The 247,795-nt window shown below is 50.7% G+C and overlaps 6 protein-coding genes across 10 annotated transcripts in view; 3 read left to right on the top strand and 3 right to left on the bottom strand.

The window, feature by feature from the left end:
- The first annotated feature begins 28,405 nt into the window (after positions 1-28,405).
- Fkbp5 (FKBP prolyl isomerase 5) lies at positions 28,406-117,297 on the top strand. 3 transcript variants are annotated; one of them, XM_028888360.2, is made up of 11 exons: positions 28,406-28,495; positions 69,377-69,502; positions 73,201-73,345; positions 83,975-84,117; positions 84,902-85,016; positions 97,628-97,784; positions 102,298-102,388; positions 105,895-105,978; positions 109,968-110,153; positions 114,711-114,950; positions 115,760-117,297. In XM_028888360.2, exons 2-11 carry the CDS (start codon positions 69,398-69,400, stop codon positions 115,862-115,864), a joined length of 1,371 nt encoding a protein of 456 aa, XP_028744193.1. In that variant the 5' UTR covers positions 28,406-28,495; positions 69,377-69,397; the 3' UTR covers positions 115,865-117,297. The 3 variants fall into 3 exon arrangements, with proteins under 3 accessions (XP_028744193.1, XP_028744194.1, XP_037056007.1); XM_028888361.2 differs by lacking the exon at positions 28,406-28,495 and adding an exon at positions 28,594-28,635; XM_037200112.1 differs by lacking the exon at positions 28,406-28,495 and adding an exon at positions 55,677-55,700.
- Positions 117,298-151,366: 34,069 nt separating this feature from the next.
- On the top strand, positions 151,367-164,655 carry Tulp1 (TUB like protein 1). Its single transcript, XM_037199552.1, has 15 exons — positions 151,367-151,413; positions 151,530-151,581; positions 151,919-152,000; positions 152,093-152,242; positions 152,575-152,709; positions 153,499-153,594; positions 153,704-153,823; positions 154,081-154,202; positions 157,333-157,338; positions 157,424-157,594; positions 157,705-157,817; positions 159,316-159,430; positions 159,511-159,609; positions 161,493-161,664; positions 164,075-164,655. Exons 1-15 carry the CDS (start codon positions 151,367-151,369, stop codon positions 164,206-164,208), a joined length of 1,614 nt encoding a protein of 537 aa, XP_037055447.1. The 3' UTR covers positions 164,209-164,655.
- Tead3 (TEA domain transcription factor 3) lies at positions 164,482-184,769 on the top strand. Its single transcript, XM_028888418.1, has 16 exons — positions 164,482-164,545; positions 164,639-165,039; positions 165,244-165,454; positions 174,911-175,162; positions 176,322-176,386; positions 179,757-179,819; positions 180,001-180,063; positions 180,737-180,748; positions 181,479-181,616; positions 181,703-181,752; positions 182,132-182,193; positions 182,510-182,652; positions 182,748-182,921; positions 183,111-183,251; positions 183,330-183,482; positions 183,597-184,769. The coding sequence occupies exons 1-16, from the start codon at positions 164,482-164,484 to the stop codon at positions 183,708-183,710; spliced, it is 2,106 nt and encodes a 701-aa protein (XP_028744251.1). The 3' UTR covers positions 183,711-184,769.
- An 815-nt stretch (positions 184,770-185,584) lies between these two features.
- On the bottom strand, positions 185,585-187,719 carry Rpl10a (ribosomal protein L10a). Of its 2 annotated transcripts, XM_028888381.2 has the most exons (6): positions 187,610-187,719; positions 187,371-187,445; positions 187,195-187,275; positions 186,709-186,857; positions 185,927-186,099; positions 185,585-185,785 (listed from the first exon to the last, which is right to left on the bottom strand). In XM_028888381.2, the coding sequence occupies exons 1-6, from the start codon at positions 187,612-187,614 to the stop codon at positions 185,615-185,617; spliced, it is 654 nt and encodes a 217-aa protein (XP_028744214.1). In that variant the 5' UTR covers positions 187,615-187,719; the 3' UTR covers positions 185,585-185,614. The 2 variants fall into 2 exon arrangements, with proteins under 2 accessions (XP_028744214.1, XP_037055372.1); XM_037199477.1 differs by lacking the exon at positions 187,610-187,719 and having other exon boundaries at positions 186,966-187,275.
- A 2,453-nt stretch (positions 187,720-190,172) lies between these two features.
- On the bottom strand, positions 190,173-200,610 carry Fance (FA complementation group E). Its single transcript, XM_028888416.2, has 10 exons — positions 200,249-200,610; positions 198,240-198,849; positions 197,493-197,537; positions 197,169-197,252; positions 196,818-196,961; positions 196,402-196,525; positions 196,153-196,231; positions 195,059-195,125; positions 192,129-192,254; positions 190,173-190,612 (listed from the first exon to the last, which is right to left on the bottom strand). Exons 2-10 carry the CDS (start codon positions 198,801-198,803, stop codon positions 190,511-190,513), a joined length of 1,335 nt encoding a protein of 444 aa, XP_028744249.2. The 5' UTR covers positions 198,804-198,849; positions 200,249-200,610; the 3' UTR covers positions 190,173-190,510.
- An 11,931-nt stretch (positions 200,611-212,541) lies between these two features.
- The window catches only part of Ppard (peroxisome proliferator activated receptor delta), a 72,853-nt gene continuing 37,599 nt past the window's right edge, over positions 212,542-247,795 (bottom strand). The window contains exons 1-7 of one of the 2 annotated variants that reach the window (XM_037200174.1): positions 243,117-243,284; positions 227,011-227,217; positions 218,112-218,266; positions 217,210-217,348; positions 215,766-215,968; positions 215,206-215,656; positions 212,542-214,531 (exon numbers count right to left, since the gene is read on the bottom strand). In XM_037200174.1, the coding sequence (XP_037056069.1) occupies positions 214,284-214,531; positions 215,206-215,656; positions 215,766-215,968; positions 217,210-217,348; positions 218,112-218,266; positions 227,011-227,137 (1,323 nt within the window). In that variant the 5' untranslated portion in view covers positions 227,138-227,217; positions 243,117-243,284 and the 3' untranslated portion in view covers positions 212,542-214,283. Of the gene's footprint in view, positions 214,532-215,205; positions 215,657-215,765; positions 215,969-217,209; positions 217,349-218,111; positions 218,267-227,010; positions 227,218-243,116; positions 243,285-247,795 lie in introns of those variants that run through there. The other variant, XM_028888373.2, reaches the window with a different exon arrangement.

The following is a 247,795-nucleotide window of genomic DNA, read 5'->3' as shown; positions in this document are numbered from 1 at the left end:
TGGGGCGGGGGGTGGGGTGGGGGAGGTTAGGAGAGATCATTCACAGCTCACAGCTGAGGGGGACATGGAGGTCAAATGCAGACCAGTCCTGTCCCAAGGAGCTGAGAAGCCAAGACAGAGGGGACCTGAGAGAGAACAACCTTCCCTTCCCACCTCAGCCCTCCCCCTTCCCTCCCCTCCTCCTTCCCTCTTCTTCCCTCTTCCTTTTCCCCCTCCTCATCTCCCCTCTTCCTCCTTCCCTCTCCCTCTCCTCTTCCCCTCCCCATCTTTCCTCCTTCCCTCCTGCTCCCTCTTCCATCTCCTCTCTTCTTTTTCCTCCCTCTCTCCCATCTCTCCTTCCCTCCTCCCCGCCGCATCTCCTTTTCCCTTTCCTCTCCTCTCTCCTCCATTCCTTCCTTATCATCCTCCTCTCCACTTCCTTACCCCCCATCTCTCCCCTGTCCTCTCCTCCTCTCCTCCCCTCCCCTCTCCTCTTTCCCCCTCCCCTCCCCATTCCCCCTTCCCTCCGCCTCTGTCTGCTCTGTTGGGATCCCACACTGACACATCTTGTACTTCCCGTTTCCAGGGAAATTCCTTGCCCACTCGACCACACCCGCCCTCGAGGACCTGCCCATCTCTTTGGGCAGAGCAGAAGCCAGACAGGGACCTGGATTGTGAGGCGACACCCCCCTGCTGGGTGTGTGCCAGGAGCCTCCCCTACACCGGGGGCCTGGTTTGGGTTACAGGGACGGGTGCTTCCGAGAAGTGGGGCCCCGTGGAGTACGTGACTCTGGCCCCTCTAGCTGCAGTTAGTGGGACAGAGACCCCTCCCCACTGGTCCCCCGACTTCGGCTTCCTGCCCTGGCTGCTGGGAGGCCCTGCCACCACGGCACACTGGCACACAGACACGCGGGCCCCTCCCAGGCACCCGGAAAGGACCAGCTGCATCTGGGGGCGCTGGCCCTGCCAGGGTCACAGAGCCTCAGCAGACCTTCCACCCCTGCCCGCGCCCCCAACTGCTGAGGTTTCAGGCTAAACACCACTCTGCTGGGGGCGGGAGGGCTGGGGTTATTTTTAGCAAGGATTCGAGAAAGGCCCTTTTCTCCTTGACTTTCACTGGGCGCCACCGTCAACCCCCAGCCCAAGACTCGAGCCTGAGAAGGCCGGCTGGGAAACCCCCTCCCAGGAAGAGGAAACCGGTGCCTTCTGCTCTGCAGCTAGTTCTCCCGGTCAGGAGTGGCAGGCAGCCATGGGGGTGCGCTGGGGGAAATTCCGCCTCATTCCTGGTCTCTGGGATCATAAATTTGGGGAGCAAAGAGGATGCTGTATCTCGATTCAGGGTGCCCAGCTTTGGGAGCTGGAGCCCCAAGGGGCCACTTAGTTATTGTCGGGGACTTCTGGGAGTTTCCACAGAGGTTAACTTTATGGGGTTTTTTTTTTGTTGTTGTTTTGGTTTTTTTGATATAGGGTCTCACTAGCCCTGGCTGGCCTGGAACCGACTGTGTAGACCAGACTAGCCTTGAAATTACAGTGATTTGCCTGCCTCTGACTCTTGAGTGCTAAGATCAAAGGTGTGTGCCTCCACGCCCAGCCTTTAACAGAATTTTTTTGAAATTACATTTTGCTGGGGCTGGTGGGGTGTCTCAGTGTGTAAAGGTTCTTGCTACCTAGCTTGACAGCCTGAGTTCAGCCTCTCCGACCCACATGATGGGATGAGAGAACTGATTCCAGAAGGTTCTCTGCAGGTCTACACACTTATGCAGATTCGGAGACACACGCAGACACTCAGGCATAGACACACACAGACACATGCAGACACAGACACACAGACACAGACATACAGACAGACACGTGTAAATAAATAAATACAGGGTAGCTGAGGCTGTGGAGATGCTTAGCAGGTTTGCATGCTCACTGTGAAAGCAAGAGGTCCTGGGTTCAAATCCCCAGACCTCAGGTGAAGCTGGGATCTGTGACCCCAAATTAGGGGTGAACCACTATCCAGCCAGCCTACCCTGCCCTAGATCATCAGATTCAGAGCGAGAATCTGTCTCAAAAAATAATGTGTAGAGTTGTTAGATGAAAGCATGTGGCATCATCCACACACTCAAACGGGTATACACGCACATATGTGCATATACCACACACACACAGTAAAAGTAGGGGGGCTGAAACGATGCCTCAGGAGTTCAGAGTTTGTGTTACTTTTCCCTAGGACCTGAGTTTGGTTCCCAGTACACGCCTCTAAGTCCAGCTGTCCTTTGTGGGTACCACAGACATGACAGATACTTGCACACATGCACACAAATAAAAAGTCATTTTTTGTTATTATGTTTTCTTACTATTTATTTATTTATTTTGTTTTTCAAGACAAGGTTGCCTCTATGTAGCCTTGGCTGTTTTGGAACTCGCTCTGGAGACCAAGCTGGCCTTGAACTCAAGAGATCTGCCTGCCTCTGCCTCCTGAGTATTAAAGGCATGTGCCACTGCCACTCAGCGATTTTTTCCTTTTTAAAAATAAATCCTTAAAAAATAAATTTAGCTGCTATGATTGGAGAGAGGAGTGGACAATAAGGTTAGTAGTGGTGGTGGTGCCCGCCTCTACCTATCCCAGAGCTAGGCTTCTAGACATGCACCACCATGCCCGTTTAATAAGGTTCTGGGGGTCGAACCCAGGGCTTCATGCATGCTAGGCAAGCACTCTGTTGGTAAGCCACACCTCCAACCTGTGGGTAAGGAAGCTGTTAAGGTAGAAGAGCCTCCATTGAGGAGTTCCTTGAACTTGGACACAGGAAGTGGGGATCAGTGTTGAGACCAGAACAAGAGGCTGTGGATGAAGAGGGGGCGTGGAGGAGGAGGGTCAGCATTGCCCCTCTGCTACAGTCGTCCCTCGTGGGACGCCAGCCCCTCCCACTCCTCTGGCCCCTCCCACTCCTCTAGCGCCCCCTCCTCTGGCCCCTCCCACTCCTCCAGCCCCTCACCAAGCATAGCGGTTTTTTAGCAAGGCCAAGCCCTTGAGAAACAGCACTTTCAAGGCCATCCACCCAGGGACAGGCAGAAGTGAGGGCTTTGTGGTTAGCTCATTTCTTTCTGTCCTCCTTTTCAAGGTCGTTCAGATGCTGGGCCTCCCCCATCCCGCGGCCCGGAGAGGAAAGAGCGGAGCTTCCAGGAGAGGTACGGGATGGCTGTGAGTGCTCCCGGCTCCCTCTCTAGAACACCCCTGGGAAGCTGCCGCTGGGCTGTAACTCCGGCCAACTGCTGGGGACCAGAGGGTGACTGAGATGCAGCCTTCTGGCTGTGACATCAGAGTTGGCGTTGCCAGGAGTGAGAGGTGGTTTAGGAACAGACAGCGAGCTGCTGCCAAAGGGAGGCAGGGTCGGGAGACTCCCGTGAACACCCAGCATGCCCAGCAGCGCTCCTCCCCGCTTTGTCCCGTAAGCCCTCACTTCCGGTTCCCAAGCACTTCCTCTCTCCAGGCGGTGGTCTCCTGTGAACGCGAAGGAAGCAGTCTTTGGAGGACTTCCACGGGTCCTGTCAGATTTCCTTTTCCCTGCCTTAGCTCCTTCGCTTGAGTCTTTTCTGCTGCCTGGAGTGCTGGGATTTCACGCCTTCCCATCGGAAGGGCGGAACAGCCAGCTCTGAGCATCAGGACTGCAGCTCTCTGGGCAAAGCTAACTGCTTTGGGAAGGGCCCTTTGGTTGATATATTGTGCACCCCAATAAACTTATCTGGGGGGGTCAGAGAACAGAATAGCCACTATATTAAACATAGGTTTAGGCAGTGGTAGCACACGCCTTTAATCCTAGCATTCAGGAGGCAGAGATCCGACTGGATCTCTGTGAGTTCAAAGCCACACTGGAAACAGCCAGGTATGGTGACACATGCCTTTAATCCCAGGAAGTGATGGCAGGAAGCAGAAAGGTATATAAGGTGTAAGGGCCAGGAACTAGAGTCTTTTTTAAGCTTTTAGGCTTTTAGCAGCAGTTCAGCTGAGATCCATTTGGATGAGGATTCAGAGGCTTTCAGTCTGAGGAAACAGGATCAGCTGAGGAATTGACAAGGTGAGGTTGGATGTGGCTTGTTCTGTTTTTCTGATCTTTCAGCGTTCACCCCAATACCTGGCTCCGGGTTTGTTTTTATTAATAAGAACTTTTAGAGATTCATGCTACAGGGCCCCAGGAAGAAGACAGCAGAGTGGTCCTGTCCTTAGTCTCTCTCTCTCTCTCTCTCTCTCTCTCTCTCTCTCTCTCTCTCTCTCTCTCTCTCTCACACACACACACACACACACACACACACACACACACACACACCAGGAAGACAGCATCCCTCAGCAAACACATGAGCTGGGTGTGGAGATGCACACCTGTAATGCCAGCCTGTGGGAAGCAGACATCCGGCTTTCTGGTTCAACCTCGGAAATAGTGAGAGATTGAGGCCAGCTTCAGCTACTTAAAACTCTGTCCTTCCCGAACCAAAGCAAGTGCTGGAGACATGGCTGAGTGGGTGAGGGGCCTGTCACCGAAAGCATGAGGACCCAAGTTCAGATCCCTGGAACCCACTTCAAAAGCCAGGCATTGTGGTGGTATGTGTCTGTAATACCACCACTTGGGAAACAGCAGAGTCCGGTGGATTTCTGGAGGTCATTGCCTGGGCAGCCTATTGGAATAAGTGTGCTTCAAGTGTAGTGAGGGGACCCTGCACTATAAGGGTGGGCAGCGATTGAGGAGGTCATTGATGCCCATCTCTGGCCTACACACACACACACACACACACACACACACACACACACACCATGAAAACAATAAAATACATGCCTGCTAGGCCAGGCTTGGTGATACCTACCTTTAATCCTAGCACTCAGGAGGTGGAAGCTGGCAGATCTGTGTGAGTTTGAAGCCGCCTTGGTCTATACATTGAGTTCTAGGAGAGCCAGGGCTACATCATAAGACCCCGTCTCAAAAAGTAGCAACGACCACCAAATATGGCTTCTGCTCCCACAACCTCACCTAAGCCCATGTGGCTTGCCTGTCCATCAACGCACCAACCAGTTTACAAAAATGTTTTCCATGGTTCCCCTGTGTATCAATTGGTGGGCATCACCCTCATACTCATGTTCGTGACACAGATGCCTCCAGGCACACACAGACACAAGCAGGATACACACACATATACAATCCAGTACAAGCATGAACATGCACGCGAGCGCGTGAGCGCGCATGCACACACGCACATATATATGAACACATGGGTACACAGACACAGTTTCATGTACATATGATTCCTTCTCCACCCTGGCTCACACTTGCTTGATGAAGGGAACTCCGGGGAACCTGCCCGCACAGAGGCCTGCTTGCCCCCGGCTGTCTCTGGGTTCCCAGAGATCTGACATCTTTTCTCCTGTTTTCCCTCCCGGTGCCTGGTGTGAATTAGAGGAAGCATCAGGATAGGGCTTCCCCCCGGGGCACCCTGCTTGAGTGGCTGTCAGGAATGGGGCTACAGAGAGGGGAAGGGCAGGTGAGCAGCTGGGTAATGACCCTGTCCCTTCTGTATACTGAAGTCTGCAAGGGCACTGTGGTTCGTGGGCTCAGTACGGTGACTCCGGTGTCTCTTTTACTCATGGCCACATTTCTTTTTAAATGTATTTATTTTATGTGTTGCCTGAATGTATGCATGTGTACTATGTGCAGGCCGGGTGCCGGAGGAGGTGAGAAGAGGGTGTTGAATCCCCTGGAACTTGATTTATGAGGGGTTGTGAACCACCATGTATGTGCCGGGAACTGAACCTCGGTCCTCCGGAAGAATAGCCAGTATGCCTAATTGCACAGCCGTCTGTCCAGCCCCCTCTGTCACATTTCTTAACTGTCCCACCCTACTTTGTGAGTCTGTGTGTGGGTTCGTTGTTTTGAGACAGGGTTTCACGTAGCTCAGCCTGGCCTCAGATTAACTATGTAGCCAAGGATGACCTCGGCTCCTGATCCTCCTGCCTCCACCTCCTGAGAGCTGGAGTTATAGGTGTGTAGCTCATGTGTTTGTTGAAAGACAATTTCTCCCACTGTGTTTGAGGCCGAGGTCTGTACAAGTGAGGCTGGGCCTTGAGCGCTGACCTTTTTAAAAAACGGAATGAATTAACTTAGTTTTGTGTGGGTGTGGGCAGGCAGGTACCAAGGTATGCTCTCGGAGATGATAGGGGCTGTGGCACTGGGTGGGGCCGGGGGTGTGGCTGGGCTCTGGCACTGGGTGTGGCTTGGGGGTGTGGCTGGGGTGGGACACTGGGTGGGGCCGGGGGTGCGGCTGGGTGGGGCATTTCTGCCTTTGCTTTTCTGACTGGTTTATGCTGGAGAAGATGAGTGAGAGACAACCTGAGTTCAATCTTTGGTTCAACAAACATGGACGCTTGCTTGGCCAACGCCATTCTGAGTGACTGTCACTCGCTCTCTCCAAGCCTGTGGGTCACTGGTTTGTCACAAATCGGGTGGGATGGCCTGGCGCCCTGGCTGTGTTCCTTGAACAGATCAAAATCTTTCGTTGCATTTATTTGTGTGTGTGTGTGTGTGTGTGTGTGTGTGTGTGTGTGTGTGTGTGTATGTGTATGGGGTGGGGGTGCCCGTGTGCCACCGCATGCCACTGTGTGCAGGTGTGGGTCAGAGGACAATTTGTGGGGTCTCATGGAGACCTCCCTGGAGGTCTCGGAGACTGAAATCAGGTCCCCACACTGGCAGCAACCTCCCTTCCCTGCGGAGCCGTCTTCCGGCCCTGAGTCCAAGGATCTTCTCCTGCTGGTGCCTCCACTTCTGGGCTGCGATTAGACCAGGCCTGGACTCTTGCTGTAGGAGCCTCAGGCTTGAGGGGAAGGTTTAGAGAGCCCACACAGGCCATCTGCCTCACGTGGAAGCTTCTCCCAGGCTCCTCCGGGGCATCATGGCAGCAACCCGAGGCCATTGAGGTAGAAGAGTCTGATGAAACTACTGAAGGGCTGGACAGGTAGGAGGTTCGGATTTGACTCAGCCATGTTCAGCTGCGGACACTGTCTCCAGAGTGTGTGCCTGGCGTGTGGGGCTGGCAGGACTTGATGGGGGCAGATAGAAGAGTCAGTGAGACCTAGGGATGTCTCAAAAGAGTCTGTGTCTAGGGTCTGTGTCTAGGGAACCCAAAGTCAGTGTCAGGCATGCTGTCACACTTGTACAGGACTCCAGTTGAGGCAGGAAAGCTGAGTGTCCCAGGCCAGACTGTACCACACGGTGAGGGTGAGCTCCTGCCTTAAAACAGAGGCACAAAACCAAAGTCGTAGGTGGGGCCGGACAGGTGGCTCAGTGGGTAAAGCACTTGCTTCGAAACTGTGAGGAGAGTGGGAGTGAACAGCCTTGTGAAGGCTAGGTGTGTGGAGCCCAGTTGTAAACCTAGTACTGGAGGCCCGAGACAGGGATGCCCAGAGCAAACTCACCGGCTGGCTATCTGACTAACAGCTCTGGGTTCCACAGGAGACCTCGCCTCAACATCCAAGGGCTCCAGCAACTGAGAAAGACAAGACCTTGCCATCAGCCTCTGGCCTCCACAGGCACCTGAACATACACCTGCACACCACATACACCTGCACACCACACATACCTGCACATCACACACACATGCACACCACACACACACATGCACACCACACACACATGCACACCACACACACATGCACACTACACATACCTGCACACCACACACACATGCACACCACACACACACATGCACACCACACACACACATGCACACCACACATACCTGCACACCACACACACATGCACACCACACACACACATGCACACCACACCACATGCACACCACACACACATGCACACCACACACACATGCACACTACACAGACCTACACACCACACATACCTGCACACCACACACACCTGCACACCACACATACACCTACACACCACACATACACCTGCACACCACACACACACCTGCACACCACACACACATGCACACCACACACACATGCACACCACACACACATGGAAAAAAAGAAAAGCCAAGGGCTGGTGTCATAGATCAGGGGTAAATGCTTGCACTTGGCTAGCATTCCCAAAGCCTTCTGTCCCATCCCCAGCTCCACAAAAACAGATAAAGAAGTAGAGATCACTCTCATCCGATGCCCCCCAGCTACCACTGCATCCACGTGAGTGGTCCAGGAGGAAGGTCTATTTAGTCAACCCCGCGCTCAATGTGGGAGCATCTGCCGCCTGCAGTAGCTTTTAGCAATCATCCCCAGTTGACAGATAATGAATGGATGAGTAAATTTATTCAAATTTAATGGAATGAGAAAGTATGGTTCATTTTTATTTACGTAAGATTTCTGTCCTGACAAAACTATTTTTTACTGAACATAGCATTTTTAAAAGAAAATCAAGCTTGAGCCGGGTATAGTGGCGCACAACTTTAATCTCAGCACTCAGGAGGCCGAGTCAGGCGGATCTCTGTGAGTTCTAGGCCAGCCTGGTCTACAGAGTGAGATCTAGGACGGCCAGGACTACACAGAGAAACCCTGTCTCAAAACAAACAAACAAGTGTAAGAGTAAAACCCCACGTATCTTCTTGTATTTTATTTATTTATTTTTTGAGACAGAGTCTTGCATAGCCCAGGCTGACATTGAACTTGGCATATAGCCCTGCTCTCCTTGGTCCCTCATCTCCACCTGCCAAGAGCTGGGATGACAGGCAGGTGTCACCACACCTGGCTCTTCCTGGTTTTCGAATGGAATTCAAATGAATCTGGAGCCGATGCTTTCCATGTTCCCCAAGCAGGGGCTTGGGAGTGGGGGGCGTGCCTGCCACCTCAGCACTTGGGAGGCAAAGCAGGAGAAACACTATGCATGTGAGGCCAGTCAGGGTCACATAGGGCAAGATCCTATCTCAAAAACAAGTCCCAAGAAGGAAGAAAAGGAGAGTGAGAGAGGAGGTCCCTTCTGACCTCCTAATGGCATCCTCCCCATGATAAGTGGCAGCTACTACTGACTTGTGTCTGTGGCTCACCCCCAAGGAGACAGCCCACGCAGGAGGGGCCTGGTACAAGATGAGCGCCGACCCTTGCCTTTGGCACATCCTATCTCATGGCTGGGCCAGGGTCGGTCATGTCCTCCAGGGTTGTCTGTGAGGGCTGTCGACATGGTGAGAACTCTTGAAAGATGTGGGTGATTGAAGGGGAGCAAGAAGGGCAGGGGAGCCCGGCAAATGTTTGGACCCACCAACATTTGGTAGTAGGAAATGCAGTGCATGCAGGAAGGCAGCGGAGGAGGGGGAGGATGTGAGAGGCCAGTAAGCCAGGGAGGCTGGGAGGGCAGGAGGCTGGGAGGGCAGGGGGCTGGGAGGGCAGGGGGCTGGGAGGGCAGGGGGCTGGGAGGGCGGGTGCTGGGAGGGCAGGGGGCTGGGAGGGCAAGGGGGCAGGGAGGGCAGGGGCTGGGAGGGCGGGGGAGACTGGGATGCAGGGGGCTGGGATGCAGGGGAGACTGGGATGCAGGGGAGACTGGGATGCAGGTGGGCTGGAAGGGCAGGGGGGCTGGGAGGGCAGGGGGCTGGGAGGGCAGGGGAGACTGGGATGCAGGGGGCTGGGATGCAGGGGAGACTGGGATGCAGGGGACTGGGATGCAGGGGGAGACTGGGATGCAGGTGGGCTGGAAGGGCAGGGGGGCTGGGAGGGCAGGGGGCTGAGGTGGAAGTCTAGGACATGAGAAGCAGAAGGGGCTGAACTCATCTTCTTTTCTACCTTGGGGGATATACAGATGGGATGTTTTGTTTGTTGGAGTTTTGTTTTATTTGTTTTTTTAAAAGATTTGTTAATTTTATAGCATGGATGTTTTGTCTGCATAGATGTGCACCACATGCATGCAATGCCTTTGGAGCCAGAAGAGGGCATCAGATTCCTTGAAACTGTACTTAGAGATGGTTGAGAGTCGACACGTGGGTGCTGGGAACTAAACCCAGGTCCTCTGCAAGAGCAGTCAGTGCTCTTAATGGCCGAACCATCTCCGGCCCGGGCTGTATAGGTCCTAAATATGTGGTTTCCTATTCACATTTGTTCTCAGCCACCCTGTATCTGAATTTAAATGTGGAACAAGCTTGATAGGAACCCGCCAGGGCTGGAGAGCATACTGACCCTCCTGAACATCGCCACACCTCTGAGAGGCTGATGGCTTACAGCTTAGGCAATGGCTCTGTCACTCACTGGTTAGGCAGGTCATTTAACTGCCACGTGCCTCCGCTTCCCAATCTGTCGAAAGGCGATAGCATCTACCTTTGAGATGGTTGTTGAAGATGACATTCTTTTTTCTTTTTTTTTTAGACAGGGTCTCACTATGTAGGTTTGGCTGATCTGGAACTCACCCAGATCCACCTGCCTCTGTCTCCTGAGTGTTGGGATTTAAAGCATAAGCCAGCACCGCCTGGCCTGTTTCTTTTTCTAGCTTAGGACATGCCTGTTGGTGGCCTCCGGGACAGTGTAAGGACAGTCTCTAGCTAGACAGTGGGAAGTGTCTGAAAGCTCTGCTCTGGGGCGGGCTGCACACTGCAGCGAAGAGACAGAGCCAGGGCTCAGAGGCCTGTGGCACCAGCTTCTGGAGAAGCTAAGACAGAAAGATGGCTTGAGCTCAGGAGTGTGGGCAGCACAGTCTAGACGTGCAGCCCGGCAGTAAAGTCTCACCCAGCTCTGGGCTCGATTCTCAGCGCTGCAAAGAAACAAAACAGAGCCCAGGGCTTTTCCAGGGCGCGGTTCCGCCAGCTGCCTCTGAGGGAACTTCCCACGAGAGCGTGGATGTTCTCTTCCACCAACCCCACCCGGACTCCATCCCCATCTTGCCCTTTAATCAGAGTTTATTTTCAGATTGTTGCTTATTTATATGTGCATGTATGTTTACGTGTGTGTGTGTGTGTGTGTGTGTGTGTGTGTGTGTGTGTGTGTGTGTGTGTGGTCAGAGGACGACATTCAGGAGTCAGCTCTTTCCTTCCACCATGTGGGTCATCAGGGTTGGTGACACACACCTTCACCTGCCGAGGCATCTCACTGGTCCCTCGTCTTCCCTTTGCATTGGTTCTTTGTCTCTTTACTGTGACCCGGTGCCCGACAAGAAGGAACCTAAGGGAGGAGGGTTTGTTTTGGCTCACAGTTCGGAGGGACCCAGTCATCACAGTGCGTAAGTCCTTTCCAGCAGGGCTATGAGGCTCCTGCTTCATTGCGTCTAGAGCCAGAAAGCAGAGAGTGGCAGGAAGTTGAACAGTGCTAGACAGTGGTGGTGCACGCCTTTAATCCCAGCACTCAGGGGCAGAGGCAGGTGGATCTCTCTGAGTTCGAGGCCAGCCTGGTCTACATAGTGAGTTCCAGGACAGCCAGAGCTACACAGAGAAATCCTGTCTAGGAAAACAAAACAGAACAATCAATCAACAAATCTGCTCTCAGTGGCCCACTTCCTCCATTGAGGCTCCAACTCTTAAAGGTCCCATGACTTTCCAAATTAGCTCCACCATTTGGGAACCAAGTGTTCAAATCGGGAGCCTACGGGGGAACATTCCAAGTTCAAATCACAGCACCCTTCTCTCCCACTTACAGGACCTTTCTCCCAACATGGAAGTCATGCCTAGTAGTTGGAGAGATGGTTCAGTGGACGGCCCTTGTAGAGGACCAGAGTTTGATTCTAAAACCCATGTCCAGTGGTTCAGAACCACCTGTCATTCCAGCTCTAGGGGACCTTATGCCCTCTTCTGACCTCTTCAGACACTACACCCACATGCACACACACATAATGAAAAATAAAATAAATCTTAATTTAAAAAACAAAGGCCATGCTCAGATCCCTGAAAAAATGAAGAAAATGGGGGCCAAGATGGCGGCCGCAGTGCCGAACTTAGACGTCCATGGTGACGGGCCAAATGCCATCTGGGGACAAGGTTAAAGGGAAAAACAAGAGAGCCGGGAAAATGTTAACTTGTAAGCAAATACAGAGGGGGGCTGGAGAGAGGACTGAGAGCACCGGCTGCTCTTGCAGAGGACTTGAGTTCCATTACTAGCCCTGACATGGCTGCTCACAACCATCTGCAGATCCAGTTCCAAGGGACCTGACCCTCTCTCTGGCCTCTGCAGGTACTGCACACACACAGTACACAGACGACATACATGTAGACAAAACACCAATACACATAAAATGACGACACAGAGAGCAGCAGGAAGGCAATGGACCAGACTAAGAATTAAGCACATACTACATATTTTAGGTTAAGTTCAAATAGATGTAATTATATACAATGCCATTCATTCATCATCTATGTGTACAGTTTGTTTGGTTTTGAGAAAGGGTCTCTCTACATAGCTCTAGCTGTCCTGGAACTCACCATGTAGACCAGGCTGGCTTCAAACTCACAGAAATCCACCTGTTCCTGCCTCCTGAGTGCTAGGACTAAAGGTGTGTGCAAGCATGCCCGATTTATGGTTTGATGGGATGATTTTTTGGTGTTTTTAGTGGTGGGATTCAATCCTGGGGCCTCACACATCCTAAACAAGTTCTCACTGAGCTACAGCCACAGACTAATGTGATGAAGAGTTTTTTTTGTTATTGTGTTTTTTACATTTATTTGTTTTATCGGTGTGAGTATTTTGTCTGTGTGTATGTATGTGTACCATGTGTCTTGTGCCAATGGAGTTTAGAAGAAGGCCCTTGGATGCTGTGGTGGTTTGAAAGAAAATGGTCTCCAAAAGGAGTGGCACTATTAGGAGGTGTGGCCTTGTTGGAGTGGGTGTGGCCTTGTTGGAGGAAGTATGTCACTGTGGGGGCGGGCTTTGAGGTCTCGTGTGCTCAAGCTTCACTCAGTGTGACACTCAGTCCACTTCCTGTTGTCTTCTGATCAAGATGTAGCCAGCACCATGTCTGCCTGCACACCACAGTGTCCCACTGTGATGATAATAGACAGAATCTCTGAAACTGTAAGTCATCACAACGAAATGTTTTCCTTGTAAGGGTTGCCGTGGTCACGGAGTCTCTTTGCAGCAACTGAAACCCTGACGAAGTGAGATCCCCTAGACCTGGAATTACACTAGACCTGGAATTACAGACGGTTGTGAGTCACCTGTTGTTGCTGAGAACTGAATGTGGGTTCTTTGCAAAAGCAGCAAATGCTTTTAACTGCTAAGTTATCTCTCCAGCCCCAGTCTGATGAGTTTTGACAAATGTGTTTGCCTGTTTGACCTCTACCATCCTACAGATCACCCTTCATTCCAAACTTTGTGTCTCTTTTTGTTTTTCCAACCAGTTGGTACCTGGTTGGACCAATCTCCTTTCTGTGACCACATGTGCCACGGCTCCACATGTGCCACGGCTCCACATGTGCCACGGCTCCACATGTGCCACAGCTTGCATGTGGAGCTCAGAAGACAACTTTGTAGAGTCAGGTGTCTCCTTTATGTGGATTCTGGAGACAGAACCCATAGTACCAGACTTACACATGGTTGAGTAGCAAGAGCCTTTAGCTCTAGGTTTATATTTCTAAAATTTTAGATAAATGGAACACTTAGTATGTTCTTGTTCCCTCTCTCTGAACATCTCTTTCTCTATGAGTGGTGTGTGTGTGTGTGTGTGTGTGTGTGTGTGTGTGTGTGTATGGCTGCATTTACCTATGCAGGCATGTGTGGAAGCCAAGGTTGAAACTGAGATGTCTTTTTCATTTACTTCTCCATCTTACATTTTAAATATTTATTTTTATGTTATGTGTATGAGTGTTTTTCCTGCTTGTCTGTCTATGCACCACTTTTGTGCCTGGAGGCCAGATCAGGGCATCAATTCCCTGAAACTGGAGTTACAGGTGATTGTAAGCTGCCATGTGGGTGCTGGGAATTGAACTCAGGTCCTCTGGAATACCTACTCATAATTGCTCAGCCAATGTCCCTAGCATTCCACCTCACTCTTTGTGACCAGGTCTCTAACTAAGCATGTCAGCTGATTGGTTGGCAGTAAGCCCCATGGATACTCACATCTCTACCTTCAGCTCTGGGGTTCAGGTGTAGAGATGAGAGCAATAGCCACGACTAGCCTTAGCTTACCACCAGCAGTAGCTTCCACAGCGAGAGCTTCTTCCTGCCTGACCTGTGCTTTTATTATTGCCTTTCTCTTCTGCCTTCTCATTGGCTCTAAGCCCAGCCACATCACTTCCTCGTCACTGCCTGTCTATACAGACCTCCAGGTCTCTATGGTTGGTACTGGGATTAAAGGCTAGTGTCACCATGCTTGGCTGTGTCCTTGACCACACAGAGACTCTGCCTGCCATGTGATCGGATTAAGGGCATGTGCTGCCACCACTGACTTCTGTTTATGGCTATTTGACCTCTGATCTCCAGGCAACTTTATTAACATACAAATAAAATATCACATTTCAGCACAAATAAAATATCACCACACCTGAGTGTGCATGTGGATGTAAGCACATGTTGTCTGGAATGTGTGTGTAGTTCTGTTTGTCTTGTGTATGGTATGTATTGTATGTGTGCATGTGTGTGTATGTGTGTGTACACTTCATTTCTAAAGAAACCACCAGAGTATGTTCCAGAGTGCCTGTGTGTTCCCAGCAGCAAAGCAGGAGCGTTCCAGCGCTGTCACAAGTCGTCCAGCCTCTCTCTGGTGCCATCAGCCTTTTAGTTTTCACGCTGGTGAGGGAGGGGTTGCTAGTTTCCCACAAATGCTGTGGGTTGAGTGTGTACCCTGCAGCCTCATGCACTGCATGGGTGTGCCAGTGTTGAGGCACTTGGACCTTTAAGAGGTGGGTTTAGGGGGAGCTAATTAGCAGTGCCTCAGCGGACCATGAGGGCTGACAGGAGGGGGTCAGCTCCCTCAAGCTTGGGCCGCCATAAAGCCTGACCGTCACTGTCATCGAGTGACGAGGGAACCCGCGCCCTCGCTGCCTCTCCACCGCGTATGGTGCAGACCCGGGCAGGGTGGCTCACCAGGCCCATGGTGCCCTGTTCTTCAACCTTCAAAACTGTCCTAGTCTTTCCTTTTTTCTATACAAAGTGCTGCAGTCAGGGCTGGGAGATGGTGTGGTCAGTAAAGTGCTGGACACACAGGCATGAGGACTGGGGTTCGATTCTCAGCACTCAGGCTCGGTGGTGGGCATGAGTAACTGCAGTGCTGGAGAGGTAAGCCAGCCAGCCTACCCCGACATAGAGAGGCAGGCCTCAGTAAGAGACCCCGCCTCCAAAAAGCCTATGCCTCCAGGCACACCCACTTACACACCAAGTGCTAGCTTTGCGTATTTTATTGCAGCAACACAGAATGAACTAAATGGGTGTTCGGCAACCTCTCGATGAAGTCTACACTGCCACTCCCTGCCACCATTCTGTCCATTCTCTGTTCCTCCTCACTCACCACTTGGTTCCTAGAATCCAGTTTTGTTTTGCTTTTGTTTGCTGAGACCAGGTCTTGTTACGTAGCCCAGGCTGACCTGGAATTATACTTCTTATCACGCTTCTTGGTCAGCCCTGTGGGAACACCAGTTTCATGAACAAAATCATCCTGTTTTGTTTTGTTTGTTTGTTTGAACACAGACAAGTGCCCAATAGTGCCCAGTATCTACTGCCGTGCAAGCACTGGTGTGCAAGCAGTGTGTTGATCTTCAGGGTCCTGCCATTAATGGGCACACATGGCGTCAAAGTAGAAATATTCAAGACAGGACCTATTTTTTTTTTTGGGTGTTGCTCTCTCATGTTGCTAAAAGAACACAGAACGAGAAAGAAGGAGAAAGCCAGGTGGTGCTGGCACACGCCTGTAATCCCAGCACGGGGGAGGCAGAGGCAGGTGGATCTCTGTGAGTTCGAGGCCAGCCTGGTCTACAGAGTGAATTCGAGGATAGTTAAGACTGCACAGAGAAACCTTGATTTAAAAAAAAAATTCACACAATAGGATGGTGTACACACCTGCAGTTCCAGCTCTCAGGAGGTTGAGGGGAAAGGATTAGGGGACCTGAGTTCCAGGCCAGCCTGGGCTACATAGTAATACCCTCTGTCTAAATGTACCCACACATTGTTTCAGCTTAATTTCTTTTCTTTCTTTTTGAAACACTGTTTCTATATGTAGCCCTGGGGGTCTTGAAACTCACTGTGTAGACCAGGCTGGTCTCAAAATCAAAAGATCTGCCTGCCTCTGGCCCCAAATGCTGGGATAAAAGGTGTGTGCCACCACACATAGTTTTAGTTTGCTTTCTGTTGCTGTGATAAAACACCAGGACCAAAAGAAGTTTGAGTAGCGAAGGGAGTGTGTATCTTACCTGTCCCAATCACAGTCCTCATGAAGAGAACTCAGGCCAGGAATGCAAGGCAGGAACCCTGGGGGCAGAAGCCGAAGCAGAGGCTGGAGGAACTCTGCTTGCTGGCTTGCTCCTCATGGCTTGCTCTGTCTCCTGTCTTATATCATCCAAGACCACCTGCCCTGGGTGGCTCCGTCCACAGTGGGCTGGACTCTCCCACATCAATCATTAATGAAGAAAATGCCCCACAGGTGTGGAAACAAGTTTGGGTGCAAGTGACAGAAAAAATATAATAGCATCAATGCAAAATTAGGCTTTCCTATCTTTCTCCAGTAAAGTCCAGAGGTAAATATTCACACAGGTTCTGTCTCGATTTGTCAGGCTGTCTTCAACAGGGACTTGGACCTCATGATCCAGCATGGGATCTGGGCTCCTGCCATCACATCTGCATTTATCTAGGAGCAAGATGATGAGAGAGAGAGAGAGAGAGAGAGAGAGAGAGAGAGAGAGAGAGAGAGAGAGAGAGAGAAAGTAATATGAGCTTCTCTTTTTAAGGACAATTTCTTTAACTTCTTTTCTTCTCTCATTAGCCAGAAGATGGGCTCACACCTAGCTGCAAGGGAGGCTGGGAAATGTATCCCTCATCCTAGGGAGCCGCGTACCTACTCCGACATCAGAGGGGAAAAGGAAAATGAGTAATTGAGGATGGAGAGAATGTTTGCTCTATTACACAGGAATTCACCTCATTAAAAAGAAACAGAAGGGCCTGGAGCCATAGCTCTGTGGTGTAAAGATTCGCTTCCAGAGGACCCAGGTTCCTCAAGGCTGTCTCTAAATCCAGTTCCAGGGCATTCAAGCATCCTTCTGGTCTCCACATGCATATGGTGCACAAGCATGTGTGTGGCAAACCACCCATACACATGAAAATAAATAAGCACATTTTTTTAAAGGAAAGAAAAAGAAGGTGGCAGAGGAGAACTATGGCTGCCTCCTCTTCCTCTGGATGTGATGGTGCAAGCGTGTGCAAGCCTGTGACCCCAGCGCTTGAGAGGTGGGAGGCAAGAGAAGAGGGTCAGGAGGGCAAGGTGAGTGTTCAGGGCCAGCCTGAGACTCTCCCCCCCACACACACCACAGAATTCCGTAGAGGAAGGTACCATCTTTTTGTTTGTTGGTTTAGTTTGCTTTTTTGAGACAAGGTTTCTCTGTGTAGATCTGTATGGCAGTCCTGGAACTCACTCTGTAGACCAGGCTGGCCTCGAACTCACAGAGATCCTCCTGCCTCTGCCTCCCAAGTGCTGGGATTAAAGGCGTGTGCCACCACCGCCTGGCAGAAGGTGCCCTCTTTTACTTACTTGTCATTTGTATTCATTACAGGTAATGCTGCAATAAGCTATATGTTTTCAAACCACCTCCTTGGCATCAAGGGACTTTTTTGGCTGGGTGAATTCCCAGAAGGAGAAGTGCTGGGCCGGAGACTGTGTAATTATTGCCAAATTGTTCTTTGAAGAAGTTTCATCAATTTCTGCTTATCAATAATATCTTTCTCATACCCTGACCACATGCTGTGGTGGAAAACATTGGCAGCCTTAGATAGAAAAGGATATCTCTTTCTGATAAATGCAGGATGTATGGTTTATGTTTCTGCTTTTATGAGTCAGTTTAAATGTCTTTTCAAGTATATTAATGATTTATTAATGTTTTTGATGATTGATGATTTTTGGGTGTGTTCAGGGTGTGTATATATGCTTGTGTGTGTGTGTGTGTGTGTGTGTGTGTGTGTGTGTGTGTGTGTGTGTGTGTGTTTTAGTTGGGAATTCTTCCCCCTCAGACACTCCCCTCCTTGTTTTTTTGAGACAGGGTCTCTCACTGGCCTGGAATTCAGTAAGTGGTCTAGGTTGACTGGGCCAGTAAGACCCAGAGATCCGTCAGTCTCAGCCTGCTCAGCACTGAGATTACAATCGCATGCCACCATGCCTGGCTCTTTTAAATGTGAGCTCTGGGGACCGAATTCCAGTCCTCACGCTTTTGTGGCAAGCACTTTGCCAACTGAACCATCTCTCTAGCCCTAGACTGAATTTTTTTTGGGTGGGGATGTATAAGAAATAAAGTAGAGTGAGGACCTGAGTTTAGATCCAGCATTCACACTGGATAGCTCATTACTGCCTGCGACCCCAGTTCCAGGGGTTCCAATCCCTCTGGCTTTTATGGGTACCTGCACTGGTGTACGCATGTCCACACACATATACATATGATTAAAAATAAAAATAATCCAGGTGGTGGGGCTCGAGCCTTTAATCCCAGCACTTAGGAGGCAAAGGCAGTTCGATCTCTATGATTGAGGCCAGCCTGGTCTACAGAGTGAGTTCCAGGACAGCCAGGGATACAGAGAGAAATCCTGACTTTAACCCTTCCCCCCAAATAAAATAAATCAATTCTTTGGGTTGTAAAGATGGCTCAGAGGTTAAAAGTGTGTACTGCTGCCCCGGGTACCCGTGTTCCTGAATGGAGCCTCTTGCTGTTTGCATCTGAAAAAAAAAAAAAAAAAAAAAAAAAAAAAAAGTGTGTACTGCTTTTGCAGAGGATCTGAGTTCAGTTCCCAGAAGTAAAATAAAGATCTGGCTTTCTACACCCTACTCCCCTCAAAAGCCGATTTAATTAGCTTTCACATTACCTACTGAATACACACCTGTTTTTGACATTGTTCTGAAATGTGTATCGACAGGTTAGGGTTATGTCTATATTTTATATTACTCAATAAAACTGTAGTTATTATTATTATTTTTGAGACAATGTCTCACTGTGTATCCCTGTCTGGCCTGGAACTCTCTGTGTAGACCAGGCTGGCCTCAAACTCACAGAGATCCACCTACCCGTTTCCCGAGTGATAGGATTAAAGGTGTGTGACACCACATTTGGCAAAATCTAGATATATATTTGTAATAATTTATTTTTGTTTTCTGCGTATGGTGCCTTGCCTGCATGGACATTTGTGCACGGAGTGTCTGAGGATGACAGAGGGGGTTGGAGCCCTTGGAATTGTAGTTACTGAAGCTGCCCTGTGGGTGCTGGGAACCAAACCTGGGTCCGCTGGAAGAACAGCCTGTGCTCTTAACCACTGAGCCATCTCTCCAGCACCAAAATATAGATTTTTAAAAACATGTCCATTCAAGCCTGTGTTAGCGATGGCGGCTCTGCGGTGTGCCTTAACTTCCGGTGGTTCCCTGTGGTTCTTTTCCTGAGCTTTTCCTCCACTCCAATGCACTCACGTTTCCAGGATGAATGGCAGCTGTGAACTCATCATATTGCTATTGGGATTGCAACAGTCTACGAAAACAAAGACTCGTGAATGGTGTGCACTATGTTGTACGACTCTTCCTGTAGAGACATGAACAACCGTCTCTTCATCCCAGACAGGGCACTGACACCAGATCAAAAAATGATTCCACCGGCTTGCCGCCTGCTGCCTGCAGCCTGCAGATTGGGAGGTGAAGCTCTGCCTACTGCTCCAGCGCCATGCCTGCCTGCTTCCTGCCACGGTCAGGAGTGAGTCTCTGAAACCGTAAGCAAGCCTCCGATTAAATACTTTCTTTCTTCCTTTGTTCCCCCCCCCTTTTTTTTTTCTATTTTCTTTTGGTCTTTCGAGAGAGAGTTTCTCTGTGCAGCTCTGGCTGTCCTGGAACTCAATTTGTAGACCAGGCTGGACCGAACTCACAGAGATCCACCTGCCTCTGCCTTCCAAGTGCTGAGATTAAAGGCCTGTGCCACCACCGCCTGGCTTAAATACTTTTTTTTTTTTTTTAAAAAAAAAAAAAAAAAACAAAAAAAACAAAGAAACCAAAAAATCCCACAAAACAAAAACCCCAATTCCACCAAAGTGTGGCTTGGTAATGCCACGAGTGTCCTGGGGTTACTCACAGTAGTCTTCTCTTGGCAATCACTGCTTAAGACCTTTGTCCCCTTGGGGAACGGAACATGAATCTCTTGACTTTCTGTGCATCCTGATCTTGCTAAGGTTTGTGAGTTTCCCGAGCTACCAACATCACCAAATAGTTTGGAACTGGCATGTAAAACATACCTGTATTTTGGGGCTGGAGAGCTGTCTCCATGGTTATGAGCACTTGTTGCTCTTACAGAGGACCCAGGTTCAGGTCCTAATGAGATAGTAAGGGATTACTGGACCAACAATGAAAATGTGAATTCTGCAGAGATTCAGTTAGACTAAATACAGCCTCCCCAGCTAAATCCTTATGTGTCTTTCATGGGAACAATGAATACTTTTTTGTGCGAATGTCCCAGTTAAATTTGAATTTCAGAAAAACAACAAATTATCTTTTTTAGCATAAATATACTTATGCAATATTTGGGACACATCTATGCTAAGAAATTACATGTTGCTTATCTGAAATTCAAATTTCACTGCGTGTCTCTAAGCTAGCAACTTTTCCAGAGCCCAGCACTTGGGGTGGCTTTGGTGCCAGGGCTCATGAGGGAGAGAGCTGTAGCAGAGGCGGAGCGGAGGTTCTTAATCTTCTTTAAAAGTTGACCGAGGTTAGAGACCCTGGCAGACCACTTGTTTGACTATGAATTGGACCCACCGGACCCATGGGTGAATAACTTAGGGCACGGTTTTGGATGGTTATGGAACTTTGGGGGTGTGGGGCTTGAGGTGCCATAGCCCTACCTGAGTTCCCGTGTTTTCTCTGGACCTGGATGTGGACATCTATCTGCTGCTTGCTCGTGCACCACCTTCCCAAGCACAGTAAACTCGCCTCTTTAACTATGAGTCAGAACACCACCCCCTCAGGCTGCTTCTTGTCGGGTAGAGGGTCACAGACAAGAAACACAGCCGGTTACCATGCCGCCCCAGCGGTGGAGGTGAGGTGACTTCCATTCCCCTGAACAACTTGCTTCTTCAGTGTAGATGTCTGCCGAGGATGATGAATGTCACGTGAGTAGACTCTTTTTGCTCTGGGCCTGGTTTAGATGTGGAGACTTTGGGCCTCAGGCTCAACCTGGTACTGGAATTTTTTTTTGGGGGGGGGGGTTTCGAGACAAGGTTTCTCTGTGTAGTTTTGGTTCCTGTCCTGGATCTCGCTCTGTAGACCAGGCTGGCCTCGAACTCACATAGATCCGCCTGGCTCTGCCTCCCCAGTGCTGGAAGTAAAGGCGTGTGCCACCACCGCCTGGCTTGGAGGCTCAATTCTTAAAGAGTTAAATGGTCTTTAGGCATTTTTACATATGTGTGAACCATCCCACGATCACCTTAGTAACACTCAAAGGACATTTTACTTATTTTGTGTGTGTGCGTGTGCGTGTGCGCGCGCGCGTGTGTGTGTGTGTGTGTGTGTGTGTGTGTGTGTGTGTGTGTGTGTGTGTGTTACTGGGGATTGGACCCAGGTCTTGGTGCACTCAAGGAAGGAGCTCTACCACCGTTCCATCGCCCTAGCCCCTCTTCAACGATTTAGGTCAGCAATTTCTCTCGATGTAAATGTTCACAGTGTAAGTTTTAGACTTCTCTTGTTGCGTGCATTCCGAAGCATGCTATTCTGGGATTTGGCTAGTTGGTAGAAGATTATCACGGACAAGGCCTTGAGTTCAGTGCACCACGAAAACAACATGTTATTTATTTATGTATTTTAATGCATCATAAATGAGAGTTTTCAAAAATTTTGAATTTCATTTTGGATTATTCCGTGCAGGCATACAGAAATACAACTGTTGGTTGTTACTGAGTTTGTATCCTAATGCCTTGCTGAGCTTGTTAGCTCTGATATTTGTTTGGTTTTTGGTGCACAGAATATCATTTATCTCCCTCCCTCCCTCCCTCCCTCCCTCCTTCCTCCCTCCTTTCCTCCTGTTCGTTCCTTGGAAACAGGGTCTCTAGCTCTGACTGGCTTTAACCGTACTGAACAGCCAAGGATGACCTCACACCTCTAATCCTCAACTCTACTCCTCAAGTGCCGGGATTACATATGAGTGCTACCACATCCTATTTGGTCAGTGCTGTGGATGAGACTTGGGGATCTGTGCACAGTAGATGGGCATTCTCCAAATGACCCACACCATCACAGCCTATGGAGTGGATGAAGTCCCAAGTGACTGTGTATTAATGACATGAGCATATCCACAGAGAGGACCCCAGTGCCTCAGACCCATGGGAACGGCAGCCTTCCCATGGTTAAAAGTCCAGATGTTGACAGTTGTGCAGAAAGTGTCAACCACAGGCTTCTCCTCCCATTGCCTGCTCCCCAAGACTGCTCCTCTACGGAGAGCCCTACTGAGATTAGCTGGCACACATCCTGTTGAGCTGTCTACAGTGAGTGAGCCCACCTCAATGAGCTGTCTAGAGTGAGTAAGCCCACCTCAATGAGGTGTCTACAGTAAGTGAGCCCACCTCCTCAATGAACTGTGTACAGTGAGTGAGCCCACCTCCTCAATGAGCTGTGTACAGTGAGTGAGCCCACCTCCTCAATGAGCTGTGTACAGTGAGCCCACCTCCTCAATGAGCTGTGTACAGTGAGTGAGCCCACCTCCTCAATGAGCTGTGTACAGTGAGTGAGCCTACCTCCTCAATGAGCTGTGTACAGTGAGTGAGCCCACCTCCTCAATGAGCTGTGTACAGTGAGTGAGCCCACCTCCTCAATGCACTGTGTACAGTGAGTGAGCCCACCTCCTCAATGCACTGTGTACAGTGAGTGAGCCTACCTCCTCAATGAGCTGTGTACAGTGAGTGAGCCCACCTCCTCAATGAGCTGTGTACAGTGAGTGAGCCCACCTCCTCAATGAGCTGTGTACAGTGAGTGAGCCTACCTCCTCAATGAGCTGTATACAGTGAGTGAGCCCACCTCCTCAATGAGCTGTGTACAGTGAGTGAGCCTACCTCCTCAATGAGCTGTGTACAGTGAGTGAGCCCACCTCCTCAATGAGCTGTGTACAGTGAGTGAGCCCACCTCCTCAATGAGCTGTGTACAGTGAGTGAGCCCACCTCCTCAATGAGCTGTGTACAGTGAGTGAGCCCACCTCCTCAATGAGCTGTGTACAGTGAGCCCACCTCCTCAATGAACTGTGTACAGTGAGTGAGCCCACCTCCTCAATGAGCTGTGTACAGTGAGTGAGCCTACCTCCTCAATGAGCTGTGTACAGTGAGTGAGCCCACCTCCTCAATGAGCTGTGTACAGTGAGTGAGCCCACCTCCTCAATGAGCTGTATGTAATAAGCATGAGTTTCTGGGCTGCTGTTGTGTCTCCCCCGAGCATATGGCCCACCCGATCCCCATTTTTCTGTATGTGTGCCTCACCCCAGGCAGGTCAGTCCCAAAGCTTGTAGGTCGGGGCACCAGCCCAAGTTTACTTTTTCTTTTACTTTAAAAAAAAAAAACTGTTTTATGTGCATTGGTGTGAAGGTGTCGAATCCCCTGGAACTGGAGTTACAGGCAGTTGTGAGCTGCCATGTGGGTGCTAGGAACCGAACCCTGGTCTGCTGGAAGAGCAGCCAGTGTTCTTAATCACCGAGCCATCTCTCCAGCCCTTACTTTTTAATCTATATCCCTCTTTATGTGTTTCTTGCTTAACTGTCCTGACTAGAACACTTAGTCCAATATTAAACACACATGGCCAGCCAGACATGATGATGTGCCCCTAGGAGATGGAGGCAAGAGGATCAGGAATTTAAGGTCCTCTTCAGCTACATGGCAAGTTTGAGGCCAGCCTAGATTGCATGAACACCTGTCTCAAAAAACAAAAACAAAATAAACCAAAAGTTAAAAGTGGCCAGAGTGGACATCCTTATCCTGTGCTTGTCCACTGGGCAAGCACCCAGTCTTTCGTTATTGTGATGTTAGGTATGGGTTTCCACAGATGCCTTTGGGTGTAGGGTGGGGCCTGATTTTATAAATAAAGTTTTATTCAAACACAGCCATGCGACTCATTTACATATAGCAATGGCTGTGAGAGCAACTGAGTCAGTGTGACAAAGAATATGGTTTTTAAGCTTAAAATGCTTCTCCTTGGCCCTTTAAGAAGAAGTCCATCAGAGTGTTTTTTTCAATTTTGGGCTAATTTGCTAGGAAACAATATATATAATGAAAATGACTCTTCTCGAGGCCCCCAAGGCTGTATCGCTTAGTGAAAGGGAACTCACAGGGGCTGGAGAGGTGGGCTCAGTAGGAAGGGTGCTGTCCAGCCTGACGAGCAGAGTTCGATTCCTGGGGTCCACAGGGTAGGAGGAGAGAACTCCTTAAAGCTGTCTCTGACTGCTGTGTGTGCATGCCATGACACACGTGCATGCATACACTAATGAGCTGCAACAACAACAAGAAGATCCTGGGACTGCAGAGATGTCTGAGCAGTTGATAATATGAACTGCTCATCCAATGGCTCTGACTTGGTGTCTGCCCTGCACCTGTAACTCCAGCCCCAGAGGATTCAGTGGTCTCTTCTGGGCCCTACGGGCACTTGTCCTCATGTGGCCCCTCCCTCACAGACATTTAAATAAAAAAAAATTAAAAATCTTTTTTTTTTTTTTTTTTGAGGCAGGGTTTCTTTGTGTAACAGTCCTGGCTGTCCTAGACCTCACTCTGTAGACCAGGCTGTCCTCAAACTCAGAGAGATCTGCCTGCCTCTACCTCCTGAGTGCTGGGATGGATGGCGAAAAATTAAAAATCTTTAAAAAAACAAACTAAATATTGGGGCTGGAGTTATGGCTCAGGGGTTACAGAGGATCTGGGTTTGGTTCCCAGCACCCGTGTGGTGGTCCACTATCACACATAATTCTAGTTCTAGAGAAACCCACATCCCCTTCTGACTTTTTGTGGGCACTAAGCATGCATGTGGTACACAGGCATACATGCAAGCAAGTGTGTATACACACACACACACACACACACACACACACACACGTCTAAAAACTCTTTTAAAAAAAGAAAATTATGAGTTCTGGTCTAGCCCATCCTAAATAGCAAGACCCTGATCACTATAACCTTGTTCCCACCCCAAAAAAATCCCACAAAACTGGAAAGAGAATACATGAGCCGGCAGAGAAAGGACTTAGAGCAAAGCATGGGAGAAGAAAAGATGGGACCCAGCAGAAAGGGATGGCGTGAGCTTGTGTTTGTGTTTTGATTGGAGTCCCAGAAGCAGGGAGAGACTACGTCTACACATACTATGACTGAGACCTGTTTAGTTTGGACGACAAACCATTCAAAAGGGTAGCCACACAATGGCGGAGACCCGCCTCCCGGTGTGTTCTCACTCCCCGAGCAGTACCTCCTCCAGGTGTACAGCTGCCTCAGAAAAAGATCCTCATGTTGAGCCGGGGCTCTGTGGTGGGGAGAGCCAGGGCTTTGGGGGAGTTGAGTTGGACACAGCCCCTGCCCACTTCCTAGCCAGGCCACCTGCAGAAGGCTCCAGTCTGCAGTATGTCCCTGTCCCCTCTCTCAGATTACATCTATTTCTTTGTGTGAATGACGTGGGGGAGGTGATGTGTGTGTGTGTGCGCGCGCGCGCGCGTCACATGGTGAGTTTGTAGAGGTCAGAGGCCAACTTGCAAGAGTTCTTTCTTGCCGGGCGGTGGTGGCACACGCCTTTAATCCCAGCACTCAGGAGGCAGAGCCAGGCGGATCTCTGTGAGTTCGAGGCCAGCCTGGTCTACAGAGCGAGTTCCAGAACAGGCCCCAAAGCTACACAGAGAAACCCTGTCTCAAAAAACAAAAAAAAGAGTTCTTTCTCTTTCTCTTCTTCCATTATGTGAAACCCAGGGATCAAATTCAGGTCACCAGGCTTGGCCACAGGACCCTTTACCTGATGAGACATCTCACTGGCCCTAATCTGCAGCTCTCTCAATGAATAAGCAAGAGAAAAAAAAATGGATGCCACGTTACAGTTTTGAGCATAGAGTTACCCATGCTTCGGGGAACAAACCCTGTGGACACCAAGTACTTTTAAGACCCAGATGTGGTTTGAATTCTGTCACAGCACAAAAGGACTATAGCATTTGCTGTGTAATTGGCAGAAATCGGTACAAAAAGAACACACAGGGCCCCTTGTTGAAAAATTACCATGTCAAGATGACCACAGACAGCAGTACTTTAAACGGAGCACCGGGGACCTTCTTAGTGTGTGCCACTAAAAAAGGTGACACACCCATGAAGCCAGCCTTGCAAAGATCTGCTTCAAGCGTCAGGGCAGGGCTTCTCCTGCCACATCCAGGGCATCAAGGCTTAGGGAAGATGCCGAGGAGGGTAAATTTGGTGGTCAGAGTGGTTTTTCTGGGGGAGTGGGTGGAGCTAGCCAGGCTGCCATCGGAACTGTAGAACTGACTGTTCCCTACAGACTCTGGCCTAGAAGTAGAAAAAATGCCTGCAGCTGTATCTACAGCGCCTGTTGTTGTTTGCTGTGGTATGTTACAACACAGCCTGGCAGCCTCCCGGGCTTTTCTTCCTCCTGGAAGAGTCTCCTCTCAGAACATGTGACAAGTCCACACAACCCTGCAGATTGGCCCACACTGCCCCTAGCTGTTCACTCAGTTCCTAAGCAGTTCCAGGTCTGCATGCTTTGTTAGCTCAGAGCTATCCCTGCCTACCTTCTGGCAGAGTCCTGTTCCTTATCCACAGCCTCTGGTTTGGCTCAGTCTCCGAAGGGCGGGTTCAATGTGGTCTCTCCAATGAAGCCTCTCCCCTGCCTCTCACAGGGGAATACTGACTCTCTTCCCTGGGGAGAGTCCTTCACTCTTCTATGTAGACATGTGCCGCCACCATCCCTGGAACATTACTCAAATGTGGATGTTCCTGTTTGCTAGCTGGAGCCTCTGCAGGCTGGCACAAGGCCGTCTCACCTCCATAAGCCCTCCTCCACGCAGGGCACACCTCTTGCTCTCAATAAGCATAGCAGATGCAACACCAAGTGGCATTAGTGAGCTGGAGAGTCGCTATCCACATCTGTGCTGTTGAATTCATGGAAACAGCCTGTGGCCCTCCCTAGAGGCAGGTGAAGGGGAAGTTCCCAATCTACTCCTGCCCAAGAGGAGGTTCCTAACTCAGTTTTGTCTTTTCTGCATAGGTCTTTGAAGATAGTATGGTGACCATACTATCACCCAGCATGGTGACATATAGAAAAAGGTGTTCAAAAATTCTAAAGCATGACAATACAAAAGGAACAAAAATAAATAACTAGGATAAAAGCAGACTCAGAGCCAGAAAACACGGAATTTCATGTGGCCACGAGACAGTTCCATAGGTAATTAGGACTTTTAGTTGAGAGACAGACAGAGAGAGCTAGAGCTAGACATAGAGAGAGAGAGAGACAGAGACTCATTGGCTGCTCTCCCAGTGGATCTGGGTGCCATCCGCAGCACCCACATGGCAGTTTACAACTCCAGTCCCAGGAGATCCGACGCCCTCTTCTGGCCTCCGTTGAGCACTGCACTCACACAGTGCACAGGCATACATGCAGGCGAGACACTCACCTCCTTTTTGAAAAACAAACAAACAAAAAAAACCCAAAAAAACCCGAACAGGTCCAGCGGAAGTCCCCCGGTGCAGCTCCCGATTGTCTATGGGAGTCACCCAGGGTTGGGTACGAGGTTGGGGGAGGGGTGTCGCCTTGAAGCTGAATTAGCTCAGCAGCCCATCCATCCTTTGGGCTCCTTTCGGTCCTCTTCACCTGGGCTGGTGTGCGGGAGAGGCCGAGGCCCCAAGGGACAGCATGGTCACGCCCGCTGGGTGTCCCGAGAGAGGGGCTACGTTGCTTCATTGGCTCTTCCCAGTCTCTAAGGGGCATCTCCGAGCTCATGAGGTTGTTTTCTGGGGTCAGCACGGCCTGACCCCTCTAGCTTCGTGAAGGGCGGGCTGGGTGGGCAGAGAGGCAGGGCAGAGGCTTAGCAGTATTTTGCCTGGAGGCAAAGGGCGACGCCAAGAGGTGTCCGTCCGCTTCCTCCATCCCTCCTCTCCGGCCCCCACAAAGGGCAAGGGCCAGACACGTGGGCTGCGGTGGAGAGGCGGGGATGCAAACGAAGGGGGCGGGGCCTCATTTGCATAGACCTGCGCGGCCACCAATCGGGACAGCCGGAGCCACAGCCCGCGCGCCTTTTGGGGGCGGATTGGCAGCCCCGCGGCCCTATGGGAGGCAGGTCCTGCGTCCGGTGGGGGCGGGACGACGCCGGGCGCTGCCCGGCGCACTAGCCGGCTCGCGGGCGCTGCCAGTCTCCGGCGGCGGCGGTGTCCGGCGCGCGGCTGAGCGACAGGGCGACTGAGGTGCGGACGGGCGGGCCTGCTTGGCGGGCGGGGAGGGTGAGCGGCGCGCGCCGCGGAGACGCGCGGAGCTCGAGACGCGGCGGCGGCGGCGGCGGCGGCGGCGGCTTCGGCGGTGGCGGCTTCGGCAGCGGCGGCGACAGGTACGGGCGCCATGGCCGCGGGGATGGGGCGCGTGCGCGCGCGCGCGGTGGACCCGGGAGTCGGCCCTGTGCGCTGGCGGTCCCGCCTCCGCCGCCTCTCACGCGGCTTCCCCGGGGCGGCGTGGACGGGATGTTGCGGGAGACCCCGGGGCCCCCGCGTGGGAGGCGGAGCGGCCGACGTTTCCCCTTCTCCTCGGCGATGGCTCGCTCAGCGCGGCGCCGGCTGGCTCGCCCCGCGCGCGGCTTTTGTTTCCCGCGCAGCCCACAGGTCCGAGGAGCCCCGTGCCGCCCCGCCACGCCGCCCGCCGGGCGCGGAGAGGGAACTTGGCCTTCCCGGAGCCCCGCGAGCCCGCGGATAACGGAGCGCCCCGCCGCGTCCGCAGGGCCCGCGCGATGGGCGTGCCGCCCGGGGCGCCGCCCTCACCTGCCGGTCCCCGACCCGCCGGCTCCGGGCGGGCAGGTGACCGGCGGGGCTCGGGGGCAGACGGAGGAGGGAAAAGCCAATTAAAAGTTGCTTTAGGGGCTTCCGGGGTGGCAGAGCCGGTACGGGCGCTTGTCGCCAAGTCGGACGACCTGAGTTCGATCCCTGGAACCGACGTGGTGGAGTTGTCCTCTGACCTCCAGTAATCCTCCTCCTCCTCCTCGCTGTGGATGAGTCAGGTGGAGTGCTTGCGCCTCGTTTTTTAAATAATGGGTTTCTGCGGCGGTGGCGAAAGCTTTGGGAGGTCTGAGCCGTAAGCGGAGCGTGCAGGGCTCGGGACAGCGTGTACCGCGCTTGGCCGCCGCTCAGTCAACTCTGCTGCCGCAGTTGAGAGCTGGTGGTTTGGGGATTTTTTTCTTTTTTTTCCCCAGGAGAGTGTTTTCCAGCGGACTAAGGCTGAGCGTTGAATGGGCACTTTCTTCGTCTTCTCTAGGGGTAGGAGGGAGTGTTTATTTTCATTGTCTTTGCATTCTTTTAGTGTAGAGAAGAAGGGAAGAGTTAAGGTGTATTTATTTGGGTTAAGAGTTTTGTCCCTTCCTCCACGCCTCTTGCTGTTAGTGTTTGTTATCCATCATTGCTACTGTTATTATTGTTATAATTATAGAAGTGTAGTAGCTCCTACTCTTGGTGTCTGAATAGATTCAAGAAATGACTTGAAAAATCCCTTATTCTGGTTGTACGTTCTTACTCTGTCACACTTCCCTTAACCGTTTTCTGTTTGCCTCTCACCAGCTGTCCGGTTTGGGCCGAACAGTCCTAACAGCTTTCACTTTGGGAATTCTGCAGAAGTGGCATATTTTAACCATTTTTAGATGCAGAGGTTAATAACGTCCATTATTTGTTAGAAACACGTGGTTTAATTTTCTCCCTTTCTCGTTTCTAATGTGTCTTGTGTGGGAACTGCATTGGGTGTAATCTATACTTCAGAGATGTTGAACTTCAGAGCACAGTTAATTTTTATTTAATTACACTAATTGAATGGTCATTTTATTCAGCTAGCTAATTTAAGTTAGCTATTAGTTGGAACCACTTGAGATTATTTTAAATTAATGTAGGAATTTTCTTTTTAAATTGTTTTAAAACAGCAAATTTATACATTAATGAGGTTTTTGTCATTCCAACAGTTCTTAAAGTATGTTTCTCAGTATTTACTTTTCAGTTATGTGACATTTGAGTGGATTTATTTTTATTCTTTTTTTGTTTTTTAAATTTTTATTTTCTGGAGCTGAGGACTGAACCCAGGGCCTTATGCTTGCTAGGCAAGCACTCTACCACTGAGCTAAATCCCCAACCTCTGTTTTTATTCTTTAATATTTTATTTATTTATTGTCTGTGTTTGTGAGTCCGTGCTGGCATAGGCGTGGCTGTCAGAGGACACCTTTGGAGATGCTTTTCTCCTTCCATCGTGCTGGGTCCTGGACTTCAAATTCAGGTGGTCCAGCTTAGTGGCAGGGGCCTTTACCTGCTGAGCAATCTCACCAGCCCGGATTTCTTTATAAGACATAATTTAAAACTCTTCCACATGAAAAACCTACAATTTGGGATTAGGCAAGTCGGTTGATTTTGAAATTCTTCTTTGTTCTTGGGTTGGAAAAGAATGTATATTCTGTGTTGATAGTTCCTCAAGGCAAAGAGCCACCACGTACCCTGTGGGGTGGAGAGGCTCAGTCTGTCTAAAGTTCCTGATAATCCCTGAAGGCAGATTGAGTGGCTCATCCCGTGTAGAGTGGGCTTACTTTAAAAGGGGACTTCCATTGTTTTAGATGATATCATTCTACTTTAGTGTTCCACCACATAAAGTGGGAGAATTTCTTTTGTCTTACAATGCTGCTCAAATGTACCAAATACCATAAGTCACGTCACTTAAAACATTTTTTTGTTTTCACAGTTGATTTGTGCTTATGGGTGTGGTGTGTGTGTGTGTGTGTGTGTGTGTGTGTGTGTGTATACCGTTTGCATGTATGGTGCTGGCATCATCTAGAGTCCAGAAGAGGAGGCTGAAGGTCAAGAGCTGAAGTGTGGTGCTGGGAATGAAGGCCTGGCCCTGGAAGAGCGGCCAGAGGCCTTCCCAGTTATTCCATCTAGTTACACTAAAGCAGGTGTGGTGTGCACTTGAACTAGAAAAAACCTTTTAATTGAAAGCCCACTTTAAAGGTCAGTTTTCGGGAATTTTAATTACTGATTCTTGTTTATTTTGTTTGTGGTAGACCAGGTCATAGAATTATCAACGACATTTCACTTTCAAAATTAAGCACGAGTTGATTCTCACATCTACACACACACACACACACACACACACACACACACACACACACACACACACACACTTGGGGCTGTTTATTAGTCAGTTACCTTTGAGTCTGGATGTTGCTGGTAAATTTATTTTCTTCCTCTTCTCTCCCCTCCTTTCTTTCCCTCCCTCCCTCCCTCTTTTTTTCTGTCCCAGGATTGAACCCAGGGCCTTGTGCATACTAGGCAATTGCTGTACCCTTAAGTACATAACTGACATTAAGAACATGCTCTACAGGCCTTTAATATTTTCATGACTTCCAAAAAAGATTCAGTTGTGCATATCTTGACACTCTGAATTCTGTGGTTAATACACACTAAACAAATATCTCCATTTTTGTAATTCTCAAGCTTTTGAGCTTTCCAACTTAACCAATCAGTAATTCAATTTTTTCCATATATGTATATGTATATATATATGTGTGTGTGTGTGTGTGTGTGTGTGTGTATACATATATATATAAAAATTTTTTTTTGTTTTTGTTTTTGTTTTTCGAAACAGGGTTTCTCTGTATAGCTTTGTGCCTTTCCTGGATCTCACTCTGTAGACCAGGCTGGCCTCGAACTCACAGAGATCCTCCTGCTTCTGCCTCCTGAGTGCTGGGATTAAAGGTGTGCGCCACCACCGCCTGGCCTTATATTTATAAGTTCCCTGCATGTACATTTTAATGCTTTTTAATTTTCTTTTTCTTTGCTATTCTGGGGATTCAGCCCAGGTCCTATGGATGCTAGCTAGACAAGCGATCTACCCCTGAGCTACAATGCCAGCCTTTTAGTGCATTTTAAAGTTCTGACGTACGTGCCACCTCAAATGTTTCAAACATTAAATCTCACGCATTGAAGATTAGGTGAATGATGATATGTATGTCCTGTATCTATTGATTTAAAACAGGGACTAATGTGTGAGTTTATTTGCAAATAGTATAAAATTGTATAAAAGCCAGTTCTATAAGGGAAAGAGGCTAAAATAGTTTATTAAAGAACAAGCCTATTGACAGGTTACTAGCAGTTGTATCTAACAGATTATTAAGGGTATTATATATAATATGTAGAGCACTAAAATTCCACTATTCAAAATAGTTTGCACTTCTTCTTAGCTTAAGAGAATTGACTGGTGCTGTGGGGGCGCACGCCTTTTTACTTTCAGCACCCCAGAAGCAGAGGCAGCCACGTCTGCATATGGAGTCCCAGGCCATATGTAATAGGAAACAATACCACCAACGATAATTGCCTTACATCGTATGCTTTTATTAGTATTTACTACTAGTCTTTCAGGAAACATTTGATTAATTAGACCACCAGAGGGAGTGTAGGGTCTACACATTTGATATGCCTGTTTTTTTACCCTTAGTCTGGAAGCAAAACATTTAAAAAGTAAGAAAAAGTTTCATTTTAGTTCTCTGGAACAACCAGGCCAACTATAGTGAAAGTCGGAGATTATAGCTATTTGGAATTGTTATGCTTTCTGTGAGGAAGCTCAGAGCTTCATCAAGACTTTTTTTTTTCTTTTAGAAGAAGGTACATTATTACAGAAATGAAAATGATACATTTTCAGAGTGAAATAATGGGTTTTTAAGTAAACAGTCATACAGCTGTGAAAGGGACCATCCACAGGCGCAGAATATTTCTTCATATTTACAATGTGATACCTTTGAGGTGTATAGTTTTGAAATTGCTCAGTGCTTGCAAAGAGGAGTGCAAGATGAAGAAAGGCCAAGCCTGGAAGGGGTTGCATCTTCCTTTTCTGGTTGCAGCTGTCCTTTGGTGGCCAGCGGTAAGTTTCTAGAACCATCTGTAGCATTCTGTTTCTATCTTGGCTACTGTTACATGTATCAGGATGTGTTCATCTGAGTGTCAAAGCAGGGTTGCTAATTTCAAATTGATCTTTTAAAAAGTCAGATTGTTTTAAAGGAGAAAAAAGATTAATGATTTTTACTCCAGCATCCTTCAAGCTTGACGGTAGTGGTATCTTTTTTTCTTTTTCTTTTTCTTTTTCTTTTTCTTTCTTTTTTTTTTTGACTACCTAAATGTTACTATGAATGTGATGGCAACTAAATTATCTAGAGAAGCCAACAAAACACTTAACTTTTCACCCTTGAAATAGGAACTAATGTTGGAAGAACATTGAAGATTTGGAGGGTCGGTTCTACTGATAAAGTGAGGTCTTTATTTAAAAAAAAAAAACTAGACTTGTATGTGTTTCTTAATGTTTGTGTCTCTGGAAATGAAGTCCTCTCTTGATTGTCAGCTGAAAATTACACAGTAGAATTGAGTCAAAATGGCTATCATGGACTTAATGTGGTGAAGCTACTTTTGGACTGGAGAAAACATCTTAAGAGATTGAGTCCTTATCAGCATATATTCTGAATAAGCATGATATTCTTCACCTATGTTAAATATTAACTGGGAAATTGTTTCCATGTGTAACTTTTGACAGAGCAAAAAAAAAAAATCTTGAACAGATTTAGGGTTTTGTCTTTGATGTAAAAATTACTGTGTAGTCGATGGTAAGATCCCATGTTCTGTTTCTGGGAGAGGCCTGTGAAGACATATTTGTCTCACTGCGGTGCAGCACCAGTTTAAGTGGGAGAAAACTCTCTTCTTGTGCTCCTAGATAGGAGGACAGTCAAGAAAAGCTGAGATGGTCACCTTCCCATCGTAGGTTTATTTTATTGGGAACTTAGTAAGCTCTTCAAAAACACGATTCGTGGGACTGGTTAAGAATACTCATTGTGCCGGGCGGTGGTGGCGCACGCCTTTAATCCCAACACTCGGGAGGCAGAGCCAGGCGGATCTCTGTGAGTTCGAGGCCAGCCTGGGCTACCAAGTGAGTTCCAGGAAAAGGCGCAAAGCTACACAGAGAAACCCTGTCTCGAAAAACCAAAAAAAAAAAAAAAAAAAAGAATACTCATTGCTCTTGTAGAGGACCAGGTGTAACTCCGGTTCCAGAGGATCTGACGCCCTCTTCTGACCTCTGTGGGTGCGTGGTGTGCATAGATACATGCAGGCAAAACACTCACATGTATAAAATAAATCTTTACAAAATCGTTTTGGGTTCACATATAATCTATACAAATATACATCTGATATATATATATATATATATATATATATATATATATCAGATTTTCAGTTGTCTGTATTATATATAACTACATAAGTGTGTGTATATGAACATGCACACATAAAAATATGTACACACATAATTGCTCTATGTGTTTTTGTTTGTTTAGCACTCCATTCTGGTTTATTTAAAGGTGAACCTCTCTCCCTTTTTCCCATTTCAGTGAAACAGGCTGCATTGAAATGAACAAAGTATATACTCAGGAAGAGGCTGGTACAGGATGTTCACAGCAGCCTTTGCAGTAGAAATGAACTGCTGGTTCCCACCGCGGAGGAGAGGGAACTCAGAAATACTGGTCAGGACAAGCTAGACACAGCATTTTACTTTATTAAAAGCAAGGGACAGGCAAAACCAAGACATGGTGGTAGGACTGAGGACTGTTTTAGGTAGGACAGTGCTTCACAGAAAGGGGACCTTTCCGGAATGATGAAAGTCAAGTGATTTTCTTTTTCTTTCTTTTCTTTACTTTTTTTTTAATACTTGCATTCTTTCTTTCTTTTCCCAATAATTCATTTATGTGCATTGGTGTTTTGCCTGCATGTATGCCTGTGTGAGGGTGCCAGATCCCCTGCAACTGGAGCCACAGACAGTTGTGAGCTGCCATGTGGGTGCTGGGAATTGAACCCAGGTCTGCTTCAAGAGCAGCCAGTGCTCTTAACTGCTGAGCCATCCCTCCAGCCCCACGTGATTTACTTTTTAAGTAATGTTGATTTTCTTATGTTTGGGGTGTGTGTGTGTGTGTGTGTGTGTGTGTGTGTGTGTGCGTGCATGTGCGTGCAGGTTTACTTGCCCATGTGTGTTTATGTGGAAGCCAGAGGTCGACATTCTCTTTCACTATTGCTCATCCACCTTTATTTTATTTTTTTTTTTCCTGAGACCAGATTTCTCTGTAGTTTTGGTGGCTGTTCTTGAACTCACTCTGTAGACAAGGTTTGCTGCTTGGCTCCACCTTAATTTTTGAAACATGGTATCTCACTGAGCCTGGAGGTTTTAGCTTGACTGGCCTGCCTGTGTGCGCTCTTCAGCACTGAAGTTCCAGGCCTGCACCACCACGCCATTTTTACATGGGTGCTGGGATTAGAACTTAGGTTCTCAGGCTTACACAGCAAACACGTTACCCACAGAGTGACCTCCCAGTCTCTTTTTTTTAACTTCCAGAAAAGTGCAAGATTAGTACAAAGAATTTTATGTTTATCTTTATCCAAATCTACCAGTTATTTCCATGTGTTCAGACTTAGTAAACTGTGCGTTGTATGGTATGTTCATTGCATTTTTAGCCAAGGAGAAAAGCTTTAAAGTGTGTTGAAAGTGAGAAGTGGTCTTACCAGAGGAAAGTGGGATAGCCCAACCATAAATTCGCTGACCGATGAATAACAGGAAAGAGAACAGATGACCGTCCCTTGTGTGTGCTGCTTTTCACTGAAGTTTCACGTGTTTTGTTGGAAGAAGCAGGGTCCAGAGGAGGGTCCAGAGCATAACTGCAGAGGACACCCTGCTTCCTTACGTTGTCCTGTGCATGCCGCCGCCGGGACTGACACCTAGCAGTGCTTTCCTGGAACTGAAGGTGGTGTTCATTCCTGGGAAAGCGTTGCACACCCACAGTATGCCAGTTTCTGCACAGACATGTACAGTTCCAGTGTTCTGGACCCTAGACAAAGGGAGAGGAGGCCAGAAAGCCTGGCTGTCATCTTTGGGTGGTGCTCGTTATCAGGGGGAGAAGAGCTTGGGGTTTGCAAACCGTGTCTGTCTGGGTGAGTCTCCCATAGCCTCATCGTGACTGAGTGAAGAACTATACATTCAATAGTGATGGGTTTAAACATCATTTCCCTTCTTGCTCTTTTGTATAATTTTCAGTATATGTTCATTGCCACTTAAGATTAACTATATATAGTTTATAGGTATTAGTTTTTTTTAAAAAAAAAAAAACAACAACTTTTTTTTAAACCTCTGTATCAAAGTTTTTAGTTATTTCCTAGATTGGGAAATATTTAAAGTATCTAGAGATCCGTGCCTGTCCTGGATCTCACTCTGTAGCCCAGGCTGGCCTCGAACTCACAGAGATGCACCTGCCTCTGCCTCCCAAGTGCTGGAATCAAAGGCGTGCGCCACCACTGCCCCTCTCTTACTGCCTTTCTTTAAAACAAAACAAAAAGAAAAAAAAGAAAAAGAAAAAGAAGAAAGGAAGAAACAAAAGCTGAAGTTGCTGAAGAGATAGCTCAGTGGTTAAGAACATTTGTTGCTCCTGCAGAGGCTCCATTTGACTCCCAGCATCCACACAGCAGCTCACAATCACCTGTAACTGGAAATCCAATGCCATCTTCTGGCTTCCACAGGCCCCAGGTGCTCACAGATATTTATGCAGGCACACATGCATATAAACAGATCTTTGCTGGGTGTGTGTCACACTCTTAATCCTGGTGCTAAAAAGGCAGCAGTAGGCAGATCTCTCTGAGTTTGAAGTCTACATAGCAAGTTCTTGGCCAGCCAGGGCTACGTCATGAGACCCAGTCTCAAAAACAAAAAAACAAACCTTGAAACTTTAAAACTAATGTTAACAGTGAAGCTGATGGCTGTCTGTTGTGAACTATTATTATGCCTCTTTAATTTGTCAGTTTGTTTTTGGCTTTTTTCTTTCCCTTATTCTTTCTTTTATTTTTTTAAATTTTTTTCTTTTTTCCTTTTATTTTATTTTACAATACCATTCAGTTCTACATATCAGCCACGAGTTCCCCTGTTCTCCCCCCTCCCACCCCCTCCCCTTACCCCCACCCCTCCCCTCAATCCCACCTCCTCCAGGGCAAAGCCTCCCCCGAGGACTGCGATCAATCTGGTAGACTCAGTCCAGGCAGGTCCAGTCCCCTCCTCCCAGACTGAGCCAAGCGTCCCTGCATAAGCTCCAGGTTTCAAACAGCCAATTCATGCAATGAGCACAGGACTCGGTCCCACTGCCTAGTTGCCTCCCAAACAGATCAAGCCAATCAACTGTCTCACCTATTCAGAGGGCCTGATCCAGCTGGGGGCCCCTCAGCCTTTGGTTCATAGTTCATGTGTTTCCATTCATTTGGCTATTTTTTTTCAATAATTGAGTAAATCCGAAATTTATTATAAGCCACAGTCATCCTAGGGACCTCCATGCTATATATAGAGCCTCCATGGTTCTATGGGTTGTGGTCTGATTGTTCTTTATTTTATATCTAGAATCCACTTATGAGTGAGTACATACCGTGACTGTCTTTCTGGGTTTGGGTTACCTCACTCAGGATAATTTTTTCTAGTTCCATCCATTTGCCTACAAATTTCATGCTTTCATTGTTTTTCTCTGCTGAGTAGTACTCCATTGTGTATATGTACCACATTTCTTTCATCCATTCTTCCGTTGATGGGCATCTAGATTGTTTCCAAGTTCTGGCTATTACAAATAGTGCTGCTATGAACATAGCTGAGCATGTATCTTTTTTTTTTTTGGTTTTTTGAGACAGGGTTTCTCTGTGTAGCTTTGCGCCTTTCCTGGAGCTCACTTGGTAGCCCAGGCTGGCCTCGAACTCACAGATATCCGCCTGGCTCTGCCTCCCAAGTGCTGGGATTAAAGGCGTGCGCCACCAACACTCGGCCAAGCATGTATCTTTATGGTATGAATCAGCATTCCTTGGGTATATGCCCAAGAGTGGGATGGCTGGGTCTTGAGGTAGTTCGATTCCTAATTTTCTGAGAAACCGCCATACTGATTTTCACAGTGGTTGTACAATTTTACATTCCCACCAACAGTGGAGGAGTGTTCCCTTTGTTCCACATCCTCTCCAACATTGGCTCTCATTGGTGTTTTTGATTGTAGTCATTCTGACAGGTGTAAGGGGGTATCTCAGAGTCGTTTTGATTTGCATTTCTCTGATGATTAAGGATGTTGAGCATTTCTTTAAATGTCTTTCAGCCATTTGTGATTCTTGTTTTGTGAATTCTCTGTTTAGCCTTTTAGCCCATTTTTTAATTGGACTGTTCAGTATTCTGATGTCTAGTTTCTTGAGTTCTTTATATACTGTGGAGATCAATCCTCTGTCAGATGTGGGGTTGGTGAAGATCTTTTCCCATTTTGTTGGCTGTCTTATTGACTGTGCCTTTTGCCCTGCAAAAGCTTCTCAATTTCGAGAGGTCCCATTTATTAATTGTGCTCAGGGTCTGTGCTGTTGGTGTTTTATTTAGGAAATGGTCTCCGGTGCCAATGCGTTCAAGAGTGCTTCCTACTTTCTTTTCTGTTAAGTTCAGTGTAACTGGATTTATGTTCAGGTCTTTGATCCACTTGGACTTGAGTTTTGTGCATGGTGACAGATATGGATCTATTTGTAATCTTTTACATATTGAGATCCAGTTATGCCAGCACCATCCCGTATTCTTTGTCTCAAAAGTTTGGTATTTTTTGATGTTGTTGTTTTTTTGTTTATTTGTTTGGTTGGTTTTGTTTTTCGAGACAGGGTTTGTCTGTGTAACAGTCCTGGCTGTCCTGGAACTCATTCTGTAGACGAGGCTGGCCTTGAACTCATAGAGATCCACCTGCCTCTGCCTCTGCTTCCCCAGTACTGGCATTAAAGTTGTGCGCCACTACTGCCTGGCTGTGTTTGGGTTTTTAATGACTGGTTTCCTCCCTACCCTCCAGACAACCTAGATTCTAAGTTACAGAGCCACAAGGTGGAAAGGACTAGGCAGAAGGGGAAAGGGAGGAAGGGAGGAAGACATTCTCTATCCAGCTGCGTTGTTTACAGACACGGAAACTGAGATGTGGAGGAGATAGTCAAGATCCACAGCCGATTACTGAGCAAGGGCTGCTGTTGTTTTCAATGCTGTGGTCCTCAACCATCTGGGTGGAATTAGACCAGCCCTAATTGTACTGCTGATTCTCAAAACCAAGATAGAAAGTGATTTTCTATCAGGAGCACTATGATAGTAATTCACCCCTGTTACAAGAAGGTCATGATTGGGTTCTCCGCAGAGCACTACTGTTCTTCCATTTAAAATCACACATGTATTTAGTGTGTTGGTGAGCTCATTTGTGGAGGTCAGAGGGCAACTTTTGAGAATTGGTACAAAATCAGCTTTGAGGAAAAAGCTCCTTTTTAATTTTTAAAGTTGTCAGTTGTGAGTGCTTTAAGCATTTTTTTTTTTTTTTTTTGAAACCTTTTGGTTTTGTCATGATAGAGCAGACTCTTACAGTTACAGTTAGCAGGTACTACCTTGAAGAGTTGGGTACCGTGTGTTAGACGTGACCACCTCTGAGCCTCTGTCAGCTGCCTGCAGTCTCGTACGTTTTAACATGAACCAGGCGGAATGGCAAGAACCTTAGTTGAGCCTTGCTTTCTTCTCTGCTAAGGTCCAGGGTTTTGTGTCTAGCTACACCAGATGCTCAATAAATAACCCCCTTCCCTTTCCCAGAGCACGATGCCAGATTCCAGGCACCGATTCACTGTCATGGCAGTTCCTTTTTCCCTTGAAATGTATTGTTTTAACCTCTGTGAGACATTCTCCCTGCGTTTTGAAAATGTGCATAGCAAACAATACTTCTTAGTCACTATAAGCATAATTTTACCATGAAATCATTTTGCAACTGGTAATTGTTTTATGTTCTATATTCTTTCCCACGATTAAAGAAAGAGAAAATGGCCTGGGTTACAGATACCCCAGACCTCTGTAGACTTTTACATTCCTTCCAAAAGAATAGATTTCAGTTTTACTGAAATACTGATTTTTCTTTATCATTTTAAAGTCCTCTGAGATCAAATTGTATAACCTAATGTCTGTACACAATCTTTCCCATGTCCTCAGTGGTGTGTATCAGGTCATTTCTTTATTTACCATACTTTGTTTTTGCTTCCCTTCATTTTTCTAAAGAGATTAGAGGACTTTTTTCTCTTCTTCTGATCTATGACTTGTATTAGATTCCCTTTTATGACACCTTTTTTAAAATCCCATCACAAGAGAAGAAAAAAGCTTCCAAATTCAATTGAAATTTTTTTCTAATTCATTACTATTGGGGAGGGGCAGAGACTCTGAACCGGCACACAGAGCCTGTGGAGCTGGGTTGGTGCTCTTTCCACTCGTGGGTCCTCAAGATTGAACTCGGTTTTCCGGCTTGTGTGTTTTACTGCTCAGTCATCTTACCAGGGCAGATTTGGTTTTTTTTTGTTTTTTGTTTTTTGAAGGTATATGTGCATTGTGTGTGTGTGTGTGTGTGTGTGTGTGTGTGTGTGTGTGTGTGTAGGTTTCTCTTACTCGCTTCATGTGAAATGGGGAATTCTCTCTCTCTCTCTCTCTCTCTCTCTCTCTCTCTGTGTGTGTGTGTGTGTGTGTGTGTGTGTGTGTAGAGATTGAATGTGGCCTTTGAGCCACATCCCATTTTCCCAGCCCTAATGTGTTTTCTTTTTTTCTTTTTCAAGACAGGGTTTCTCTGTGTAGTTTTGGTGCCTGTCCTGGAACTTACTCTGTAGACCAGGGTGGACTCGAACTCACAAAGATTCCTGGCTCTGCCTCCCGAGTGCTGGGATTAAAGGCTCATGTGTTTTCTTATGCTGAAGTATTTTGCTTGAAAAGAAGTCTGCTAAGATATGTGTATATATATATATATATATATATATATATATATATATATATATGGTTACTATCTTTCCTTCTAAATCTATATAGTAACAATTTTTGTTAGCTAGCTTCATTCTTAGAGTTTTTTAAAAATAATTTGATTTATTTGGGTATTAATCCTGAGTTTCTTTTTTTCTTTTTGAGAGGATGTTTAGAGACAGGATTTCTCTTTGTAGTCCTGATTATCTTTGAACTCACTCTGAAGAGCAGGCTGGCCTTGAACTCACAGAGATCCACCTGCCTCTGCCTTCCTAGTGCTGGGATTAAAGGCATGCGATTAAAAGCACACCTGGCCATTCTTTTCCTTTTTGATTTGGAGACTTGGTCCTAGGGCTTGTACATGCTAGGCAAGTGCTTTACCACTGAGCCAGGATCTGAGGCTCCTATCCTTTCTTGTTCTGTTCCTGAGGCAGTCTCTATGTGGTCCTGGCTGTCCTGGAACTCACTAAATAGACCAGACTGAACTCAAACTCAGAGATCTGCCTCTGCTTCCCGAGTTCTGGGATCAAAGTCACATGCCACCACACCAGGCTTCCTATGCCTTTTTACAGACTACTATGTGTTATGTTCTTTGTACCATTTTTTTCTTTAAAGATTGATTGATTTATTATGTATAGTGTTCTGCCTATATGTCTGCCAGCAGGCCAGAAGAGGGCACCAGATCTCATTACAGATGATTGTGAGCTGCCATGTGGGTGCTGGGAATTGAACTCAGGACCTCTGGAAGAGCAGCCAGTGCTCTTAACCTCTGAGCTGTCTCTCTAGCCCCCCTTTGTACCACTTTTAATATGGCTGTATTCTAGAACTTCTTTAATTCATGATATTTTTGCCAAATGTCTTAGAGTTGTTTCATTTCTTTTAATTTTTTTTTTCACTTTTAATTCCATTTAAAGCACCACTGTACACCAGACACCTTCGTGCACGTGTATGCTTACAGTTTCTGAACAAGTGTGAATGGTATTTTCTGATATCACAAACCATTTTTTTTAGAGATTATTTTTTCTTTCTTTTTTCTTTTTTCTTTCTTCTTATGTTGGTGTTTTTTGCCTGCATGTGTGTCTTTGTGAGGGTGTCAAGTCCTGGAACTGGAGTTACAGACAGTTGTGAGCTGCCATGTGGTTGCTGGGAATTGAACCTCAAGAAGAGCAGCCAGTGCTCTTAACTGCTGAGCCATCTCTCCAACTCCATCTCAAACTGTCCTAATATTTTCAAACATAGTATCTGTCTTGATCTAAGACTGCTCATGATAGTCTAGAGAATTTGAGGTGAATTTTTTTAACAATTATTTTGCATTGCTGGACTAATTCTATTTGTAAAGACTTAATAGTTTTGTAATTCTAATTTAGAGCCTAAATTTAGTAACTTAGGTTTTGATTCTTATGTCCTTTAATTCTTTTATTCTAAAAAGTGTCATTGGCTTTTCTAAAAGCCAATCATATTTATATGGAATAATAACTTTTAAAGAGGAAAGTAAAGATTTATTTTAGAACCTATATTCTAGATAAAATAGGTTAATAGATACACAATGATTTGAAGATAAGAACTTTTAGGTCATAAATTTTCTCTTAATTTGTAGTTTATTGAAAGGGAGTTGGTAGTTTAAAACAAAAGAGGTAAAGATCATTAAAAACAAAGGAAAATGAACATAAATCACTTGAGAAATAATGAGCAGGATGAGAGAATGGGAAGGAAGAAAAATTTACATCAGCAATCTAAGGCGAGATAGTGTCTGTATTTGAACAGTAAATTTAGCTCCAAGCTTCCTGGCAAGCAAGTGAAAAAGGAAACAGGATGGGTTTCATGGTTATTGTCTGATAAAGCAGCTTATCAGTTTTTCAGCAAAGAAAAACTTAGAAAAGTCTTGAGTATAAAGAAGCTGAATCCATACGCAGGCAATGTGCTTTCTATCTCATTTGTAAATTATTAACTATAGCTGTCTTCACTGCTATAGTTGGTTATATTTGTCAGATTAAATTCAGGTCCACTGTTGTCAAAAGTGGAAATACTGTGGCTGGGGTGTGTTTATGTATTGCCTCTGGAGCTGAAGCCATTGACGAACAGGAAACTGAAAGCTAAAAGTTCAGGAAATGTATTGTATGGAGAAAAAATATATATAGTAGTATGTAACTGCTGCAGTCTGTGACCCTTTCCAGACTGAAATTTGTACTGATTCAGTATTTAGAAACGGCTATTGGGGATTCTGACAGCAGTACCCCGGATGCTTAACCACGATCGATAATAGATGCAGCCTGTGGCTTGTGCAATACAAGAGGAAACATGCAGCCGCTGACATGTGCTCCACGCAGTCTTTCAGGAAGCAGCACAGCCGGCATCTCATCTCAGTGAGGAGCTGGTCAAGGATGTTCTGTTTAAGTCTAGTTTTCCTTTGGTTCTAATGAAATGGAGACCCCTGTCTGACAAGGTGTCCCATTTCACTCATAGCAGGTTCTGATGGTCAAGTTATATTTTCTTATGTTTAATTGTATTTTTCTCTAATTTATTAATGTAATAGTTTTCTTACTGTTAAGAAAATTATTATCAATATTATCTTAAAAGTTAGCTGTTTCTGTGACATTATAGGAGATGCACAAAGAATTTAGGATTGGTTTTTTTTTTTTTTTGAGACAAGGAGGGTCTCTACATAGCCCTGGCTGTCCTGAAACACTACATAGACCAGGGTGGCCACAGTCTCACAGAGGTTTGCCTGCCTCTGCCTCCTGTGTCCTGGGATTAAAGGTATGCACCACTATGACCAGGAGTCTTTATTATTGAAGTTATAAAAAAACATTTGCTTAGAGCTGATACAGTTTTTGTGTATAGTGGGTAGAGTTTTCTTGTTATTTCTGGATGTAGCCCCCCCCCTTTTTTTTTAATTCTTTTTGAGATGGGGGTTTCTCAGTGTATCCCTGACTGTCTTGGAACTCGTTATGTAGACCAGGCTGGCCTCGAACTCAGAGATCTGCCTGCCTCTGTCTCCTGAGTGCTGGGATTAAAGGTGTTCACCACCGCCTGGTTTTAAGGGGGAGTTTCTAATATTGCATTTTTGCTTGTTTATTGTTATGTGGACACGCACATGCATACTTCTCTTGCTTTAAGGCGAAATATGGCTAAGTAGCCCAGGCCAGCCTGGGACTCTTGGTTCTCCTACCTCTGCCTCTAGACTGCTGGACTTCCAGGTATATGCTACCACACCTGTCTCACTGTTGTTATTTTAACAGAAATGTAAACTGTGAATCAGTCACACAAAATACTTATAGGTTACATTAAGTGAATTTTGTCTTCCCAAGTTTTTTTTACAGATCAGGTGAAGCTGATCTTTTGTAAGGATTGAGTTTGGTTTGGCTTTGTTAAGGTTATTTGTATGTTTATCCCTGAAGTACTCCAGTGACCCCGAGGGCTGAAGGTCCTGAATAGATTGGTCCAGGAGGTGAAAAGCAGTGCTCTTCCAAGGGAAGGTTCTAGAATGTTCTTTCTAGTAGAGAGGGGCGTGAGCTCTGGACTGACAGGGAGCTGGTGTAGTGGGAAGGTGTTGGACTTAAGCGTAGCTGGCTTCCCATTGCAGTGGAAGCTTCTCTTCAAGAACGACAGTCGAAGGCAGGCATGACAGCGCAGACTTTTCATCCAGAGACAGCATCACGTGGCCCATTTGCAGGGACTAGGTGCTTCCTGTTCACCATCCTGCTGGACACATAGTAAGTGCCCTCAGCTAGTTGTTAGTGAATGGTGATTTTCTGATTGAGCACTTGCAGTAACTCACATTTCCTGCACTGTGGGTCAGTGGGTCATCAAGACCTGTTATGTTCATCTAAAGTGTTTTTGTATACTCAAGCTTTATTAACGGGAATTAAAATTTAACAGACTGATTTTTTAAATTGATTTTTAATTTTATATGCATTGGTGTTTTGCCTGCATGTACATCTGTGTGAGAGTGTTGGATCCCCTGGAACTGGAATTACAGTTGTGAGCTGCCATATGGGTGCTGAGAATTGAACCTGGGTCCTCTGGAAGAGGAACCAGTGTTCTTAGAAACCCCTGGGCCATCTCTCCAGCCTTTAAAATTTTTTAAATTTATTTATAATAGATTGATTTTTAAGATATGAATGCTTACTCAAAAAAAAAAAAAACAAAGTGAAAAATTATTTTTTTCCTCACTGAATCCTGTGATTCGGAATGGTTTGATGTATTTCTTAGAGGCTTTCACTGCACTTACAAATGCATATGGTTTTATTGTTTTTGAGACAGGGTTTTCCTATGTAGCCTTGGCTGGTCGGGAGCTTATAATGTAGACTAGCTGGCCAGTCACAGAGACCTGCCATCCTCTGCCTCCCAAGTGGTGTGCCCCACTGAACCCCACTATATTATATATATATATATATATATGTATATATATATATATTTATGCAAATATATATTATTATTCTGTGGTAGTGGAGGTCAAACCAGAGGCCTTCTGTATGTTCAGTCAATACCTTATCACTGAGCTATGGTCTTGACCCTTAGAAAAGTTAGGTTCTGTTCCATAAATTGCTTTTCTCTTTTATGTCGTTCTTAAATATCTTTACACATGCATTCCAGTATAACTGTTGACTTATTTTTAACAGCTGCATAGTAATCTCGTTGTTGAGATTTATAGTAATAGTCCTTTGACAATTATTTCCCTGGGGCTGAGGAGATGCCTCAGTAAAATGCTTGCTATGCAGGCATGGGAATCTAGTTTGGGTCCCGACATCCTTGTGAAAACTCATGTTCATGGTGTGTGTCTGTAATTCCAGCCCTGGGAAAAATAGAGAAAGACAGATCCCTGGAGCTTGATGGCCAACTAGCTAAGCAGAATTCATACTCTATCCATGTTTAGTGAGAGAGGTCTCAAAAGTAACTGAGAAAGGCACCAGCATTCATCTCTGGCCTCCACATATATGGACATATGCACAAAGAAATGTCTTTCTTTCTTCTATTAGAAGTGTTAGGTTTAGGAGCCTTCCACCAGGTACTTGTTTCTAAGAATATCTGCAGTCAGTTTCCTGGACATGATGTTGCTGGGCTAAAGGATATTAAACTTTTTGTAGATCTTGGCAAATTTGCCCTTAAAAACATAGTGCCAACTTGCATTCTCACTAGGAATGTAAAGTATTATCTTCTGCATAAAAGTGACTGTCTATCTGAGTCACTTTTCCACTCCTCAGTTTCACTGTATGGAAATAATAGCAGCATCCGGGGTTATTGAGGGCTCTTCCGTGGCCCCTGCACTCTGCTAAGGTAAAGCAGCAGTGTACAGACGGTGTGTGTGTGTCCTGTGGGGCGTGAAGAGACAGATGCTGGGGCCGATTGCAGTAGCTCCTTGCTCTTCCAGAGTAACAGCAGAGCAAGCCTCAAGAGAGGATAGGAAAGCAGGAGAGTGCACTGTGACGTTCCTAGTAGGGGGCCAGCAGGTGCAGAGCCCTGGGGAGGGGACAGGGGAGTAGGATCTTCGCCAGGGCAGCTCAAGCCGAGTGCGTGAGGTGGGAATGAAACATTATCTCAGAGATGGCCTGTGACCAGCGTGGAGGCTTTGAGCGTGGACGGGATTTGGAGTCTGTGCTGTTGGTGATGGGAAGCCATTGGAGGGCTGCCAGAGCAAGCTGTTTAAGCCAGTCTGATTGTCACTTTCCTTAAAAATGCTTCAGTTCCGTTTCCTTTGGAATAAAGTTCAGATGCCGTATTCTGTACACAAGGTCCTCAGTCAAGCCGCTGCTATTTATTTAGCGTCGTCTGTGTCTTTCCCACATGTACCCTTCACTTTAGCCAAATTGGATCCCAAGCACAAGTTCCTGGATGGGTCATGGTGATTCATGTCTCTGCTTCTTCCTGTGCTCTGCTGGCCCTGCAGGAAGCCCTCCCTCGGCCTACTGTGGTCCCTGGCTGGGTGTTAGAGGGTCTTCACGGCTCTTGTTCTCTGGCCGGTCCCTCTGCAGTCACTTTCTGCTCCAGCCACAGTCTTGACCTGTGCTGGCTTCCCTCCCGTCCCACTGGACTCTCCACAGCCTTGCTGTTGAGCATCCTTCAGTGCCCGTCTCCAGCACTGCCGCCCTGATTTCTTCCCCTCCTTCCTACTTCATTGTGGGGACCTTAAGCTGGGGTCTCTGCCTCACAGAAAACCCTCGAATGGCTTGCTTTAATTCCCTCTGTAGCTCTTTGTGCAGACGTTCTGCACCCTTCCTGCTCGGTTCCTATGCATGTTGTGTAGGGCCAAAGAGTAATTAGACAGCTGCTGGTTTTCAAGCTGCAAACACGAGCAAACAATTAAACGTCTGTTAAATCAGCGACACAGATTGACTGGAATGTTGATGACACAGTAACCTCCATTCTTTCGTAAACCTGACACCAAAAATTAGTGCATCCATCTATTTGTTTTTATTTTATGTCTGGGTCAGTGTATGCTCTGTGAGGGCAAACCCTCATGGAATCCAGAAAAGGTCATTGAGTCCCCTGGAGTTGGAGTTACAGGTGGTTATGAGCCCAAGTGGGGGCTGGGAATCAATCCTCAATGAGCAGTAAGCCCTTTTAACTGCTGAGCCGTCTCTTGAGCCTTTAGTATACCTGTTCTTGAGATGCAACTTGGTGAAATATATTTTAAACACAAATACTCTGTTATTGTTTTGTTTTTCCAGGTAGGTGTGGGAGACCCGCTCCCACTTTTACCCCGGGGTACTCTTGAGGAGGGAGACATGAGAAATATTTAGATGGAAGGATAGAGGGGAGAGAGACAGCTAGAACACAGGATAGCCTCGGGAGGGCCTAGATCCTTATCCACCAGCCCCTTCTGTCTCTTCTAAAGGGCTGTTTATAGGCATGCCAAGAGGTAGAGTGAAGACCTCCCCCAGCTCAGCCAGATGTAGACCCTTCCAATCACCTAGTACCCATGCAATCATCTAGTACTCAAGCAATCCTCTAATGCTACCCTGCTGGGTAAAGCAAGCTGAGATTTCACTAGTGGCCTCCACAGGTAGGGTCTTTCAAAAGCTAACCTGGTGTCAAACTCAGTATGTGGCTGAGGATAACCTTAAACTGACCCTTCTAAACTTAAACTGGGCCTCTTGAGCTACCTGTGTGAGCTACCATTCCAGGCTCATGTTTGTGGTTTGGGGAAGCCTTAGGAAAGTAATGTAAATGAGAAGGACAGTTACAACAGCTCCTACTGCTGAGGCTGGAAGTTCACTGTGCCACACTGGAGCTCTCTGTGCAGTAGGTCCATTCTAGGAGTCCTAGTGCGTATGAACTCTTTGTTTTTTTCTTCAGGTTTTGAGGACGGCTCTGACCTATGCTCCAAATTCCAGTAATGTTAAACCTTATGTTTTAAAGTTGGGAAGCTCAAACTCAAAGTAGTTACATGACTTGCTCAAATTCAGATAGCTGTTTTGTTGTCAGACAGATTCAGATTCTTTTTTTTTGTGTGTGTGTGTGGGGGGGTTTCTTTTTGTTATTGTTGTTGTTTTTGTTTTTTGAGACAGGGTTTCTCTGTGTTTCCCTGGAATTCGTTCTGTAGCCCAGGCTGGCCACAAACTCAGACACCGCCTGCCTCTGCCTCCTGAGTGCTGGGATCAGTGACTTGCGCCACCACTGCCCTGCTGTCACAGATTCTTTTTTTTTTTTTGTTTTTTCGAGACAGTGTTTCTCTGCGTAGCTTTGCGCCTTTCCTGGCGCTCACTTGGTAGCCCAGGCTGGCCTCGAACTCACAGAGATCCGCCTGGCTCTGCCTCCCGAGTGCTGGGATTAAAGGCGTGCACCACCGCCGCCCGGCCACAGATTCTTAAGCAAGACTTTTGATTCCTTTGACACACAGTGGGCAGTGAAGCGCAGAAGTGTCACGGCACTGTGGCATGGTGCAGGCGGAAGCAGTACGTGCCGTGTATTCAGTGGACTGTTCTACGATGGCTTTATTGACTAAACCTCGGGTATTGTGGTGTTCACCCTTTAGAGTGCACAGCTCAGGGTTTTCCAGTGTGTTCAGACCACTACTCTACTCCAGAGCATCCAAAACCCCAGATGAACTCCACACCTCAGCAGTCACTCCCCATCCACTGCCCGTCTCTCCAGCCCCTGGCAACCACTCCTCTCCTTCCATCTCTGGATTTACCTGTTCTGGTCTTTAGTGAATGGCTTCATACAGTGAATGGACTTTTATTTACTGTTTATCTTATGTGTATGGGTGCTTGCATGTGTATCTGTGCACCATGTGTGATGAGATAGTTTGATTGCTAACGCCACTATCAACCACAGAAGTAATACGACTATAACACAGTTGGAAATAGACTGCCACTACCTGCACACGCCCACCAGAAGTAATCTGAGCAGATATCCCAGGGAAGAAGATACACAGTGGGCCGATGGTGCCCCCTCCAACAGCTAAGGAGCACTCAACAAAACCCTAATAGCAGACCGGAGGTGCCCTCTTTTGAATTGTTGAGACTCCCAAAACATACAGCCTATTGTTACTGCCCTTGGGTGCCCCCCAGAGGTGTAAGGGAAGTCCCCTATTGCTGGGGACGCCATGCACCTCAGACACAGAGCCCAGAGACCCCTGAGCTAGAACTGAGGACTAGCTCTCATGGTACCAGAAGGCACCATGCAGCTTCCAAAGGAGGGAGGCAACCAACAGTCCTATCCCCTACGATGCCTGTGAACCACATCAGTGATCAGCGTGGCACAGTAACCTCAAGAGTGCGTAGTGCTGGGCAGACTCTGTCATTAACCGGCAGCTCTCCAGCTGGACCCAAGATCCACTCAAGAGAAATGCTGGGAACAGAAACCTGGCCAAGTGCTCAGGGCTAGCGACAGCATGGTTGTTGATGGAGAGCCTACCTTCCTACTGTACAAAGTGAGCGTGATCCTAACAGCAGCCTGAACACCCGCCCTTACACCACAGGGCAGTGCATTGCCCATCGGAAACTTCTCTTCGCAACAACCAGGATGCAGAACTGTGGAACCCAGTTCCAATGGGATTTAAAAACTCAACATACTGAAATATTTCATAGGTTTTATGTATATTGGGTGGACATTTGAAGTTTGCTGTAGAACAGAATCTAAACTTAAAAGATCTGTTAAATTCTGTTACCATCAACACCAACCAAAGTCACTTTTCTTTCTTTTTTTCTTTTTTCTTTTTGTTTTTTTTTTTTTGTTGTTATTGTTGTTTGTCAAGACAGGGTTTCTCTGTTTAGCCCTGGCTGTCCTGGAACTGACTCTGTAGACCAGGCTGGCCTCGAACTCACAGAGATCCACCTGTCTCTGCCTCCCTAGTGCTGCCCAACCAAAGTCACTTTTATAACATCAAGACTTGACATGTTTTAGTTTCCCCTGTACACTTTTCAGATGATTCCTGAACAGAAGAACAGTTGCCAGGAGGGTGCATACACCATAATCCCTGCACTCAGGAGACTAGCTACATAAGAAGATCCTGACTCTTAACATAAAAAAAAAAAAAGAAAGCAGTGTTTAACTCAATTTTAAAATTATGATAATTATTAATGGTCCTTTGGAATATAAAAATCAGTTTTTGTTCTTTCCATAACCATTTCTTATAGATTAAAGATCAAAATAAGAACTGGTGTGAGTGGGTGGTAGGGCTACAAACCTTTAATCCCAGCACTCATGAGGCAGCAGCAAACTCTGAGTTTGAGGCCAGCCTAAACTACAGAGTGAGTTCCAAGACAGCCAGGGCTACACAGAAAAACCCTGTTTCAAAACAAACAAAAATAACAGCATGACGGTGTACTGTGTAATACTAGCATCTGAGAAGCAGAGGCAGAAAGATCACTTAGTTTGATGCCAGCCAGGACTACATAGTGAGACTTTATCTCAAAGAGCCAAAAAAATGGGGGAAAAAGAAAGGAAAAAACAAAACATGATGCTTCAGGTATCCAGATTGCCACAGAGTCATAGTTTTGTTTAGCATTTTAAAATGCAATACCTGATTATTGGAAGATTTAATTTATTACCAGTTAAAGTGGTAGACTTTTATAGTATCATGGGAAAAGTACACTTTTCAAACTTGAGACTTTTGCGATTTGTTCCAGCAGTGCTTATTTTTTATTGTAATGGGCTTTCTTAGACCTCCAGCCCCCAAATCATGACACAGAGACTTAGTTATGAATGCTTGCCCTAGCTTATGCTCCTTTCTAGCTAACTCTTATATTAACCTGTTTCTCTTCATCTACGTTTTACCTCAGGGCTTTTTACCTTTCTGTCATTTTGTGCATCTTGCTTTCCTGTTTCCTCCGTGGCTGGCTGGCTGGCTTGCTCGCTCCAGGCATCTCCCTTTCATTCTCTCTTGAACCTAGATTTCTCCTCCTACTTATTCTCTCTGCCCACCAGCCCTGCCTGTCCCTCTCCTGCCTAGCTACTGGCCCTTCAGCTGTTTATTAGACCAATCAGGTGCCTTAGGCAGGCAAAGTGAAACAGCAACATCTTTATATAGTTAAACAAATGCAGCATACATGAATGTAACACATCTCTGCCTAGTTAAACAAATGCAGCATAAAGAAATGTAACACATCTTTTTACTTAGTTAAATAGATTACTTTGCAACACAAATTTAACACATCTTTACTTAAACAAATAATTCTATTCCACAACACTTTCTACCTGTTGAAATACCACTCTTCCATCATATCTTTTTCTGACTTAAAATGGAATTTGTAGACTTGTGTTTTTTATTCTGACCAAAATATAGTTGAGAGATTGTATTTACAATCAGAAAGCAAACAAAACTCCCCACACAAACACACAAGACAACAATATCAAAGACCAGTGAGCCAGGGGAGAGCGATCCCCTGGGGAAACAAGGCAGCAGGTCGAGCTGCAGTTACACTAGACTCCCAGAGAGGTTTCGTCTGCTGGAGTCCAGAGAGGACAGATAGATGGCTTTGGAAGAGGAGAGAGCCCTATCAGTGGAGCTCCAGAAATGTGTGCATGCCATTTGCTTTTCAGACAGCACTGCTCAGTCAGAAAGAGCCACCCGAAAGCAACCCTGTTTCTTTTCAGAGTCAGACATGGTGGCAGATGTTTGTATTCTCTGCACTCAGGAGGCAGAGTGAGTTCAGGATGGTGAGTTCAAGGCCAGCCTTGGCTACACAGCAGCAAAACTGTGTGAAACAAAAATGTTTTAGTTACTACCAACCAAACTAGGAAGGCCTTGTAGGTCATAGACCATCAGGGAGAGTGCTCAGAAGCAGGTTGCCTTAGTGGTGGATGAATACAGCCCTCAACAGAAGACTCCTTCAGCCTCCAGCAAAGCTCCAGAACAGGCTTGGAAAGGGTCAGATTGTTTCCAGGTACTTAACCGGGATAAAGTTCCACGTTAGAGGAGCGCAAAAATACCCGGCCCTCACGGGGCAGGTTCAGTTAGCCTCTGGTGAAGAATCACCACGCTCGCAAAGAAGGAGGACTCTGATGATGAGGTTAGTAGACACTGAAGTAGTTGTTGTAGCCCAAAGAAGACTTAGCAGTTCGGACTATCCAGAATATACTCAGAGATGGTTTAAAAAAAAAAAAAAAAGAAAACCAAGAAACTATGAGGACATGATATGTATATAATTGTAGTTTTTAAAAGAAAAACGATCCAGTCCTGAGGGGGGGACTGGACCTGCCTGGACTGAGTCTATCAGGTCAATCCCGGTCCTCGGGGGAGACCTTGATCTGGAGGAGGTGGGAATGGGGGGTGGGCTGGGGGGACGGGGGAAGAGCATGGGAATCTGTGGCTATTATGTGGAACTGAATGGTGTTGTAAAATAAAAAAATAAATTTAAAAAAAAGAAAAAGGATCACATTAACTTATTTTTTTTTAAGAAAAAAATAGCCAGGAATTTCAAATTTTGGCAAGAAAAACAAGGAAAATGTAAAAAAGATGTGATTAATAGGAGGAGATACATAGAAGGTAGACTCACATAAAAACTGCATCAGTGGTCACATTAAGTATAAAAGGCCTAAAAATCTCCAGTTAAGAGACAGAGTGCTGTAAGTTGCATAATAACTCATTGTGTGCTGCCTAGAAGAAACTCACTGTGTGAATAAAAACATACAAATAGAAAAGATAGACTCATTGCTGATACTATGTAACGGAAGCCGGGATGATTGTACTGACTTTTCACCAATTAGATTTTAGAGCCAACAAGATTACCAAGAATAGGGACTAGAAAAAATGGACTCAGTAGTTAAGAGTGCTTTCCTGTTCTTCCAGGGTACCTGAGTCCAGTCTCCAGCAGCCACATTGGGTGGCTCACCACCACCCCTGCAACCCTGGAGCTGGAGCTTGCTTCTGCCAACATTCATATGCACATATGCCTACACACAAATGTTAAAAACAAAAAGATTACCAAGAATAAAGACCTTCTTATGTTAAAGGGGTCACCAGGCGGCGGCGGTGGGTCACGCCTGTAATCCCAGCACTCGGGAGGCAGTTTGAGGCCAGCCTGGTCTACAGAGTGAGATCCAGGACAGGTACCAAACTACATGGAGAGACCCTGTCTCAAAAAACCAAAAAAAAAAAAAAAAAAAAAAAAAGTTAAAGGAGTCATCATTCCTAAATATTTAATAGTTTGAAATATTTATGTACCTATAAACAGAACTTCAAAATACATGAATCAGAATCTGATACACCTTGAAGAAAGAGGTCTCTAATTATCCTATCAACTGATAGACCAGTGAACGACTCCCCCAGGGGAGCATCAGAAGTGAATGCCAACTACCTGAATTGACATTTGTGATAATAGTCTATCCATTATAAACCAAATACACTTTATTTTCAGTTTCACATAAGATACTAAGAGAGTTCACATTTTAGTTCATAAGACAGTGTTCAAAGATTTGCATGACTTGATATTCGAGTATGTATTCTGACCAAAAGGAATTAAATTAAAAATTAATGCTGGGTCTGTGCATAGTGACACATGCCTTTAATCCCAGCACTCACAAGGCAGAGGCAAGTAGATCTCTGTGAGTTTGAAGCCAGCCTGGTCTACATAGTGAATTTCAGGACAGCCAGAGATGCATAGTGAGATCCTATCTTTAAAAAAAAAAAATATCAATGCTGGGGGTTGGAGAGACAGGACCAGGGTTCAATTCCCAGCACTCACATGATGGCTCATAATATCTGTAACTCCAGGAGCTCTTCCAGCCTCTGAGAGCACTAGGCACACACATGATACACAGACAGACATGTGGGCAATATGCCCGTACATGTAAAATAAATGGAAAAAATATGCTGGCTGCAGTGGTGCACCCTTTGAAACCCAGCACCTGGGAGACAGAGGCAGGTGCATCTCTGTGAGTTTGAGGCCAGCCTGGTCTACAGAGTCAGCTCTAGGCCAGCCAAAGCTACATAAACTCTGTCTCAAAAAAAAAAAAAAATTTTTAAAAATGAAAAATATCCAGAAAAATTATAAACATTTAGGAATGAACACATTTCTCAGAACTCAAAGGTTATAAAAAATTTTTTGAATTTTAATAAGTCATCAAAATTTGTGATTTATAGTTATGGAAATACTCAAAGGACAAATTCAAAAGTATAAAGTCACAAAGAAGTATCTAGCTTACTTTTAAAGAAACTAAAGGGCTGGGCGGTAGTGGTACACGCCTTTAGTCCCAGCACTCGGGAGGCAGAGCCAGGTGGATCTCTGTGAGTTCGAGGCCAGTCTGGTCTACAAAGCGAGTTCCAGGAAAGGGACCAAAACTACACAGAGAAACCCTGTCTCGAAGGAAAAAAAGAAAAAGAAACTAAAGAAAGATAAAAGCTAAAGTAAACAGAAGAAACAGATCAAAGATAAAAGCTTTAATCAGGAAAATAGAAAATAGGAAGAGAGTAGGGAAAGCCACTGGAGTAAAAAGTTGTCTCTGGGAAACCACAAATATGGTCTATGAACTTCTAGCCTGGTTGACCAGGACGAGAGAGGACACACATTACCAGTCGAGAGTGAAAGTAACAAAAGTATAGAACATGCAATTTTAGAAAGAAGATTAAAAACAGGATGAGTTGCTTTATGATAATAAGTAGACAGTGATTCAAGACAGCAAAGCTTATTTCAGAAGTAATGAATAGCCTGGGAAGTGCTTCATCTGTTGAAAACAAAGAAAAGGCTGAATTCCTTCAAGGAAAAGTAAGCCTACATGGCTTTCCCTGAGGAATCTACCAGATGTTTGAAGAACCATAACATTAGTTTTGCACAGACTCCTGGATAACGTTGACATACGGAGACTATTTCCTAACTCATTCTGTGATGCCAGTGTTATTAACGCCAAACTTGAACACAATAGTTTGGGTGGGAAAAGAAGCAGAAACAATAACCCTTAAGAACATAGTCCATGCCGGGTGGTGGTGGTGGTGGCGGCGGCGGCGGCGGCGGCGGCGGCGGCGGCGGCGGCGGCGGCGGCGGCGGCGGCGGCGGCGGCGGCGGCGGCGGCGGCGGCGGCGGCGGCGGCGGCGGCGGCGGGCGGCGGCGGCGGCGCACGCCTTTAATCCAAGCACTCGGGAGGCAGAGGGCGGATCTCTGTGAGTTCGAGGCCAGCCTGGGCTACCAAGTGAGTCCCAGGAAAGGCGCAAAGCTACACAGAAAAACCCTGTCTCGAGAAAAAAAAAAAAAAAAAAAAAAAAATAGTCCACATGGTGGCTCTCAACAGTCTCAGGGGATCTGAAGCCCTCTTCTGACCTTGACAGGCACCAGGCATGCACATAATGCACAGACATACATGTAGGCGAAATATGTACATAAAATAATAATAAGTCTTTAGAATTTGTTTAATAGAAAAAAAGACTGCCAGGGGCTAGACAGGTGGCTTAGTGGTTAAGAACACTGACTGCTCTTCCAAAGGACCTGGGTTCAATTCCCAGCACCCACATGGCAGTTCATAACTATCCAGGGGATTCAACACCTTTACACAGACATACACACAGACAAAACACAAATGCACATAAAATAAATATAAAATTTAAATGAAAAAGACCTGTATTTTCACAAACAAAAGCTTTGGAGCAAATTGATCTTTGTATTTAAGAAAACAATCCTTGCCGGGCGATAGTGATGCACGCCTTTAATCCCAGCACTTGGGAGGCAGAGCCAGACGGATCTCTGAACTACAAGCCAGCCTGGTCTACAGAGCGAGATCCAGGACAGGCACCAAAATTACTACATGGGGAAACCCTGTCTTGAAAAAACCAAAAAAAGAAAAGAAAAGAATCCTTGTTTTGTACTATACATCTTGGTATGTGGAGGTTTAGATAGGTTTATATAACCCCTTTTTATTTTTAAATTTTGTTGTCATCATTTCACAATAGATTAACCCTGTAGCTTGACCCTGTAGATTGTAAGGGATTCCAGGATCCTAATTAAAATCTCATAATTGCAAAATTCCTTAAAGTGCTTGCTAGTCAACAGGACCACTATCAGATTTTAGTTGTGATGGGAGTCTTAGAAAGGAGCTGTGTAACAGATGATTAATGGCAGTCGAAGTGGTCTCACCTGGTGAGTAGAAGCAACTATATTAGAAAAAGTATCAACTGTTCACCAACATATGTCCAGATTCTGAGATATGAATAATACCTGTTTGCCAAATGGCGATAGATTTTTAACCCTCAAGGATTAATTCTGCCAGCAGAGGGCAGCAGAGTGGAGCCAGCTGTGGGAGGCAAGAAGGCAAGATGGCACAGTAGCGAGTGTTAGTTCAGACTTCGGGAGTCCGACCCCATTGCTTTATTTTAGGCTCATTTAAGCACAGCACAGTCTGGTGGAAACTGTTCTTGTGCACAACAAAGCATGCCTAAGTCTCTGAGGAACAAAATGATCTAAATATAGGTTAGGCGTAACTACATTGACTCTGTAAAGTACATGTGACACCTTTCATAAAGTTAGGTTCTACAGCCCGACTAAGAAAACGAGTTTATGAGGAAGTGCCCAGTGCTGGAAAGTCCTCAGCCATACAGATAGCACAATGTCACCAGGCTAGAAAGCACTTCTGCTCCAGCCTTCTGGGTGGAAAATGGCTTTTGTATTCCTTCCCTTGAAGGATTAACACTATGTATTTAACAGTCTGGGTTCCCAGTGCATGTCTGTGAGCATAGAGACTTCCATACCCTCTAAAAAAGTCAACCCAGCTGATTATAGACTTAAATGTAAAGCACAAATTTATGAAATTTCTGGAAGAAAATCTTTGTAGTTTTGGATGTACCAAGTTTTTCAGAAGTAAAATCAGTAAAAGGAAAAACAATGGGACTAGTTATGGTGGTACTCCTGTAATCCCATTGTTAAGAGATGAGGCAGGAGAATCATTTGAGTTCGAGGACAGACAGCTACACAGCAAGCAGATCAGAGACCCCCTGGAGACCTGAGGCGGGGGGAGGTCTTAGAAAAGGACACAAGGAAAATTTTGTGGCTGACTGATTTATTCATTATGTGGATTGTGGTGGTGGCTGTATGGGGATGGGGAGAATGCACACATACTCACACGGCACGCTAGAGTCTGAGCAGTTTGTTGTGTTTCTCACTCACACAGTCTGCTAAGGACCATGCTTATACATCCTCCAGCCCTTATAGTGTGCTGCTTGAAGTACTTCCCTTCAGTGTTAGTGAGGAGGAAGAATGTGTGCTGTGTGTATATTGTTTTCTTACAATTTTAATGTGTTGTGGAATTGAAAGGCCAGGTAGCTGGGTGGTGGTGGTGTATGCATTTAGTTCCAGCACTTGGGAGGCAGAGGCAAGCAGATCTCTAAGTTTGAGGCCAGCCAGATCTACACAGAGAAACCCTGTCTTAAAAAAAAAAACAAAAAGAAAAGGCAAAGAAAGAAGACAAAGACAGACAGGCAGACTAGGTAAGTGCCCTGGTGTGTGTTCTCTGACATGCTGAATGTATTTTCAGAATATCTAGGAAATATTAGATTTTCCTTGGCTATCAGAACTTGAGTATCCAAATGGATGGTAGGGAGGAAGGAAGGGCAGAACAGTAGGAGAGCCCTAAATGTGGGAGGAAGGAATACTGACTGTATTCATGGGAGAAACTCGTGGTGTTGGTCAGCTGACTGGGTAACTATAATAAGCAAATGAATGGCTCCTGAAGGGCTTTGGATGCTGCTGTACAGAGCACAGGGCACATTGTAGGTGTTTGTAAAGCTAAGGACTGGATAATTCCTATTCCAGCTGGTCCCTACTTTGTCACGTGAGTTCTTTTTTTGGGGGGGGGCGGGGAGGAGTTTTGAGACATGGTTTCTCTGTATCCTGGCTGTCCTGGACTAGCTCTGTAGACTAGATTTGCCTTGAACTCATAGAGATCTACCGGCCTCTGCCTCTCAAGTGCTGGGACTGAAGGAGCGCATCATTAAACCCTGCTTACATGAGTTCTTTAAAAAGAAGAGGAGCTTTCTGGTTAGAAGGCAGGAGATATAACTACAAAGGAATGATGCAAGAGAACTACATTTGGCTCAGTTGGTAACGTGCTTGCTACGTAAGCACCAGGACCTGGATGCAGACCCCAGCACCCACATTAAAAACCACTTGTGGTGGTGTGAGCCTGGGAAGGCAGAAACAGGAGAGTCTCTGGGCTTGTTCAGACAGTCCAGCCAAATTTGCAGGGGATAGGTTCAGTGAGACCCTGTTACAAAAAAATAAGGTGGAGAGCAACTCAGGAAGGCACCTGAAGTCCACTTCCGGCCTCCGTGAGAATACACAAATGAATAACACTGAAAGATTAATTTAGGAACCAACAAAGAAATGCCTCATTTGAAGATGGAGGAGGGGACCACCGGCAAAGACTCTGTAGGTAGCACCTAGAATCTGGGGAAGGCCAAGGAGCGGTCGTCCCCTGTGTCCGTCCCCCCCCCCCCAGGCCCATAGGCAGGGTTCACCCTCTTGCTTTGCTTTTTCTGCTTGTCTCAGCTCCAGAACTGCGGGGTTTATAAACCATGTGGTTTCACCTGTGAGCCTCTAGTCATGTGTTCTAGCAGCTCCAGAAAACTAGGGCTGTGTCTAAGGGAAGCTCAGAGCTAATTAATTGATTGATTCATTTGTTTGTTTGTTTGTTTATTGCCCAGAGGGCTAGAATGGGAAGTTGAGTTCTATAATACTAAAATAACTTTTTATTCCTTGGGAATTTTTCCCTTTCTGCCTATCAAATCTGACTTCCCACAAAACACAGATTTATTCATTAAAGGTAATTTCTAAATATAAAATCTTAGAGCTGGAGTGTTGTTTTAGCCTAACCCCCTACAATTTATAGCTAGGAAAATTGAGTGAGGGCAAAGGCTTTGTAGCCAGTGCCTGTAGATGAGGGTGTGTGCCTTTTGGCCTTTAAGCCACCTACCTTCAGAATGGGGACTCTAGGTGGCCAAAGCTTTTGTTCTTACGTGAGGAAGGCTTGTTCAAAGGCCCAAAATGCTATTCTTTTTCTTTAAAAATTGATTTATTCCATGTGCTCACAAGCCTTCAAATCTCCAGAAATTAGAAAGGTATACAAACTACAAACCAGATGTTACATATTAAATTTTGCTGTAATTTATCTTTAAGGTACAGGAAATTTATTTTTAGAGATAACTCAAAATGCATTCATTCATGTGCTTTTTTAGTACTCTTAAGGAAATCATTCTTTAGCGTTTTTTCAACTCTTGTTATGAAGTGCTGTTCTTGTACAGTTTTTATTTTGGACTTAAAATGACTTTTAAGAAACACAAGGAAGCCATGTTTTTAACATCTGCTTGATTTACATTGAAATGTTTGAATGAGACACTGGTTTATTACAAGAGAATGCAATATTTTATTTATGTGTTATGGATGTTTTGACTGCATATATGCCTGTGCACCGTGTGTGTGTGTGTGTGTGTGTGTGTGTGTGTGTGTGTGTGTGTATGTGCATTATACCTGCAGAGGCTAGATAACATGGAGCTAGAATTACCACTGTTTATGAGGGGCTGTGTGGGTGCTGGGAATCAAACCCAGGTCCTCCGTAAGAGCAGTCAGTGCTCTTAGCTGCTGACCATGCCTCCAGCTGTGGGATAGGATAGTGTATAAGACTTGGTTCTAGGTTTCATTTCTCTGTGAACCATCTTTCCTCTGATTGCCAGGCGTGTGTATCACGGAGATGCTGATGTGGTCCTGGTCCTCTGCTTGCTGTGGCGTGTACACAGATGCTTCCAGTTCACTTCACACCTACATGTTTAGTTTATCTTAGTTACCACTCCTGGGGAGAACAAATCTTATTTCTCATTTTAAAGTTACAATTGGGTGCAGCATAATTTTTTTCCAGATTTAATTTAGAGAAGCAATTTAGTTAGCTTGCCATGGCGTTTTAGCACTGATTCTTTATTCTGCCTGGTATTTTACCCTCTTTGTTTTGACTGCTTTTGAAATCACAGTTCTTTTCACCATTCATTGAGTGCTGCTTATATGTCCTTTATTTAGACTAAGCAGTGGAGGTATAAAAACAAAGGGACATGTTTCACACTCTGGGGGTATTTATTGGCTTCTGTTGGGATGTTCTTGGAAACCAGCAGCAGCAGACTTGGAACTAAACTATTAGGCGTTAATGAGTCACCTCAGGTTAATCTACCACTCTGGTACCAAGTAGAAATTTGATTTTTTTTTTTCTTTTTTTTAAGATTAAAAACATGGAGCCAGGCATGGTAGCATATGCTTTTAATCTCAGCACTTGTGAGGCAGAGGCAGGCAAATCTCTGAACTTGAGGTTAGCCTGGTTAATTTAGCAAGTTTCAAGCCACCCAGGATCCTATCTCCAAAACAAAACCAAAGAACACAGACCAAAGTTAAAGAGATCCAGAATGTACGTTTCATGGAGACACATGTTCTGTTGTAGTGTTTCCCCTAAAACACTGCCTGGCACAGCATAGGTTTGGATTCCCCTCTGGGGTTCAAACTCAGGACCTCAAAATCTCAAAACACAAAACAAAGAAAGATACTAAAATAAGTAAGTCAATAAGTGGAGGGTTTTTTTTTTTTGTTTTTCAATTTTATGTTTATGGATGTTTTCCCTGCATGTGTGTATTGTGTTTCAAGTGCATGCCCAATGCCCAAGAAGGCTAGGAGAGGATGAAGGATTCCCCCAGACCCAGAGTTGCAGATGGTTGTGAGCTCCCATGTGGGTGCTTGGAATTGGATCCACAAGTCCTCTGAAAGAGCAGCCAGCACTCTTAACCACCCAGTCATCTCTCCAGCCCCTGAGTTGAGGCTTTATTACTAGGAAGAAGTGAGGAATATTGAGCATTATCATCAGTTGCTACAGCATTTAATAGCCATGCCTATCAGATAGACCTTGGGCTGGTGTTTCATGACTTCATATAGAGCCCTGTGGAGTTTGTTAGCAGAACATCAAGTCAAGAAAGTGCAGGAGAAAGCCTGGACTGCCTGCCTCAGCAGGTGGATGCGCACTGAGGGCTTAGAAGATTGTTAGGGTGGGAGCACAGGGTGGGAGCACAGGGCGGGAGAGCAGTCTCCTCAGTGCTTTGGGAATAGGTCCTTCAACCTGTCACGGTGATGCTCAGCTTCTTCAGCAGAGGGTTTCAGTTGTGCTGCCCAACGTACAAGTAATCAGCAGTGAGGCTTGTGCCGCAAGAGCTTGAGAACCAGGCTAGGGGGTAGCTGGGGTAGAGTGCTGCTAGCACGCACAGGCCCTGAGTTCAGTGTCCAGCAGTGGTGGTGACGACATTTTCATCTTAATTACCATTAAACTCCCTAGCGTGTAACTGTCCCCAGGGCTCTCCCCCAGATGTGCTGAGAGCGCCCCTGCTCAGCGTGTCCCCGCTAGAGTTCCTGTCCTGGCTTTAGAGAGCACTTGCTGTGACCCCTGGGACCCACATGGAGGGAGGAGAGGAGAGCCTCCTGGCAGCTGTCTGCTGTGACACGACACGCCCCCACACCCCACTCACACACCAAGTGTAGTTTTAAAACGTTGGTTAACGCGAAAAGAAAGAATGAGAAGTCCTGATGGCTGGACTCCCTTAAGTTGGAAAAGACTGTGAAAGCAATGTAAAAGAAGTGAAAGTCTCTGGGTTTGGTGGCACCTGCCCTTAATTCCAACATTTAGGAGGCAGAGACACGCAAATCTCCCGAATTTGAGGCTGTTCTAGGATAGCCAGGGCTGCATAGAGACTCTGTCTTAAAAAAAAAAAAACCTTCAGTAGGTGTAAAATCGTCGGTCAGCCTGCTCCTCCCGTTCTTCTGTTGTTGTGTTTCGTTGAGAGCGGGTCTTGTGCAGCCTGCGACCGCCGTACGCTCCAGGTCCTCCTGCTCCTGCCAGCCTTGTTCTCTAGTGGATGTCACCTGTTTGAGCAGTGTGGCGGGGCTTTGCTTGCTGAGGATCTTTGCAGACTTCTCGGAATACATATATGCAAGTACATACACATTGCTTCCTAAAAGCAGGACCATGCTACAAATTGTTCTGTGTGTGCCATTGTCTTTTCTCTTAAGATGTGTTGGTGCCTGGTGTGATGGTGCACCCCTTTAAGGTGGGCAGATATCTGTAAATTCGAGGCCAGCCTGGTCTACATAGGGAGTTCCAGGGCAGCCAGGGCTGTATACAGAGACCCTTTCTTAAAAAAAAAAAAGGCAGCTAGGCCATGGTAGTGCACACCTTTAATCCCAGCACTCCGGAGGTAGAGGCAGGCGGATCTCCATGAGTCCCAGCCCAGCCTGCCTACCTTGAAATAGTAACAACAAAAACCAAAAGCATGTGTTGGCACATCCCCCTTTTTTGTTTCTTTGTTTTTCTTGTCAGTATTACAAGGTGGTTTTCCTAAATGGGTAAGGCTTCATCTGTTCCATACAGGTAATGCCTGCAGCTGTGGTAACCCTGAGGAGAAACGATGATGAAGACAGACAGACATTTGACGTTTAGGTGGTGTGCCTGTGTAGCTGTAATCCAGTGACTCTATCGATAGCTGCAGCTAGAGTGACCCGTTCTGATACAAGCAGTTTGTGGTGCCTGCAGTCTTAGCATAACTCTCAGTGCCTAGGAGACCAAGTCTCACTGGGCACCATAGTGACGCACTTTACCTACAGCCAACAATGGTGTTCTTTTTGAATGAACTTTCACTTAAGAAAGATTTCTTTCCTAGTTCCATGATCTGAGTGTTTAATGCTTCCAGGCTTAGCTAGATAACCGTCAGCTGCACGTAGATGTAGCTCATCCTTTCACAAACTGTAACATTTTATGGTTCGCATTTCCAAATACTCAGACATTTTCATGACCACCTACCTAAGGAAGTACTTTGATTTGGGGCTGGAGAGATTGCTCAGTAGCAGCCCTGACTGCTCTTCTGAAGGATCCAGGTTCAGTTCCCAGCACCCACAACTGTAACTCAGGGAATCTGACACCTTCTGGCCTTTGTAAGCACCAGGCATGCATGTGGTGTGCAGACATATAATCAGGCAAAGGACACATGCATATAAAATAAAATAAATTAATATTTAAAATAAGAGTACATTTTTAAAAGAAATATTTTTATTTAGCAACACTTTCAGTTTAGCTCTAACGTATGCAGCCTGGGAATATTGAACTGATGGGGAACCTCTAGCACATCCTTCTCTTGAATCATTATTCTTCATTCCCTTGTGGCTCTTTCCCCTATGAATTTAAACCTTTACTTTCCTCTGCCCAAAGCATTCATTTCTCTGAAGTCCTGCTGCAAATACCAAACCTTCCACCTGTCATCTTGGCGTCCTTACTTGTCTCTCTTCTGCTTAACTTCAAACTCAGAAGACCCTGCCTGTCCCTCTTGCCTCTTTAACATTGCCAGTGCCTCTGAAGACACTAGGGAGCACACAAACTCAGCACTTTGTGTTTGCCTTTTTAAAACAACCTGTAGCCAAATACTTTTTCCTGAGAAATGTCCTATCTTATTCTAAGTAGTATATGCAGAAAGATGTAAAGTTACAGCCACAAAATTACAAAGTGCTGAGGAAAGTGAACAGTCAACTAATAAAAATCATGTAAAAATGAACATTACTTTTAGGAAAGTCTCTGAGGGGTTGGGGATTTAGCTCAGTGGTAGAGCGCTTGCCTAGCAAGCGCAAGGCCCTGGGTTCAGTCCTTAGCTCCGGAAAGAAAAAGAAAAAAAAAGCAAGTCTGTGAAACAGAGTAAACAAAATACTGGCCATAGCTGCTGACGAAATGGGGCTCTAAAAATTCCAAAAGAAAATCCGACATAGAGCAGAAAGGACAGCGATGGGAAGTGAGAAGCGGTGGCTCCCAGCCACATCTGGCTACATGCCGAGACCACTTCCCGTGCTGTGAGGACGGGAGACCTGTAGGGACTGTCAAAAGGAGGTCCAGCAGGGCACCTCTCTGCTCAGCTTCGAAACACTGTCATGTGGTCGGGGGCTTTAAACAAGGAAGTCACTTCTTACCTCCTGTTTTTTGGTCTTTTTTTTTTTTTTTTTTTTTTAAGATTTATTTATTATGTATACAGTGTTCTGCCTGCATGTGTGCCTGCAGGCCAGAAGAGGGCACCAGATCTCATTACAGGTGGTTGTGAGCCACCATGTGGTTGCTGGGAATTGAACTCAGGACCTCTGGAAGAGCAGTCAGTGCTCTTAACCTCTGAGCCATCTTTCCAGCCCCACTGTTTTTGGTCTTTCTACCAACTTTTCTGTCACACTTGGGATGGTCTGGTGTAGCCACTGTGGCATGAGAACAGCATCAGTCCTGTCCATGGGCATGGGGAAAGCTTGAAATAGTTTCTCATTTGGGAGGTCTAGCCATTTGGTTAGTTTACTGCGGTTTTCAGCCCCTGTTGATGAAATGCTAATTGTCTTCTCATTGTTAGGTCCTGTCTCAGGTGCTTGCTGACCAGCACTTTGGAGAGTGTCCTTATCTGGCATGTCCATAACAGAAAGAACTGTGTGTTCCCTTTCTGGTGCACTGGGAAGCAGTTTCCCCCTCTAGCTAGTGCAGTACAATAAGCTGCTTTATCATGAATTAATAATAGTGTTAGGTAAGAGTGACTTTAAATCCAGACTGAAACTAGGATGAGGAAAGAACAGAAGGCTCCATTAGGAAAGTACTGACACTTCTTCAGTTTGCCTTATAAAGGGTTTTAAGAATTGTCCTGTCTTTTTTATGGAACACAAAGAGTAAAAAGATTATTTATTTGATTTGTTTGCTTACAAAAACCTATGCTTCTGTTGGACTAAATGGAATGCAGGGAGAAATATTTGGGAAATTTAGTTTATTTCTTTATTCTTTAAGATTTATCTGACTTGAAACCTACCAAAGGGTTTGTTTTCTTGTCCTGAGGATTCCTGGTCCTTCTCTTCACATGGACTCAGCAATGCTGTTAGGAGCCGTTCTCTTAGATTTACAGAGCTTGCATTCCCGTAAATGCTGAATAAGTTCTTTTGTCAAGATGGCAGTTACAGAGCCAACAAATGGGCTTGTGGGGATTGGATACTTATTTGAATAGCAAGCCAAGTTCTTCTTTTCTTTTTAACTTAATTATTTCTCTTTTGAGAATTTCATATATGAATACTGTATTTACATCATTTTTCCTTTAATTCCTCCCATGGCCCCTTCTCAAATCCATACCCTTATTCTTTAATTATTATTGTTACATGTGTGTGTGTGTAAATTTATAAATACAACCTGCCAAGGTCGTATGGTTTTGCTTATATGTGGTTAGGGCTGACCTCTTTTTTTTTTTTTTTTTTTTTTTGTTTGTTTGTTTGTTTTTCGAGACAGGGTTTCTCTGTGTAGCTTTGCTCCTTTCCTGGAACTCACTTGGTAGCCCAGGCTGGCCTCGAACTCACAGAGATCCGCCTGGCTCTGCCTCCCGAGTGCTGGGATTAAAGGCATGCACCACCACCGCCAGCTGCTGACCTCTTTTTGAGAAGGTCTCCTATTACTCAAACCCTGGATCCTCCTGCCTCCACCCCCAAGTGCTGGGATTGCAGCTAGTGTATGCTGCCACCACCAGCGTGCACCTAGGTGGAGAAAACATTTTTTCTCTCTTTTTTAATTAATTAATTAATTAGTTTTATGTGTGTAGGTGTTACCTGCATGTATGTCTGTGTCTTGTCTGTATACAGAGCCTGTAGAGACCAGAAGAGATGTCCTGGAACTGAGTTACAGATGATTGTGAGCCATTATGTGGGTGCTAGGAATCGAACCTCAGTCTTCTGTGTGCTATCAACCACAGAGCCATTCCTCCAACCTTCCAGTTAAATATTTTTAAAAATTTCTTTTAGTTTTTATATGCATTGGTACTTGACCTGCATGTCTTTGAAGGAGTCAGATCCAGTGGGTCTTTTGTTACAGACAGTTGTGAGCTGCCATCTGGGTGCTGGGAATTGAACCTAGATCCTTTGGAAGAGCAGCCAGTGTTCTTAATCACTAAGCCATCTCTCCAGCACCCCCCTAGTTAATTTTTTTTCTAAAAGAATAACACACAAATAATATATACCTCTCACTACATCACTGTGAGGCTGTTTGTCTGATTGTTTCTGCCACAGAGTTTGGTTATGACTCATGTCCCCTATTAAAAGGATATTACTCAGATGGGGTTTCTTAAACTGTTCCCATTTGTGACCCCTTTTTACTCAAGAAATTCTTATGCAATCCCAAATATATAAAATAGGTGTACATGTTAAACATTTATTGATAATAAGTCATTAATAGTTTATTTTAAAATAATCTTTGATGTACATATATTTTTACTACTTATTAAAGATGAAAGCAAATATGCATCCCAACAGATGGATGTGCTTGTTTGGTACAATCCAACTCAAAGATAGACTAATTTGATATTACATGCTGAGAAATGGCAGTAGGAAAATATTAAGTCCCCGTTGTATGTCCCCAAAGCAGAAAACTTTGTATGTGCAGCAAAACCCTGCTTGTGGTAGTGTGCAGTAGCCTCCGGTCTGAGCCGAGGGGTTGCAGGCGGTCCTGTTTGGGTGCTTGGTATGAAGGCATACACAGTCAAGTGGACACGTGTGCCCAGAACCAAGGCCTCAGCAGAGTTCCATAACATGACATGGCCAGCACCGCCGGGACACTGAGTTCCTTACGAGTCGATAGTTGAACAGATTTGGGGCCATTGTGCATTCAGAAACCATCACTGCTGGTTAGTTTCTCTCTACAGGACTCAGTTTTGGGTTATGATAACCCGGTTAAAGCTTTGTTGGGAAGGTCCTTTCTTCTTTCCTGGTAGGCAGTCTGGGGTGGTTCTGGGGACCATTTTCTCAAGAACTTTTCACCTAGAGTTTTTAATTTCTCTGGTGCTTTGGTCCTGTGTTCTGTTGATAGAGGTCCGTGTATCTGTGAGAACCTAAGAAACAGACTTCCCATGGATACTGTCCATGACCTGCTCCCTCCAGATACTTAAAAGGCCATCTTTTTCTGCTGTTTGGGTGCTTCATACAAGTTCCCAAGTGTCAGAAAACATGTCACAAGCATCGGGTTTCTAGAAGCTTGTCTGGTTTTCCTTATTATCTAGTCCAGCATCATGTAGACTGGGTACTTAACTTTCGTTCTTTGTTTGAGAACAGTTTGTTCTGGCCTTTCACTACCCCGAGACAAACATTTGGACTTTTCATTCTGGTATAAACTGTGCTAGAAAATCAAGAATGGGGGCTTGGCCCTTGGATTTTGGTGTTGTCTTTGAAGATCTTTCAGCACAGCAAGTTTCTCACACTGAAGACATCTTAGCTCTTTTGGAAATGAGCTGAAACACTACATTTCGGTTGTCTAGTCATTAGTTCTAGCAGTAGAATGGTTTTTCACAGTAGAGAAGTGGCTTTGTTTGGTTTTGACTGTAAACGGAGTACCCAGGAGTCTGTTCTTACCTAATGTGGAATAGCTTTAGACGCGGTCAGTTCTCGGCTGGGTTTTGTAGTATCTTTAACCTCAGTACCCAGGAGGCTGAGGCAAGAGAATGTCTGTTTGAGGCCAGTCTGGGCTACATAAGAACCTGTTTCAGGAAATGGCTATTTCTTCATTTTCCCTGCTCAGTCACAGAACAGTATAAAGTTAATCATAGCAGTAGACAAGTGTGTTTGGTTAGCCTATTAATTACTGATAACATTTTTTGGCCTTGCATGAAGAAGTGTCAGGTGACATTAGCAATAAGAGCTACTCATGAAGCCGGGTGTGGTGGCACACACCTTTAACCTCAGCAGAGGCAGGAGGATCTCGGTGAGTTCAGAGGCCAGCCTGGGCTGTTAACGCAGAGAAACCCTATCTTGTTCTCTAGTACCTGCTAAAGACTGAACATGAACATACCCCGTGTTCTCAAAGACCCTTGAAATCTACCAGGAATGCCTCCTAAATATCAACATTCAACTAAGAGCCAAGGAAGGAGGAAAAAATGGGCAGAGTGACTCGTATGCACTTAGTGGAGCGGGCACGTGGGGGGAGAAGGCTATCACAGCGTGGGTGTGGGAAAGGACTTGATTAGTTTGACCTGTGTGGTGTGTGCAGAGAAGTAGCAGAGGCTAGATCTGAAAGACAGGGCAGCATCCTACTGTGAGAGAGACATTGAGTGCTGTGGAAGAGTGGACTTTGTTCTCTCCTTTTTTGTGTGTGGGGACTGATTTTGTTTTGGTTTTCTTTTTCTTTTTTCTTGAGAAGGTATCTCCTGCCCCAGGCTAACTTGGAACTCATTATGTAATCCAGATTGGCCTTGACTTTGCAACTCTCCTGCCTCTACCCTTGAGTTCTGGGATCATAGGCATGAGCCACCACACCCAGCCCCTCAAACCTCCTTCTGTGGTTGTTTGAAGTGAGCAGTGGAAAGTGTCGTCTTCCAGAAGGTCCAGAGGTGACGACAGGTGCTTGTGTTTTTGAGCCGTGGGTCTCTGCTGTTTCTTAGCTGTCTCCTCTCTGATGCCTGACTGATAACTTCCTGTCTTTAGCAGAGCACCTGAGAAGCTCTTAGTTCTCTCAAAAGACTATGGCTGCTGTAGGAGAAGGATGCTGTAGCGTTGTGAGAGGGCAGCTTCTCCCTGTGCAGCTGTGTTAGGGAATATAATTACCAGCAGACCCGACTGGTACTACCCTCTAATCTAGGGCCAGGGCTAGACGGGAAATTGAAGAACTGGGTGATGTTTTATTTACCTGTCTGATGACATCAATACATGCACGAAGTGAATACTTTTGTTATTACTTCTGATGTTTTAACTCTATTAGTCTTATGTAAGCTCGGGGTTTTTCAGGTGCATTCAGAAATGATATTTTCACGGAAGAAAATACCTTTCTGTTGGCAGGTTTTCTACTCATAAAAGACAATGACTACTGATGAAGGCAGCAGTGACAATGGAGAAAACCCGGCCATCGCCGTGGCTGAACAGGGAGAAGACATCACTGCCAGAAAAGATAGAGGAGTGCTAAAGGTAAGGCCACAGAGCTGTATAACGTCGGGAGATCTGCTGGGTGGGAGGGAGATGGAGAGTTTATCTAGCCTTTTTTGTGGAGGGGAAGGGTGGCTGGTGTTTTTAAACCAATGCTAAGTAGCAGACACTACATACAGCTCACTTCTCATCTGTCTTCATAATGGGGCTGTTCATCTCAGATCGTACGTGCAGCTGAGCCTGGGCTGGGTAAAGTGACTTGCCCTGGTCACTCACATCTTAGGCCCTGGAGGACAGCACAAGTTACGCTGGATTCCAACAGACTGCATCCTTACCTCAGCATGTACGTGTGAATTGCTGTCTTAATGTACTGTGTGAGTGTACTGAAGCTACACAGTGACTGTGCTAAGGACTTGCTAGAGGGAAAGCAGAGGACTTAGTTTTTATATACAAGTACTGTTTCTGTGTGTCATGATGTAGGAGGTTTTTATATACAAGTACTGTCTCTGTGTGTCATGATGTAGGAGCACAGCCATCATGTGTTTGGGTCATCTTTCCCATTTACTTAAAGCACAATAAATACCTTTTCATTTTGTGTGTGTGTGTGTGTGTGTGTGTTGCATGCATGTGTGCACACATATGCATGTGGACTTGCCCTCTGTCAGCATATCTTCCTCAATCACTTCTCTACCTTATTTTCCTCCAAGACAGGGTCTTTCACCAACCTGGAGGCTACTGTTTTGGTAAGGCTGTGTAGCTAGCCAGCGCCTGGGATCCACTCGTCCCTGTCCCCCAGCACTGGGGCCGCAGACACACTCTGTCACGACCAGGTTTTTCCATAGGTCCTGGGGATCTGAACCTGGGTTCTCCTGCTCGCTCAGCATGCACTTTACCCCATGAGCCGTCTCCTCAAACTCCTCACATGCTTTCCCTGGCAGCTCAGCAACAGTGTTACGGAGACAGCACCCTTTTAACAATGGTGGCACTGGGGTGGTGCTTAGGGCCTCCTCCATTCTAGACAACAGCATCACCAGCTCTGTATTTCTGAGACAAAGTCTCACTAAGTTGCCCAGGCTGGCCTTGAACCTGCCATCCTCCTGCCTTAGTCTCCTAAGTAGTTGGGATTGTAGGACTGTGCCACCAGGGTATGCCAAATTCTCCCACTTTCTAGGTGAATTGACGGAAACTAAGAGGTTAAATGACTTGAACACATTAACTAGTTACTTGTCCCACACTGTTGTCACACATGTTTTATGTAGTTAATTTTTCTCTGATGAGCTTATTTTGCATATTCTCAGTGTTCCTGCCAGGTAGAAATTCAGCAGCTCTTGTGTCGGCCCTGCTGGGTTGGTTCTGTCTCTCCTTGCTCATGTGGAAGCCTCTCCTCTGTGCTGGTCTCCTGAACGTCTCTGGATTCCTGTTGTCTCACTCTGTGCTCTCAGTCCATGGTGTCTTCTTCCTGGGCTTCTCAGCCTTGGAACTCTAATTGCTCATCCAGAGCTCCAGGAAACTTCTCAAGACCCTGGAGAGTTTTCAGGCTGTCTGCAGCATCTCCCACCTTCTCTTCAGTGTGCCAGATTCAGAGACCTGGCCTCCAAGGTCCCTCAGACCCTGTGTATTCTGTAACAGAGTCCTGGGTGGTTCATAAAAGAGGTGTTTGTTTTGGCTCACAGGTCTAGAGCCTGAGAAGTCCAAGAACGTGGCACGCCTGCATCTCCTCGCTTCTAGCAAGGGCTCAGTGCACTGTAGAAAGCAGAAGGGCAGTCAGGCAGTCTGGGAGGCAAACACAAGGAGTGGGCAAGATTTTTACAACTTTTATGATGAACCCAGTCCCTCTACCAGGAGCTCACACAAGCAAGGCATTGATTCCACCTAACTGCCTACTTCCTCTTGAAGGCGTCGTGTCCCAACACTGGCCCAGTAGCAGTCAGATTTCAGCATTAGCTTTAGATAGGACAGATCATATTCATGCTTTATCCAGACCACAGCATCCCTCTACTGGGAGTGCACATTGCTGCCTAGCCTGCTCAGAGCCCTCTAAATAAACAGACAATAAACTATAGTCTCCTTTGTTCTAGGGAGTAAATCTAAAAACAATGAGTTTTAAGCCAGTTATAAATGTTTGTGGTTTGAAGTTCTTTAGGTTGTAACATCTGTTACTGTCTAGATCCTCCAAGTTACCACAGGGCTTTTGGTGAAGATGCAGTGGGTCTGGCAGCTGTGACCTGGAGCATTTGTTAACCTCCCTGGGTTGTTTTCTGTCTGTAAAATTTATAATAATACTAATCAAGAAAAGTAAAAGTTTGGGTTTGCTTTTTTTTTTCAAATTAATTAAGACTAGATTTTTGTCTTTAAGGCAACTTAAGACTTACGCACAAGTTTCATCTTGCTGGCGAGACAGACACACACACACAGGAGCACACATGCATATCCCACCCCCGCTCCAGATCCAGAGTGATGCTGTAGCATCTGTTTCCATTGCAGACGGCCATCTGACTCCCACAGTCCCATCCCATGGGCCTGGGTGTTCTTAGTCGTCCTAAAGTGCAGATCCCCACCCATGACTGCCACCGGCCTAGTGTCATGTGCAAGTTAGGGACCAGAGCCTCTCGGATTTCATACAGGTTTTTTTAAAGTGCTTTTGAATTTTTTCTTTTAAGGCCTGGAAGAGGCTGTGTGATAGTGGTGCACACATTTAATTCCAGCACTCAGGGAGGCAGAGACACGCAAGTTCTGTGAGTTTGAGGACATCCAGGTCTACACAGAAAAACCCTGTCTCAAAAAAAAAAGAGAGAGAGAGAGAAAGTTGGGGAATCTAAGTTCATGGTGTTTGTGTGAGGTGGGGCTGCAGAGACACATCTCCAATAATTTAAAATCAAGTAATTATATATGTGAAAATCAAACTTCCCAAAGAGGATGTTATCAGATGTTAACTGCTATCTTACGTGCCACTGAAAATGGCCCCTTTGGCATAGATGATTGACAGGCTAAATTGTACCACCACACTCCTGGATTGAATTTTCTCTTCCAAGAATTGGCCAACTGCATTAGCAGTTTGCTTTGCTAAGAATAAAAAAATATTCTGAATATTATGATGGCTAAATATTTTCATTTTGGAGTTGTTTCCCACCCCCTTTTTCTTCACTAGAAAACAAGTTACTTGGTATCATCCAAGTCTAGATTTTACAGATTATTCAAATAATGGAAGTGTAACCTGTTACATCAGGGTGAATAGCCAAGTTAGAGTCACAGCCTATCTTTAGCAAAGGAGGGAAGTAAATAAGCCATATCTTTGAAGCTTTGCTGTGGCTATCCAAGTGGCTGTTTAAGAAGTCCTGCAACCTTTTTGGCCCAGTTCAGTTTGTGGACTTTCATCCTGGTCATCAGCCTGTGTTTGGGGAGATTTTAGCATCAGAGTGTTCGGCGTTAAACCACCAACTGAGGTTGATTCTGCTTTGTTTTGTCTCAGATAGGGTTTCACGCACATCTGTGTAGACCAGGCTGTCTCCTGCGGTGATCCTTCTACCTCTGCTTCTGCCTAATTATTTTGAGAGAATGTTGCAGTGAGTAGTAATACTAAATGCAGGAAAAGACAGTTTCTGAGAGGACAAGGAAGGAAGCCTTGAGGAACCAGGGTGAATTTGCAAATCTGTCTGTGTGATGAGTAGCCTGTGTGGCCTTTTAATTCTTTTGTAAGAAAAAGCTCCTACATTTTTTCCCCTTGTATTTGTCTCTTCTAGATTGTCAAAAGAGTGGGAACTAGTGAGGAAGCCCCAATGATTGGTGACAAAGTTTATGTCCACTACAAAGGAAAATTGTCCAATGGAAAGAAGTTTGATTCCACTTATGATAGAAACGAGCCGTTTGTTTTTAACCTTGGCAAAGGTAAGAGGGAATTTTTGCTATGTTGCTTCGATTTGTTTCTATTTGTATTCTATAGAAACAGTGGAACCTATCCCTGGCAAGGGTGGCTCACAGATCCCTAGGATCTCTGAGATCCTTTGGGATCCATGCCATCAGTTCATTTCCTAACAGTGCGAAGAGGATGCCTTTATAACTAACTGACATTTGCATTGACAGACTAACACCTGCAGAGACACAAACTGCTGGTACCTTAGTGTGAGTCAGGGCAGGGACAGCCGTCTCTGCCAGCAGTCTGTTATCACTGCCTCTCCCTTACCCTATACACAAAGGGGGTGTCTGGGTTTACCCCAAGACTTGGTAAGTCAGCACAGAATCACACTGACTCACCCTAGTCTTGAGATTCACATAGTGTTGCTGCTGTGTAGAAGACCAGTCGTGAACAGAGCCCTTCTGTGTACCCTCATCTTCAGGGAGCCTGCTGCTTTTGTAGTTGGGACCTGAATTAGCTTAGTGGTTTTCATGAAACACCATTTTTTCTTGAAAGAGCAAACTAGGACTATTCAGACTTCGCAGGTATCTCCTGAAGTTGAATGAAGTAAACCTGCCACTTTAAGGAGCACAACTAACAATGTCTGTGCCGTTGCATTTCCAGGTAAAAGGGTCTAAACATTTCTGTCTGCTGTGCACCTACAGCTTCCTGAGACATGAGACTTTTCTGTGAGAGCAGTGGGTGTTCATGAGTGTGATTTCTCTGCTGGATATTGAGATTTGTCACTATGAGAATATCTTCCTAACTCAGTCACATACAGAAGGCCAAGTGTGGTAAGCAGGCCATTCAAAGTACAAGCTGAACCAGAGGTTTTGGCACAACACAGCATGAAGAGACCTTTGGTGAGCTTTGAGAGTCCACATTGCAGCTGACCTTTTGAGCCTCTCGTCCACTTTTAACACAGTCACCTGGGAATCTGTAACACTGCTTTCCTGCCATTTCTTAGCTCTCTGGGTTTGCACTTCTCCCACCTCTTCAGTCAGGAGTAAACAAATGAATTCATCTTGGCTTACATTAAGTGAAACACATCCCACTTTTATATCGTTAGCAATGACAGCTCAGGATTGGGGTGTAGTTCAGTTGTTAGAGTACTCCTCTGGCATCCACAGAGCCTGAGTTTGATCCTTTGGTATAGTGGTACAGGCCTGTAATCCCAGCACTTGGGCGATTGGAGGCAGGAGAGTCAGAAACACAGTGTGATGTTCATTTGACCATAGAACAAAGAAACACCAGCCAGACATAGTGGCACTCATCCCAGCAGCTGGGAGGTGTCCTGGTTAGGGTTTCTGTTGTGGTGATGAACACCATGACCAAAAGCAAGTTGGGGAGGAAAAGGTTTGGCTTACATTTCCACATCTAGTCCACCACTGAAGGAAGTTAGAACAGGAACTCAGCAGGACAGGCACCTGGAGGCAGGAGCTGATGCAGAGCCATGGAGGGGTGCTACTGACTGATTTGCTCCCCATGGCACGTTCAGCCTACTTTCTTAGAGAACCCAGGACCACCAGCCCAGGAATAGCATCACCCACAATGGGTCGGCTCTCTCTCATCAATCACTATTTAAGGAAAAAAAAAAAGAAGAAGTCCCATGCTAATTTTGGGATTCTAGTTTGACTTTAGTGTTTTATTTTGAGACATAGTCTTCTGTATATAGCCCTGGCTGTCCTGGAACTCACTATGTAGAACAGGCTGGCCTTGAACTCACAGAGATCACCTGCCTTTGCTGGGATTAAAGGAGTGTGCCCCCACACCCAGCTGGACATTAGTATTTTAAATAGAACTATTATGAACCTGACTATAAATACTTTATTGAAAAAATGCACGTACAACAGAGTGCTGCATTTCTACACTGCGTGTGTGCCCATTGCCTTTTCTGTAGTCCTTTAGACTCTTTCATCATCTTCACTGAAAACAACTGTGTGCATTAACTATAGACTGCTATGTAATGTTGAGATAAAAGAAATGCACACCATTGTGTAGATCTGCCTAACATAGTGCACACTTGGGTGTTTATTATTGTTATTACATCGGAAGATTATTGGCTGGCTTTAAAGTTTTTACTGCAGTTACAATAAAAACTATTGTAATGGCCTATGTTGTAATTCTCCTTACTGCACAGGCACGTAAACCTTCTAAGCAATGCTTAGCCAGCCTCTTTGTCCCGTGAAGTTGGGAAAGAGAAACTGACTCAGTCTGTGCACTGGTTGTTACCACTGTGGAGTGTGTTACAGTGTAAGGGGGGAGATGGCTTCCCTCGTGGGTTTATCGTTCCTTTTCTTTGGGGTGGTGGCGTCCAAATTCATTCTCTCAGAAGCATTCTTTCTTGATTATAAAATACTAAGTAAAACAAAGCAAATACTTTCTTAAAGTTTCTTGTCTATCTGTGTCACATTTTGGGGGTTAGAAAAATTGAATGTCCAGTTTTCCAAACATTGTTATTGCTTAAAAGTCTTCTTCTTTTTAAATAGTGTCTCTTTTCTCCCTTGTTAAAAAAATCACTAAGTATACAACTTTTAAATATACCCTTGCATTTAAATATGAGTATATTTAGAATCCGATAGCATGAAAGTGTTTTTACGTATGAGGAGACAGAAGTACAAAGAGGTTATGTGTGGTGGTTGATCACTTCTGCACAATGACTCGGCCATGACTCAAACCCGGGTAGTGTTTCTGAAGTTTCCTCAGACCTTAGGTGTGAAACAGCCCAGTTCATGTTTAAGAAGAGCCCTTAGCATGTGCCATGTGCCTGCTCCACACCAGCTGCTTTTTCCTGGGAATGATGTGTTGTAGTTTGTAGGGTTTGTAAGAAGCAAACTGCATGCTCTTGCTTGATGATACTGTGAAGTTCGTGTGTACTTTAAAAGAAGTATTATGTTTTATCTCATGATGCTGATCCTGAAAGACATTTTATACCAGTGAAATACACTTACTAGGAAGGACGGAGTGTGTGGCCAATGTCAAGAGCTGTCTGTGGTTTAGCCGTGTGCTCCTTCAGTTCTGCTGGTGTGCTCACTCCTGTGTAAGTGTCTCACGGGTTTCCTCCCACAGGAGCGCCCTGGTTGTGTAAGGAAAGCTTATGAGCTAACGCAGCTCTCTTTCCCCAGAGATACTAGACCACTCTTACCATGCATCGTATGTAATTAGTAACTCAAGGTGGAATAAAGACCAAAGCCTACACGCAAAAACTGATACTGCCAGAAGAAAACACAAGAAAAGTTTCATGCCATTAGATTTGGCAGTAATTTTGGGAAAATAACACCAAAAGCATAAACACAAAAGTTTAAAAACATTTTCTCTTCATAATGGGATACAGTAGCTGATGAAAGGATCTACAGAATGGAAAGAAGCTCCTCTAGAGCACATCTAAGAAGGATCTGGTCTCCACAGTGAACGGTGAACATGTTCAGTATGACAAGTAGTCTTAAAAATGGAGGAAGCAAGCCGGGCGGTGGTGGCGCACGCCTTTAATCCCAGCACTCAGGAGGCAGAGGCAGGCGGATCTCTGTGAGTTCGAGGCCAGCCTGGGCTACCAAGTGAGTTCCAGGAGAGGCGCAAAGCTACACAGAGAAACCCTGTCTCGGAAAAAAAAAAAAAAAAAAAATGGAGGAAGCTGGGGCAAGGTCACACATGCCTGCCATCCAGCCACTCTGGAGGCTGAGAAAGGAGGATTGCTCAAGCCTAGGAGTTTGAAGTTAGTCCAGTTTCAGGAAAGCCACGGGACAGTGACCAGTTAAAAGGGAAAGGTGCTCAGCATCGTTTGTCACTAGGAGTGCAAGCCAAGCGCAGGATGGTGAAATACCTTACACACCAAAATGGCTGCTGTTTCAGAGAGGGAGAGAAAGAAGTATTGACGAGGATATGGAGACATAGGAACCTTTCTGCCCTCTTGAAAGGTAGGCTGATGCCACCTTTATAAAAAGACATACTCCAGCACTCAGGAAGCAAAGGTAGTAGGTCTCCAAGTTCAAGGACAGCCAGGGTTACATCGAAAGCCTGTCTCAAAAAACAAACAAACGGGCTGGAGAGATGGCTCAGTGGTTAAGAGCACTGGCTGCTCTTCCAGAGGTCCTGGGTTCAATTCCCAGCAACCACATGGCGGCTCACAACTGTCTGTAACTCCAGTTCCAGGGTATCTGACACCTTCACACAGACAGTAGACACAACAACAGTGCACATAAAATAAAAGTAAATAAATCATTAAAAAACAAATTAAGCAATAGACTCACCTGTCTTGGTTCAGCAGTCCACTTCTAGATAGGTATTCAAAAGAATTCTGTGAAGGGCCTCATATTTACACACGTTTATAGCACATGAGTCGCCTTGATCAAAAGGTGTGAGCATCTGAAGTGTCCATCAGCAGGTGATGGACAGACATTGTGCTGTAGCCTGACAGTGGGTTATGACTCGGTCTTAAAGGAGAAGGAAAGTCTGGCACATAGTACTGTAGCAGGAATCTTAAAAGTTCTTATTAATAAAATCAAACCTGAGGCCAGTTATTGGGGTGAATACTGGAGGATCAGAGAACCAGAACAAGTCACAGCTACCTCACCTCGCCGGATCCTCAGCTGGTCTTGTTTCCTCAGATTGGAGGCCTCTGAGTCCTCATCCAGAATGGGTCTCAGCTGAACTGTGCTGCTGAAAGCTTAACCAGGCAAATGCCTAACCAGCCAAATGCCTAACCAGCCAAATGCTTCTAGTTTCTGGTCCTCACACCTTATATACCTTTCTGCTTTCTACCACCACTCCCTGGGATCAAAGGTGTGCGTCACCATGTCTGGCTGTTTCCAATGTGGCCTTGAACTCACAGAGATCCAGAGGGATTTCTACCTCTGGAGTGCTAGGATTAAAGGTGTGAGTGCCACCATTTTCTAGCCTTTGTATCTAGTGGCTGTTCTGTCTCTGACCCCAGATAAGTTTATTAGGGTGCACAATATTTTGGGGAACACTATACCACCACATACTACACCAGTGATCAACTCCAAAAGACATTATGCTAAATGAATAGTCCAATCACAAATATGAATGTTTAGTATCTCCACTTGTATTAAGTGTTTATAGAGTGGCACATCCCAAAAAACAGAAAGAGCGGTTGCTGGTGGCTGAGCGGAGGAGGCAGTGGGGTGTGTAATCAGGTACAGAGTCTCAGATGGCAGAATAAGAACATTCTGGAGCTGAGCTGCACAGCATTGCAGGTGTGGTCACGCCGTTTACCACAGTTCAACATGTCAACAAGAGGAGCTATGCAGTGTGGATCACTAAAGCAGTCAGCTATTAATAAAGCAGTCTGTATTATAAAGGAAAGTGTTGGATGATTAAACTATAATGCGTTTTTTAAAGTATCATGTGGGAATTTATTTTGTTTTCTTGAAACATGGTTTTCTCTGTAGAGCCATGGCTGTCCTAGAACTAACATACTCTGTAGACCAGGCTGGCCTCAAACTCAGAGATCCGACTGCCTCTACCTCCCGAGTGCTGGGACAAGGCACCACTTGGTTTGTGTGGGTGTTACATACATACACACACACACACACACACATATATACAATTTAACTTTATTTTATGTGCATTGGTGTGAGGGTGTCAGATTCCATAGAATTGGAGTTGCAGACAGCTGTGAGCTGCCATGTGGTTGCTGGGAATTGAACCCAGGACCTCTGGAAGAGCAGCCAGTGCTCTTAACCTCTGAGCCATTTCTCTAGCTCTCATGTGGGGTTTTTAACCAGAAAAAAAATACAGCACTGCAGAAGAAAGTGCATTGCTCTTATCCTGGGCTTTGGTGTACATTTTACTTATTTACTTGTGTGTATTTTGCAAATGTGTGTTATGTTCATGTTTGTGTGCATGTGTGTAGAGATCAGACATCAGCCTTGGTAGTGGTCTATATCACTTTTGAAATAGGTCATTTGGACCTAGGGCTCACCCATTCAGCTGCACTGGACCTCTTGTGAGACTGGGGATCCTCCTGTCTCAGTACCCAGTGCTGGGGTTAATAGCAATGTCACTAGGGCTGGCTTTCACATGGAGCTGGGGCTGTAACTCAGAGCCTCATACTTGATGCCTGAGCTATTTCTCAGCCCCTGCCTTTAAACTCAAGTTGACTTTGTTTGTGTAGGTATGAGAGGTAGAAATGTATATTATTTGATATTTTGTTGCAAATGGAATAGAACTCCTAGAATTGATACATTGTGTTTGAGGTAGTAAAATTGAGGTCCAGATCAAATATAAGAATATATTTTCTAGACTAGGAAGAATCTTTGAAATGTTCGTCTGTCTGTCCCCAAAGGAATGTGGTCTGCGGCAGTATTTAACTAGCTGCAGACTTGCTTTTGCTATAGTTGTTTGCAGATACCTGAATGGTAGAACTGGACCCCACTGAGCAGACAGAACTGGTCCACACTCTGTGCCCACGAGTAACCTGGACATTGGTCCTCTCCAGCTACAGACTACCAGGGGCACCGTGCAGTTGAACATTGGGTTCAATCCTTTGCAGAGAGAATGTACATAGTGAGCACCATGGAGTATCTGAGGATGTATATCAGAAAGGGTGTTGATAGCTTTGGGTCTAGTGTGTGATTTGGGGGAGTTCTGAACAAGCAGGGATTTGCTCTGAATTTGACAGCTAGGATGTGGGGTGGTCCTGTGTGAAAATGAAGATTTCTGCCTGGAGCAGAATAAGACTAGAATGACCCACGCTAAGATGCAATGGCCGCCCCTGTCAGCCAGGAGAGGGCTGCTTGGTATTTTGTAGGGTGCACAGTGACCTTATTTTTATCCAAGCTTAGATGAAATTTTTAAGTGTTCTTGTTTGGTCTGGGTTTATGGTGGTGATATAATGACCTCGTCTGATGTTGGTGTTTTATAAGTTTATTTACATCCACTGGGAGAACGACATGGCCTTGATGTGAGCCCCGGGCCAACCTCTGACAACACGGAGGCCTAACTGCATGTGTCTCAGTACTGGCAGGTGCCAAGGACTACATTTTTAATCTCTCTTGTTAAGACTCATCTTTAACCTAACTACCTATGTGTACTTTTTCCAAGTATATTGTTTCATTAGATACATAAAATCAATGTGTAAAAGGGAAAGAAACTTGTAGGATACTCTAGAAAGATTTGTTATGAGAAATGCTAAAAAAATCTTTGAATTAGTGGTGGGTAAAACAGTTAAAGTGAGTAGCCTTCAGAACACTTCACCAGAAGAGCCTACAGACTGATCGCCTGTATTGTTCAGCTCTTGTTCCACAGTAAGGGAACTTTACTGTAACCTAGAATGGCAATACTCACAGACAAAGCCTTGGCCACTGACACATTATGAATTAATAGGTTGTTCATGCTTTATAAAATGAGGTATGTATATGTTGTTTGGATGATTTTTAAGAGTTCATTAACATACAAAAACATTCATATCAATTACAGGCTTCCACTGTACAATGAAAGCCGTGTAGAGTTGTTCACTGGAATTCGATGGTAGTAGAAGATAACAGCAACATAGAGGGAAGAAAAATGGAATACTGTAGTTACCGAAGGTCATGCGTCCAGACATTATCGAGAAAAGTGCTTTTCTAATGGGAACTATGTTGAGAAGGCCACAGAGCCAAAAACAAGCCATCCCAGTTTTAGGACTAGGCATGTCATGAAAGAGATATCTTGGTAGAGGGAACCATTAGGGGCTTAGGGAGAAACCTGGTGCTAGGGAAATCCCCAGGAACCCCCAAGGATGACACCAGCTAAGACTCCTAGCAATAATGGAGAGAGTATCTGAACTTACCTTCCCCTGTAATCAGATTAGTGACTACCCTAATTGTCATCATAGAACCTACATCTAGTACTGATGGAAGCAGATGCAGTGATCCACAACCAAGCTCTGGGTTGAGCTCCTAGACTACAGTTGAAGAGAGGGAGGAGGGATCACAGGAGCAAGTTGGGTCAAGATCATGGTGGGGAAAACCACAGAGACAGCTGATCCAAGCTGGTGGGAGTTCATGGACTTCTGGCCTGTCTCCTGGGGAACATGCATGGGACCCCAAACTAGGCCCTCTGAACATGGATGACAGTTATGTGGCTAGATCTCTTTGGGGAGACCCTGGCAGTGGGACCAGGACTTACCCCAGATGCATGAAATGGCTTTTTGGAACACATTCCCTAGGGTGAGATACCTTGCTCAGCCTTGACCAGTGTGGGGGTGGGGGTGGGGGTAGTCCTGCCTCAGCTTACTATGCCAGATTTTCTTGACTCCCTGAGGGAGGCCTTACCCTCTCTTGAGGAGTGGATGCAGGGTGGGATTGGGGAAGGGGTGCAGGAGAAGGGGAGGGAGGGGAACTGTGATTGGTATGTAAATGGGAAAAAACAATAAAAGAATGGGCATGTAAAAATTTAATTCACAAACAAGCAAAAATTATATATTTTATATATATATATATATATATATATATATATATATAAAATTTAAAGGAAATTGACAATTCCCTTGGTTGCAAGGATTTCAGGGGTTTTAAAATTGTGTTCTCTGTGTTTCAATGTTTTCCTGGTATTGATTTTCAGAAGGCAGATCAGGGGAGGTGGTGTGGTGGTACACACCTGTAATTCCAGCACTGGAGAGGAGGGCCAGGACAATGAGGAGTTGAGAGTTATCCTCGGTACTAAGGAGTTGGAGGTCAGCCTTGGATCCATGAGAATCTGTCTCAATAATGACAACAGTAACAATTCAAGTATCTTTCTGTAGCAACATGGACTGCATTGCAGATTTCCTAGACGGGAGAAGGGAAGAGTGTAGTTTATATTGGTAGTCCCTAGAAGGCCCCTTGCTGTTTATTCATTGACCAGATGTCTTGAGCAGGTGCATAATAGTACACCCACCAGTACCAGGTGTTTTAGATCGACAGTCCTGTTGATTCAGGACAGTAGTTAGTTTGCTTCCTGGGATCAGGAGTGGTGGCTCAGGGTGTAAGCTGTCTGTCTGGATTATTAGGGTTATGGTTCTTGTTTTCTTGCTGTTCTGAAGGTGTCAGCAGTTGGACTTAACTGCAGTGTTTGAAGAGTGTCCGTGACAGGAAAGCAACTTTAGTGCAAGGCTTTCAGTCTCTCCCAGTGATTCCAGGCCGTTCTCAGAACTGAGTATGTGGATAGATAGATTGATACAGCCATATTTTTGTAAAGGCACTTGGGTAATATTTGTTATTAAGATTGAACGCCACCTAGGAATTTACACTCTAGATATACTTGCATACAATAGCTAGTCATACATCCTCATTACAAGATTGTTGGAAATGCACTTCTCAATAGGTGATTGTAGTACTATATAGCCATTAAGAATGAGGTAGGAGCTGGGTGGTGGCGCACGCCTTTAATCACAGCACTCAGGAGGCAGAGGCAGGCAGATCTCTGAGTTCGAGGACAGCCTGGTCTACAGAGAGAGTTCCAGGACAGCCAAGGCTACACAGAGAAACCCTGTCTCAAAAAAAAAAAAAAAAAGTAAGTAAATGAGGAGCGATGGTGAGATGGCATGTGCTTCAGAGGCTGTGATCGGAGTTGGATCCCCAGGACCACATGGCGAAGGAAGAGCACCATTTCCCACCAGTTTTTGCTTTCATATGCACACACACACACACACACACACAATAAGTAAAGTAGCACATTTGAAAAGAAGAATGAGGCTGGGCGGTGGTGGCACACGCTTTTGATCCCAGCACTCGGGAGGCAGAGGCAGGCGGATCTCTGTGAGTTCAAGACAGCCTGGTCTACAGAGCGAGATCCAGGACAGGCAACAAAACTACACAGAGAGACCCTGTCTTGAAAAACCAAAAAAGAAAAGAAAAGAAATCACCTCAAATGTGTTTTGTTGTTGCTTAAATTCTGTTATTTCCCAAACAGTTGAAGACTGTGTACAATGAAACATTGTTTGTTTGTTTGTTTATTATGTGCATTGATGTTCTGCCAGAATGTACATCTGTGAGGATGCCAGAAGCCCTAGAACTGGAGTTACAGACATTTGTAAGCAGCCATGTGGGTGCTGGGAATTGAACCTGCATCTTCTGCAAGAGCAGCCAGTGCTCTTAACTGCTGAACCATCTCTCCAGCCCCACAATGAGACATAGTTAATGCTGCACGGGTTAAGAGCTATGAGTATTACCCCAAGCATGGTGCACTTGCCTGTCATCCCAGCATCCTAGAGGCAGAAGCAATCCAGCAGGAGAATTAAGAGGTCTAGGCTAGCCTGTGCTACATTATGAGACTGACTCAAAAAAACAAACAAACAGCAACAAAAACCCCAGCAAGCTAGATATGGTGGTGCATGCCTTTAATCCCAACACTCAGAGGCAGAGGCAGGCATATCTCTGTGAGTTCAAGGCCAACCTAGTCTACAGACAGGTTCTAGGACAGCCAGGGCTACCCAGAGAACCCTGTCTCTAAAAACCAAAATAAAAACAAAGCACCAGAACGAAAGCTTGTAAATACTCACAGTGCACAGGTAGCCTGCTGCAGTCCTGCAGCAAAGCTGAGTTTCTGGGACTGCCAAGAAAGGAAACACCCAGATCGTATAGTTCTTACGATTTGACAGATTTGACTTTTGTTTGACAACGTGTTTTCTTGCTTTCTCTTAGGCCAGGTTATCAAGGCCTGGGACATTGGGGTGGCTACCATGAAGAAAGGAGAGATCTGCCAGATACTGTGTAAACCAGAATATGCTTATGGCTCTGCTGGCAGCCTCCCGAAAATTCCCTCGAACGCATCTCTCTTTTTTGAGGCAAGTATGTGTGTTGTTGACTTGCCGCACGTGCTGGGCTGTAGCAGCGGGACAGTGGCTGTTTGCCACTGAGAACCCGCTCCAGCTTACTTATTTTGGAGCTTGGCTTCTTGAATTGTTTCCCACACACCCAGGGGATGTGCCTATGCTTTCTTAGAAATGTGTCTCTGGCACAAAATGGGCATATCCAAACAAACAGAAGACACAGATTTAGAAATACAAGTTCTGCTCAGGAGGGAAGTAAGACCTACTCAAAGCTGACAGGCCGGAAATGGTGGTGCTGAGCAGTAAAATGGGAAGTTGCGAAGGTTTACAGCTCTCTTCTAACCTCCATCAGGAGCAATAAGTGGTAGTGTATTGTTTAGCCTGGGTTGAATTAATTACACATAATTGGCAAAACTTGATTTTTATATAACAAGGTGAAAGTACATCTTTAGTCAGTTGAAGGCCAGATTCTTAAGTTTTAGATTTGAGATGGAAACCTCCTAAATCGGGGGTGGAAACTGGTAGCCTTGGAGCCAGACCAAATTGTTGTGCGCCGGCACCTTGTAGCTCTGGCTTTTTGCCCACAAGGCAGTTGTCCTAGTATTTCCTGTCTGTCTTTGCACGGCAGCCTCCTCACAGGCTGCAATCCTAGACGTGGTCATTACACAGGACTGTTTCCAAGCGTTGCCGGGTGCGGTGTTCTCTTTCGCTGCTCTCCTCTATCTTAGCCAGAGAGAGAAAGGTGTAATTAAGAGTCTCATAAAATAACTCTTAAACTGGCTCTGGCCTTCCATTCTAGATTGAACTCCTTGATTTCAAAGGCGAGGACTTATTTGAAGACTCGGGCATCATCCGTAGAATCAAGCGGAAAGGAGAAGGCTACTCCAACCCGAATGAAGGGGCGACGGTGGAGGGTAAGTCCTGCTGCTGGGGGCCAGTCCTTCCGTGGTGTGAGCAAAGTGCGGAGGCAGCTGTCAGATCTGCTTGTCAAAATAAACGCGTTGTGGGCTGCAGACATGGCTCCGCAGTGGTGGGAGCTTGCTGCTCTCTCAGAGGACCTGCGTTGGTTCCCAGACCTACATCCAGTGACCCAACACCGACTACTAGCTCCAGTTCCAGAGAATCCAGCACCCTCTTCTGGTCTCCATGGTGGGTGGGTGTGCATACACACAATATTAAAAATTAAAAATAAAATAATAAATGCATTGAATATATCTTTCAAGAACAGTTTCAGATTCAACATTCATCTAAACACTTCTTTTGCTAAATACTAATTTAATGTGTGTTCCAGGCATCTGGCAACATCTAGAAACTCAAAAATACATGTACAGTAGTCCTGTCTAACAAAGAATTCTCAGTCCCTATATCCCCGAGAGGCATTTCTTTCTGTCTTTCTCACGATAACCGTAGGAGGTGAGATTTATTATCCCCAGGTGAGGAACATTAGTTCAGTGATGTCATATAATGGCCCGAGATCGCAGAGCTGCCGAGCGGAGCTGTGGCGTTGGACAGCTGTGTCCGTTCTGCTTGGGGTGGCCTGGTATCAAGTACTATTTTGCCAGTTGCCAAGCCAACCTGGAGGTATTTTCATGTCTTATCTGAAGACTGGGAAACAGAGTCCTTCCCTGAGCACACTGCGGACCGATTGATTGCCACCTTACTTACCTACCGCAGTATTTGCCCACCTGTCTGAGGACCAGGATTTGGCTTCATCAGTTTTTGGTTTTTTGTTTTTTGTTTTTTTTCAGCATCTGCTGTGTGTCTGACACACACTGGGCAGTTCATAAAAGCCTTCTGCACTGTAAGTGTTTGAAGGTGTGCTTACTGAGTGATGTCTTCAAAGGGGAGTTGTGAGAAAGACATGCTTCCAGAAGAAACCGAGTCACTAAACAGGGATGTTTATAAAAGGCCCACTCAGAAGAAAGTTCACCTAAAACAACTAGAATATTCGAGTGTTTTTTGTTTTTTGTTTTTTGTTGTTTTTTTTTTAGCATGTACATACTATTTAAAACCATATTTCACTACACAAGTCTTAACAGTTCAGGTTTATTATTTTCTTTTTGGTTTTTGGTTTTTGGAAACAGGGTTTCTCCATGTAGCCCTGGCTGTCCTGGAACTCACTTTGTAGACCAGGTTGGCCTCAAACTCAAGAGAGCTGCCTACCTCTGCCTCCCTGGTGCTGGGATTAAAGGCGTGTGCCACCACGCCCAGCTTCATAATATATTTTTAACTGGGGGTTTTTGACAACCAAATTAAAAGGAACCACTTTCTCCAATTATAACATTAAAAACCTGAGCCACTTGTAGAGGTGGCCTTGAAGCAGGTGAGACTAAACCTTGATTTGGGTAATTATTCAGTGGAAATCATATTTTTAACTTTGTTTGGAAAAAAATTTGGACTTAAGAGAAGAATTGCAAACTGTTCTGGACTGTTTTTCTCCTGGTATTAAGATCTTATGCATCCATAGGGTATTTGTCAAAACCAGGAAGTTTATGTGGTAGACTGCCTCCCAGTTTAGGTTTGCAGTAAGGAGACTGAGGTTTGGGAGTACTGTGTGGGTGATGCTGTGCCCTGTTTAGTCCATCGTCATCATCATCATCATCAAGAGGCGCATGGTGTGGTGGTGATTCCTGGGCTAGGGTAGCGTCTCCCATGCTTCTCTTCTGTCTCGTTAATCTTTGTAAACGTTGTCTTCTGTTACATCCTCCCTCTGCACCTCACACCCAGTAGTGAGTTTTGCATACAACAGTTGTTACTATGTATTTGATTTATGATAATTTTGTTTCCATTTCACATTTATTAGTTGGAATTCTACTGTAAGGAAGATCTGTCTCTTCTCCCGGTGTTTATTTGGCTGTTTTCTTTTGTTCTCTGGTGAGATGGTTTACTTGGTGTCCAAATTGTCTCAGATTCAGCTATTAGAAATACCTTCCAGTAAGCTTTTCTCATCACATTGCTGCATTTGTTGATTTTGCTCTTTGTGAAGAAGACTGTTAACTTTTTGTTTTGTCTTCCTCACCTTGTGATACTATGACATGTTCTAGGTTCACTTGAAGGTTCCCCTGTCCAGTCCTGGAATAAACCATCTTTCCAAGGAGCACTGTTTCCTTTCCTTGGAAATCAGTATTTAGACGCTGAGTCAGGTGCTCAGGTGTGTTTGGGGGAGGGGGGACTTCATGCAGGCAGAGCTAGGAATGCACTTCAAAAATATAAACATCTGTGTGGATTTCTGTATCAGTTGCATATGTATTAAAATTGTGAGTACAAGGGTCGGCAGTTAAGAGCACTGGCTGCTTTTCCAGAGGACCCCGGTTTGATTCCCAGCATGCACATGGAGGCTCACAACTATCTGTAACTCCAGTCCCAGGGGATCTCAAGCCCTGTTCTGGCCTCTGAAGGCAACAGGCACACACTTGGTACACAGACATACATGCAGGCAAAATACCCATATACATAACAGATTCTTAAAGACCATGAGTACATGCAGTTATACAGTTCCATTCAGCACCTCAAGTTTGTTCTTCCTTTGCTCGTCTAGAACTTTTTATTCTAGTAGATTTACAGTATATATTTACATGCAGTCCTAGAACATACATCAAATTACTTTAAACTGTCACACATTATGATAATGCCAAAGAGTTTCTGGGTACAGTGCAGCTGTCAGGCATAGGGTACACACGGGCTTTGGAGGTCATGCATACAGTAGGGTAGTCGGACATAGGGTACACACGGGCTTTGGAGGTCATCGATTGAACTTGTGAGTCTTGGGATTGCTGCTATTGTATGTCTCAGACACCTTTAACAACCTTGAGCATCTAGTTTTCTCATGTGTAAAATGGGACTGTTTTTTTTTTTTCCTGTTTGAGTTGCTGTGACAGTTACTGCAAAGGGGTGGGGTACATCCTGTGTTCTTTTCTTACCCTCTCTACTGTATTTACAAAACTGGTTTTGCTTCCTTTAACTGGATTTATGGAAAGGAACCCTTGACTCTTTTCATTTCCTACACCTAACCCTTGGTTAATTTGTCTCCGGTACAGTCTTAATTTTAATTTTATATCTTCTTAATAATGATAGGTTTTGTTTTTGAGGAGTGGATGGACTGAGTGGAGGGCTATTAAAGAGTAATCTTTTGTGCTGCTTTTTAGGTTTGTGCAATTTATTTTTTTCTCAAAATCTGCTTTTTACTTTTACCAAAATTCCCATTTTTTTTTCTTTTTTGGAGACGGTTTCTTTGTGTAGCTTTGTGGAAAATTCTCATTGTTATGAATCAGTTATAGGTTCTGTTCTCTTGTGCCTTTTCTTGCCAAGTAAAATTACTGTCTTGTCATTTTTATCCAGGGTTGTCCTTTTTCCATCATAAAGAAAAGTGGCTGCGTTCTGAGTGCTCTGTGTGTGGTGATTGTGATGACGGACACTTGAGTCATCGCACTTGAGCTTGATGGCCAGCGTGGCTGACTTGTAAGCATGCGGCCTTAGAAGATCCAGTTGTGCTGTAGGGGAGCCCTGAGGAGCTCCCGTCTCTCTACAAACTCCTCCTCTTTGGGAGTTGTGGTTGTGGGTGTTGGTGACGGAGTGACTGGAAGTCTGGCTGTGGGGTGCTCTTTGCCCTGAACTTTCAGCTACATTTGAATGCAGATGCCGACAGTGGACAGGGCTTTCAAGGGTGCAGTCCACTGTAATCTCCTTCCCCTCTCACCTCCTAACCCAGTAAATGATAGGTAGAGAGTGAGGGAGTCACTTTAAAAAGAGAAGCTCCTGGTGGTACATACCTTGAAACCCAGGTGGGAGGATCTTGTGGGTTCGAGGCCAGCCTGGTCCACTAGTGAGTTCCTGGATAGCCAGAGCTACATAGTGAGAACCTGTCTCAAAAAAAATTTTTAAAAAAAGAAAGAAAAAGAGAACAGATCAGAAATTCAAGTTTATGTGAAATATAGAAAGTGCCAGGTGATGGTGCACACTTTTAATCCCAGGACTCGGGAGGCAGAAACATGCAAATCTCTTATGAGTTCGAGACCAGCTTGATCTACAGAGTGAGTTCCAGGACAGCCAGGGCTACACAGTGAAACCCTGTCTTGAATAACCAAAAAAAATAAACAAAACAGCAAAAAAAAAAAAATGAAATATATAAAGTAGATGGATTTAGACTGATGGAAACTGGATTCTGTAAATCCAACCCAAAGCAGGTGTTGAGAAGACCTCTGCAGAGGTCCATACCGTTCTTCTCAACAAATTCGGGCAGAACTCCAAGCTCCCAATCAGCTGGTGCAAGGGAGCCAGAACAGGCTATGGGGCAATCGTCAGGATTGCTATAAACCAGTATGGGCCAGCTGCACCAGTGAGCCTCTGCTGTAGTAACTCAGCCTCGGCTCAGCCCATTGAATAACAATCTCAAGGAGACTGGCAGAGGCAAAACTTTTTTAACTCCCAGGTGACTCTAGTTTGCAGCCAAGGACTGAAAACTAACTGCCTGAGGATTTGTCGCTGTGGCTTGTGCTCAGAAACTAGGCCTGACTCCAGACTGCAGCAAGGGAGAAGCCTCAGGAGATTCCAGGTGTTAGACCTGCATACAGAACAGGAATAGAGGGTGTCCTGGAACTTCTGAAACAGATGTGTTGGACGTGGCAACTCTCCACAACAGGAGACAATGCTGGAGGGCTCAGTCTCTTCCCATACATAAGCAGTAAGGCAGGGCATCCCCAGCTTTGTGTATATAGCTGCCTAATAAATACTCAGGTCTTCACCTGTGTCCCTCGCGCTCCCCCTTTTGGGAAAAGGCCACCATGCTGCCTGCTTAGAATAATAGCAGCAGGCAGGTGGCTGCAGTCATCTGCTCCTCTGAACCTCCCTGGCTTGTATGTGTAGACAGCAGGGATTGGTCAGCAGGGTGAAAGATGGAAGGGAACTAGCAGAAGACACAGGGGGACTGAGACACAGACCACACTGTCTGTAGTTTAAGAGCTAATTCCAGACTCAAAACAGACAAAAACCCACCCAGACTTCTGAAATGGAAAGGAGGATAAGAAAGTCTGAAATTGATGTTCATTAAAATGGAAAGTCCAGAAGAATGAGATGGACAGTTTCTCCACATCTAAATTGTGATCTGAGGAATGGACAAGAGCATCTCAGGAGATGCGGGGGAAGAAAAAAAGGAAGATGTGGATGATGGAGGAGAGGCTAGAGAGTACCCCAGTCAGCCACAGAACAGGAAATCTGCCAGGGCAGAAGAGTTTTAAGACTTAAAGGGGACAGGTAATAGTGACAGGCAGGAAGAAGTAGCTTTTCATGTAGCTATATCCTGATGAAATTACTGAGTTCTTTAAAACTGTAATAGAATATGCTAGAAAGATATCACACACAACTTATAAATGACTAGGGAAACACCAATCCAGCAAAAAAACACTAGCTGTTATCTAGCGGACTGGAGCCCAATGCCTGGTACCCATGTTGAGTGATTCCTAACCATCTGTAACTCTAGCTGTAGGGAATCTGATACCCTCCTCTGCCTCCAAGGGTATCTGTGTGTGTGTGTGCATGCACACGTGAGCTCACACACATACATTTTTATTTAAGCTGATAGGGGTGGTAGAACAGAGGGACACAGACCCTTGGAGCTCATTGGCCATCGGGGTAGCCAAATCAATAAATTTCAGGTTCTGTGAGAGACCCTGTTTTAAAAAATAAGGTGGAGCCTAGTGTGGTGTGGCATATGTCTTTAATGTCAGTATTTAAGAGGCAGGTGGATCTTTGTGAGTTTGAGGCCAGCCTGATCTACATAGTGAGTTCCAGGGATATCCAGGGCTACACAGTGAGACTCTGCTCAGAAACAAAAAATATGGAGAGCCACTGAGGAAAACACGCAACACCAACCTATGGGGCCTTCACATGACATGAATGAATGCAGGGAGGCAGGCAGGCAGGCAGGCACCAGGGCTCAATGTCAAAATGTCATGACCAAGCTATTTGTTCCTTGTAAATGAAGCAACAAAAACATGCCAGAAATTGAAAATAGAGGAAAGGTTTCATGTATGTTTGTGCTGAAGTCTGAGAACTGTGAACGTTCTGGTTCTGCTGTTCACACGCCTTCTCAGTATTTAGTAATGTCCAACAAATGACTACAGAAAGAGATCACAGGTGCTTGAGGCCAGGTCATTATGTTTTCACAAAATAGCTCAGTGTATTCTTGGTGAAAAATATGGTGTGTCTTCTTTCTTATGTTTTAGATTTATCTAGAAAGTATCCCCAGATTTTTGAGTGAAATCATAATAGAAAATAGTCTGCTTTTTATTTAAATAGAAAAAGAACAAACCACCCATGCATCATTCATTTTAGGGTAGTCATACAAAACAAAAGCTCTAGGTCAGTGATGGATTTGATAGCCTCCTGGAGCTTATTAAAATCAGAGTCCTGACTAATAGATTCAGAAAGGAAAATTCCTATAAATTAGTGAAAATTGCCGCCATTTCCTTAAAAGCCCTGTTTTCAGATTAGTCATTAAGTAAATACTTATTTTCGGGTCCTGAACTGTGTGCTAAGTGTTGTGGTGTACAGAAGCAGGGCACAGCTCTGGCCTGCTGGGAATCTTCCTTGTACTTGACAACTATGGAGTCATCGGAGGGTTCTTTTTTGGTGGCTCTTTCTTTCTTTCTTTCTTTCTTTCTTTCTTTCTTTCTTTCTTTCTTTCTTTCTTTCTTTCTTTCTTTCTTTCTTTCTTTCTTTCTTTCTTTCTTTCTTCCTTCCTTCCTTCCTTCCTTCCTTCCTTCCTTCCTTCCTTCCTTCCTTCCTTCCTTTCTTCCTTCCTTCCTTCCTTCCTTTCTTTTTCTTCCTTCCTTCCTTCCTTCCTCTCTCTCTCTCTCTCTCTCCTCTCTCTCTCTCCCCTCTCTCTCTCTCTCTCTCTCTCTCTCTCTCTCTCTCTCTCTCTCTCTCTCTCTCTCTCTCTCTTTCTCTCTCTCTGACAGGGTTTCACTGTGTATCCCTGACTGTCCTGGAACTTGCTCTGTAGACCAGGCTGACCTTGACCTCAGAGATCCACCTGCCTCTGCTTCCCAAGTGCTGGGATTAAAGGTATGCACCACCACTGCCTGGCCATTAGGTGCATTCTTACATGGGGTCCTAAAACATGTAATGCTGGGTGATTTACTATTGATGTGGACAAACAGCTTTGTCTATCATTCCCTGAGTTCATTTCCATGTCCACACTTAATACAGTGTTTGCTTATGGTAGACACTTTATGTGTGAATGAATGTCAGTTCTGTTCAGATGCTTTAATTTAGTACCTAATTGTTTTGTTTTCTTTTACATTTTAAAAAAAAAATTTTGTTTTTATGCATGTGTGTTTTGTCTTCATGTATGTCTGTGTACCACATGCATGTCTGGTGCCTGAAGAGGTCAGGAGTGGGTACCACTGGAACTGGAGTTATGGATAATTGTGAGCCACCATGTGAGTGATAGGAACTGAACCCAGGTCCTCTCCAAGCTCATCTAATAGCCGAGCCATCTCTCCAGCCCCTTGGCTTTCTTTCTTTTTTTTTTTTTTGGTTTTTGGTTTTTGGTTTTTGGAGACAAGGTTTCTCTGTGTAGCTTTGCGCCTTTCCTGGAGCCCCTTGGCTTTCTTTGGAGACAAGGTCTTCTGTCCTAAGGCTGGTCCTCTCTGTCTCTTGAGTTGAGTAGTGATCAGACTTCCCCAAATTGCACTTGCTGCTCTGTCACTCTACATTTTTAGTTCTTTATTGGGCAGTGTTGAGAATTATACCCAGTGTTTTGAGAACACTGAGTAGACACTTTACTACTGAATTGTATCAACAGACTCCTGAGTACTTAATTGTTTTTTAATTTAATTTCCTTCTGTTAGTGGTGGTGGTTTACTTGAGACCAGGTCTCACTAGGTGCTCTGATTGCCCTCCGACTCTCTATGTGGCCCCTGTCTACTCAGTCGGGCAGTGAGCCTCTTGTTTCTGCTTCCCAGATGCCACTGCGCTTGGCTTTTGATTTATCCTACAGTTAAAGTTAACTGGTATCACCCTCCGTAGATGAAGACACTGAACGGCCTGTAGCCAGAGTTGTTAGTTGGCGGAACGGGACTGATTAGTATCCAAGCCTGCTCCAGTTCTACACTGTTGTGAAGGGGCCCCGTGGTGAGATTGTAGATCTCTCCCATCCCAGTAGTCAAGTTCCATGCCTGCTGGGGGGGAGCGTCTGTCTCAAAGTGCTGTCCTCCCCTGGAAGAGAGCAGAAAGGGAGGCAATCTGGGGAAACCTGACCACCACTCCTGATAGGAACCATGTCCTTGTGATCAGTGTGCCTTGCTGCTTTTAGAAACCTGTCTCTGGCTGGGCGGTGGTGGGGCACGCCTTTAATCCCAGCACTCGGGAGGCAGAGGCAGGCAGATCTCTGTGAGTTCGAGGCTAGCCTGGGCTACCAAGTGAGTTCCAGGAAAAGGCGCAAAGCTACACAGAGAAACCCTGTCTCGAAAAAACCAAAAAAAAAAAAAAAGAAAGAAAGAAACCTGTCTCTGGTTGCTTTCTTGGGGTTTAACATCCATTCTCTTGGAATCCCTGCTCTGTCAGGAAATGGACCCAGAGAAGCCCTTTCCACATAAATTAGGCAGTAGAGCCTTGCCGAATGTGAGCGACCTGTCATAACCTGGTTTTCTTTAGCCAGATGACCAGTCTTTTCTAGTAGTAATGCCATTACAGCATTCCCATTCAGATCCCCATGACCCAGTCATTGTTTTGGGAAGGAGTGCAAAGCTATCAGACACCAGCTACTATAATTAGAAAAGGGAAAGCAGACGCTCACCGAGCTAACGGCTTAGGCTGTGGCGTTTACAGCACTTTTTTTTAAAGTTAAACAGCCTTCTCCTCGGTTTTACTTCCTGAAATACAAGCTGTATGGTTTGGGGGTTCTTGCATTCCAGTTTTTGTTACTGCTGTGCGCCCCCCCCCCATTTTAATCAGAGAACAAATTGCTGTCAGCACATTGAGTTCATGTGCCAGCCACATTCAGAACAGGGTGTTCTGTGCTCTTCAAAACAAAATTGCTCTAGGGCAGTAAGAGAACAATAAGTCAGAGCTCCAGTTGAAATGATGTTTTGCAGTGACCGGGCTCACTTGATGTGGTTACACTCTGGATTGCGCAGCTAAACTTGGGTAATTTTGTTTGGTTTGACTCTGTGGGGTTTGTTGAAGCACCCCCTTCCAGGTTACATAGACTTTCAGTCAAGAGAAAATATTGTCTCTTTTTAACTTGCTTACCAAAAAAGCCCTAAGTAGAAGCATCCTGTATGTACTTCTGTTCACTTGGAACACGTCATAGATCATTTACTTCCTGTAAATCATGCTGGATGAGATTAGCAACAGACCTCCCGAGCCCTAGAGGCTGAGCTCCCGAGTGAGTCATGATGGCTTTTATTAAATATTTATTAAGTGTGTATTTGTACTATAGAATACAAAGTCAAAAGCACCCACAGGTCTTCCAGAGACAGAGCAGAAGAAATGGGCTTCACAGGAACTGGGTGCCTCTGCATAGATCACCTCCAAGCGAGTCTTACTGTGTAGCAGCAGCCTTCCCAGAGCCCTAGTGGTGAGTTCTTGTCAGCGACCTTGTAGGACTTGTCCTAGCAGTGTTCAGAACCAGCTAGTCCAGCCAGTGAAAACCTTTCTCCTTATAGATGGAAACTCATGGGCTGTGTTCACCCTGCTCTGATCCTACATTATCTCTGACATTCCAAACTTGATCATGTTACAAGGTGATGTGCATAGATATGTGAGGAGGTGTCTATGGGAATGTCACTTAAGATGTTGAATTACATTTGTGTTTATTATTATGTGTGTGGGTGTGCCTGTATAGATGAGAGAGGACAGCTTGTGGGAACTGATTCTCTTCTTCCACCACCCGAGGCCCAGGGAATGAGCTCGGTTCGTCGGGCGGAGAGAGACACCTCTATCTGCTGAGCTACCTTGTGCTCACTGCTGCTCCTCCAGCGGCAGGGTGGTTCCCAGCACCTGTGCTGGACTCCAGTTTCAGGGGGTCTGATGCCCTCCTCTGGCCTCTGTGGATACCTGTACACATAGAGCTCATACTCAAACACACACATGCGTAAATTAACCACCTTTTCTTTCCTTTTTAGATTTTGTGTGTGTGTGTGTGTGTGTGTGTGTGTGTGTGTGTGTGTGTGTGTGTGTGTGTGTTTGCCTGAATGTATGCTTATGTACCACATGTATGCAGTGCCCACAGAGGCCAAAAGATGGCTTTGCATCCCCAGGAACCAGAGTTACCGACAGTTATGAGGTACTAGGAATTGAATCCCAGGTCCTTGGCAAGAGCAGCAAGTGCTCTTAGGCACTGAGCGTCTCTGCAGCCTCAGCTGGCTTTCCTAACTGTGCCTTTGTTACAGTGTGACTTCGGCTTACTCTTTGCTTGCTTTCTACATTCTCCTTTCCTGCACACAGGAAGAGAACTTCTGAAATTATTCAGTAATTTCAAATACATTTTATGGTGCAAATCAATCTAGGAAACGGACAGATAATTGGGGATCCTTTGCAGGAGTCTCTGGATTTCCTGTTTTGAAAACACATTCAGACTTGATCGACCAAAAGCCACAACAAATGTGCTGGTAGTTTCCTCCCCGCTAAAGACACTGACTTCAGGAGGAAAGTAATCTGCAATCAACTAACAATAAACTTCAGAATTCCCTCCCCCCAAAATCTGTCAAGTTGTGAGCAACTAGGATGAAAAATCTCAATACTAGAGACGCTGTTACCTAGTGCATGGGCGAGAGCCCCTGTGCTCAGCCACTCTCTCATGAAAAGGACCATCCATTAGTCTAAGTTCGGTTGATTGATTGTAGTTCTGGGGGTTGAGCCTCACACTTTGTACATGCTAGGTAGGTACTCTGCCACCAAGTTCTATCCCTACCCCCCTTTATTATGTATTGTGACCTAGGCCACAGATGTATGATTCTCCTGCCTCAGCCTTTTGAGTGGGTAGGCTTACAGGCCTGAGTCCAGGCTCAGATAAGATGCCTAACCGTCTAAGAACTCAGTTCCTTTAGAAACATCACCTTTTACTCCAGAAAAAACACTGTAAGCCTCAAATGTGCTCCCAAACCTCTGATGTTCATATATTTTAAAACAAAGTTAAATCTATTTTTAAAATAGAAGAGGCTGCTGGCAGTACTCACTACTGCCCAGCTGGATACTTCTTATACTATACTCAACCTGTTTTTTTTTCCCCCATGTTATGCATGCACTGGGATGGGGGTGGGGGTCTGCAAGTAAGCTATTATTTATCTAGAACATTCCAGCAGTGGTTATAATATAGAAAGCCTCATACATATTAACAAGTGTGGGATATAAAACAAGAGGCTTTATGCCACGTCCTAAGATCCAGGCTAGCTGTAGCCCTTGTTTTGAAGGAACTGACTCAGGGTTTTGGTTGACAGAATTGTGAGCAGCCGGGATGGTGTCCGTCCTTTATGTCATGACTCTGGTGACTGAGGCCCTGCTGTCTCTGCCTCACTGCTGTTTACCCTCCAGAGCTTCACTCAATCCTCAGGCCTAGGCTACAGGTGACTGATCAAGATTAACCACCGGAATTGGCTTTAAAGCTAGTTTCCAGGTTGAAACAGAATCATGGGCTTTCAGCAGCCTGTTGAGGTCAGATAGTGAAAGTGGAGTGGGTTGGAATAGAAGATGATAGTTGTCATAGGACGTGGAATCAATGTTTAAGAGAGGGTGCTTTCTCGAGACTCCATAAAGCAAGTTACCCAGTTAAGCATCCTCGGGAAATTACTAGATTATCAAAGAGAAATCATGTGACTATTGCACTGTCTCACAAGCCGTTCATTTTTCTTACTGAGTAAAAGACCTAATTGAAAAGGCGTATGTAACATTAGCGTTAAAACTAATTGGGGCTAGGATATAAGTCAGTGGTGGGTTGCTTGCCTTATATGCACAATCCCTGGATTCAGTCCCCACCACCGTACAAAATAATTAGAGCAAGATGTGTTGCGTGCCTATAATAATATAATAATGCAGCACTTGGAATGCAGGCACAGGAAAATAAGAGTTTCAGGCCCGCCTGAGCTACAGAAAAAGAGACTGCCTCAAAAAGAAAAGTGATCATTTAACATGAATGTATTATTGGAGAAATAACATTCAGTCCTGGGCATTATTATTTGTTGATTTATTTTTGCCCAAGCATCTGAAGCTAACATACTGTTATAAATAGTTAAGCCATTGTATTTAATCAAGACTAGATGTGTGGCATTCTCATAATTGTGTGTTTAAATAAGCCAGTATGTCTTGACCCTATGTCACAGGTAAGAAAATTAATAAGTATTCATTTAGCCTAAACCAGAAAAAATGCTCTTGGTCTTGAACTTTCAGACGAGGTGGGCAAAGCTTCTAGAAGACACTTCATGTGTCTGTGGACAAGAGGGGAAGTGGTGTTGCCACACTGTTGGCCATTCATTTGCCAGGCCATGCTGGGGAGCGGCTTGTGACTGTCCTGTCTCCTTGCCCTCAGTCCACCTGGAAGGCTGCTGTGGTGGAAGGCTGTTTGATTGCAGAGATGTGGTGTTCGTTGTTGGTGAAGGAGAAGACCACGACATTCCAATTGGAATTGACAAAGCCCTGGAGAAAATGCAGAGGGAAGAGCAGTGTGTTTTGTATCTTGGACCACGGTAAGAAGCACCCATCTCAGTCCCCAGGGGAGCTCTCTGAAGACCAAGGGCCTGCTTGCTCTCTCTCTCACTCAGTGTCAGCACAGTGACGTCATGTCATTGTGTCAGGGGATAGTTGGGAAGGTTGAGGCCTCACACCACCGTAGAAGTCTGTGAGCAGTCGGCTCCGCTTCAGTATGTCTAAGAGCAAGACTAACAATCAAGCCTTGTTTTTGGCTTGTTCCTCCACCATGGTGCCACATCAGCAAAGACAGGCTCGTCCTCCTTCTCCCTGCATTAATGCAGCAGGAGGTGTTGAGTTGAAGCAGTGCATGAATTACTACTGCTTGAACCCGTGCCACATTCTTACACGGAGTCCCTGAAGGGAAAAAAAACAGCTTGTTCTTCCTGGATCTAAAGACAGCGGAGATGACTCATTTTTGCCTAAATTTTTCCCGTCATAAGGATAGCCATTAGCACTTCCAAGCTTAGAACTATCCGGCACTGACAATCTCTTGTGAAAACATGTTTTGTATTATTTTTAGACCTAAAATTATACCATAAATTCAACTCTTCTATCTTGAGAAATGGACCCCTGAGAATCCAGGGATGCCGCCTGCATGCCAGTGCATCTGCTTGTCAGAGTGGCCTCGCAGGCTGCACATGTTACCACTGGCAGAATTTTGAGTTCTGGGACTCTTCGGCCTGCCCACACCTCTACAGTGGTCCGCTGACTTAATGCTAATGCTTCTCTAGAACTCTGCTTCTCACTTGTTTTAGCCATGCCGACACTTCCTTGAAAGTGCTTCCAGAACGCTCTATCCTGATTCTAAAGCTATTCCGAGGTTCTTTCACCTGCTGTCTTTTCTCTCAGCCCTGGTCTTCCACTGCTGGAGTCCCACTTGAGTGTGTTTGTGTTTGCACTGTGCTCCAGTTCACTTACAGTGAGCTGTTTCCTTTGGACCAAGAGCTTTCCCCCCTTACAGGGCAGGTTCTGCATAACCTACAGTCTCTAATTATTATCATTATTATTATTATTATTATTATTATTATTATTATTCGATATCTTCTTACTTTGTAGCTCTGGCTGCCCTGAAACTCACTAAGTAGACCAGGCTAGCCTCAAACTCTGCCTGCCTCTAGCTCCCAAGTGCTGAGATTACAGTTTTCCAAACACTTTTAATCTAACATTCCAAAATTACAGTAGCTCTACACTCAGGTGGCACATGTTTCGGGTATGTTCTCACAGTTGAGTTCTTAAGGATAAGTTCTGTAAAATGTGAGCATTCAGTAACACGCGGCCCAGATCTTGAAGTCTTAACCCAGCTGGTAAACTAGCAAGTCGAATCAAACTTCTCTCTGTATTAGTGTAGCTAGTTCTTGCAGGGTTACGAGTCAGTTGGTGGTGGTTGAATCCCGTTCTCTGCAGCCTACCAGTGGTGCACCTGGGCAAGTTCCCTAACCACCTAACTAACTCGCAAGGCTGCAGAGGCCGAAAGCACTTGGCAAACCCCTGCCAGGTAAGCCTTCCCTCCTTAGCTCTTCCTGCTCTTGCCATGGCTGTCATTCCTTTGCCTTGACCACAAGGAAACAGAAACCTCTGGAGAGCAAATGGTGGAGTTTTCCAATCTTTTCAGGCATGAAAGCCAGCTAGTTCTCCTAAGTTTGGTGTATAAAGGTTTCTTTCCTGCCCCTGCTGGGGGGCGGGGGGCAGGTATGTTAGCATATCTCCAGGGCATTTTCTTGGTATATTGAGTTCTGCGAAGGACATTCTGTGCTGTGCTGTCTACATTGTCTGCGTGTGCCTGTGTGGCACTGTACATGGTTGGTTGGATGCATGCAACACGTGTGCCTGTGTGACACTGTACATGGCTGATTGCATGCATGCAACGAATTGAGTTGGTCTGTTGAGATAAAATGCTGATCCAGTTTGTACTCTGAGTAGTCTTCTGTATTTCACCTTTCTGCCCCCCCCCCCTTCTCCGAGCACGCATCTTCCTTGACTTCCATAGACTCCTTGACAGGATGTTTTCATAAAAACTAACAAAGCTTTGATTTTCTCTCTCACTAGGACAGTATCTTCTCTTCAAAGTGTTCTTTAAAATAGTGTGCAATGGTGGTCCTCTTGGAGGCCTTTCTACTCCAGAAGTTCTTTCTCACTTTTCTTAAATTTGTTTGCTCTGCTCAAATTAATAATTAAATATTGTGATTGATCTCTCTTTTGTTTTAGGTGGAGTTTTGATAATTTAAACTTTTTTCTCTTTTCTTCTTTTCACTTTATGCCTGTTTGTAACAATCCCAAACAAAACACAGGCTGTTAAGAATGGCACTCTGGCCGGGCGTTGGTGGCACACGCCTTTAATCCCAGCACTCGGAAGGCAGAGGCAGGCAGATCTCTGTGAGTCGAGGCCAGGCTAGTCTCCAAAGCAAGTACCAGGAAAGGCGCAAAGCTACACAGAGAAAAAACCCTGTCTCGGACAAAAAAAAAAAAGGCACTCTGATTATGAGCTAGGTGTATGGGTCACAGCATTAAATAGTTTCCTCAGGACAGTAGGGTCTGAATTTGGTCCTGGCTTTCCACTGTCTCTGGACCTTTCGGGGAGCACTTGTTTCTGGCCTCAGCTTCTCTGTCTGTAAGGAGCATCCGGTGTGATTCCATTCAGGTGCTGCTCTGCACTGCAAGGCTAGCTGACCCTTGACCCCCTTGGGGTGTCTGCCGGAAAGGCAGCTGGTGCTCGGGGTGTGGACTCTGGACTCCATTTCTGATGTTTCATCTTTCTGTCAGGTCCTACTTTGTCCAGTCTGAACCAGCATAAGTCGGGCATCTTCTGGTTAACAGAGTCAGGCTAGCTGTTCCTGGAACAGATGGGTGTGCACCTGGGCTCCCAGGAAGATGTGTCCACCAGTCTTAACAAAATTACTGTTTTAACCTGGAGAGATGGTACAGATAATCTTCTTTAATCTTCTCTAACCCCACTGATAAAAGCCAGGCTGCATCTCCTCCAGACCAGTCCCCACATCCCCATACTCCCCCCTCACCCCTGAGAGACCCTCTCCACTGTTGATGTTTGGGGCTAGATAATTCTTGGTTGTGGCAGAGGGGGTTGTCTTGTGCCATGAGGATGTACAGCAATATTCCTAGACACTCTACCTGCCAGCCAGTAGCAGCCCTACTCAGAAGATCTCTAGGCATTGCTAAATGGACCCCTGAGAAGAAGGGTTCAAGTCAACCCAGTTAGGTGCCACTGTTCCAATGCAAATGCCAGTTCATCTGTTGCGTTCACCCCTACTTAGCAAAACTGCCAATCCTAACATGCTCTCAGCAGCAGGCTTAGGAAGTGCCCACCCGCCTGCCTCCTTTGCAGCAGGTGAGGGACAGCTCTGAGACACCCTGCCCTTCCTACCCTCCAGGGAGACAACCAGGCCCCATTTCCTGGGATTGGCCCCTGGCGATTGCTCCTTCTCCTTGTCACTTGGCTGCAGATGGCCTTTGCCTAGTGTTAGAGCTGCTGCACCTAGTTCTCTGCTCCAGCTGCTCTTTTCTTTTCTAACGGTGGAGGTGAGTGCGTGAGCACACATGCAGCCTGGCGTGTGTGCAGTCCCCCTGGGCCCTGGGCCCCGAGGAGACCCAAGTGGAACATTACCAGCCTTAACCCAGTTTTGACGTCTTTCAAGCCATGTGGAAGTTTGTGTTAGCTGAACTTTTTATGCCATTTCATTTCAAGAGTAGTTTGGCTCACAGCAGATAAAAATGGTGTTTCAGTGAACCCCTTGCTGTTAGGATATGCATTCTCATTTTCTTTTTGGTTTTTTTTTTTTAGACAGTGGCTCTCTATTTGTAGCTTTGGCTGTCCTGAAACTCACAGAGATCTGCCTGCCTCTGCCTCTCAAATGCTGGGAATAAAGGTGTGCGCCACCCCGCCTGGCTCAGGGCAGTTTAGATGCTGGCTGGGAAACCCTAAAGCAGAGCTCCATGAGGATTCTCTTCTAGCAGATGCATGCTCTCCAAATACATTGAATTTATGTAAGATCTGAACTAGTTCCCTCAAACTAGTTTACAAAAGCTCAGTGTGATGGCATGCCCCAGTAAACCAGCAGCCTCCATAGCAAGACCCTGACCCTCAAAATGAAATTTACACCTAGCTTCAGGTTTTGTCTTTTGTTAACTTAGTAAGTTTTGGCTACAGGGTGTTGACTGCATCTTAAACAGAATAACTAAGAGGTGTAAAGTTTGTTGGCCTCTAAGTGAGGCTGGGCTGCTGGCTGTTGTCATGTGCTAGTTGTTTCCAGTGCACCTCTTAACTCTTCAAGAGCTCTGCTCTTTGCTGATGTGCTGCCCTTTGGTTTGTCTGACTGGAGGAGGCAGTGCCTTTGGAAGGCAGCAGTGCTTTCGAGGGAGAAGCTTGTTCTAAAACAGAGTCCTCAGCACTCCCTAAGAGAAAAACAGAGGCAGCTGCGTCTAAGAGATACCAAAGGAAGTACCTGGAAATGCACCAGTTCTCCTGAAGTCTTACTTCTGCACTCTCCATTTCAGATACGGTTTTGGAGAGGCAGGGAAGCCTAAATTTGGCATTGAACCCAATGCTGAACTGATGTATGAAGTTACCCTTAAGAGCTTTGAAAAGGTGAGAAAATCGAACTTCTCAAAAATTGTGGTGAATTTCTTCTCATACCCTTCCCGTAGCTATTAGGTTTTAGCTAAGTGGTGTTTATTTCTCTGCTTGCTTCTCTTTACCCATGATGCCTGCCCACCCCTCCCACTTCTGCTTAGAGCATGGGAAGCTGACAGAACACAGAGGAGCTGGTGGTGTTACTGTGTGTCAGCCTTTTTGTTCGGCTGCATCTTTTTTTTTTTTTTTTTTTAAACTTTTGGGTAGAATCCAAGACTTGTTCCCTTATTTGTTCCTAGACTTGTTCTTTTTGTACTTTTTTTTTTTTTCCTGGGTTGAGGACAAAAAAGTTCACGTACTGCCAAGCACCTCCTTAGGGGAGTTGGGGTGCAGCTTTTCAGTGCTGAACGGATTGTACGCTTCACAGGAGTCATGAAGAGGTCTCCGCTGGGGCTCCAGGTTATGATCCCAAGGTCTCAGCGTTGGGGCCAGTGGGCTACGAATAGGGGCAAGAACTAAACCTGCTACCCAGCTGTGTTCATACTGTCCAAGAAGAGTGGGGGGAATCTGCCATGGCCTCCTTGGACTCCCTTCCAATCCAGGGCTACCTCTGTAGCTTCCAGCTGCCTTTAGTGGGCAGACACACTGCACCCCCATAATCTCAGTTGGCTGTCGTCCTCAGCTGTGTCTCCAAGTGGCCGACACCCACCCTTCCTGGAGCTTCGCAGGGACTGCCCTTTTATTAACTTTTTATTCCCATGCTGCCACAACCCCCATGTTCTGTACACCAGGTTGTCACTAGAAATGTGACCTTCCATATTATACCAGACTCCAAAAGGAGATTGTCACCTTGGTAGCCTGTGAGTTTGGGGGGAAAAAGTAGGATTCTCCCACAGCAGCGCTGTGTCCCTAACATATATGTTCTTGTCATACTGTTGCTCTTTTGGGGGAAGTGACCTCTTGAAGACCTCCAAGCTCAGTGCTGATCCCTTCATGGGCTTTGATTGCTGAGAGGAGATGAGACTCTTTAGCACATGATTATCAAGGCCTTTAGCTTTCCTGTCTCTTTTTGTAGAGGACCCGCCCCTCCCTCCCATGCTCTCTGAAGAACATTCTTGCTGTCCCCCTGCACAAATGTGTCTGTGCACACCGCTGGTGGACTCAGTGTGGAGGCCTGGGATGGTTTTGGAATCCGCCTGGTTCAATCCCATGCCTTATAGAAAGGCAATGGGAGTCAGAAGCTAGACGTGGTGATGCACACTTATAATCCCAGTTCTCTAACGGCTAAAGCAGGAGGGTTACCTGTCTCAGGCCACCCTGAGTTACATGACTCTGTCACCACCCACACACCATCCACACCACCCCATGCAAAAACTAAAATAAGAAGAGAGAGCCGGGCAGATAGATGGCTCACTGAGTAACCATGAGGACCTGTGTTGGGATCTCCGTCATCCATGTGAAAAGACAGGAGGATCTCTGGGACATGCTGGCCAGCCAGCTTAGCCAAACAGTTTGCTCCAGGTTTAGTGAGAGACCTGTCTCAGAAATAAAGTGAAGATCTGACAGGATGGCTGCATGGGTAAAAGCATTAGCCACAAAACCCGGCAACCTGAGTTCCTTTCTAGAACCCACACCAGGGGAACTGACTCCACAGGGCAGTCCTCTGCCCTCTGATCTCCGACTGTGTGCACACGCTCACACACACACACACACACACACACACACACACACACACCGGTAATAATAATAAGATCAATAGTTTTAGAAAAAAGACAAAGGAAAAATATGTTGAAAAAAATAAATTAAAATAGTTATTTATTTTATTTTTTTTAAAGTAAGTGGGGAGTGATAGAGAAAGACACCTAACATTGACCTGTGGTCTTCACACAGGTACACACACACACACACACACACACACACACACACACACACACAATATTTGTTGTTTTTGTTTTTCATGACAGGGTTTCTCTGTGGGCCCCTGACTGTCCTGGAACTCACTCTGTAGACCAGGCCAACCTTGAACTCAGAGAATCTACCTGCTTCTGCCTCCTGAGTGCTGGATTAAAGGTGTGCACCACAACCACCCATCTCCACTTGAAAGAATGTTTCTTCTTGTTTTTTTAATATTTAAGATTTTTTTTTTATTTTATGTGTATTGGTGTCTGTACTGCCTATGTGTCTGTGAGAGGGTGTCAGATCCCCAGGAACTGAGGTTACAGACAGTTGTGAACTGCCATGTGAGTGCTGGGAATTGAACCCACGTCCTCTGAAAGCAGCCAGTGCTCTGAACTGCTGAGCCATCTCTCCAGCCCTCCACTTAAACTTTCTAATTCATATGTACTAAATAGAACCAACCATGCCTATTACTTTTTCCTAAAAGACCCCAATTATTCTACTGGGTTCTGTGTTCTTAAATCCAGCTATTTATATGGATTTCTTTTTCTTTTTTTTTTTAATTTATTTATTTATTATGTATACAGTGTTCTGCTTGCATAACTTCAATATCCCTTCAGGCCAGAAGAGGGCGCCAGATCTCATTACAGATGGTTGTGAGCCACCATGTGGTTGTTGGGAATTGAACTCAGGACCTCTGGAAGAGCAGTCAGTGCTCTTAACCTCTGAGCCATCTCTCCAGCCCTCCCCCTCTTTTTTTTTTAAGTGCTGGAGACTAAACCCATGGCCTCAAGCATGCAGGCACTGTCTCCCTGAGCGATAGCCTAGACCTGTGTGTACTGTCGTGGAGAGTAGGGTACACATAATACAAACCATACTCCTTGGCCAGATGATGGTGAAGTCATTCATGTACAGCTCTGCAGTCATGTTTCCGCATGAGCTCCGTCTGAAAATCCCCCAAGTAAAGGCAGGCATTGGGATGCACAGCAGTAATCCCAGCACTTGGAAGGTGCTGGCAGGAGGGTCAGAAGTTCAAGGTCATCCTTGTCTACATGGTAAGGTGGAGGCCAGCCTAAGACACACACAATACTCTCTGGGGGGAAAGGGAAAGAAATTCCCTAAGTACACACCTGCAAACCGATACTGTTCGAGTCCATAAAACATCTGGTTGTGTGAATGATGAGACAGCTGCCTGACTTGGAATTTTAGAAATTCTCTGTGCATACACAGCTTGGCCTGGACCGTAAGTAATAATCCGACTTTAGAGCTGGAGAACAAGCTTGACAGAGACGCCCAAGTCCCAGCAGCAGTGTGGTGAGGAGGCCCTCGGGAGGCCTTGCCTTGGCCTTCTGAAGTGCAGTCCTCCGAGTGCTCGGCATTGGTGTTCCTGGAGGCCCTGCCTGTTCCCCTTGGACAGCACGGCTCAGACCTCAGCTTGGGAGCCACGGTACATGTTGGTAACGTGGTGCCGAGAGCACTGGCCTGGCAGTGACGGCAGCGGCACACAGCTCTGCCTGCCGGTGTCTTGAGTTTGGAGGTCTTCTAGAAGTAGCTGCTGTTTGTTCTCTAGGCATCAGCTGCTGTGGGTCCTGCTCGTCTAACTGATGCCACAAATCTATACACAGGCCAAAGAATCCTGGGAGATGGACACCAAAGAAAAACTGGAGCAGGCTGCCATTGTCAAAGAGAAGGGGACTGTGTACTTCAAGGTGAGCGAGCCCCTGTAAATCCTTCCGTGTGAAGCTGTTCATTCAGGTGTCCACGAACCATGCTGGTACTCCCTGCTCTGCATTCTGTCTGCACCTTTTCCATTTTCACAGGCTTGCTGTTCCCAGTGTGAGGACTAGTGAGAAAAAATAATGCAGTTCCCTCTTCTGTACGCTGTGAGCAGATGGTAACCTTCCCTCAGAGCAGACCACACCTGGCCAGCTCACCGGCATCCGCACCACCTCATCACCAGGCCTAGCTCGGCCCTGGTGGGTCCATAGTCAGCGTGCAGGAAGTGTGGAGAGAGGGATGAGAGTGGACCTTACAGGTCAGAGTTCACAGGAGTGGGCTCGTGCTCCTTCCCGCTCCCCACAGGTCACTAGACACATGGCGGGAAAGAGCAAGCGGGGTCTTCAGATCACGTGGAGTGATCCCCCACATTCCTGCCTTGTTTTCATGTCGGTTTTGGTGTGTTGTGTTCAAGACAGGGCTTCTCTGTGCAGCTCTGGCTGTCCTGGAACTAGCTCTGTTGAGCAAGGGCTAGCCTTGAAGTCATGGAGATCCACCTGCCTCTGCCTCCGAGGTGCTAGGAATTCAAGGCGTGTGCCACCACTGCCCTCCCAAGGACCTGATAGAACCTGATAGGAAGAGAGCACTGAGCCTTGCAGGGCCGCAGTGATGCCACTTACAGCTGCCCAAGGGACCGCTGCTTCCCCAGAGCCCTTTCCATGGGCCTGGGAGCCAGCGCGTTAGCCCATAGATCCCAGTCCCCGGTGCAAGAAAGGAGTTTTCAGGGGGCCGTGCAGACTGGTTACCAGCCCACTCCCAAATGCACGTCTCTGCACAGCACGTAAGGACCTAGTGACGAGAATCCAGAAATGGCCGTGCCCTGCTGACTTGGGTGACACTGTTGGGAACAACTGACTCAGTTCCCTGCCCTGTAGGAAGGAGACTGAAGCCAGAGGCCAGCGGTGGTGGCGCACACCTTTAATCCCCGTGCTCAGATGCAGAGGCAAATGGGTCTCTGTGAGTTCAAGGCCAGGTTTACATAGCAAATTCCAGCCAGCCAGGGCTACATAGTGAGGCCCTGTATCAAAAAAGAAAGTATGGGAGCGCACCCAAGTGTTTTTCAGTTTTCTCTCTTGTAACTACAGTCTTAAAAAAAAAATCATTGAGCCGGGCGGTGGTGGCGCACGCCTTTAATCCCAGCACTCGGGAGGCAGAGGCAGGCGGATCGCTGTGAGTTCGAGGCCAGCCTGGGCTACCAAGTGAGCTCCAGGAAAGGCACAAAGCTACACAGAGAAACCCTGTCTCAAAAAAAACCAAAAAAAAAAAAAAATCATTGTTTTTATTTTACTTGTTTGTTTTCCTAACACTATAAAGCAGAGGCCTTAGTCTTGTCTTCATGAGCTTTGTGAACTGTGCTGCTGCAGCTACAGCCTTATCTGTGGGTGGGGACCGGGTGGGACAGCTGAAGAACTGTGAGGACATGGTCACCCCGGAAGAACACTGGCAGAGGCGTCTAGACCACTGGGCTTTCTGTTTGGGATGGGAGGCTCATGCGTTTTCCACTGTGGGCTGGGACCTATGATTGGGTCATAGGATAGGCTTACTCAGTGTGCTCTGTATATAGTGGAGGTGAGTTGTGTTTATTGTAAGTGATACTGGCTCATCATTTGAAATCACGGTTTCACTGTGGGTGAAATCCAGAGATTTTAATAATAGACGTGCATTTGTTTATTCTTAACAAAGTTGCTAAAATGATGTGTGAATCCTCAGAAGGTGTACAGATAGGAGCTCTGAATTGGGAATCTGGAAAATTAGGCGTTTGTTTTTCATGTGTTGCTTGGGACGATACAGTGATGATACATACATTTCAACATGTTTTGAATCTTCCTAAAATTACCAATCTGGGAAAAAATCTGGATTGTCAGTCACACATATGGAACATATTATTTTTAACATGTGATTTGACAGACAAGATCTTTCAAAACATTAGTCTGTTGGGGAGAAATTAATGAAAGGTTCAAAACCACTGACCTAAGACTTCTTGCGGAATGTCTCGGTGAAGATCCCAGTGGTGATGTGGCTGGAGCTGCAGATCTCACAAGGCCGCCCTCCCGTCCCTGTTACGCTGCTCTGCTGCCCTCACCAGCTCCCTCTTCCCAGGTGTCTGACTTGACGTGTGCCACACAGGGTGCAGATGTGTGGGTGACTGTAGACATGGGTGCGCTGCGGGTTTGTCTTTCAAAACATCCGCAGTCTTCTTGACCGGCCAGTTTGGTTTACAGCTGTGGGCAAAGCAGGACTGAATTGTGCTGTTTAGACTGATGTTGAAACTTCCTTTCGACCTCGGAACACTCATGAGAAGAGAAGCCGGAAATGACTTTCCTCATCTAGTTCTGAAAGTCATTGTTAAGTCCAGGTAGCAGCGTCATCACTAGCCAGCTTAAAAGAGCCGGCCTGTGAAGCTGGGGCTCACTGCTGTGTGCGGGCATCTTGCGCCCCCTAGTGCTCCTTGGAGAGGAAGTGTGTCTGCAGCTGGCCTGCGGTCAGGCCAGGGTATTGTGGAGAGAGCTCTGTAGTGTGATGTGCTCACTGCTTTGAGTGCCGTCAGTCCTAGGCCGGTCTCAGCGTGATCAGTGGGTAAACGTTGGCTTTGATGTCCTGCAAGGTCTGGCTGTCCTCCTGCCATCAGACAGGAAGTGTCGGTACTCAGGCTGGCACTTGCCTGCTGCAGAGAAGAGCCCTGGCCTGTGTGCCAGCTTTACTGTGTGGTTCCCAGCTGCCACTCCACTCACGGAATTACCTTATTATAGCAGTGAGCAGTCCTCTCCACCCCACAGTTTTTGGTTAGAGCCCATGCTGTACGCATCATTCCGTAGTTGACTATATTAGTCAGCAGGGCGGGGGTGTGATTCTGGTTACTCTGGAACAGCAGTTCTCAACCGGTTGCTTGACCCCTAAAGGGTCACAGCATTAGGAAGGTTGTGAACCCACTGCTCTGGAAACTGAAGCAGGAAGACCACAAGTTTGAGGCTAGCCTTGACAACTTAGCAAGGCCCTGTCTGTCTGTCTGTCTGTCTGTCTGAATAAAAATGAAGGCTTGGAGATATAACGGGTTTGGTGTTTGCTTAGTGTGCATGAGGCCTTGGGTTCAGTCTGTAGTCCTGCAGAGAAGGGTCGGGAGGACAGGTCAGCGTAGACTAGTTCTCTCACATGGAGTTCTGATGTTCAAGCTTTTTCTACTGTATGCTGCCAGCCAGCCAGGTGTGTGCCCACTGCCTGTGGGTCAACACTGTCCTCCGGCCCACTGCCTATTCTTATAAGTAAAATGACGCCAGGACACAGCCACACCGCTGCACAGCCACCAGGACACAGCCACGCCGCTGCACAGCCACACCGCTGCACAGCCACACCGCTGCACAGCCACACCGCTGCACAGCCACCAGGACACAGCCACACCGCTGCACAGCCACACCGATACTTAGCAACACTGCTGCAGTTTTGCCTGTTCTGCCTGGTGCTGCTTTCACACTATTGAGAGCCAGGGCTTGCACAATCTGCTTTAGATGCCCAGGCTCCCTGTCTGGGGACTACGTTACCATACTGCAGTATTTACTATGCAGTGCTGGATGCTGGGGGAAAGAGAAAAGTCACTTCCCTCCCATAAGCTGTACAGCTCACCATCCTTTTGAAGAACGTTAAATGCTGGCTTCAAACAGTGTAATCACCTGCTGCCAGGCTAAAAGAATGCCAAAAACCAACACTGTAGTGTCAGCCTGTTACAGGGAACCCCACAGGCTGGCAGGGCTCCCTCGGGACTAGGAAGGGAGGCAGGAGAGCTGAGGCCTGAAGATTCGAGGGCACAGAGCAAGGTTGGCGTGCAGGCCTATTCCTTTTGAAGACTCGGCTGAGGCAGGCCATGCTCACACTTCATTGTGTCCTTCCTAGAGCATAATACAAGTCATAACTGGCTTTTTTCTCTTAGGGAGGCAAGTACATGCAGGCTGTGATTCAGTACGGGAAGATAGTGTCCTGGCTGGAGATGGAGTACGGCCTGTCCGAGAAGGAGTCAAAAACCTCTGAATCGTTCCTGCTTGCAGCCTTCCTCAACCTGGCCATGTGCTACCTGAAGCTCAGAGAGTACAACAAAGCCGTGGAGTGCTGCGACAAGGTGGGTACACCACCACCCCCACACACACACCCTCTCCCCCGCGCGCCCGCCGCCCTCCCCCCACACGTCACCCTCCCCACACACGTCACCCTCCCCCCACACGTCACCCTCCCCCCACACGTCACCCTCCCCACACACGTCACCCTCCCCACACACGCCGCCCTCTCTCCACGCGGCCCCTCCCTCTCTCAGGCCGTTTCTTCTGCTCAGTATGAGCCGGACACTCAGAAGGATCGGCTAGATGTGGATCATTTTATCAGATATTTTACATCAGTGTTTCATAGAATTGACAACAGTTTCCACCTGTGGCCTTCCTTATCCTGGTTTTGAGTTTCATAGTAGAGAAAGAACTCCATGTTCCACTTTTTGTTTTGTTTGCTATTGCTAGGGATTGTGCCTTGTACATGCTAGGCAAGTACTTTACCACGGAGCCACGACCCCAGCCTCTGGCTTCTTCTTTTTTTTTTTTTTTTTTTTTTTTTTTTTTTTTTTTTGATTAAGAGTTTCTCTGTGTAGCTTTGTGCCTTTCCTGGAACTCACTTTGTAGCCCATGCTGGCCTCGAACTCACAGAGATCCACCTGCCTCTGCCTCCTGAGTACTGGGATTAAAGGCGTGCGCTGCCACCACCGCCCCGGCTGGTGTGGGCTTTTAAAGCCTCAACATCCACCTCCAGTGACATACTTACTCCAAAAAGGCCACACCTCCTTCTAATCCTTTTAAACGGTTCCGCTCCCTGATGACTAAGCATTTAACTACATGAACCTGTGGTGGCCATTCTTACTCAAACACCACAGTGCCAAATGCTGTGATCCCAGGATTGGGGAGGCAAAGGAAAGATTGAGAGTTCGAGGCTGTCTCAGAAACCAGAGCTGTCACGATAGCTCAGCTGGTCAAGGCACTTGCTACCAGCCTGGACAGGAGTTTGATTCCTGGGGCCCATGTGGTGGAAAAGAGAACAGCTTTGTCATGTCCTCTGACTTCTCATTCATATGATTATACACATACACAAAAGAACAAAGTAAATATAATAAAAAATAGTTTTTAAAAACAACAGAATAAGGTGGGCGGTGGTGCACGCCTTCAATGCCAGCACTCAGGAGGCAGAGGCAGGAGGATCTCTGTGAGTTCAAGGCCAGCCTAGACAACAGAGTGAGTTCCAGGACCCAGGACTGTTACACAGAGAAATCCTGTCTCAAAAAACAGGCATGAGATTACAGAAAGATGTGTTTTTTATGTTTTTTATATGTTTTATATGTGTTTTGTTTTGTTTTTTTGTTGTTTTTTTTTTTTTTTTTGGTTTTTCGAGACAGGGTTTCTCTATGTTGCTTTGCGCCTTTCCTGGAACTCACTCGGTAGCCCAGGCTGGCCTCGAACTCACAGAGATCCGCCTGCCTCTGCCTCCCAAGTGCTGGGATTAAAGGCGTGCGCCACCACCGCCCGGCTTTATATGTGTTTTATAAGACTTCAGCTTTATAGATTCATGTTTTTCTGTCACATCAGACTAAATTTTTGCCTGAGAAAAGGACATTATTGTTAATTATACTTTTTAAATTTTTTGCTGCTGCTGCTTTTTTGTTTGTTTGTTTGGGTTTTTTGTTCGTTTTGGTTTTTTTGAGACAGGGTTTCTTTGTGTAGCCATGGCTGTCCTGGAACTTGCTCTGTAGCCGAGGCTGGCCTCAAACTTACAGAGATCCGCCTGCCTCTACCTCCCCAGTGCTGGGATTAAAGGTGTGTGACACCACCGTCTGGCAATTTTGTGCTTTTTTTTTTTTTAAATACAGAGATGTTACAAAGCTACTCGGAATTCAAGCATTCAAGAAAGTCCAGCCATAAAATTCCCATCAACTTTCTCTCCAAAGGCATGTTTTAGAGATCCAGTTTCTTTTTTAATATTTGTATGTGTGTGGGAATGTGCATTTGTGCATGCAGGCGCTCCCAGGGGCCAGAGAAAGGCACATCTTTTCCCTTGGAGCTTAGGTAAGGTGCTCGCGAGCTACCCCATGTGGATGCTGGGACCTGAATCAGATCTTCTGCAGGAGCCATGCTCTTAGCCACTGAATGATTTATCCAGCTCCCCTCTCCCCCCAAACATTATTCGGTGAGAATGGGTGTGGGTGGGTGTGTGCAAGCCATGATTCACATATGGACAACCCTCAGGAGTCGGTTCTTCCACCATCTGGTTTCTGAGGATCAAACTCCGTTTGTCAGGCTTATCAGCAAGTGTCTTTACCCACTCAGCCATCTCACTCCCCTCCCAGTCATCGTTCTCTACATATTTCCTCTCTGTTTTCAAATAGAGAATAGCATCTGTGTTTAATTTATTTTTTTCAGACAAGGTCTCATATCCCATTCTGACCTCAAATTTGCTGTGTAGCTACGAATAAACTTGAACTTGTGGTCCTCCTGCCTCCACCTCCTGAGTGTTGAGATTACAGTCACACACCAAACACCGGTGGTGGTAGTGGTGGTGGTGGGTTTGGTTTTTTGTTTGTTTGTTTAAGCTAGGGATAAAATTCAGGGTTTGTATGTACTGGGCAAGCCGAGCTACAGCCCCAGCCTGTGCATACATATTTAAATTAAAATACACAGATGTAGGGCTGGAAAGACAGCTCAGTATTTATAAGAGCACTTGCTGTGCGAGCCTGGGGCACGAAAGCTGCATCTCAGCACCACATGGTAGGCCTAGCCTCGCCCACCTAGGAGAGGGAGGATCATGAAGGTTGTTGGCTGCCAGCCTCCCTGAAAATTGTGAGCTCCGGGTTCAAGGAGAGACCCTGCCTCAAAAGGAGTAAGGCAAAGAATAATAGAGGAAGGGGTGTGTGTGTGTGTGTGTGTGTGTGTGTGTGTACAGATGCATGCACACCCATACACTTATACATAATATATGACACACAAAAAAGAAAAATAACTTGAAAGCTGATTAGAGAAAGATTTGGACATAATTATGTGAAACCAGAACTTCCTTCCCCGTCCGATGAGTGCACGCACGCACGGCTCTCCCTCATGGTGTTTAGGAGTGAGACTCGTCCTTGTAATATCCATTATGTGGATCTGTAGGGTTTACTCAACTGATCCTCACTGCACGATCGTCAGGGTTTGTTTTTATTAGAAGGTTCATAGTAATTATCAAAGTTATAAGAGAACGCTATTTATTCAGGGTTTCTCTTCACATGTTTTTGGGGTGTTTGCACAGGATAAATTTCCAGAAGTAGAAGGGCTAGAGATGGGGACACTTAAAATTTGAGGTGTAGAGGAAGTGGCTTCGTGGGTAAGGTGCCTGTCACACAAGCTGAGGACCAGAGTTCGGTCCCTGGCACCCACACAAAAGCTGTGCGTGAGGAGCTAGAGAGTGCTCAGTGGTTGAGAGCATCAGCTGCTCTGCCACAGGACCCAGTCCGATGGCCAGCAGTCACATGGTGGCTCACAGCTTTCTGTAACTCCAGTCCTGGGGATCCTGCTACCTTTTCTGGCTTCCACAGGTGTGCAAGCAATGCATAGACACACATACAGGCAAAATACCCAAACATGCACCAAAAACCCTAATTCCAGGCCTCCTGGGCCTGTAATAGTGTTGGTAGGACAGACTGGCAGACCTCCAGGGCTCACTGCCACCCAGGCTATTCAGGGAACCCCAAGTCTGCAAGAGACAGTCTCACAAACGAGGTAGACAGCTCCTCAAGATGGACATCCGGCCTGCATGCACATGAATACACACACACACACACATCCGGGTGGGACACTTTGTCTTACACTAGGGTCAAAGGTTCTGATCCATGTTTGGCTGCCACTGGTGCTGTGGACAGAGAATGGTGGTGGACGTAGCAGAGGGAAGTCAGTCACTTCATGGAAGCCAGGACACGCAGAGACAATGTGCACCTTTCAAAAGCTTGGTGTGGTGGGGCACACCTTTAATCCCAGCACTCGGGAGGCAGAGGCAGGTGGGTCTCTGTGAGTTTGAGGCCAGCCTGGGCTACAGAGTGAGATCCAGGACAGGCAGGACTGTAAAGTGAGACCCTGTCTCAAAAAACAAAAAAAGCACAGCCCTTTGACTTCCTCCAGTGCGGTGGTTCCCGACCTTCCTAACGCTGCGGCCCTTTAATACGGCCCCTCCGGGTGTGATGACCCCAGCCAGAAAATTATTTCATTGCTACTTCATAACTAACTTTGCTGTTGTTATGAATTGTAAATATCTGATATGCAGGATACCTGATATGTGACCCCCAGGTTGAGGACCACTGTTCTAATCCCGTACTGCCCTGTCCATTAAAGACTCACTGATAAGTGCCCTCAGGGTCCAGTCAAACCTCTCAACACATGAGCTTTGGAGGAGACATTTGATACTAAAACATTGAAAACCAAAGTGAATTTGATGATTATGTGATCCATATATATATGTGTCTGCTTATCTTGGGGTATAATTGCTGTGATCCCACTGTTGCAGCACCTCTCGCCTGTCTCCCTTGATCTGTACACTGTTTACTAAATTTCTTTTTCAATGCCCTCAAGTGAGAAGAGTTACATCCATCCCTTCTAACCTGTGGACCATCTGTTCCTAGGCCCTCGGACTGGACAGTGCCAATGAGAAAGGCTTGTACCGAAGGGGTGAAGCCCAGCTGCTCATGAATGAGTTTGAGTCGGCCAGAGGTGACTTTGAGAAGGTACTGGAGGTCAACCCTCAGAATAAGGCCGCAAGACTGCAGATCTCCGTGTGCCAGAAGAAGGCCAAGGAGCACAATGAGCGGGACCGCAAGGTGTACGCCAACATGTTCAAGAAGTTTGCAGAGCAGGACGCCAAGGTGTGTGCCAGGCCCTGACCGAGGCTTGCCCAGCAGAGCGGACAAGGTCGGGTGGCCACCCTGAGAGAAACAAGGCTAAGGAAGAGACTCCAGTGTGGCCAGGGGCTGCTGGGGGTGCACAGGTGGGGGGGGGCTCCAACACTGTGCTGAGGCCTTGCGTGTCCCTGGAAGAGTTGGGGAAGCTAACTCCTTGAGACGTAGCAAAGCTCTTGGTTTTTGCTTTCTTTTGTTTTGTTTTGTTTTTGCAAGACTCTACAGACCTGGCTAGCTTTATCTCAGATCTCCTGCCTCTGCCTCATGAGTTCTATCTAGGATTACAGGCTTCTGTCACCAAACCAAGTTAGCTTGTTATTTAAAAATAACAATTCAGCCAGATGGTAGTGGTCACACCTTTAATCCCAGTGCTTGGGAAGCAGAGGCAGATGGATCTCTGAGTTCAAGGCCAACCTGGTCTACAGAGTAAGGTCCAGGACAGCCAGGGCTACACAGAGAAACCCTGTCTCGAAAAGAAAGAAAAATGCTCAGCCCATCAGTATTTTTTCCACACTGGTAGGAGACTGAAGCCAGGTCAGCTTCTTGTCCCACAGTCATCCTCTGCTCCCAGTTCTGTCCTCGATGCCCAGCTTCCTCTAGCACAGGACTCAATTAGTCAACAGCCGCCTCAGATAGCAAGCTCTTCTGTTGCATACCACCACCTCCACTTCCCAACTGTGCGCCCCAAATACAAGCTTACACAGCTATTGCAGACCTGATAGACCCATCTTGGGGAGGCAGGGGTTAATTTCACCTCCTCCACCTTGAACCCTCAGGAAGCAGCCAGCAAAGTGGTGAGCAAGAAGCCTGTAGAAGGAGCGGCCGGGAAAAGATCCGAGAGTCGGGCCATGGAAGGAGGAAAGGCCGAAGGCCATGTATGACGCCGCGCCAAGGAGGGAAGAGAGTCCTCATGAACTCGGCCCTCCTTGCTGGGCTCACACCCAACTCAGGACTGCACAGTGTTTAGTGTAAGGTTTGTTACAGTCTCTGTGATTCTGGAAGCAAATGGCAAAACCAGTAGCTTCCCCAAATAACACCCTGCTGCTGCCCGGGGGTGGGGGTGGGGGACATGCCAGGGAACAGAACAGAAAGGGCCGTTGGTGTGGAGAGACCAAGCCAGCAGCTCAAGTCCAGCTCATTTCAGTTTGTCACCTTTGGGTGTCCAACAGTGTCCCTTGAGATGATCCCAGTGCCCGGCTGCTGTGAGATTCTCCACCAGCACTTCAGTAGCATTGCAGGAGCCTTGGAAAGCTAACTCAGAGCATCCCTGCTTTCCTCCTGGGAGGCAAGGCAGGGGATGGAAGGGGAGGTTTTCCCCGGGTCCACAGCAGAAAACAGCGGCCACTTCCTGCCTGTCCAGTGGCTTCCCAGTTCCCGTCTCAGACTCTTGTGAATATGGCTTTCTGTCATACCCAGCTTGTCCCACAGAGTCTGTCATTACTCCAACCCCTCATGAGTGGTGGCAGGCAGGAGTTTTGGGGTTCGCTTTCCCTAATTAGAATGAACTTTGGAGGTGTGGAGAACAGTTGGAGTGGCCTTGTTTTCACTGTCCTCCCTGTCAAGAATGACGTTAGCACTTAGTGTGTCATGTCCCGACTGCTGCCCAGCCTCCTGTTTCCATTCTCTGCCCCACCGTGAAGAACCCGAGGCTTGCCCTTGTCCTAGACCTGGAGTGGACTGATGTCCAAATCCCACTAAGACTGATGCAGTTACTCTTTTTTTTTTAATTGCTTGTAAGCTTATATACTGCTTTACGGAAGAAACTTCACACTCCTCTATCATGCAAAAATACTTTTTCACTTTTTACTTTTTAGCTTGGGTTTTGAACGGCGAAAGCTGTGAGGTTTGAAAGCGGGCGGTTCTCTTAGGTGATGGTACCTGGGGGCTGGCAGCTGCTCTCCCGTGTGCCTCTTGGTTCTGGCGTGGGCTGTGAAGGTTGCTGGCTTCCCATGCAGGTACATCAAGCCAAAATCTCCAGTCCTTAGGTATTGATTGGATCAGGACAAGATTTAAATAGTCGTGTAGTTGGGGTTCAGTCCTATGGGTAATGTATGGAATTGAGCACAGCTTGCTTCTCCATGGCCTATGGAACCCCCAAGGGGATACACCCAGCAGCCCAGAGCCGTTCACCTAAGCCTGGAAACCTCCCTTTCCTAGCCCTAGGAACACTGACAGTTGCATTTAGATGGGTTTTTATTTTTTTATGATGGTTTTAATAAAACAGTCTCATTGTTAAATTAGGACCTTAAAACCTACAAATCAAGTTGTTTTCCCACTGTTCCCATTTTATTCTACATGCAACAGATGGAATTAAGTTTTGAGAATTTCTTTTACTGGTGACTGAAACGCCTTCAATTTCACATTTTATGCTTCTGCCTCTTTCCATGGATGTTGTAAACCCTGGTCTCACCTAGGAAGTACACAGAGCAGGGGTTGATTTCTTATTTAACTCTCTAATGCCTGTAGATCTGTTGACTAGAAGACAGAAGCAGTAAGGACATGGCTGCATTGGACCTAACAAGATAGGCCAGTTAGCTTTTTACAGGAAATCTCTTTGTCAGAAAACAGGGGGACCCTCACCAGCTCTCTCCCGAGTGTGCATGGCGGGCCAAGGGGACTGGTTCCGGGAGGAGGAGGAGGTGTGCGCCACCCACCGCTGGACCGTACCTGTTCTTGTAGTCAGAAATTTCAACAGTTTATCTGGAATTAGAGTCTTCACACCACCTTTAGACTGGGTACAGTGATGGGTACCAGATGATAAAGTAAAATTTGGGGTTTTCAAAAATCATTTAGATGCTTGGAGTAGTGGTGTACTCTTTTAATCCCAGCACTCAGGAGGCAGAGGCAGGCAAATCTCCGAGTTCCAGGCCAACCTGCGCTACAGAGTGAGTTCTAGGACAGCCAGGGCTACACAGAGAAACTCTGTCTCAAAATAATACAAAAAAAAAAAAATCATTTAGATGCATTTTGTGTTCCTTAAATAAATTTTTTTAAAAGTGGTTTTTCATTGTTCTTGGGTTGTTTTTGATTTTTAAATTTTACTTACCTTGACTTTACTTACAGTGTGTGCTTGAGTGTGTGTGTGTCCAGGTGCCCTTAGAGACCAGAAGAGGACTTTGGACCCCTAGAACTAGAGTCACAGGGAGTTGTGAGCCAGATGTGGGTGCTGGGAATTGGACCTGAGTCCTCTGCAGAACAGTAAGTGCTCTGTAACTGCTGGGCCACCTCTTGCCCCACTCCTTCATTGTTCTTGGTTTTGTCTCAGAGGTCTCGTGATTACTGTTTTAATGTGTGTGTGTGTGGGGGGTGTTTACCTGCATATGTGTGTAGACATGCACTATGTGCTGTAGGTGGCCCAGGAAGATAGACGAGGGCATCATGTCCCCTGGAACTAGAGTTAGAGATGGCTGTCAGCCACCATGTGGGTCTGGGGACTGAACCAGGTCCTCTGCAAGGGCAGCCAGTGCGCTTAACCTCTGAGCCATCTCTGCAGCCCTGATAATAGCCTAGAAAGGAAGATGCTTTGGTCTCCAGCCATCGTGCTCCACTGATCTCAGAAGCTCAACAGAATCAGTACCACAGTATCAGTCCCTGTTCTAGTGCTGTGACAAGATGCCGTGAGCTAGGCAACCCTAGGAGGGGACTGAGTACCTGGGGCTTGCAGTTCAGAGTCAGGGGTCCACAGCGGCAGAACAAAGACCGTGGCAGGAATAGCTGAGAACTCTCTTGATCCACAGGTACCGGGCACAGAGAGAAACCGAACGCATGAGTCTTGAAATCTCAAAGCCCACCCACTAACACACCTCCTCTGACAAGGCCACACCTTCTAAGACTTCCAAGCAGTTGCACCAACTGGGGAACACGTTTTCAAACAGAAGCCTGTGGGGATGTTATCATTTAAACCACCACTGGCTGGTCTGTCCTTGGATTCGGAAAAGCTGTTTGGGTTGAAAAAACTCTGATGGAGCCCAGTTAAAGGAATGAGATTTGGGGGGCTGGAGCACTGGCTGCCCTTCCCGAGGTCCTGAGTTCAGTTCCCAGCAACTATGTGGTGGCTCACACCATTATGAAATCCGACGCCCTCTTCTGGCCTGCAGATGAACGTGCAGACAGAGCACACATACATAAATAAACAATGGGTTAAAAAAGAGAGTGGGCCGGGCGTGGTGGTGCACGTCTTTAATCCCAGCACTCGGGAGGCAGAGCCAGGTGGATCTCTGTGAGTTCGAGGCCAGCCTGGTCTACAGAGTGAGATCCAGGACAGGAACCAAAACTACACAGAGAAACCCTGTCTCGAAAAAAACGAGAGAGAGAGATTGAGAGATTTGGAAACTGGGTGAGGTTGCACACTTCCGCACTCTGCTCTTACCCAGCTGACCCCATGGCAGAGGTGGTGTGGCAGTGTGCCTTTATTACGGTGAACCATCGAACTACAAACCAAGGTTTGTTTTTGTCTTACTAATGGATAATCCAGCTTTTTTAACTGATTTAGGAAATAATGCTGAACTATTCTCACTAATAAACACACTAAACAGGTGTGCCCATCTCAAGCGGTATTCTGTGCCGTTTGTGTTCTTCCTGGAAAGTGCACTGTCTCTTGAGTCCCAGCCACACATGCTCTGCGCCCACAGTGCTGAAATGGCGGTGTTTGTCTGTAAGGGCCCTGTAGACTCGGGCCCCTCCTTCCCTCCGCCACTTGGTTTGTGTGTGCAGGGGTGTGCGTGCATATGGGGAAGCCAGAAGAGACACTGGGTGTTCTCCGTTGCTGTCCCCCTCACTCCCTGTGACAGACCTCTTCCTGACCTGCAGCTCACCGGGTTCAGCGAGAGGGCCCCACCCCAGTGCTAGCGAGTGGTCCAGGCTCTGGACACAGCCACATTGAGCTTCTTTGACACTTTGGTTGTTAGGCTAGCCTGTAACGTCTGAATCATGTCTCTCAGCCCCACGTTCAGCATGTTTACCCGGGCCTGGAGAGTTGAGCTTCAGTCTTCATGTAAAATAATCTTGTTGTTTGTGTTGAGACAGGGTCTCACTATGTAGTTCAGGCTGTCCTAGAACTCGCTCTGTAGCCCAGGCTGGCTGTGAACTCAGAGATCCGCCTGCCTCTGCCTTTCAAGTGCTGGGATTAAAGGTGTGCACCACCACGCCAGGCCCCTTCCATGTAGTTCTAGACAAATGTTCACTTAAGAACTCGGGATGAGCCGGGAAGAGTCCTGCCTGGAACTGTCACTGACTCTGCTTCAGGAGCAGCCTGTGGGCCCCCAAAGCATGCTGCTGAGTGAGCTGTGTCCACACTCAACTTGGTCTTAGCAATGCCACGATGGCCCTCAGCATGGCACATCAGAACCTGGCCTTAGAGACTGTCGCTAACACTGACAGCAAAACTAGTTCAGTTACCTGAACTAGTTCTACCCCCAAATCTACCCAAAGCCAGCTAGCCGGGCCGTACATTCCCACCTGTGCCTCTGGATGGTCGCACTGAAATGTCTTGGGAACGTTGGGAGGCCTCTGCTTCCCTCCAAGTTTCTCTCTCTGGTGTGTCAGGCAGGTTTCTCTGCTAGGTTTGGGAAGGTATAAAGAGGAGACGTGACATTCGTGGCTGTTTGCATAGTTTTGCTCAGTCCATAGCGCCCATTTACATAGGTGACCTTAATGTGTTGTGAGAAAGGCCTCCTCCTGGGCTGAGGATGTGGCCCAGTTGATAGATAGAGTCCTTTCCTAACAAGTGGGAAACCCTGGGCTCCATCTCCAGTTCCACATAAAACTAGGTGTGTGGTGCACATCTGTCATGCCAGCCCTGGGCAAGGAAGGTAGGTCAAGGATCCAAGGTTGCTGGGCATGGTGGCGCACACCTTTAAACTCAGCATTTAGAAGGCAGAGCCAGGCGGATCTCTGTGAGTTCAAGGCCAGCCTGGTCTACAGAGCGAGATCCAGGACAGGAACCAAAACTACACAGAGAAACCCTGTCTCAAAAAAACCAAAACGAACAAACAAAAACTCAGGAAAGGGGAGGGAGGCCAACGTGCAGCCAACCCATGTTTATCAAGTCACCTGCTGCGGACACGGTTCCAGAACAGGCCTCTTCTGGACCGCACTGTGGCTCCTCCCGTCAGAAGAGAAGGGGCATTCCGCCTGGGAGAAGCCAGCCGGCACTGCGGCCCCGAGGGCACCTCCTCCCTGAAGCCGCTCTGGGTGAAGTGAGGGTGTGGTGTGGTGCTTTTGGACTCCCTGAGTGGCAGGCCCGCCCGTCCTCCCATCTCGCAACCTGATTAGCTTGAGAAAGGACAGAAGTTCTGTTTATTGGAATGCCGCTGTTCACCGAAGGTAAGTCCAGGGCAAGGTGCTCAGCTCCACACTGCCTCCTCCCCCCCCCCCCCAAGCCTCAGACTGGAGTGGGGCCCACGTCACTTCCTGAAGGCACGCTCTGGTAACCTTCCAGATGTGGGAAGACAAGGCTGCTTCGAGGGACTCACCTTCTGAGAGCCAGGAGCACTAGTGTGTCTCAGTTGACGGGGTACACCTAGACTCTAGGCCTTTCTTCCTGCTATTCCGTGTTTCTGGACCAAGTCGGCTTCGGGGCGATGTGTTTTTATAAGGTAGCTCTGGCCTCGGGACATCATGACTCAGCTTCAGGTCATCTCTGTAGAGCTCCTGACCAAGAAAAGAGAGAGAACAAATGAGGTAATTATTAGTATTAGGGGCAGGGTGGGGCTGACCTCAAGAGTCACCAGCCAGCTCTATTATATCTGCTCACAACCAGGTTCCCACACAGAGGAGTCTGGATTGGTTTTTTGTTTTGTTTTGCTTTTCTATCTTTTTATTTATTCTTGTTTCATACAATACATCCCAACCAACCACAGCCTCCCCTCCCTCCAGTACCCCACCTCCACCCACCTCCGTTTCCCTTCAGAAAAGAGCAGGCCTCCAAGGGATACCAACATAACAAGATGCAATAAGACCAGGCACAAACCTTCATAGGAAGGCTGGATGAGGCCACCCCACGAGAGGATACAGGTCCCAAGAGCAGGCAAGAGTCAGAGACAGCCTGTTCCCACTGTTAAGGGTCCCACAAACACCCCAAGCTAAATAACTTCACGGCAAAGAGCACAGGACCAAAGGCTGACCCGTGCAGGCTCCGGACTGCCACGCCAGTCTGCGAGCCCCGTGAGCCCTGCTCGGTTGACTCTCTTGCCTCCTACACTCTTTCCTCTCCCTCTTCCTCGGGGTTCCCCAAGTTCCAACTAATGTCTCTATATCTGCTCCCATCAGCTGCTGGAGGAAGCCTCTCTGAGGACAGTTGGGCCAGGCAGGTCTGTGAGTGTAGCAGAACGTCCTCAGTAGTCACGCCATTGACTTTTTGTTTTGGGGTTTGGTTGGTTGGTTGGTTGGTTGGTTTTTGTCAGTGGTGTTTGGTTTTACCCTAGTTCCCTAAACCATCCACCTTCCAGTTCCTGGACATCCAGGCAGTGTCAGCCATGGGCAGCTCCAGAAATTGGCTTTTGTCGTACAGTGTGAGGAAGGACCCATTCAGTCTTCTTTATGAATTCTATTCTCTTGCTTTTGGGATAGTGGTTGCCATGGGCCTCAAGTTAGACCAGTCATTGGTCGGCCACTCCCCACAAGCTCCGAGCCACCATTGCCCCAGCACATACTGCAGGAAGGACAGGTTATGGGTCAAATGTCCCCATCCCACCGCTGGACACCTTACCTGGTTATGGAAGATGGCTGGTTCAGGCCTCATATCCTCCATTACTGGGGTCCTCACCAGGGTCACTCTCATGGGTTCCAGGAAGTTTCCACTGCACTAGGTTCCTAAGTCACACACACCCCCATGCCCCCAGTTCTACTTGTCCCTCCCTACCCCACCTGGTCCCTCCTGTTCCCATCCCTACCCATCCCCAGTCCACCCACAAGGTCTGTTTCCCTTCCCAGGGAGATCCCTGGCTGCATCCCAAGGGGACACTCCTCCACTGCTGGTGGAAGTGCAAACTTGTACAGCCACTATGGAAATCAGCATGACGGATCTTCAGAAAATTGGGAATCGATCTGCCTCAAGACAGCTATACCACTCTTGGGCATATACCCAAAAGACACTCCATCCTATCACAAAGGCACTTAATTGCTCAACTGTGTTCATAGCAGTTTCATTCATAATCGACAGAAACTGGAAACAGCCTAGAAACTGAAGAATAGATAAAGAAAATGGTATGTGACACAATGAAGTATTACTCAGCTGTTCAAAAAAATGACATCTTGGGGCTAGAGAGATGGCTCAGGGGTTAAGAGCACTGACTGTTCTTCCAAAGGTCCTGAGTTCAATTCCCAGCAACCACATGGTGGCTCACCACCATCTGTAATGAGATCTGGTGCCCTCTTCTGACCTGCGGGGATGCGTGCAGGCAGAACACTGTATACATAATAAATAAATAAATCTTTTTAAAAAATGACATCTTGAAATTGTAGGCAAATGGACAGAACTAAACATAATAATAATAATCCTGAGGAGGCAACCCAGACACAGAAAGACAAACGTGGTGTGTACTCACTTGAAGTGGACGTGAGCTCTTAAGTAAAGGACAACCATGTAGGGTCCTTAGATTGCTTCAAATGACCTGAAGACACCTGGTATGCACTTGCAGAAAGCAGCTGGGACCCACCCAAAATGGCTTCGACCCCAAGGGAGGGTAAGGCAGCCCCTTCTAAGCCTGCTCTGGGCTGAGGTTAAGTGTACTTTGAAGTAATTGGGGACAGACCCTAACTGATACAGGAATCATTATGATTGGCTCATGACACCTGGTCAGCAAGTGTGGTTGCAGTGTCAGGGGTCTGTCTGACTGACAATAGCAAGACCAGTTCCTGCTTGTGGTCGGGTGGGACCCTGATTGCCTACCAGACTGGACATACTTCCTGAGGGTCTGGTTGAAGCCAGACATGAGTCAGCATAGGATGGTGGGGTATTATGGGGCAGAGGTCCTAGCAAATTGGCCCCTGGAACAAACAGCTGTCCCTGATACCTACAACCAAGCTACAATCCACAGACCCAGAGAGGCTAAGTAACAAGGAGGGATCTGGGGGGGTGGGGACACCTTGAATTTTTTTTTTCTATCTAAACACCTAAACCCAGGCTGGCCACGTGTCTCAGTGGGTGAAGATGCCAGCTTCCAAACCTGATGACCTGAGTTCAGCCCCCAACTGGCAAGTTGTCCTCTGACCTCCACACATTTACACTTACACAAAATAAACAATTATTTTAAAAACATCGTGAATATACACTAATTAAAAACAAAATATAGGGCTGGAGAGATGGCTCAGCAGTTAAGAGCGTTTGCTGCTCTTACAGGGGACCCAGGGTGGGTCCACAGCCGGAAACAAATATAAGTCCAGTTCCAGAAGACTTGTTACCTCTTTTGACTATAACAGACAGCTACACACGGGTGAGCACATGAACTCACACAGGCACACACATGCATATAAAAATAAATGACTTTCAAAAAAAACAAGTCAGCTGGACATGGTGGCACACACCTTTAATCCCAAAACTTGGGAGGCAGAGGCAGGTGGATCTCTGAGTTCAAGGCCAGCCTGGTCTACAAAGTGAGTTCCAGGACTATTACACAGAGAAACCCTGTCTCAGGGGGGAAAAATTCTTAACCCCATGCCAGACATGGTGGCACACACCTTTAATCTCACCACTCATGAGGTAGAGGACTATTGGAGCCCATTTGGGTTCCTTGTGGCTTTACCCAGCTGGTCTGCATAAAGAGGATGATTGGACCACGGGCCTGAGTACCAGGTGTCTGAGATGGTCTGCACTTGGCTGTGCTGGGGGGAGGTCTTATGCTCCACCCCTTGGCATTCCTTTAAAAGCCCTTTGGCAGAGACAGTCGGGGCCGATGGATTAGGATCCAGGTCCTCACAAGGCTATCCTGTGTTTCCTGTTTCTCTTCCCTCTAAACTTCGATCTAATATTTTCCTGCTCCTGCTCAAGAGTACTCCGGGGAAATGTGGGGGTGGGATACCCCACACACACACACACACAGAGGCAGGTGGATCTCTCAAATTGAGGGCCAGCCTGGTCTACATAGATTCTTTCTCAAATAAATAAGTAGGAGGTGGTGGCATGTGCCTTTTAAGCCCAGCGTCCTGGGAGGCAGAGGCAAGCCAGTCTGGTCTACAGAGGAAGTTCCAGGACAACCAGGGCTACACAGAATCCTTGTCTCAAAAATAAATAAATGAATGAATAAATAATAAACAAACCTTATACCCATACATACACTATTGCCCTCGGAAATACTAATGGTGTCCTTTCTAAAGATGACACTGGCCTGGATATGAAGTTAAGAAAAGTGACTCAGGGCTGGAGAGATGGCTCAGTGGTTAAAAGCACTGGCTGCTCTTCCAGAGGACCTGAGTTCAATTCCCAGCAACCCCATGGCAGCTCACAACTGTCTGTAAATCCAGTTCCAGGGAATCTGACACCTTCACACCAATGCACATAAAATTATGTTAAATAAGTTTTTTTAAAAAAAGGGGAGGGGGTTGGGGATTTAGCTCAGTGGTAGAGCGCTTGCCTAGCAAGCACAAGGCCCTGGGTTCGGTCCTCAGCTCCAAAAAATAAAGAAAGAACATGTGACTCACAAACACCCCTAAGAGATGCGGGAATGAACACTTTCCTTCGCTGCTCCCATGCCCAGCATATGGCACACCACCCCAGCCTGGTCCATGGTAAATACTCAATAGTTTGGTCCTTCACTCTTCTTGGGATGTGGAAGCCAGAAGCTCACCATATTCTAGCCACCCTCCACCCAGATGACCAACCAGCAACGTGACTTTGAGGCTGCCATAGCTGCAGAACGGCTCTGTGCTCTTCAAACTATATTCACCTTCTTCCATTATGTGAGTGTGTGTGTACCTGTGTGTGCACATGCATGGTAGATCACAAGACAGTTTGCAGAGTTGGTTTCCACCTTCTGCCAGGTGGGTTCCAGGGATCAAGTTCAGGCCGTCAGGCTTGGCAGCACGTGCCTTTACCTGCTGAGCCATCTCACTGGCCCAATATTCCTTCCTTTTTTTTTTTTTTTTTTTTAGCTGAGGATCAAACCCAGGGCCTTGCGCTTGCTAGGCAAGGGCTCTACCACTGAGCTAAATCCCCAACCCCTTCCTCTTCTTTTAAAAGACAGGATATTGTTATGTAGCCCTGGCTGGCCTGGAACTCACTATGTAGACCGAGCTGGACCTGCCTCTGAACCTGCCCTAGGTGCTGGGATTAGAGGTGTGCGCCGCCATGCCCAGCCACACCGGCTTTTTATGCGGATGCTGGGGGCCTGAACGTAGGTCCTCTTGCTTGCCCAGCAAGCCCTTTGCTGGCTCCGCCATCTTAACGCGTAAGTCAGTAGTAGCTCAATGCCTTCTGAAAGGCGTTGTGCAGCCAGGCTCCAAACCTTCCCTCTCTCAACTCCGCAACTGTGCCAGTAAACCTCTAGGTTAACTCCTGTGAGCAGATGCATTCAGTATTTCTCTCTTCTTTTTTGCAGTGTTGGGCATCAAAGCCAAGGCCTCACACCTGCTAGGCAAGGGCCCCAGCCCAGGACGTCTTATCTTCCTATGACTGCATTATTCCAGTTAGCATTAGGTTCCCTGCTGAAGCAGGTGTTAAGGAGCTCCTGTCCCAAAGCTGAATGACCCATTGTATCCATTCATGTGTGGGCGGAGCTCTGTTTCCGTCCTTTTTTGCGCTTGTGAAAAAGCTGCTATGAAGAGCCAGGTGGGTGTGGTGGCATACACCTGTCATCCCAGCACCTAGAAGGTGGAGGCAGAAGATCAGGAGTTCAAAGTCGGTCTGGGATACTTGAGACCTTGTCAAAAAGAAAAACTGCATTCAGTGCTTGGAAGAAAGAAAAAAAAAAAAAAAAAAAAGAACTTTGTGTAAAAAAAAAAAAGAGTCTCACTGATTCACTTTCAGTGGCTATAATGGCCTTTGGTGTGTGTGATTTATGTATCACATGTCTGTGTGGGTGTGGATGTGTGTGTGAGGCCAGAGGTTGATGTCCAGTGTCGTCTTTGGTAGCTGAATGAATCAAGTTCTTTCTCTGAACCAAAGCTCATGCATTTGGCTGAACTGGCTGGTCAGCGAGATGCTGGGATCCACCTGTCTACGTGGTCCCCAGTACTGCAGCTTCAGACGTGGGGCCCACTGCTCCCACCTAGGGTGTGCCACTAACTACACCATGAGTGCTGGGGATCTGAACTCAGGGCCCCGGGGTAAAGCAGGCATTTTTCCTAGTGAGCCTTCTCCCCTGGTTCCTTAATGCCCTTTTGACAGACAGAATCTTAGCACTTCTCTGAGTTCCCACCCCCCAGATTTTGTCTCGTTTTCCCAACCGTACAGTCTCTTGGGAGGCATGTTGAAGTGCTTAGAATTTCGAAAGTGAAATGAAGCGCGTCTTCCCAACAGACTTACCAGCTGGGCGTTGCTGAGCCACCCAGCCCGTGGGGACACAGACTGCACACGGATGTTGAGGAATGGTGGGAAGAGGTGGGTGCTGAACCACAGCTTCCCCATCTCCTGTGGAGGCAGAGAATGGACTCTTGACTTAATAAAGTGATCTGGGGTTTTGATTTGGGATTGTTTTGCTTTTGTATTTGACGGTTAGGAAGTAATTGCTCCTTTGGCATGCACGTGTGCATGGTGTGAGGTGCACTGGCCCGGGTGTGCTTGTGAGTGGAGGTCAGAAGTTGACATTCAGGGTCTGCCTCTCCTTTGAACCTGGAGCTTGTCAAGTCAGCTGCTCAAGCTGGCCATGTTACTTGGAGGTCCCCTGCCTCGACCTCACAAGCACTGGGATCATGACGTGGGCCACCCTTGCTTCAGATGGACTGGTGTAGCTTTGTATTTTCACTGCACATGCTACTGCCTGGAATAAATGGCAGTCAGGGTACAGGTGCCCTATATGAAATGCCGTACACCACCACTCTGTGTGTGTGTGTGTGTGTGTGTGTGTGTGTGTGTGTGTGCATGTACACACAGTACATGCACAGATTTCCTGGAGCTGGAGTTACAGTTAGTTATGAGCTGCTCTTTGTGAGTGTTGGGAAATGAATTTGGGTCCTTTGAAATCAGTACCAACTCTTAAATGTTGAGCCATCTCTCCAGCCCCAAGACATTTCCTTCTTAGGACAGACTTAACAGCTCCAACTCCATACCCTTGGTATGTTGCGTTTTTGTTTTGGATTTATTTGTTTTTATTTTATATTTTGCCTGCATGTATGTATGTCTGTGCGCCACATGTGTATCCAGTGCCTGTGGAGGCCAGAGGGGAGTCAGATCCCCTGGAGCTGGAGTTACAGATGGTTGGGAAATACCATGTGGGTGCTGGGAATTGAACCTGGGTCCTTTGCAAGATCAGCCAGTGCTTGTAACCAATGAGCCATCTCTTCAGGCCAAGTTTTTGTTTTTATTCATCCCAAAGTATTTTCTAATTTCCTTCATAATTTTTTCTTTGAGCTCAGTTTGCTAAAGAGTGTGCTTAATTTCCACATATTTGTGACTTTTCCAACTGCCTTCCTTCTGTTATTAATCTGATTTCATTCCTCTGTGGTTAGAGCACATACCATGTACAGTTCTTTGTTTGACTCATATCCTTTTAAATGTATTGAGACTTTCACAGCCACATATGGTCTGGCCCAGAGAATCTGTCCTACTTTTAAGAAGATTATATGCATGCTTTTGCATGGCATTTTAAAAATTATCAGTATTACATTTTTACTGTGTGTGTGTGTGTGTGTGTGTGTGTGTGTGTGTGTGTGTGTATGAATGGCAGCAGATATGTGGCGGTCAGGGGACAACTTGGGGGACTCAGTTCTGTCTTTCCAACGAGAGAGGTGGCATTTCGGTAAGTAGCTGTGAGATCTGATGGGTTTCCAGGGCATCCTCAGCTTGTCCTTTCGTCCTGTCGTTCTGTCCCTGGGTGGGAGTGGAGACTGCTGAGCTGTCTCGAAGGTGCCTTTGGTTCCTTCAGCTTGGCTCCGTGTATTTGGGGCTTTGGTGCACACACATGATTATAATAATGTCTCTCATATTTTGACTCTTTTCATCATAAGATCTTTGACTCATCGTTCAAGAGTACTTGCTGCTCTTCCCATGGACCTGGGTTCAGTTCCCAGCACCCCACATCCACGCACGGCCAGCACACTGCCAGCTGAGCTCCATTCCAACCCCACAAGTTTTCTGTCTTACTACACTGCCTCATCTGTCATTGTCCATTACCACCTGCAATTGGGTTGAGTAACACAAACGTTTTCTAGAGTGACATTCCAATTTCTTTGTCTTTTTTTCTTTTCTTTCTAGGTATTGGTGATGGTCCTACGGATGACCGTTAACATCTTAATTTAATAGAATATAATTTGAGCTACTACCAACATAATTTCAATAGCATATAAAAACTTTAGTCAAGCCAGGTGGTGGTTTGTGCACACCTTTAGTCCCAGCACCCGGGAGGCAGAGGCAGGCGGATCTCTGAGTTCGAGGCCAGCCTGGTCTGCAGAGTGAGTTCCAGGACAACCAGACTACACAGAGAAACCCTGTCTCAAAGAAAACAAAACAAAAAAACTTTAGCCAGTCATAATAGCAAGTGAGTGTGAGTGAGTGTAGTTCCAGTCCTTGGAGATGAACGCAGGAGGGTTTCAAGGCCAGGCTGGGCTGCATGAGACCCTAGCTTAGGGGGGAAAAATCTACCTTTCTATCACTCCTTCCCCTCCTGGCCCCTTGAGCCAGGACCCTTACACAGATCACATTTCTGAGTGTCCCAGTCAGCACCCTTTATCCTTTGTCTGTTTGAGGTTTTGGTTTTTCGGGACAGGGTTTCTCTGGGCAGCCCTGGCTGTACTGGATCTCCCTCTGTAGACCAGGCTGGCTTCGAACCCAGATCTGCCTCCATCCAACCAGTGTTCCCAACTGCTGAGCCATCTCTCCACCCCTCTGTGTTTCTACACGTGGATTTAAATTACTGTGCCCTGCCTTTTATTTTATTTAACCGGCTCTTGGGTCTTTTTTTCCCCCCTCAGCTATGGAGTTTGAGGTTTTTCAATTGAATCTCAACAGTGATGAAATCACTTGTATTGAGAGTAGATCCCAGCAAAAGATTTGGGGAGAGGAGGTTTTATCCCTGGCCTTGCTGGGGGACGCCGGGAAAGAGGGTTTGCTTGGTCTGCACTCTGACTTCCCCAAGCTGCCAGAGAGCAGCTCCCCTCAGTGCGGATCCGGCACTTCCAAAAACCGAAGGGCGGGCCCGGGCAGCCATGGCGTGGGGTCAGCTCACCAGGTAATCGCGCAGACACAGCATCGCACAGGGGCTGCTGCTGCCCACCCCCAGGGGCTGCAGCACCAGCAATGCTCCCCGGCAAGTGAATGGCGCCCCGCCCCCCCCCCCTGCACCGCCCCGGAGGGAGGAAAGGCCTCACCTCCCCCTGCCCCTCAGTGAGACCAACCCCATCAGCCTCCCACTCCACCCAGTGCCACAGCTCACGGGCCGCATGCAGGGTGCCATCAGCAGCCAGCACCTTCTGCGCAGGCTCTCGCGTGTCCTCCTTACCGCAACGGGGCCTGCCTGGCAGCTGCCTGCAGTCGCAGGTAAGCTCCCTCAAACAAGGCCCGAGTGCAGGCCTGCTGTGTGGCCTTCAGACGACTTACTGGCTAGGAGGTGGGAGTCTGGAAGGAACCTGGACCCGGCAAGGTACCCCTGCAGCGTGCTGGGGTTGGGGACATCAGAGAAGCTGCAAATTCACCCTGCTCCCAGGGAGGGAGGGCGGGGGTGGGCCAGAACAAGGTTTTAGAGGGCAAAGAAAGCAGCCAGCTGCTCAGGGTTGTGGTCCGTCCAGTCTCCACAGGCCGTGTGCTCCTGAGTGCAGGCACCTGAGGTCCTGTGCGCCTCCGGGGTCCCTGCAGGGGATCGCGATTCTGTCAGCTGGAGGGACGGATGGACGGACGGACGGACGGCCGGCCGGCTCAGCTGTTCAGAGTGCCACGTTCCTAACCACTGTGTCAGGTGACTCAGCCACCTGTAACTCTAGCTCCAGGGGATCTGGCCTCCTCGGGCACAGAGGCACACAGAAGTTCGTGCACACACACACACACACACACACACACACACACACTAAAAATCAAGCTGTATCAAGGACCCGCTCAGCCTCCAGTGATGGTCGTTCGTGAGGAAAACCTGAGGTAAGGCCGAGGCTGTGGCTCAGTTACCAGAGTGTGCCACCGGCCTTACAAACTAGGGTTCCGACCCCAGCGCATCACAGACTTGGAGGTGCGACTCCTTAACGCCAGCACACAGGAGGTGGAGGCAGGAGAATCACTGCCTCTGGCCACCTTCCTCTGTGGGGCGGGTTAGAGCCTCCCTCCTTGAGACCCTGTCTCAAAAAAATAATAAACAAAGAAAGCCAAGCCAGGCCTGGTGGCACATGCCCTTAGGCCGGGCACTGGGGACGCACTGTAGTTCTGGGGGTGAGAAGGGGCAAAGGGCGTCCCAAAGGCTGGGGGGGGGGGGTGAGAGGCGGGACAGACAGGTGGAGTGAGCCAGGAGTTTGTTCCCGCTGGGCTGGAGACTGAACGAGATTTTTAAAGATTTATTTATTTATTATGTATACAGTGTTCTGCCTGCATGTATGCCTGCAGGCCAGAAGAGGGCGCCAGATCTCATTACAGGTGGTTGTGAGCCGCCATGTGGTTGCTGGGAATTGAACTCAGGACCTCTGGAAGAGCAGTCGGTGCTCTTAACCACTGAGCCATCTCTCCAGCCCTTGAACGGGATTTTGATGAGTGAGTCTCGTGTCGTGTAGGGGCTCCACTGCCTGGCCTGGCCTGCCTGGGAGGCGAGGCCAGAGAGCAGGGAATGGTTGGGGTGGCTAGCTGGAGTCCTGCCTGCTGGCTACGGACAGCGACCCAGCCCTGGGGGCTGGATCAGCAGATGGGCCTGAGCTCCTTCCCTTCCCCCGGGCCGTTCCAGTCTCTCCAGCCCCTCGCCCCAGTGACCTGGCCTCGGCACTTACCTGGCAGGTGGCCCGTCCTCGAGTGAGGGGGTCCCAGCTTGGAGGTTACGCCTTTGGGGTCAGGCACAGACGAGCCGACCACAGAGAAAGGCGCTTCCAAGGGAAACTCCCAGAGGGCCTCGCGAAAAGTGATGCAACCCAACGGGGCTTGACCTGGAGGTGGAAATGAATAAGGGGATGAGGACCCTGGGGAAACCCAAGACTCCACCAGAGGGCGGAAGGCGACCTCAGGTGGCTGATTCGAGAGAGTCACCTCTTAGGGGTACCGGCATCCACAGCTAACGGGCATCGGTCCTTCGGGGGTTGAGACGCCACCCGGAAGGGGCTCAGCCTGATGGCAAGGATGGCTCCAGCATTGTTACACCTCACCGGGAGGAGAGGCGTTTTCAAAGGGCTCTAAGTAACCATTACTAAGGGATGCCAAGGGCGGCAGGATGGCTCAGTGGGTAGAGGTGCCTGCAGCCAAGTCTGATGGCCTGGGTTTGATCCCTGCCTCCTACATGATATAAGGAGGATAACTGCCTCCTGCAAGTTGTCGTCTGGCCTTCACACACACACACACACACACACACACACACACACACACACACACACACACACGATGCAATATTTTAAAAAGGTTTTTTTGTTGTTGTTTTTCGAGACAGGGTTTCTCTGTGTAGTTTTGGTGCCTGTCCTGGAAATCACTTTGTAGACCAGGCTGGCCTCGAACTCACAGAGATCCATCTGCCTCTGCCTCCCAAGTGCTGGGATTAAAGGCACGTGCCACCACCACCTGGCTTAAATATTTGAGATTTTATTTATTTATTATTTCATATTTATGAGTTTTTCGGCATGGATATCTGTGTGTGCTTACAGTGCCCACAGAGGACAGAGAAGGCATCAGATCCCCTGTAACTGGAATTTCAGAGGGTTGTAAGTTACCAGGTGGTTGGGGAATTGAACCTGGGTCCTCTGGAAGAGCAGCTAGTGCTCTTAACTGCTGAGCCATCTCCCTATCCTAAAAAAAAAAAAAAAAAAAAAAAAAAGCATTTTTAAAAATACTACTGTATGAGCTGGGCTGTGGAGGGACACTCTAATCCCAGGAGGCAGAGGCAGATGGATCTCTCTGAGTTCAAGGCCAGCCTCATCTACAAAGTGTGGTCCAGGACAGCCAGCCAGGTCTACACCGAGAAACCCTATCACCAAAAACCAAAAAGAAGCAAACAAAAAAAGATACCACAAAAAAGCAGGAAAACTGTGAACTGCCCTATACCATCTTCTAGCCAGGTATGGTGGCACACGCCTTTAATCCCCACACTCAGGAGGCAGAGGCAGGCAGATCTCTGAGTTCAAGACCAGCCTGGTTTATAGTGCGAGTTCCAGGACTATGGAGTGAGACTTTGTCTCTAAATAAATAATAATAAAAACATAGTCAGGCTGGAGGGATTCAGGCATCCATGAGGAGGAAAACAGATAGGCATGCTGGCATGCACACTACTCCACGCCTACCGTGCCGAGTGCCAACAACCGAAACCTGAGACACGCATGCCGCAGGAGTTCATCCGTGTGGGTGAGAGAGCGCAGACTCCAACTAGTACAGTCTGTGGAATGGGCCACGTGTGACTGCGGTGTTCAAGAGCAGGTGAGCCCATCTCAGGTGACAGAGACCTGAAGAGTGGGCGGCTGCGGGCACAGAGGCTGAAAGGGCAGCTCAGGGGCACAAGATGGGAGAGTGAGTGGAAGTATATGGCTGTCCACTGTATCTGAGGAGCATTTCGTTTCCACGTGGTTATTGTTCCTGGGTGACGGTCAGGTAACAAAGAGTACTGGAGGAAAGACCATTTTAAAACAAAATGTTTAGTGTGCGTGCATGTGTGTGTGTGTGTGTGTGTGTGTGTGTGTGTGCGCGCGCGTGCATGCGCTGGCAAGTGCGTGCAGGTGACAAGTGATTGCAGGTGCTCGCAGAGGCCAGAGGGGGGTGTTGGATCCCCTGGGGCTGGGTTGTGAGCCACCCAATGTGGGTGCTGGGAACCAAACTCTGGTCCTCTGCAAGAGAAGCAAGTGCCCTTAACCTGAGCCAGCTCTCCAGCCCCGAGATCTATTTAAAAATTCAAATGTATTTATTTCTTGTATGTGTATGGGAGTTCTGTCTGCATGTGTGTCTGTTCACCACGTATGTGCCTGGTGCCCTTGGAGGCCAAAAGAAGATATGGATCCCCTGACACTAGAGTTACAGCAATTGTGAGCTGCCATGTGTGTAATAAGGATCACACCTGGGTTCTCTGGGAGAACAGCCAGTGCTCTTGACTGCTGAGCCGTCTCTCCAGCCCCAAGACATAAGAGATTGTTTTTAATCCCAAGGGAGTGATGGTGTGAGGAGCTGGACCAACACACACACACGGCACTGCCCGGTAGTGGAGCACCGATGAGACCCGTGCAGCGGAGGGCAGAGACCCGGGCACACAGGTGCAGCGGAGTGGGGAGACCAGGGCACACAGGTGCAGCAGAGGGGGGAGACCCGTGCAAGCAGGTGCAGCAGAGGGGGGAGACCCATGCACACAGGTGCAGCAGAGGGGGGAGACCCATGCACACAGGTGCAGCAGAGGGCGGAGACCCATGCACACAGGTTGCAGCAGAGGGTGGAGACCCATGCACACAGGTGCAGCAGAGGGCGGAGACCCATGCACACAGGTTGCAGCAGAGGGTGGAGACCCATGCACACAGGTTGCAGCAGAGGGTGGAGACCCATGCACACAGGTGCAGCGGAGGGTGGAGACCCGTGCACACAGGTGCCCTAGGTCAGCAGAGAGAGGGCTGTGCGATGGAGTTCAGAGAATGAAGGAGAGGAGGGAGAGGGTGCCGAAGCACTAAGATGCAGGCAAGCAGAGAATTCTGGGCCAGGATGGCCAGTCCCGGAGGGACGAATGGGGTCTGACATCTGTTCTTCTCACCCGGGTTGTAACTGTGTGACTGTTGCCAGCAAATGTTCTTGCTGGGGAGGAGCAGCCACTGCCAGCCTGGGAAGGAAGTAATACATGGAGAACCAAAGAGGGAGCTGCTTCTCACCCCCAGGGACCCCAGAAAGATGGGCTCACGAGGCCTGACTGCAAAGAGGCCGGCTAAGCCAGTGGGCAAAAGCTCTTCTGTGAAGGGCCAGACCGCGTGCCTTTCAGGTCCCTGGGTCCCCACAGCGGGTACCCAGTGCTGCCCTCTAGTGGGAGCTCGGAAGGCTGCCTGATGTGCCCAGCACAGCGTGGCCAGACTTTAAGGCTGTGCCTCAGTCCAGATGCACATGGGGTCTGGAAGGATAGCCTAAATCACGATAGTCATGTGCCTATCAAAAATACACCTCAGGATCTGGAGAGATGGCTCAGCGGTTAAGAGCATTGGCTGCTCTTCAGAGGACCTGGGTTCAATTCCCAGCACCCATGCGGAGGCTCACAACCATCTGTTCCAGAGGACCCAATGCCCTCTTCCAACTTCTAAGGGCGCCAAGCATGCAAGTAGTATGCATGCATACATGCAGGCAGAACACTCATACATATAAAAATATTAGATATAAATATAATTAAAGTATGAGAGGCATGTGCCTATCAAAAATGCACTATGCAGGGACTGGAGAGATGGCTTAGTGGTTAAGAGCACTGGCTGCTCTTGCAGAGGACCCAGGGTTGAGTCCCAGCACCCACATGGCACCTCACAACTGTAACTCCAGTTCCAGGGGATCTGATGAGGACATCAGGCACACATGTGGTACACATACATGCGGGAAGTCAAAACACACATAAAAATAATACACGCATGTATCAGGATGTCCACGTTCCTGTCAGAAAGCTCTGGGCTGAGCATAGGACCACTGTCTGCAATCCCAGCACCGGAGAGTGGGAGACAGGGGGTCAGCAGTTCAAGGCCAGCCTCAGCTGGATAAGGAGTCTGAGGCCAGCCTAGGCTACATGAGATAAGATGAAGTAAGTCCGCCTCCAGCCAGGCAGCAGCCAGATGGCATGCATGCCTGCAAACCCAGCACTCAGGAGGCTGAGGCAGAGGATGGAGGGCTCCAGGGGAAGTCTGGGCTGTGTCACGAGACTCTTCTGAAGCAAGTGACCAGCCACTGAACTAACTCACAGTCGGCAGGATCCTAGATCAATGCACAAGAACTGTGGGTTTTCTATGTGCTAGGAATGGACAATCCAAGATAAAGAAACGAACAAAAACGTTCCAGAGCCAGGTGTGGCATTGGGCCCTACGATCCCGGCACAGGAAGGAAGGGTCAGGAGACTGAGTTCAAGACTGTCCTCAGCTACAGAGTGAGTGTCAGCCCCGCCTGGCTGTATGACAGCCTTCTCAAAAACAAACAAACAAACAAACAAACAAACAAACAAAAAGATGAAATACGGAAGCTGGCCATGGGCCAGAAAGATGCCCTGAGTTCAAGTTTAATCCCCCCCACATTATGGGACACCTCTCCTCAGAGTAATTCTTAATATTTATTTATTTATTTATTTATTTATTTATTTCTGAGCAGTGATGACACATACCTTTAATCCCATCACTCGGGAGGCAGAGCCAGGCAGATCTCTGTGAGTTCAAGGCCAGCCTGGGTTACAGAGCAAGATCCAGGACAGGAACCAAAACTACACAGAGAAACCATGTCTCGAAAAACAAAACAAAAACAAAAATACTGTTTTTAAAGCCAGACATGAAAAGCTGGGCAATGGTGGCATACACCTTTAATGCCAATACTCAGGAGGCAGAGGCAGGTGGATATTTGTGAGTTCGAGGCCAGCCTGGTCTGCAGAGAAACCTTGTCTTCAAAAACCAAAAAAGAAACAAAGCCAGCCGTGACTGCATGCTCCTGTAACCCCAGCACTGACAGACAGAGGTGGCAGGCAACAGAGGAGACATCCAAAGCTGTCCCCTGGCCTCTGCATTCTCACACGGGAATGGATAGATGTCCACACTCATGTGTATATATTACACACACACACAAATTAAAACTAAAAGTGAAAATAAAATACAGGGCTGTGAGCAGCGCTCTGTGGTGGAGCCTAGCATGTGTGAGCCCCTTAGGTTCAATTCAACCCCACAGGAAGAAAAGGAAAAAAAAAAAACCCGCGTGAAGATGTGCTCAGAAAGCCTCTAGCCATCATCTCAGAGAATAAAGGCCGAAGGGAACCAGGGGACACCCTGTGTCTGTGGATCAGAAAACTCGGTTTGACGCCAGAAATCCTCCAGCTAAACGGTTGATGCAATGGCTCCCAGAATTTCCACTTTGTTGCTATTTGATTTATTTTTATGAGTGTTTGCCAGCGTGTATGTCTGTGTACCATGCATGCAAGTGCTCAGGGAAGCCGGAAGGGGGCGTCAGTTAGGGACAGTTAGGAGCCACCGGGTAAGTGCTCTTAACCACAGAGCCATCTTTCCAGTGCCATGGTTGCCGTTTTGAGGCAGGGGATCATGTAGGCCAGGCTGACCTCCAGCTCTCTCTGTAGCTGAGAATGACCCGGAACTCCTTCTTTTAACATTGATTTTTATTTGTTTGCGTGCATGTGTGTGGGGGGGGGGGGTGGTGTGGTGTATGGTGTGTGTGTGCACGCTCATGCATGCATGTGTGTGTGCCATGTGTGTGCAGGTTACCTCAGAGGCCAGAAGAGAGCATTGGCTCTCCTAGAGCTAAAGTTTCAGGCAGTTGTGAGCCACTCAGCTTAGGTGCTGGGAACAGAACTCGGGTCCTCCGGGAGAGCCGGAAGGGTTCGCCACAGGGCCATCTCTCCAGCTTCAGCCGGGATCTCTCGGCCCTCGGAGTCCACCTCCCGGTGCTGGGACTGTACGTGTGCCCGCCACTTTCAAAGTGGTGCTGGGAAAACGGAGCATCACATGCCCCACACTGACCAGCTGAGGCATCGCCCCTGGTCCTGACAAGTCCACAGGTGTGGGGTGCTGCCGTAAGGACCCCAGGCAGCTCGTTTGGGACTCGCTAATAGGTCTGAAGTCACTGCCACTGCCCAGCAATCTCTGAAGGATTGGAGAACATTTCTTCCCACGGAGCCTGGCTGCAGGTGCCTTGAGGAGAGCTTGGGAAAATTCTGATATGCGACGGCTCATGACATTTTGCCAGATCCTGTCTCAAAGGCCTTAAGGTGGAGACCTTTGGGGAAGAGACCCCTCCTGGCCAGGTGGCAGGAACAGAAGGGGGTCAGGGGGAGCAGAGGAAGCAGCTTCTACCCATGTGGGGGTGGGGGTGGGGATCAAGTGCTCAGGAGAATTAGAAGGTGGGGGAGATATCACAGGCAACATCCCCCCCCACCCCCGTCTGTCCCAGGCCTTGTTCTGAGGTTGGAGAGACAGATGGGGATTAGGGGCAGGGAGGGGGCAGCAGGCTGCTGTGATGAGTCTTGTAAGCAGGGATGAAGCCTAATGAGATTAGTCCTGGAGAAGGCCGCAGAGGGGGTGTGCAGGGCTGTGAGGAGCAGGAGGCCAGGCCCGCCAGGCTGTGAGGGGCTGTGAGGAGCAGGAGCCCGGGCCGCCTGTCTGTGCAGGGCTGTGCAGCATCCCCACATGCATTCAGGGGTCTCCCTAGAGGTCTTAGGGAAACCAGACTGCTCACCCATCTCGTCTACCCCAGGGCATAGAGTTTTCCAGAACTGTGACTCCTGCTGACCCCTTTCCAGACAAATGAGGGGGAAGTGAGAAGCCCAGATCTGATGTTGTCTGCAGAGCTTGGCGTGGGGGCAGAGCTTCCATTCGGAGGAAGATTGGGAGGAAGATTGCAGCCCCCGTCCGCCCCACCAGGAAGACAGTAAGGCAAGCCACCACAGCCGTAAGAAAGAAAACCCAGGGCTGGGCGTGTGGCTCCTGACATCACAGGCCCTACCCCATCTCCAGAGTCACATAAACGTCTTTCGGGGTACATACCTGTCACCCCAGCTCTTGGGAGACGGGCACGGGAGGACCAGAAGGTGGAAGTTATCCTTAGCTACATAGTGAGTTCAGGGCCAGCCTGGGCTACATATGACCTTGTGTGGCTGGGTTTCGTTGTTAACCTGACACAATTAGGTCATCTGGGATTTGAGAAAAACGCCTCTGTCAGAGTGGCCTATGGGCGTGTCTGTGGGGCCTTCCTGATTAATGACTGATGTGGGAGGGCCCAGCTCACTGTGAGTGGTACCACCCCTGGGCAGATGGTCCTGGATGATGTAAGAAAATAGGCTTGCCAGGCATTGTGGCGTACGCCTTTAATCCCAGCACTCAGGAGGCAGAGGCAAGCAGATTTCTGAGTTTGAGGCCAGCCTGGTCTACAAAGTGAGTTCCAGGACAGCCAGGGCTACACAGAGAATATCTCTCTCTCTCTCTCTCTCTCTCTCTCTCAAAAAAAAAGAAAGAAAGAAGAGAAAAGAAAAGAAAGAAAAAGTCTAACTAGGACAGACCTTATCTCAAAGAAATGAATAAATAAATATAAAAGCAAGTCAACCCAGAATAAATTTGAAAAGTTGGGGACAGTGGTGTATGCCTGTGATGTCAGCACTCAGGAAGCTGAGGCAGGAGGACTAAGTCAGGACTAACCAGGGATACATAGTAAGGAACGGTTCCGAAAAACAAAAAAGACTGAACTGGGCCCCAGCAGTCACGATGGTAAGAAAGAGAGATCGCCACAAGTTCAAGGCTAACCTGAGCTACACCATGACGGTCTCCAATATGTAAATAAATCAACATGAAGAGGCTTGGAGACAGCCCAGTGCGTAAGAGCACTTACTGCCTAAGCGTGAGGACCTGAACTTCAGACCCAGCAGCTACAGAAGAGCTCAGGCTATGTGCACCTGTACCCCAGGTCCAGATACAGGGGATTGCCAAGGCTAGCCCAAGGACAGCAAGCTCCAGACTCAGTGAGAGACTCTGTCTCAAGAAAGCAGAGGTGAGCGCTATGCTAGTGGATATGAAGGGCTTGAGTTTTTTCTTAGGGTATTTTGTACTTTATGTGTGTGATCTTTAGCCTGCATGTGTGTCTAGGCACCATGTGCCTGCAGTACCCATGGCGGCCAGGAGAGGGCATCAGGTCCCCTGGAGTTACAGATGTGTATGAGCCGCCCAGAGGGTGCTGGTATCAGAACTGGAGTGGTCTTTACCACTGAGCCATCTCTCCAGCCCCCAGGGCAATGAGTTTAAAGATGTCTGTGTCACATGGTCACACTTCTATATAAAAACAGCGGCAAAGAAACCGGACACACGCACGAGTGTCTCTGTGTGCATGCCCTGAAAGGTCGAGAGGATGCCTCAGGAGAACATGGTGACGGCGTCATTTCTTAGGCAATTTCAGATTTATTGTCTTTGTAGACCAGGGTGGCCTGATCTCAGACTCACAGAGATCCACCTGCCTCTGCCTCCCAGGCTGGGAGTAAAGGCGTGCACTGCCGCACCCAGCCTTTAATTTGATTTTCTGTGAATACTCATGGGCAAGGGTGGGTTTGAGGTGTGTACCTGTGCACATAGAGACCACAGCTAACCAGCTGGCTAGGCCGGCTAGCCAGTGCGCTCAAGGACATGCCTGTCTCTCTCCTACATAGTTAACGTTACTCACATCACCAAGCCCAGCTTTTGTGTGAATGCCAGAGATCGGAACTCAGGTTCTCCTGCCTGTACAGAAGGTTCTTCACCAACTGAGCCGTCTCCCCAGCCCCGACTGCGCGAAAAGTAGGTATGGGCAGCAGAGGCAGGCCTTTTGAGACAGAGTGATGGAGTCAAGGCAAAAGCTGGTCACCTTTTCTGCCCTGGGGTCGGGTCCCCTCCAGCCTGTTCCTTCTGAATCTCATTCAGCAACACACACCCCTTTAAAGACAGGCTCTTACTTTTAGCCCAGGCTAACCTCAGACTCAAGTTTAAATGAGAAGTCTGGCTTGCTTTCATTAACACATACGGGCTGGGGAGACAGACCCTCAGCAGATAAGAGCGGCTTTTGCAGAGAACCGGGGTTCGATTCTCAGCACCCACATCAGATGGCTCACAACCACCTGTAACCCCAGTTCCAGAAGATCTGATACCCTCTGACCTCGTAGGCACCTGCATGCACATGGTACACATAAACTTATGCAGGCAGGCATGCACGCGCACAGACACACACACACACACACACACACACACACATACTCGAATATATAAGTACAACTAATAAATAACTCTTAAAATTAAAAAGATGAACACATAAGATGGACTGGGCTGAACTCTTGTCCAGTGTTCGTAAAGCCCTAGACATGATCACAGGCACCCCATAAAACTGGGCATGGTGCTGCATGCCTGTAATCCCCTAACTGGGGAGGTGGAGGCAGGAGGATCCAATGTATGAGCATGAACTTCTCACTGGTTTTTGTATGTCCTTGCGTGTGCGTCTACACTTCACAGAAGAGTCTTAAGGAAAGTCCTGGGCCGGTGAAGTGGTCCTGCAGGTAGAGATGCTTGCCACTAGGCCTGATGTTACAACCCTGAGACCCACGCAGTGGGGCGAGGACAAGTTGTACTGTGGCGTGCACCCACGGGATGCTCATTCACAGGCTCTCGTGGGTACACACACACAACTAAGTAAGTAAATGTATTTTTTAAAAGGCCTTCAACGTTCTAATAGAGGCTACCACAGTAATGCTCGGGTCTGTTCCAAGTAACAGAAAGCAATTGACACATGAATCTCAAATCCTGATTCACCTGTCTGAAAATTCCAGGGTGTTTTAGGAATAGCTGTGTATTTGTCTATTTTTTATTGCTGTAACAAATGGCCCAAAAGCTGAGTAACCTGGTAAAGAAAAGGGGTTTATTTGGCTCAATTTTGTAGTCTGAAAAATCTAATAGGAAATCAGCCCCCGTCAGTTTAGTCTTTGGTGGGGAACTCAGGGTGGATGTCACACAGAGGGAGATCAAACCAGAGGGTTCCTGCTGGACGAGCGGGGTCCCATGATCCCACCACCTCCAAACAGTCACACTGAGGACCACCCTCCCAGCCTGCGGGCCAGTGGTCACCAGAGCAGAAAACTCATGTCCCCGTCTCCAGGGCCTTGGGAATGGTCCTCCCTGCACTGCCGCCCCGTGCTTACCTTTGACCAAGTACTGGGTCCTGCAGTGACTCAGGCCCTGGTCTGGAGGCAGGTGGAGACAGGCGCCTGGGCAGGAAGCGCCACCAGCCGAGGTCTGAAGCAGGTCAGAGAAGAGGTGTGGCTGGGGACGTGCGAGGCGGATGGGAGGAGGCTGTCCTCGGAAGGATGGAGGCTCGATTGTGATTTCAGAGGTGGGGCAGTTTCGAGTGTGACAGGACCAGGGTGCGGCTGTGGCATCAGGTCGTGGAGGTGTGGGAGCCACGTGCCAAAACTTCACCAAGAAGGGAGAAGCCTGAGGATGTCGGGGCCACATGACTCACAACAGCATCTGACTCAAGAAGCCAGCTCAGTGGCCTGGGGTCATTAAAACCAGTCCAGGGCTGGGGGCTAACTCAGTGGGCAAGGGGGCTTGTTGCTCGGGCACGAGGTCCAGAGTTCAGATCCTGGTGCCAACATAAAAGCTGGGCATGGCCTCTTGCCCTGCAGCCCCACCTGAGCATTAATGATGGTTTTAATGTCAACTTGTCATAAATTAGAATCACCTGCCTAGGGAGCCCCACCTGAGGAAGTGTCCAGGTCGCCTTCATGGACCGACCGAGCCGTGGGCCGCCCTGTCCCGCACAGTCCGGTGCAGCCCGAGGAGGAGCGCCGCTCCGGTGAGCGCTTGGTCTCCCTCTTGCCACAGAGGCAGTTTGTCTGTTGTGAGGCCAAGTCCTTCCCTGATGCACAGCCAACCTGTCCCTGCTTTCGTCAAAGCCCAGGGACCAGCAGCTCTCCAGGTCCTTGCGGGCTTCCTCTGGGCAGGCGGGGACAGCTGAGACTCCGCCCTGTGGACTGAGTTACTCCAGGTTCTCTGCTCTCAGGTGTGCTACTGCCGCTGTTACTGGTTTAAAGCTGACTTAAAAAGTATGCGTGTGCTTACACACCTACACCTACACTCACACACACTCACCTACACTTACAATCATGCATACACACATGTGGGCACACACACACTCACATACACTTGCATTCACTCATATACACTCACACACACAAACACTCATACATACAATCATGCATACACACACACACACACACACGGGCACACACGGGCACACACACACACATTCACTCACATACACTCATACACATATTGCTCACACACACATATACTTACACTCACTCACACATACACTCTTGTGTACACACACACACACACACACACACACACCGTTTGACTGCTGTAGACTAGCTCTGGGAACACACATTGCAAACACCCCTCAAGAGTCCATGCCTTTTCTTCTCAGCCACGCAGGAGCCGGGCTGCCTCTGCCTCTGCCTCTGCGGGGTTAGGATCTTGGACCAGGTGAGCTGATTCCCTCTTGGGACCCATTTCCACAGACATTACGATCCAGTGCTTGGCCCTGTGCCAGGAATGTGAATGTTTCTTAAGAACCTGGGGAGGGGGGGCTGAGGCAGGTGGATCTTTGAGTTCAAGGCCAGCCTGGTCTACAGAGAGATCCTATCAAAAAAGAACCTGGGTGCCATTTCTCACCCAGCAGGTTCAGGACCAGCCTTCCCAAGGGCCCCTCAGGGGTTAGGAGACCCAGGGCCTGGGTCACTTCCTTTGCCAGTGACCAGAAATGTCTGTCTTCACTCCCAAAAGATGAGACCCAGGAAAGGAAGGATGGGGAAGGAAGGGAGGAGGGAGGATGAAGAAAGAGAGAAGAGGGAGGAGGAAGGAGGATGAGGAAGGAGGAAGAAGGAGGAGGAAGTGCTTCATCAGCCTCTTGAGCAGTGGTCTCCTCCACGGGTGGGTTCTGCCTCCCCCTGGTGGTGATGCTGAGAAAGTGCAGCCCCGCCTGGACCCATCCTCATCCCCGTCAGGACGGAAGCCACCTGGTGGTGAGTCCTGGGGTGGGGGGGTCCCACAAACCCTTTCTGTTCTGTGGTCATCTGGGTCCAGATGCTGAAGGCCGCCCTGTTGGACTCCGAGAGAGACCTAGCCTGGCCAATTTCTAACTCTTTTTACGCGAATGGGGAGAGATTGAGACAGGGTCTCATTCTGTAACCCGGGTTGGCCTGGAACTCACAGCAATCCTCCTGCCTCAGGAGCTGGGATTATAGGTGGGGGCTCCTGCCCCGCTTTAACAGGTGTGTAGGAAGGTGTGCTAACTGGGGCCTTACAGACAGCCTCACTGTTAGCAGAGCTAAGTGGGCAGAGCCTGGGCCCTGGCAGCCCTCAGCCAAGCTGCTAGCTGCTCTCAAGAGGCCGACTAAACGGACTAGCAGACTAGGCACCGTGGCACACTCCTTGAATCCCAGCACTCAGGATCAGAGGCAGGTCTCAGTGAGTTCAAGGCCAGCCAGAGGTGCATGGTAAGACCCTGTCTCAAAATAAATAATAAATACTCACAATGACAAGCAGCAGAGAAAGATTTCCTCATCGGGGCCACACTGAGATGAGAAAGGGGCCCCGTGATCCCGAGTCCATCTTTGGGGTCCTGATGTGGGGTTCAGGTTTCATGGAGGTCATGAGGTGTGCTTAGCTAAGCCGTCCTGGTCAAAGTGTGGCCTGCCCGTCACTGACCAGGGGCTCTCCGGGCTCCAGTCTCCGGCAAGGCGGCCTGACCCTTGTCAGAACCCTGTGAAAATGTCTTCCTGGGAGACAAGTTCCCTCTAGCTGGTGCCAGGCTTCCTCGGCCTTTTCTTTCTCTCAGGATAAGATCGCTGGGGGAAATTCCAGTTCTTTGGGGACCATTGTCATGGAAGTCTGATGGCCAGAGGGGGTGGCGCAAGATGCTCTTTGGGAGGACATTACATCGTCAGTCCCCAAAACCTCCAAGGTGAAGCAGCTTGAGGAATGAGTAATTTGAGGCTCGGAAGAGGTGAGTAAAGTCACCGAGCTAGGGACATGGTCGAGTCCCCTGCTCGAGGCTGTGTCACAAGGCGTCTCCACTAGGGGTCCCCACCCCGCCTGACCATCAAATTTAACCTGCAGAGCCTTAAAGGATGCTGTCGATGTGGGGGTGGCATCAGAAGGCTCCTCAGGGGCCCTTACCTGGCTCCTCGGGCTGTACCCCGGCATTCTTGTTTCCTTGCCCTGGGACTCTGCCCTCTGGCTGGTGGTCACGGCACACTGCTGGGTTTTCACACACACGGGTGTGTCCAGCTCTGCCGTGAGCTCGGTGGGTGAGCCACGCTACCTCCCTGTAAAACAGGCACCGGAATACCTGTCACCCAAGCAGCTTAGTGAGGGAGCATCCCAAAGCCGGGGTACAGGACGCCCACAAGCTCTGCATGGATGCCGCAGCTCCTGTCTCCCCAGTTCTGCGACACTCAGTCTTCCTGTGGCTGCTGGCAGCTCCCCAGTGTGAGAAGAAGCCCTCTTTTCCTGTTCAGGATTCCTTCTCCCTCAGGGGAGGGCTGTCCCAGAGAGCACTGCCCAGGGCAGGCACAGGACTCCAGCAGGCCAGTTGGAGTCACGGGGCTCACGGCACAGGCTGTGGACCATTCAGGGTGAGCCACATTGCGGGTCTGCCTGCAGTAGGTGTTAGCTGGGCTTGGGTGTCTGTCTGCTGCCGTCCGTAGTCAGTCCTCCCGGCCTTTCCTGAACCCTTAGTCCTTATTTCACTCGAGGCCTCTGAGGCTCAGTGGGAACAATGTCCAGGGGGCAGCTGGGTCAAGTTCACGGACTCCCCAAGTGAACGTCACTCATAGCAATGTGGCTCTGACAGTTCTCGGAGGATGGAAATGGGAGACAAGGAGTGAGACAGACTCCCAGAAGGCAGACAGACAGTGCAGAGGGCCATGGCTGGGTAATCAAGGTGGCGAATTTCCAAGATGGCTGCCGTCTTCCTCACCCTCCTTCATCTCCCGCCAGCAGGCCCCCTGCTGATGGACTCGCCAAGTTCCAGGGCACAGTCGTGAAATACTACAGTTCTGGGCCAATCACTGTCCTATCGGTCTTCAAACAGGCCAGCCCTAACGTAGGGCAGGAAGCCCTTCAGAGGCTTTAGAAACACCCAGCCCTCGGGAAGAGACTGGCGATTGTCAGCTTTCCCAGCTGCCCCACCCCTGCTCAACAGAGGGTCTTGTTCTCTGCATGTGTGTGGTGCATGTGTGTGGTGCATGTGTGTGCTGCATGTCTGCTGCATGTCTGCTGCATGTCTGCTGCACGTGTGTGCTACATGTCTGTTCCATGTCTGCTCCATGTGTGTGCTATATGTGTGCTGCATGTCTACTGCACGTGTGCTGCATGTGTTACATGTGTGTGCTGTGTGTGTGCTGCATGTCTGCTGCATGTGGGTGTCTCCTTGCCCCCATAACTGCCTTTCTTCGTCTGCTGATTCTGTCTGTGCGTGCGTGAGATTTCTCTGCGACTACTTGTTAGGCTTTGGATCTTTCCTGCTTTTTAATTCTTTAACTGGCAGAGAAAATGAACCCAATCCAGACCCCTAGACTCTATCGTTTTGGGGAGGCTCATCTCAGATTTCTGCTGGGGACGGTATCATTACAACCCAGGCCAGCAGGGCTCACACTCAGCAATGCCATGAACGGATCTTTGACCAAGATGTTCCATGGTTCTTTTGTGGGGAGGACAGGGGCATTGAAACAGGGTTTCAAGGTGTAACCTTGGCTGTCCTGGAACTCACTCTGTAGCCCAGGCTGGCCTCAGACTCGGAGATCCACCTGCCTCTGCCTCCCGAGTGCTGGGATAAAAGGCGTGTGCCACAGTGCCGGCTTATTACACAATTCTCGTATGTCAGGTTAAACTGCTTTCAAGTAAAAAGTAATAACAAAACCTTGTAAATTGCCTGGCCCCGTTGAGATCACAGATCTCCGATCTGATCTGAGATCACAGACCCACAGTGCACTTTGAACAGAGACAGGGGCTGAGGTCACAGAGGTGGGATGAGTCTTTGCTGTCTTTGCCTGGTACAACTTGGTCTCAGCTCATTTTTCAAAGCCAGGGTCCCAGGTAGCCCAGGCTGGCCTCAAACTCTATGTAGCCAAGAATGACTCTAAACTCCTGATCTCCCTGCCTCCGCCTGCTGAGTACTAGAATTAAAGGGCCCATTTGTGCCAGAGGTCCATGTCTGGAAACCCTGCAAAGTCTGGACTTGGTTCTCTGCGGCCAAGCCAGAGGAAGAGAAAGCCAGGACTGCAGGATTCAGTTCACTTCTAAATCTCACTTAGAAAGTGAGGTGCTTTGGATGGGAAATGTCCCCCAGAGGCTCAGCAATTTGAACATAAGTGGTCCCCAGTTGGTGGAACTGTCTGGGGAGAGGAGGCAGCCTGGGTAGAGGGATGTGTCCCAGGACAGGCTTTGGGGATGTGCTAGGCAAGCGCTCTATCAAATTTCCAGAGGTGTATGAGAGGCTGTGTCACGCCCCGCGACCTCACGATCCTCACTACCGGGGCGCATAGGTTCCACTCTGCTGCGACCTCTCAGGGGTCCCTTCAGCTGGCTACAGAGGCAGCTGTGGGCCACAGCTGGGCTGGACTCAGACAGCCTGTCCTAGGTCCTGATCCCTTCCTGTCGGCCAGGGAGAGACAGACAATGACCTGTGTGCATGCGAGGCAGGTTCTGGGCCACTCACACAACCTTTGCAGCTGCTAATCGGGGCAAGCGCTGCAAGGACGCAGAGGGCACACCTCCGCAGAGCACAGCTGCAGGCAGTCTGGGGTTCCTGCTCTGCACGGATGGGGCAGTGCTCCCCAAGGGTGCTCCTGGAGGTGAAAAGCCCCCCGGAAGGAAGTGATCCTTTGAATGAGCAAACCAATTTTCTAGATGATGAAGCTGCAACCAGGAGGTTGTCCGTGGTCACCAGGCTGACAGGAGATCCCTCCTCAGCCCCTGAGGTTGAGTCCCCGGGCTGGGGGACCACCGGTTTCGGTTTCCTGATCCGTGCCAGGATGGATATGGGATCTGCCAATAGAGGACCCCGGGAGCAGGCGCCTCACAGGGTTGTTAGAATCAGTCTGTTGTTAGAATTCCCCGATGTTACGGAGGAAGGTCATGTGTCTAGTGGCCTTTCAAAGCTAGGGACTAGAATTAACAAGAAGATACCAGGAGGGGGTCTGGAGAGATGTGCAGTTAAGGGCACTCCCTTTTCTTACAGAGTACTGGATTCAGTTTCCAGCATCTACAGACGGCTCACAGCCATCTGTAACTTCCTGACCCTGGTGACCGAATAACATCCTCTCTCCACCCCTCAGAAGGCAGGCATGTGGCACATGAACGTTCGTAAGGATAAAACATTCACACACAAAATGCATAAATATTGCCCTCTAAAATGAGATTGTAAAAATTAAAAATACCAGGCACATAGTAGGTGTTTTGTTGATAGTCTGAATGGACTGAGAGCAAGCTGTGTGGCTTTAGGCAAGTGGACAACCTCTCTGAGACATGCGAATGTGTGACTAAGAGGAACTTGGGGGACTAGGCAATCTTTGTCTTCTGAAAGTCAACTCAATTCAGAAAGCAGCTGAATTCATGTGGAACTGAGTCTGGTGACTAAGGCCAGGGGTCCAGTTGAGAAATGTCCCTTTGAGTTCTACGCAATGTGTAATTATAGAGGCCAAGCCTGTGTGGCCTCGGCCCAGGAGGCAGTCAGATCAAAGTACCTGGTGCTTATCTGTGTCCCAGGCTGCCTCTTGTCCCTGCACTGGACACTCCAAATCCTAAAGTCACCTCTGACCCAAACCTGGGTGTCCTTCCCACGCCTCCGGCCACCAACCCTGGGGCTGCCCCTGCCTGCACCACTGTAGGGAATTAAAATGCTGCTGTCACCGGGCGGTGGTGGTGCACACCTTTGATCCCAGCACTTGGGGGGCAGAGGCAGGTGGGTCTCTGAGTTTGAGGCCAGCCTGGTCTACAGAGTAGGTTCCAGGACAGCCAGGGATACACAGAGAAATCCTGTCTTGGGGGGGAAAGTTGCTGTTAGTTCTACTCAAGTTGACTCAAATAATTGTTTTCTTTTTTAAAAGATTTATTTATTTTTATGTGTATTGTTGTTTTCCTGCTTGTATGTCTGTGTGAGGATGGAACTGGGGTTACAGACAGTTGTGAGCTGCCATGTGGGTGCTGGGAAGTGAACCCTGGTCCTCTGGAAGAACAGTCAGCCCTCTTAACCCCTGAGCCATCTCTCCAGCCCTATTTACTTTTATTTTTAATGTTAGGTTTATTGAGCATGTATGTGTGTGCGCACGTGCACACGCGCACTCACGCGCACACGTTCCATGCACATGTGGAAGTCAAGAAGACAACTTGCTGGCCTTGGTGATTGCTCCCACCGTGTGAATTCTCGAGACTGAACGAAGGTCTTCAAACTTGGCACCAAGCATGTTTACCCATCGGGCCATCTTGCCAGCCCTTGTTTTTTTGTTTTGGGTTTTTTTTTATTAAAATTATTAATTGTTCAATTTGCAAAGGTTGCTGTTTTTGTTTTGTTTTGTTTTTTTAAAGATTTATTTATTTATTATGTATACAGAGGAGGGCACCAGATCTCATTACAGATGGTTGTGAGCCACCATGTGGTTGCTGGGAATTGAACTCAGGACCTCTGGAAGAGCAGTCGGTGCTTTTAACCTCTGAGCCATCTCTCCAGCCCTGTTTTGGGTATTTTTTAAGATTTATTTTTTATTAATTTTTTTTGGAGGGGCTAGAAAGATGGCTCAGGTGGTTAAGAGCACTGGCTACTCTTGGAGAGGACCCAGGTTCATTTCCCAGCACCTACATGGCAGCTCACACCCATCTGTAACTCCTGCCTGAAGGCACTAGCCAGAGTTACATAGTAAGACCAGGAAATAATTAAATAGACAAAATGCACAATGGCATACACCTGTAATCCCAGTACTTGGAAGAGGGAGGAGGAGGAGGATCAAGATTTCAGCTACATAGTGAGTTTGAGGCTAGCCTGTGCTACCTGATAGCCTGTCTAAAAAAAAAAAAAAAAAAAAAAAAACCCTAAAACAAGAATGATAATAAAAACACAAGAGAAAGGTCTGAATTTGGACCTAATTCCGCAGCTTCTCTCTAGCTGACACCAAGTAAAGCAAGTCACTTTGTGTGTCCCCCAGACTCAGTTTCTCCACCTGTAAGGTGTAAGGTGGAGATCGTCTCTGGCCCAGCTCCATATTGACACCTGTGAGCATCAGGTGAGATAAAGAACGTTCTGTGAGATCAAGCCCTGATCAGGATGTGTGACATGTGTGTGTGTGGGGGGGAGGTTGGGGGGACAGAGGGCCCGAAGAAGGGCACACAGTGGCTGACTACCGAGTGCTCCCAACTGTCCACACCAGGCAGGTTCCACACCACCATTAAACCCATTTTGTAACTGAGGGACGGGCTCAGGAGGCTGAGGAAAATACCCAACATGCCAACTCTTCAGTGGCCGCACGCCTTCCACACACCAGGCTGTCGGTGACCCCAGCCCGTGTCTTGCTGACTGCCTCCCGTTATTGTTTCGGGTCTGGAAGCTCTGGGGACCCCTTAAACGAACCTCTCCCTTTGCAGTCCTCATACCAGTAGCCTAAACGCTGCCGACTTTAAGGCTGTATCTCAAGCCCAGACAGCAGGGCACGCCTGTAATCCTTACTTGGGAGGCAGAGGCAGGCAAACCTCTGGGAATTAGTTCAAGGCCAGCCTGGTCTACACAGTGAGTTCTAGGTCAGCCAGGGCTACAGAGTGAAATCTTGACTCAAAATTAATTAATTAATTAATTAAAAAATAAAAATACAGCTGCCAAATGGCTCAGAAAGGGCACTTGCTGATACCCACAAATTAATTCATTGTCCCTTGGACCTCTGTACACATGAACATGGCATGTGTGCCACCCACACATGCAATAAATAAACGTCAACATTTAAAAATAAGCCTATCTCAGGCTGAATATGGTGTCAATGCCGGCAATCCCGGCACTCAGGAGCCTGGAGAATTTTGGCTTCCAGGCCAGCCTGCACCGGGAGACCCTGTCTGGGGAGTTGGGGACATCACGGAGAGGCAGGCTAGCCCTTTACTCTCCAGCACCCTCCCCCGCCGCCTCTGACAGGGTCCACAGGGACGTGCCTGAGCTGGGTGCTTCAGGCTGCTGTGCAGAGGAGAGCTGGGGGTGCAGACCCTCCCCTCAGTGGCGGAGTCCATGGGCTGACGCGCTTGTCCTCAGAGGTGAGTCCTGTGGCCTCTAGTCCTGCGCAGGTGGGGAGAAGCTGAGCTGAGATTAGCTAGTGAGGGGGAGAGGGACACGGCACCCGAGAGGAGGAGTGACTGTGACAGACGACAGGCGCACCATGCCACTGCAGGAGGAGACCCTCCGGGAAGTGTGGGCCTCAGACAGGTGGGAGCCCCCACATCGTCCCATCTGAACCCCAGGCCCCAGTTCCAGGGCCACAGTAGCGGTGGGGAGGGGGTAGGATGCAAGTAGGGAACAGTCTGGTTCCTTTGTACCCTCAGTGGCCATGAAGAGGACTGGCTGAGCCCGGAGCCCCCGCTGCGCCCCAAGCAGGTCTGTCACCAGGTTTGGGGTTTGGAAAGGAGGCGCAAAGGGGCCACGGGGTGCGCACAGGAAGGTGGCTGGAGGAGAGAGGTCCTCTCGCCAGCATCTGCGGCTCTTTACCCGGAGAGTTGAGGAAAAGAACCGGGGTTTAGGGCATTGGGGTGCACAGGACTTGGGGGGCTTTGGGTCTTGGAAGTGACCATCCTGCGTGTATGGGTCATCCACACTGAGAAGGGGCTGCAGCACCCCTTGGGTTAATCCGAGGCTATTTCTGGCGAACCCAAGGGATTAGAGGGGGATGGGAGCCCCAGAGTCCCCTTCTCTCCCCGTGACCCCTATTCCACAGCGCCCCACCCAGGGACAGAAGTTGAGGAAGAAGAAGTCCGAGACCCCCGAGTCTCCGGGATCCAAGCCCCGCAGAGCTGGAGGTGAGTCCTGGGGGTGCACTGGGAGGGTGTAGGGGAGGGTGAAGTGGGGACCTCCGGGGACAGGACCCTGCTGAGCCCGACATCTGGCCCAGCTGGGCGCAGGAAGCTCGAGGAGGCGCCAGCGGACCCCGCCGAGGCATGTGCTGCGCCCACAGTCTACGCCAAGTTCCTTCGGGACCCCGAGGCCAAGAAGAGGGACCCCCGGGAAACCTTCCTGGTCGCCCGCGCCCCAGATGTGGGAGGCGGTGAGTGAGACAGAGGGAGCGAGGGGCAGACATGTGAGCTGTCCCGGGGACGCAGGAGGGACCCCCTGGGCACCTAGCCCAGGGGTGGGTTCCCTTGTTCTTTCCCTGTTACACATATGGGGAAACTGAGGCAGCAGGGGCCCAAGCTTTTGCCTTGAGCTACAACTAGTAGCCAAAGTACAACAACAACGGGAGGGAGGGAGGTGACAGGGAGACAGAGCAGGGTGCTTCCCATGGCAGCCCCCTGCAGGAAGGGCTTGACGCCCAGCAGCACCCCGCGGGCACTGGACCTCTGCAGCCTGTGTATTACAAGCGTATTCTGTCCATAGAGGAGGATTCGGAGGAGGATTCGGATGACGATGATGAAGAGGAGGAGGATGGGGGAAAAAAAGAGAAAAGCTCTCTGCCCCCCAGGAGACCACCCAAGGAGAGAGAGAAGAAAGCCAAGGCCCTAGGCCCGCGGGGTAGGTGCAGGACTGGCAGACAGAAAGAGTCCCCTGAGGGGCAGGCGAGACCCCAAAGCTCCCCAGCACTGTGCAGAGTGCCTCCCCCGGCCTTCTCTCTTCTCTGGCGGTCTCTAAGGAGGTCAGCTCTCCAGGCTGCTGTGTGCTGCCCAGGGTGCACCCGAAGAAGGAGGGTGTTTTCTTGGTGAGCTGTTGCTTTGACGTGAAGTGGATTAGCGTTACGATTTGTTTTGTTTGTTGTTTTTTATTTTATTTTATTTTTTTCAAGACAGGGTTTCTCTTTGTAGCCCAGGCTGTCCTGGAATTGGTTCTGGAGACCAGGCTGGCCTCTAACTCAGAGATCCGCCTCCTCCCGAGTGCTGGGATTAAAGGCGTGTGCCACCGCCTGGCTAGCGTTATACTTTTTATTAAGTAGATGAAAGTAAAAAGAAATCTGTGGCTAGAGGCTGTGGGCTCCAGGCCTGGAAGGTCTGGTGAGAGATGTGTAGGATGCTGGGACCTGGTCTCTGTGGAGGGGCAGAGGCTGAGAGCAGGGCATGGGGAGGGTCTCTGCAGGAGAGCCTGGCGGAGCATCAGGGGCTGAAGTGACGGCCTGGCATCCGCTCACTCATTGCGTCGTCGATGCCTCTTAAGCTGATTCCTGGCCAGGTGGGTTTTAGACTCAGAAGAAGGAACATCAGATCCACAGACCACAGAGTTCCCTGTCTGGCTCTCAGCACTGTGGGGACTGGAGGCTGGAGGGGGGGGGGCTAGAAGGTGGTCCCCAGCCCCCCACTCCCCTATTCCCAGGGGACCTAGGAAGCCCTGAAGCCCCCAGGAAACCACCTCGCCCCAAGAAGAAGGAGGCAGGGGAAGGCACCAAGCTGAAAAAGGCAAAGAAGAAAGGTAAGGGGGGGGGGCAGATACTGACGGACAGATGGACAGACGGACGGTTGGTGGACAGGGTGTGCTGGGTGTGTTGAGATGGTGACCCCTTCTTGTATCCTCTCTGCAGGGGCTGGGGAGACGGACAAGGACCCCTCGAAGAGCCCAGCAGCCCCGAGGAAGAAGATTCCAGCTGCCATGTTCCTGGTTGGGGAAGGTGGCCCGGCGGAGAAGGCTGTGAAGAAGAAAGGTTCGTGGCTGAAGGTGACGGGAACGTGGACACTGTGTGTGCAGAACCACGGGAGGAGTGAGGGCGAGAGCCGGACCGTGTGGGGACATCCTGACACCCCTGCTCTGACAACTGTGTGGCCCCCCGCAGGTGGCCTTCCTGAGGCTCCGATCAGAACCTTTTTATGGCCGTGGAGAGGATTATAGGGAAACCTGGGTGTTGGGAACCCCTGGCCAATCAGGGCAAAGGGTCTTCAGCCTCTCCCCCTCCACGCTCAGGGCCCCTCAAAGGCTCAGAGGAAGAGAAGAAGGAGGAAGAGGAGGAGCAGGAGGAAGAGGAGGACGCTGCAGTGATGAAGAACAGTAACCAGAAAGGCCGGGCGAAGGGGAAAGGCAGAAAGGTTGTCACTGAGGGGCAGGTGTGGGGGATTTTGGGGGTGAGGACTTGGCTCCCCATCCATGATGGGCACAAGACCCAGGAACATGGGGTTCATGGGGACAGAAGAGGCATGACTCAGGCCTCCCACGGACCGTCCACACTCTGTTGTCCAGACTTCCCCTCTGCAGTACAGACATCAGGCAGTCCCCAGCGAGAAAACACGTGTTAAAATACCCGGAGGCTGAGCACCCAGCATCGGGGCTCTGGATTTGGGGAGGGTGGAGGTTGGGGGAATGGAATGGGATAAGGTCTTGCTATGTAGCCCAGGCTAGCCTGGAACTCCAGATCTTTCTACCCCCACTGGTATTGGGATTACAGGTGTGAGTCTATGTCTGGCTTCTGTTAGGCACACCTTATATACCGTTGGGGACACTGAGTGGCTGGGAGTCGGCTAGCAGGACCAGCTGTTAGATACCTCCACTCTGCTGCTCTGAGTTCATCCCTCAGGACCCCTAGCCTCCCAGCCAGGAAACAGCCCCAGTTCCGCGTGCATGCAACCCAGCATAGGGAGGTGGCGGCATCAGGATTAGGTGTTCAGAGCTAACCTCAGCTACACTGTGAGGTTGAGGTCAGCCTGGCCTGTGTGAGACCCTGTCTCCAACAATAAAGCAGGGCTGGAGACATGGCTCAGCAGCGGGGTGCACTTCGCTTGCAGAGAAACCGGGTTTGATGCCCAGCACCCACATGGCACCTCCCCTTTGGAAGTCCAGTTCCAGGAGATCTGATGCCCTCTTCTGAGCTCTGGAGGCACCAGGCACACAGGAGGTACACAGACACACAAGGAGGCAAAACACTCATTCAAAGAAAAAGTAAATCTTAAATAAATAAAATAACCAATTAATCCCTGGCTGCCAAAGGCTCCAGAATCTTCCCCGAAGCTTAGAGTCCGTCCTGATTTGACATCTGCTACTGTCAAGACATGTCACTAAGGACTTTGAATGACAAGCTGTGCACACGCTGGTACCCACACAAGGAGGCCTGGCTGAGAGTGTGAAAACTCTCCTCTAACAAGAAAGCCGTACAAGAGCCAGCCCGGGTCCGAGCTTTGTGGGTTTAATAGTTTGTGTAGGAGTGGCAGATCTTCAGGGATGGACTCGCATTAACTAAGATCCCTGCCGCTGATGTCCACGGTGTGTTATCCTGGGTGGAAACAGCCCTCCACACAGCAGGCCTTTGAAAGTCACAGGTGCAGAAATGTTTGACGAAGTGACAGTGACTTTTCTCACCTCGCATTCCAGGCATAGTCTGTGTTTCCCAAGTTTCTTCTGGAGCAGGCTGGAGTTCGGTCAAGATGGCCATTTGCCTCTTGGCCGAGCGCCCCAGGCTGTGCTTTACCACACACACGGTGCAGAACTGCCCCCCCCCCCCCGGCAGGAGGCTCCTGGGCCCTCACAGATAACGCTGAAGCCTCGGGTGCTGAGGCCCCCAGCCTGATAGGTCAGTTGCCCTCCTGAGGAACTCGAGTCCCCTCACAGAGCAGCAGGAGAAAGGGCGCCAGGTCTCACCCTGCCTCCTTCTGTCAGCGAAGTGTTCCTAGGAAATTCTCCAAAAGCAAAGTAAGCTGACACATCCGTGAGTCAGCTGTGTCTGTCTGTCTTGCTGCGTAACAAATGGCCTCCAAGCTTTAGTGTCTTCAAATACGAAGCCAGCTTTTCTACTTAATTTCTTAGTTTCTCTCTCTCTCTCTCTCTCTCTCTCTCTCTCTCTCTCTCTCTCTCTCTCCATACATATCTAGATAGATAGATAGATAGATAGATAGATAGATAGATAGATAGCTTTTTTTTTTTTTTTGGTTTTTCAAGACAGGGTTTCTAGAGATCCACCTGGCTCTGGCTCCCTAGTGCTGGGACTAAAGGCGTGCGCCACCGCCACCGCCGCCGCCGCCGCCGCCGCCACCACCACCACCACCACCCAGCCCTACTTAGTTTCTAAGGGTCATATATCTAGAGACAGCTCAGGGTGTCACACGAGGCTGTAGTCACCTGAAAGGCTGACTAGGAATGGACAGTACATTTCTAAAGTGGTTCAGTCATGGTTGGGGGTGGAGACCTCTCTTCCTCTCCCGTAGCTTTGACCCCAATTTCTGTCTAACAGGGACAGCTGCCCCTGTGTGTTAATGAGAATGTGAAGAGTCAGTATTTGGAGAGTACACCTCCACTCCAGGCACTGGAAGGCCAAGGAGGATTGCAGTGAGGCTGGGTTTGAGGCCAACCTTGACTTTATAGTGAAACCCTATCTCAAATAATAATAAAAAAAAAAGGTGGGGGGGGGGCTGAAGAGATGGTTCAGTGGTTAAGAGCACTTGCTGCTCTCCCAGAGGACCTGGATTCAGTTCCCAGCACCCACATGATGGCTTTTAACAATTTATAACTGCAGTTCCAGGGGATCCTGTACCCTCTTCTGGCCACCAAGGGCACCAGGCACACACTCATGTGGTGTACAGACAGACATGCAGACAAATACTCACATCTATTACAAAAGAACAAAACAAAAGCAAAAATACTATCACCACCACCACTGGGCCAGATGTGGTAGGTAGCTCACAGCTGTTATCCCAGGACTTGGGAGGTGAAGGCAGGAAGATCAGGAGTTCGAGCCCAGCCTCCTCAACATACTGAGTTCAAGGCCAGCCTGGGCTATATGAGACCCTATCTTTAAAAATGAAAATGGGTTTGGAGGGATGGCTTAGCGGTTAAGAGCACCGGCTGCTCTTCCAGAGGACCAGGGTTCAATTCCCAGCAACCACATGGTGGCTCACAACCGTAACTGCAATTCCAGGCGACCCGACACCCTCACACAGACATACATGCAGGCAAAGCAGCAATGCACAGAGAATAAAAAGATACAAATTAAATCTACAAATTAAATCTGTATGTCGTATGAAAATGAACACAAGAAAGGAAGTTGTAGCCGCTGACGGCCCCTAGTGGTGGAACCTGAACTCAGACTGTGACTGACGGAGCTCAAGCTGAATAGCCATATTAAATCACAGAATTCCAGAGCCTTCTGTCATGAGGTTGGGCTGTGGGGCGGGAGGCGCCTCAGCTCCCAGGTCTGGATGCTAGACCTATCTCTCTCTTTTCTCCCTCCAGAAAGCGGTGAGTGGTGGCCTGCCCTGCCTGGGGTGCAGAAAGGGACCCATGGTGTGGGGTGTCCTGGCTAATGCCCCGTCTGCCCGTGCAGAAAGAGGAGAGAGCCCCGTCTCCCCCTGTGGAAGTGGGTGAACCCCGGGAGTTTGTGCTGCAGCCGGCGCCCCAGGGCAGGGCAGTGCGCTGCCGGCTGACGCGGGACAAGAAGGGCATGGACCGCGGCATGTACCCATCCTACTTCCTGCACTTGGACACGGAGAAGAAGGTCCTGAGAAAGGGGCTGGGTGTGTCTAGGGCTGGGCGCAGTGTCTAGGGCCTCCCTGGTGCCCCAGCTCCATCTGCCTCACTCTGTCACCTCTGTCCCGTTCTCCGCAGGTGTTCCTCTTGGCTGGCAGGAAACGCAAGCGCAGTAAGACGGCCAATTACCTCATCTCCAGAGACCCTACCAACTTGTCCAGGGGAGGGGAGGATTTCATCGGAAAGCTGAGGTGCGACCGCGCTTCTGGGCCACTGGCGGCAGTCACTTCCGTCCCACTGTGGATGGCAGAGTGTCCCCCACCTAGGATGCTCCAGAGACATCCCTCAGCCTAGGGCATCTCACACTCTGACATGCATGGATCTCTTGGGGACCTGGTCTAGATGGTTTTGTGGGCTTGGGATGGGCCCCTGGCCCTGCATGTCAGCATCTCCCCCGAGGGGCGGGGACTGTGCAGACCTGACCAAGGCTCTGGCAGAGATGGACTCTAGCTCCATGAGGCAGGGCCAGGCCCAGCTCCCACATAGTGTCTTCTCAGAGGAGGTCAGCTACTGGGTGTGGTGGTACATGCCTATAATCCCAGCACTTGGTGAGAAAGAAGTAGCAGGAGTTCAAGGTCACCCTTAGCTGTTTAAGAAACTTGGAGCCAGCCTGGGCTACATTAGCCACCCCCTAAGAAAGAGGAGAGACAGAAAGAGATGTAGCTCAGTTGATAGAGCATTTGCTTAACCAGGTTTGATCCTAGCACCACATAAACCAGGTGTCATAGAACACATCTGTAAAACCAGCACCCGGAGGCAGAGGCAGGGGGGGTCCACATTAAGGCCAGCCTGGTCTACATCCTGAGACACTGTCTCAAAAGCAAATGAAAGTGATATTTACCGAGTGAATGGACAAGTGAAGGGAGGCTCGGTGTGACCAGGCAGGCTTCCTGTATGGCGCCTCAGCTACCCACTAGTCCAAAAAGACTTATTTACTTCATTTGCTATTTGGGGCCTGCCCATGCCTCAGGCACAGTTCTAAGCACTTTCCAGATATTAACCAGATATTTTATCCTTTTATCAACCAAACCAGAGGAGGATTAGAGCTGTGATGATTTACAGGTGGGAAAGCTGGGGTCCAGCGAGATGGCCCACGGGGTAAGGGTTCTTGTCAGCAAGCATGATGACCTGAAGCTCAATCCCTGGAACCCACATGACAGAAGGAGAAACCTGATTCCTGAACGCTGTCCTCTGACCTCCCCTGTGTGCCTGGCCACACGTGTACATTCAATAAGTCAACTTTCAAAACAATCCACTCAAGTGGGACCGTTGAGACTTTCCTATTTCCTAGGGCCACACAGATGGAGACAAAATTTGAATTTTTTTTTTTTTGAGACAGGGTCTCATGTAGCCCAGGCTGGTTTGGACCTCACGATGTGGTGGCAGATGACCTTGTGACTGCCTCCCTGGCTGTTTTTCTTGCAGCTGGGGATTGAACCGAGAGCCTCGGGCATGCAAAGAAGCGCTCCACCACTGAGCCCCGCAGCCAGGCTGCCTCAAAAGAACCATGATTAGTAGTAATTTCAAAAACTCTCCCTTCAAGGGAAGCCTGGATCGGGGCACATGACACGCTGACTCTCAAGGCACACACCACCCCTTGCTCTTGAACTGGGGGGTTAGGGGAAGGGTTTTGGAATGAGAGGTGGCAGGTACCCTTTTGCCCTGGCTCAACTCTTTTCCCACCCTCAGGTCCAACCTCCTGGGCAACCGCTTCACGGTCTTTGACAACGGGCAGAACCCACAGCGCGGCGGCGGAGGCGCGGACGTGGGGAGTCTGCGCCAGGAGCTGGCAGCTGTCATCTATGTGAGAAGCCATTGTCCCCACCCCCCAGGCCAGGCTCCCCTCAGGTAGGATGCGGCCTGACGTCCGCCTCTCTCTTCCAGGAAACCAATGTTTTGGGGTTCCGAGGACCCCGACGCATGACCGTCATCATTCCCGGAATGAACGCGGACAATGAGAGGGTCCCTATCCGGCCCCGAAATGTGAGCCTCCGCCTTCCTGCCCCTTGTCCCTGAGAGCCTGGCTCCCTACTGACCCACTCAGGGAGATCAGGGCCAGCAACTCAGCCTGCCCACGGGGGTCTCTTGAGTACACTTGTCACAGCTTCCTCTGGTCACTTGTGGAGTGAGCTCAGGTCCTCTGTCGCTGAATTCATGCCAGGCATGGTGGCACTCTCCTGTGACCCCAGAACTTGGGAGGTGAAGGCAGGCAGATCAGTAATTGAGGGCCATCTCTAGCTACACATGGAGGGCTCTAGGTCAGCCTGAGGTACTCGAAACCCTGTCTCAAAGAAATAAAGAGCCCTGGAGAGATGGCTCAGCAGTTAAGAGCACATATTGCTCTTTCAAAGGACCTGAGAATGTTTTTGTTTTTGTTTTTTGGGGGATGACTATTGTTTCTGTGGCAGGGTCTCACTACGTAGTCCGGACTGGCCTTGAACTCACAGGGATCTGCCTGTCTCTCTTCCTCCAGAGCACTGGGGTGAGAGGCGTGAGCCACCGTGAAGCAATGTGATCTCTATGAAGCTGTCATCAGTGCAAGGGGGCCGGGGGGGGGGGGCAGACAGCAGATAGTGATGTGACGAATGAGCAAAGGGTGGGAGAAGGGAGACGGTGGTAACTGTTACGGGATGCCAAGAGGACCAGAGGGGGCAGCTGAGGCACATGCCTATCATACGGGTTTCAATATCAGGCCTCAGTGATGTAAGGTGAGGGGTCTTCAGCGTCTGGTATCTAGGTTTAGGGCAATGACATCCAGAGAGGACAGCCTGTGCAAAGGCCCTGGGGCAGAAGGTACCTGATGGGTAGAGGATCAGTAAGGTGACCATCATGGATGAAGGACTTGAGGGCAGAGGTGGTTCCAAGGGGCAGGGGGTGCCTGTTTAACTGGCTTTTGCTCTGAGAGAGCTGGGAAGTCATAGCAGGGTTCTAAGCTATGACTTACAAGGTCCAAGGAATGACACTCTACAGAGGCCAAGCTGGAGCATGTGCAGTGTGAAGAAGAGGGGAACTGTCCTGGGCTCTGTCGCTCTTGCAGGCTGGGTGAGCCTAGGATTTCAGAGACCCACCGGTCTCTGGCATGCCCCATGCTCCTGGGTGACTGATGAAAATAATGCCCCTGTCAGCTGCCCATTCATCCTCCCTGCTGGGAGGCCAGGCTGTTATTGGAGGCCAATCTGGCTAGGAAGCTGGGCCTTGCAGGTTCTGGTCGCTACTTCTAAGTCCGGTGAGTAAGAACCCAGGTCCAAATATGACACAGCACAGTGATCAGAATGCTACCTGCTGGGCCACGGTGGCTCACCTGGCAGGTACTAGGTGCTGGGTTCCATCCCCAGCACCATAAAAACCAGGCATCATGGTTCATGCCTACAATCCCAGCCCTCAGGAGGTAGAGGCAAGAGGATCAGAACTGTAAGGTTATCCTCGGCTACACAGGGAGTTTGATGCCAGCCTGGGCTATGTGGGACCCTGACAACACACACAAATAATAATAATAATAATAATAATAATAATAATAATAATAAAGGGCGAGTGGAGATCTCCAGCACCCATGAAAAAGCTGGGCACATTGGTGTGTAACCCAGCACTGGGCAGGAGGAGACGGGTGGATCCCCAAATGCATTGATCACCCAGTCTGGCTCAATCAATGAGCTCCAGGTTCAGTGGGAGACCAGAACACGAAGAGTGGCACAAAACTCCTCCTGGGTGCCAACTGAGCCTTTCCACTCTCTGTCAGAGCATCCCCAACAAGACCTCCCCGTATCTGCTAAGACCCTCTGTGGACTTTGCAGCACACATATCCTGGCCCCCTGAGCGAGCCCGGCCACCTCTAACCGTCCTTTGTTACCTCCCCTTGGGCACCCCAGTCCAGCGATGGGCTGCTGGTCCGCTGGCAGAACAAGACGCTGGAGAGCCTCATCGAGCTACATAACAAGCCGCCCATCTGGAATGAGGACAGCGGCTCCTACACCCTCAACTTCCAGGGCCGGGTCACCCAGGCCTCCGTCAAGAACTTTCAGATTGTACACGCTGATGACCGTGAGTATCTGAGGGTCCTCTCTCTCTGTCCTTCTTGACTCTGGGTTGGGAAGGGGCTCAGATAGTCCAGGCAAAAGTCTTGGGGTTCACTAGGACAAGTTGGTGACCTAGCATTGACCAGGATCCTTGGGTAGGTGCTGAGACATTCCCAGGGGTATCGTGATGAGGAGAGGGATGAGCTGCTGGGATCTGGAAACCACCCAGAGTCTAACTAACCCCTTTGTGTGGAGTAGGTGGTGGGGCCAAAGGCCGCACAGTGGAAATGAGAGTTAGAGCTTATTGTGTTCAAGATAATTGTCTTAAAACAAGGTCTCGCTATATAGTCCTGGCTGTCTTGAACCTCTCCATGAGGACCAGGCTGGCCTCGAACTCACAGAGATTCCCCCTGCCTCTGCTTGGATTGAAGGTGTGGCCACCATTGCCCTACTAAAATAGAGGATTGTCTTTTGCGCCAGCCAGTGGGTGGGGAGGAAGGGCGTTTTGGTTTTTCAAAACAGGTCTTCTCTGTGTAACATATCCTGGAAATCTTTGTAGGCCAGGCAGAGATTCCCCTGCCTCTGCCTCCTGAATGCTGGGATTAAAGGGGTTTGCCACCACACCCAGCAAGGGTTACCTTTTAAGAACAGGGATTATAGCCGGGTGATGGTGTGGTGCATGCCTTTTAATCCCAGCACTCGGGAGGCAGAGCCAGGCGGATCTCTGTGAGTTCGAGGCCAGCCTGGTCTAGAGAGTAAGATCCAGGACAGGCACCAAAACTACGCAGAGAAACCCTGTCTTGAAAAAAAAAAAAAAAAAAAAAAAAAAAAAAAAAAAAAAACAACCCCTCACAAAGAAACCCCAACCAACCAAACAAACAAACAAACAAATAAACAAAAACAACAGGGCTTGGGGGGAGGCATACGCCACCACCTTCCGTGTCTGTGTGTGCATCAGGGACAATCTGCAGAAGCTACTTCCCTCCCTCCATCAGCTGAGCCCCAGGAATCAAATTCAGGTCATCAGCCTTGGCAGGAAGCACCAAGAGTAGGGGATGGGGACCATGCATTTCTGGGTGTCCACAACTTGTTTTTTAAGATTTATTATTTTTTAATAGATTTATTTATTATGTATACAGTGTTTTGTCTGTATGTTTGCCTGCACACCGGGAGAGGGCACCAGACTGACTAGAGATGGCTGTGAGCCACCATGTGGTTGCTGGGAATTGAACTCAGGACCTCTGGAAGAGCAGTCAGTGCTCTTAACCTCTGAGCCATCTCTCCAGCCCCAAGATTTATTATTTTAATGTGTGTGTGCCTACATGTGTTATGTGTACCTTGTGTGTGCAGGGGCCCACAGAGGCCAGAGGGTGTCAGATCCCCTAGAATTGGAGTTACAGGCATTCGGATGGGTGCTGGGTCCTTCACAAGAGCAGTAAGTGCTCTTAACTGCTGGGCCACCTCTCCAGTCCCCTACATCCTCTCACAGACTGCCCCTGAGCACTTACTTAGGGGAAGGGGGTCTCCAGAGTACGAATGTCCCTGTCACAGCTTGGGCAAGAGGTCCCACCAGGACTGCACAAAAGACTCCAGGGTTAGAGGGTTTGGCGGGTATTGATGCAACCTCCACCCCGTCCCGTCCCAGAGCTGTCCTCGGTATCTCATGTCCCCTGGCCTTGGGACTTTTCACCAGGCCAGTTCCTGTGGGAGCCTGGTCTGCCACCAGAACAGGGTGGAGGGGGTTTTGTTTTAAAGCAGCTTCCCATTCCTAGGCACGCTGGGAGAGAGGTGCTGAGATCCAGGCTGGGAAGCCTGTTGGGTGGTCCTGCCTGTTGTCCGGGTGACCAGCCTGGTTCTCAGATTCAGGACAGCCAGAGCATTTGGACAGCCAGAGCATTTGGGAGAGAGGCAGCAGGAGGATTAGGAGCTCAAGGCCAGCCTTGGCTACACACAGAGAGGGAAGGGTGGGGGGAAGAGGTTGATTGATTGAAAGTGATTGGAACCCACAGCTCTCGGAGCAGGAGCGGCCTGAGTCTAGTGGCAACTTGGGAAGGAAGGGAACACCTGGTTAGAGAAGGACCTGAACCAGGGTCCAATGTGGGCCTTATGGACTGGGGGCTGGGCAGAGGAATGAGGCCAAAAGACAACAGAAAAGTCGTGAGGGAAGGGTTCTGGTTTGGTCAAGTCGGGCTCCTGGACTGCTAGATTACAGGTTTGCCGTAGCCCCGGGCAGCGGCTGATAAGGTGGGGCTCCTGCCCTGAGGACTTGGTGTGGCAGACCCTTTATAGGCGAGGCTCGGTGGATGACACTGAAAAGGGAAGGCGGCCGAGGCTGCCTGGGGGCTGTGACTCCAAACCAAGGAGAAAGACCTCCGGGTGCTAAGGGGTTGCCTGCCAAGATGGGGTCCGAGAGTCACCCCACTGTCTGTTCACAGCCGACTATATAGTGCTCCAGTTCGGTCGGGTAGCTGAGGACGCCTTCACTCTGGACTACCGGTACCCGCTGTGCGCCCTGCAAGCCTTCGCCATCGCGCTCTCCAGCTTCGATGGGAAGCTGGCCTGCGAGTGACCCCACGGCTCCCCAGCGCTGGGAAAGCATTCAGTTGGCGGTGGCAGGGTCCCTCTCCCACAACCCCCCACAAAAGGGCTCACCCCTCTGCCTCTCGGTGACCTCCGCGCACCCCAAGCCTAGCACCAGCCAGGCGGAGCAGCTCTGACCGGCTGGGATGGAGATGAACATCTGGTCGCACAGCCATGCCTGCCTCGCCCCCTCCTCCCCAGTCACTTCCTGCCCGGGAGACTAGTCAGACGTTCGAGGCCTCTCCGGACCCGCGCTGGGGGAATGGAGAAGCAGAAATCAGGGACCCACATGTTCAATAAAGTCACATCCCGGACTGAGCGCGGCGGTAATTCCTGGATGTGTGCTCGTCGACCCAGGTGTCCACGCGTGCTCTGAGCCTCCTTGTCCCCTCTCCCGTCGTCCTATCGATCCTCGGCAGGAGCTCAGGGTCGGGCCCCCGACTCTCCAGGCAGCAGGGCGGAGAGGGAGGGGCCCCAGAGGTCCAGGAAGAGGGAGAAAGGGAGAAACTCGAGAAACAAGCCACTCGGGGAGAACCAGACAAACCGGGTCCGGGCAGGGCGGAGCCGGGTCTGGGGCCCCGGAGTGAGGGGGCGGGCTCTCGGTGGGAGGGGCGCTGCAGAGGCCTCGGCTGCGGAGGACTGGAGTGGAAGGGTGGGGAGCCCCGAGACCCCGTGCGTGCTCGGGCGCCGCTTGGATGCGCGGGTCGCGGCTCCCCAGGACCCCCCAACACCTCCAGGAGTCCGGCCCAGGGGGCAGAGCTCCACTCTTGGCTCCGCCCCAGGCCTGATCCCCAAGATTCAGCGGGGTACCCGAAAGGGGGTAGTGTAGGGAGGTGGAGACTCTGAGATGGCGAGCGAGAACTGGGGTGCGCGGGAAGGTGAATCCGCAGTGACGGGCGTTCTTGGGGCTGGGTGGTCAGAGAGACCGCAGGCCGGGGCCCGCCTTAGACCACGCCCCCAACCAACACCGCCCACCCGTGGCCCCGCCCAGCGCTGGCCCCGCCCACAGGTCCCGCCCCTCTAGCCCGCAGCCCCCACCCCCCGCCCGGCTCCTCAACACAAACTTTCCGTCCCGCTCGCTCCCTCCTCCGCGCCCAGCACCTCCCGCTCCGGCCCGGCTCATTCCGTGCATTCCGGCCATCCCCCTGCCCACGACCCCCCTTCCCGGCCCCCCTCGCTACTCCCTCGGGCCCGGAGGAACGGCCCGGCGGAGCGCCCCCCGGAGCTCGGAGCAGGTAAGCCCGGGGGACGCAACTCGGAGGCCTCGCGCGCGGAGGTGACTGCTCGGGTGGCTTCTGGATGGCGGGGACGCGGGACACTCTGGGGGCTCTGAGCTATTGTCCAGCCTGCGCCCGAGCCCAAGACTTGGGTGCCGGGAAGTTTGGAGGGAAGGGGGGAGACGCTCTCCGGGAAGCCCCGCCCACCCACTCCACCACCCCACCCCCCCGCGACCCGGAGGCTGGGAAGCCCGGAGTGTCCCGGGTGCCCGGGCCTGGCCCCGCCGTGTGCCGGGGTGTGCGCCCGGAGCCGCGGGCTAGGAGGGCCTGCCGCCGGGACTCGTATCCGGGGCGCCCTTTGGACTCCGGGAGCCCGCGGGCCCCGGGCTCCACGCAGGCCTTGGCCAGGGCGCGTCGGTGTGAGCGCTGCTGGCCGCTGCGCTGCGACCCGGCCGGGCGTCGGGAAGCCACACTGCGAGCCCGGAGCGTGTGCGCACCCAAGGGGGACGCCTGTCCCCTCCAGTTCCGCGGCCCACGTCGGGGAGAGGGCTTCAGAGTCCCAGCCCCGAGCTCCAGGAGCCTCGCTCGGGACGCGGCTTCGCTTGGGGCCTTCTCCGCACTTCTCCGGAGAACTTGTTAAGGCAATTGAGGGCGTCTGGTTTTCCCTTCCCACTCGGGTCCTCTCCATTGTCTGTCACGTCTTTATTCCTTCTTGGGGGAGGGCGGCCGGAGTGCTGGTGTGGATCTGTTTTCTAGCCCCCGCAGGCCCTGGGGCAGTGTCACTGAAGTCCCACTGTACCCCCACCCCCCATAGGGGCCCTGATTGAGGGCTTCGATTCTTAAAAAGCAAGAGGGAACGAGGTCCGGGGCCGGGCTTCTCGGGGCCTGTGTCCCGAGCTCTCCAGGTAGGGGCAGAACCAAGTCAGGCCTGGACTTGTAGCCCAGCCGGGAGGATGGGGGTGGGGGCTGGACACAGCTCTGAGGGGCTGGTGTCCATGGTGGCTCCGTGTATTCGCGCTCCCCTGGTCTGGTTCTGTGCACACACGGTTCCGCCTCAGTGCTGGGGTCTGGGACACCCTCCGGCTGGGGGGTTGCTGTCGCCCGGGGCCAGGAGGGAAAGCAGATTGAAGCTGGAGGTTTAGGGAGACTATGGCTCTGCCCTTCCTAGCCCCCGGACCTCCCTCGGAGACTCCCTTCTCCACACATCTTCTGATCACTTGTTAAAGCAGTTGAGGGCGGCTGGTTTTGCTCTCCCACTCGGGTCTTCCCCATTGTCCGTCAGGCTTTTTTATTCTTTCGTGGGAAGGACGACGTCTACTCACCTTGGGGCCAAGAGTAGACATGATGACTGGATACCCCTCCTCAGGGAGGGGCTGGAAGCCAGGCCTTCCCCACCCCCAGGGAGGGAGCTGTAATTAATGCTAATTAGCACTTTGGGGCTGGGGATGGTGGAACAGAATGGTCAGTGGTTGGCAGGAGATCTTTGAGTGTGTGCACACACACGTAGGTGAGTGTCTGTCCAGAGCCCTGCACCCACCAACACTGTGGATCTTTACACCCTGTCCTCTTACGCTGTCTGGAGAAGGGACAACTCAGCTGAGGTCAGGGAGACAGGTCTCTGTCCCCTGTTGGGCCAGCTGTATTGGTGACTGCTCAGGTGCCTAATCCCTGAGCCCCGCAGAGGCTTGTCCTGTCTGCCTTCAGCCTCCTCTCCTCATGGAAACTGAACCTGGAGGGGTCTTGAGAGGTGGGTGGGTGGGTGGGTGGCCCCAGATGGTGCAGAGAAGCTGGGAATAAAGTCTTGGGGGGCATAGTTAAAGGATGGATGAGAAGTAGCCTGAAGAGGGGTGAAAACACAGGGAGGCTGTGGAGTTGGGGGTGCTTGCCCTTGTAAGTGGGGTTCAGAGGCCCCTGGATGGCTGGCTACCGCCATCTTCAGTCCCAGAACCTTTCAGGGCCCCCTGGGGCTCCGTATAGGAGCTTGCTGGAAGGGAAGTCATCAGTCCTACCCTCAGTGGATGCAGAGGTGCTGAGGGTAGGAGCGTGGACTCCTGCTGGAGGAACCAGGCCACAGAGAACCAGGAGGTCCCAGCCTTGTCGCCCGTGGGTCACAGGAGCTGCGAGCAGCCCTAGGACCCCAGCCCGAGCCCCTCTGGTGAGAGCCGGGGATCATTGGCAGGTTGCTGCGGTCCCTGTGGGTCCCTGTGAGCATGGCGCAGGGGCTACCTGTCTCCAGACCCAGATCCCCAAAGCCTCAGTGCTTGGGGTTTCCTCGAATGCTGATTGTTTCCTGGACTCCCTGCCAGGCCTGAAAGGACAGGAAGTGATAGAGGGAAATGAGAGTGTGGCTGTGTGGGGCTGGATTTGAGCAGATGAGAGGAGCGTGAGGGGTCATCTGTGGGGGACATGTGTGGGAAGGGACCCAGATACAGACTTGGAGACCCTACGTGAGGAAAGCTGTCTGTGGCGGCGACGTGTGTGTGTGTGTGTGTGTGTGTGTGTGTGTGTGTGTGTGTGTGAGCCGCTGTGGTGTTCTCCATCCTCGTGGTGGTGAGAGAAACTGAGAGCTTGGGCTGGTGAGATGGTTCTCTCTGGGGGTAAAGGGTGCTTGTAGCCAAGCTTGCTGACCTGGGTTCAATGTCCAGGACCCACACGGTAGAGAGAGAGAGAGAGCCCATGAGAATCTGGTGTGTAAGTTGGTTGGGGAGTGGGATTTGTGTGTGTGTGTGTGTGTGTGTGTGTATGTGTGTGTGTCTGATAAGGGACTTTTTTTTTTTTCCTGGAGCTGAGGACCGAACCCCCCCCCCAAGTGACTTTCTGTTGTTGGGCATAACACTGGGGTAATCTGAAGGAAATTGTGAATCTGTCTGTGACACTGGCCCTGTGAGGGACAGGTGATGCTATGATGCTGTGTGAGGGCATTCCACGTGACCTGTCGTGCCGTGGGGTGGCCACCTCTCCTGCCAGTTGTGAAATGAGTGAGGTGGTTTGTCTGCATGACTGTTAATGACACTGTACCTGGGTACAGTGACAGGATCCACCGCCACTGATGTGTGTGAGGGTGCCGCGGGTGCTGAGGAGCTGAGCGCCATATTTGCATCCAGTTGTAAGTGAAGGCAGCCTGGGAGAGACAGCCAGTCTGTGGCTCCCTGTGTGAGAAACTGGGGTGTGACTGGGACTGACGCCGTGGGTGGTCACGGTCTCAGCTTGTGTGGGTGACATCCTCAGGGCTATGCCACACAGGGTGTGGGGGCCTGTGACCCTAATGCATGTGGCGTCTATCTGGAAGGCCTTGAAAAGGATACTGTAAAGCCGGGCGGTGGTGGCGCACATCTTTAATGCCAGCACTCGGGAGGCAGAGGCAGACGGATCTCTGTGTTTTCGAGGACAGCCTGGGCTACAGAGCGAGTTCCAGGCCAGCCAGGGCTGTGAAAGAGAAGGCATTCCCAGTGGAATTCCAGCAGTAGGGAGGCTGAGTGAGGCATGGGTTCAAGGCTTGCCAGGGCTATGCATGAGACCCAATCTCCGATAGAGAGAGAAATGAAAAAGTCTAACGTGAAGATGTGATGATGGGTAGGTATTTATTTTTGCTCACACTTGCAACCCCAACACTTGAGAGGCCGAGGTGTGAGGATGGTTGAGTTCAAGGCCAGTCAGAGCTACAAAGTGAGACCTTTTATCAAAACCCAATAAGGAAAAAAAAAAAGTGGTTAAAATGATAATTCTTTGTTATAATACACCTACTCCTTACTTGAATTTTCCCTCACACTTGTAGACCCCAACACTTGGGAGTACCACAAGTCTGAGAGTGGCCGGGGTTACAGGTGTGAAGACCTGAAGACCCGCTTTCGTAAAGGGGTGGTGGGGTCCCTGAGATGGCTCAGTGCGAAAAGGTGCTTGCTGCCGAGCCTGATGTCCTGGGTTTGATCTTCGGGACCTGTGTGGTGGGAGGGAGGGAGGGTGGAAAGACTGACCTATGCACTCGTGTGCGCACGCACATACAAACAAATAACACTATGACTATATGTGAACATGAATATATATGAATATAAAACAGGAGGTGCGGGCCGGTGGTGGCGCACGCCTTTGATCCCAGTACCAGGGAGGCAGAGGCAGGCGGATCTCTGTGAGTTCAAGGCCAGCCTGGCCTACAGCTCGAGATCCAGGACAGCCAAGGCTACAGAGAAACCCTGTCTTGAAACAAACAAACAAACAAAACAAAACACAGGAGGCCGCACAGTCCTGTGGCTTCTGCCTCCTGTGATCCTGGGGAGGCAAGGTGGAAGCCTGTGTGCTTCTTGAGGACACTGAGACCAGATGACATCGCTGATTGCTGGCAGCCCAGTGGGTGACTTGGGGTGGGGGTGGATAGCCACATGTTACCTGAGCTCTGTGGGACCCCAGTTCCTTAGGTTTATCCCTCCGCCTAACCCTGGATCTCTCAGGTTCCCTATACACAAAAAGACCCTGGAGAGCGGCAGAGAGGTTGGGAGGCATTCTGGGTCTGCGGGAGGCTTGGGGGTTCTGAGGAGGGGGCCGTTCCTGGCCAGGGCTCCTGGGGGTGGTGGAGAGGGGCGGGGACCGTGGTTCTCAAATTGGAAGCACATTAGTTGAGCCGGAGAGAGAGGGGAGGTACGGCCTCCTCCAGTGGGCCTGTAAATTACTCCCTCCTGTGGAGAAGGAGAGCGGGTCCTCCCTCCCCAGCCTGGCAGGGTGTGGCTGCTTGGCCGGTCCCTCCTGGGTCCTTAGACTGGAGGTGGGAGAGGCATAGAGCATCCCTACCCCCTCCCCTGGCCCATTCTGGTCCTAACCAGAGCTCGGCCACTTGGAGGGTGGGAGCCTCTGGCAGCTGGAGAACAGCTGGCTGCCGTGGGGGTGGGGTGGAGGGAAGAAAGGCTAGGGGGTGGGGAGGCCCAGCGGGCCCTTCCCGGCGCTGCCTCCCTGTCAGCCCAGCCCGCGGGGGAGCGCAGGGGACCACTGACTTGCCCGCCTTGGCTTCTGGAAGTGAGCCGGTGAGGGCAGGGGTCTCTGCAGGGCAGGTAGCCGCCGCAGGGCCCAGCTCAGCTCCTGCGCCCCGGGAGACCGCCAAGTGCCACCTGACCACGTGCCTTGTCTCTGCCGTGCCCGTACCGGGGCACCAGCACCCGGGGAGCCCTCGTCCCCGGCTTGGCCTCCCCCTTCGGAGGGAGCCACAGGGCCTTTGCAGCCGCCCAACTCTGGCCTGCATTGAGAGCGGTCTGGCCAGTTCTGCCCGTAGATCTGGCCCCAGGGCTGGGAGTGGGCAGCCAGGGCCCCTTATCTCCTCCTGGCCCCCTTCCTCGTCATTGGCCCAAGGCACCTTCTGACCCCCGGGGCTGAGGGTCTGGAGAAGGGAGGAGGCAGGTGTGACTGACTGTTCTGCCGGCTAAGGGTGAGGTGTGGAAGCCTCGGGAAAGCTAAAGCCATCCAGAAAACTCCGGCTGGAGGGAGAGGGTCTGTTGGGGGAGGAGCCGACCGGCCCCGTCCCTCCCTGGGTTCTGTCCTTCCTCTGCTCGGGCCCTGGCTTCCTCTGCAGTGTCCTGGCCTCTTCCCCTGGGTGCTGTGGACCCATCCCTGGGTCTTCTTCCTCCCATCCCAGATGAGAGTCCATCTGTCTGGCTGCCCGGGAGCGGGGTGTCTGGCCCTAGCTGGTCTCTGAGCTCTCCACAGTTCTCTCTGGTCTGAGCCTGCTGGTGACTCTTCTGGGACCCCTCCCCACCTGCGCGCGCGCCTTCCTGTCTATGGGGGCCCATCTCACCCTCCATTCACTGCCCCCCTGGTCCTCTCAGTCTGCAGATGGAGGTTGTGACCCCACACACACACACCTGCCTCTCGAAGCTCAGCCTCCTTTCTGTCTCTCAGGTGGTTCCAGGGTTTGGGGGTGAGCACCCACACTCCAGGCACTGTCCTCACCCATCATAGTGACCCAGGAGGGCAGCAGTGGTCACCCCAGTGGCCTCCCACACCTCCTTGGAATGACATCTGCAGAGGAGGCCCCAACCTCCAGCATCGGCCCGTGCTGGGCAGTGGAGAGCCTTGCAGGAATGTGTGAGGCTGTTTGGGGGTTCCACCTATGCCCCTGGTGGGTACTCTGCCCTCTGGGGGTGTGTCCCTAGAACTGTCAGTCCTACGGGTGCCCAGGAGCCGTGTAGACTGTGTGTGTGTGTGTGTGTGTGTGTGTGTGTGTGTGTGTGTGTGTGTTAGGGTCCCTACTCCTTGACACCCCTCACCCCAATGCCCTTCCCCCTCCCCAGCTGCCCGATCGCAGCCAGGGGCTGCCCCGCCCCCAGTCTGTCCCAGCTCCCCGGCTGCTCTGTTCGCCATATTTGGCCACATGCTCCCGCGGGGGCGGGGCAGGACTGACATCACCCAGGAGGGGGGCATGGCTTGGATGAGGGGGAGACAGCCAGAGACTTGGGGGAGGCCAGCAAGTTTCTTTAGAAGTCGGACTGCCGGGTCCCCTGGGCACCGAGCCTGGCTGCTCCATCGGAGGCCGAGGGCCCCGGGGTCCTGTCTCAGGGTGTCCTCCGACCCCTCAGCTGATCTGACAGCTCCATGGCAGCTCAGGCCGATGCCCGGGGAGGCAAAGACCACCAACTGCTCCTCCAGTGTCCCCTCCCCCAGCTAGCACGGCACCTTGCCCCCTTCCCACTGTAAACGGAATAGAGGGGTCACAGACCTAGACAGTTCCTGTGATGGGGAGCAGGCTGGGGGTAGGGGCGGCTGCCCCTGGCTGCCCACTGGCCACTGAGAGAGACTCCTGGGTGTCTTGGAAGCCACCAGAAAGGCTGGTCTTGTGCAGTGGTGTGGGGCACTTGAAGTTGTTACAGCCACTTGAGCTGAGGGGGCTCAGTGGCCTGGACTTCATTTTCCTATCCAAGTGGTGGGTTTCACTGCCTTCTCCCTGTCTACATAGTCAGGAAGTGGGCAACAAGGGCCTCTCTTCTCCCCATGTACCTGCCCCCCTAGTCCCCATCTCTGCCACTGACCAGTAACTCTGTTCAAAACCCAGGTCTGTGACTTACTTGCTGTGTGTCCTTGGGGAAGTTGTTTAACTTCTCTGTTCCTTGGCTTTTCTCATGTAATAAGTAGGGTTAATAATGGTACCCCAGGAGCTGAGAGATGGCTCAGCAGTTGAGAGCACTAGCTGCTCTTCAGGAGGACCCAGGTTCATTTCCTAGCACCCACATGGCAGCTCACAACTGTCTGTAACTCCAGCTCCAGAGAGATCCAGCATCCTCACTCAGAGACGCACGAAGGCAAAACACCAATGCGCGTAAACTAGAGATAAATAAATTATTAAAAAATAGTACCCCAAAGGGTTCCTATGAAGACTGAATGAGTCATTGTATAAAATTCCCAAACCACACCTGGCATGTGGCAGGTGCCACTGTTGGGAATAAGTCTAAACCTGATGTCTAGAGCCGTGTACAGTTGCATATATGTGCTTGCTATCCTACCACCTGGGAGGCTGAGACAGGTGGATGGCCAGCTTGGGCTGTCTCTAACATAGATGTAAAATGATCTCCAAGCTCATCATTTGTTTGTTCAGACACTGCCATGTATAAATAGAGAGATACAGATACACATGTATAGATATCTGGTCTCCCAGTGTAGCTCTGGCTGTCCTGGGAACTCACAGAGATCCGCCTGCCTCTGCTTCCTGAGTGCTGGCATTAAAGGTGTGCGCCGCCACACTGGCCGTATACTTTCTATTCTTGCTTACCCAGAGTGAAGTGCACCAAGGGCTGGAGGCCCCCAGAACTGACTTTAGGTCCCGGTGTTCTGGGGTTGCCGGAGGCGTGAGGTGAATCTGAGGCTGTGTTCTTGGGGACAGAAAGGATGCATGGAGTACAGGAGCCCATCCGCCCTGTGGGCCAGGACAGGCCTGCCTGTGGGTGGTGAGGAGGTATGGGAACAGGAAGTGGATGGAGGAGGCCGGGCAGGCGGAGCCAGGCTGCTGGCTGTACCTCCTAGCTGGCCCCTGCTGCCCTGTCCTGACCACTCCCAGGGCAGCGCCTGGCCCATGCTAAGGTCCTCTGTGGGGGTTCTCTTCAGTTACCCATGAAGAAGGTGAGAGCAGTCTTCTCTCACAGCAGGGGCCTGCGTTGGTGCTGGTAGGAGTGGGCAGTGAAGGCCCTGGCTAGAGGTCTCACCTCTCTGCCCCAGGAGGGCTGCAGACACACAGTCCTTGCCCACAGTCACTCTGCTTCAGAACTCCCCGGGCAGTCATGTGCCGGGGAGAATCAGCTCTCTTGCTATGAATAAGCATCCTCCCCGCCTGCCTGTGCAGAGACTGACCAGATACGCAGGTGCCGTGTGGGGGCGGCTCTCACACAGTCCAAGCTGGACCCAGTTGCTGTATGTAGCTGACGATGACCTTGAACTCTCGCCCAAGCCTTCCAAGTGCTGAAGTTGTTGGCTTATGCCATGCCCAGTTTTATGTATTTTGAGACAGGGTCTCCCTGGGTAGTCCAGATTGACCTTTGAAATTTGCAGCCTGCCTGCCTTAGCCTCCTGAATGCTGGGGTTACAGGCAAACACCATGCCTGGCAAACTAGCAATCCTCCTGCCTCGGCATCCCAACTGCATGGTTACAGGTGTGCAGCACCTCTTGGTATATGTACTGTTATAGATGGTGACCAGGGAAATCTCTCCCCTTCTACCTTTATTACAATTATTTTTTTCCTCTGTGTGTGTGTGTGTGTGTGTGTGTGTGTGTGTGTGTGCGCGCGCGCGCGCGCTTGCCGGGGTCAGGGGACATCTTGCAGGAGTTAAATTGATCTATCTTGCCACCATGTGGGTCCCGGGAACCAAGCTCAGGTCATCAGGCTTGGCAAATTCTCTCGCCATCTTGTTGGTCCATCTCTTTCTGGGGGAGGGGGGAGGTGGACCAAGAAGGGCCAAGGTATCACATATCCCAGGCTGCCCCCAGATGTGCTGTGTAGTGGAGGCGGCTGAACCCTGATCCTCCTGCCTCAGCCTTCCAAGTGCTGGGATTACAGGGGTGCACCACCATACCCAGCTTCTACTGTGTTTTCAGTGTTTCCAGCCTGGCATTTTTAACCCTCACAACGCAAGGAGACCCTTTTTAGTTTTAAAATAGGTGTGTGTGTGCGTGGTGTGTACCTGCCGGAGCCAGAGGTGTCAGGGTTCCTGGAACTGGAGTGACAGGCAGTTGTTAGCTGCCGGACATGGGTGCTGGGGATGGAACTGGGGTCCTCCCCTCTTAACCTCTGAGCCCTCTACAGCCCTCCAAGGGACCACTTTGACTTTTACAGGCCCCACACTCAGAGAAGTAAACTAACTCAGCCAAGGGTCACACAGCTCTGCTCAGGCTTCACCTCCGACGGCCTTTATCCGGCCTGGAGCACCTGCCCCTGGTTGTGGGGAGCACTGCAGTGTGGCCGCTGGGTGGGGAAACCCTGCCCTAACCCTCCTCATCTGCTTGTCTAGGCTCAGGCCGTCCAGGGGGCTCAGGCCCGGAGCCCAGGGCAACCAGCACAATAGCGTCCAACAGCTGGACCGCCAGCAGCAGCCCCGGGGAGGCCCGGGAGGATGGGTCCGAAGGCCTGGACAAGGCGCTGGACAACGATGCGGAGGGAGTGTGGAGCCCGGACATCGAGCAGAGCTTCCAGGAGGCCCTGGCCATCTACCCGCCCTGCGGCCGGCGCAAGATCATCCTGTCAGACGAGGGCAAGATGTACGGTGAGTGCGTGGGGCGGGCAGAGTGGGCGTGGCCCCGCCCGCTGGCCCCGCCCCCTGCTCTCTGTCCCCTGCCAGACCGGTTGGTTGGGGGAGCCCTGGCCGCCTGCCCGGCGGGCGAGTCCGGGCGGGCTCGAGCTGCGTGTGTCTGGGGCCTCCTCCAGCTGCACCTCGCAAACAGGCCGGCCGCAGCCCACACGCGCCCCGCCTCTCCCCGGGCCCTGCCGGCTGGAGGTTTCGGGGTGACTCAGGGGGCCAGGAAAACTGGGTCAGTCCAGCGAGCCTCAGAGCGCCTATGGCCTAGTGAGGCAGCACCAGGCTCCCCCGACTCCCAACCCCCAGGACTGAGGGGGTACCATAGGGAGAAGTAGAGAGATGGGAGCCCCACCCTCTGCACAGGCCGGTCCTTAATGCCTGAACCCCACTCTTGGGACAGGAAGATGTTCTGGGGTGCCTGCGCTGGGTGGGGCTGCCTGCCCACGTTGCACCCTCGCCAATGGCAGGGCAGCCCCATGGGGTATTTTTAGACAAGGGGTTGGCGGGCAGGGAGGAGCAGAGGGGCCTGTTCTGTCATCGCAGAGGAATTTGGGGAATGTGGCAGTTCTGGGGAGGAGAGGTTGGGGGGCTGAGTGCGCACCCTGGATGCTGACATACACCCTATGGCATGTGTAGACAGCCTCCACCTTGCATAGCCTACTCCCCAAGTGGGCGTCTGGTGCTGAGCAGAGACCCTACCCCAAGACTCAGATGAGTGGGTAACACCATGTGGGTCGTTGACATGAGGACCCAGTGACAGCTTGACCCAGGCTCCTAGCGTAAGAGACGTGTTAGGGGCCTCCAGTTCCTGTCTTCCTTCACCAGAGAAGGGACGGCCTTGTTCAGGGTCTCCCATGATCAGGAGGGAGGCAGAGAGAACTGTTCAGACAGGGGACGAGGGCTGAGACCCACCCACACCCCAGCCTCAGCCTTGCTGGGAATGATGGCCATGCCGCCTGGGAAGCCTGTCAAGGTCCTTTTTTCTGTTGGCCCTGTGCAGGGGAGTCCCGAGTGAAGAGTGGCGGCGGGGGAGGGTGTGCCGGGGGGTGGGGGGGGTGGGGGGGTGCCCACCTCCCCTTGGACCCTCCCTCTTCCCGGTCCTCATTGGCTGTCTCTCTCTGATCAGGTCGAAATGAGCTGATCGCCCGCTACATCAAACTGAGGACGGGCAAGACCAGGACGAGAAAACAGGTAGAGAGATGGTCCTGGCCCCCGCGACTCCACCCTTGGGTGTCTTGGGTTTAAGGACCACAGACTAGCCCACAGGGCCTGCTCACCAGTCAGGAAGACGGGCATGTGCCCAGTGGGGTGGTCAGAAACAGCTAGTGTAGTCTTGCTGGGTAGGCCGGGAGGAGGGTCACAGAACTGCCTCCGGATGATGTGGGAGTTAACCAGGGAGGGACCCTGCCGGCAGATCGGGCATGATACCAACCCCTACACCCCATTTGTGTTAGCACACACCACAAAATTGCCAAGTGGTAAGGTTCACACCATTCAGCCCGACTGGCCATACAGCCGCTCAGAGCCCGCTCTGTCCTCCCCATGTCTTAGGGGTTCTGGTGCTGTAATAAAGACAATGACCAGCCGGGTGGCGGTGGCGCACGCCTTTAATCCCAGCACTTGGGAGGCAGAGGCAGGCGGATCTCTGTGAGTTCGAGGCCAGCCTGGACTACAAAGCGAGTTCCAGGACAGCCAGGACTGTTACACAGAAAACCCTGTCTCAGGAAAAAACATGACCAAAAGCAACTTGGAAAGGATAGGGTTGTTTTGCCTTACACTTCCAAATAACAGTCCATCACTGAGGGAAGTCAGGGCAGGAACCTGGAGGCAGGAACTGAAGCGGAGGCTGTGGAGGAGCGCTACCTGCTGTTTCTTAGACTGTCCAGGGCCACCTTCCCAGGGATGGCACTGTCCAGAGTGGGCCGGACCCTCCCACATCAATCAAGAAAATGTGCCACAGGCCAGTCTTGGGCATTTTCTCAGTTGAGGTTCCCTCTTCCCAAATGACTGGCTTGTGTCAAGTTGCCATTAAACTAAGGAACTGGGGGAGGGAGTTTAGTGACCCCCGATTTGGTCCATGAGCTAGGAGGAGGTGGAGTCAAGATTGGCCCCTGACCTAACAGAAGGAGCCAGGAGCAGGTGGTGCCGAGGAGGAAGGGGGGAGCCCTGGTGTGTGTGTGTGGGGGGTATCAAAGAGTGGGGCAGTTGTGAGGGATGTGGCCCTGCAGCTGCCAGGGCAGTGGATCCGGGAGGCCAGCCAGGAAGTGGAGGCTGAGACTGCATCCCCAGGATGGGGGAGTGCCAACAGCTGTGGGTGACCAGGCAGGTGGTGAGTTGGGCGAGTTGGATCTGGGGTACCAAAGAGAGATAAGCTCAACCCCCAGCCCTTCCAGGAGTGGGGACTCAGACTAAGCATCCACTTCCTCAGAGTGCTGAGTGTGCACACACAGACCAGCCCCTCCTGCCCTAATCTCATCCTGGGAAGGTGGGGGGGCCCTGGGTTCCCGGTCTACTGTGGCATTTAGTAATGCCTGGTCCGGGCCTCAGATCATCCCCTGGGTCTTCAGTAAAGCTGGGGTGGCCACTCTGGTCCCCGAGCTCAGGCTCCTGCACTTGGGGGGCCAATAACACAACAAACTCCACTGTATGGAGCAGCATGTGCCTGGAATCTCAACACCTGTAAGGCTGAAACAGGAGTTTCGTGAGTTTGAGGCCCCAGGATAAGGATCTCTCTCAATCCTCCACCCCCAGACAACACAGCCTCAGTTCTGATAGGCTGCCCTACCTGGGCCTAAGTTTGCTTCCCAGCCCGATTCCTTGGCAACTGTAAACTGATTGATATGTGGACACCTAAACAGTTGAGTGCACCTGCTGCTATTACAGCCACTGTGGTAAGCCACACCCATATTCTCAGGCACCTTCTGGTCAGCCCTGGGAAGGGGCTGACAGTCGCCAAGTTCAGACTGAGTCCACCTGGCCACATGTCCTGCCTCATTCTGACCCAGCATTGCACCTCCTCCTGCTAGGCTGTCCACACAGGACAGCGCAGCCGTCTGGGGCTGGTGCCCAGATCTCCTGTCCCTTGTAGTGGTAGCACTCCCTCTCATTAAACTATGTAGCCCAGGCTGGCCTGGAACTCACAGAGCTCCACCTACCTCTGCCTCCCAAGTGCTGGGATCAAAGGTGTGCGCCACCAAACCCAGCACAATGCCTCCATATTAACCAGACTCTGAATACCAAGTTGTGCGTAAGCTCCCTGTGAGCGCCAGCTGTCAGAGCTGGCCCTACCTGGGAAGGTGGTCCCCACTTAAGGGTCTGAAGGAATCCTGGGAAGATAGCTTGCTGATGAAGCCAGTGGTCCCCAGAGCTACACAGCCTGGGTTTGAATGCCAGCTCTGCATCCGGCTGGGTGATCCAGGATACATAGCCGAGCCTCTCTGGGCTCTGACTGGGCCATCCGAAAGTCGGAGTTGCTGCAAAGACCAAAGGAGCCGTGCTTACGAAGCTTGGCAAACGTCAGCACGTGTGTTTGGTGGCCATCAGTATTGTCAGGGAAAGAGGGAGCCTCTGCTGGGACTCCAGAGCAGGGACCTGTCAGAGGAGCGCCCAGCTAGGGGGGTGTTACTGAGGTTCTCAAGTCCAGAGCGAAAGGAACAGTTTCTTTAGGGGAATAAAAAACTTCCAAAGAAAGCCCAAGCTGCCGCTGCTGCTATTGCCCACGGGGCAGTGTTGATGGCATGTGGGTCTGGAGCCTGTCATCAGTGCCCGGACTGTGCCAAGGGCTGTCACACAGGCTGGGCACCGCGGGCCTAGGATTAGCTTAGCTTTACCTTTCTTAGAGGCAGCAAGGAGCAGGGTGCTGGGAAAGAAATCCTTCAAATAAGAGCACCTACTGTGTGCATCAATCTGTGCATGGAAAGGCATGCCTGTGTGGTTCCAAAGAAGCTGAAGGAGGAAGGCAGGGGTGGGGCCAGGCCGAGAACCAGGGTAGATAGACAGGTTGGAGAGATCTGATAGAAGCTTTGCAAGCCATTAATCCCAGCATTTGGGAGGCAGAGGCAGGTGGATTTCTGTGACTTCAAGGACAGCCAAGGCTACAAAGTGAGACCCTGTCACCAAAAAAAAAAAAAAAAAAGCAGCTGGGGCTTCTGTGTCCATCTAATGCCAGGAGGGAGCCACGCTAGCCTGTGTGCTGCCCTCAGAGGAGCCCCGCTAGCCTGTGTGCTGCCCTCAGAGGTGGGGTTCCTGAGGGAAGGCCCACCCACTCCCTTCGGGTCCGGTGCAGCCCTCACTGAGCACGGAGCAGATCATGGACTGGGGGGCTGTTCTGTGAACTCCTGACACAGCAGTGCACAGTGGTCCTTGAAGCCACTGTGCGCCCTTAATTCAAGGCCAAGAAGAAACAGAATTGGCAGTACCAATGGGCACGTCCCCACCGAGATGCCCAAGTTCTCCCCCTGGACCCTGGTGCGCCAGAGATGAGGGCTGGGGTGCTCCCTCCACCCTGGCCATCCTGGCTGTGCCTCCTCACCCTCTGTTTTCCTTTGTGCCGGGCACACAGGTGTCCAGCCACATACAGGTTCTAGCTCGGAAGAAGGTTCGGGAATACCAGGTTGGCATCAAGGTACGTTGGGTGCCTGGCAGGACCTCCAGCCCTTGCTGGGTCTCTTCTGTGGTGCCTCGCCCATTCTGCACGCTGCAGGCCTCGGCCTCAGCCTCGCCTGGCTCTCCAGCCTACTGTACCTCTCTCTGGCTCCCTCTCCTCCCTCTCCTCTGTCCTTTGCTTTCTCTCTCTTTTCCTACAGGTCTCTAGTCACTTGCAGGTTCTAGCCAGGAGGAAATCTCAGGAGATTCAGTCCAAGCTGAAGGTATGGGCCCCTGCCGCTTGGCCGAGCTCTGCCCAGAACAGGGACGAGGAGCTGAGGGGCTGACACACACAAGTGACAGCAGTTTGAAAGCCCCAGGTGCCTGCTGTGGTGACACTTGAACCCCAGCACTCAGCAGAAGCAGGCAGATCTGAGTTCCAGGACAGCCAGGGCTACACAGTGAGACTCTTGTCTCAAAAAACAAAAACAGGCTGTCAGGGTTCCCAGGCCACAGCCCCTGGTGACCGGCTGGACAGCGGGTGGCCAGCGTCCGAGAGCTGCTCCAGCCTGCCTCTCCTCTGTCCCCTGCTCTCTCTCCTGACTGTTGCTTGCTAAGGCCTGGGACGCGGAGGGTGAAGGGTGTCGTCTGCAGCTCAGCAGGGCCGAGAGCTCCTGACTGAGGATCTGCCTTGTCCCTGCCTCTAAATCTTCCCAGCCGATGCTCAGTTCTAGGAGGGACAGACTCATGGTCCTTTTTCTTCATCCTCACCTTGCCAGGGCACCCCCTGGCTGACAAGCACTGCCTCTCAGGGTTGGGAGGGCACCCAGCTGCCTCTTGGCTCCCTTGGGAGCTGACAGCCAGGGCTTGAGATGGGGGTGCATTGCAAAAAACCATGTCCCCTCCCCCACAGAATCCTTACATGTATCTAATCCTCTGTCCCTTTCTCCTTCACAGGCCATGAACCTGGTAAGTGGCCCAGCGGCCCTGGGGAGGGGCCTGAGAGCACCTAGGTGACAGGAGCAGAGGGGTGGCGCAGTGGTGGCCTGCTCACCAGGCACTTCCCACCCTCAGTGCAGTGCTGAGCACAGGAACCAATCAAAGCTGCTGAATGAATCGTGGAGTGAATTTGCTTTCATAGAAAAGTCACAGATAGGGGCTGGAGAGATGGCTTAGTGGTTAAAAGAACTTACTGCTCTTCCAGAGGTCCTGAGTTCAATTCCCAGCAACCACATGGTGGCTCACAACCACCCGTAATGAGATCTGGTGCCCTCTTCTGACCTGCAAGAACACATGTAGGCAGAACACTGTATACATAATAAATAAATCTAAAAAAAAAAAAAAAAAAGAAAAATTAAATGTAAAAAAAAAAAAAGAAAAGTCACAGATAATTGAAGTGTCCAGGAGGAGCGTTCAGTGTCTATGCAGACGCTGTGTGTGTGAGAGAGAGATTGGGGCACCCTGCATTTCAGTATATGGGAGAGCCCAAAACCAATTCTCTCAGGGACTACAAGGGACCACTGACTGGGGTATGGAATAAAGTAGGATTCCATACTGTGGGCTGTGCCCAGAAAGGACAGACAGACACCAGTACACTGGGGTTCAGAGAGGTAGACACTGCTGAATCCACAGTAGAGCTGGGCCTAGCATTCTCACCTGAAGAGCCTGGCCCAGACCTCACGTGACCACTGTCCCCCAGGACCAGGTCTCCAAGGACAAAGCACTCCAAAGCATGGCGTCCATGTCATCTGCACAGATCGTCTCTGCCAGCGTCCTGCAGAACAAATTCAGCCCGCCCTCCCCTTTGCCCCAGGCCGTCTTCTCCACCTCCTCAAGGGTATGGGTGGGCTGTGGGCTGGGGCTGGGCTGTGGCTGGGCTGTGGCCAGGGTTCCTGAGTACTGAGGCCCTGGTTTTGTCCACAGTTCTGGAGTGGCCCCCCTCTGCTGGGACAACAGCCTGGACCGTCTCAGGAGTAAGTACTGCCCGTGTCTTCCCCCAGTCCTTCCCTCCTTCCTGAGCCCTGACTCTGTCGACATCCCTGTATTTGTTTCCTGCTTGGGAACCAACGGTGATGTCTGCTTACCGCCAGGTGGTGAACAAAACTCAGGGTTCTTAGTTCTGAGAACTTACTGCCAGCTATGGTGAATAGCTTTTTGAGGGGCGTGTACCCACCCACCAGCTGTGGGCTGCGGCTGCGGCCACCAGAGTTAAAACGTGGAGGGAACAAAAAGGTGGTGGGCTAGCCTGTGAGCATGCACTTTGAGGCATCAGCTGAGGGGATGCAGGGGAGGGAGGGAGTGGGCAGATGAAGGGTGCTGAGGACCTCTCCCTCACCATATTCCTGCCCGCAGCATCAAGCCCTTTGCCCAGCCTGCCTACCCCATCCAACCTCCTCTGCCACCGACGCTCACCAGTAAGTATCCCGCCAGGCCATCTAGTACCTCTGGTGTCTGCCCTTCTATGTGGGACCTGTGTCTGTGCTGGGGTGGGTGGTGGCCGTAGGGCCTTGATACGTTTCTGTTTATGCCCTGTAAAGAAAGACATCAACACCTTCACAGAATTCCACTCTAGGTGATGGTCTTTTAGTTTTCTGTGTGAACACACAGTAATAGTGGCATGCAAAAACACCCTGTGATTACAACTACTGCAGACACACACCCCTTGGAGAGTAAAGCCCAACCCTGCAGTCCACCATGCGTGGGCAGATGAGCTACATCTTACCCTTTCAGGTTATGAGTCCCTGGCCCCGCTGCCCCCAGCCACTGCCTCCTCTGCCTCTGCGCCTGCGTGGCAGGACCGGACCATCGCCTCCTCCCGACTACGCCTCCTGGAGTATTCTGCCTTCATGGAGGTGCAACGGGATCCTGACACGGTAATGTGGGGGTGGTGGGGAACCTGGCCTGTGAGGGTCCTCGGGCCTGCAGCGCCACCTCCTCCAGGCTGACCCTGGTTCGGCCCTCCCCACAGTACAGCAAACACCTGTTTGTGCACATCGGCCAGACAAACCCTGCCTTCTCAGACCCACCCCTGGAGGCGGTGGATGTACGCCAGATCTATGACAAGTTCCCTGAGAAGAAGGGGGGACTGAAGGAACTCTACGAGAAGGGGCCCCCAAACGCCTTCTTCCTTGTCAAGTTCTGGGTGAGGCTTCTTCTCCCAACCCAAGATGGGCAGGCAGCTCGCCCAGCTCCTTGCCTCCGCTCTCCTCCATGACCGGCGGGCCCCTGGGCGGGACCTGCAGGCCTCTGGGTAGGTGGGCCTGGAGGCATGGAGGTGGGGAAGCGGGAGGCTGGCCTCTGGCCTCTGCAGCACTTGGTGTCCTCCCCACAGGCTGACCTCAACAGCACGGTCCAGGAGGGCCCCGGGGCCTTCTACGGGGTCAGCTCTCAGTACAGCTCAGCCGACAGCATGACCATCAGTGTCTCCACCAAGGTGTGCTCCTTCGGCAAGCAGGTGGTCGAGAAAGTGGAGGTGAGCAGGGGGTCTGAGGAGGGGGGGTGGCAGGCACCGGTCAGTGACACCCAGTGACGACGACGCCCCGCTCTGCAGACTGAGTATGCCCGCCTCGAGAACGGCCGCTTCGTGTACCGCATCCACCGCTCACCCATGTGCGAGTACATGATCAACTTCATCCACAAGCTGAAGCATCTGCCCGAGAAGTACATGATGAACAGCGTGCTGGAGAACTTCACCATCCTGCAGGTGGGTGCGAGGCTGTCGGTGGCTCAGCCGCGACCAGGCTAGCTTGCAGGGGTGCACTGCCCAGTACCTCTGCCCCTGCTCTGCTGAGTCCCGTTCTTCCTCCTGCCCCCACAGGTGGTCACAAGTCGGGACTCACAGGAGACCCTGCTGGTCATCGCTTTTGTCTTCGAGGTCTCCACCAGCGAGCATGGGGCACAACACCATGTCTACAAGCTTGTCAAAGACTAGCGTACCTTTGACGTCCACAGGGATGCAAGACGGACTTCTTCCACACACCTGCCTGCCTGGTCTCCCAGGGTGTGGGCTGGGGAACTCACCCACCCATGGGTTTCAGGCTGGGACCCAGGCTGCCTCCCTGGCCCCAGCACACACGCTCCCTGCCACTGTTCTGCGCTTTACTGGAGTGAAGAGGGCTCCATGGTGATGTGGCCTTCCTGGGCATTGACCCACAGATGACAGGGCTCCACCTGGCCTCAAGTGACATCCGAGTTGGGGGATGGAGGGCACCTGCGGGCTTAGTGCTCGGTCTCTGGCCCCCAAGGGAGTGTGATGAGCAGGTGAGGGTAGAGCGGAGACCACGGAGAGGCAGCTGGCAAGGCCGCCCTGGTACGAGGTGTCAAGTTGGAGGCTGGGTTAAGAAGGGCCCGCACGTCTTTGTACCTTCTGGGCACCAGCCTGTCCCCAGGCCCCTTGCACAGCAAGATTGGGTGTCTTGATCAGACAAAGTGCCAAGATGGAGGCCCACACAAGTGGGCAGAGCCGGAGCTTGGAGCTTGGGTTCGGCTACCTCCCTAGACCAGGGCTGGCTACAGGGGAGGGGCTGTGCTGGCAGAATGGTGCAGCTGAGCTGGGGGCTGAACAGGGTGCTGCCCGGTCCCCCCAGCACATCGGCTCCCAGGCACCCCTTCAGTGTCCCACAGACAGGTGGCAGGGCACAGGAGGCTGGAACTTGAAGAGCCCTGGTCTCCCCGCCTCCTTCCCCTGCTTTCTCCACACCAGGCCCGAGGGTCAACTGGCCTGTCCCCAGGTCACCTGGGTATTTATGAGTTTCAAATGAAGTACTGTGCCCCTCCTCATCCTGCCCGAGCTTTCTGAAGGTCTTCACTGTTCGCATACTGCTCAGGCCACCTCCCAACCCCACCTAGGTTTTATAACATGTATTATATGTATTTTTGTGTATTTTTAAATCCAGCTGTGATGGGCTATATCATAAACAGCTCAAGGCAGGGGCCCTTTAAGGTCTGGCTCCTGCTAAAAAAAATTAAAAGCTGTTTCTGGGTCAGGACAGTTGTGTGTCATGTGCAGCCTCCCACCGTGGCCTGTACTCAGATGTGGTACAGAGCCGCTGTGATCAACCACATCACTCATGCATGCCCAGCATCGTCTGGACATCACCTTAGTGCCCTCTGGGACAGCTGCAGCCAGGTGTGTAGGTTACCAGGCTGGGCCATCAACTGAGTCTTCAGCAGTCACTCCTGGAGATGCCCAGGCTAGACTAGGCATGCTGGTAACCAGCTGAGCCCTGAGATTCTACCCTAAGGATGAGTAGAATGACGCCCCAAGCCCGCCAGTACACCCCACAGCCTGCAGGGGGAGAGCTCTGGGTTGGACGCTGGCCTGTGACATACAAATTCCCACAACTCCTACTAATACCCATCCTCACACCAGGCTGTACCTGGCCAGCCTACTCTAGATCACTCAGGTACAAGACATTCAGATTTACAGGTGAGGCTTGTGGACTTCTCATCTGTGGAAGCGAAGGCTTCAAGCCCCTCCTTAGGAGGGGCCTGCCATACCAACTCTGCTCTGGGCTAGCTGCAGCTACGTGCTTGAACCCAGAAGTGAGTGACCGCTAAGGTGGCCTTGCCTGTCACTACCACAGCCCCCTGGAAACATTTCAACAGCCCCGAGTTAAGGCACACCTCACCTCACCATACTGGAATTGGCTTTCAGCTGGACTGAATCTACAAGCAGACCTGGTTGGGGCCAGAAAGCAACGCCTAGCTGTGGGCCAAAGCCCCACTGGGACACGCCCTTCAGCTGAACCCTCACACCCACCACTCCCTGCCCCCCACAGCTCCAAGTCACACACAGACCAGGGGTACGGTAGCACTGAGGTTTATTGGGGTGCCCTAGTACAGACGCTGGGGCTTGCCCATGGTGCTCTTGATGTACAAAGCCCGGACATTCTGCCAGTTCTTCTTGAGCAAGGACACCAAGAAGTTGACAGCCAGGTGGATGTTGTAGACCAGCTCGTCGTCGGTCATCTTCACGTGGCCAACAGCAACAGCCAGACACAGCACCTGCACGGAGGTCAGGCTAGTGAACATCTGGCCTGGCCCTTCCGGGTGTAGACCAGGGTTCTACACTCTGCTTCCCACCTTTAGCTAAGGACCAAACTCGGTTCCTCTTAGCACCATGACCTCCCCGGAGCCCAGACCAACCTTCTTCATCTGGAACTTGATCGTGGACTTGACCTCGTCCACTTTGGCCACCATGTTTTCATTGTGTGTCAGCAGGGAAGGGAACTTGCCAGCCTTGTTGAGGCCTGGGCCCAGGATACGAGGGATCTGCTTGATCAGAGACTCGGAGGCCAAAAAGGCATCGTACTTCTTGGCTGTGAGGGCAAGTCATGGGCTACTTACATCCAGGCCAGAAAAGCAGAACCAACCCTTGAAATCTTCAGTAGTGCAGGTCCACCCCCTGACCCCACACTACCGAGATGACCGACCCACAATCCACATCTCACTGCAAAGGACCGAGGGGCCGCGGTGGTCTCCCGCCTGGTGTAACCCCAGCATTCACCGAGAGCCAGGTGAATGCCCGACTTGGTGGCGCAGACCTATAACCAACCCTAGGTATTTGAGAAACCCACAGCAGGATTGTTGTGGTGCAGACATCGGTGTGAGTGGGTGCCACACCACGTTGGCAAGGAGCTCTAAAGAGGCCTATCTGATATCGCAGTGGGGAGAGGGAGCCTGCAACAGCGTCCACCAGACCCCAGGGTCACCAAACACCCAACAGCTGGGTAGGGGCCACTTCGGAGTGACGGCCTCCATCACATGGGCCTGCGGGGTGTTTCTGGACCGCTGACCCATGTGAGCCCCCCCCCATGGTAGCCCTCCTGGGCAGGTGGCGCCGGGTTGTGGTGTTGAGGTGAGCCCGTGAAATGCCTTCAACACCAGCCCCCGAGTGGACCCCAGACATGGCACCCAGCTGCCCCTACCGAGCTTTTTGACCAGCTTCTTGTTCTTATTCAGCTTCTTGAGGGCCTCGATGTCCATGTGGGGGATGTCCACGGCCTTGGCCTCATCGCAGTGCTGCTGGTCCCCCAGGACGCACACCGAGAACTTGGGGCGCGGCGTGGACTTGAGCCTGCGTTGGGGGTGGGGGAGGGAGAGGACAGCAGGTCACGGCCAGTCCGAGTGCCCGGGAAGGCGACTGTGACGGAGCCTGGGGGGGGCAGCGAGCCCCGAGTCTTACCCGGCGAGGTCAACACTAGCCTGGCTTCTCAGGCTAGGCGGCGGGCTCGGCCGAGGCCTCCCCACGCCTCCCCTCTTGTTTTAAGACCCAGGGTGGGGGTCCGTCCAGCCAGCCCGCCCGGAGCAGGCCGCCTGGACTACCCTGGCGCGCGTCGGGGTCCCCGTGCCCGCCGCGGGCTCGGCCACACGGGGGACCCCGAGGGGCTGGGTGGGGTCAGAGCGGTGCCAACCTGACGGTGCCCGAGAAACGCTTGTCCTTCTGGGGGTCGTAGTTCTTCAGGCTGATCTGCAGCTCCACCGTCTCCAGGAACCTGGGCGGCAGGGGCGACGTCAGCGCGGGGCCGCCGACCCCGCGGGGCGCTCGCCCCGCTCCCCCTCCCGCCCATCCGGCTCGCCCCCCGCTCACTTGCGGCGCTTGCGCTGGTTCCCGTGCAGGACTTCCCGCACCGCCTCGTACAGGGTGTCGCGAGAGACTTTGCTGCTGTTGGGGAGAAACGAGCGCGCTCAGGGCCGGCCACGCTGCACCCCGGGCCCCGCGCGGAGGGACGCGGCCCACGGCACAGCCCCCGAGTCCGGCCGCAGGTCACCCGCGGGGCACCCGGGAGCCCGGATGGCGGCGGATCGCGCCCCGCGACCCCCGCTTACCTCATGGCTGCTGGGGCGGCGGCGACGGCGAGAACCGGAAAAGAGAAGCGAGCTCGTTACGCTTGCGCTCAAATAGCGCTCTTGTTCTCGCGAGAACTGCTCGTCGGGTCGCGCGGTCCGCCTCTCAGCCTGGCCGGGCGGCGGGGGGGTGGAGGGAGCGCTGCGGTTTGCGGCCGCTGGGGGGCGCCAGCACGCGACTGCACCGTGAGCGCCGCGCAGGGACCCGCAGGCGCTGGGGCTCCCTGCCTCCTACCCAGCTAAGGCGCTGGGGCCGGAGCACGGAGGTCGGGTTTCCGCCGGCTCCCTCCCTGTCTTATGCCTGACCTGCGTCTTGCACAGTCACTGTTTTCCTCCGTCGCCAAGTGTGGTGGGGAGCCCCGGGGGCCCCCGGGCAGCAGCTGCCCTCTCTAGCCCGTGCTTGTGCAACTGTCCCGCCGCCACTCGTGGGCAGAGGCACCGCCGACGGGAATAGCTGGAGGGCACGACGATCCTCGTGGAGATCTGCAGACCTGAGGAGCGTCCTGTGACTAGATCGGGATCAGATGTGCATCATTTCAGCGCCAGCCTCCACCTGGGAGGAGGCGCCCCCCGGGCTGCCGTGGCCATCGGTCTGCACCGCCCCGGATTCAGCCTCCAGGCAAGATGGACTTTTGGATAAATCTCAACTAGTTCGCATTTCAAACAAAGCTGTCCTGGCCTGACACCCACCCACCCCCGTTTTTGCAGTTAATAGAGGGGGCAGGGGCAAGGGTGCAGGGAGCCCCTGGAGTCTGGGGTGACTCACCCGGGTCTTGAGGAGGGAAGGCCAGCACCCCCCATGGCCAGGGGCAGGTCTGGGAATGGTTCGTCTTGCCCGGGCACATTCACAGCACACTCCGGGGCAGTAAAGAAAGCTCACCCAGGGTCAGGGAGTTCAGTGGCAGGGTGGAGCGTCAGGTGCTACCCAGCCGGAAAGGCCAACGTGACCAGGAGGTTCTGTTGTTTTTCTCTTAAGCTTTGTTCCCCAAACCAGGCCTTATCCCTAAACTGACTCCCCACCTCCCTGAAACAGGGACTCAGGACTTCAGAGGAAGCTGTGGTCTGAGACGCACCCAGAAAGTTCTGTTCCCCACCCACCACAGGGCTCAGCCAGGAGGGTGCTGCTTCCTAACTCGGTAACATCTGTGTGCTCAAGTTTTGTTTGTTTTTTTTCCCCAGACAGGGTTTCTCTGTGTAGCCCTGGCTGTCCTGGAACTCTGTTTAGAGCAGACCAGGCTCAAACTCAGAGATCCCCCTGCCTCTACCTCCTGAGTGCTGACCTCCTGAGTGCTGGGATTAGAGGCCTGGGCCACCAGCCCCTGCTGTGTGCTAAATGTTTCGTGAGCGAGGTACCTGCACAGGTGTTGTGGGAATACAGATGTCAACCAGGTCTGCAGCAGGCACGACGTGACCTCTCTGCCTCCTTTTCAGCCCACAGAAGCCCAGGCATCCTTCAGATCCCAGCCTGAATGTTACCTGTGGCTGAAGATGGAGCTCTGTGGTGGAGCATTAGCCTAGCAGGCCCAAGACCCCGGTTTCCATGCCCAGCACTGAGACAAAAGTTATCAGCCCCCAGCCCTCCCTCCACAGTAGACGGTCACCCAGACCACTGCGTGCCTTGATACTCAACAGGCAGCTCTGACCGCCCTGCCTCGGCGGCAGAGGGTAACATGTGACCTGACAGACCCTAAGCTAAGTTCAAACCTCAGTTTAACGGACTTCCCCTCACCGGTTCTCACTGAACAGGGGTGGGTGTGGGTGAGGGAATGAAGGGTCCAGAGCTCATGGAAAGTAGGCTCTGCTTCTAAGAACAGGCGCCTCTGTTTGGATGTTTAACTTTCTTTGTATTTGGTAGGTGTGTGTTTGTGTGCATTTGTGTTGTGCATGCATGAGCACTCTGGGATGTAAACATGCCACTGCACAAACCTGACAGTCCTTGCCTTCCATTTTGTCTCAGGCTAAGCTGGTGCCCCAGCTTTGGGGGATCCCCCTGCCCCCATCTTGTCATAAGAACAGAGATGACAGATACCCAGCTTTACATAGGTTCCGGAGATTCAAATTCAAGTCTAATGCATTCAGTAAACTCTTTGCTCATTCAGCTATCTCCCAGCCACACCCACCAACATTTCTGAGAAAGGGTCTCTCGTGTAGCTGAGGCTGGCCTTACCCTGTGGTTGAAGATGACCCTGAACTTCCGATCCTCCTGAGTGCTGGGATTACGGGGTGAGCTATTGGAGAAATTATTTTGGCCACTCCACGTAGTTTAAAGGATATTTATTTAATGGCATAACTCACAAATTAAGTAATGGGTAGGTCGCAGGGTCTGGGGAAGGTGTAACGCAGTCCAGCAGTGTTCTCCGGAGCTCTGCACAGTCTACCTCCACTGTTCAGCGTCCCGGCACAGAGCGCGCCCCATCCAGCTCTCGGGTCCCCAGGCGCCTCCCTTTGCCCCACCTCGTAGGTGTGACAGTTGCCAGAGTCTCAATGGGGGTTGGAACTTCCAGATCCAAGCTGGAATGGCTACCCACTACAGTGAGCCATGTGCTTGGACAAACTTTTTTCTTTTTATTAAAACTACAAAATATTCAGTTCAGAAACAAAAGAGGAGGGTCACTACATACACCTGAGCACAAAAGACTCCCCCTGAGCACACTGGAACCCCGGCTGTCCCAGGACACCACCCATCCACCACTGGCCCTCCACCATCCCTGCACTGTGACCAGGAGTGGCGGCCAGCGCGGAGCCTAGGGCCTCCTCTCTGAGGTCAAGATGGCCTCTGCACAGCCAGGGGTGTCGGGCAAGAGGCGGCGGCGGAGTCCTGAGCTGGCTGTGCTTCGTGGGGGTTCTGAGGCAAGGGGTGAGGGAACCGTGTCCCGGGGGTGGTCAGCGGGCCACATGTCTCAGTGCTACCTGCAGGGACTTCTTCAGGAAGGTGGCGTTGGGCTCCAGGGCCACAGCCAGGTCCAGGCTCTGGTGCTGTGTGATCTGGAGGGAAGGAATCGGGCTAGGACTGCAGAAGCCTGGCCCCCATCTCCTCACCACCCCACAGCCCTGCGTAGGATGGAGAACGGAAGCCAAGGGCAGGCTCCTGGCAACAGAACCTTACTACTTCCCGAGGTGAAGCAAGCACCGGAAGGACCTGGAACTCTACCAGCTGTGGAGCTCAGAGCAGGCCCTGCTGCTGGACGGAGGCGTGTCTCACATGGCCCTCCTGACCCGTCCAGGCTCCCGATGAGAGGGTCAGGGCACACCACCATGGCCGCCACACCCTTCGGACCTGTCCCTCTATCTTCCCGTGGGGTTCAGGCTCCTCATCTCCCCTCTCCAACCCCAACTCCTCAAAGCAGACAGAGGCACAGTCCCTCCCCAGATGAAGGTCCCTGCAGGCTCCCCATGCCTCTGGAGGGCAGCCCTGACACCCTTCTCCAGAGGGGGTGCCCTTCTGTGATCTAGAGGCGTCTCAGGAGGAGCCAGCAGCCCCCAAACCTCGGAGCACACACAGATCAGATTCCCACTTTCCCGGGATCATGGAATGCAGCTGTGTGATGACCGGCCCTGGCTGTCACCAGATACAGCTGGGTCAAGAGGAGCCTTAAGAGAGGAAGCGCCCCATCATCTCGGCCTGTGGGGCGTTTCTGTAGACTGCCAGGTAACACAGGAGGTCAGCCCACTGTGGGCAGTGCTACCCCCGGCCAGGTGATCCTGGGCTGTCTGAAAAAGCAGGCTGAGCCCAGTGTAGCGGCCCAGGCCTCTAATCCCAGCACTCAGGAGGCAGAGGCAGGAGGGTCTCTGTGAGTCTGAGGCCAGCCTGGTCAACATAGAGGGTTCAGGCTAGCCAGAGCTACGGAGCCCAGCAAGCAAGAAGCCCTGTATTCCATCCCCAGCACTACATAAACCAGGCCATAGTTTCCCCAAAATCCCAGCACTCGGGAGCTGGAGGCAGGAGGATCAGATGTTCAAGGTCATTTTGGTTGCAGAGCAAATTCTGAGCTACGTGAGATCTTGTCTAAAAACAAAATGAAAACCTCTCTGGCCCATGACCTTCTGGGCCATGCTGCTAGTCCCACATAACTAATCTCCTCATGTGTATAGAGAGGGTGCACACAGACACACAGCCCCAGCCAAACAGGAGGCCGACGCGGCAGGAAACAAGGCCAGGGGGCCAAGCCCAAGCCAGGCAGCAGACCCCCATCTCAAAACAAAACCCACAGAAAGACAAGTGTCTGAGGGCATTCTGTATTTGTCTATGTAGCCCAGATTGGCCTTGAACTTACAGCCATCCTCCTGCCTCAGCCTGCCCTACACGTTCACCAACCCCAGTCCCCAGGAAGACTCAGCTGCCCTCCTCCAGTCACCAGAGGCTTGTGCATGTCCCCTCACGAACATGGCAGCTGAGGGCAGGGGTCAGCTCAAGGGGAAGGACAGCATGGTGCTGTCCTAACTTCCCAGCACCACTGCCCCCAGATGCTGGCCCCGCCAGTGAGCCCCCGAGGACACTCACGCGGGCCTGGTACTTGGTCATCACTGTCAGTATCAGCTTGGCGTAAGCCATGGAGGTGGTGGCCGCCGGTCCCTCTTTGCAGAGCCTTTCCACCAAGACACTGAACACCTCAGAGGTCATCTCCACCTGCAGGCATTGGGACATGGGGCAGCGTCCTAAGGCCAGCCCTGGGTTCGACCCCAAGCTCTCCATCTCCCAGCAGGTAGCGGAACAGAGTGCTCTAGAACAGGTCTAGACAGTTCTTCCACAGACCCACGTGTTGAAGGCGTGGTCTCAGGGTTTGTATAAAGGAGACGGAAGTAGCCTGGCCCCTATTCTCTGCTTCTCTGCTGCTACGACTTGAGCGGCCGACCCAACCACACACTCCACCATGATGTGCCTCATACAGGCCCAGGAGCCACGGAGCCAAGCACAGATGGAGCCTGTGAACCCAAGCCAACCTTTTTCCTGCTGTTTACCTCAGGTATTTTACCATAGTAAGGGAAAGCTAACATAAGATGAGCGAAACAGCAGACACATGGTCTCACCAATAGCAACTGTCCCTGCAAAGGTTCAGATCAGTACCATGGGGAGCCTGGGACCAGCCTGCCTCAGTGGCTGAAGCCTTAGTGTCGGGCGTGGTGAGGGACACTGCCAACTCTTCACAATAACGAATGGCCACTTACAGGTGGCACTCGGCACTTCACACCCGTGGCCTTGACATCTTACCACAGCTCATGTGGTCTCCTGTTGTGAGGTATTTGTACACTGTGTGAAGTTGTTGTGAGGTATTTGTACACTGTGTGAAGACGTACTGTTGTGACTGGTGTAATAAAAAGTTGAACAGCCAATAGCTGGTCAGGCAGGACTTCCGGGCAGAGAAGAAGAAAGGTGGAGTCGCTAGCCAGACATGGAGGAAGCAGGACAGGTGGTATGAAATGAGGTAACGAACCACATGTGAGAACGTAGATTAAAAATATATATATATGGGTTAATTTAAGTTGTAAGAACTAGTTAGGAACGAGGCTAGGCCGAGCGTTCGTAGTTAACAAGTTCTGTGTGTTGTTATTTGTGGGCTGGTGGTCCCGATGAGGAAGTACTACTACAACCTCTACTCTCAGGTAAGGAGACCTGGGCATAAACAGCCACGGTTGATCACTGTGACGGTCCATCCTCACTGTCTACCTGATGGGTCTAGAATCACCATGGAAACACACTTCTGACTATGTCTGTGAGGATGTCTCCCAGCAAGGTTCCACGGAAGGAAGATCCTCCTGGAATGGAGGGATTCACCGCTATTCCACGGGCTGGGGTCCCCTAGCAGAAAGAACCCAGGGTTCATCTCTTTGCTTTCTGAATGTGGACATATCCTCAGGCTCCTGCCCAAGCCTCTCCCAACGTGACAGGCTGTATCTTTAAACTGTGAGCCAAAACCAAGCCTGCCTTCTTTAAGTTGATTTTGGGAGGAATTTTATCACAGCAAGAATAATAATTAATCAATTACCTAAGATGTAAAAATGAGAGAAGCCAGGAATGGCATTGTACACCAATAATCAAAAGACTCAGAGCAGGATGGTCAGGAGCCCAGGTCATCTTTCTATAGAGTGAGTTCAAGGCCAGCCTGGACTACATGAGACCCTGTCTCAAAATAATAATAGTGTGGTAGTTTGAATGTAACTGGCCCCCATAAGCTCATAGGGAATGGCACTATTAGGAGGTGTGGTCTTGTTGGAGGAAGTGTGTCACTGTGGGGGCGGGCTTTGAGGGCTCATATATGCTCTCAAGCCACGCCCAGTATCTCAGTTCACTTCCTGTTGCCTGCACAAGATGTAGGGCTCTCAACTCTTTCTCCACGTCCGCCTGCACGTTGCCATACTCCACCATGATGATGATGGACTGAACCCCTGCACTGTGAGCCACCCATTCAATGTGTTCCTTTCTAAGAGCTGCCGTGGTCATGGTGTCTCCTCACAGCAATGACACCCCAAGACAAACAGTGATAATAGTAATACTATAAGGATGGAGAATTTCAGGTGGTAATATAGAAAAATGCCAGAATATACTACTCAAAGAGCAGGACTGGAGACGGAGCCCTGCCTGGAGTGCATGAAGTCCTGGGTTCAATCCCTGGCATCATATAAAATAGGACACAGTGACGCATACCTGTAATCCCAGGTGGAGGCAGGAGGATTGGGAATTCAAGGTTGCCCTGTTCAAGGCTACTCTGGACTACAAGAGACCCTATCTCAAAAAAGCAGTTTCCAGTCAGCCACCTACAGTGGCTCAGGCTTGTGATCCCAGTACGTGGGAGACTGAAGCAAGAAGGAACATAAAGTCCATGACAGCCTGGGCTACACAGTGGAACCCTGTCTCCAAAACCATGAGCTAGGACTACGGCTCCAAAGTCTAGCACCCGCCTAGCGTGTGCCAAGTCCTGGGCTCAAACCCAGGCTGGACACATGAGAAGCAGGTACAGGGGCCCAGGGCTGGTGAGCGTCAGTGCGTGAGAAGCAGGAGGGTGAGTTATAGGCCTGCCGTCGAAGCAGCCCTGTGAGCTCCGCACATTCCTGTTCTCTGAACCACTGACAGCTAAGCACCAGGCAGAGGGTTGGGGAAAGGTCAGGGAGCATTCCCCTCCTGTTGACCCAGTGTGGTGGGGCACACCTATAATCCCAGCATGAGGGAGAAAGACCAGGAGTTCAAGGTCACCCTCCACTACCTAGGGGTCCCAGGCTAGCCTGGGCCGCATGAGAGAAAAGGGGAGGCATCAGCTCCATGGCAGGTGCTAGAAAGAGACAGAGCTAAGGGGACCAGGGGTCAGCTGTCTGTCCCCACTCTTGACACTGTTGAAAGGCAGCCTGCTTGCCTAAGACTGCAGGCCGGCCGCCGGGACCTGGGACTGAAGGCCGGCTGCTGGGCCCCACACAGACTTCTCAAGGCAGTCCACTCACCTGGCGCTCCAGGAGCGCCTGCAGCACCAGGAATGTCTCCTCCCTCCAGGCCAGCTCCAGGACCTGCCTGCAGAGGACACACAGTGAGTAAGGGCTGTCCTCCCACCACCGGGCACACAGTCGAGCGAGCAGCAGCCTCTTGGGCAGCACCTGCCCAGGTTTGATCGCCCGCCCACTGTCCGTGAAGTTCTTCTATGCAGAAAGTGGACGCTGTGTGAGATCTGAAGTGGCCGGTGAGCAGTGGCTGGTGTTAGTTAAGAATACTCCCCTCTTTCTTCTTTTTCCATTTCTGTTTTGGTTTTTGAGACAGGGTTTCTCTGTGTAACAGCCCTATCTTTTTTTAAAGAAAGATTCACAAGCTGGATGTGGTGGCGCACACCTCTAATTCCAGCACTCCAGAAGCAGAGGCAGGGAGATCTCTGAGTTCGAGGCCAGCCCAAGCAAGTTCCAGGACAGCTAAAGCTACACAGAGAAACCCCATCTCAAAAACCAAATGAGGGGCTAGAGAGATGCTCAGGGGTTAAAAGCACTGACTGCTCTTCTAGAGGACCCGGGTTCAATTCCCAGCACCCACATGGCAGCTCACAACTATCTGTAACTCTAGTTCCAGGGGACCCAACACCCTCACAGAGACACATATGCAGGCAAAACACCAATGCACATAAAAATAAATAATCTTTTTTAAAAAGAACCAAATAAATTAAATAAATAAAAACAATCTTGAACTTGAGTCCATCCATCCAAGTCAATAAACAAGATGGAGACTGAACTCATGTCTGACATTGGCGGCAATGGTTATCTGTTATCATGTATCCGGCTGAGCTCCTTCTGAGAAGGACCAGCCCTCTCTCTGCACTCCCCAAGGCACCCAGTAAAACTGGGGATGATGTCTAGCCAGGTACTCAACATGGGCCCAGAGGAAAGGACACAAGGCAAGTTTAGACCCCAGGGGCAGCAGCATGTGCTATGCCGTGGTGGGTGTGTGTGTGTGTGTGCATTCGTGCACGCGCGGGGTGCTGGGGATGAAACCCAGGGCCTCATGCAGGCTTGACCTGGGGAGGAGGAGGGGTAAGCATCAGGGCCTGCACACTCACCCCAGAATCTGGACCTGCATGTCTGGCTCCAGGGACTCATCCTTTATAAGGGAGCACAGTAACTCCGTCTGCATGGGACCTGGGCCAAAGACGGGAGAGGAGAGAGGGCTGGGGGAGGCAGGAGCAGGCTGAGAGGGACGAGAGGCACCTGTCTGGGGGCAAACTAGCATTTTTACACACCGAACCCCAACTCAGCAGGGCCCCAAGGGCACAGAGGGTAGGTAGGCCCGGGACTGGTTCTGTAGTTACCCACGCTTGGGTCCTGGAGTACAGGAACGAGGACGGCCTTGCAGACAGGGTAGGTGTACTTCACACAGAAGGAGACGAGGGCGACTCTGAGCAGCCTGGAGGCGGACGACGGCAGGGAGAGGATCTAGTCACCAGGGAGAGGACAAAGTCACTCCTTCAGGAAGTGTTTATCCCACACACGATTCAGATGTTTCCCCCGTTACTGAGGAGAAGCCAAGTGTTTGTATCTATCTAGGACTGCACTGCCCGCCCCTGGCTCCCAAACCCAAAAGCCCCATCTGGGGCCCAGGTGGGAAGAAGTTCCATGCTGTAAGGATGCACAGCCAGGGGCCCACCCCTCAGGCCCTCTCCCAAACCCCCTTCCTGAGAACTCAAGGGTCCCACAGCCCAGGCTTCCTGGTGCCACCTACACCCACCCGGTCAAGAAAGAGGCTCCTGGCCAACACGGAGGCACTGGCGAGGCTGAGGGTTGGCGTGAGACTCAGCAGGCAGCTGCACAGCTGCAGGAGGCCTCCATCGGGGAGCTGCGGCAGCTGCAGCCGGCTGCACAGCAACTCCATCTGGGGGAAACCAGGGCACTCATCTGGCTCTGCTGGGCCACAAACCCAGCGGGCGACAGGAAGGGTAAGAACATGAGGGGAGACGGGGCAGGGAGGGCTGTAGTGGGAGGAACCAGGGCTAAGAAATGACTCAGGAGAACCCTGTGTCCCATGGGAGACGGGGAAACAGGCTGGTGCAGGGGTGATCTCAGGGCAGGCCTGTCTCACCTGGCTGGGACTACATTCATGGAGGAACTGCAGGTCCATTGGGGGCTCCTCTTCCAACCCCTCCAGCCCCTGGGGGGGCAAATCCTGAGTAAGGGCCGGAAGAGTGCTTGTGATAGGTCACAAAGGCCACTCTTAGAAGGCGCCACCTGAGAAGGACTTCCTGGGGGATGATGCCGTATCCAAACGTGGCTCTGTGGGGACTATCCTCAGATTTCCCTCCTACCCTGCCCCATACCAGGCTCCACGATCTGGGGCTCCCCTGGGCATGGCTAAGGTAGAGAGAAGCCAGAAGAAGGGCTGTGGTGAACAGGGAGGGTCGGTCACCTCCTGGAAGGCCTCCAGCAGCCGCTGCAGCCTGGGCACCTGGTCCTGTGGAGGAGAGGGCAGTCACTGTTTGTGCGGAGGGCCCTCCCGGCTCCCTCTGTAAAAAACACCTGGGGAAGAACTGGAAAAAACGGCTCAATGATTAGACACTTCCCTTTCTTCCAGAGGAACTGGGTTCAGCTCCCAGCACCCACACCCGGCTGCTCACACTCACCTGTAACTAACTCTGGAGATTCTATGCCCTCTTCTGGCCTCCATGGGCACCATGTACATGTGGTGCACACACAGACAAGTAGGCACACACACGAAATAATAAAACCTTTAAGTGGGGGCAATGGGAACTAATGGCCAAGGAAATTCAGAAACAGGAATGATGTGCCACCTCCATCTTACAAGATGTCTGAATCAGGCTTGTGTGTCTTTCCTGCATCCAACCTTAATGGGGAAGGTGGACCCAGCATGGGCAGGCAGGCTGGCTGGATGTTGGCATGACTCACGCCATTGGGTAGAGCAGCAGGAGCCAAACCCTCCAATCCCACACCCTAGATCATTAGGACAGGTGTTTCCAGCTCACGGTAACTTCCTCCCCATCTCCATCACTTTGGATGCCCTCCTCCATCCTCCACAACCTGCCCCCTGATCCCTGCTCCATTTACTAGAGGGGTCTCTGGTGGGGGAAATGAGTCTCAACCAGTGTTCACCATTATCGGGAAGGACTATTCTGAAACCAGCCTCTAGGCACAGTACCTGGACAACTCTAGGCAACTCCATACTCTCAACTGGACCCTCTGCCTCCTCCACACCCGGGCCAATTTCAGGAGTCTTGGCTTCAGTAATGGTCTGCTTTGGATCAGGTGACGTGCGTCCTGCCTCTGACGGGGATCCCGATGACTCCAGCTTGGGTCTCTCTTCCTGGTCCTTCCCCTCCTCCTCCTCCTCCTCCTCCAAACCCCGGAACCTTTTAGCAGCTCTCTCTGGCTCAAGGCTGGCAGGATCTTCCTCTGGCTCCTTCCTCCGCTTCCCACAAAGCTGCTGGTCTTCCTGTTCAGGATCTAGAGCCTGAGCCAATTTCAGCCCCCTACCTCCCTGGCCCAGACGCCCACACAGGTCTCGGAGCTGTGACCGACAGCTTGTGGACAATGGAGAGGCTCCCTCCACAGAGACTCCGATCCCCACATCCCTCCTTAGCAGCTCCCCGAGGGCGCAGAGCCAGGCATCAGGGGCAGATGCTGTGTCCTGCTGGGCAAGCTGCAGCATGGAATGGAGACCGCTTTCGGGGAGCAAGGGTCGAACAGCCATCAGCAGAGTCATCAGGTTCTTCCGGCATATCCCAGGCAACCGTAGCAACAGTGGGATCCTACGAACAATCAGAGCTCTTTTAGTTTTCTGAGTCGGGGGTCTCATTATGAAACCCAGACTGGCCTTGACCTCTCAATCCTCCTGCCTCAGCTCCCTAAGTGCTCTGATTGAGGTATGTGCCAGTCCGGGTGGGGCAGACTGGGTGGGCTGTACTGTGGCAGGGAATGGGTGGTGTCTGAAGAGTTGCTGGGGAGAGGGGTGTGCCAGGTATGGTGGCACACGCCTTAAATCCCAGCACTCTTGACGCTGCGGCAGACTGGTCTCTACTCGTTTGGGGCCAGCCAAGGCTATATAGTGAGGCCTTGTCTCAAAAACCAAGCCAAACCACCAAGAGGTGCTGAGGATGGAAAGGGGACGGCAGAGACACCTGACATGTACTCGGCCGCTAATACCGGTGCTAGAATCCAGAAAGGGTCTCACAGTGCTAGCGGGACACTGAGAAGGAACAGGGTAGTGACCCTTCACCCCACCCCTCACAGCTCCTAAGGGGCAGGGGTAGGGAGCAGGGGCGTGACAGCGGTGTTACCCTTAAAGTGAACATTATTATGTTTTGAAAAACTGACAACCAGCAGGCCTTACTGCATTACTTAGCACATCGGTTTTAAGTAACATCTATTTTTTTTTAAATATAGTTTTGCGGGCTGGAGAGATGGCTCAGAGGTTAAGAGCACTGGCTGCTCTTCCAGAGGTCCTGAGTTCAATTCCCAGCAACCACATGGTGGCTCACAACTGTCTGTAATGAGATCTGGTGCCCTCTTCTGGCCTGCAGTCATACATGCTGTATACATAATAAATAAATAAATCTAAAAAAAAAAAAAATTAAATATAGCTTTGCTAGTTCTGCAGTCCAGGCTTCCAACTTGAAGCAATCCTCCTGTCTTAGCTTCCTGATTGCTGAAATCACACCCCACATTGTATGACCTGTATTTTAATAACACAGGTGTCCACTTGACATAAGGACGCCTGTCCTGGAGGTTTTTATTTTTTCTGTTGTCTTTCTACGTAGTCCTGGCTGGCCTTGAACTTGAAGGGATCCTTCTGCCTCTGCCTCCCAAGTGCTGCCATTTACCAGCATGCACCATTACAGCCCAGCTTTTATTTTTCTTCTGAGACAGGGTCTGAGATCCGCCTGCCTCTGCCTCGCGAATGCTGGGGTTAAAAGGCATGCGACACCAGTTCGGCAACTTTGAGATGAAGTACACAAACAGAATCAATTGAGTGCACTTAGCATTAAGCCGGACGAAAGGCGTGTCTCAGTCCAATGATGGGGCGTACGCTTGTAATCCTAGCACTCAGGAGATGGCCGCAGGAGTTCGAGGGTAGCCTGGGCTAGATGGAACGCTGACTCCACTACAGAAGCAGAGGGGAGGCGGCGGGGGCCACGGGCGGGGACTCACAGCTCCAGGCGGCCGTCGGGGCCCCGCACCACGGGTTCTGCGCGGCCCAGCGCCTCGAGGAAGCCGCCCCAGGGGAAGTGCTCCGCGCGGCGGCCCAGTGCGCGCAGAACCCCCAGCCCGCGGCCCGCGCCCTCGGGCCCGGCCTGCAGCGCCTGCAGCAGGAGGCGGGCGGGGGCCTCCAGGGTCGCCCAGGGCGCCGCCCCGGCCGAGGCCACGGTGTCTGACACCGACCGCTCCAGCGCAGAGCCGACGCGGGGCGGCGGACAGAACACACGAGGGCCGAGGGATGCTCGGCCGGAGCAGAGATTCCCGCGCGGGAGGAACGGGAAGCACCGGAGCAGGGCCTGAGAGGGCGGGGCTTGGCGCCGGGGGAGGGGCCGGAAGGGGTGTGACCAGTAAAATCAATCAGACTCCCGAGGAAGGGGCGTGGCTAGGGAAGGGGCGTGGCGATGGCGTCAGGAAAGGGCGAACCGCCAGCTACACAGACTGGATAGTAGGTGGAGCCCTCGGGGGGGGCGGAGCCAGTGCCAGCGATTTGTGCCAATCGGGTCGGCGCTTGGTGGAAAGGCTGGTACTAGACTGCTGCCTAATCTTACTCCCTCTCCACGTCTTTTTTAATATCTACATTTTATTTTTTTATTATTTTATGTGTATGGGTGTTTCTCTTGCAATGTGTGTCAATGAACCACGTGTGTGCCTGGTGCCCGCGGAGTCCAGAAGAGGTCGTCGGATCCCTTGGGATACAGATGACTGGGGGTTTACATGTGGGTGGCTGGGGATGCACCCGGGTCCTCTGCAAAAGCAGCCAATGCTCTTAACCACTGAGTCATCTCTCCAGCTCCTATCCGTTTTAAATTTTATTTTTAATCATGGGGCGGGGGGGTATGTGTATGTGCGGTTGGCAGATATGTGCATGTGTATTTGGTGTGTATGTGCCTTCGGAAGCCAAAAGGACTTTGATTCCCTGGAGCTGGAGTTCTGAACCTGGGTCTTCTGTAAGATAGAAATATGGGGGGCTGGAGAGATGGCTCAGAGGTTAAGAGCACCGACTGCTCTTCCAGAGGTCCTGAGTTCAATTCCCAGCAACCACATGGTGGCTCACAACCATCTGTAATGAGATCTGGCGCCCTCTCCTATATATATAATAAATAAATAAATCTTAAAAAAAAAAAGATAACAATATGGGCTCTTAGATGATGAGCCATCTCTCTGGCCACAAATTATCGAATACTTCGTGATAATTACTTTCAGGAAGAATAAAGGGAGATAAAGTGAGATATCTTATAATGAACATGATAAAGATGGGGTCAGTGAGCCCGTGGAGAGGTCTCTGCAGGCACAGAAGAAACAGTGCAATGGCCCTAGGCCTGCAGGGTGCCTGGAGAGGGGGTCAGAGAGGTCACTGGGCTTAGAGTCACACAGAGAACATTGGCTTTCTGCTCTAAATATCATGGGAGGCCACAGTAGCATTTTGAACTGATTTTAATTTTGAGCCAAAACTACTTATTTATTTATTTCAAGGGGACGAGTTTGAGGATCTGCTTTCTTACAGGAACCTTCTCTCTCTGGTAATTAGACTGGAGCAGATTTCTGGTGTTCCAAAGAGAAGCTGTGGGGGATGTGGACCCTGAGAAGTACAGCTGGGGCCATCCCAAGCCTTATCCCCCAAACCTCAACTACACCCTCACTCCCTTAGTTCTGCATTTGAACCATCTGGGCAGAACTGAGACCGAGTTCTAAATCTGGTTCCAGGACCCTGGAAGTCTCTAAACCAGGTTTAGAGAGGTCCAAGATGTTCCCCGTCCCACCCTCTGAGGAGTGTACAGGGAAGTCTTCCAGAGCCCAAGCACAACGGATGCTCCCCACCCCCACCCCCAGGACAAGGCAGGGCTAGAAATGAACAACAGTCTTCAGACTGCACTGGACAGCTCAGGTATATTTTACTGGTTTTCTTCCAAAATCCTTCTACAAAACAATAACATTCAAAAAACAAAAAACAAAAAACCAACCCGTAGAGCAGGGAAGACCCCTTCCTCACAGTGGGACTCTCCCCATTCAACACCCATGACCCCCAACTAGGAAACTGCAGCTCACAGGGTTTGCCACCAAAGCCCCAGAGGGGTTATCATCCAGCACTAAGATTTCCCACCAGCAGGCCCCTTCCCTTCCCTCAGTTCTCTCCAGCAGCTTCTGGCTGCAGAAGGCCGAGGAAAGAGCTGAGGTCTCCCCCAACCCACATACAGGACCAAGGCCAGGGCACAGTCTGGGAAGAGTGCATCTTTCTCTAGGTTGTTGGTTTCTAGGAATCATGCCAGCCCCAGCACCATAAAGCAGAGAGAAAAATCCTGAAGCCTTTGGTTTTTACCTCAGCCACCATGGGGACAGACTCACAGGTGAGGTTGGGCAGGTTGGACACAGCAAAACATTGCCACATTAGGGGTTGTAATTGTCTCCATCTCCATTGCTCACGTACTTCGTTATATTTATCATGTATATGTATATATATATATATATATATATGTATTTATTATGTATACAATGTTCTGCCTGCATGTCTGTCTGCAGGCCAGAAGAGGGCGCCAGATCTCATTACAGATGGCTGTGAGCCACCATATGGGTGCTGGGAATTGAACTCAGGACCTCTGAAAGAGCAGTCGGTGCTCTTAACCTCTGAGCCATCTCTCCAGCCCCTATCACGGATATTTTTAAGAACGGGTTCTCATGTACTAGGTTGCCGGCCAACTTGCTGTGTCATGAGGATGATCTGGAACTCCTGAGCCTCCTGCCTCTATCTCCCAAGTACTGGGATTACAGGTGTGCACTCATACCCGCTGCTGGGCAGGCAGTCCACGGAGTGGCCTCAGCCCCAGCCTTCATGGGTATTGTATCCGTTACTTCTCCATTGCTGTGATAAAACACCATGAGGAAGGCAACTTGTGTAAGAAAGTGTTGATTTGGGCTGGTGGTTCCAGAGGGCCAGGATGGCCGAGTGAAGGCTCCAGGGCTGGGATAAAGCATAGGCAGAGAGCGAACTGGGCGTGACACATGGCTTTGATACCTCAAAGCTGGTCCCCAGTGGGGTGACAGATTTCCTGCAGTAAGGCTTCCTAACACTTCCTATACCTATCTAAATAGTGACACCAACTGGGACCAGTGGCCAGTGGCCAGTGGCCCGCGCCTCAGGCAGGAACTGATGGACTGGAGAACTGGAACTGGATCTGGTTGAGAGGCAGTAAAAGGACAGATGGACCATCACCTTCGAGCCACACTTTTCTAGGAGGAAGGGGCGCTCAAGACTGGCACTTAATGTTGCTCCATCCACAGTACAAAAGCACCCACTGTGTGCGGGAACCGCTAGGATCCTAGTGTAGGGTTGATGGTCATGCCACTGTCTTCCAGCAGGTGGCAGTGACGTGCCTTAAGGGATACCCTTCTAGAATTCTGTTTCAGGGCAACAGACTGGAGAACCTCTTTTTTTTTTTTTTTTTTTTTTTTTTCAACGAAATTTTACTAGTAACAAACAAGGAGGGGAGGTGACAGAAAACCCTCAGACGTGCCTCTGTAACCAAGTTACCACAGTGTATTGGGCTGTGGGTGGCCTTAGCTGGGGCAGCTGTGTGCTGATAAATGTTGAACATACGACTTAGAGATACAGAACCCTCAGAGCATCCAGGTGGCAGCAGAAATCCCTCAAAACAACTGTTTCCTCTTCCAAAAACTACCGCCAGGATGACTCCATGGCGTGGCCCCATGGGAACCCTCCAGCTTCCCTTTCCTGGCCCCTACGTGACGCTGGCCATGTCAACACCTGTGCTGGTGACTTTTTTGTTTGTTTGTTTTGAGACAAGTTTTCATTATGTAGCTCTGGCTGGAACTTGCTATGTAGATCAGGCTGGCCTCAAACTCTGCCTGCTTCTGCTTCCTAAGAGCTGGATTAAAGGTGCTCCCACACCTCTTTTTCTCTTTTCTTCTTCTTCTTCTTCTTCTTCTTCTTCTTCTTCTTCTTCTTCTTCTTCTTCTTCTTCTTCTTCTCCTTCTCCTTCTCCTTCTCCTCCTCCTCCTCCTCCTCCTCCTCCTCCTCCTCCTCCTTCAGTTTTAATCTTTTGAGACAGGGTTCCATGTTGCCCAGGCTGGCCCCAAACTTGCTATACAGCGAAGGACGACATTGAACTTCTGCTCTTCCTGCTTCTCCACCTGAATGCTGGGATTACAGCCATGTGTCATCACCCTGGGTGTGTGTGGTCACAGGGATGGGACCCAGAGCCTCTGCCAGCTGGGCAAGCACCCTGCCAGCTGAGCCACATCCCCAGCCCTGAAGCATACGTGTTGTGTTGTGTTTTTTTCACTCTTTTGCCTGCATGTCTATCTGTGTACCATGTGTTTGCCTGGTGCCTGCAGAGGCCAGAAGAAGGTGTTGGAATCCCTGGTACTAGAGTTACAGATGGTCGTGAGCCACCATGTGGATTTTGGGAATTGAACACAGATCCTCTGGAGGAGTAGCCAGTGCTCTTAACCACTGAGACATCTAGGTTTCTGTTTTCTTTTTCTTTTTTGTTTTTGAGACAGGGTTTCTCTGTGTAGGCCAGACTGTCCTGGAACTCACTCTGTAGACCAGGCTGGCCTCGAACTCACAGAGATCCACCTGCCTCTGCCTCCCAGTGCTGGGATTAAAGGCGTGCGCCACCACCGCCCGGCCTCACATAGGTTTCTTAAGTGTTCCTTCACCTCAGTCACTTGCTCTCCCAGGCCTCCTATTCCTGCTGAATTCTTCTCCTCCCTGTCCCTCCTGGTGCCAGCTCAGACCCGAATACTGGAGCTCATGTTCCACTTGCTCCCTAAAGTTACACAGCCTGTGCCTCGGTTTCTTCTTCCATAGCTGGAGAAGACTAAGGGCCCTCACCTCACACAGCGACGACAGGCCAAAGCCCTCCTCACACCACAGGTGCTCATCATGCCGGTCTTCCAGAGCTGGTCTTGACAGGCCCTCCAGAGCCTTCCAACTGGGATGCCAGTGCCTGGTGACCCCCACTTTAACCTCCCTCTGCTACAGCACCCTTGCTTTCTCCTCCAGGAAGCCCCCTCTCTCCCTTCAGTGTTCCCCTGGGAGCCCCACCCTGGCCCCCACTTGCTCCTCCTCCGCCACTGACCATGTGCCATTGCGGTTCACAGGCAAGCAAGCTCAGGGTTGCAGATGAGGCTCAGGTAGCCTTGGGGACCATCAGGGGCCTGAAGGCCAGCACCCGGCATGCCTCTGGCCTCTCCTGCCAGCTGCTGGCCCTGGAGCCATGATGACTTGAGGGCATCCAGGGGGCAGTGCTTCTGCCATGCGCACAGGTACCTTAGGGAGTGGGTGTGATTGGACAAGATGCCAAATACTGAATCCTGACTGTACTCCTTCCACTGTGGCCACAGGGTGGCTCAGGCACTCTCCCAAAATTGCTCCGATACAGCCCAGGTGGCATTAAATGCTTCTGAGCTCCCCCAGTCCCTCGGGTCTTGGTATCCCAGAGGGCCAGTGTTCTATCTGTCCTGTCACCTGACTTCAATATCTACTGCTCCTCAAGTCTAGGATCTGCCGTGGGGGCCATGAGCTCCTGGGTGAGGTCTGACTCAGCCTGAGGCTCCTGGGAGCAGTTGTCAGGAAGAGGTCTGCTCACTCACTCACTCACTCACTCGCTCACGTGGCATCTACTGAGAGCTGACTGCATGCAAGGCTTTGCCGTAGACTAGGCTGTGGCCAAGGTCCTGCCCTGGGAGGATTCAGGAATCTCTCATAGACCACCATGCACCCTCCAGAATGGTGCTCATTACGTACAGGTACCTGTAATGGTCCAAATCCATAGGTGTTCTGAGCTAAAAATACATTGAACTCAAAGACTTAAACATTTTATGTGAATCGAAACAATTGATAATATTGTGCATGTAATTTCGATATATTAGGCTACATACAATACTTCTGTGGGTGGTTGAGATAGGGTTCTGTATAGCCCAGTCTGGCCCAAACTCACAGCAGTCTTCCTGTCTTATCCCTCCTGAGTCCTGGGGTCTCAGGTGTGAGACATCACGCCCAACTACAGTGAGTTTTTTTTTAGCCATTAAAAAGGAATCAAGTGGGACTGGAGAGGTGGCTCAGTGGTTAGGAGCACTTAATACTTTACAGAGGACCTGGGTTCAGTCACAGCACCCACACAGCAATTTATAACCATCTATAACTCCAGTTCCAGGGGATCCAAAGCCCTTTTCCAGTTCCATGGGCACCTGCATGCATGTGGTATGCATAAACCCATGCAGACACAAATAAATAGATATAAAAACATTAATCCCCACCCCCCTAAAGCAGCCCACCTTTTGCAGGGTTTGCTGGTGCATGCCTCAGGAGGGTAAGGCAGAAGGACTGAGTTTGAGGCCAGCCTGGGCTACATACAACAGCAAGGTCCAGGCCAGACCATGTCTCAAAAATCCCAAACAAGAGTTAGAGCATTGGCTGCTCTTGCAGAGGACTCGGTTTGATTCCCAGCACCCACATGATGGCTCACACTGTCTATGACCCCAGTTCCAGTGGATCCGATCCCCTCTTCTGGCCTCTGTGGGCACCAGGCATGCAAATGGTACACAGGCACACATGCAGACCACACACACACACAACAAACAAACAAACAAACAAACAGAAGGGTTTGAATGAGAATGGCCCCCATAGGCTCATATATTTGAGTGCTTGGACCCCGGCTGGTGAACTGTTTGGGAAGGATTAGGAGGCGTGGCCTTGTTAGAGGAGGTATACCACTGGGGGTGGGCTTTGAGGTTTCAAAAGCCCACACCACACCCAATTAACTCTCTTTCTGCCCCCTCTTGTGGCTGAGATGTGAGCTCTCAGCTCCTACTCCAGCCCCATGCCTGCCTGCCTGCTGCCATGCTCCTCACCATGATGGACATGGACTCCAACCCTCTGGGACTGTAACCCCCAACAAGCTCTTTCTTTTATGAGTGGCCTTGGTCATGGTGCTCTGACCCCCCCCACCCCCACACACAAGTCAACGCTCCCCACAACAAGACTCAGCAGACCTGGCACTGTAACCCATGCCCCCAGTCACCTCCCTAATTCTCTTACTGACCAGATTGGCTGGTGGAGGGGTGCTGATAGGAAGATGTTTAGGTCAAAGTCTGTTTGGGGGGTCCGTTTGTCTGTCCGTGCCTCGCGCCCCACCAGCTGGAGACCAAACCTAGGGCCCCACACTTAGGTAAACTCTCTACTGCTAAGCAGTGAGTGAAGAAGAGCGAGGAGTTGGGGGTGGGGGGTCATCAGGACTGGGAGTGCCGTGGGGCGGCCACTGAGAAATGTGGGTGGTGACGGAGGGCCAGGGTCTTTACACTGGAAAGCCCACACTCAGTCTGCCCCCCCCCAACTTCCTGAGCCCGCCCAGGAGGGCAGCCCCAGGGAACAAACTCCTTTGGAGTGTTTGGCCTCTTACTCCCAGTCTGCTGCTCTTCCAGCTTAGAAAACCCACAGATCTCGGTCTCTCCGGTCGCCCCTCCTCTGCCCAAACCTCAGTTCTCCTGGGAGAACTGACGGCTTCCGGGTAGTGACGGACGGATCTCTGCTAGAACGTGAACGTCTGACAGACGGCCTGGTGAACTAGCACTGCCCTGGCGCAAAAACGGGAGAGAGCGCAGGCAAGTGAACAGACCCTGAGCTAGCCCTCCATCCGCCGGGTAGCCTTGGCTTGTCCCTTCCCCTCTGGGCCCAGTCTCCTCTGTGCCGAGAAGTCCTTCTTGCACAGATGCACTGGAATTTTTTTTTTTTTTTTTTTTTTTTTTTCGAGACAGGGTTTCTCTGCGTAGCTTTGGTGCCTTTCCTGGAGCTCACTTGGTAGCCCAGGCTGGCCTCGAACTCACAGAGATCCGCCTGCCTCTGCCTCCCGAGTGCTGGGATTAAAGGCGTGTGCCACCACCGCCCGGCCTCTGGAATTCTTAAGGGACTCAGCTTTCACTAGCCAGATTGGACCCGAAATAATGTCACCCCTTCCCAGAGTTTCTCTGAGATCCAGGCCCACGCCCATATGGTTGCTGGGGTCAGGGGTCATTCTCCCTGCGACAGCTGCTGCCCCCAGGCTCTAGTGTCCACTCCAGCTGCAGTCCTGGTGGGATGTGGACAGGGACGTCCAGGTGGGAACTTCATCAAACATGACCTGGAAAGGGAAGGAGTCCCAGCCAGCCGCTGCCTCCATCTCAGGCCTGAAGAAAAGAATATGGGACTCCAGGGATGTGGGCAGGGCAGGAAGCCTGTGGGGTCTTTCGGTAAGTACTGGAAGACTCCAAGGATTTTGGAAAGCAAGGTGACCTAGGTCATAAGGGCTTGGGACCCAGGACTGAGGGCATGGACAACTGAGGCCTGGTGGGAGCCTCCACGGTAGGAGGGATAGAATGCATGATAGAGGTAAAGTGTAGTGTTCATGCTGGGCCACTCCAGGAAGCCCTGGGGACTTCCATCCAGGTCACTGTGGCCTGGTTTGTTCTTATCCATGAAGTCAGTTTGCTATACAGGTCACAAGTAAATAGAATATTATCAGTGGCACAGAGCCAAGGCCACAGTCAGATGTGGAAGTGGGGTGGCTCTTGTCTAAGCTCCCCTCAATCAGGACACTAGGTTGGGTCTGCCAGTTAGAGCCAGAAAGGTCACTTGATCTGGGCTGAAGGAGGAGCGACCCAGAGCCTGTCTTTTTTTTTTTTTTTTAAGATTTATTTATTTATTATGTTATGTATAGTGTTCTGCGTGCATGTCAGAAGAAGGCATCAAATCTCGTTATAGATGGTTGTGAGTCACCAGGTGGGTGCTGGGAATTGAACTCAGGACTTCTGGAAGAGCAGCCAGTGCTCTTAACCTCAGAGCCATCTCTCCAGTCAGGAGCCCGTGTCTTTCATCCCCCATCATGCCTGTTGAAGCATCCATGGCATGGGAGTTACTGAGAGCCTGGGTTTCTGTAGCCCTGGAGAAGGACCTCAGGATAGATGCTGCTCCTCCACTCAGGCTGGCAAGCATGCCTTGGGCCCCATCCAGAAGCAACAGGAAAGAGTAAAGGACAGGGTGACCCTCGCCAGAATTCCGACAGGTTCCCTGTCTCAGTGAACCCATTCTCATGACCGTGTCCTGGGTGGGGTCCTGCTCGGTGGCATGTTGGCCTTAAGGCGCCTGCTCCTTCCCTGGGGGAGGTGCTAAGCAGCCTAGCCGGGTACAGGGACACTGGTCCCTGATGCGCCTCCTCCATGGAGGCCCTGGAGGCTGTGGGAGGCGGTCGGGGACTTTCCACTGAGGTAAACACTGTTGTGTAAGTTGTTTTCATCTGGGAGCCTGTGATCTGCCCGGGTGCCGCCGAGGATGCAGGGAGCGCACGACTGAAGGATGCTTGGCACGTGCAGCTCCATGTGAGCATCCAGCTGGGAAGGCCTGGGGCCAGGAGACCTGATGTGACCCAGGTCAAGGTGCTTCTGGGCCCTTGGCCTTGGATCTTCTGCACTGTGTGCCAAGATGGATGGGGAGGGAAGGGCCGAGGCCTCTAAGCTGATTTCTAAGACTTTATTCCCACTGGAGTGAGGCAGCACTCACTCTGAGGGACGGAGCTGGACTGCTGCGAGATATTTGATTATTTGTGTAAAGATATGTCACTGTGATTGGTTTAATAAAAAGGTCAGTGGCCAGTAGCTAGGCAAGAGGTGTAGGCGGGACTTCCAGACAGAGAGGGCTCTGGGAAGAAGAATGGGGAGAGGAAACAGGGCATGCAAGATGGGAGAGGGGTAAAAAACCATGAGGCAAAATGTAGATTTAAGTTACAAGAGCTAGTGGGAGCCAGGTGGTGTCGCATGCCTTTAATCCCAGCACTGGGGAGGTAGAGGTAGGTGGACCTCTGAGTTTGAGGCCAGCCTGGTCTACAGAGTGAGATCCAGGATAGACTCCAAAGCTACACAGAGAAACCCTGTTTCAAAACAACAACAACAACAACAAAAGGCCCCCCCCCCAAAAAAAGCAAACTAAAAAAAGAGCTTGTGGGACAAGCCTAAGCTACAGGCCGAGCTTTCATATTAATACTAAGTCTCTGTGTAGTTTTCAGTGAGTTGGCGGCCCAAAGAGTGTGGGGGATGGGTAGGCAAAGGTAAGCAAATTGAATAAGAACCCAATCAGGTAAAAATGGAAGTTTTAAAAAAATCATTATTATTGTTGAGACAAGGTCTCACTATATAGACCTGGTTGGCCTACAAGTCTGTGTAGACCTGGTGGACCTTAAAGACACAGAGACCCACCTGCCTCTGCCTCCCCAAGTGCTGGGATTAAAGGCGTGTGCCACCTCATCCAGCAAGAGGAAGATTTTAAATTTAATTCTAACAACTGTCCATTCCTCCCAGTAGTTAAAACACATGACTGAGAAGCCAACAGTCCTGGGCACTTTTGACACATATTTTATTTTTATCGGGTCAAAATTATTTATTTATTTATTTTTAACATTAAGACTATTTTTTGAAGCAGGTGCTTCTTTTTCTTTTCTTTTCTTTTTTTTTTTTGGGGGGGGGTGGGGCGTTTCAAGACAGGGTTTCTCTGTGTAGTTTTGGTGCCTGTCCTGGAACTCACTCTGTAGACCAGGCTGGCCTTGAACTCACAGAGATCTACCTGCCTCTGCCTCCCAAGTGCTGGGATTAAAGGTGTGCGCTACCACCACCCCAGCAAAGCAGGAGTTTCTTAAGAGATCTGAATATAGATTTTACTTTGTGTATGTCTTACCTGCATGTATGTGTATCATGTGTGTGCAGGAGTCTACAGAAGCCAAAAGCAGGAGTGGGATCCTCTAGAACTGGAGTTAGAGGCAATTGTGAGCCTTAATGTGGTGGGCTGGGAACTGAACCCAGGTCTTCCACAAAAGCAGGCACACTCTTGCTGAGCCATCTCTCCAGCCCTCTTTTGTTTGTTTGTTTTGAAAGAGTGTCATGTAGTCCAGGCTGGACTCTTAACACACTGTGCAGTCCAGGGTGAACGTGAACTGACCCTTGCGTCTTCTCTCCCGAGTGCTGGCATTACAGATGTCATCACCGTGCGTGTTCGTCAGTTTCCAGAGGCTGGATGGAGGACTGTGGTCAGGAGCTAAGGTTCTTCTTTCCTTTCCTTTTTGAGATGGGGTTTATATAGCCCAGGCTGTCCTAGAACTCTATCTATGTAAACCAGGCTGGTCTCACATTAACAGTGCCTCCTTAAAGGCGTGTGCCACTACACTGTCTCTGGCTGCTCTTGCAGAGGACTCGGGCTCATAACTGTTTGTAACTGCAGGTCCAGGGGATCTGACACCCCCTTATGGCCTCCAAGGGCACCAGGCATACAAATAGTGAGCAGACATACATGCAGATAAAACACCCGTAAACTGTGGTGGTTTGAGGTCTGGCCCCCATAGACTCATGTGTTGAATGCTTGGACACAGGGAGTGGCACTATTAGGAGGTGTGGCCTTTTGGGAGTGGGTGTGGCTTTGTTGGAGGAGGTGTGTCTGTCACTAGGGCTTTGAGGTTTCAGAAACTCAAGCCACGACCAGTGTGGCAGTTAATTCCTGGTGCCTGCAGATCCAAAACTCTAGCTATCTCTCAGGCACCATGTCTGCCTGCATGACAATATCATCATGCTTCCCGTCACGACGATAATGGACTAAACCTCTCAACTGTAAGCCAGCCCCAATTCAATGTTTTCCTTTCTAAGAGTTGCCATGGTCATGGTGTCTCTTCACAGCAATAAAACCCTAAGACATACACATAAAATAAAGGTTAAAAATAATTTATTTATAAAAGGGAGCAAGCCTCACAACCTAAGTCCAATCCCCAGGACCCACACGGTGCGAGGAGAGAACCCACTCCCGCGGGCTCTCCTGTGACACACACCCTGACCATACCTCACACCGCAGAACTCGATGGCCTCCTTGTTCCACAGGAAATGATGGGAAGTCTTGGTCTTTTGGGACATGGCCAGTTGATTTAAGTCCCACATGCCACTCAAGGTCCAGGCCTCACAGCCTCTAGGGGTCCTTCCTTCCCCAGGAGACCCCATGTTCCTGCTCCTTCAGAACATGTGGATTCTTTCCCACCTCAGACCCGACTCTCGGCAGGATCGATGGTGCCCATGTAGCGAGAGGTGAAGAGGGAGAGCAGAAAGACCAGAACAGACCCCAGACCAGCCCCAGAAGGCCCTTTGACCTCCATGCTGCCAGCCCCCTGGATATGGAAGAGGTGTCCCTTAGTCCTCAGAGTAGCATGAAGAACTCAGCCGGCTTCAAGTCAACTCTTAAATACTTAATTCCCATTTATTTAAAGTTCTGTCAGTCTGTATACACTATTTATATTAAAAACACAGGAAGCTGGGGCTCCTAGCAAAAATATACATTTCAGTTTTGGAGACTTCAGACCCTGAGAGGAGCTGCATCCTCAGCACCAGACCTGGGTGGGGGTGGGGGACAGGGTGGGTCAGGGAATGCAGCTCCATTCACAGCCTGGGCCCCACAGGGAACACCCCAAGACCTGATCAGTGGGGGTGGGGACAGGGAGTGTGCTAGCAGGGAGAATCTGGCAACAGAAGGTCACTGCATTGGCAGGAACATTCACTGGGCTGTCCCTCTCCAAGTCACTTCCCTCCAGAGCTGTAGTTAAGGCCCTGGGGACAAAGGACCAGACGGATCCGGGACATCAGGGCTTGAAGCCCAGGCTTCCAATGCTTTACTCTGAGAGCCTGGCTGCGGACTCCCTTTGGGCCTGGGCAGGATGGGCCTTGGCTCTGCTGGGCTGGGCTGAACTCCTGGTCTCAGGAGATCCTGGGGGGGGGGGGGCTGGGCTGAAGATGGGAGCACCCAGCGAGCCTCAGGCCACTTGAGGCTGCAGCTGGGGAGCTGGTGACCAGCCAGGCCAAAAAGAGAAGGCCAGAGAGCTGCTGGGATGTGTGAATGTGAGAGGGGACTGGTCGGGGGGAGCCCAGGTAACTCTGCCTGTGAGCTGGCGGGGCCACCTGGCAGGATCACCAACCCTAGGGACAGGGCCACAGCTGTCTCCCAGCCACCTTGGGGAGGGCAGGGAGGAGCCCTACGGTGACCAAGAGGTGACCAGTGCCATGGTTACGGTGAGGCAGTTGCAGGGGCGGGTGTGCCAGCGTCTCTGGGGTAAAGGAAAGAGCAGCTATGGTCCGGTTCCTCCTGCAGGGCTCTGCCAGTCTGAATGCTGCTACAGGGTGGGGCCAGTGGGGTCCTGATGGAGAGCCGTCTGACCTCTAACCCCGGGACCCGAACCCGAGTCCTGGCATCAGAACTAAATGTGCGGTTCCTTCTGGCCAACTTCTAACCTCCTCCTCTTCAGTGGGGTGTGGAACCCCATCTGGAGGGGTGTGGAACCCCATCTGGAGGGGGTATCCCCTGGGCAGCACAAGGGGTGTCAGTGATAACGGCCTAGAACCCTGGCAAGAAGAAGGAAGGGTGTCAAGAGTTGGGGCAGGGGGCCCTGGGTCGAGGAGACGGCCTAGAAGAGAAATCTGTCTCCCAGCCCAGGTTCCCTGGCCACTCTCCTCTGCAGGAAGAACCCTGTGATGGTGAGGTGACCACAGGCTAGGACAGCAGTCTGCCCAGGCCAAGCTTCTTGGAAAGCTGGACTCAGACCTTAGTGTTTCTTTGGATGGCTCACGTCTTTGAAGAGGGAAACAGAGGCAAGGCAGGGCCGGGCAGGGGCAGGGCCGGGCAGGGGCAGGCCCCACTGCTCCCGGGAAGGTGGGCAAAGGCAGAGGTCCTGATCGGGGCTGATGGAGAGACAGAATACCGTCTCACTGACATGAATCGGACAGACACGGGGACAGGCTGGAGGGAGATGCTACAGAAGGGTACTGAGGAACAGCGAGAACAGGAAGTGCTGGGGAGAAATGGGCAGGGGGCAGGGAGGGTGGGAGTCTGGAGTGTTGTGCCCAGTGCTTGCGGGCTGGTCCTCAGAACAGTCCCATGGGCCCAGCTGGAGGCCGCAGGGGGGCCTGGGCTTCGGCCTCAGTACATGTCCTTGTAGATTTCCTGGAGCAGGGGGTGCAGCAAGGTTTCGCTCTCCGTCTTCTTCAGCCACTGCATCATCTGGGCATGCTCAGTGACCAGCTGCCGCAGGTCGGCCATCTTCTGCAGTAGCTTGGGGAAGAGGTACGGGCTGTCGGGGTGGTTGACCTGCAGGTGGACCTCCAGAGCCCGCAGAATGGTGTCCTGGATGGCCTCCACCTGTGGCACGTTCATGAGGCCCGGCCGGTCTGTGGGGACAAGGGGTTTGAGTGGCAGGGAAGAGGAGCCTCCCAGCCCACTCGGGGATCTCTGTCCAGGACAGGTCCAAGCCCTGCCCTGCCACTGGCCCCACCCCCTGCCACTGGCCCCACCCCTGGGTACTCCGGTTCCCGCCCCTGCTCTCCACCCATCTTCTCTTTCTGACCAGTTGTTTTTCCTGATCTGCAGGGCTGTGTTTCCTGGCTAGGACACCAGGTACCCAGACTCAGATCCTGTCTCTGTGGTTCTGGGCTTCAGTGTCCCTTAGCCCAGGCTGCTGTGAGGAACAAATGAGTTGTAAACTAGGTAGATCGGGCCTGAAGTGAGCTCCGGGCCCTTGTGGGTGAGCAGGCTTACCTGTGTGTTATACTGGACTAGAAAAATGCAAAAGTAATAAGGAAATTTCTCCACCACCCACAAATAACAGCCTTCAACACCACGGTGTATTTCTCTCCCCGAACCCCCAGGACCGGGGATTGAACTCAGGGCCTCCCGCCTGCTAGAGCAGCATTCTACCACCGAGCTACATCCCCAGCGAGGTCACCGTCTTTCTCTACACCCCTATCTGGTTAACAAGATGCAGCTGGTCCTGCACCCGTGTTCCGCGCTACACTGTCTGAGGTCAGGCTCGGCCCCTTGCGGGGAGAGCCGGCCGGCCCCTCACCTCCACACAGAATGATGGCGGCGATGAAAAGTGCCAGGTCACTGTCGTCCAGTTCCAGTGCGTTGAACTTGACAGCAAACTCAAACTTGGGCTCGATGATGTCGCTGAAGGGCTTGCGGAGGCTGCGCAGGAACTCGTGGGTGACGAAGCCGCTGCCGTTGGCCACCAGCAGCCCGTCCTTGTTGACGATGGAGGCCAGCATGGCGAAGATGGCCTCGTGCACGCCGTACTTGAGGAGGGTCACCTGGTCGTTGAGGAAGAGGCTGCTGAAGTTGGGGATGCTCTTGGCGAACTCGGTGAGCTCGCGGACCGTCTCCACCGTGGTGCACTGGCAGCGGTAGAACACGTGCACGCTGATCTCCTTGTAGGGCGGCAGCCCGTTCACCAGCTGCTTCCACACCAGGCCCTTCTCCGCCTGCCACAGCGTCTCGATGTCGTGGATGACAAAGGGCTGAAAACCAGCCCCATCAGAAGCCAGGCCTGGGGGAGGGGGGGGGGACCCCGCCCCGGTGTCCCTGGCACCCCCACCTCAGCGCCCCGGGCCGGCCAGCGGCACTCACTGCGTTGTGGCTGGACTTGCCGGTGAGGATGCTGCGGGCCTTCTTTTTGGTCATGTTGAAGTTTTTCAGGTAGGCGTTGTAGATGTGCTTGGAGAAGGCCTTCAGGTCGGCCAGCTGCGGGTTGTGCTGGCACCCCTCGCTGGCCGTCAGCCCGGCTACCAGCTTCCTCTTCTCGGCCTCTGGCATCCGTCCGAAGCGGATGGCTGTAGCGGGGTTGAGGGCTGGTCACGGAGGAGCTAGCAGGCAGGGCCGGCACCTCTCCTTCCTCCCCTTCCCCCCAGGTACACAGGTGAAGAGGAACCATCCTCTGGGGGCCTGGGGCCCTCACAGGTCCCAGAGTCAGCAAGGGAGCAATACTGAGGCAGCCCAGGGGCCTGACTCCCTGAGAACCTTTGCTGACCTGGCTGGGGGCTGGCATGGCGTGGCAGCTAGAAAGACAGCCTTTGGTGACCGGGGCCGCATCTGAGCCCGTGCGTCACCTTCCTATCATGTGACTTTGTCCTTCCACCGTCTTTGTGGGTCAGGAAAAGTGGAGGGCCTTAAACTTACTAGAATAACGGGGGGTGTTCACAACAAGCAGTCAGAACCCAGAGCCACGGGCTGGGGCGATAACTCAGTTGGTAAAGTCCTTCTGTGGCAAGCCTGAGGACCGGAGGCCATAGATCTCATGTGAAAAAGAGCTGGGTGTGAGGAGGCCAACAGGTGTCTCCAGGAGCTCCCAGCTAATGAAAGACTGGTTCACAAAAAAGAGGTGGATGGTACCTGAGATGACCTCTGGCCTCCACACACATGCGTGTACACTGGCACACGCGCGCGCGCACACACGCGTGCGCGCACACACAATTACAGTCTGAATAGTGAAGTAGGCCCTGGCTTCTGTCAGGAAAAGCATGAAGGAAGGGTTCAACTTGCCGGAGGCTTCCTAGGGCTCCCTGTGGCCCTGCAATGGAACCAGTGCAGCTACAGATGAGCCTCAGATCCACTGGCACCCCGACTCAGGAGGAGCCAGAGATGGCCTGAGGATGCTGTGTGTGTGCTCCAGTGGCCAGCCATCACAGGGTGTAAGCAGGAGGCTACCCTGTTCTTTGGAAGCCCGAGACAAGGATGGCTCAGTCTCCTGGGAGAATCTAACCACGAAGAAATTCCCACCTGGGTCCCGGCAGCTGCCACACATGGCCACTTCCTGGCTCCTGCCCACTCTCAGCAATGACAGACTGAGGAAACCCTGGCCTCGGCTTCGCATGCTCTGTCAGGCTCAAGTGTGAGGAGCAGGTGAGCCCCGGGGCACCGAGAGCCGGTGACCGCCCAGGCCTCACGGTCTGCGGTTCTGAGACCTGGCGTCTACACCAGCAGCCAGCAGCCGTGTCCACACCCTCCTCTGTGCCCGGCACAGGGAGCCCCGACTTAGGCTGTGCCGCCCCGCCGTGCCTGGCCGGCCTCTCACCGTTGTGCGACATGCCGAGCGCCAGGCACTTCTGGAAGCGGCAGTACTGGCACTTGTTCCGGTTCTTCTTCTGGATCTTACAGCTCCGGTCACACTTCTCGTACTCCAGCTTCATGCGGATCGTCCGGCGGAAGAAACCCTGTGGGACCAGGGACGTGAGGGGCCCGTGCTGCCGCGGAGGCAGGGTAGGCCCCCAAAAAGGCTGAGATCTGGGGGTGACGGGGAACTTAATGGATTAATTGTTATTCCTGTGCATGGGTGTCCTGCCTGCGTGTGTCTGTGTGCCACGTGTGCAGTACCCGTGGAGGCCGGAAAGGGGGTCAGGGGCCAGAGCTCCTGAGACTGGAGTCACAGACACCTACCGCGTGGGTGCTGGGAACCAAAGCCCAGTGTCTGCAAGAGCAGCCCGTGCCCACCACGACAGAGCTCCAGCTCCAGGGGATTTTTTTTTTAAAGGAAGGAAAAGTATCCTTAAAAAAATGTGAGGGCTATGTATAGTGGCGCACAACTTTAATCCCAGCACTCAGGAGGCAGAGGCAGGTGGATCTCTGTGAGTTTGAAGCCAGTCTGGTCTATGTAATGAGTTCTAGGACAGCCAGAGCTACACAGAGAAACAATATCTCTGGAAAAGAAAATAAAAAAGACAGGAGGCACTGGAAACCAACTTCAAATATACATACAGACACTCAGCCCAAGGTCACTCTCCTGCCTGCCTTCTGGAGCCCAATCTGGCTACCCACAGAGACCGAGTGGGCAGCTGGGTCAGCAGGCAGGTGTCTGTTTGAACGACCCAGAGCTCAGGGCTGTAAGGAACCGAAAGTTTTGCTAGAGGCGTTTTGAGCGCCGCCCGCCTCCGCCCGCCCTCCCGAGGCGGGCGGAACCCTGTGCTCCTCAGTCCGTACCTTGCACCCCTCACATGCGTGGACCCCGTAGTGGAAGCCCGAGGCCTTGTCCCCGCACACGCGGCACTCCATGTTGAGACTGCCCCCCGAGGCTCCATCACAGCCCATCTGCAGCTGGTCCAGCAGGGAGGAAGGAGAGGAATTCTGGGAGAGGTCTGTGGATACAGGACAGGGCGGCAAGTGAACAGTCGGCTACCAGGCCTAAGGGGCAGGAGGAGGAGGAGCTGCAGCCCAGAGCTCAGCTACCCAGGGCTGTGTGACCTGGGCAGCAGCTTCCCGAGGCCAGTGTCTTCAAGCAAGCAAGAGAAGGACCCAAGCCACGTGACCTACCCAGACCAGCACCCCAGCCCTCAACCTGCCTCTCACAGGCCAAGTTCCTCCTCTCCAGGCCTGTTCCTAGGACCCCACTCTGGCCACAGCAGGGGACTCAGACATCAGAGACACCATGGGAGGCTGAGCCTTCCAGGCTGCTGAGGTTGAGGAGGGTGACATAAGCTTGTAAATGGCCAGGTACCCTAATTCCCAGTGGCTGTTATTCCAAAGGTGAAAATGCCCTCCAGCCCCCAGATGAGGAGAGTGGACCCCTCATCTTCTCTGGCAGGCTGTTGGAATGTAAAGCAGTTTTGGGCTTCTTAGTAGTCAGTCTGTCACCATCTGATGGGGGCAGGTCCTGTGTGTTCATGTGTGGGCACCACCCGTCAGGTGTGAGGGCAGGGCACACTGAAGCCCATAGCCGAGAAGCTGTGGGTACCACACTCATGGGAACCTCCAGAGCTCCCGGGGGTCTGCATTCTCCACACCAGTTCCTCCTCTGCACGGGGGGTGGGGTGGGGGGGTGGGGGGGTGGGGTGGGGGGTGGGGGGTGGGGTGGGGGGGTGGGGGGGCAGGAGGGACCCGGCACAGGCTCTCATCTCCCTCATTCATCTCTGTCCTGCTGTGGTCTCCGGCTGGGGGGGGGGCGGCGTGTCCCAAGACCTCCAGATCCCTGTAAGTAGCCAAGGTAACCAGATCTACCAGCTACCCGAGGTACCCAGAGTGAGTGAGAGTCCAGGGGAATTACTGCCTGAGAGAAACAGGCCCAGCTCAGCAGGTGGTGAATGGGCCGACCGCCTTGGCCTGGGACCTGTTTAGCTGACCACAGGCTGTCTATAATTGATCCACAAGGCTAGAGAAGCAGGACCCGAGGGACAGCGTCATGTGGGTGCACGTGTGCACGTGTATTGGGCAAAAGGAAATGGTGTGGGGGTGGCTTTTCCAAAAGCAACAGCTCCATTTCTTCCTGGCTGACCGCTTGGCTTAAGGATCTGTCCTCATATCACCATGACATCCCACCAAAAGCACTACACATCTCAGGCACCAGGTCTGTGTCTTCTCCACGACCTCCTGGTCAGAGGTGCAGCAGATGGGTGATGATCGAAGGGGTGGCGGGATTCTCTGAGACCTTTCTTCACAAGGAACACTGCCCTGAGCGACTCAGGCCAAGGCTACAAAAGTCTGGGCTTAGCCGGGTGGTGGTGGCGCACGCCTTTAATCCCAGCACTCGGGAGGCAGAGCCAGGCGGATCTCTGTGAGTTCGAGGCCAGCCTGGGCTACCAAGTGAGTCCCAGGAAAGGCACAAAGCTACACAGAGAAACCCTGTCTCGAAAAACCAAAAAAAAAAAAAAAAAAAAGTCTGGGCTTGCTGTGTGGGCACAGCCTGCGCGCTTGGATCTCGTCTTGTCTCTATTTTTCCTTCCCTCCCCCCCTCTCTCTCCCTCCCTCTTCCTCTCTCTCTCTAGTGTTTTTTGAGACAGGGTTTCTCTATGTAATAGTCCTGCTGTCCCAGCACTCGGGAGGCAGAGCCAGGTGGATCTCTAAGTTCGAAGCCAGCTTGGGCTACAGAGCGTGTGCGCCAACACTGCCTGACTCTTTCTTACTTTTTTAAGATAGTGGCTAGTCTTGAACTCACTATGTGGCTGAAGGTGGCCTTGAACACGTGTGTGTGTGTGTGTGTGTGTGTGTGTGTGTGTGTGTACATGTGCATGCCTGTCTGTCTTCCTCCATCTCTCCACTGTGGTTTCTTTTTCTTTTTTCTTGAGAAGGGGTTTCTCTGTGTAGCTCTGGCTGTCCTAGAATTTGATTTGTAGATCAAGCTGGCCCAGAACTCACAGAGATCCTCCTGCCTCTGTCTCCCAAGTTGGCTTTCCACTGTGTTTTTCGAGACATGGTCTCTCACCAAACCTGGAGCTCACTGCCTGGTGAGGCTGACTGACCAGTGAGCCCGAGGGTCCTCACTGGTGATGCTGTAACCCCTATCAGTAGGGCTATAGGTCAGACTAGCATGCCCAGATTTTTTTTTAAATTATTTATTTTATGTGTATGGGTGTTTTTCCTGCGTGTGTACCTGTACAGCATGTATATGATGCAGTGCCTGTGGAATCCAGAAGAGGGCATCAGATCCTCTGGAACAGGAGTTACAGACAGTTGTGAGCTGCCATGTGGGTGCTGGGAATCGAACCTGGGTCCTCTGGAAGAACAGCCAGTGCCCTTAATCTCCGAGTCATCTCTCCAGCCCTCCTCAGATATATATATATATATATATATATATATATATATATATATATATATATATATATATATATATATATTTAGATATATGTGTATGGGTGTTTTGCCTGCATATAGTGCCTATGGAAGACAGAAGAGGGCATTAGGTTACCCAAAACTGGAGTTAAAGATGGTTAGGAGCCACCATGGGGATGCTGGGAAACAAGTCTGGGTCTACAAGTGATTTTAACTGTGCAACCATCTCTCTAGTCCCTAATTCTAAATTTTTCATTGCATTTTAATTTATTTATCTTGTGGGTGAGGAGATCACGCACATACAGGGGTCAGAGGGCAATTGCAGGAGTCTGTTCTCTCCTCCCACTACGTGGATCCCAGGACTGAACTCAGGGAGCCAAGCTTGGCAGCAAGCGCCTTCACCTTCTGAACCATCTCACTGGCCCCTGCCTAACTCTCTATGTGGGTGCTCAGTGTCTGAACTCAGGTTCTCCTGCATGTGTGGCAGTCAGCTCCTCAGCCCATGGCCTTGAAGCTCTGATTCTGCTGCGTCAGCCCCCCCCCCAAGTGCTAGCACCACACCCAAGGCCTGAGCATCAGCTCCTCTTTTCTCTCTCTCTCCCTCTCTCTGTCTCTCTCTGTCTCTGTCTCTGTCTCTCTGCTTTTCTAGACAGGTTTCTCTGCGTAGCCCTGGCCAGCCTGGAACTCATGCTGTAGACCTCGAACCCAGAGAGATCCACCTGCCTCTGTCTCCCAAGTACTGGGATTAAAGTTGTGTGTGCCAGGAGAAATAAAAGAACAGGAAGGCAGAAGGACTCACTACCTGCCAGAAGCCAGCCAGGACAAGGAAGATGTGAAATGCCGGTAAGCCACGAGCCGCGTGGCAAGGTATAGATTTATGGAAATGGATTAATTTAAGCTATAAGAACAGTTAGCAAGAAGCCTGCCACGGCCCTACAGTTTGTAAGCAATATAAGTCTCTGTGTTTACTTGGTAGGGTCTGAGCAGCTGTGGGACTGGCGGGTGACAAAGATTTGTCCTGACCGTGGGCCAGGCAGGAAAACTTAAGCTACAATCTAGTTAGATGTGGCTGAGCCACGACAGCCAGGCTTCCGTTCAAAAGCCAGTCTAGATTTTAATCCCAGCACTCGGGAGGCAGAGGCAGGTGAGTGTCTGTGAGTTTGAAGTCAATCTGGTTTATGTAGTGAGTTCCAAAATAGCCAGGACTACATAGAGAGACTCTGTCTCAAAAAAAAAAAAAAAAAAAAAGATAAAGATGTGAAAGATGTGATTAACGTTTAAATCAGGAGATCTGATTAGTGAGTTCCTCTTCATACTATGAGGGGCCCTCACCCAACAGGTAAGGCTTTAAGAGAAATGACTGGAAGAGGGGACCCCACCTCCACCATCTCCATACTTGAGATGCTTCCTGGTGACTGTAGCCTGGCCTGCAGAGTCAGGACTGGGTACCTGTAACTGTGTGAGCCAACTCTTCACACACACACACACACACACACACACACACACACACACAGATAGGGATAGAAACAGAGAGAGAGAGAGACACACACACACACACACACAGAGAAACAAAAACAAAACCTTTATTGGTTCTGTCTATCTGGGACCCCCTGACTAGGGGGGCAGAAATGTGGGGATCAAAATAGAACCATGCAGCTCCTGGAACTGTGTATTTTACTGCAACCCATGGGCATGTTCCTTAAACAGTAGTATTATTATGAAAAACAACCTAGCAAGATCGCCACCAAGGATGACGTGAGGTCATTCCGTGGAAACCCCGTGTGGGTACCAGCCTGGCCGTCTGAGTCCAAGCTCTGCAAACACACACTATTGACTTATCCCCTGTTCTCACGGGGTGGGTGGAAGGCTCTCCTGCGTATCTCGCCTCCGGGGCTGGGCGCATGCTGCGGTCACATCCATGAGGTGGCACGCACACGGGCCAGCGTGGCTACTTACTTGCTGCCAGTCCATCAGAGCTCTCACATCAGGGTGTGTTCTAAGAGAACCTGAGGCTGGGTTCTTCTAGGGTTTTTTATTTGTTTGTTTGTTTGTTTTGAGACAGGGTTTCTCTATGTAGTTTTGGTGGCTGTCCTGGATCTCGCTCTGTGGACCAGGCTGGCCTGGAACTCACAGAGATCCGCCTGGCTCTGCCTCCCGAGTGCTGGGATTAAAGGGTGCACCACCACCACCACCCCACTCTTCTATTGTTGTTGTTGGTTTGGTTTGGAGTCGGGGTTTCTCTGTGTAGCCCTGGCTGTCCTGGAACCCAGGTCAGTCTATCTCTTGTGGGATTAAAGGAGTGAGCCACCTCACCCAGCTAGCTGTGCCGTTTCTCAATTGTTGTCCCATTTGCCTGGACTTTGGGCTCCTCTGGGCTGGTCTTCAGCCCTGCCCACCACTCCTGGCCCGCTCTGGTGTGCAGCCTGGCCCTGAACACTCACCAAGTGCTGCCAAGGACAGGAACGCAGGCAAGAGGAGAGCAGCTTCACCTCCCCGTTCCTCTTGTGCGTGGGCTGCCATGAAGCACGGGGGGCAGGAGAGGTGGGGTGTGACCACCAGCTTCCGGGGGTGTGGTGGCCCTGGCCATGTACTTCCTTGTTGCTGTGTGCTCGCTCGTGTGAGCAGGACTGCCTGCCTCATGGGGCCAGGACGGTGACAGGTGCCGACTCAGACCAGGAAACTGAGTATGAGCACAGCGCAGGGGTTGGAGCCATGCCGCCTTCCCTCAGTTTCAGGGTTCCTTCAGGGTCCCCAAAGGGCCTCTGAGGCAAAAGCCACAGACTTAAGGGCACAAGACGGGACCAGCAGGAACCGAGAGGTGTAGCAGGCCCGTGAGGAGACTGACAACAGGGGCCGAGGTGACAGTCACAGCCCACAGGGCCCCCTGGGGTCCCTGCTCTGCTGTAAGCGCCCTCCCGACAGGGCCTCGCTATGCAGACCCGGCTGTCCTGATCTCACAGAGCTCCGTCTGCTGCTGCCTCCTACGTGCTGGAATAAAGGCGTGCTCCCCCACGCCTGGTCAACTGACCTCTTTTAACTTTGCGCTGAGTTTTTTAAGGTAGGAAAGTCACGCACGGTTGCTGAGGAAGACACGCACGCAGGGCAGGCTGTGTCTTATGGAGGACGCTCCTCACCCCACTCAGGATTCTCACCCAACCCCCTTAGCCCTTCAGTCTGCACGGTCTGGCATCTTCTATGATACATAAGGTTTTCGGGGTTTGTGCTGAAACAGGCTGGCCTGAAATTTGTGATTCTCCTGCTCCAGCTCCCGAGTGCTGGGATTACAGGTGTGAGTCACCAGGCCTGGCTCTACCTGACCCTTAGAAACGTTTTTTTTTGGGGGGGGGCAGGCAGTGGTGGTGCACCCCTTTAATCCCAGCACTCTGGAAGCAGAGGTCGGGGGATCTCTGAGTTCGAGGCCAGCCTGGTCTACAGAGTGAGTTCCAGGACAGCCAGGGCTATGTAGAAGGCCTGGTCTCAAAAAACAAACAAAAAATTCAAACAAACCCTCTTATTATTTATCACTAGGTATGTGACCCGTGTGTCGGGGGATGCGTGTGCCATGGTGCGCATGTTCAGGGGAGGGGACAGATGTCAGCTGGTCCTCTCCTTCCACAGGGTCGAACCCGGGTCTTTGGGCTTGGGTAGCTGGTCTCTACTTTATCCTTAAAAGATTGACATTGCACATGCACGTGTGTGTGTGTGTGTGTGTGTGTGTGTGTGTGTGTGCACGTGCACGTGCATGCACATGTGGAAGTCAGAGGACATCTTAGAGGAGTTGGTTCTCTCCTCCCACTCTGTGGGTTCCAGGGAACTGACCTCAGACCAGCCGGCTTGGGAACAAGCACCTTTATCCACTCACTGAACCATTTCTCTGGCTCCTATTTTATCCTTTTTTTTTCTTTTGGTTTGTTTTTGTTTTTCAAGACAGGGTTTCTCTGTTTGTCCTGGAACTCATTCTGTAACCCAGGCTGGCCTCGAACTCACAGAGACCTGCCTGCCTCTACCTCCCGAGTGCTGGGACTAAAGGAGTGTGCCACTAAGCCACCAGGCTTACTTCATCCTGTTTAGGGACTGCAGAGTTCTCCTGAGATGCTGGCAGGCTTACCTAAGGGGTTTCCCACAGAGGTGACACCCCACCTCTGTTCCTATGAGTGTGCGTAAATAGATGACTGGGTCACCTCGGTGCTCACGGAGTGAACAGGTACCCGGGACATCCCCAGAGCAGAACCGCAGGGCTAAAGGCACACAAACCTGCCCCATTCCGCCACCACTGGCCCCTGGAGGCTCCTGCTCAGGCCACCAGCCCCTTCCACTAATGACAGATGGCGACATCTGAGTTACTGTCTGGTCACCACCCACCCAGGAGACACTGTTTTCTGCTGCTCACAGCTGCTTCGCTGGTCTGACTTCTCGGCTAGGGCTCGTCTCCGAGGCCAGTGGAGACGGCTGCCACCAGTTCAGGTGCACAGCCGCCTCGACTGCCTCCGTCGTTTATCAAAGACCGGGATCAGATATGGTGCCTCTGAGTCCCCACGGTCGGTGCTGCTCCAGGTGTTCCCACCACACCTGTCCCCATGTCACCTGGCCCCGCTGCAGCCGCTGCACTTTGCCTGGCACGTGAACATTACAACCCTTGCGGCGGGCAGTCACTCCTGTGAGGTGTGTGCGAAATCCCAGGACCCGACACTTCCTGCCCGGACCCAGATGCGGGGACAAAGTTGCCAGGGCAAGCGGCCAGGCCAGACCCAGTGCCCTTCTCCTCCATGTTCAAAACTGGTCTTCAGCACCTTCCTGACACCTGGCACACTGGCCCCAGGGTGTCTCCTTCCCTCTGGCCCTTCTTCTCTAGCACATACTCTCTCCAGGGTCTCTGTCTGTCTGTCTGTCTTCTTGTCTGTCTGCCTGCCGGCCCTCCTCTCTCCAGGGTCTCTCTGTGTAGCCCTGGCTGGCCCGTAGCTCACTCCGTAGGCCAAGCTGGCCCTGAACTCCCAGAGATCCTCCCGTCTCTTCCTCCTGGGTGCTGGGATTACTAGTGAGCAGCACCACACCTGACCCCCTCTGGTCCTTCCCTGAGTTAGAAGCAGCCTGTGAGAGCACTGAGTGAACTCTGACTCCTGGTAACCATCCTCTCTCCTGAGAACGCTTGGCTCTCTAGAGCCAGCACAGCCACCACCTCGAACTCAGGCTCCTCTGGACCCTCACATCACACCACATCCGCTGGGGTCGCTCTGAGGCTGTGGGGAGACCAGCAGGACCGACAGCGCCTCCCACCCCACCCACTCGGAGCTTGAAAGAGGAAAAACCTTTCTTTGCGTGTTTCAGGTGACGTCGCTCGAGGATTCGATCCTTTCTTGGTTGCAGGTCCAGGCAAGAGCCTGTCTGACCCCACAGCCCTGTCACCACATGGTACCACTGTCACTTACAGACCCCGGAGGCCAGAGCCCATCCCCCCGGAGTGGCCTGTCCAGCTGAAACCAGCAGGAAGCCATGTCTTAGGGAGCCCATCCCTCCTGACTACGAACAGGGCTCTCTGAGGGCAGAACCTGGGGTCGTCAGATGCACTGGGCCCAAGACACCCAGGGGAGAGGCTGCAGGGGGGGGGCAGCGGAGGGGTCTGAGCAAGCAGGGGAAGCCGGGGCCGGGGGACACAGTGTAAGCTGGACGTGGTGCCTTGAGGATGAGGCAGATGTCAGGGCTGTGCTGGCCACCAGAGAAGAGCGTCATCACTGCCACCAACAGAGAGTCAACGAAATGACCCAGCAAGTGGGAAAAGCCAGCTGAAACCTGATGTGCAAAAGTGACCCAAGACAGAGTCACTCATTCAAACCCCTTGGCATTTCCGCTCAGGCATGGAGGAGCGAGACTTAGTACCAGGCCTCCTGGGTTAGGTGGCTTACAACAAGTGCAGACAGGCATGCCTCCCGTTCCGGTGCAGTCAGGACCAGGATGCAGCCCGGGGGCAGAGTGCCCGCCTAGCATGCACCAAGCTCTGGGTTCAATCCCTCCACAAAGCCTGCTACCAGATGTTGCCTGGGGAGGTGTGTCTGTGGGGGTCAGCGGCACTCACTCGATGGCTGGCAGTGACAAGATGATGATGACATGTCCTACACACACACTCCCATCTCCAGAAGAGCCCACATCCACCTGACCGGCCATTCCTGTCTGTTTCCAGGAGGGGTGCGATTTCCCGGGGGCTGACCAACCGGTGACTGACATGGTGGGACCCTGGCCTCTGGCATCAGTCACTGTCACTCCACTCCTCAGTACCCCCCCCAGGGAGTTCACAGCAACCTGGCCCTCTACCCGCCCTGCTCTGCCCCGGCCTCCTCCGCACCTGTGCAGCTGCCGGAAGGAAGCATGTGCTCTGGTCCCCCGTTGAGCTCTGGGGCTCCTTCAGTCGTGGCCACTTTCTCTTTCTCCTCTTCCCGGGCCTCAGGGGCCTCCTCCTGTGGCTGCTCCATGGCTGACCCCCACTCGGCGTGGCGCCTGCAGGCCTGGTCATAGCTCTGGCACCATCTGGGTCTGAGCGCAGATGGACCGCCTGGGCAAGGGGAGAAGAAGAGGTCAGGAGAGAGGGTGGGCACAGGGGAGAGAGGGGGTGGTGGGCACAGGGTGGAGGGTGGTGGGCACGGGGGGAGGGGGTGGGCACAGGGAGAGAGGGGGTGGTGGGCACGGGGGAGGTGGTGGGCACAGGGGAGAGAGGGCGGTGGGCACAGGGGAGAGAGGGGGTGGTGGGCACAGGGGAGAGAGGGGGTGGGCACAGGGGAGAGAGGGCGGTGGGCACAGGGGAGAGAGGGGTGGTGGGCACAGGGGAGGGTGGTGGGCACGGGGGAGGGTGGTGGGCACGGGGGAGGGTGGTGGGCACAGGGGAGGGAGGTGGACACAGGGGAGAGAGGAGGTGGTGGGCACAGGGGGGAGGGTGATAGGCACGGGGGGAGGTATGGTGGGCACGGGGGAGGGTGGTGGGCACAGGGGGGAGGGTGGTGGGCACGGGGGAGGGGGCGGGCACGGGGGAGGGGGGTGGGCACAGGGGGAGGGGTGGGCACAGGGGAGGGGGGTGGGCACGGGGGAGGGGGGTGGGCACAGGGGGGAGGGGGTGGCACGGGGGGAGGGGGTGGACACGGGGGAGGGCCGGGCACCGGCACACTGACGGCCACCACCACATGGCAGTGCTGCTCCAGCGCCCTCCTCAGTCCCTGAAGAGCTTTCTGACTTTTTTGAGACAGGGCTTTACAAAGCCCAGGATGGACTGAATTGGCTATGCAGCCAGAGCTGACCTCTAACTGCTGACCCTCCTGCCTTCCAAGTGCTGGGATAGAGGTGTGAGCCACCACCTCCAGGTCTACACCTCTCGCACTGTCATCCGGCTCTCGGGGCAGGCTGGCAGGATATGCTGACACTCGGCTGGGCCATCTCCACCTGCTCCCCTGCTCCGGGGGGGGGGGGGGGCCTCATAAATGGCCTGAGCAGAAGCAGGATGATCCCAACTCTCCGGCGCCCCCTGGAGGTCCCAATACACACTGCAGCTCCTACCCCCCCCCCCCCCCCCAGCACGGTGGCTCAGAATGCAGCTCAGCTGTCCAGTCAGTCACTGTTCTGAGGGGCGTCCTGTCCTGCCTGTGGCCACTGTGGGAAACAGTGTGGACTTTTGTACGTGTGTGCGCATTATTTATTCTTCGTTTGTTTGTTTTGTGAAATAGGTCTCTTTATGCAGCCCTGGCTGTCCTGGAATAGTCCCTTCATAGACTAGGCTGGCTTAGAACTTAAAAAGGGGGTTATCTTTTATAATCCCCTGTAGCTATGACACAAAGCCAAACTTGACAGGTAGTGTTGCCCAGCAAAGCACCTCCATGCTCGGGTTCTTTGTCCCTCACACTTAGCTCCATCCAGCCATCTGAGGCCTTCCCCTGCCCGAGACCTTCCCCTGCCTGGACGGCACACTGGCCTCTCAGAGGCTGTACTCTGGGCAGCCGGATATGCAGCCCGGAAGTCTAGGTGGTAGGGAGCTGGAAGTTGGGAATCTGTGGATCTGGAAGATTCCCCAGTAAGTGACAGTCACAGGAAGAGTATGAGCATCTCATCACAGGACACACACACACACACACACACACACACACACACACACCCCTACCTCAAATCAAGAGGAAAAGATGATGTTTTTGGTCAGCTGTGAAAACAATTGAGAAGGCACCAACATGGAAACTGGCCCCACATCTACACCAAGACAAAGGCCAGATGCTCCAGAGATCAAAGTCATAGGAAGGCTATGTAAAGTAGGGCAGCGGCGGCGGCGGCGGATGCAGCTCCGTGGGGAGAGTGTGTGCCCAGGACACACAGCCTCTGGGGTGAGCCTCAGCACCCATTAACCAGGTGTGGTGGTGCACATCTGTAATCCCAGGACTCGGGAGGTGGAGACAGTAGGGTCAGAAGCTCATGGTTATCCTCAGCTATACATAGAGTTTGAGGCTAGCCTGGGCTACAGGAAACCCTACCAAAACAACAAAACCTCTCATAAAGTGCACAAACGATGTATTGACATAAAACTCACCTCACAGTGAGTAAGATGTAGGCCTGACAATAAACTCATAAAAGCTTTATGGGTGACAAAATTACAGGTAAGAGAATAATACATTTAATTATATAAAAGTATAAAAGTTCTACATAATTAAAGGCCATTTAAGGAAAAGGAAAGGAAAGGCAAACCCGGGCTTTGTAGCTCACTTGCCTCTCAAGCACCCAGGAGGCCCCGGGTTGGTCCCCAGCACTGCACAGACCAGCTTGCCGTGGAGGACAGAGGGTCGAAAGTTCCAAGGTTAGCCTTACTATCTAGGAAGTTTGAGGCCAGCCTGGGCAACATGAGATACTGCTTTAAAAACCAAACCCAATCAATCAATCAATCAATCAGATAATAAACAGAGAAAAATACTTTCAACTTTTATCCAAGTGCCAAATTCCTTAAAATAGCTTATAAGTTCCTAAGTAAAGACTAGTAACCCAAGCCAGGCATGGTGGCACCACCTCTAATCACAACACAGGAGGCTAGCCTTGTCTACATGGAGAGTTCTAAGGCAGCCCTCAGTTCTGAGACATGTTTTTCAAATAAAACACACTAACATAAGGGGATGTGGATTCACGGTAGAGACTGGGCAAGCATGTGTGAAGTGCTGGGTTTAGCCCTAGGTGCTGAGAAGCACCACAAATGAGCCCCAAACAAGAAGGCACTCCTCGGGCACTGCCGTGGAGCATGTGATTGGGAGAAATGGCGTGGCCTTGTGGAGGGCAACTGCACCATCTATTACTAATCCCACTGGGTGAGAAGAAGACCATTACCATAATTTTTTTGAGCCAAATTTGAAGCAAGTTTTATTGACGATTTATTGACCAGATCCATGGATACCGGCCAAGTCCATGCCCAGGTTAGCCCTCACACTGTGTAAGGACAAGTGCACGGACTTTGACCCAGGAGCCCTGCTGTGGGCTGTGTGTGGCTGCATTGCCATAAGCAGAGTGGTGGAGTGTTGGCACACGGCCAGCCTTCCATGTGGGGTGGGGCAGGATAAGAGGGCTCTGACAGCCCCAGACAGAACGGTATGGGCTGGCACAGAAGCACAGTAACACAGTCCCCAATCCGCAGGACAGGGCTGTCCAGGATGGGGTAAGGGGGGGGCGAAGCCGGCCCAAACAGCTGCTCATCTGGCCTCCCACCACAAAGGAATGAATCCTTTGAAATTGTGAGCCAAATAAGGAATTCCCCCCTTTAACGTGGTCTCTTGAATATTTTGGTCAGAATACAGACAGAAAGCTAATAACATCTTTTCTACAAATAGAATCAGCATAAAATTAAAAGGCAAAGCTAACAGTAATGTGAAGGAGGAATGCACAGCCGTCGACTCTCAAGCCTCTGTTTTCCAGAAGTCAGCTAGAGATGTCAATTATAAAGTTCAAACGACCACTGGGATACAACAGACAGTGTGGGTAACTTCCAAACCAGGACCGCAGGGTGGGGAGACCTGTAAAGCCCCAGCTTGGGGGCTGGGGAGACGGCGGGTCCGGGGAGACGGCGGGTCCGGGGAGACGGCTGAGCAGCCAAAGGCACTTGCTGCCAAGCCTGAAGATGCAGCTGAATCCCTGGGGAAGGGGAAGGAGAGAGATGACTTGTGCAGGCCTCTTCTGACTTCACTGGTGAGCTGTGATATGTGTCACACACACACACACACACACACACACACACACTCACACACACACACGCACGCACACGACACGCACACACACACATACACACACACACAAACACACACACACAGACACACTATACACACACACATACACACACAGACACACACATGCACACAGACACACACACACGCACACAGACACACACATACACACACATACACACACACAGACACATACACACAGAGACACACACACAGACACATACACACAGACACACACACACACACACACACACATACACACACACACACACACTGTGATAATAAACACGCTTGCTGACTGAGAAAGACAAGGAAGGAGACCTGGAGACGGAACTAAAAGCAACGAGGGGTCCTGGACAGAAAGAAGACACAGTCTGTACTGTGCCATTCCAGCTGCAGAGATGTTTGTCCATCTAAGATGTTCCGTGAGGGGGGGGTTGGAGAGATGGCTCAGAGGTTAAGAACACTGGCTGCTCTTCCAGAGGTCCTGAGTTCAATTCCCATCAACCACATGGTGGCTCACAACCATCTGTAATGAGATCTGGTGCCCTCTTCTGGCCTGCAGACATACATGCAGGCAGAACACTGTATACATAATAAATAAATAAATCTTAAAAAAAAAGATGTTCCGTGAGGGAAGCTGGGTGAGGGGCACACGGAACACAGCACATCTGCAGAGCTTTTCTCTAACGGGACACTTATTCAAACGCTTCGATTGTCTTAAAGCATTTAAAGTAAGTTGGCCGTTCCGGAGACTGGATATTCCAGCATCCATGTGGCAGCTTACAACTGTACAACCCCAGTTCCAGGGGACCCAACATCCTCTTCTGGCCTCCATGGGCACTGTACACATGATGCACAGATGTGCATGCAGGCAAAATACCCACACACATAAAATAAAAACTTAAAATGTAATTTTCCTGAAATCTGGAACACCTGGGCAACTGGGCACCTGTGGCACAGCCTGGCGCCCATTCCCAGAGTTGACTATGTCCTTGGCTCCACCTCCACTGCCCTACTGGACTGCCCCTGGCACTCCATTCACTCACGCTGCTCTGCAGCGGAGAGAAGCTTGGTTTGCCATAAACAGATCTTAAGGACCAATGCCTGACCCCTCACCCCAATGCCTGACCCCTCACCCCAATGCCTGACCCCTCACCCCAATGCCTGACCCCTCACCCCAAGTCTTGAACTTAGGAAATCACCAGAGCCGGGCATGCTCAGCAGTGCGGCCTCCTCCCTGCGTGTGGTCCTTTACAGGGCAGCCAAGTGTCAATTCCCACTTGTCTTCCGAGTCCCCTCTTTTTTTTCTGCTGGGTTGAGCCTTCTCAAGGCCAGCAGTGTGTCTGGAAGAACATCCCTGCTTGCTGCGGTTGGTATCGGACACATCCCAGCAACGACAGGAGCAGCGACCTCCTGTGGGGGGCTCTGAATGAGATACTTCCCATAGTGCTGCCTATATCCTGCACTAGGAGGATTTCCTCCTAACAGCCGGGAGAGCTGTTCTGTGTCTGGGGTGCACACGACTGCCTCTTCAGACTTGGGATCAGAAACAGAACATCAGTCCACGCTGACGTTTCTCCCTGGCCAGAGCTGTCGCTTTGGTGCTGGCTGAGGCGGGGGAGCAGCTGTCTGCCTGTTCTGAAACCCACACACATTCCTTGGGCTTCTTCACATAAAGCTCTAACTGCCAAGCTGCAGTCCACCTTTGTATTCGGCCGGGAGCCATTCACTCCAGCCAGCCCTGCCTGATGCCCCTGCAGCTGGGGCCAGCCAGCCACACAGCCTGACACCCTGTCACTGTTCGGTCCTGCAGCCGGGAGCCACCTGATGGCTTACACCTGCAGTTGGCTTTTCCGGAATTGCTGCCGCCTGACCTGCCAGGAACCTGCCCTCCTCTTCCCTTCTTCAGTCCTGCCCAGACAGGGTGCTCACATTGGCAGTCTCCCCTCTGCCCCCAGCACCGAGTTAGGGCCACACCCCTTAATCAGGAGCCTTGCCTCCTAAGGGGCTGCAGCCTCAGACCCCTCAGCTAGTCGGGCCTTACATGCAGCCATGAGGAGGGGCAGGAACAGGGGTTCCTAGCAAAGGCGTTTTCTGCAAGACAATCCCTGGACTGCTCTATGCACGCATGCACGCACACACACACACACACACGAATATATACACACATTCATATACACGAATGTGCACATGTGTGCACACCCCAGCCCACTTACTTCAATCCCGACTCCAATCTGCAAGGTGTACTGGCTGCCCTGGCCTTACCACATCATCACACCCCAGGAGTGTCCTCTGCTCTGCTGAGGTGGGTTCCCAGGGCCTGGCACAGTGCCTTTCAGTGCGTGTTCAACAGGCACTAGGTGAACAGGTAAGCACACCGACAGCCTGGCCTGCAGCAGTTTCTGTATGTCCCTGCCATTCATAGGTGATGCCTTTTAGAAGTGAACTCCAGCTTCTGGGTCAGGTTCCCTGCCCCCACGAAGCAGGCAGTAACAGGTGGGTGCAGTACAGGGGGGTCAGGGGTCAGGTCCCCCCCGCGCCCCCACGAAGCAGGCAGTAACAGGTGGGTGCAGTACAGGGGGGGTCAGGGGGTCAGGTCCCCCCCCCCGCGCCCCCACGAAGCAGGCAGTAACAGGTGGGTGCAGTGCAGGGCCACCTACTGGAACTGCAGCTGCTGTGTGCATCACTGTTGATCCCAGGTCAGCAGATTTAAGTGTGCAAGCACCGGGACCCCAGGACCTCCACAGGTCTCCCCTCCATCCCCCCCACCCCCCACCCCCGTCCTCCACAGGAGACCTACAGGGTGCTCCCTGCTCTGCTCCAGAGTACCTCGAAGAGATATGCAAAGTGAAAACAGAGGAAAGTGTCCTGGGGAAGAGGACAGCGCTGTGGTTCTTTGCGGAGGGACGGATGGCCTGAGCCTTCCTCCACGTCCTACCCCTCCGCCATTGGTCCAGTTTCCACTTCCTCCTTCCCACTGCAGCGGGGTGAGGGTCAGTGGTGTCACTGAGGCAGAGGTTGTTCCCATGCCTCCGATGGCCCTAAGAGAAAGGTCCTGGATAACTCTGCCCCAAGCTTTCCGATCAATCAGTAATCTGTGTGCTGACCCAGTGACCCAGTTTTCCGGGCCAGCAACTCCGCAGGACTCACTGCCTCCCATTCGCCAATTCAGGTCACCCCACCTCCTCAGGGCACCCAAAGGCCGGAGTGGATTCACCCTAGTGGGTCCCTGAGAGATCAGGAAGCGACAGGACAGTGGGCAGCGACCGCCTCTGGTACTTCCAGTTCCTCCCCGGGCAGAAGGACCGTCGATAAAAAAAACACAGGCCCTGGCAGCCGGAGACAGAGCAGGCAGAGCAAAGGGAGCTCATGCCCCAGCCGGGAAACAGGAAGTGAGGGCCTCGGGTGGGCTGCCAGCTGCCAGCAGCCCTGACTCTGGATGGCTGGGGTAACGGATGCCCACGGCTCTCAGCGGCCCTGACTCTGGGTGGCTGGGGTAACGGAATGCCCACGGCTCTCAGCGGCCCTGACTCTGGGTAGCTGGGGTAACCGATGCCCACGGCTCTCAGCGGCCCTGACTCTGGGTAGCTGGGGTAACCGATGCCCACGGCTCTCAGCGGCCCTGACTCTGGGTGGCTGGGGTAATGCAGTGCCCACTCCCAACTGTAGCAAGATGGAGAAGGCGCCAAAATGTTATTTCACAAACGAGATGTGAGTTACGTGAGAACTTGGGCCCAGAAATAAACAAGCCCTGGTGTAGTGCGTACCTGTATTTCCAGCTGAGGCTGAGGCAGGGTTGCTGCAAGTTCAAGGCCAGCCTGAGCTGCACAGTGAGACCCTGTCCTCCCCAAGGAGGGGGTGCAGTGAGATAGCTTGGTATACAAAGGTGCTTGCCACCAAGCCTGATGATCCGAATTCAACTCCTGGAACGTAGATGGGAGGAGAGACTCGGGTCTCATGGGTCAGCCTTTGATCTCCACTTGAATGCTGGAGTAATAACAGAGTAACTGCATGCATGTGCGCGCACACACACACACACACACACACAATAAATAAAGGAAACAAAAAAAGCAAGCCAAAGAGATAGCTTTAAAAGTGCCTGCCAGCTGGGCAGTGGTGGCGCACGCCTTTAATCCCAGCACTCGGGAGGCAGAGGCAGGTGGATCTCTGTGAGTTCGAGGCCAGCCTGGTCTACAGAGCGAGATCCAGGACAGCCAAGGCCACACAGAGGAGCCCTGGTGCTTGCTGGCCAGCACAGCCTAGCCTGCTTGCAAGATGCAGGTCAGTAAGAGACCCCAACTCAGGTACCAAGGTGGATGGCATCTGAGGAACAACGACCAAGAATGATCTGTGGCCTCCACACACGTGTCTGTACACACACACACACACACACACACACACACACACACACACACACGAACTAGACACAATCCACCCACGGTGCTAAAGAACACTTCTGTTTTGTTTGTTTTTGAGACAGGATCTCACTATGTAGCCCTGGCTGGTCCGGAACTCACTATGTTGACCAGGCTGGCTTTGAACTCACAGAGATCCATTTGCCTCTGCCTCCTAAGTACTAGGGCTAAAAGGCATGTGCCACCACACCTGCCTGATTTTCTTAATTATATTCTTGTGTTTAAGTTTCTTTCGGGGAGCATGGGGTATGTTTTATGCTGTGGGAAGAGAGGAAGACATCTTTGAAGGTGTTATGACTAAAGAATGCCAGTGAACTGATGGAAGGCACCGGGGAGCTACCCAGGAGGCCTGCCAGGCTCTGGGAAGACTGGGACTCTCCTAACAGGGCTTCTAAGCAAAGGCCTTCAGCATTCAGGGGGCTCCTGACCAAGCGGCTCTGCTGCCAGGCAGGAGATCTCCCCAGAGCCCTTGTCACCAGGGCCCGGGAGCTATGTCTGCCGAGGCCTCACTGTCCCTCTGCCTTCCTCTCAGTCCCCGCCAGAGGCTGCCATCTGCGGTCATTCACTCGTTCAACAAACATTTGCTAAGGACATTAGTCAAGAAGCTGAGATAAATGCTGACCGGTGACTGAGGGCCACGGCTCTCTCGGAAGACTTGATGCCAAGCACTGTGGGGAATCTGGGAGCACTTTAGTCTAGGGCAGGAGGTGGGAGGGTTGTCTCCATCAGGCCTCTGATGGAGACACAGGACACACAGGGCTCCCGAGTGACAGGAGCAGACGCAAAGAGAAGAGGACAGGAACCAGCGGGGTCGAGAGGGGTCATGAGGTTGTGGCTGGGAGGGCTCCAGGTTTAGGAAGGTAAAAGCGTGGGAGAGCCATCAACCTGGGAAAAGCAGGGAGCCCAGCAGGCTCTGAAGGATCAGGGCGGCATTTTAAACCTCCCCTCCAAGGCTGTGGAGGAAGAAACCACAGAGCCTGCCCGTTCCTAGAAAGATCCAGGCTGAGTGAGTTATCCACGGGTGGCTGACACACAGGCCGGTGCTGCCGATGCCCGTTCTGAGACCGCACTGAGCAAAGTGACCATTCAGCAATCCCCAGGACCCCCTCGCCATGCTCCAATGTGCTCTGGTGAGCATGCGCAGCACATACAGCTGACACGGACAGCCACGTGCCTGGGTCTGACAGTTCCACGTGAGGAGTCCTGCCCTGGGGCTCTATGGTCACCAGGTACTGACTAGGCACCATTACTTTTCTTTCTAAGCCCCTAAGACTAGGGAAACCTTTCCCATTCCAGAAGTGCCTTCACCATCCCCTCCTCCAACCAGCCCACTGAGCCAGGCCGGCAGGGCTCAACGCTGACAGCCACTATTTCATCGTATCACTGCCTCCGTCAGGAGGAGGAGATGAGAACCCGGTCAGGAGCAGGGCAGCGCAGGTGGGGTGATGGATGCAGTGAGGAGGCCGGGCAGGTGAGCAGGGCTGACTGCTGACCCTCTTGGGGCAGAGGGGAGCCACAAGGAACTGCTGTGATGTGACCACCTACGTCTGTCCAGGAGACCATGGCTGCCACATCTGAGCTCTGCCGGGAAATAGTAACCCCTGTGATGGAATCTTTGGTTTCCCGTGCAAGAAAGCACACAGGTGCTGGTTCCATGTTTACAATGCAGAGAAATCAGCAAAGAGCCTGTGCTAAGAGGGGCATATGGTCGAATAAGCAGCCACGGAAATGTGCTTTCTCCACATTCTTAAATGAAGACGTTTCCCAGGTTACAAACCCCACCAAGCACAGGATGCCCGGAAGAACAGCTAGAATGGAGGTGCGTCCCCAGGTCTCCAGGGGCAGGGCCAGGGAACTCCTTTTCTGTCACATACTTCTGAACTCTCTGTGAGGGGCACGGTACTGTCCATGTGCAGTCTGTGACTTTCCGTCTTCACTCAGCTCCTGGAGTCACCACAGCTGAGCCACGTGCGTGTGCCTCCTCGCTGGTCTAGACCGGCCTGCACAGGGCCCTATCGTCCCACCTCCTCCAGGCCTCCTGTCAGAGGTCACCAGTTCACTGAGCCACCCTCAGGACTTGAATTCTTCCTGCTTCGACCGCAGCCAGAGTTCCTCAAGCTTCTGGAATCTGCTCACTCACAGAGACTCACCTGTTCACTCAGCACTTGCCTCTTCCCTAAAGAATGTGAATCCTGGGGCTGGAGGGATGGCTCAGCAGTTAGGAGCACTGGCTGCTCTTGCAGAGGACCTGGGTTCAGATCCCAGCACCCACATGGCTGCTCACAACTGTCACCCCAGTTCCAGGGGAGCTGACGCTCTTTTCTGTCCTCTGTGGGTCACACGCACTTGGTGCACAGACATGCACGTTGTCAAGTCACTTGTGGAATGAGAAGTAACCAACAGACAGAGACGGCGCAGGAAAGACCACCGAATAAGGCAGCAATCGGGAGAACATGTCAGGGCTGGAGACACGGCACAGTGGTCGGTTTGGTTCCTGGCACTCATACGGGGTGGCTCAAAATCTCTCCCAACTGCAGCGCCATTGATCTGATGCCCTCTGAGGGTGCTTGCACTCACACAGGCAGGCAGGTAGACACACACACACACACACACACACACACACACACACACACACACACACACACACTTCAAAATAGCAAGGAAAGAAAGAGCACGGCCCGCTGCCCGAGCTGAAGCGGCACTACAATCCTCTCTCCCTGGACCTCTTTTCCCGCCCACTGGACCCTTCTCCCTGGACCAGAGCGTCTCAACCTTCCTAATGCTGTAACCCTTTAATACAGCTCCTCACGGGCCAGTGACCCTCAACTCTAACCACGTCACAACTGTACTTTTACTACATCTGATAGACGCCCCCAAAGGGGCCGTGACCCACAGTTTGAGAACCGCTGCTCTAGACTCGTCTGGATCCTGAGGAACCGTGATTGCAGGATAACAAGAAAGAGCTCTAGCTCCGCGTGAGGAGACACAGGCTCTTTAAGCTGAGGACGCTGCTGCTCCTGCCCCTCTGGGTGCAAATGCATCAGGCTCAGCAGAACTTCAAGTCCTACTCGACGGGGAGGCCCATCAGGGCCAGGGAGGGGGTGTGGCCAAGCCTCAGGTGCCTTGCAGCTTTGGGTTCCCAGGGAAGGAGATAAAGCCAGCACCTGCTGCATACACAGAGGGAGGAAGGCGGGGCAGGCGCTGGATCCCGCTGGAGGCCTCAGAGAAGGTTCAAGGTCAAAGAGGGCTGGGCCACCCGGGGTGATCCTGAGTAAACTGTGCTCACTATAAAAGAGAAGAGTTCGGGGAAGAAAATAAAGCCATGAGTGAACACATGGTTTTTGGTTTTTGGTTTTAGATTTATTTATTTATTATGTATACAGTGTTCTGTCTGCATGTATGCCTGCAGACCAGAAGAGGGCGCCAGATCTCATTATGGATGGTTGTGAGCCACCATGTGGGTGCTGGGAATTGAACTCAGGACCTCTGGAAGAACAGCCAGTGCTCTTAATCTCTGAGCCATCTCTCCAGCCCGAACACGTGGTTTTTAACGAACACCCACATGAGGGTGGGCCAGGTACACAGGATCCCAGCTTAGAAGAGGGAGGTGAAGGGGAAAATCCAGACCATGGTGGCAAGGGATAGAAAAGCCCAGGGAACAGGAAACACAAACGCACAGGGTTAACTTTCTACATTCTTACACAGAGCCCACCCACCCTCTGCCAGAGTCACATCATGGACAATCAGCCACAGATGATCAGCTCTGGCGATCACAGGAAGCCGGTGTTTTGGACTAAGCTCTCCCACCCACCAGACCAGACAACAGAATGGAGTCAGTCATGCTCAAGTCCCGCCCCAGCAAACCGCCCCACGCTGCTCCCTGGCCTTTCCAGGAATCAGAAGCCAGACAGGAGTCCACCTTCCCAAATGACCCAGCCTCCACTGGCTTCATAAGACAGTTCTGGTCTTGTTTATTTAATCTTTATTATTTATATAACTATAATTTGAATCCAGGGCCTTGTCCTGCTAAGAAACACTCTACCACAAATCATTTCCTCTTTGCTCTACTCTTTACAACAAAGTGACCTCAAGTATCGGATTCTCCCCAGGTGCCTGCCGTGAGGAGATTTCTACCAGGGTCCAGAACGGAAGCTACAAACGGCTAAGGATTCTAGTCTGAGGGACAGCAAATGACTCTAAGCACACCGAGTTCTTCAGTCCATCCCTTTATTCTTCTCAGTCAATTCTGTCTACACAGCTTCTTTCCTGTTCTCATACTTAGCTCCTCTCTGTCCCTTCTGCTCTCAGTCCCTTCTGCTGCTCTCTCATCTCTGTCTGGTTCTTCCCATCTTTTTTCTTTGTTCCCCCAAGCGTGTATATATGTGTGTGTGTGTGTGTGTGTGTGTGTGTGTGTGTGTGTGTGTGTGTGTGTATCTCCATTCATTAACAACTTGTTAGTAAAAACTACAAGGTAAACTCTCAGGGACAAGTATTCTGAGAAGAGTCCCACCTGGCAAAGACTTGGTCAGCTCAATTGGTGATTGACAACAGGCTGCAGGTTGTAAAGTTCTGGCCGTCTCTTAAAGGGACAGCTACACGGATTACATGAAATGAAATTAAACCGGTGAGAGATGTGAGGAAAAGGCAAAGAATATGTGTGCTATTTAATGTGATTAATAATATCCAGACATGATTAGTCAGTTAACAGCCTTTTTCTGTTAGTCACCTGAATCTCAGGACCTATACGTAATTAGTCTACTGAGCCTAAAATCTTGCATTAAAAACTGGTGTAGACTATGTAAAGATGTGCTGCATTCATTTATGCTGCATTTGTTCAACTATGTAAAGATGTGTTGCTGTTTCCCCTGCCTGCCTAAGGCTCCTGACTGGTCTAATAAACAGCTAACAGCCAATAGCTAGGCAGGGCTGGCGGGCAGAGAGAATAAGTAGGAGGAGGGATCTAGGCTCAAGAGAGAATGAGAGAGAAAGAGAGGGAGCCGCCCAAGGCCAGCCAGGCAGCCACAGAAGCAGCAGGAAAAGTAAGACACACAGAAGGAAAGAAAGGTAAGAAGCTCTGAGGCAAAACATAAATGAAGAGAAACAGGTAAAATTAAGTTATAAGAGCGAGTGGGACACAGATAAGATAAGGCTGAGCATGCAAAACTAAAAACAAGTCTCTGTGTCATGATTGGGGGCTGGTGGCCCAAGAAAGCCTGCGACAGCTCTCTACCTCCAGCCCAGTCCTTGGGTCCTCCTGAGGTTCTCTGGCCTGTGTGACACATACAAACTGTCCCTCCCTCTACCCTCTGCAGGTCTGACTGTCACAGCTTCAACCTTCCTCCCAAGTCCGGAAGACACCAGGATAGCTTTGTCACCTTGACATGTAGACCCCTGAGAAGAGAGTGAAGGCTGGCCAGTGGGCGTGTCTTGGGAGGACTGTCTGGACTATTCCTATAGAAGGGGGGCCCCACCCACTGTGGGCGGCACCATTCCCTGGGTTTGCGTCTTGAATTGTGTAAGAGTGATGATGGCAAGCAAGCAGTAGGCATGCGCGCATTTCATCCTCTCTGTCTTGACTGCGGACCTGCTCCAAGCTCCTGCCTTCACTTCCCCAGAATGACGACTACATTCTAGAACTGTGAGCTACAAGAAGCCCTGCTCTCGTAAGGGGCTCTTCGTCAGGGTGGTTTGTCAGAGCGGCAGGAATGGAGTCAGGGCCCGTGCTCTGCCCACACACGGCCCGCTAACCCAGCCCTCAGGCGGCTGACACCCTCATGCCCCACCCCCTCTAGAGAGGCACGAAACCAACAGGACAGAGGGGCGAGCACTGGTGGCAGGCAGGCTCTGTAACAGGCTCACCCAGCTCTGTCTCACCAAGTGTGGCACCCCTGAGCGCCGCCTAGCCTCTCGTGGTTCAGGCTGCCCACCTGAAGGCCAGGACTAATGTCCACCTAGCTTGGATTGGGTACTAGACGCGAAAGACATTTAACAACTTTAAAGATGCATTTTTGTTATTTTTAATTACGTACATGTGTGTGGGTATGTGGCCATGTGTGCAGGTGCCCACGGAGGCTAAAAGAAGGCATCGGATTCCCAGCAGCTGGAGTAACGTGGTTGTAAGTGATCTGATGTGGGTGAGAACTGGGGTCCCCTGCAAGAGTGATAATATGGGATCTTATGGAGCCACCTCTCCATTCCTATTTTAACTTTTTGAAAGTCTCATGTCAGCTGGGCATGGTGGGGCACACCTTTAATTCTAGCACTTGGGAGGCCGGGGCAGATGGATCTCTGAGTTCAAGGCCAGCCTGATCTGTATACAGAGTGAGATCCAGGACAGCCAGAGCTACATGGTGAGAGCCTATCTCAAAGAATCAAAAAGGAAGGAAGAAAGGGAGGAAGGAAGGAAGGAAGGAAAAAAACTTTCATAGTCTCATGTAGCTCAGCCTGGCTTTGAATTCACAACAATGAACTCCTGATCATCTGGTCTCTGCCGCCCAAGCTGTGGCATTATGGGCATGCTGATATCACATGGGCATGCTGGTATCACATGGGCATGCCGACATCACAGGGGCACGCAGACATCGTATAGACGTGATGACATCATAGGGGCACGATGACATCATAGGGGTATGCTGATACTGCGTGAGGAAGGGAAGCTCGAAGCTCTGTTTACAAGATGGCTCAGTGGTTAGGGCACAGCGCTTGCCTCCAAGCCGGATGACCTGAAATCAATCCTGTGGATCCACACAGTAGAGGAGATTAGAGGCTCCTTCCTACGAGCTTTTCTCTGACCTCCACACATGGGCACAGGCACACACAGAGACACTGAATAAACCAACAGACAAATGTAATCACTTCAGAGGAAGGCCCTGGCTAAGCTCCCAGGAAGCAGCTTAGGGGGGCGCCGACAGGGTAGGGAACCACAGGACACACCAGTCCCTATTTGTCTGCTTTCAAGCACACACGTCTTGGAGCTTTCTAGTCCCAGATAAGGGCTGCTTAGCACAGTCCTGGAAAGCAGGAAGTCCTCCAGGACTTCCCGGTCCCTGAGGGAAGGGAGAAAGAAGTGAGTGAAAGGACAGAGAAGCAGCTGGACTCTCAGTGACCCAGAAAAGCATCCTAGAGATCCAAGCCAAATTATGCCCCCTCCAGATCCTCCCTCATATGATGGCAGCCACCAGATTCCCCCATGGCAGCCCTCAAGCCGGTGAAAACCTGCGTTCTCCTTGGGGGGGAGGGGGATGCGGCCGAGCCAGGAGGAGGGGTCTGTGGGACTTGATAGAGACGCGCCAAAACCAAGCTACAGGGACGACACTTGCACACGCCTCACACACCACACCTCAGGTCACAGCTCCTTCCACCCCACCAGTAAGGCAGAACTGGCTCTCCACAGAACACAGGGGGAGTGTACTCCGTCCACCAGATGTTACACCGGCCGACATGGACAACCTGTGGACACTGCTTCCCTGAGGAGGGCGGCAACACAGAGTGCAAGGTGGCCACGAGCCAGGGGAAGAGACCCAGAGCTTGCTGTCCCAGCCCACACAGTACAAGCTGCTCCTTGCCAGGACTCTCTGGCCTGAGCCCCCAAATCCAGAGCTTCCCTGAAGGCCATCAAGGGTGGGCCGGGCGGGAGAGGCAGCTGGGACAGCTGGAGAGCTGACTCTCTTGGTGCCATGGCAACAGGACAAGGTGGCCGAGACGAGAAAGGCCACATCCCGATTCAGCCCTAGCCACATCCACAACAGTGAGCCCTCTGGAGAAGAATGCCAAGGAGTATTAGGAACAGAGTCCTCTCTACTCACCAAGGTCTCAGGAGCGACTTTCTGGGGGCTGCTGCTAGCTGGAAAGAGACAGGTCTGTGGGCTGGTGATGGGTCGCCAAAGCAGAGGCCAGAGAGCCCAGTCCTGGGCCACTCGGCACTCAACCGTCCCAGCCCTCTTTCCTGGCCACCTCCTTCAGAATCTCCACCCAAATCCTGGGGCTACCAGCAGGTGGTAACTCCCCACCCACCATAACCTGCTTGGCGAGGCCTTGTGCACCTTCCCCCAGTAACACTTCCTGTTTCTCTCTCCCCCAGGAGTCTAGACCAAGGCGGGGCCTTTCCTTTATCTACCTGGGATTCACAGGCCAGCCTGGGAATCCGAGACACTGACTCTACCCTGGGTCACAGCCTGGGCCTTGCGGATGTTGGAAGGGTGCCCGCAGGACACCTTGGACACAGCCTTCCTTCTAAGAGTGGCTGGGAGCATCCACCAGCCCTCCAGCTAGCCCGAGGGGGGCTTCCTACAGGAGAGCGAGCCAGATGCACAGGACACTGGGAAGACCCACGCTCCTCTCCTTTACAAAGTGTAGTGTTCTGTGAGCCCTGAGCCGGAGTGACCCTGGTGCTGGCCGGGCACCTCAGAGGAAGGACTGGCACCAGGACAAGGCAAGACTGTCCCCAGATACAAAGGGTTTGGCTCACAGCAGAGCAGCCTGGGAAGCTGCTCCACCTCTCCCAGCCTCGGGCCCAGGGAGGAAGGACTTCTGGAGTCATAGGAAGAGGCAGCTGGGGACTCGGTCCCAAACCCAGGTGGTTCCTCTGCTACACGGAATGTTTCTCAACCGCAGTTTCTAATGCCACAGGAGTGAGAGTCACTTCCCTAAGGGCTGCCGGCGAGGGCTCACAGAGGCAGGGGAAGTCCTTCCAGGCCTCTGCTGGAACCGAAGGCATGGGTCACACCTGGTTCCAGTTGACTTTTAATTGACATTTTCACCCTCCAGTCCTGGCTAGCCTGGAACCCATGACCCCCTCCCTCAGTCACGAGACAGCAGGTGGCAGGCTCCTGAGGAATGCAATCTGCTGCCTTTGCGACAGGGTTTCTCACTGGCTGGAGGCTGCCAAGCAGGCTAGGCTGGCCAGCAGGATCCAAAGACCCATCTCTGTCCAGCTTCCAGCAGGGGCATTACAGGTGTGCGCCCAGCTTTTTAATGTGGGTTCTGGAAACTGAACTTAGGACTTCACACTTCATCACGGAAAAATAATTTAAGATCAGTGTGGTGTCACGTGCCTGTAACCCTATCGTTAGGATGGGGATTCAGGGAAACGTTGGGACCCTCCTTGTCTCAAATATCAAAAAAGAAAGGAAGTGGTAGAGGAAGGAAAGGAGGGGAAGGTCAGTTTGATGCCCCTTCTTTTAAAATTCGTAACTGTGAAAGATACAGAATAGTTCATATTTGGGGGATTTCTGTAAGTGCTGGGAACCTGGAGTCCGCCTTGGCCTCCTCCAGCCATGGCTGTGCTCCCCGGCGGCCTCCTCCAGCCATGGCTGTGCTCCCCGGCGGCCTCCTCCCAGCTGCGGCCAGAGTCCTCCTCAGGTAAGGTGTCACTTCTGAATCAGCGGGCAAGAGCACGTGTAAATGCACTGACCCAGGCCTGGGACAAGATGCCCGAAGAGTTCTGCAGCAGCCTGCCCTTGAGGGTGGAGGGACAAATGTCCGTGTGAGGAGACCACACTGCAGGCTGATCTTCTGGGGAAGGCCAAGGTAGGGAGCACTGACTCCTCTTGCAGAGGACCTGGGTTTGATTCCCAGCACTTGCATGGCAGCTCACAACGGGCTATACAGTTCCAAGGGGGAATCTGATGCCCTCTTCTGGGTACTGCATGCACATGATGCAGGTACACACGCAGGTAAAACACCCATACGCATAAGATAAAATTTAATTTGTGAAGGGGGGAAGAGACAGAAAGACCACCAGGGGTCTGCATGTCATCTTACCTCACCAGTAGGTGCTCCTTACCCTGAGGCATCAGCACAGACAACTCCCCCCCACTCCCACGCACACCTAGGACACCTCAGCCCCCCCCCCTTTTTTTTGGTTTTTTGAGACAGGGTTTCTCTGTGTAGCTTTGCGCCTTTCCTGGATCTTGCTCTGTAGACCAGGCTGGCCTTGAACTCACAGAGATCTGCCTTTCTCTGCCTCCCGAGTGCTGGGATTAAAGGTGTGTGCCACCACCGCCCGGCTTTTTTGATTTTTTTGAGACGGTACCTCAGCCCCTCTTAACCTGACTTATGGCGCTCACCCTCAGACACCTCCTCAGATAAGCCTCCAGCCCCCCAGCCAGAGCTCCTCCCACACGTGCTCACGCAGCTGACATTCGCCTGGCTGCCTGGGGCTAGAGTGCACACCTGCAATCACCCTAGGTGACTGTTGTCAAGATATGGACCCTTCCAGAACCCTGGAGAGTTCCTGAGCCTCCCTGCCCCCACTCCCAATGCCCCAGGAAAAGGTGACACCTCTCTGACCAGTCACCATCAGCAAGCTTAGCCTGCTGCTGCACAGCGTGGCCCTTGGGGGACAGGTGCTGGGTACCCTTGCTTCCCAGTAGCCCCAAAGGGTTGGGCACAGAGCAAGCATTGTTGGCATTTGCTGACCAGTTAAAGACAATGGCAGAGGGTACTGAGAGCCAAAACATGGGCACTGCCCGAGTGACCTTCCTGCCCCCCAGTACCTGCCCCCCCTTTTTTTTTCCGAGACAGGGTTTCTCTGTGTAGCTTTGCACCTTTCCTAGATCTCGCTCTGTAGACCAGGCTGGCCTCGAACTCACAGAGATCCACCTGCCTCTGCCTCTGAGTGCTGGGATTAAAGGTGTGCGTCACCACTGCCCGGCTCTACCTGCCCTTTCTTGTCTGGCTCATTTGAAACAATGAGCTATGACACACAGCTCAATTGGTAAAGTGCTTGCTGCATACCCTTGGGACCTGAGTTCGATACCCAGTGCGCACATAGAAGAGGCGGGTGTGGCGGATGCACTTGGGAGCCCAGCAATGGGGAGGTAGAGGCAAGCGGGTCCCTGGGCTCACTGGCCCCCTGGGGCTCACTGGCCAGCTGGCTTACAAGCTCCAAGGCTCCGGGTCCTAGTGACTCTGTCTCAGACACAAGGCGTTCAGCTCCCGAGGAACCACACCTGAAGCTGTCCTCTGGCCTCCACGAATATATGCACCCCTTCCCTCCCCCACAAAAGGAGCTGGCTCATGTTATGTCCATTTGGGAGGTTAAAACCCTGTGGTGCCTGCCGCTTGTCTCTTGAGCTAGTATCCATTCTGAGTCTCTAGAAGCTTCCTTACTCGTTCAGAGAATCCTGGACTGTAACATTCCCTTTTGGCGTGTTTACACCAGCTGGGAAGAGCTTCACTTCGGGAAGGCCCAGTTCACTCAAGTCTACAGCTTTAAGTATTTTTTGGTGAGAGATTTTATTTAGTTTTAGGTGTATGAGTGTTTGCCTGAATGCATCTTGTACCGCGTGTGTGCAGTGCCACAGAGGCCAGAGGGGGAACGGAAATTACAGACAGCCATGAGCTACCCACCATGTGGCTGCTGGGAACTGAACCCACTCTCTGGAAGAGTGGCCAGTGCTCTTAACTGATGAGCCACCTCCTTACCCCCAAGTTTAAGGCTTTTTAGTGCTCAGTTTCCACAAATGTTTACTTGAGGATCACTGGTTAAAGCATACACACGCCACACGGACACCTGAAGGGTGCTGAAGGGACCGCGGTGGCTGATGCGGAGAGACCCACCACAGTGAGTAATCTAGGTGACAGATCAATTTACGCTCTGCAGCCTCAGGGTGTGGGAGCAGGAAGGGAGTAAGGTGTGCGTGTGTGTGTGTGTGTGTGTGTGTGTGTGTGTGTGTGTGTGTGTGTGTGCAGGGAGGGGCCAGTCACACTCCCCTTTGTTCTGGGGATGGGGCTACAAGTTCAGAGACAGTCCATCTCTTTTGACCACTTTCTGATCGATGTACATGCTATTTTTTATATCAATAAACATGTCAACTTTGAGGCAAGCAAACGCACTGAACCTGGGCCATCAAGAGTACTCCACACCTGCCCAGAGGTCATCTGAGGACTCACTGAGGGACATCTGGAAACCTAGGCTCAGGCCCCAGACACCAGGCAGATCCTGCCACAAGCCTGGAGCAGGCACTGGTTCTGAGCACTCTGTAAGGACGGCAGGGCATGGGCAAGCCTGGGGTTCCAGCACTTGGTGCTCAGGGAAACAGAAGTGGGAATTCAAAGCCAACCTTGTTACATAGTGAGCCTGAGGTCAGCATGGACAACAGGAGACTTGACTAAAAAATGTATTTATGTTAACACCTCCACCCCCACCCCCCCACCCCCGCCTCCAGACAGAGTTTCTCTGTGTAACAGTCCTGGCTGTCCTGGAACTTGCTCTGTAGACCAGACTGGCCTCAAATTTAGAGATCCGCCTGCCTCTGCCTCCCTAGTGCTGGGATTAAAGGTGTTTGCCACCACCACCTGGCTTAATTTTTTTTTTTTTTTTTTTTTTTTTTTTTTTTTTTTGAGGTACAGAGACAAGGATAGCCTGTGAGCACACCCAGGATGCTCCCTGGGGTCCAGTGAGGACCAATAACTGATGCACCACATCTGTTCCACAGCCAAAAGCTGGGTGTTCAGGGCCAAGAACCAAGGGGCATGAGGA

Source organism: Peromyscus leucopus, chromosome 16_21 (genome assembly GCF_004664715.2).
Source record: "Peromyscus leucopus breed LL Stock chromosome 16_21, UCI_PerLeu_2.1, whole genome shotgun sequence".
Lineage (NCBI taxonomy): Eukaryota > Metazoa > Chordata > Mammalia > Rodentia > Cricetidae > Peromyscus > Peromyscus leucopus.
This window is presented reverse-complemented; position numbering and strand designations above follow the sequence as displayed.

Excerpts from the sequence above, each read along its gene's own strand:
- Fance (XM_028888416.2), bottom strand. The coding sequence starts at position 198,803 with ATGACTCTGCTGATGGCTGTTCGACCCTTGCTCCCCGAAAGCGGTCTC. Across the intron at positions 197,538-198,239 it reads AGTTGCCTAGAGTTGTCCAG|GACCAGGTGCCCAGGCTGCA; the intron begins GTACTGTGCCTA and ends TCTCCTCCACAG. Across the intron at positions 197,253-197,492 it reads TGCTGGAGGCCTTCCAGGAG|GATTTGCCCCCCCAGGGGCT; the intron begins GTGACCGACCCT and ends GCCCTTACTCAG.
- Rpl10a (XM_028888381.2), bottom strand. Across the intron at positions 186,858-187,194 it reads CGTTTCTCGGGCACCGTCAG|GCTCAAGTCCACGCCGCGCC; the intron begins GTTGGCACCGCT and ends CCCCCAACGCAG. Across the intron at positions 186,100-186,708 it reads GAAGCTGGTCAAAAAGCTCG|CCAAGAAGTACGATGCCTTT; the intron begins GTAGGGGCAGCT and ends TTGCCCTCACAG.
- Tead3 (XM_028888418.1), top strand. The coding sequence starts at position 164,482 with ATGGAGAAGCAGAAATCAGGGACCCACATGTTCAATAAAGTCACATCC. Across the intron at positions 182,922-183,110 it reads TCTTCCTTGTCAAGTTCTGG|GCTGACCTCAACAGCACGGT; the intron begins GTGAGGCTTCTT and ends TCCTCCCCACAG. Across the intron at positions 183,483-183,596 it reads AGAACTTCACCATCCTGCAG|GTGGTCACAAGTCGGGACTC; the intron begins GTGGGTGCGAGG and ends CTGCCCCCACAG.
- Fkbp5 (XM_028888360.2), top strand. The coding sequence starts at position 69,398 with ATGACTACTGATGAAGGCAGCAGTGACAATGGAGAAAACCCGGCCATC. Across the intron at positions 97,785-102,297 it reads GTTTTGTATCTTGGACCACG|ATACGGTTTTGGAGAGGCAG; the intron begins GTAAGAAGCACC and ends TCTCCATTTCAG. Across the intron at positions 105,979-109,967 it reads AGGGGACTGTGTACTTCAAG|GGAGGCAAGTACATGCAGGC; the intron begins GTGAGCGAGCCC and ends TTTTTCTCTTAG.
- Tulp1 (XM_037199552.1), top strand. The coding sequence starts at position 151,367 with ATGCCACTGCAGGAGGAGACCCTCCGGGAAGTGTGGGCCTCAGACAG. Across the intron at positions 152,001-152,092 it reads CAAGCCCCGCAGAGCTGGAG|CTGGGCGCAGGAAGCTCGAG; the intron begins GTGAGTCCTGGG and ends CATCTGGCCCAG. Across the intron at positions 152,710-153,498 it reads CAAGGCCCTAGGCCCGCGGG|GGGACCTAGGAAGCCCTGAA; the intron begins GTAGGTGCAGGA and ends CCCTATTCCCAG.